Source organism: Poecilia reticulata, chromosome 8, assembly GCF_904066995.2.
Source record: "Poecilia reticulata chromosome 8, P_reticulata-male-v2, whole genome shotgun sequence".
Lineage (NCBI taxonomy): Eukaryota > Metazoa > Chordata > Actinopteri > Cyprinodontiformes > Poeciliidae > Poecilia > Poecilia reticulata.
The window spans coordinates 16,846,110-17,053,089 of NC_088837.1; the positions used below are offsets into that span (position 1 = coordinate 16,846,110).

Genomic DNA, 206,980 nt, shown 5'->3' on the forward strand with positions numbered 1-206,980 from the left:
TGAGAAAATTGTTTATTTTGAAAAGAATTTGAAATGTTTACAAAAAATATTTCAAGATTTTCACTCACCTTTTAAACCAAGTAGAACAATCTGTCATTTTTTGTGCCATTGTAATAAAAATGTTTTATTACAATTGTATTTTTTGTTTTACTTTTTTGTCTCTATTCCTTTGCGTGCATAGTAGAAGGTTTTTCAAAAAAAAAGATAAAAAAAAGTGACTGAAATATGTTGGTACATTTCTATGAGAAATCTACTCACATTTATGTCTCACATGATGGAATTTCTAAAAAAAAAAACAAAAAAAAAAACAAGAACAACAAAAAAACAAATCTATTTCATGAATAATTGGAGGAAATTTATAACACCCATATCTTCTGCACCATGTACTGCTGACATAAATTTTTGGCACACAAAATGTATGCAATCTTTTTGCCAATCAAAACCTAAACAAGATATTTATGGTGTCTGTTGCGACCGAAAATAAGATTAATGAGAGGGGGTATTAGTGATTAATGAGAGGTGATAGACAGTGATATATTTTCTTTGTTTGTACTATCTCAGATAATTTAGAAAGTAAAAAAAGTTTACAGCTGATGTTGTGTGTTTTTACCACTAGGGGTCAGTAAAAGCAGTCCGTCTCTGTTTTAAAATAAGCGCACTGCACGTCTTCCACGTACTTACGGCTTGCCATACTCGCGGTGACATCTGGGTAGGACAGTCAAAGCGGCGGGAGGGCGGCAATTTATTGTTAAATACTAAGACACATTACCTAGTTTAACATTGACATTGTGAGAAGTTAAATATTTTTCGTGTGGTTGAGCCCGTAAACACGGAGGTGTGTCTCGGGTAGCTCTGTTAATAATACTCGCGTGGCAGTGCCGCTGTTAAAGCTCCAATTGGAAACTGGACGTTTGTTTTTATTAGCCCCGAGTTTAGCGCCCCAGCAACAATGGCAAAGGTACAAGTGTTGAATGTAGCCGTCTTGGACAACCCGAGTCCTTTTGGAAACCCTTTTCAGTTTGAAATCACCTTTGAATGTATGGAAGACCTTCCTGAAGGTGAGTACCATCGCAGAAAAACCTTCATATAACTGCTTGTGTGACGCTAAAAACAGACTCCTTGTAGTGGAGGCTAACGGCTATCGGTTTACTTCGGTTAAAGTTACAGAGCGAGCTGTACGGAAAGACTTTTAATACAGCTTCGGGATAGACACTGAGGATATTCGCACCATACGGTTTTGTTTAAATATAGCCTTCTCGATTTGACTTTTAGAGAAAAAGGAGAGACTACAAGTTCAATTTGTGGCAGTTTAAAAGTGTAGCACAAATATAGAATGACAGTTTTTTTTGCTACGCAAGTAAAATTAAACACTAATGGGCAATTTCAATACTTTTTTCAACACATAATGTGACATTTATAAAATATAATTAAAGAGGAAAACTAGCTAATTTACAAACTGGAAAAAAACCTTAAAATAAAAAGCAACAATGACCTTGAATTTGTTGAAATGCCTTTTTGATTCAGTTTAAGCATCGAGTTTTATTGAATTCACACCTGTCATCAGTTATAATGAATCTGACCTACCACTTTGTTTATATTTTTAGGTTTAGAATAAAAGATTTGCAAAGTGAAGATGGATATGGTACATTTCCCTCTGGGGTGTTCATATTTACGGAAAATTGTGTAAATTAAAGCACAATAGTTAAACTAATGTTAAGAGAACTGGATCTAAAATGATTTTACTTGTACTTTTAGTGTATTTCTGTTGTGGAAATGCTGAAAAAGCTGCTAAAACCTGACAAATGTTTGTTGAAACATTTATATTTGGCAACTTTAGCTCTATAACATTTATAGTAAAAGATAAGAGCCATTCTGAAAGGTCCAAAGAGCCACTTGCAGCCCCAGAGCCACATGTTGCAGATAATTGTAAAGTCATCAACAACCGATGAACAGATTGAGCTGAATCTGATCAACGATGCTGCCAATAGGTTGACTGCAGCACTGAAAAAGCTGCAGGGATTTCTAACAAGTATTGAGTTCTAAATGATGTGACGGCGATATTCTGTATTCTCCAACGAATACAGAAAGTCTTCTGATGGCATAAATGAATGTTCTTCAGCATCAAAGAATCTCCATGAGGTCTGGTATCTGTGGTGGCCAATCCTTGTGTGGGTGGAAATTCTGCCTCATGCTCCCACAATCAGTCTGTTTATCATTTTTGGGACTCCTATTGCTGGAATGACTAAATTTGAACAAATGAAACAACCTTCAACTTGCTTCACTTTTACGCATTGTAGTTAACTCCTTTTTAATTTGTAACTATAGTATATATATATTTTTTTAGATCTAGAATGGAAGATCATCTATGTCGGTTCAGCTGAAAGTGAGGAGTATGACCAAATCCTGGACTCTGTTTTGGTTGGACCTGTACCTGCTGGGAGACATATGTTTGTTTTTCAGGTATGTTTGTTTTCAGAATGTATGTAAAAAAAAAAAAAAAAAAAGTAAAAAAATGTTTAAAAAAAAAAATACTAGAAAGGTTACTGTTTACCTGTGTCTTATGTAACACATACTCTATTTGAAGTTTTAATGGTTTTTTTTGTGTGTTTTTTTTCTTTCGTCAGGCTGACGCCCCAAATACTGGTTTGATTCCTGAAAGTGATGCTGTTGGAGTAACCGTAGTTCTAATTACGTGCACTTATCGTGGCCAGGAGTTTATTCGTATCGGTTACTATGTGAACAACGAATACACAGACCCAGAGCTTCGTGAAAATCCTCCAAACAAGCCAGACTACACACAGGTCAGACTGGTTGATTTATGGTAACATGGCTTTTGCTAACATAAATGTCTTGATGTTCAATATAATATATATATAAGAAATTTTAATAACTTTACGTGTGACTGGGTAGTAATATTCTTTTTTTGGTTTTAGATGAACATAAAAGGAAATAAATAAATGGTAAAATAAATAAAGAGGACATATTCACAATTTTATAAGATGGCAAGTGTAAGCTAATATATGCTTCAAACCCTAGCTAATATAAGCTAATATATATATATATATATATATATATATATATATATATAACGCTTCATTTATAAAGGGGGAAAATAACTATACCAACACAACCCTGTGTTTAACAAAAAAAAAAAACACCATTTAGTAAATTATGCATTAACTGTGATGAACCAAATTTCAGTTTCCCTACTGATGTTTTCTCTTTGACAAACTTGTAGAGTCAAGAAATCATTTGCAGATATCCCAAAATAGGCAAAAGATCTTAAAAAGCAACACGCCATGCATGGATCCAAAGACACTCGGTTGAAAAACGATGTCATTTACCTTTGTCCCTCTGGAAAGGGTCACAGCCATTTCTAAGAAATTGGGATGCCATTATCTATCTGCCAAAGGTAGCTCCAGAGTGGATTGATGATTTATCCCTGAAGTCACAAAAGCACAGATCAAACATCTAAAGCACTGCAGGTTTCACTTTCCTTCATTAAGGTGAATGTTCATGATTCAGTTATAAGAAGGAAATTGGGCCAAAATGGCACCAAAGAAGAGTTCCAAATTGAAAAACCACTGCTGACCAAACCTCACAAAGGCCACTATAACATTTTAACATTTGACAAACATCCTAATAATACTAACCTAGAGTTTAGATGTAATACTTTGTGGGTTGACAAGACAAAGATGAAACTTTCTGGAAGAGAAACTTTCTGTCACATCTGGTATAAAAATAACAGCATTTCAAAACAAAAAAAACAGAGAGCCAAACATGTCGAATGTATTGTTATGACTTAATTATAGAACCAGGAAGTATGGTTTCTACCAGAAAATCCAGAATTTCCGGGCCATCACTTTTTGACCTTAAGCTAAAGCTCATGTGGGTTATGCATCAGGAGAAATGGGCCATAGAACACCAGCAAGTTCACTTCTCAATATCTCAAAAAAAATAAGCTGAAGGTTGGTTCTATTGGAGCTTAGAAATCCAGATTTGAATATGATGGATTTGCTGTGGATGGTGTGACCTAAAACAGTCTCTTCATGCTTAAGACCCTCATATGGGGCTGAATTAACCACATTCTTCAGAGCACTGGGGCAAAATTACACTAGAGGGGTACAAAAGCATCAGGATGGTTGGACAGATTTTCTTATTATCATTACTATTTGAAACCAGCATTTTGTTTTCATTCAAGCTATTTTTGTCTTAATATTAACATTTGTTTGATGATCTAAATCAACTGAATCAATAATGCAAAAACAGAAATCTGATGTGTGAAATCTGTAGAACATAATGATAGATCCATTCTAAGGAATTTTAACCATTTAAAGCCATTTCAGGGTTTGAAGTTTTTCTTTCAGATCAAAAAGTTTATTTAAAAATGCCACAGATGGACATTAGTAATATATTTATTTAAAAGCAAAGCACAGGTTCTGTGTTTGCCTACATTTTTGTGCTTGCAAATTTAAAATATAAAAAAAAAACACACCATCAATCATGCTTTCATGGCCCACCAAAGTCCTGTGAATAGCTAATTAGCCGATTCCTCATTATGTAATTTACAGAGATTTTCTGCCATTTTGCAAGCAGTGACTCATTCAGGTATTCGCTTCGGTCGTAAGTTGCTGTGAGATTTGCCGTAATGAGAAAGGATTTTGATTGTAGGTGTCACATTTTTCAGACATCTCACATGTGGAATAAGAGTTCACTTGGAGGTGCAAAAAAAGATGAGTTAAAGCTGCAAAGTGGTCACTTAATGTACTAGCTCATATCATATTAAAAATGTCTCAAGTCAAAGGTTATAAGATCCAAATTTCCACTGTTTTTTATTTGTCTGAAACAACTGTTAAGTTTCCAGTATTATTTTTCTACAGTTTTAACTTTAGCTCAGTAATTAATGTCAGTCTAAAACACCCTCAAACATATTTATTTATACCATAAATCTTACTGTTCTACCATGGTAACTCATTCTGTTTTTTTGTCTTTTTTTTTTTTTCAGCTCCAGAGAAATATCTTAGCATCAAACCCACGTGTTACAAGATTTCACATAAACTGGGAAGGCTGCGCCGAGAAAATGGAAGACTCTGAAAACGTGGATCCTACATCAAACTCCATGCTTCCCCCATCCTGTCTGCCAGGCAAGGTCCCACCGGTGGGCATACTACCAGATAACTCTATGGATTGCTTATAGAGATACCCAAAAGGTGATGACAGACGCCAAGTTACCTTGTTTTTAAAGGATGCCTATGGACATTCTAGTGTGGCTGAAATGACATTCAGATCTCTCAGCCTTACTGCTTCAGTTTTTCCTGAAACATCCTCAATCCTCACTTCCGGTGTTTATTCCTATGAGATTATGAACATCTTAATGGAATCATTGTTTTTTTGAAGGTGCCGTTCTTGTGATTATCGAAAGCTACGTTGAAGTGTTAAAAATAAACGGCTATGAAATGATGCAGCTAAACTAAATTTAACTACATGCTGCTGACTTGGCCACATTCTTTGTTTGCAGAGTGGATTTGTAACCGTTTTGACATTACAGCACTGAAGTATTCGGCGTAACCAGCAATATGTATGAAGAAGTTTGGTGATCTAATAATATTTGTGTGAAATTCCACTTAAACTTCTACTTAACTTAATTTTTTCAGAAAGGCTTTGTAAGAACTGTATCACTTCCTGTTTTGTTTTTCTTTTCTGATTGGAGTTTTGTGTTACAAATAAAAAGGTTGTTATAGTTCTCTGCGTGGCTGGGGTTCTCATTGTAATTTGGAAGACAAATTAAGTTATTTTATTCATAACATCTTATTTACAGCGACCAGTTCCCACGGATTTAAGCAGAAGTGCCAGCTGTGTTTCCCTTTGTATTCTCACATTTTACTAAAAATAGCCCACGTTAACGTCACGCCCAGTCACACATTGGCGGGGTAAACGAGGTGAGCTGTGTGTGTAACTGAAAAAATATTGATCAATAAATGAAATGAAGACTGTAAAATGTACCTGTTCTGCTAAAATAAATAATATAAATCCCAACATTTAATAGTATAGAGCCAAAAAATACACGTTCATGCGTATTGGTTACTGACAAGTGTGGAAGGCGGGATCTAGCGTCCAACAGGCGAATCGCATCAATCCAATATTTGGATATTTTCCACTCAACCAATAGGAGGCTCTTGTGTGACACATATCATGCAAGTATTTCGGTACGAGGCCAATCAGATACAAGAAGAGGCGGGACCAGGTGGATGGATGACTGGAGTTTCCCTTGCGGTCTGAAGATTAATGGAAGAGGTCTGTTGATCTAAAGAATCGACTATCAGGTGGTCGGTCCCAGGATTTTGTTGCACCTCACGACTGATCAAGAAACGAATGGAACCATATCAATATAAATAGCCGACTGCAGGAAAAGCGAGTCAACCGGATATAAATTCTCTCACCTAAATATCAACTGACAAGGCCTGAGACAGCACCTGGTTTATTAAGGCCAGGATCCGAAATGCTAACGTTAACTTGCTAGTTAAAAACAAAAAAACCTCTTTCGACGATTTGCATCGGGACCGGACATTGGAGAAAATTACGCGACTTCTGGAATAAAGAAGAAACCGAGTGACACCAGCAGGATTCGTCGGGGCTGTGTTGGAAATTTGTATGCTAACGTCAGTAAGCTGATATCCGCTGGCTATCTCCGCGAGCTAACGCGCTAGCTTAGCTAACATCAGCAGTTAGTTTTAGCTGCAGACTTGGAGACGCTCTCTCTCAACTGGACTTTTTCCGAACTCACAATTCAACGAAAAACTGCTGGGGGAGAATTTTTATCACCTGGGCTTTCTAATAATGATAGCTGTCAGCTAGTAGCCAGCTGTCAACTTCATTGAGTCCTACGACTTCGTTAGCGGAGCACGTTAACTAGGCGACTTCTAAGAAAAAGTCATTCGGAGCCAAGAGACCCCACCATCAGGCTGCAATCATGGGCAACACGCCCACCGCGAAGAAGGGCAATGAAATGGAAAGTGGTGAGTAACCCCGTATTGACAGCAGCCCCTACCCTTGAAATGCAACGTGAAAAAAACTTGCTGAAAATTACAGAATTTTGTTTATAACAGAAAAAAAAAACAACAAAAAAACGCATCTTGGATTTGTTTTCACTGGGTTGGCCAAGGTAATATTACTTTATTTGAGGAAGTATGCACAAGGTATGTTTCATAAATAAAACACACACACGCGCGCGCACACACAGCAGCTCTATATCCAACTTCATGTAAGTGTAGATTGTTTTGGGTGTAACCATTTACTGCAGTACGTTCTCACTGTGGCAGTAATTTATCACCTCTCCACAGTTTCAAGAGACAAACATCCTTCGTGAAATGCAGCTGTTTAGACCTCAAAAGCTCGACAAATTTCCATTCACTTACACACACACAAAAAGTCAAGCTAAATTGTTGGAGCGCAGAAACTGCTACACAGTCTCATCCTGTGGGAAAGCTCGTGATCCTAAGCCCCGGGTTAAATTCAGAGGTACCAGTGGTTACGACAGCAAGGTCTTTTAAAACAGTCATAGGTTTTCTTGTGGTTTCTGTTTTTTTTTTCTTTCTTTTTTCCAACTTTACAGTTTTGCATGTGGGAAAACATTCTTCGTATTCACAGATTGTAAAGCTATAAAAACTGTAATGGAGATACAGTTGTTTAGTTTGCATTTAATGAGTTGCATCTCGAAGAAAATAAGGGGTTGGGATTGTTGTTATCAGCAAAAAGAAATAAAGATACCAGGGTGGAGTCATATGATGCACCAGGGTGATCTTCTCCAGGCAGAAACTTGGGAGCTGAAGAGTCTCTTGAACACCATGTGATGAGCAACGTCTCCAACAAAGGCACTTGTATGTGTCGCAAAGTTTTTGTGAGCGCACATTGTTTCTGATGTAGGGAAATTGCTGTTGCTCTCGGCAACTTCTGCTCAAACGTATAACTGAGCAGGATGCAAAGGTTTACCACGATAGACTACAAGTTATCAAAACACTGCAAATGCATCCGGATGAGTTTCTGACAACTGAGTGATCCAAAATATTTGATTTGTTCTAAAGTTTTCTGACAGTTTTTTTTTTCTTCTTTTTTTCAATCTCACCAGCCTTACAGAATACTCAGGAGGGTACTGCTTTATGTATTTACTTATAAAGCCATAAATAATGTCCAAGTGTGCAAAGTCTAAACGTGGAGCTGTGAAATATTCATCAGCTCCTTGTTACTGATGGAGAGTAAGTGTGAACCCCAGTCTCTTTAACGGTAACCCACCGCTGATTTAAAAAGTAGATTTTTATGCTTTAAAATTTATTTATTTATTTATTTTTGAGGTACAGAGGAGGTACTATATTCAGGTCCATGTCTCCATGCTTCACATTCTTATCAGCCTGATCGCTGTTGGTCCACCCTGATCTGCAGAGACAGGTGCAGACCAGAGATTTTAGAGCCTCACACACAGAGGTGTCTTTTTTTTTTTTTCCACTGAGCAGACAGAGATTAGGCACAACATGGCAGGACATTTAGGTTCCTGCGGAAAAAGGAACGTGCGCGTCGAGGGTTGCTTCAGGTGCGCGGCCTCTGTCGCCATAGGACGTTGCGAACGGGGGAACAGAAGTAGTGAGCTGGTACAAAGGGCCAATTTCTGGCCCACAGGAAGAAGCAGGGCGGACAAAACTGTGAGCTGCAGCAGGAAGTGAAGGAGCGAGGAAGCGTCCAGCCCCTGGCTTCGCACAGTCGGCCGTCTCCTCTCCTGTTCTGTAGACTAGACGCAGGCTAATTGAAAGTTTGTACCTGGTTTTAAGTTGTTGTGGACTTCCCGCTTTGTGAAAAGGTCCGGGCGTACTGCAGAGTCTCGAACGCCACAGAGGCAGTTGGTGCGCCTTCTGTGGCCTTGCAGGATGTCTGTTATTCACAAGCTGGCAGGAAGGTTGTTTCACCGAGGCGGACCGTGTCTGGGGGACATGAGCGGGGGAGAAGGCACACATCACCGACCACAAGAGGAGCTAGAGGCCTGCCACTCCAGTGAGTTGTCTTTCTGGAACTTGACAGAGCACGGGGTTATGGGTGGAGCTGTTTTTCATGCCGTGTCCCACTTATGTAGCCAGTCACAACAGAAAAGCAGTTGTCTGAAACATAACCTCTGTGTATTTTTTTTTTCTCTTAATAAGATTTGCTACTAAATCCATTGAATGGATTGTTAGGTGTTTAGTGGCTTTGGAGTGACCTTTCTTTCTGGGAAACATTAGTTGTTCTTGATTTATTATTTATGACAAGTTTCTACAAGTTTGTGCATACTTCGGAAAGCAGTGTAAAATTGATGTTTTCTGACTACATATTTTTCATTTCTGTGTCTTTGTACTTCAGAATGTATGACTGCTATTAAGATGTAGTTATACTTCCACCATCTACTAACATCGGGACAAGTTAAGACTATGTGATGCGTACCTTGAACAACATTGGTTTAAGTTGTGTCATACATCAAATCACATTTTCAGAGTTTTATCGTGCAGTATGGCGGTGCTCTGTCAAAGTGCAACTTTCTTTCTATAAATATCTGCATTGTTCACGTCCTTCCTCCTCTCTGCACACAGCTGGTTTGTGTAGCAGCCAGGTTCGTGTTTGGATCACTCTCATCACTTCCTGTCTCTACATAAAGGGGCTTTGTTATGAGCCTACGCTGATTAGCAACAGACCATGCGGTTGATATGCCAATCAGCTGCTACGGGCATCTTGGAGAGCAGAAACGGCAACTTCTGGCGCTGACCTGCAGCTAAAACATGCTACGGCCATCTATTTTCTGTATGCTTTCTGGAGCCTGTAAAGCACTCGGCGTCCTGTGAAGCTAATCACTGCTTCACAGTAATTTAGTTAATCCAGGAACATACAAAGTAAAACAGTGGAGATATTTCAAAAAACCTTCTGTGGTGTTTATCAGATTCAGTTGCGAGTGACCTGTTTTGCTGTGCCTGTAGCTAACCCGCATCAATAGAGGTACTGGTTTATTCTGATTTTTACTTTTCCGAGCTCTAGGTGGCAGAGATGAGACGGTGCAGAGGTCAGTAATTTTGCACTTGCACCTATTAATACATTTATCATAGTGGTACACATGGAGCGTGCTTCTGACAAATGACTACACATGGGTCAGTGTGAGATTATTTAATGCAGAAAAGCAGCAATTATTCACAGTGCTGCTGAAATGGCGTAAAATATCGGTTATCGTGGTTTCATAAAACTTTTTATTATTGATTGTGATATAGATTAGAACAAATTTCTGCCTTTTTGGTTTTCTGCCTCTTTTCAAAGGAACACCTGAAGGTTTGGCAATACAATTCATGTGATGCATATATTTTTAATCGTGACGGAAAGATCATCAAATTCTCCTCACTCCTTGTTTTTGAAATGCTTTCAACACTCACTAGGATCTTTAAGCTCTTCAGAACCTAGAGACTAAATCCAACAGGTGGCTTATTGGGGAGCCATTTTGAATACCTAGCTGAGATTATAACATGCTGATATTAGATGATTACAGTTGGGCTAGCTGCTCAGGTACAGCCTACATTTAGCTGGATAGTTTTAAGATGGTGTTACCTTTTAATACAAGTGATGGGTAGTGGTTCTTTCATTTTCTGACAATGAGTATACTTTTTTTCTTTCCCTCACTGGAAATATTCATTAGTCGATCTTCTCAACAAGGGGAATGTTTAGGAATCTTTCAGCCAGCTGTGGCTTTGAATTTTCTACAAAATTTTAGCTCTGGGCCATTTTGAAGCTGGACAACTGCAAAGTTTTCGCATCTTTTTGCTGGAAGAGGCATTTTTAAATAAACAAAAACCCAGTCATGTGGTTTTTGGATGTTCGTTTTTGCACAGATCCTTCACGGTTGATGAGACCCACTGAGCCGAGCTCAAGTAAAACCTTCTCACTGCATTGTAGGTCATGGTGTTTGGCCATATATATATATATATATATATATATATATATATATAATTTACAAGAGTGCAATAACACAGCTTTCATGGCACAGAGGATCAACTATTATGAGTTCACAAGTTCAGAAGAGGAGGAAATAATGATTGACAAACTGGAAAATCTTGTTTTATTTTCCATGATATCAGAAAAGAAGAACAGGAGGCATTGATGAAACGTTCTTCCGCTGAATAGGACCCGTACTGAGCGGGGGGAGTTAATGTTTCACTACGTACTTGTTCACGGCGTCGGCTCGTCAAAGTGATCCATCCTGCTCTCAAGCTGGAAAACCGGCTTCTGGAAGTTGAGTGGTCGAGGCTGTTTTCCACGTTGATAGACACACGCACGAAATTCAAACCAATCAACAGTTTCTCATAGAGAGGGGGAACAAAACGTTCCCCAGAGGGGTTGTGACAAGAACAGGTGTTTAACATGAGGCTGAGAACAAAATGATGTGGTTTTCGTCACGTAGCTGCGACAACGAGGACTGATTTTGACAGTTTGGCTCGACAACATTGTCGTCTTAAAATGAAAGGGTCTAAGGCAAAGTGCATCTGTATTTTCACACTTATTTAGAAGTTGCTGTGGTTTCAGCCGAAAAAGGAAAGCCAGCAAATGGTTAAGAAAAAATTCAGACTGTTTTTACCATGGTCCATTGTTTGGTTTTCTTTTGTGTGTGTGTGTGTGTAATACTAATGCTAAATAATTGCACCTGACACTACAATCTGAATATTGTACCTTTTTCCAAGGTGTAACTAGTGGTGATGCTGTTTGTGGACAGAGGTTTGTGGTGTGGTTAGCGGTAGTCATTGCAGCTGTTCAACTTCTATATTTACAGCTCATCAGACGAATATTTACCAAGACTCACTTTTCTGTTTTATTTGTAGGAAAATGGAAGTAGGCCATTAATCAGCAATATGTGAACAGACATGTTGTTTACTATGTGGAGATGCTGTTAATAACTCAAAATGTTCTTTTCTTAAGATGTTGCAGATCAAATATCAGCTGTTGGGAACCTTTCACCAACATCACTTGTTGAAAAAGCAACATTGACAAGTTATTAGAGCATAGAGTCTGAGAAATGCGTGACTTATTTATCTAGATGTTGATATGAGATGAATAAATATCGTCTGGATTCCTAAAAAGAAAGTTGGTCTTTACAAATCATGTGGCAACTTTAGCTTCAGCTTAACCCACACCCCCAAACTGATCAAATTAGTCACCAGAAATGTGTTATTAGATTATGCTTATGTGGTTTTTGTTCTGTTGGAACAACCCACCTGGGAAATATCTGGTCTCAGTTTAGTCATGAATGAAACTTCAATGGAAAACTGTGTTTCTAGTTGACCTTTTGTTTAAAACGGACAAATGGAGAATTATATTCCTATCTCACTTCAAGTTGACTTGTATTTAAGGCTGTCAGAATGTGAATATTGTAGCTGGTTCTGGAAGCTGGAGTGCATTCACCCCACCCGCTCCTACAACTGCTAAAATCTGACGCCACTCCACATCTTAAACAGGTTTTCTAAGGGGTTTGGTTCTTTTGACACAGTGCAGTATGAAAGTGAACCTCAGCAGGTGAAAATGTAACAAGTGTTGCACTTTTGGTCCCCAAAAGCCTACTGGACTATCACGTGTGAAATCACCCTCTGAAACTACTTTAGCACGACGACTATGTCTTTAGTTGAAAAGGCAAATGTGGTGCTTGGGTGTATTTCTACGTTTGCGGCAGGCAAAAAGAAGAAGCTGAAGGATGTTAACATCCTCATCCAATCTGTGGAGCAGTGTAGTGACCACAAAGCTGAGTAGTAGCAAAAACCCCGTGTCAGCAAAAGACCAGCAGCATAAACTAACATTATCTGTTTTAAAAGTTAGCAATGCCCCATTTTGGCTCTATGCCTGTGAGTACAAATTGACTTATGGCTGGTGGTACGACGACTGACCGGTCCATTGGGGGAAATGACCAGCATCATCTCCCTCTCATTTTATGGCTCTAGCTAATAAAAGCTAATAAAGTAAAAGAAAATGTTATGCATGCTGCATTTTTGTGGGTGAACTCTGTTAATTTGAGAAATTAAGAATCTTGTGTTGCTTTGACTGGCTCTAGCAAAAGCTAACCAGAAGTTGGTAAATGAATGTAGCAACCTATCCTAGCAACTGTACTTCTTTGACAAATAAATTATGATGCAAAATTGTCTGCTATACTAATTTGACAAAAGCATTATTAAAAATACATTGTCAACTTTATAATAAGTAGAGCCATGGCTTATTGATGTGCATGTTTCCTGGTCATACACGGGCTTAACTGTGTTTGGCAAAAGTGAGGTTATTTCTTAACATTGAATCTTTAAATATATATATATATTTTTATGAACTGAGGCTGTCCTCAGATGGCTGAATTTAAGTTAAAATAAGATGAGACTAGCAGAATACCAATGAGAAATTCATGAGCTACTGTGTTTCTGATCTGTTAGTAATTTTTCTGGCCACCGTGTTTCAGGACATTAGATTATAAAACTACTTTCCATTGGTGTGTTTTTGAGTAAGGGCCCCCTGGCTATATGCAGCTGATGTCAGAAATTGATTTTTCAACTTTGCAGACTGGCAAACACATTTCTAGCCTAAATAGCGCTCCGTTTGCCGCCTTAACCATTTTATTCTGCACCACATTGTCCTTCTTTCCATCTGACCAAGACTGGCTGTCGACTGAGACCTGATTTTCCACATTTTTATGGTGTAAATGTCAGTCCGCCTGCCCTAATATAACCCTTCTGCTTCTGCGTCAGAGTGGGCCAGTGAGGCCCAGGGGAGAGATGTCGGATTGATTTTTGGAGGATCAATTCAGCACTGGCACTATGTAGGCTGTGGTACATTTGGGCTTCGAGAAAAAGTTTGTGCGGCAGACCGTTTCCTGTTTCGCTTCCCTCCTGAGAGTGCCATTTTTTAATTTATTTATACATTTTTTTTATGTTTCTTGAAAAGCACCCAGATCATCTCCAAAGGTTTGTCATCAAAGATGTGAAATCTGATTGGTTCTGCTAATTAGGGAAAGTTTGACTTTCATCCATTGGTGTCTGCTGCATCTCTGGGGCCTCTGCTTGGGCCTAGTTTTCCATAGGACTTCATCTCGGGGCCGGTCTAATATACCAGCTAGTGTTTTATGCCCCTCCTCCGGGTGATTATGCCCCTGTTTAGATCAATATATAGACTCTGTGTGTGTGTGTGCGTGTGTGTGCATGTGTGTTTGTGTGTGTTTTAACGTGAGAGGGAACAGCAGAGAGCACTTTGTGTACAGAATAAATATTGATACAAACCAAGCAAGGGTCCAATTGATCTGAATGAGTGTTAACTCGAGCGCTGCTGCTCGGTGGAGGTGGATGCTACTTTTTTTAAACCCGGTCTCCGACAAAGTGACAGTCTTTGGAAAGCCTGAACACTTGTCCGCTTGGCAAAGACACCCGACTGGTTTTCGTCAAGGTTTTGGTTGCTGATCTAGCCAGATAGCTCTCCGAGGGGGAGGACAGGTCATGAGTCACTAGCTGTGAGGAAGAGGCAAAGGAAGAAGTACAGGGGAGACTTTGCAAGGCTAATGTGTGACAGGAAGAGCTCCAGAAGGCATGCAAGCAAGAGGGAGTCATCCTCGCGCTCAAGCGAATCTGGGTCGCGCTCAGCAGAGGCTGCAGCACCAGAGGTACCCATAGTCCTCCCAGATGGTAAGGAGTTTCAGGGTACAGCGGGAAGCGTTTTTTTTTTTTTTTTCCTTGTTGCTCACTTGCAGCTCCAGAGTAGTTCTGACATCTACAGAAAAGCCGACTAGATGAAGCCCAGCATCCTTCAGGACAGCTGCCGATCCTCCATCCACTACATCCTTCTTTTTCCTCCGCATGCTCCAGCGTAGTCCAGTAATTGCTCCATTTTTGGCTCTTTCTCCTTGGAAGTGGAAGTTGAGCAACTTTCTCGGGAAATGTTTTCTCCCTGGCGACCGGCTCTGCTTTCATTTGCTCTCTGTGGGAGCCGCGGCGCTCCTGACATGTTTACGTGAACTTTAGTCTTTGCCATTTTTCGCTGGCTTTCTCCCATCCTATTGTTGGAGCTGAAAGTCTTTAGAGGGTTTGCAGGAAATCGGACCACCTTTGATGGAGGTTTTTGTGTTTGGTTGCCGTGAGGCTTTCATTTACAATTCAGGAGGACTTTGGTTGCAGTTTGAGTTTTCCCATTCAAACATAATGCAAGATTATCATTCGTGTAAACATTCATAGCCCTAAACTGATAAATAAATTACAATTCACTTACACTTTATTGACCACTGGTCGACTTTATCTAAAGTGCCCCAGGCAGCTGTTAGGCATTGATTAGCTAGATAGAAAATTTACATAATCATGAAAGTCTTAACTAGAGTTATTGTTCTGCTGTTTTTCTTGGTGATTGTCAATATTAAGTAGTTTTATGATGCTATAAATATTCTTTTCCATTGTGTTTTTGTTTTTTCTCCAAATTTGTTAAATTAAATACACAATTGCAATTGTTAGTCTTACTTCACACGAGTAATTTAGCAGCTTTATAGTCCTTTATCTAACAGCAGCTCTTTGTTTCTAGGTTCCGCCGTCGTCTGTCCAAGGCTGACGGTAGAAATAGCGCTATTCCCTCGGTTACTGTGGCCAGTGCTCACATGGTGGGGAGGAATGAGGAAGGGCTAGTTATCTGCATGTTCCCACAGAGCGCTGTGAGAAGCCCCATAAAGATAAGGGGCAAAACTGAACTTCTCCATATGACAACATGTGTGCCAAGTCGCAATTAATCTGTCCACAGCCGTACATGTCTTTAAGCTAGCAATTGTGTGTTTAATGTTTACTTTCCACCGATCCACAAATTCAAGCAGGGATTGAGTCGTCGTCCTCCTGAAACTGCTCGAGTTTAACCCTCATTTAGTTGTTTGTTGTGTGTTTATCAGCACAAAAATAATGTGATCTCAGGAGTCTTTTCTTTTTCACCGGTGTTACGTCCTCAGAAAAATGGGCCATTATGCTACACACGCCAGTATCTGGATACAAAATTACTCTGGTCATGTGGAGCTGTAAATAACCAGCCAAGGGGTGAAAATGGGAACTACAGTTAAGCCTGTCACAATAAGCAATTAATCAATTAATTGCATAGTGAATTAAAATGAGCTCGGTAATTTCCATCCAACGCTGCTTTTTTTTATGTCACTTTTGTTTATAAACACCATAGTCCATTTTATTTATGGTTTTGGTTGTACATGGGGTTTTTTTTTTGTTTCTTTTTTTTTGCTTTGTTTTATTGTTTCTGCTTTTTTGTTTCATTTTGGATAAAATAAAATGCAAGTGGTTTTTACAAAGTAAAAAATTGGATTTTGAGAGCGTGAACTTGCATTATCATGCCAATATCAATTTCAATATGTTATTCGAGGGGGAATAACATATTGGGGGGAAAAAAAAACACTTTTTTTTTTTCCCCATCACAATAATAAAAGTTGTTGTGGTGACAGGCCTAACTACACTTCTCAATTCCTGTTTTTCCCCCTGCATGACATGCAGCTCATAGTCTGTAGCATGACTTGGTATTTAAATTTTTTTAGAGTCACAAAGGCTTTCCTGCTTATTTAAGTCTCCTAGTTTGCTGAGCAATACTTGAAGTGACAGGTTGAGTTAGATTCTGTATGTCGTTTATTTTTGGTGTTCCTTTCTTATGTTTTCACTTCAGTTTCTGCTCTGACTCTTTGACACAAACGAGTGTCCATCTCTGAGCATCCTCTGATTCGTTTTTGTTGCTATACTTGTTTTTTGTTTTGTTTTGTTTTTGGTTCAAATCTGTATTTGTTTCTGTTTGCAGTGAAGGAGTTTCTTGCCAAAGCCAAAGAAGATTTCCTGAAAAAATGGGAGAATCCAGCTCAGGTTAGTGATGATCAATTTCCTGTTACTGTGTCTATGCTGTTCTCTCTTCGACAGTGAAGATAATACAGATAAGCTACACAGAAAATGTTCTTTATCATATATATATTTTTTTATTTATTTTATTATGATTTGATCCTGGTTTAAGCTTTTCTTATGCTTGTTGCTGTTGGCCAGCTATTGGTTATTTGCTGGCTTTTTTTATTTGACAAGACCAGGACACCCTCTGCTGGACATTTGTGAAATTACACATTAATTCCTAAGCCTTAGCTGCACGATGTCACTGTTCATTTATTTTAATAGGGGTTCGTTTTAACATACTTCGTTTTCTGTTTCTAGTTTAGTTTTCTTACTGATATTTTTGCTTTTCCCTTCCAGCAAACTGCAGCGTTGGATCACTTTGAGCGTTTGAAGACCTTAGGCACTGGGTCATTTGGGCGCGTCATGTTGGTTAAACACAAAGAGACAGGACAGCATTTTGCCATGAAGATACTTGACAAACAAAAGGTAGGTATTAAGCTGATGCACAACTTCCAAGTCAGAAAATAGCTGTAAATAAAGCAACGGCTTGACTTGACTGACCATGTTCATGTTCTGACTGCATGTCTTAAAATTGTGATTATGCTTGTCCTAGTTTTATAAACTAACTTGGATGATGGCACTAATATATAGCAACTTTTTAAATAAATAAATCTTTGTTAAAAGATTGATTTGAAAAGCACCTTTTTTTTTTATTACAAGCCAAAACAGGATGTGCGATTAAGCCTTCTTCCGTGATTTGTTTCCCAGGTAGTGAAACTGAAGCAGATAGAACACACACTGAACGAGAAACGTATCCTGCAAGCTGTCAATTTCCCCTTCCTGGTGCGACTGGAACACTCGTTTAAGGTGCGCCTTGATGCCTGTGCATTTGTTAAAGTGCGTACGCATCGTTTTCTGCACCCACCGGTGTAACACTTTTTGCTGTCTCGCTGTAGGATAACAGTAATCTGTATATGGTGATGGAGTACGTGCCTGGGGGGGAAATGTTCTCACATTTAAGGAGGATCGGTAGATTTAGGTGAGTTCACTTTCTGAATCGGCTCAGGCCACGTCGTTTAAGTCCACTCTGTGTTTGACTGTAAATATTGAGGCTTGTATGCGTTGCAGTGAACCACACGCCCGCTTCTACGCAGCCCAGATTGTACTGACCTTTGAATACCTTCACTCCCTGGATCTCATCTACCGAGATCTGAAGCCAGAGAACCTCCTGATTGATCAGCAAGGCTACATACAGGTACATAGAGATTTTCGCAATTACTTTTACCCCTCCTCCTCCTCCGCCCACATCTAATTGATACCAATTTCTATCTCGTCTGTATAAAGCATGTGGTCGGGGATTTGACCTGCCTTCTCTGCCACTCTCTTTAGGTAACAGATTTCGGATTTGCAAAAAGAGTGAAAGGCCGAACCTGGACGCTTTGTGGGACTCCAGAGTATCTGGCGCCAGAGATCATCCTCAGTAAAGTAAGTGCTGAGCTCAGTGCATTTGAAGCAGCTCACAGTCCTGCAGGAAATTCAGTAGCATGTTCCTCTGTCATATTGGGGTTTTGTTAAATGTGCTCTGTCTTTTTCTGCTTTCAGGGTTACAATAAGGCGGTGGACTGGTGGGCTCTGGGGGTTCTGATATATGAGATGGCTGCTGGTTACCCTCCCTTCTTCGCGGACCAGCCCATTCAGATTTATGAAAAGATTGTATCGGGGAAGGTGAGTTCAGGGAAAGTCACATTAATCACACGGTCTTGTTTTTGACAGTGAACATTTATTTCCCATTGCTATCAAAATTCCCACCGGTTTAAGTGACAGTGTTTCAGCTGCAGTTGTATCATTCCTCGTAAAATTAATTTTACAAGTGTTGGGAGGTCTAGAGATGACTCGTTGTTTTACATTTAATTTATATTTTTTTCGTTGTTATGAAACCCACATGCTGCCGATTTCAGCTGGATAATTTTGTCAAATCTTGTTCAATAATCAGGTCCTGAAATCGGATCACTTTTTCCTCCCTCAGGAAAAATGTGGAGGGAAAGAAAAAATCACTGAAATTGTATGAAATTTCCAAAACTAACATTTTTGCTGAATTACTGTTCCATTTTAGTCACAGTGGTACTATGTTAATTCCTATGAAGGTTATTTTCTCAACTGTGGTTCATGTCCTCACTTATCTTTTGGAAGTGAAAACCTTTGCTTATTTCAGTGGTAGCATGCAGACAGAACTTGTTTTTAGGACCTGCGACTAACCAGACATTTAAGTAAAATCTACCACCGTCGTGTAAATAAACATTTTAGAAAATATTTTTTGTGTTTACATATTACAAAACAAAACTGCTCACGCAAACAGTTCTGAGTTTGGGAATGCTTTCGTCATGAATGCCGTGTTTGCCGTTTTGCAGGTTCGTTTCCCGTCCCACTTCAGCTCAGACCTGAAGGATCTGTTGAGAAATTTGCTGCAGGTGGACCTGACCAAACGCTTCGGCAACCTCAGGAACGGAGTCAACGATATCAAGGGTCACAAGTGGTTTGCTACCACAGATTGGATTGCCATCTACCAGAGAAAGGTGGGGCTGTCGTTTTTTTTTATTTTATTTTATTTTTTTTATTCTCGCCATTGTGTGGAGAGGGTGTTGTGTTGCAGAGGCAGAGAAAAGCCTTCAGACAAAACAAGATGGGGTTTAAATTAAACTTTGATAAGTGGAAATGGATCTGGCTGTGCTTCCAACAGGATTTTTGTGAATTTGCAAACTACTAAACCATTAAGAAATTACAATTATTAATATCAAAGGACCTATGATGATTATCACTCTTGCACAATAAGTACCAATTAAAAGACCTAATATGTGGAAAAAAACTACTTTTCAAAACTTTTTACAAAGAAACGTCTACATATTCAGCCCCCTCTTTTCTAATCCCACTAAATAAGATCCATTGTAAATGATTGCTTTTAGAAGTCACCTGTTTATTGTACGTACATTAGAATTCAAATTCAAAAATACTTTATTGATCCCAAAGGAAAATTAAACACTGTTATACCTCAGAGTTATTGTAGATGGTGATGGCGGTTGGCAGGAGAGATCTTTGAGCGGTGTGTGTTACAGCGAATTTTTAGAAGCTCAAGCTTCAATCCATACACACAAAAAACGTTTCCCAGCTGTAGTTGCAAGAAAAAGTGCTTCTATAAGTACGTTTTAGAGCCAACCGTTTTCAGATTTTATTTCTAAAGAAAGTGTTGAAAACCATGTATTATTTTTCTAGTTTAAAAATGTTTCCCCCTTTCCTGATTCTTTTTTTTTTTTCTGCACGTCTGCCACACAGAGGTGTTTCAGAACCTCAAACCAATTTAAATATTAGTTGAAGATGACACAAGTAAACACAAAATGCTGTTTTACAATGAAGGTGTTTATTACTGAGGGAGATAAAAATCCAAACCCACATGTTCCTGTGTGAAAAAGTGATTGAAAACTTTTCAATCACTTGAAAAAAAGTTTCAAGTGGGGAAGCCTCTCAGATTTGAGCGACCAAAATTGCCCCAAGAGCGCAACTATGACTCACCCAAGAGGTCACAAAAAACTGCAACAAGAGCCACAGTCTCACTTGCCTCGGTTAAGTTCAGAGGTCATGCCTCCACCATAAGAAAGAGACTGGGCATTAAAGGATTACATGGCGGAGTTAAAGATAAAAGCCCCTGCTGAGCAGAAAAAACATTAAGTCTTATTTAAATTGAATCGGATCCCCAAGAATTTTGGAATTTTTTATTTTTTTTTCCAACCAGGAAAAGAGTTACAGAAGACACTGAGTGATAAATAAATTTTTATCAATTAAATTTGCTGCTTCTAAAAATTACTTTTTTGGAAAATCAGGATTTCTTTATTTTTCCACTGATTCACTCCTTGGTGTTTCCATAGTTCAGCTTGCCCAGGGCCTGCCATCTTGTTTTGCAGCTTGTATTTTGCTAGACTTTGAATTCAGGTCAAACTTCGGAAGGGATGACAGAAAATATTTTGGATAAACCTGCTTTTATTTCAATAATTTTTAATTTCTCTTTAAGAAAAGGCAAGAGAGGGAAAGAAATTATTAAAATGGGGTTTGGTATGGAAAAAAAAAATCTGAAATTTTATCTTGAAGCTGTATCGCCCAGCCCTTGCATAAACACAGCCAGAGCTACAATGGTTTACATCAAGGCATTAAGATGGGTTAGTTACAGTCCAGATCTAATCCTTGTTATCTTTTGTGTGTTTGATCCAAACTTTTAAAATAGTCCAGTTAAGAATTTGTGACATGATTTGGAAAAAAGATGCTCACATTCACCCTGAGCTTGAATTTTATGTTAAAAAAACAAATCTGGTAGAAAATTCAGTTTCTATGTGCACAGCTAGTAGAGAAACACTTGCAGCTGCTAGAAAGTGTTTATTCTGAGTCGAGTATAAATGCAGGCCACAATTTTTCGATTTTTATTTGTAAATCCTTTCTAATACAATGTCCTTTTCTTTCTGCTTCATCACTGGACATTCACTGTCTGTCACTCAGATCCCAGTAGATCCCACTGAAATTTGTGAATGTAGCCTGTGATTAATTACCCAGTTTGATCCATTTGTTGGGGGGGGGGACTGATTTCTTGTATTACTCACTATGTCGTAACCTTGTGTGTTTGCAGGTGGAAGCTCCTTTTATCCCAAAGTGCAAAGGTCCTGGTGATACGAGCAACTTCGATGACTACGAAGAAGAGGAAATCCGAGTTTCCATCACAGAGAAGTGTGCAAAGGAGTTTGCAGAGTTTTAGACTCCAACCACGAGTAGCAGAGTGAGGGACAGATTTAGAAAGTGAACGGGGATCCGAATACAGGAAACACTAGGTTGGACTGACAACTTGCTCATTTGTAATGAGGAAAACAATGTAAAATCATCCTCTACCCCAGCTTCCCTATTTTCCCTCTCCCCCCAAATTGGTAAGACAGGCAAAGTGAAGAAAGCTCTACAGAACCAGCAGTGTTGCCTTTTCTGATTGTTTCTCAACTGTTTGCTATTCATTTATTTCTCCCTCCTGTGTTTATGACTGGGCCTGGATAAGAACAAGCATAGTTCAGCTACAGTTGTATCTTTCTGGAGGCATAATGACACATTCGCAGTCTTTTTAAAGGCGGAGGCACTGATTTTTCTTTTTTTTTTTCTTTTTCTGTGACGGTACTGAGTATGTTGGGCTCCTTTTTGAATGGGCCCACTCTACAAGCTTTTAACAACCGTAGAGTGATTGTTGTATCCTGTCAGCCTGTTTCCCTCCATCTCTCCAACCTGAATCTGTCCAAGCAATACCAAGTCCAACAGATGTGCCTATCATAATGCCAACTGGTTGGAAAAAAACTGTGTCTAGTCGGTGCAGAGTTTTGGCTATGGCTATGTCGACCCTAGTGGCCATTTGATTGAAAGCTTGAAACCTGTCTGCACCTGCCTTTGTCTGCTCAATGTGGCATGATTAATGGGTGGATGATGCACTTAACTGCTTGCGTTCGAAGCAGTTGGGACCTGTTTGATCAGAGTGAAAATTATTTATCACAGTAAACTTCATCTAGGTCTTAATCCTTTGGGGGGACCTGAGAGAAGCAAACGTGAGCTCTGCATTTAAGTCTGTCTTTCTCTTAGATGAATTTATTAGAGCATTTTACAACTACTATTGGTGATCATTTTGTCCTTTTTATGTCAATCCCTGTGCTTGTGTGTTATTTAGTGCTCTAGGGTGGGTTAATAAGCCGTGGTTTAGCAGCTGCTAACGTCGTGGTCACACTCCTGACGATTACTCGTTTGATTAATTTCCATACTTCATAACCACACATAGGAAAAATCCGTCTTTTCGACATCGTCTCTTAGCCGTACAACCGAGATATAATTTTGTCAACTGTAGATTGCGGTTGTCTACATGTAACTGATGGTGGATATAAATACGCAAAAAACAGTAGCAAAACTTTTTAACACGGCGTGCATGGCATTTTTGTACAATATCACTTTCAAAGAGAGAAAACCAGAGGATTTATCTGAGCTAAGGTACCTGAGATTATGGATAAGATGTTTAATATTAAAATGACGTTTAATGATTTATTGAACATGGAAGAGGACCCAGTGAAGTGCGTCAGCCTTACTGGGCCTTGCTCAGCTTTCACTTGTAGGACGGACATTTGCAGATTACTGTCGCTGATGTTGATATTCTTGCTTTTACTTCGATTTTTTTTTTTCTCTCCCCTTTCTTCCTTGAACACTGTCGCATGGTTTTTACTGCCCAGCCAATTTTTTTTTTTTTTGGGGGGGGGGGGTCTTGTTTTGAGGTTGTTGTTTGGTTACCAGCTTCCTTTGTTACAAATTCAACCAATGAAGCCGATGTGGAGCTGTCCCCTTTTTGCCAAGTTTATTTCTGTGGATGCAAGACAATCGCAGACCAAATCTTAGTGCTGGTTTGTTGACTGAACCCATTGTTTTGTTTTGAAGGATGTAAGCTCTCACCAACCTACCCCTCATTGGCCCGAGGTGCTAGACTTTGTCCATCTCACTGCAGAAGCTTCTGTGAATTGTTTGATGTGCATCAATCTATTTGTCAGAGTCTCGTAACATGACATTTTTAGAATGTTTGTGACTACATGATTTTGGTAGGCAAGAGTAATTGTTTGGCAGTGTCTTAATGTAATTGAGATCAACCACGGGATACCTTTTGAATGTCTTGGTAAGGAGATGTTTCAGTGCTGTTTGGAAACCTGATGTGTATTTTTTCTTCTTTTTTTTTTTATAACACGTGTTTCTTTAGTGAGCTTGGTTTTCTTGCATGTTGTACAGCAGAATAATGGAAAGACCTCTGGACCTGAGACATCTCTGAGAAAAATCATTGTTTCTGGAGCTAACAGTCTGTGTAATCTTTTTTTTTTGTTTGTTTGTTTTGTTTTTTTTCTTGGACATTACACTAAATTATGCCGCGTATCATTGACATGATTTGTCTGAATAATGAAGCACTTGCCACGCATTTTCTAATCAGTTTCAATAATTTGTGCTTACTCTGTATACCTTTGTATTTTAAAGAAAGCACATGTAATAGTTTTTCATCTTTTTTTTCCTGACAAACAGCTAAATCAGAGTTTGAGATATAGAAGACGAATCGACTTGATCCACTCCAGACACTAAAGACATTAAACTTCTTTTTGTTACACTTTTTCTCACACAAACTTTGTCAGCTGTCTCATTCTTTTTTTACCAGCTAGACACTATCGACTGATCTGTGCTACATTAATTTTGTCTCCTGTTTGCCTTCTATTTCCACACACTTTATTCAAGCATAACACTTTTTACATCTGAGCTGTTTTGCGTTCATATTTTCTAATTGTATTTTCAGAAAAACAAGGAAAAAAAAGCAAAAACAAAACATCAACCTTTTTTTCCTCATGACCTGGGTACAGTGCTTGTGTAGTCTATTGTACCTTTTTGGGAAACAATACTGTATATCTTTGCCTTTGACAGTCTTAACTATCTTACCCTCTGGAGAACTTGAGAGATACCCTTAGAACACAATGAGTATGTTTAAAAAAATATAAACAAAGTAATATTTTGCAAAATGTATCATTCCAATAAAGTTTTACTTGTTAAGACTAAAACGTGTGGCTTGTAGTAATCTTTCTCTTTATGCAGTGTGTAATCTTATAAATAGATGGTACTGATTTCACTTTTTCCACATAAATCTTAAGTCATTTGGTTAGCTACACTTACAGTTGTGTTCAAAATGATACAAGTTCAACCAGTATTGGTTCATGCATGAATCGCTCTGGAGAGTGGAGGGGGGGAGTAACGCACATTATCTAGCTTCCTTATTCTCAGCAGCAAGCTGGGTATCTCTACTTCTCTGCACATCCAGAAAAGCAAAAGTCCACAACTAACATGAATTAGATTTCATTTCCTGGCTGTTGCCCCCTTATAATACCACCCTGGGCAACTGCCCATATGCTCATATCCACAGCCTTCTTTAAGCCCAACATCATCACTGGTTTTTGGTAGGAATTTTATTCTGACGTGGTGAAGAAATCTATCTGTAGGTGTAGAATCATTAACTGAATGTGGCATGTCCCAAATAATACACTGGGATTCAATCTGTGGAGGCATTTATACTGTATAAAATGCATTCAAAAGTTTAAGGACAAGAGCAGCAGCAAATGTAGAGGATTGTGACACTCTGGGTGAAAATAGCTTAAAAAACATTATTTGGTGAAATATTTGATTGCAGATGGGAAAACACAAAGAATTATAGAAAATTACAGGCTGCCTGACTAAAAAGCTTCCCAATGCTTTAAAATTTTAAATTAAACTATGAAGAAAACAAGTCTGCAAATCAACGTGTTGCCAACAAGGATTCAACCAATGGTAAGCTTCAGAATGACCAAAAATGGTCTCTAGTTACCGGTGAGTGTTGCAACAACTAAGTGATGTCAACCTATCAGCAAGAAGACCTGCAAAAAAACAATGACATTGGCTGGATGGGCAGTGCGTGACAAACATATTGCAACCTGTTATTGTCAGATGAAAGCAAGATTGTGTTTTCAGTTTAGACACTGAATCATAATTCAGAGGACAATGAAACATGATGGCTAAGGCATCATAATGATATGCATCAGTTTGAGTTCATAAAAATACTTAAGACTTAAGACACTTGTCCTTATGTGAGGCTATATTGTGATTAAAGCATTAGATGTCTCTACTAGTGGAATATTTGTTGTTCCACTTTTGTATTAAAATTTTTTAAAGTATAATTTGGAGCAACTAAATTAAGCAACACAACATTTTTATGGATGAATTCATTAAAATGGCTGTGAAGTTGTTTGGATAAACGGATCACTAGGAGTGGATCTTAAGAGACATCACAACGTCCTGTAACACAGAAAGAGGAGTCAGATTCAGGAAAACGTAAAGAGAAATACAGTGGGAAATGTGCTGAACTGAGTATTTTGCCCATGAAAGCCCATGACTCTTTGCAGCACTGTGAGTCACTGGTTATCTAAAACATTTAACTTTGACAAAACTAAAAAATCTAACGGGGTGGGGAGGAATTACTTTTACAGCAGAATATTTTCATCTGTTAAGCTATGAAGTAGTGGTTTGGTAAATTTGGACCATTTGCTAAAGGTAATAAAGATGTAAATGAAAAACAGGAAAGAATAGAAACATTTATTTACTTATACGCACCAAATATGACTAAGGGGAACTGAATGTGAATATACTTATAAAACTAAGGCAGCTACCAAGCACTGCCTTTGTGGAAGGCGTAGTTATCACATCCTCTAAAACATAAAAGACAGTAATATATAGGCAGTTATATCATTGTGTTCTTATCTGGAGCCTGATTGGATTTTCTGATTTTGTTTATAGAGCTGCTCTAAGAAAAATGGGAACTAAACTTCTGCTTAGGACTTCTAGGCTAGCACAGGGTTTGAAAGAAAAACAAATACAACAAAAAATTTAAATGTCTTTACATTAATTTTTTAGAGAATTTAACATGAAATATAATTAGCATTTAAAGGACCTGAAATGTAGAACTGCTAGTAGTATTCATATAGAAAAATATAGCTTAGTTAGCAGCCATAACCTGAGGTGTTTAATCGTTTCTACTGCTTGTTCTATGCAGGATTCAATTTCCATGAACAAAGTAAATGCAAACTAATCAATAAACAGAGCAATTGGTACATATTTCCCCACTATTGTCCCCATAAATTTAGTTTGACTCCTAGTAGACTTACATATACACATATATATTATCTCTCTTGATTGTTTAATATTAGTTTACCCAAACAATGCAGTTTCTTTAGTGGCCACCTCTCCTTTCTTAAGTAAGGTTGTACACAAAATGTCTCCTAACGTACTCACAAAAGGGCCGAGAGAAACCTGGCGCGGGCGCTCGCTCCCGTCCAGGACAGCAAATTCCACCTTAAAAGCGGCCTCTGGAGTGAAACTTTTCGCTCCAACTCAGTCAGTCCACCTTAAGCGCACACGCAAACGCAGGAGGCGTAGAGCGAGGTTTCCGCTTCTCAGTGGGGCTCGGACCGCGACTCACGAAAAATCGCCGTGTGTAACGTTCAAGCTTGACGCACTTAGGTAGAAGGGGAGAAAAAAAAGCGAGGAAAAAAAGATGTCCGAATCCAAGTACCGCGAGTGGATTTTGGATACTATCGACTCGCTGCGGTCTCGAAAAGCCCGGCCGGACTTGGAGAGGATTTGCCGAATGGTCCGGAGGCGACACGGGTCCGAGCCAGACCGAACCTGCGCGGAACTGGAGAAACTGATCCAGGAGCAAACCGTGCTCAAAGTTAACTACAAGGGCTCCATCTCCTACCGGAACGCCGCCAAGGTTCAGCGGCGGAGCAGAAAGAAAGACGATGTTTCGTTAGCCACGGCTGCGAGACGGAGCGCGATGGAAGAAGCCAGTCATTCCGACCTGAGCAACGGGGATAGCGCTTTCGGTGCCGTGGACCAGGACGAGGAGGATTTGGAGGTAAATGCAGACCCAATGCAGGGGGGAAGCCACGGTTAACGTGTTTACATGTCATTGTCATGTCACATCACACAAAACGTACAGGTGGAAGTTAAAACAGACATTGTGCAGTTGGGGGGTGAAAAAAATGGTGGAAAAGCTCCTCTTTTTGTTAGTAGAAGGGGAGTGGTGAGGGGAGTGATTTGCAAGTGCACCCAAAAAGTGCCGCAGACGGGGAGCGGCGGTTGGAGCTCGCTCGAGCGCTGCCGAGGTGGAGAAGAAAAGAAGGTGCGCGTGTAGCTTGTGCGAGCGTGCCACATTTCATGCTGCGCCGGTTGTTAAAGAAGCACGTTAGAACAACTGCGCAGACGGTTTAAAAACGGACAACAATCATAAAGTTCTCCCATTTGGTCCGCCCGCAACAATCCCAGCCTCCATTTACAGCAGGCGGGGGGACAGAGGGGGGGCAAAAGCGCTTTTCAAGCCACAAACTCGGCGTTGAGCGAAAGGGGGAGAAACGGGTTACAGTTAGACCGGAAGTGGACTGATGCAGCCTTCAAAATAATGGCTTTCAAATAGACTCTAACTGAATAGACTTTTATTTTTGAATTGTTTGGGCTAGAATTGCTTGTTATTGACTCACGCTTATCATATGGGAGTGGGTAAAGGTGGGGGAAAAAGTGTCGAACACCGCGGATGTAGGAGCCTGATCGGGGACGACGGGACGTTTGATCGTTGATTTCTTTTAATGTCTGGAAACGAGTTGAAACACCACCGATGGTGGATTGCACCATGTGGCCAAACATATTTTCGCGGTCGGTCGCCAGGGCTTGTGTTTATAAAACGATTAAATCCATAACTATGTGCAACAAAGTGACCAACAGAATATACGCTATGATAAATCATTATTTTGTAATTTGGTTGCATTTCTATTTCCCGTAACGGGATGGGGGATTTCTACACGGTGCATAAAGTCGAACCCCTAGATCCATTTTCGGACAGCCTCCCAAACCCGGTCACGTCCAAGACGTGCGTTGACTGTCGTTGTGGTTCCTTCCGTCCTGTGCATAATATGTTTTTATTCCCCTCTTCTTTTTTTTAAAATCTCTGACAACTACTTGCAGTATGACGTTTGAGTCAAATCAAAGCAAAGTCGCTTGACGCGCAGGAACCGGCGGCGGTAAACTAAAAGCGATCGCAAACTGTTTTCCTGGCGCTAGATGGCGGATGCGCCCATCCGATTTGGGTTAAGCCGAGATCAAAATTGACTTTGTTCTCTGAAAGACGTGTGTGTCGTTTAAAAAAAAAAAAAAAAAAAAAAAAAAAAAGAAGAAGAAGAAGCCGAATGCGGCTGGTCAGTGCGACCAGAAGGTTGCTGTTTGACAATCTTGCAATGCGGGGCTTGCGGATATAGATGCCTAGGTGTCCGATAACGGATTCATTTCTTCGCGCTGGCTCGTTTTTTACACTAAACTCTTGACCCGCTGCAAAGTCAAAGTGGGCTGGCGGTCGAGTCGTCTGCCGACGCTGATCGGAGAGCTTCGTTGAAAACCTCGCGTTTATTTCTATTGTGCGGATGTTTTGAGCCGCGACTGGGGAAAAGCCCTCAGACACAATGGCGAGGTATTTGCCGCGGCTCCCAACTCCATGCGCACTTTGGAGGAAATTTGAGAGAGGATAAGACGCCTCCCGTCGGCCCTTTTCGTGCTCCCCGTGTGTTATTAATTTTACCGCTCAACCAGGCCTCTAAAACAAAGAGGGGGGTTGCACGTCGAGCGAAGCGGCTGATTTGTGCGAGACATCCCAGTTCAGATCCCGAAATCGCGACGCTTTTGACGGCGCTTTTGAGTGAAAGTTGTGCAAAATGCGATCCTGTGGGGTGAATTCCACAGAAGCGGCTCTTTCCACAGGAGCGGGGCGGGCTTTAATTCGCTCTTGTGCACGACTGCTGGGTATAGGACACGCAGTCGCACACAAGGTAATTTTTTTTTTTTTTTTCCTCCCAGGGCGCCATCGAGGAAAAAAAAAAAACCTTCTCTTTGCCCGAGTACAAGTGATGAGCACAGATGGTAAAACTAGTTATCGTCCACCAGACTGCGTTGTCATCACGTTTTCACGGACGGTAACCCGTTTGCAATGACAGGACGCGCAGACTAGAGGCACTCAGAGGCAATCATTTACCAAATTGCAACATCAGTATGAGCATGTTGTTTTCATTTTTATGATGTGACACCAACATGCAGTCATTCCCGCTCAAGTGTCTTTGCACTTTTTAAAGTGTTTAAGTTTCAAAAAGGTTTGAATGGTGAATAATTGAGGATTCTAAATAAATAAAAATTGGAAATCTTACATGACTGTGTGTGGCAGGGTGACACCTCTATGGCTATGGACACAGACAGCAATCCTGATGAGGAAGGGGCAGAGGAGAGCCGTGATGGGCAGGACCGACCTTCTCCCAGCCCCCAGCGTGAAGGAGCCTCAGTGCAGTGTGCCCCCGTTCGGGCCGCCTCTGCTCCCTGCTCCCCCGCCGGCTCCCGGCCTGGCTCTGGCCCCAACTGCAGCGCTGGCTCTGCTCTGGACTGTGCCGCGTCCCAGAAGCCAGGCGAGAGGCCCAACTCCTTGCCCCCCTCCAGCCCCGCGGTCCTAACACACAATGAATGGGCTTATGATTCAGCTGTCAGCCCAGTGGAGCGCCAGCACCCAGGAATGCAGAAGGACAAAGGTATCCACACTGCTAGACACGGGATGGATGTGGGCTGCCGGTGTTTTTGTTTTTTTGGGGCACTCTAATATTGTTTTATGTGTGGGCTTACACTAAGCTTTGCAGTGGATTCCAAGCTGTGATGGTTTCAAGCAGCTATGATTAATTATTGGATATTTACAGCAGAAATGCAGTAAAGCCAGATGCAGAGCTGTGGGAGGAACTGATGCATTTGTGAGATCTTCACGCAGGTTAAGTTCTCTCACCAGTTATTTAGGATTCATTTAATCCGCTCTCTTGGCAGCATTGCTCTTTGCTACAGGTAATCTTTAGGGTAAAGTTGGTCCTTGTAGGATTGTGTTGGATGGGTGAACAGCTGCTTTCTAACCCTGTGTTTGCAGTAGAACCGAAGCCAGCGGACCACTCTGGAACGACGATCCCCAGCGCTTTAACCAACGGAAAGAAAGAAGCAGAAAGCAGGGAGGACAGCAGCAGCCTCTCATCTGACCAGTTGGTACCCGACTCTACAGCACGCCCGGTAACCGGCCTGCCATCCGCTCATTGCGTCAAACAGCATCTGCATTCTTCCAGCTGGGGTTTTACTTGACGCTTTCATTTTGAATTCATTCATTTCGGCCAACAGGATGAGGTCAGGAATGTCTCTGATGGAAGATTACAGACGGTGTCTCCGCCCCCTGAAAACGGTGAGTGTTAGTTTACCAGTTAATCGTTTGTTTCATGCGTGTGCTTTTTGTTTGTTTGTCTTTTAAGAAATTATTTTTTCTCTGTACAGCTCACTAACTTGGAAAGTGATTTCATAATAAAATGTCAATTTTGATAAAGGTCTGCATTTAAAATCTATCTCTGGTTGTCATTTGTTTTTTGTTTGCCTGGAGGCTTGTTCAAGATTTTTTGAGTTCTTTGCAAGCTTGTCCTGCTACTTTCCATCCAGATGGTCTTTGTTTAGACCAAGTTATTTTTCTCTTCTTTGCTACTGACATGCTCCACGTTTCCTAACAGTTTACAGTTTTTGGTAAAGGAAATTCTGCTTTATCATTTAAAACCTGTGAAGTGAGTTTTCTTACTAGTTTTTATTGGGACATTTGTGGACAAGCGACATGTTAGAAATGGACAGCACCTCGTCATTTCTACCACCACAGACACCACGCCTCTATCTTAAAGCTTCTGTTGTTTGCCCAGTAGGAGCGTCCCGCTGAAAGATGCTTATGGATCCCTGTCATGTGTTTCATGCATGCCAAGCAGCATGAAGCCCATCATCGGTGTTGTTCAAACAGACAGGCCCAGTTAGGAGCTGCATCATTCACCAAGCCCTCTCTGTACTGAACCGTGAACCATCTCTAATAGAAAAACACATCATACCATGACAGCAGAGGCTTCTGTACAGAAAACTAGATGCAAGGAAAAAAAAAGAAAAAAACATCTTTTCTAGTTAACGTTTCATCTCACAAATGAATATCATTACATATTGTAGAATAGATTCGTTCTCCTGGAAAATATTCATATCAAACAGAAGTGATTTGTCTTCAGATGACCAAACTGGCACATATATAAGAATAGCGAACAAGTTCCAGTTTCATAGAATAGTGAAGCTTGTTTTTGTTTACAGGTACGCTTAAGAAGCTCGAGCCGCCCTACACAGCGGCTGACGGCGGTCTCATCAATGGCGGAACAGGTGATGAAGTGTGAGTATCCTGCTGCTACTCTAAATCTATTGATACATTATTCGGTCACTCATGATAAGCTAACTTACTACAAAATCTTTAATTTTAGAATTTTCCACCTTTTAACAAGTAGGAAATATAAATTCCAGAATATACAAAAACTTTTGCGTTGCAGTATTATATCTTCTGGCATTTAACAGATAAACTTCCATTTCCAAAAATAAGCTTCTCAAACACTGAACAGGTTTCGGCTGTGCCAAAGGTATCCATTCTCCTTGAGGTTTTTTTTCCACATTGTCACAACCAAAACATCAACGGGTTTTTATGACGGACCAACGAACAGGAAAGCGTAGCTGTTAATTGGAAGAAAAATGATTTATGTTTAATGTTTTTCACTAGTATGAACCATAAGCGTGGCATCTATTCTTATGCGGCGCCCCAAGTGGCTGCTTTGTAAAACTTCCTTTCTCTGCAATTACAGCTGCAAGTCTCCTAGGGAGTGTCTCTACCAGATTTGCACATCTAAGAGAGAGACAATGTGTCTTTCTCTTGTAAATAGCCTGCAGCTCAATCAGATTAGATAGAAAATATCTTATCCCCCGCCCCCCAAAGCCTCGCCGCTGATTCACTGTTACTTTGACTGAGCCATTCCAGCACATGACTACGATTTCACCTCAATGTGTCAATCACTGTTGAGGGCATATGTTTTTTGCAGAATCTAACAGGTTTTCCCTTTATGATTGCCTTGTATTTATCTCATTCATCTTTCCATAAACTCTGACCATCTCGACAGCATGCCACCGCCAAGGGACTGCGGTGTTTGAAGAAGTGCTACTTTTCCAACACACGTGATTATTAGCGTTGAAGTTTGTGGCTGCGTTGTGACAAAATGTGGGGATAGATTAAGAAGAATGAATCCTTGTGCTGCGCTCCGTATTTAAAATCGAACAAAGTCACCATAATTTCACGTTTTGCTTCACCTAACACACAGAGCTCTGGGTTTAAAGCTTTCGCCTTCAACATCGTGGTGTTTCAGTTACCGCCTGAAGACCTTGAAGACTCAGGCTTATCCAGAGTTGTTGGGTAATGGGTGGCTGCCTCAAGATGTAAAGCTAGTTTCCCTCTAATGGAGACGCAGTTCCGTAAACATCCTCTTTCATGTGTTAATGTGTCTTTCAATGAGGCATTGTTACGCCCACTGACATCACCTCACAGAGCAGCTTTGTGTTAATGAGAAACAAGCCCTTGAAGACTTTATTTTTATGATTATGAATAAAAACAAACTAATAAACTTGTCATTTGCACAAACTACCACAAGGAAAGCTTGAAAAAGCAACTCAAAGTGAAGTTTTGAGTGATTAATGTTGAAGTTGTTTGTGTCCCATCTTTCTGCAGCTCGGTGAAACTGGAGAAGATGAACCAGAACTTGTTGCAGTGGACTGTGGCAGATGTGGCCAGTTACTTTTCAGCGGCAGGCTTCCCAGAGCAGGCCGTTGCTTTCCGAACACAGGTTGGTTCAGTTCAGGGCGCAAAAAGACCGTAACTTCCCATCATCCGGTAACACCGAGGTAGAATATTTTTCACGCGTTTCGGTTTTCCCTCAACAGGAAATCGACGGGAAGTCTCTCCTCCTGATGCAGCGCAGCGACGTCCTGACGGGCCTGTCCATCCGACTCGGCCCGGCCCTCAAAATCTACGAGCGCCACGTCAAAGTGCTGCAGAGGACCCACTTCCTGGAATGCGACGATATCTAAAGGGACGATCGGCACGACAGACGATGCTGTATGAACTAAACCATGCATGCAGTCCCTCTACCATCTGGACCCTACTGCCCGCCTTCATATATATAAGTAGAAGGTGCGTGGAGTGGGACAGGCTGCGGTGGAATTCGGCTTCACTGTGAGAACGACCAGAAACTGAAAGACAGTCATCCTACCTCTCATTGTGGTCTTTGGTTTTTCAAACAGTTTTCATTTCACCCCTGTGGCCCCTTTGGAGACAAAAGACAGCTGCAGGCAAAAATCTGTTTTAAGCGGAGCAGCGCTGACCTTTCTGCAAGAACGAAACTTTTTGGGTAGCAGACGGTAAACAGAGCTGCACCAGGCGGACATGGCTGAGTTGTGGCGCGTTGCTGCCACAGGTTGGGGCGTCTTCCCATCAACTTTCTGTACGATTTAAAACTGAAGGTCACAAAGAACATTAAGCACACCAGCCGTCGCTATGTGATGAGATCTAAGCGTCAAAGTCGATGTGTCTGCGTTAAAAGTTAGTCTCATCCCTGACTTCCCATTCCACCAGTAGCTGCTGCAGTGGATTATTGCCTCTGTCTCTGCCACACTGAGATATAACCCTTAATGTGTTTTTACTATCTGTTCAGTCTTAGTTATAAATGATTGTGGTCTATCGATACAGATTGACTTGGGGGAGAGAGGGGGGAAATAATCCCAGGTGTTAAGTGACCATAAAATATGCAGCCCAATATAATGTGCTCTTACATTCAAGCAAAACAAAGTAATAATGTTGCAAGAACCGCTGCTCTTGCTGGTTGTGTAGTTTGAGATTCAACAGAGCTGCTAAGCGACTGTTTACGGATAACTTTAAGAAATGCAATATTTTATGTTGTTTGTTTACAATTGGTCTGTCCTGGCGTTGTGTTTTTATGGCCAGTTGAACTGTGTAACATTCCATATTATGTAGTCTTCATCTCAAGTGTAACCCACCTCCCCTTTTTATCTGTAATATGAAACAATTCTTCCAGAGTTGGAAAATAAAGCTCATCTCTCTCAGTTGGTTGATTTTTGGTTTGTTTATTTACTTAGAACCTCTCTGGGGGGGGGAAGCAATTCCATTGCATCAATTAGGAAAATGCTCCAAACTTTGAAAACAAACATTTTGCTTGAACAAATTTCTGCTCTTTTTTTTTCTCTGAAAAATATTGGAAAGTTTGCATCAGGGAAGTATCAGTCTAACATTTAGTCACGTTAGCAGCTCCAGGCTGCCATCGGTTAAACTAACAAAATTAGTAACTTCATTTCCCACCCTAAGGGGAAGTGTCCTATTTTTTATTTATTTATTTAGACAGTAGCATGAAAAAGTGCTTGTCCCCTTTCTTTCTTTCTTTGTTTCTTTCTTTCTTTCAAGTTCAGTGTTTTCAGATTTGAAACAATGAAGAGTAATAAACATTCAAAATTAAAAATCAAGAAGGGGTCACTCAGTTTTCCACACATCTCTCTCTATAAACATAAATATATTTGGAGCAATTTGTAATGGGCATCTTAAAACTTAAAGTAGCAAAATACAAAATGACATTTCACTAAATTACACACTTTATAGTAAGACTTTACTGCAATTTGCTGCCTTTATTTGCCCATAAAAGTCCAACAGCCAGAGGGAAAAAAATGACCAATACGCATTACAGTGCATCTCCTTAAATTAGAACACTATTAAAAAGCTTAGTTTGCTAAATGTGTTCAAAAAGTAAAACTAAAGTTCATATCTGTCACAGATAAATGTATCTCAACTCCTTACTTTGACTCATACTGTGTGAAAAGCCAAACTTCACTGCCTAAGCAAATTAAAATACAGTGGATTGATGGTCACTGGAGGGTAAGCAAAAGAAGCCGGCCATTCAGTGTGCTCTATCCAAGCATATAGTGGGAAAGTTGAGCGAAAGGAAAAAGTGTGCTGGAAAAATATGCACAAGCAACAATGATAGAGGCATTTTTGATTAACCTTTTTTTTTTTTTTTTGGACTGTTTAAGGCCATGGGGGAGATTTGCTGCAGCTGGAGTCGGTGCCACACACACAGACGTCTCATGGACGTGAGCTACAGTTGTTGAATTCGTTGTGTTAAGCCACTCCTGAGCCATTTGAGGTCCAATGTGATGTTTTCACACCAAGTGATGATTTTTAGAGCCGTGTCATCTGCTGATGTTGGTCCACTGTTTTCTCAAGTCCACAGTCAGAGCTGCACAAACCTATATTCGAGTGTTTGGATTGGATTTCTGAAACACATGAGCTCTTTTGTGGTATTCTAGTTTATGGAGATGCACCTGTACACCCCTAACCTCATGGATGTGCGCGGGAATGACGGTTCTCCTCGCCAGACTCTATTACAGGATGAAGGGCAGTATGGATGAGCGGAGGGTGGGATAATCTCTAAACTCCTTTAAGTAGCTGCGATGTTTGCCTTTAGCCCACACGGCCATCTGGACGAAGGCCACGATGGTGAAGAACGCCACGGGCACACACTGGGTCATCACCGTGAAGCCAATCCAGGATCCCAGCTGCGAGTGAGAGGTTTACACACACAGATGGGTTAGTACTAACAGAGCATGTTATGCGTTTTACCAGTAGGTGGCAGCAACAGCACAGATAACTATCTCATTCCCTTTCGTGTTAAAATTAGCTAACTAGCTCTTTTTAAAGTACGTGTTGTGAGATAAATTGCTCTTAAAATTGTCCCCCACATCTTTAACATTCAACTATGTAAAAAAAACATTTTCCACTCAATGTAAATTCTCTGAAATAAAGCACATTTCTCAAAGCGACAACGTAAAAATATTGATAAACGTAGCTCCTTGCCTCATATGTGTAGTTGGGACACGAGACTAGCCAAAAAATCCACGTGAAGGGATTTTTTGTTGGATAAGGTATTTTCTTGACTTTTGAGCCTGAAACAATGAGAACATTTCTGATTAGTTTGAGAAAAACCAAAAATAAACAGAATAAAGAAAGGGGTATTTATAAATATTTGCACACAAAAAAAATTATTACCTTGAGCTTTGAGGTTACGCAGTGCGATGTGGATTGAAAAATTTCCTACTTGGCAGAACTTTAGTCGTAGAGAAATCATATGATGAGATTAAAATAAAGCTCCAATTCAACTGATTTAACATTTGCAGGAAATCAAAACCAAAACTTACCAGGAAAATGTAAAGCCCAGCGTTCACCTGCTGCTGCCCGTAATCTAGAAGTGTTTTAAAGAGAAACGACCAAAGATATTAACTCTGCTTGATATGGAAAAGCAAATACTGCAGTGGTCAGCTCTTACAGGGTGTAGTGTAGAGTGGATGGTTGATGTAATATGCCATCCAAGCCGCAGAGCACCAGTAATAGCCACAGTTCTGGAAGAGAAAGTAAGCTTTATTTATAGAGTCCATTTCATAAAAAGACATTTTTAATAACGCAATAAATGCAGACCATATAGCCAAGAATAAAGAGAATGAAATATATGCCCAAATATAATAAATGAGTATACCTAAGACTCTAAAACAGAGACATTTTGAATTAGCTTTTAAAGAAAGACGTTGCAATCGATGTGACTCTGCAAGTGAACAGGCCTGTAACGATCGAAAGAACCATGAGCTGAGTTTGAAATGACTCCAAAATTGAAAATGTAACTCTGGTCATGAGAAAACAGAAAACAAGCAAAACGGTCTGAGTCAAGCTGTAAGCTCACTTGAGCATAAAATAGCTTCACCTTAAATATGTTTCTGAGAGGCATGGTCCCATGGGAGATACGATGGACAAACAGAGTCTCCAAAACCCTCTTGATGTAGTGGAAGGAGTGACACATGCAGGCCAAGCTGCAACAGAACACACACACACACACACACACACACACACACACACACACACACACACACACACACACCCACACACACACACACACACACACACACACACACACACACACACACACACACACACACACACACACACACACATATAAATACAGTTGGTCATGATTTAATCTTTTAAATCAGGACTAAACATCATACCGGCACCTGAGTCGGGACTTGTCATGATGTTTGGGCAAAAGATTAAGATACTGCAAAAAAAGAACTAATTGAAACTTACTGTACAACCCAGTGCTTGCTGCTGGTGAAATCATACTTTGGAGAGTAAATGAAGGGAAGGCGGAAGTAGAACATTAGGTAAAGAATCAACGGACCAACACATTCGGCTAAAAACACCTGAAACGAGAAATCACACAGTTTAATAAATGCATATAGTGCTGGCCACATTTGATGATGCAAATGGGGAAAAATGTGTGGATATTTAGTTTTATTGCAGGAGCATATAGCACAAATGTTTTAGCCCAGTTATTCAGTAGGAAAAACAAAAACATCTGCTAGGAAATGGGTAGTTCCTCTAATAATATTTACATTTAATTGAAGATTTTTTTTGTTATTTATGCTTGGCTTTTTAAGCTGTCCATAATTTCCAGGAACTTCTAATTGATAATTCATATCTTTCTGTTTAAACAAAGTCTATTTCAGGTCGTTAGGCTGGATGTGGACTCATATTTACCTTTCTAACAGGCTCAGTGAGGGCAATAATAAGGGCTATGAAAAGAATATTCAAAGTTCACTGCAGTACAAAGTAGCATTTTGGGATCACTGTATCTGAATCATAACCACTAGGTAATATCAATGGTGAAAACCAGGATTTCTGGGAGGAACTTCAGGAAAAAAAAGAACTTCTTCTGCCCACTATCAAAAACATAAACATGTAGTTTGCTAAAAGCTACAGTGACTTTAACAGGAATATTTTTTTGGGTTAGATGCTTTTCAGACATAAACCTCCAGATAGGTTTGAAGCAACAACAGGGTAAATATATGGAAACTATACTGCTAACATGAAACTAGGTCATTGCTGAATCTTTTTGTTTGATCAAAAACACTCCACCAAATTAACACCAAAATGGTTCAAAAGATTCAAAACTCAACCTCTGTTCACAGCCATCTGACTCCCATCGACTCTTACAGTAAACCTGCCCAGCACTGTATGAAACGTAGTCACCAGGAAACCTTAAATACCGGATATCTGAAAGGAATGTTGGCGGTGTAAAATATCTGCCAAAAGGAGACCTAACATGTAACCGACACCAGCGAAGGCCTTGGCTTCTCCAGGAGCTCGTTTTACCGTGGCACCTCAGCGCAGAAGCAGTTGCCCTACTTTCTCCGAGCTGTCACATTTAATGCAAAATAATACACCTATAAAGCAAATCTTACAACTTGTAACGCTTATGCGATCAAGCGGAGCATCTCAGCTGACAGTGAAAACAGATTCCTGAGTCAGCACCTACAGGAGGAGCCTCGGCTCAGGTTGCCTGACCGGTAGCACCTGGTGGTTTCGGCTGGGGCAAGTCGGGGGCGTGGGGGGGTGAAAGAACAGTGTAGGTAAGGGTGAATAATGAGGCACAGTAAAAGGCAAGTGAGAGGTCAGAGGGATAAACACCTTCGGCAGAAATGGGGCCATGAGATTATATGTCCTGCTGGAGAGGACACGCAGTGCATGGGGTGGGAGGGGGCGTGAACGACAGCAAATCACCTCTATCTGTCACTTCAGACTGGTATTTATGCTCAGGAGGTACTGAGGGTGTCGGTTTATATTTAAAGCACATGAATGTTAGGGAACTACCGAAGCGGATTCAACGCTTTGAAAAACGAGGTGAAAATCTCTCTCTTTAGGTTCTGGCTTTCAGTTATGTGCAACACTTCAATAGGCAGACATGACGATGGAAAAAAGCTATTGAGAAACAGATTAGATAGGAGATCTTGCGTACTGGAAAAAACAAATATCAAATTAAGAGAAGAAAAAAGCTCTTTCAGTCGAGCAAAAGCAAGTTTAAACTTTTTGGACACCTAACACAATGCAGAGTGGCTATGATTAACATTTCCCGGTGAAATAGTCAAAAACATTGAGTGTATTTGTGTGGCCTTACTGTTCCCCATGTGAGCTGGGGTCCCAGGTCACTGAAATAAAAGCTGGCTGTGGTTCCCACAGGTAGCGTTTGGAGAACTTCCTCGTCCCTGAGACACTTGGCCTCTGAAACAGTTGATAATCAGACAATACTGTATATCATTAAACTATCCAAATCATCTCCAGCCAGTGACTGTGCATTCATGAGAGAACAGGATGAAAAGCATGCAGATGTACTTGGATCCAAACGCAGAGACTGTCTGGCTGGATACCACTTTGGATCTGAGAAATAATAAAAAAAAACACAGTGTGGGCTTCACTCTTGGTATTCTAAATATTAAAAGAAATATATATATATAAAAAAATGTTTATACCCCGATTTGGCTACGAGCATAATTTCCAATAACCAACACTGTGAATGATAAACTTACACGATTTGTGAAACAAGGATTTAATATCCAAAACTGTGGCTGTTGGCTCCACCTAGAATGTGGAGATAAAGAACATGCATGCACGATCACTGTCACAGCGTACCTTTAAAATTCAACATAAATTACACTTGTTTTATACCTGTGGGCTTTTTTTCATTATCAGTACCCCACAGCATGTTTATGCAAGCATCTTATCATGTCTGTCTATCTTCATGACATGCAGCACAGGCATGTGCTGTAGCTGGAATAGATCATTCTTCAGGGATGAAAAGGGAATTCTCACCTCCTAAATGCAACGCTTGCTCAATAGACACATAACTGATAATGACACAGTCAGGTAACGAGTGGATTATTAGGGATTTACATTTGTATAATGACACTTGTGCTCAAACCTTTTCAGTTGAATTCAAAAGATTTGACTCATAAAGATGCAATGACAATCAGAATATCCCTAAACTTATTTACAGTCATTAGATGAGTAGCTCATAAGAACATGGTCACTAATTGAGTAATGATTCAAAAATATCTGACCTGGAAAGATTTATAGCTGCAGTGAGAATCAGAATATCCCTGAACTTATTAAGAACACAGAACGTGAGACTCACCTTGTCCAGCAACAGCAGCTTCTCTTTAGTCTTACAGTCCAAGATCTCCACCTCAAAATAAACAATCCTTTTAGCCTTCTTGGGCGCTTTTGGCTTTGGCTTGGGTGTAGGCTTCTTTTCAGCTTCTGCTCCATTTTGGCTTTTTGCTTCTAAGGCTAGAATATCCATGGTGTTTGAGCCAAAACTTCAAAAATGCAGTGAAGAAAATTGTGACGTCCTAGTTACACTAAAAAGTAAAAAGTTTCCAGGCTACAGTTTGTCTTGCAAAATCTTAGGATCCAAACTGAAGCTGTCTCAATGCGGAAAAGACATTAAAATAAAAAGCCTCTTCCAGAGTTCAGAAAGGAGATGGAGTTTAGATGGAAAAAGAAGAGCTGGTTTGAGACTATGAGACAGACCTGCTCAGTACCTGAACAGCAGCCTCATGGACATCCACAGTCCTTGCATGAAACAAAACGCACCGAAGACGAAACTGGAGAGCTCCAAGACATAATCCATAGCGCACCATTTGCAAGGCTAAATATAAGTCGCCCGTTTCGCTCAGCACTGGCTTGGTAACCTCAGGAAGCCGCATGAAGCTCCACTCAGTGACACATACCAATACGCCCTCATTAGACTTGTAAAACACATATCCTGTCTGTTTTGCTGCACACTTGGTTGCAAAATCTCCATCTGCCAACACATGATGACCCCTTCCTCCTCCCCCCCCCCCACACACACACACACACACCCTGAGACCACCCATGGAGCTGGCAATCTCTTCTCCTGAAACTCTGGAACAAAGACCACATGTTCATCTCTGGAGCTCTGTGTTAAATCATCTCTGAAAGCTTTGTGGTGGGAGGAGAGTGGAGAAAATGCTGATTGGGAGGAGATCAGAGATACCTTTCATCACACAGGGTCAGCGCATCAGCTCACATAGCCAGCTGCATATCTGTATTCTACTCTCTATTTATAACAGGCTCGAGCTGTACAACCAGGCAGTAAACAACAGTAGTATCCGCTCTCGTCGAGTCTCTGATGAGAAACATTCCTGTGTCACGCTTAATGGTCGGCAAAGACTAAAAGGAGCAAGAAATCTGAAGACTGGGTGAATATTATACGTTTTTGTGGCAGAGTGCTAACTAAAGGGGTTTTCTTGTTTTTTTTTTTATTCTTAATTTCTGTACTCAAGCAAATAAGTTTGAGTTATAGGTTGTTTTTAAATTAAAAGGAAACTTGAACACTGATTGAGAAAAAAAAGAAGCTAAATAAAAGCGGTATTCAGTGTCCTCTTTAAAAATAAATCTTAAATTGGCCATGAACTGAGTGCAGTTGGGTAACGAGCTTTAAGGTTTTTAAATGGGTGGTATTATGTAAAATTGACTTTTCAGGGCTTTATATCATTTTATAATGTTATTTCCTTATCAAACACCCAACTGGGGTGTTGCTTTGATTCTTTTAAACACCTTTAAGAAATCCTTGACTCTCCTGTGGCAATCACCCCACTCTGCTCCTCCAGACTAGCAGCAGCAGCAGTTAGCAAACACCTGGTGGAACTATGCGACTGCTGAGAAGTATTTCTAAGTCCAAAACTTAGAAATACTGTATGAAATACTGTATGAAACCTTTCATACAGTGGTGAAAGGGAGGAGCATTGTTGTGATGAAGTGCTGATGGTAGCGACAGAGGCCCAATTTCAAGGCATCAAAACGCACAGTCAACTTTCTTTACAGTAAGTCAGGTTTGACATATACAGCATTTTTATAGGCGGGATTATGTTCCTGAGAAATACATAATCCCGCCTCTTTAAAAATTGATACACTGTGTTATTTCTCCAGCTTAAGAAAACTTTAAAGGGAAGAGGTCGTGGTGACACATTACAATGTAAGGTAGTATGATGTCAGAGTTGTAAGACTGCAAATTTTAGATGTATCTCTGCTTCAACACACCTGAATCAAACTATGCGGTCAGTAGCAGGACTGGAGAACGTGACAGCAGACGGAGGAAGTAATTCAGCCTTTTGACTCAGCCACACGTGTCTCACCAGAGACTCTTGTATGAACTTGCCAACAGTGAGCTCATTGTTGTGTACAGAACCACAAGCCACACATATTGTACCATTAAATTTTAACAAGGTTGACAGGATCTCGTCGTAAGTACGTACTTTATTGTGCTACAACGTTCACACATTGAAAACGGGGCCAAAGTTTGAGGGTTTTTTTCTGCATATCACAGTGTTGACTATTAAACTTGTGTAAAATAGTGTATTGCAGGACAGTTGGCATATATAAGGAGAAAGGACACACTGGATAGCATTGCAATGTTAGCATGTACTTGACTAAATCACATAGAACTGGATATAATGAGAAATTGTCAAATCTATCCATTCTCAGTTAGTCTGTATAGTTCCATTTATCACGCTGAGGCATATTGCATTTTCTCTGAAGCATTGCATCTACGCCAGGGAAGACAAACATGTGTCTCAAATATTTTCAGCTTGGGGATAATCACTGTAGAATATCCCTGACTGCTTGGAAAGTGCCTGACAACGGTTCCCATATTGACGGGCAGCAACAATTGCTTCAGTAAGGTCATTGCTGACGTCCGTTCTTGGCATTGTGGCAACAAGCACCTCAGCTGGATGCTCAGGACGGTCAAGCTGCCAACTCTCCTGTTTGAGGTGGTCACACTTCCTGGTATTCAATCCATCAAATGTATTTGGTTGGCAGCACTGACAGGTACTCTCTCCTCTTGAATTCTATGAAAAGGTTTTAGTTATTTTTTCTCTCTCTTTACTTAGTTTCAGCTCCTTCCGTTTTGTCTAAATTTTGTTTGCTCTTTTATTCTTCTATTTTTGTCACACTTAAATGTTTCATATCGTCTGGATAACCTAAGCAAGTGAAAACATAAGTTTTCAAATGGAGAGTTCATTGATAAAGGGGAAAGCTATCCAAATCAACCTGAACCTATAAAAACAAACAAACAAACAAAAAACTGACCACTAAATACTAAAACTAACAATTGACATTTAACATTGTTGTGGAGGAATTTTGGTCTATTGTTCTTCACAAAGTTGTTTTATTTTTTAACACGCGAAAAGATGTCTGAGCATGAATAGCCTGTTTTAGGGCGTGATTCAGCCTCTCTGCGGTATTTGTCTAGGCCACTCCAACACCGTCAACTAGTCACTGCATTAGAGGTATTCAGAAGTGGACTGGCTGGTGTCGTCACAAACTGAGCGCCTGACACTCTCCTTCAGGATTTTCTTGTAGTGTGCAGAATTCATGGTATCATCAAATATGGCAAGTTGTAGAGACCTTAAGAAACAACGCAGTCTCACAACCATTATGCTATCACTACCATGTTTGACTGTTGGTATGAGGGTCTTTGTTCTGAATGTTTTATGTCAAATGTAACAAGACATTCACCCTGTAAAAAGTTACAGTTTGGTATCAACGTTCCCAAAAGTTTTTGGATAGATGGGCCTCAGTGTTCTTCTTGGATAACAGTAGTTCTTACTTTGGAACTTTTCATGGATGCCATGATTTTTTTGAACCCCCAGATGTTTTTTCCTCTTTTGTTTTTATTGTTGCATTATGAACACCTTAACTGAGGCAAGTGACGGCTGTGGCGCTGTAGATGCTGTTCTGGGTTCTTTTGTGATATCCTGGATGATTCCCTGATCTGCTCTTGAACTAATTTTGGAAACAGCGAGCTCAAGTCATGGCAGCCAATCTCTCCTGGGAATGTTCACCACTGTTCCATGTTTTCTCCATGAGGGGTGGATTGTTTTCTATGCTTTGCAAAAGCAACAACAACAAAAAATCGTGGTTATCACTGTCAAATAATGATTTAACAAGGGACAAGTACCAGGGTCAGGGATAGATTTCCTCCAGTAAAAAAATGTATTCTTGATTAGAAACCCGCACTATGCATTTTCTATTTACCCAGGTTTCATTTTTTTTCCTCTTTTTTTTTGAGGACCTGAAAAAAACCCCTTCATGATACATTTTGACAAATATATTGTAAAAATATAATTTTTGTGAAAATTTCTTGGATATTTCTTGGAAAAGATATCGCCTAAGTTACAATTTTTACGTTTGAGGAACGAATGTTTAAATGTCTAACATTTTTCTAAACAGGATTGATTTATTTTGAAGGGCACAAAAACGGAACCCCTCCTCTTCAGCAGACGCAACAAATAATGTTCTGAATTTACAACAAGGATTAAACAATAGGTCATTACCAAATTTCAAATCATAACATACTAGTTTCATTCATGGGAGTTCGGCTGGTTGCCTGGTTCAGTTTAAAAACAACGAAGTCCACCGACGCACCTTTTTATTTAGGTCAGGTGAAACCGGAAGTTGTTTGGAGGGAATCCTCTCGACCTACATTCGTCAGCTTCTTCCAGAAGTTTCTGTGCCCGGCTACTCTTCAGCGCGACGGCATCTCATCTCTAAGTACACTTTGTTCTTTACTTTTTTCATAAAAAAAAGCAAGACAAACAAGCGGAACCTTTTTCGTCTGCTTTTCCGCGCAAAATCGAAAGTTTTCCTCTGACTGTCACGGCCACGCTGACAGTTTTTGTCCGCCGGAGGTCACACCAGCTGCGGCGTGGGCAAAGCAAGTTGAGCCGCCGCACACATGACCACCTGGATGTCCCCGCTGGCTGTGCTTTCATAACGGGGGTGGGGGAAACTGGAGCTGGCCGTTCAGTGTGATGGGTAAAGATTATTACAATGTGCTGGGAATAGCCAGAGGTGCGTCCGACGACGAGATCAAAAAGGCGTACAGAAAACAGGCTCTGCGCTTCCATCCGGACAAAAACAAGTCACCCGGAGCCGAAGACAAATTCAAGGAGGTTGCTGAAGCTTATGATGTCCTCAGTGACGCTAAGAAAAGAGACATTTACGATCGTTTAGGAGAAGAAGGTACCTGAACTCTCTCACACAAGTTGCATGCTTGCTTTGTAGTTTTCACCACTTTTACCCTGATGCTAGCATAATTTCGTCCTCAGATGGTTAATGCATAATTGCAATCGGTGCATTATTTGCAATAGAGTGAGGTTTCCTGCAGCTTTCTGCATTAGCTGTCACACTATGTAAAGGTCTGTGTGCACAATGGATGCAGCTGGAGAACCTGCTGGAAACCAAAGGCTCTGTCCTCTTCTCCCATTCTGCTGTCTCACATTACAGTTCTGGATTAGCAAGTAGAAAGCACATTAACATATAAATGTTATTAGACGTTTATATGTTAATGCTTAGTTTTTTTGTTTTTGTGGTGTTGGTGCAGAGACGAACATGCTTAAATTTGTGGGCTTGGAACCGGAGCAGGTCCGATGTACAAGCGACTTTAGGGCCCAGGATTATGTAACTCTCGGCTGTCGAGACACTAGAGGGCGCTGTTTCTTCTGTAGCTTGTTCTAAAATCTCTGTTGACATAAACAGCTGTCAATTAAAGAGCTGCGGAAAAGAGCTTCTGGTGTTTTGGCACTGTTTAATTAAGTTGATGTTATTTGAGTAGGACGGTGTCAGTGAATTTGTGTTGCTGTGGGGGCTCAAATTCTACCCAAGGCCTCATGAAACTTTGCTCAGGCTCTGGCAAAACTTTACGTTTTTGTGCTAAGAAGCTGCATGTGAGTTATTTAAATGCTGCTTTCAAATCTAAAATGTAGATCCAACCATCGCTTGATTATATTTTCTTGACAGTGTCTTTGTCTGTCAAAATTTTAAAGAAATTAAATGAAGATTTTTTTTGAATCATTCCGAGGCAGATCTTATTTATTTATTTATTTTTGGTCATTTCTTCTTCCCATTGATGCAAACGTGCAAAAGCTTAAACCAGATCTTTGTTGCCTTGTTCCTGAACAGGACTAAAGGGTCCAGGAGACGGCAGAGAACACTGCGGCCCCACCTTCAACTACACCTTCAATGGAGACCCCCACGCCATATTCGCGGAGTTCTTCGGTGGGCGCAGCCCCTTCGACCACTTCTTCTCATCGTCCATCGACGGCGACGTCGACGACCCTTTCTCCCCGTTCGGCATGGGAGGAATGGGCGGCTTCCACAGGTCCTTCAAAACCCAGCCCGGCGGCCTGCACAGGCCGCACGAGAAGAGGCAGGACCCGCCCGTGGTGCACGAGCTGAACGTCAGCCTGGAGGAGGTTTTCACCGGCTGCACCAAAAAGATGAGGATTTCCCGCAAGAGAGTGAACCCCGACGGCTGCACCATGCGCAAAGAGGACAAGATTTTAACGGTCAATATCAAACGCGGGTGGAAAGAGGGGACGAAAATCACTTTCCCCAAGGAGGGCGACGAGACTCCGACCAACATTCCTGCCGACGTGGTTTTTGTGGTCAAGGACAAACCCCACCCTGTGTTCAGGAGAGACGGGTCAGATATAGTTTATCCTGCAAAAATCTCCCTCAGAGAGGTAAACAATCTGGTATATTTCCTTTGATTTATTGATAAAAGTTCAGAAAATGATGATAAATTCTTATTATTTCCCCTGCGTTTTTCCTCCAGGCGTTGTGCGGATGCACGGTCAAGGCGCCCACTCTGGACGGCCGCACCATCACTGTTCACTCCAGGGAAGTCGTGAAGCCCGGGATGAAGAAGCGCATCACGGGAGAGGGGCTTCCTCTGTCCAAGTGTCCCGACAAACGAGGCGACATGATCTTGGACTTCTCTGTTAAATTTCCCGAGAAACTGGGCGACAACACGCGAGACGCACTAGAGCAGATCCTCCCCATGTGACCAAAGCGTCTCCGTCGACACGTTCAACAGCGAGCCAACATTTCCAGTCGTGACGGCGTTGGCGTTCAGCGTCGGGTTTCGGCCTAAACGATTCAGGATCGGGTTTTATTCCAGCTGTGTTTCAGAACCAAATCTGGTTTGATGTGAAGGAAGAAAAATTAAATGTCTTTTAAAAAGTTTGCACGGCTGATTTTGCTTCACAGCAGACGTTTTGAAGTGATGTGCAGTCAGCTACTTAAGCGAAACCTCAGGTGCGTTGATGCAGGCTTGAGCGTAGCTGTACGCTAACAAACGACTCTGTCTAAAAACGCATATTTCCTATTTCATGTCGTGGGGAAAAATTCCACGACAACTCCATTGGGATCTTGTTGAACTGAAAAAGAGGGAAGAAAAAAAAGCCCACTGAAAGCCTTCTGAAGGCTTAAAATGTGAGTCGTGTGTTTTTAGTTATGATGCATGCAAACGATCCCAGTTGATTACAGACTGCTGAGCGGTGCAACACGGTGGGGAGTAACGAATCCTTTTGTGCGTGGGATGGAAATTTAGGGGAAGAAAAAAAATATCTTTATCAGATCGGTGAGCCTGATCGTTAAAGAAGTTACTTTGCTCCTCATGTTCGTTGTTTGTTTTGTGCCAAACAGCCGTCTCTGTGTAATTAAATTATATGTGCGTCTAAAGGTGTGAATCCTGCTGTCTTGCCTGATTGATGATTACATAAAACATTTGTTTTCTACCAAAATCACATATTTAGCACATGATTTTGTTTTTGCCAGGCGGAAAGAAACTTCAGTATCATTACTTTTGTTTCATTTCTACTCTGTACACTAACCTGCGTTTTGATTCCAAGCTGTTCGCTTCCTGGAAATGAGTAGTTCCGCGGCTCAGACTGATCACTGGGAGATTGTTTAATGCTTGAGTAGGGGGGGAAAAACATGACTTGAGGTTACAAAGTCTGGAAATATGTCAGTGCTGCATTTTTTCCCCCCTGCTTTTCTTGGAGCTTTAGGTTTCAGACACAAGACGGGTGGTTTAAACTTAGAGATGTGTCATCTCTGTGATGTTTTTTGTATGCAAAAAGCCTGTTTACTTTGTTCCTCCTTTAGGGGGAAACCATAGAGCGTTCATGTGTTGTTTATGCTTTACAGTCTGTGGCTGGGGGTTCAAAATCCTTTTATTTGTAACGAGAATGATTTTATCACAGGATATTTTTTTTTATCCTTTTTGATTTGACATTAAAGAAACTGTAAAGCACACCTGTAACAGTGTTTTATTTTAGTTTTTTTTTGTCTTGTATGAGAACTACAGAGCAGAATGTTTGTTTCAGTAAATAGTGATTTGTTTAAAAAAATTTCTCAATAGCAAATATTGGCAGAAAACCTAAGAGCTGTTTTAAAAAAAAAAAAAAAATTTTTTTTGTGCAATTAACTGAAGCCGAAGCTTAAATATAAGTACAGAAATTTGAGAAATGCTTTAGAAAGTCAATTTCTCTTGAAATCTGAACGTTACACAAGACCAATAGAAATCTATATTTGAGACAGACATGTTAAGACACTGCAGAATGATGCTAAAACTAACGGCAGCGTTTATTAGATGTAAATATTTTATCAGTAGATAAGAAACGGTGTGTGTTTAATACAATTTTTCTGAAATTTAAACCTAGAAATGGTAATAAAATTGTGCTTCTTTAAAAAAATCTATCAAAAGATACTCAGGGGTAGATAGATTATCAAAACTTATAAGCTGTCCTTTTTTGAAAGTTAATGTATATTTGCGGCTTTAAATTAGTTTTATTTAGCTGAACTACGGGCAAATGTGGCAGTAGTAGTGGTGGTAGTCTGACTCGTGGCAATTAAAATAATCAACCGCTAGAGGGCAGAAAAGAATTACATAAAGGAGGAATGTAACAGGATGTGTTTTTAAAAATCAGACTGTAGAAATAATCAGAATTTGTAAGCACTGCTATACTTTTTATTATTATTTACTTATTTAGCGTTAATTTATTCACATATCTGCCACCTTCCTCTCATTTAATGACCATGAAAAAACAAGAATTTATTTTATTTCCCCCTCCACCCCCATCTTTTCACATTCTAGATTATTCACTCGGTCTTGGGGAGGAGGAGTTGTTTTTTACGAGGCTACATGAAGGCGTCATTGTTCCACCCAGCTTGGCTGGCTCAAAGCTAATTCTACAACAACACACACCGCTACTAACACACGCTGTAATTTCCTACCAGTCTGTTCGGGATAATTAAACATCGCAGCTAGAAGCGGAGCAGCGTGAAGAGCGTACTTCAATAGAACAAGGTTATTTTATTAATATTATCAGTAGATGGAGGGTTAGTGGGCTACTCAGCTAACAGGAAGAGCTAAAAGTCGAGCCCTGCCATGTTTTCGCTTCTCGGTTCATGTTTACCGATCGCGCTAATTAACCTCAACACTTCTTAGTAACCATGTGGCGACAAGGAGCCACAGGCACCTGTTTAATTAGTGTTATTTTGGTGTTGGCTCTGTAGCTGGGTACCTGTCAAGTGTTTGTTTTGCTTTAACTGGAAGCCAGCTAGCAGCTAACGTTAGCCTCGTCTCATGCATTGATTGTCCAGGCTGCAGTGTGGTGTTGGATGAGAAGTAACTTCAGTATATGTAGCACATTTCTTTAGATTTAACACTTGAGCTTGCCGCCTATTTGTGAAGCAGCTCACGATACAGACGCTTTTACATTGTACCCAGGGTTTCTCCTCGGCTCTGTTTGATGTATGTTAATAACTGGAGTTTTTGGTTCTCTTGTCCAGCTGATCACAGACCCAGCTATGTGAGCTGCTCTGATGTGTGTGCTCCTACATTCATTCAGTGCCTGGCCGATACAAGTTTCGAACTGGTCTGGAGGGCCTTGACGTAAACACTGAATACATCTGCTGCTGAGTCAGCACCCCAGGTTTATGTTGGTCTGGATTGTGGGGTAACTTCCTAGAGCGGCGTCCACAATGCCTCTGGGTCTGGGAAGGAGGAAGAAGGCGTCCCCCTTGGTGGAGAATGAGGAAGCGGAGCCCATCCGCGGTGGTCTCAACGTGCCGGGTATGGAGGGCTTGGATGGAGGAGTCGCCGGGGAGGCTGCAGGGTCTGACGGCCTTCCTCCCCCACCAAACAACATGAGACCCCGGCTGATTTTCCACACCCAACTGGCTCACGGTAGCCCGACAGGCCGCATTGAGGGCTTTAGCAATGTGCGAGAGCTTTATGCCAAAATTGGAGAGGCCTTTGGCATCCCAGCATCTGAGGTCAGTCAGACTTGAAAAAACAAAAAAACAAGACGTTTTGATTGGGATGAAGATTAAATGCGACCGTTTCTCTCCACAGGTTATGTTTTGCACGCTGAACACTCATAAGGTGGACATGGATAAACTTTTAGGGGGACAGATTGGGCTGGAGGACTTCATTTTTGCCCACATTAAAGGCCAGAAGAAGGAAATAGAAATCTTCAAAGGAGAAGACGCTTTGGGATTGACAATCACCGACAACGGAGCAGGTTATGCTTTCATCAAGGTGAGGAAAGTTTTCAAAAATCTACAGAGAAGGGCCACAACAACCCCTCCCCCACCCCTCCCCCCCACCCTCCACTGGATTGTTGTGTGTAAATATTCACAACAGTATTGACAAAATGTGAGCTGAATTGTTTTTACCTGAAATGTTTTAACTTTTGGTGCTTTGCAGAGGATCCGGGAGGGGAGCATCATCCATCAAATCCAGGTCATTAACGTCGGCGACATGATCGAGTCCATTAACGGCCATCGCCTCATTGGCTGTCGACACTACGAAGTTGCCAAAATGCTGAAGGAGCTTCCTAAGGGGAAAATGTTCACCATCAAGCTTGTGGAGCCCCTCAAAGCTTTTGGTAGGTTAGAGAGAATGGTGACCTAAATTATGGAGCCTTATTGTTATATTTCTTGACCTCTACTGAATTTACTTTAAGACATCAGCTGCAGCAGACAATCCCGCATGGACTTTACATCTGATACTGGCTTCCTCTGTGGCTTTGGTTCATTATTTAACATCCTGTTACCAAAAAAATAAATAAAATAAAAGCATCAAAATCCCAAGGTAATAAAATAGCTGCAGTATCTTCATGAAATGACCTGAAAAGGCCCAGATAAGACCAAAATAACTGCACTGAAGCTGAGCTAATTGTCAGAAGTGGGCAGCTGGTGGTTTTTGTCGCACACTGCCACAGATAAAAAGTTGAACAACTGGAGATTTACAAGGATTTCACAGGTATTTCAAAACAAAAACATGATTTTAAAATTTCTTCAGATTGCTATGTTGGCAGCTTAGCTTGGTTAAGCATTTCTAACTGAAAACAATCAGCCTCTGTTTGATCTGAGCCCAGCTGGGAGATTTGCAATACCTTGCCAACATTTCCAAATCCAGCATCCTCCACGACGGTCACATCTTGAAAGCCCAAAGACATAAAAAAAAAATAAAATCTCATTTGTAGTGCTGCACTGTGTTGCAACATCTTATTGGGGTGGTTTTAAAGGGATGGTGCATTTATTGATTTGGAGAGGGGGGGGGAAATCAGATTTTAGATTTTCTAGCTCAAAGTCGCACGTATGTCTAGTTTACGCCAAGTACATGAATTGTTTTGACACAGATATGATCGGTCAGAGGTCGTCGGGCTCCAGGTCGGGCTCGGGGGTCCAGCTCGGCACGGGAAGAGGGACCCTTCGTCTGCGCTCTAAAGGTCCCGCCACAGTGGAGGAGCTGGTGAGCTGATCACAGGAGGGTTTGGGATGTTTGTTTACTAAATCTCTGGTACCTGATCGTGCGCATTCAATTTTGTTTTGCCAGCCTTCTGCCTTTGAGGAAAAAGCGATTGAGAAGGTGGATGATTTGCTAGAGAGCTACATGGGCATCAGAGACAGCGAACTGGGTAAGAACGAGTGTCCGTAGACACAGATCCCCGTTTTGTATTTCCGACCGATTAAACGACCTGTCGTCTCTCGTCAGCCGCCACTATGGTGGAGCTGGGCAAAGACAAGAAGAACCCAGACGAGTTTGCCGAAGCTTTGGACGAGACTCTGGGAGACTTCGCCTTCCCCGACGAGTTTGTTTTCGACGTGTGGGGGGCCATCGGTGACGCGAAGGTCGGACGTGTGTAACTGCAGGAGCTAACGGAGCAAAGCGCCCCCGTGTGGGCGTTAACACTACCAGGACACACAGCACCACCATCATGAGTTTATTTTCATTCCAGTGTACAACACTCCTTCTATTTTTGTGCATTTCCACCCTTTTGGGAGCCAGAGCCGACCGTCCGGTTACACGAAGGGGAAGGTGACTGCCGTGACTTCCTAAAGTGCTTTAAAGTGTCCTCCAGCGTTTTGTTTTGTTTTTTTTCCAGAAATGACATCGTTGAGCACGTCACGTGATTCCCCCCCCCCCCACCACCTCCCTCTCCCCATTACTGAAAACCTCCCTGCATGTTGACGTTGTAGTTGCCGGCAGCGGAACAAGCGGCCGACTCTGTTGTCCGATATGGGAGAAACGAGACCTTTGATTTTAAAACTACGTGTCTTTCTGCACTGCAAGCCAACGGCAGAGGTGAGGACGAGCCGCACGTCGCCTCACCTGGTTAGATATTGCACTGCGCGACTTCTCCCCCTGAGCTACAGTGCTGTTCTGAACCACTTGATGTTACTGTGATGGGTCAGTTTTACAAGCATGTGTGTGCTGTTACATTTCTTCTTTTACATTTCTTCCTAACATCTGGTCTTAAGTTGGAAATAAAACCTCTTGTTACAAAGAGGCGATAGTAAACCGTAGCTTTACACTAAAAAACTTAAGCGGCTCACTGTTAGTGAAGCAGACAGGAGACTCTACAGTGTTGAAAGGAAATCAGTGTTTACTTCCTGTTCCTGAAGGTCAAGCAGGAGGTTGGTTTGTGGACTGTGTCGACTTATTTTTTTATAGCTAGTGTTTTTATATGAGGTGATGTGATGTCTATTTAAAACAAAACAAAAAAACTGATTAAGAATTGTGTAAAAAGATGAACATTTTCACCATGTCGTCGCGTCTTTATTACTAAGAGCCGTAACAAAGAAACTGTAATGGTTTGGAATCGCTGTACAAGAAACAAAATCTGTGTTTCATCCTTTTTTTTTTTAATTTCAGATATATCTGTCTTTTTTTTATGTTTAACACACAGATGCATGATGTTAAAGATCCTGAATGAGATGCTGCTTCCATCGTGCAACAACGCCTAATTTAAGAAAAAGAAACAAACCCTTTTGTTGTTCTGACATTTTCAGATGATCCAAATGTGAAGAAGCTATTTTGTAGTTTTGATTAGTTCCTCAGAGTTGATGATAAATCTACATGGGTGATGTAATTAACTTCTGCTTTGGACACTAATAATTATTTTGATGGCTTTGTGCTACACGGTCCTTGTTCAAATACAACGCAATAACAACAACCACGCATCGTTCTCTGTCTGGTTTTTCTTCGCAATGGTTTTTGTCGTTTGCCCACTTTAGCGTCTGAATTTTTTACGGGCGCTCACAGAAGCCACCTAGAAGGGTGTTTGTGTTTCTTCTCCCTCCTTTGTCCTCCTGAAATATGCATGGCGTTTATTCAGACGGTGAAATCACTGTCGGCGGCTGTCGGCTGGTGTAATCAGATCGACCTCGGCTCACTTGATAGCTCTGGACGGACCCATCGAGGTCACTTACAGGCCTTTGTCAGGAAGGTGGCAAATTAGAGAGCCAACGTGGAAAATGTTTCCTCTCATTGTTTGTGGGGGGAAAAAAAAAAAAAGCATGGAGCGTAAAATTCAAAATGATTTGCATGTAATTGAGTGAAATACGGATTTAATCTCTCAGTAAAATAGGTGTTGGATGTTGGAGGAGAAACCTTTGTGTTCAAGCATTTTCGCGTATTGGTAACCAGCTTTTCAAATATATCAACCGGAATTTGGTTTATTCGTTCTTTTAGTAAATTAATCTGGAACTAAAAGCTTAGACTATAATATAATTATCCTTTATTGTCCCACAGTGAGGAAATTCAAGTCTACCAGAAGCAAGTTAAACTGAATGGAAGCATAATATTATGATTTCTCTTTAAATGAATTGAGAAATGTTTGTATTCCAAGAATCAGAATCATAAGAGTAGTTTGACCAACAGTAGTTTTTAGAGTGTCTGACAAAGATGATACGATTTAGTTTTGTTTTTTTTATCCAGCACCTTTATCGCTTTTTTTATGAAATTAACGACTTCCAACTTGTTTGCAATTTGTCGCATGAGATGTAATCAAAGTATAACTTGAGGCGTTCAAAAGGTAAAATATTTCCAATAAATTGAGAATTGGATTAAATTGAATTATTTTCCCAATATGCTTCACTTGTTAAAAACAAAATACGGAATCCAAGATGACCCCCTAAATATCTCATGTACTAATTATGTTTTTTTTGTGTGTTTGAATTAAAATATTAGAATCACAGGTGGCATTTGCATTTTTAAAAGAAATGCATACCTGGTTTTGGATAAATTAATATGTAAATGAGATCTCTGGATCCAATTATGAACATTCACAACAGCTTGTTCCTTATCCTTTGGTAAATCATTAATCCAAGCAAAGGTCCCAACACAGACCCTTGTGGTACTCCATAACTATTTTCAATAATCCCAGCTTTCATATGCTGTATTTTAAAAGAACAACATCTTATATGACATAATCTGGTTCATTGCTGTTGGACAGTTTAGTTAATATTAATCAATAGTTGATGGTGTTCCATAAATTATATATTTACTGTTGTCTGAGCATTCAATCCAGCATTGTGGAGGTCTACCATCTTGACAATGATGTCCTTTCAATGCTCTTTGGTCTTTCTCTTGGTGTTAAGGCATGTTTACTTTATAAACATCATAAAGTCAGCTCAGAAGTCACTGGTATGAACAGACTGAATAATCTATTTGTCACATTTGTGCACAATAAATGTGTTGGAGCTGGAACTCTGTTTCTTATTTTTGGCAGAGTTCTTATTTCACTCAGTGAGTTGAATATAGATTTTTTTTTATCTTTTCAGCCCGGCTTCTGCCTCTCATAGTAAAATGAAAATACTGGGGGAAAAAAAAGAAAAAGAATACAGTGGATCAAATAATTATACACACCGGGTCAAACAGAATAATACATTAACTTGTTTTCTAGACTGTTCAAAGCTCTTTTCAGTGGAAAGATTTATTGTTGTGGCTGCTAAATGGGGGGTGGTGACCTTTACCTTATTTGCTAGAAGGGGAAAAAAACAAGTTTTGCGAGTCCTTGTTGATCTATAACTGAGGTTGCTGTTAAACTGTGGCCAGATTGCTCTCTAGACCCACCTTGGAGCTCTTCCTCTTCTTGCAAACAACAAAAGCTGCTCTAAGAACGACCGGTCATGGCTCTGCGACCCAGAGCTTCCTCCCAGCCAGGAAAACTTTCCCTGCCTCGGATCGCCAAGATAACCTCATCCCTTCGTCCGCGGGCTGTTTCCTCTTGCTCGGGCTCCATGCTGGAGGACGAGCTGTCTTGTCCCGTCTGCTGCGAGATTTTCAAGGAGCCAGTCGTGCTCAAGTGCAGCCACAGCTTCTGCAGGGCCTGCCTGCAGCAGTTCTGGAACAAGAGGAAGGCGCGGCGCGAGTGTCCCATCTGCAGGAGGAAGTGCTCTCTGACGGAGCCCACCGTCAGCCTGGCCCTGAAGAATGTGGCCGACACCTTCCTGAAGGAGCAGGCGAGGAGGGCGACTGTGGCCGGGCCGGGGGCCGGCGTGGCCGCGGAGGAAGCGGCGGTGCTGGAGGAGAAGTGTGCGACACACGGGGAGGTTCTCAAACTCTTTTGTATGGACGACTTTGAAGTCTTGTGCTGTGTGTGTCACACTTCCAAGAAGCACCAGGGACACAAAGTGTGTCCTCTGGATGAAGGAGCCCAGGATCTGAAGGTAAAAATAACTCCTCGACTTTAGTAATGCATCGTTGTACAGCTTAAACGCCTAATTGAATTGCTCTGAAACGTTATAAAACCTTCAATTCTTTAATGATGCTACAGATGGAAACATATTGGCTGGATTTCCTCTGATTTCTGACATTTTTCTTCCCCCAGTCGGAACTGAAGAAGGAGCTGATCCCCTTGAAGAAGAATCTGCGGCGCCTGTATGAAGCCAAGCAGGACTGTGATGACACAACCGTACACATCAAGGTATCAATAAATTGATCCAAGAAACGGTAGACGACCTACATGACTGCTGACTTCACTTTAACGCAAGCTGAGTCATGCAGTGTTGGGCTGTAAACACCAATAAGCAGAACAATTTAGATTCTTGGATGGTTTGGAGTTCCAAGAAGGTCCATAATTCACGGTTCCAGATAAATCTGTCAAACATTCACAGACAGGAGTGGGGAAACTAATAATTAAACAGTTATGGCATAATTTTTTACAGGTATTTTCATCAAAGTCTCAGTTTCTACCTGTGCATTCCTTAGGCATGATTTCCCTCCAGAGGTCAGCTGTAAATCATTAAATCGCCTCTTGTTTCTACATTTTTTCTTGTTATGACCACAAACTTTGATATTTCAAGACAACAAAAAAAGTGATGTCTGTGAAGTGGGGAAAAAAATGACACAAAGTGTTTTACATTTTGAATTCAACCTCGTTATTTTGATAAAAGAAATGTGAAATAAAAGCAGTACAACTGATTGTATGTAAATGTAACTTACTTCCACTGGAAGGAAGCAACATGAAAAGCACAAGTTGCTTTTCATGTTGTGTCTTTACCACCTTCGCAAAGCTAGAAATTAAAATTAGGAGATATTTGCAGGGCATTTGAGTGAAGGGGATGGGGGTGTGACCACAAATGCTAGGCTGACTTTTAAGATTTTTAATTGGAAAAAATTATTATTTTTTTTTCTTCCACTTTGCAAAAATGCATAACTTAATTTTAATTGTTTTTCCACAATGGGCACAAGCATCGGCTTAGCTTGCTGGTGCCTCTGGCATTTGTGTTTAAAAAAAAACACAAATGCAACGTCTAATCCAGCTAAAACCTCCTATCTCAATCCCATTGAAAATATTGAGTAGCATCTCAACCTTTCCTTCCCAGGAAGCAATTCATCAGCAGACTGCATTGATTAAACTAGCCTTTTCTGGCTGAGAAATGTTGTCTCAGACTCAGGGATGCCTAATTGGCCTAATTTGATTCATGAAGTAAACAACATGCTCCTGCTCCGCTGGTCAAAGGGCCAGGAGCCCCTTTCACTAAACACATGTAGACTAGTTGGGCAAACTCTCATCCATCACTTAGTGAGGAAAAAGAGCTGCTCCAGTCACCTTCAACTAGAACGGTAATCATGTCCTTTCCCCTTTCTTTCCATTGTAAAATGGAGAAAAAAAAAAAACAATTTTTCAATAACTAAACTATGCAGTTATTTTATACCGAACATGCACTTCAAATTATGCAGTTAAGGCAAAGGACCATTCAGCATATCTGAAGTGATGATTTTCATTTTCATGACTGGCAGAACCAGACGCAGGCCACAGAGAAGCAGATACGGCAGGAGTTTGAGGAGCTCCGGGGGTTTCTGGAGCGCGAGGAGGAGGCGAGACTGGCCACCCTGCAAAAGGAGGACGAGGAGAAGAGGGAGCTGGTGAAGAAGAAGTCTGAAAGCATAACCAGAGACATCCTCACTTTCTCCCACGCCGTCATCGCCGTTGAGAACGAGATTGCATCCGGTGACGCTCAGTTCCTCCAGGTGAGCAAATTTACCTCCAGGCAAAAATAAAATACTCCTTTTGCCCCACGCTGAACATAAATTACCTTAACTGTCTGCGGTGTCCTTTCAGAATTACTTCAGTACAAAGAAAAGGTAAAGTTTTCTTTTTTTTCCCCCTCATGCAATATTATGTTAAGTTACAGTCTAATTCTTTTTAGTACTGAATGGTTACCGTGACATGTCGTCACAGAGCACAGCTCCCCCAGAAAGATCCGGAAAAAGTGTCGGGTGCCCTTATAAATGTGGCCAAGCATGTGAGCTCCCTGAAATACCACGTCTGGGCAAACATGGTGGATCTGGTTAAGTACAGTAAGTACATCTTTTCACTCTGAATGGACTGTGTGCAGCAGACACTTTGTAAACCAGATCAGTTTTGTTATTTTGAGCCGAGCTTTGATTATTACGTTCTTGGAAGCCTGAAGATCACATAATTTAAGATGAGGATGGATGTCACATTACATTTGGACTTTTAATAATGAAGATATATTTAATAATTTCATTCAGAATCAAACGTATGCAACCAGACTGAAATACATTCTCAAATTTAAACTTTTCTTAGCAAGTTTCATCTCAATTAACCACTTTTTGAATCCACCAATAAGCTTCTGGAATAATTCCAGGTACTTGATCATTTTTATCAGGATTTATAGAATTCATTTAGGATCCAGATATCAGACATATTAGCATATTTCCAGTAATGCTGAGGCAGAAAATTAGGGCCACCCAACTTCAGTCAACTTTATCCAGTCCAGAATGAGTTTCAGAGCAAAGTGGGATCAGAATTTGGAGGTAAATCTCCTCCATTTTCAGTGTTTAATTCTCTCGGTGCTACCACTGGCAGCCCCACAGCATGATGCTACCACCACCATGCTTCTCAGTAGGTGCAGTGCTCTTGGATTTGAAAGTGTGATTCTGAAACCTCTACTTCTTGATTATGACCAAATACCTCAATGTTTGTCTTGTGTAGCTATAAAACCTTTTGGTTTCTCCTTTTATTTTGGTCAGCACTGTCATCATGATTGCCTTATTTCTTTACTATTTTATCTACAGCCTCAAAACATGATGGTAACAAGGCTGTCATTCTCATGTTGTTGTGGCGTTAAGCTCAAAGTGTAAATATTTATTCTGCTTTTTAATTTGTGATATTCTCAGTGACTGGTCTGTGTAGTAACACAAAGGAGCATTCGTGTAAATCATATTTCTCGGTTAAATTACTGATTTTCCTCTGATTTTAGCTCCCATCACCCTGGATCCCAACACCGCCTACTCCTGGCTGTCGCTCTCCTCAGACCTGACCAGCGTGGCCAACAGCGGATCCCTTCAGCAGCTCCCAGACAATCCTGAGCGTTTCGGTCACTTTGTGTTCGTGCTGGGGTCAGAGGGCTTCACTTCGGGCCGCCACGCCTGGGAGGTGGAGGTGGGCGGTAAGGAGGACTGGATGCTCGGCGTGGTGAAGGAAACCATCGACAGGAAAGGGAACATTTCAGGGTGTCCGGAGGGGGGCTTCTGGATGATCTCTCACTCGGAGGGCGAGTACTCGGCGATGACGAGGCCCGGCACGCCGCTCCACCTGGAGGGCGACCTGAGCCGGGTCAGGGTGCAGCTCGACTTCGAGGCCGGGGAGGTCATTTTCTCCAACCCTGTGACCATGAAGCCCGTCTACACCTTCGTTGACTTTTTCACTGAAAAGATGTATCCCTTCTTCTGCCCCGGAGTCAACATCAACGGGAGCAACGCCAAACCTCTGAAGATCTGCCCCGCCAAGGTGGCTGTGTGGAACAGCACGACCTGGTGATCAGAGAGCACCGATGTGTTAGATTACACACCTGATGATGTTTTTGGGCAGGTGCGAACTGAGCATGATATAAAGAAAATACTATTTTTATTGTTTGAGACACTCTTATGCGAACTCCTTCAATCGCCTTTTTGTTTCTCAATGAGCCGCAGCAGAGAGAGAGCATCTTTCTCCCCCTGGTGGTAAAAAAACCACACATTTGTTTTTAAATCTCACTCCGCACCCAATTTCATTTTAATCTTACAAATCACTCGAATAAAAGAGAGTTTACTGATATGTTTCATGAGAATATCCTGGATATTAAATCAGGCGGACTGAGAAGACGGCAATGCTACACACATTGTTGAAATAAAACATCTAAAATTTAAAAATTTAAAAATGTTGCAATTGTGTTTCTTTCAATGATGCTGGAAATTCAGAAAATATACCTAAAATTGTAATTATTTTTTAACATTTCTGCGGTTTTTGTATCCTCACTGCTCTCTTCATTCTTTGGACCAACAACTTAACAAAACAAAACAAAAACAATTAAGCCCAAAATTATTCTCACCACAGGTAGTTTTAGATATCGAATAAGCTGCATTTAACCAAGATGTTTATTTTCCATAGAACATAAGGCAGAGATCTCTGAAAGAAACATAATAAAATAACTTAAAATACTTTCATTTTGATAAAAAAAAAACCTATTGTTTTTATCTTATGTTAAATCTTATGTTTCCACTAAGATTTTGCTGATTTATTTCTGCTGATGACCTCTTTGAGGTTAGAAGACCATGTTGCAGTCATCCTAACCTTTATCGACTCCCCCCACCAGATTTAGGTCAGAAGTATCCAACAGGGCTCTTCCAAAACATTCAAATAATTTCCTGTAAACATAAACATTTTGGTAAATCAAAAAGATCATTTAAACCTAAACCTATCAGGGGTATTTTTTTTGCAGTTTTTTTTTTTATTTTATTTTATGGAGACTGAACAATACTTGCAACTTTTCTTTTACAAGAACTCACACACAATCATAAGTCCTGACGTTTCCTGTATGACTGTCGGTGAATAAACTGCTTCCTCTACATTGTTTGATTTTGTCCTTATTTGGAGAAACGTACTCTGCAGGACAACAGACGGTTCTCCACTGACCTCGTCTCCACCCAGGTCAACTGGGTGGAGCCAGGAGGGGCGCAGAGCTGTCGTTTTAAACATTGAGATAAGAAACAAAGAGAGGAAAAACAACAGGGACAAATTAGCATGTCTGAATTAAGAAATAAGAATATGAAATAAGAGCCTTATTACATTAAAGTTCTGTGTTTTAGAACCAGCCTGTCCTTTATACCACTGACATTGTCGCCTGTGTGTCATCAGGTCTGGTATCATGGTGAGTCCTTTTGTCTAGAAAGCCTGCATTGTTCATCAGCAGGTTGAGTCCGGCTGTCCTCACATGAGAGCCCTCCTGCGGTGCACTTATTCACGCTACAAAGGTCAAACCTGTCCAACAGAGACTGGAGCATCGGCAGCAGGCAGAGGAGGACATCACACAGGACAAAGTGCTTCTCTCTCCCACAGATGTCTTCTGTTTCTGCGCTTTTCTTCTTTTTTTTCCACTCTCAAATGTTTCAGATCATCAAACACATTTTAATACCCGGCAAAAATAACCTGGGTGCTGTTTTCAAATGATGATTTCACTTATGAAAGGGATAACCTGTCTTCGCCAACCTGTCTATTTTCCAACAGAGTTTAAGGAGTTTGAATACAAGTAAAAAAAATAAAAAAAATAAAGATGAGACTCACATGAGTTGGAGTTTCATCAGCTTACTGAGTTTATTGAAGAGGGTCGTTGGCGTCCTTCTTTATCTCTAGGCTTTTGCCGACCCCTTTCAGGAATAATCCCCTCTCGGGTTCCTCAAGACTCCATTCACACAGCACGTTCTAATTTCTACTGAGATTATGATATTTTACAATATCTCTCACTCTGCTTGCACACAACTTTGTACACTGCTCAAAAAAATAAAGGGAACACTTAAACGACACAATATAACTCCAAGTAAATCAAACTTCTGTGAAATCAAACTGTCCACTTAGGAAGCAACACTGATTGACAATCAATTTCCCCTGCTGTTGTGCAAATGGAATAGACAACAGATGGAAATTATTGGCAATTAGCAAGACACACTCAATAAAGGAGCGGTTCTGCAGGTGGGGACCACAGACCACTTCTCAGGACCTATGCTGTCTGGCTGATGTTTTGGTCAGTTTTGAATGTTGGTGGTGCATTCACACTCGTGGTAGCATGAGACGGACTCTACAACCCACACAAGTGGCTCAGGTAGTGCAGCTCATCCAGGATGGCACATCAATGTGAGCTGTGGCAAGAAGGTTTGCTGTGTCTGTCAGCGTAGCGTCCAGAGGCTGGAGGCACTACCAGGAGACAGGCCAGCACACCAGGAGACGTGGAGGAGGCCGTAGGAGGGCAACAACCCAGCAGCAGGACCGCTACCTCCTCCTTTGTGCAAGAAGGAACAGGAGGAGCACTGCCAGAGCCCTGCAAAATGACCTCCAGCAGGCCACAAATGTGCATGTGTCTGCACAAACGGTTAGAAACCGACCCCATGAGGATGGAATGAGGGCCCGACGTCCACAGATGGGGGTTGTGCTCACAGCCCAACACCATGCAGGACGCTTGGCATTTGCCAGAGAACACCAGGATTGGCAAATTCGCCACTGGCGCCTTGTGCTCTTCACAGATGAAAGCAGGTTCACACTAAGCACATGTGACAGACGTGACAGAGTCTGGAGACGCCGTGGAGAGTGGTCTGCTGCCTGCAACATCCTTCAGCATGACCGGTTTGGCAATGGGTCAGTAATGGTGTGGGGTGGCATTTCTTTGGAGGGCTGCACAGCCCTCCATGTGCTCACCAGAGGTAGCCTGACTGCCATTAGGTACCGAGATGAGATCCTCATACCCCTTGTGAGACCATATGCTGGTGCGGTTGGCCCTGTGTTCCTCCTAATGCAGGACAATGCTAGACCTCATGTGGCTGGAGTGTGTCCTGCAAGATGAAGGCATTGAAGCTATGGACTGGCCTGCCCGTTCCCCAGACCTGAATCCGATTGAGCACATCTGGGACATCATGTCTCGCTCCATCCACCAACGTCACGTTGCACCACAGACTGTCCAGGAGTTGGCGGATGCTTTAATCCAGGTCTGGGAGGAGATCCCTCAGGAGACCATCCGCCACCTCGTCAGGAGCATGCCCAGGCGTTGTAGGGAGGTCATACAGGCACGTGGAGGCCACACACAACACTGAGCCTCATTTTGACTTGTTTTAAGGACATTACATTAAAGTTGGATCAGCCTGTAGTGTGTTTTTTCACTTTAATTTTGTGTGTGGCTCCAAATCCAGGCCTCCATTGGTTAATACATTTGATTTCCATTGATGATTTTTGTGTGATTTTGTCAGCACATTCAACTTTGTACAGAACAAAGTATTCAATGAGAATATTTCATTCATTCAGATCTAGGATGTGTTATTTGAGTGTTCCCTTTATTTTTTTGAGCAGTGTATTTCTGTGTCACCGTATGACCTCAAGAGTGGATGGATAGGAATTTCTGCCTACTTAATGGATACATTTCAGAAATCATTGGTTTTGGGCCCAACAAGGAAGATTAAAGAGCAGTACTCGACTTAACTTAAAAATGAGCATCCTTATGGATTTAGGTGAACATTTTTTGTATGCACAGAAAATCTATGACAAAACTAGCTTTAGAGTTTTTGTTTTCAGTAACTTAATATTGCCTTGGTCTTTAAAAAAAACACAAAAAAACAAAAAACACATTTAATCACACCATACCTGTGAAGGTTAAATATTAGTTCATTTTTATTGTCACATAGCTTTTTTCTAAGTTGCACTTAACCGTTTCTTTTTTATGTGATGTCTAACCTTTTTTATTTTATCTCGAGTTTAACTTTTACCTCTGATACCTTCATTTCTTGGAAGCCACTTCAAATTTCTGGTGGTAAACAAATGTTCTTGCCTTACCTTGACCTGACTAATGTTCTGACATTACTGCATGAATAACAAGGTCTGGTCATAAAACAGAGGCAAACTTCTAAGCAGACTAATTGGCACTCGGAATGGAAAAATAAAAAAATAAAAATAAGGATTTTGAGTGAACATGCGAGATACAGACAGGAAGAGTTATTAAAGTTTGCTTTTCAAAGCTGTGAGAAACAAAGCACCTCTCGGTCACGAGCACGAAGAGAATTGCCGACCCCGTTGACCTCGACGGGCATAAAATGTGATGAAAGCTTTGACTAACAAGGTGCAGCGCTGCGTGATGCATCACGCAATGGATGTTGGGTGGGAATCGCACAGATTGTCGATGCTTCAAAGCAGGAATGACCCAAAATTTGGCCTCATTTAGCAACATGAGAAACCCCATCAGATCATGCTCTCCATCTGGAAAAGAAAGATCAGATGATGCGTTGATGTGAACTTCTTCCTGTGAGTGACTGCTCTCCCAACTGCACAATCTGACACCAAGCACTAATAAGCCAGGGACGAGTAGGAAGTGTGTTTAATATGTACATTTCTGGTATGATTGCAGTGAATCTACAGTTGTTGTTGTTTTGACAGCGTCAGTGTGAATGCCTCCACTTCTGTGTGAACAGTCTCATTTTCCTCACACGCCTTTGATAACAAAACAGCTTTCTAAATGATTTACTTTGATGAAACAGATCTATTTGGTCCGAGAGGCTATGAATTAATGGATGCGGATAGTTTGTTTTCACTTTTTCTTTCTTTTTAGAGAAATATGAAGGCTTTTTGACTGAAACCCAGCTCTGAAATAAAAAAAAATCTAAATTAAAAAAATTTATAATTAATATAAGTGAAAATTCATAGCAATAAATACATTTAAACTTTATTTTTATTCATTGTTCTAAACTGAAAGCTGGATAAACACCCCCTTGAAATGGTTTCCAATACACAGGAAAAGCTTTACAAAGAGGGGTGTGTACTGCAGAGCTGTTGGGATAAGTGGTTTTATATTACAGTGTATTATGTCCAAACCATTTTGTCCGTTCATTATAGATCAACAAAAAAAAAACAAAAAAAAAAAACAAGCCGGTGGCAGGACGGCTTGAAAGTGGAGGATTTCAGGAATAATATTAGAAATAGAATGACTTCAGGTCAGACTTGTTGCAAGAGAGGTCATGTAAGCAAAGAAATGCTCCGGAGAGCAACGCGACAGTCCGACAGTAACGATGTAAAGCTTGGCATCTAACCGTGTCCGTAGCTGAGACTGGAGGTCTTTGGATCCTTTCGCTGCTGGTGAGCGTTTAATGACGGCGTGTTTAAGTCTCGAAAAGCCTTTGTGAGAAATGGAAACAAAAATGTGAATCGGAGGGGTGATGACTTTGATGAAAAATGCTAAAAGACACAAAAGAAGACAAAACGCCTAAAAAGGACAAACCGCAAACGTTTTCCTTGATGCTCATTTGGCAACAGATTCCTTTGGCAGTCCACATGAAATTGGCAGTGTCTCGCTCAGGCTTTGTGACTACATGTACATATCCGTTCACGCGCTTAGACACACACACACACACGCTATACATATGGCACACACAATTCTGGTCACTTCAATTAGAAATGTGTTGAGGGAAGGAAAACAACCCGAGTACCACAGTTCATGTTTATCCCAATATTATACATTTCTGCTTTACGTAAATGGTTTCTCTTATTTTTAAAGGCCAGGGGAAATTGAACAATTTTAAATTTCCATCATCTGCTCTTAAAATATGGACACTGGATCCCAGAACTCCCTTTTGAGTCACTTAATTATTAACAGAAACTAAAACATTAAGTATACGTGCCCAAAATGTTGCATGCCACCGTATGCCCAGTGCCTTGCAAAGGAATTCACAACCCTTAAACACCTCCAGCCGTTCTCAAATTACAACCACAAATGTCTTATTTTATTGTGATTTTATATGATAATTGTAAATTTAAAGGAACGAGGTACATTGAATGGAAGATTATTTTTTTGCAAATACAAATGTAAAAAGTGTGACGTTCTTTTGAATTTTGGCCCAGTTTGTGAAACCAGTTGTAGAACTTTTCACTGATTATTGTCCTTTTGTAATCTCTACCCAAGTCTCCAGCAAATTTCCTTCATAGACTATCCTCTTTTTAGCTTCATCCTCCTCCTCTTTAACTCTGACCCACCTTCATGTTCCTGCACCTCCACAGCATAATACTTCTCCCACCATGTTTCAGATAGAGATGGTGAAAGTTCAAGGTGATCTGTGTTTGCGTTTGCACGTTGTGGGCCAAAATGTTCAACCTGTGGTCCCATTTGAATAGAACACCTTCTTCCACAGGTTTGCTGGGATTTCTACATGACTTGTGGAAAACTATAAAAAATGCTTCTAACTGCTTTCTTTTAACAATCGTGTCTTTCTTTCCGCTGGTCGATAAATACCAGATTTGCAGAGAGCAGGACTAATAGTTGTCTTTCCAAACGGTTCTCCCACCTGAGTTGTTGATTTCTGCAGCTCCTCCAAAGTTACCTTGTGCTTTTTGAAGTCTCCCTTGCAATTACGCCACATTCTCACAACTATGAGATCATAGACTGATCAGTGCTGATATGTTAAAAAATTAGGGTGTTGTTTAATAATCCAACTCCTTCAAATTTATTCAAAGTTGAATCCATCTTATGTTCTTTCTGCTGTGTTCTTTGGTCGTCACGTTGCCGTTTATTCTCTGATGTTCCCCAAATGAGCTAAGGGATTTTTACGCAGCTGCTGCATTAATACAGAGACTGAATTACACACTTTTAAAGGTTGAGATATATTTTGGGGTATCGGAGTGAAGTGAGCTGAGTAAGCTGCGTGGATGTTTGTGGTCGTAATGAGGCAGATTGAGAAAAAGTTCAAGGGTGTGTGAATACCTTTGGCCCTGTATATGCTCACTGTGGATACAGTACATGATGCAGTACTAACATGCACGACAACAGATATAAATACATGTAGCTTTTCATTAAATGCACTTCTGGGTCCGCAGTTCTCAGCTGACAAAAAAGGAAGGTGCATAAATAAAATTTTCCAGTCAGTGTAGAAAAGGTCCATGTGTGCCCAGCACAGAAAACTCTGATCCTGAAAACACAGAGTATCTGAGCCGTCCCTTTTCTTTTCGCTGTGGATTTCTCCTTGGTGACTGTATTGATGCTGGTCCCTTTCTTCCTGGCAGTGTTCTGAGTTTAGTCTTTTCTCCTTCACAGGTGGGTGCTATCCTGCGTATCAAACCTGTGGCTCTCTGATAGTCCAGCACTGCACTTCCTGCTGCTTCCCTGATTGGGCACCAGGGAGAGGGGGTCTGGTCTTATCAGGTACCTGCAGATGGGGCACAGTCAGGGATCGCAAATTGAATTTGGTTCTAATTGTAGGTTTCATGCTGGGTTCACTTTACAGCGCCATCACTTATAAAGGGCTTTTTTTTTTTTTTTTTTCCCCCACTCACACAACGTCGTGCAGGTCGAGCCTGGTGTCTGGAGAGGGGTTGATGAGGATGTACGACAGCCTGTTGCCTTGGTCTGTCATCCCATCTGACACCAGAGGAAAAGAGGTTAGAGAGGCAGGATATAAACTCAACACAGGATACGGAGCAGGAGGAGCTGCATCCGCTCAAACGGCAAGAAGTGCAAAGTTCGAAAAAAGCACGCTCAAAAAAAAAAAAAAAAAAAAGTGCAACTTACTAAACCCAGTTGGAGAAAGGCCCAAATGTTTCATCCTCGTTCGCACCAGTGAATTGAGCTCCTGTCGTTCTGAGCGTCTGAACAGATTCAGCCTCTGCTGGCTGATCCGCTCCGCCGCGCTGCCCGGACCACCTTTGGCTCCGCTCGATCCCCGACCCCCCTTCCTGCTCAGCCGCCTCGCCCACTGCATGCTCTTCCTCCGGAGCAGCGGGTGGTCCGAGGAGTGGGAGGAGGTGGAGACGGGCTCTGAGGAGGTGGAGTTACGGTGAGCGCCGGTGCGGGACAGCAGGGGCTCTCTGGGTTCTCTGGTGTCCTCGTAGTCTTCAACAGTGATGGATACCTGGGACTGAAAAACATAAAAAAAGAAACACTCTTCTGCCTTAATATGGTTTGATTAATATGTTGCAGAGCTTTGATGGCTTTAAAAGTTCTTCAGAACTTCAGCTTTTTCACAACAGCACAAACTCACACTCAAAAATGTATACATACAGTAGTTACTGTGTGTGTCACTCTTCAAAAAGGGAAAGGCAAGAGAACATGTTGTAAAACTAAAGCAGAAATATGTTAAATCAAAACTAAATAGCTGCACACATCAACTGATGAAGGTGCAGGACTGAAAAGCTTGAAGTATGAGTAAAGAGAAACGGAGCAAAATGAGTTTTAATTGATCCACATTTCTTCTTAACTAGTCCTATCATCCTATTTCTGGTCAAAGTTTTCTCCAATGCACCATCTAATTTAGAGCGACGTCAGATTCTCACAGAAACAACACAGTCGGGGTCGATTTTTACCACTCAAGTTTCCACTGGAGCTTGAAATGAATCCTTGGAGCTCCGGGACAATGACAAGTCTCACCACCACAGGCTGTTAGACACATTACTCAAACTGTTACCCCTGCACTCGTTAATCATAATGTACTAGATGATAATCAATCTGGGCAGTGTGCATGGAGAACAGATCCAAATTTGGAGCAAAAATTATCCTGGTTGTTCGGAAAGCCAATGCTGCTGCTGCTGCTGCTGCTGAAAAAAAAAAAAAAGAGGAGTTCCTCTGTAGCGGCGGCACATTGCGGACCTGGTCGGGAACTCGAAGGTCACCTTTCACATCCTGGCCTCCAGTGTGATGAACGGTGGTCCTTACACTGGCAACAAGCTCACTGTGTAGGAATTCATCATCCTGCCTGTAACCAAATGCTGTAAAGATGGAGTATGAACAGAGATTTTCATACTGAGGTGTGTTGATCATCAAAGGTCAACAAATGGAGAACTCAGACTTCCCTTATAAGTGCACTAATTAAGAAGTTTAAACCAAATGGAACTAAAACAAACAAGTCGCCAAGACAGTGACTGAAGGGGACGGTGTGAAGGCGGAAACAATTTCTCCAACAAGACTCTGGTTAAATTCTGCTGAGAAACTTTAACTGGGATTTTTGCCAGCAAGCAACATCCCTACTGCTAAGTACGGTGAGGGATCTGTAATGCTGGGGGCTTGTTTCCCTTCCAAATGCCATTATGAACTGTTTGAAACAACAGGATATATATATATATATATATATTTATTTATTTATTTATTTATTGTATATATATTTAAGATAGGTTCTCATTAAGTTTTAACAGTATAATAAGTCATGCTGAAATTAAACAAAAAAGGTTCAACAAACACAAAAGATCCTCTAAAACGTGAGCTGAAGAAAGTAAAGCAGAGAACTCAGTTTAATTTCACAAGCCACACTCAGACCCAACTACTGTGTAAACACATTACTAAAGTGAATCCTGTGAGACAACAAACACGCAGGAGGTTTAAAAAAGAAACATCATGCACTAATCTAAAGGAGATCAATAACAGATGAGAATAAATCACCGAAGGTTACAAATTTATTCTAAAGCGTTGGGACTCCACTGAACCACAATGAGAGCTTTTATCCAGAGATGGAGAAGACATGGAGCAGTGGGGGACCTTCCCAGGTGTGCAAAGCTTCTCATTTCACTAAAAGAGTGCAGCAATGTCTCCTGCAGGAGGTCGCAAAAAGAACAAAATTTAAAGCACCGGGGACCTCAATTGTGTCAGCTAAGCTCAATTAAACAAAACGAAATTGGGCAAAAAAGGCCTTAATGAAAGTAGATCCAGACCAAAACTGTTGCTTAGCACAAAGGCCTGTTTCATGTTTGCAAAGCATCGTCTTGATGATCTTATGGTAAAAATGTGCATCCTGTCAAACGGGATAAAAATAATACACCCTTTCAAAAACAAAAACACCAAGCAGACAGTTAAACTTGATTGCTGTATGATGATTCCTACAGGGAGATTTTATTTGGGGTTTCCGTGATGTGCTTAACACGGACGTTACGACGTGAGAACAAGGCTGACCTCAGACACTGGAAGCTTGTGGGCCTCCGTCCGGTAGATGCCTATAGGAATGTCTCCGGTGGAGGAACATAGTTTCTGATAGAGCCTCCCGTAGGTGCGAATCCACAAGTCGTCCTCCGTGATCTTCATCTGGAAACCAAACAAAACAACAATCGGTCTCCGAGGCGATCCCCTGTCCGCCCAAACTAAAATCCAGCCACTTGTTTGTTTGTGAGCTACTCACGGCGCAGAGGAAGCCTGAGCCAGGCATGGAGTCTAACCCCAGCAGCAGTCTGGTGATGGAGATCATGTAGTCCTTCACAAATGACTGGCAGGGAATCGCAGCAAACAAGTAAAGTCATTACTGAGACAGAAGCCAACGGAAGGAAGATACTTGTTATTCAGGGAGAGTGTGTTTGACACCTGGTAGAGGAGAGTGTCCAGCATGCTAACGCTGAACACCTTTCCGGCGGCAAATGGCAGGCGGAACATAAAGACCAGGTTGGAGCCCTTCTCTCTTTCCTTCTGCAGATCAAACACAGCGGCGCTCAGCTAGGTGTCAGGTTTTACGGGCTTTCTGAGCGGATCAGAGGAGTCTGTGCCTTCTTTAAACTCTTCCTGTATCAAATCTGCCCCCAGCGAGGCCGAAACGATACTTAAGGATTTATTACAGACAGACTGACATTCAGTCTTAAGATGAAATTCATCTGTCCCTGATTTGTATGCGGTGGGAGAATAACTCTGATAGACAGCATAAAAAGCTTTTACTGCTGAGAGAGGGAGAGACAATGCATTTCCTAATAATGTTGGACCAATTTGAAAAACATTCAAAGGGAGGATGTCAGACTGTGGCTAATTTACTACTTTGTTAATGGCTGTTATTGATGCCCAGAGCAAGACTCATTAGCTGTCATTGAGAATGCTAACAATACAACAAATTGCCAGATATTAGAGCAAAAGCTCATCCTGCCATCCTATTTATTCATTTCTGTACAACTGAGACAATTAACTTTCATGAAAATGAACCATTTGTCATGCTTATTTCCTTTTTGATTCATTTTTGACTCAGGAAGTAAGATGTAGACAAAGGCTTTGGACTTTACCTTTTCAAGTTTGGACAAAGCAAGGGAATAGTGATCTTTGACTTTGAACTGCATGAACCGCATGTTTGCAGGATGTGTGAGCTCCGTGATGATGCTAAGAGCTGGAAACAGTCTGGGGTTGAAAAGCACAAGAACAATAAGAAACGTAACATAGGAGAAAGAACACATTACCTTTGTGTGGAAATTGCACATGACCGTTTGGGTGAAACTGACCTGAACAGTGTCTGGACGTTAACAATCGTTTTGGCGTCAGCCATGTAGTCCTCCTCTGCGATCATGGAGCTCTCTTTGTCAAACACCACCATCGTGTCCGCAAAAGTGATTCCACATCGCAGCAGGCTGTCCAGACTGCAGAAAGGGGATCAATTAAGTTTTTTCAAGCCACACACAACACACATTTTATTGACATCTCATATGAAAAATTAGTATCTACACTAGTAATTTTACAAAGTGGAAACATATTTGAAGCAAAGAGAATATGCCCAAATTCTCAACCTTGCGGTACGCCCTAAACCAGTCTAGTGCAAGAGGAAATATATAATTAAAAAACCCTTTTATAGTCGGCCACTAAAAACAAAATTTGTTTATTTTTTGTTAGAAACGCACAAAATGTATGGGATACACCAATACAACTGTGAAGAGGAATGAACCAGATATGAGATTTTCTCTTTTTTTCCACAAATACAAGAAATAAAAAATGTCAAGATCAGTCAGATTGGATTGAGAGGGTAGGCAAGCTGCAGTTTTCACGTCTTGGTACAAATTCTCAGCTGCATGTTGAGCATAAATCTAAGCCCCTCCACTGCAGCTCTGATCCTCAGCTCAGGGTCGCTGGAAGGTGAACTTCGACCTCTATCTGAAATCTTTTGCAGCCAGTAATGAGTTTTCTCTCATATTTGCCTTGCGTTTGGCTCCATCTATTTTCTCGACTGTTATAAATTGCATTTCAGATTCTGTATATAATGTGAAAATATGTGTAAAAAAAATTCAACACTTTTGCAAGGCACTGAAACTAGGAAACATACATATATTAGTATAAATGTAAAAAAAACGTACTTTTCAATGGAGCCCACTGTGTAGAAGACCATTGGGAACCAACAGATGGCTTCCAGAAAATCAGCTTCAGGTCTAAACGAATGGGGAAAAACAGATTTTCAGAGCGATTCCTACACGCCAAAGAGAAGAGCAAACGTTCCCACAGCTACAGTCTGCCCTCCCTCTGCGCTGAATTTACTGAAGAGACAAAAGGCCTTCTGAGAAAGCTGAAAATAACGGCACTATGCAGCAGTGACTCAGCATTTTATTGCCTTTTTATTGGATTCCACTCTCATTTGGCCGACTGCTGCCGTGTAGCTGCCACAAAAACAGGACGTGTGCTGAAAGCATTCAGCGTGTCACCAATCATGTTTACTGGTACGGACAATGGTTCAGTTTTTTCTCCCCCACTTGCCTTTTTTTTTAAGAGGGGGCCAATTTTGCCATTCTGCGCAGCCTAGATTTCGAGGCCCGCTGTCATTATTAAAAGCCGCGATTATGGACAGGACCGGGATGTGACCTGTTTAGAGTCTGAACCTGGTTTTGCAACGGTACAGAGGATGTAAGGAAAAAAAAAAAAAAAGGTCTCACATGCTCTCCAGCAGCAGCACGATGGGTTTGAGCTCCTTCCTTGTTCGGTAGTAAGCCCGAAGAGGCACAATGAAGTTGTACAGACCATTTCCTGCGCTCTCCGCAGAAACAATGATCAATTTGTTTTTGAAGCCGTAGGAACGTGCATCCTCAAAAGGGATGTGGGGACAAGGCTAGGGGGAGAAGTGTGAGAGATTATGGGGTTGTCTTCTGGTATGAGTAAAGACGAAGAAGCAATTTGGGTTGCAGACCTTATCCATGCGCAGGCAGCAGAACGGCATCTTTTCTTGAAGAAGATGGCAAAGTGCAGGTGAGCTGCCGATATACGGAGAGTTCAGCGGGTATCCCTTCACCCACCTGCGGCACAAACTCACATTTATCTCTAAATTTATTCAAATAACCTCCTATACAGTTTGCTCTACTCACTCGCAGTGTCGACCCCACCAGTGGGCGCTCTCTTCTTTATCGCCATCATCCTTGCCTTCCTCTCCTCCTTCGTCCTCCGACTGCTCGCCCAGCAGGTCAAAGGTTGGGTTGTTGACTCCGTCCACCAGCTCCAGGACCGGCGCGATGCTGTGCCGTCTCTCATCCCCTGAATCTCCCATGACGGGCAGAGCCAAGGTGTTTGCACCCCCGATCTCTGCCCTGGAGCTGCTTCTGCTCCCTCTGCCACTGCCCAAGCCTGTGCCTCCGGGGTCCTGACCCTCTGGGCTGCTGTCGCTGGAGTCCTGCAGGTCGATGGCAACAGTGCCTGAAAACATACCCGCAAGGTAAATATCAGCTATTTAAAACATGTAAAATGGTTCAGAAGTGTGAGGGCTGATGATTTGAGTATGGCAGTTTTATTTTTGTCCTCTTGGTGGCAGGTTTGTTTAACAACAGAACCTGACCACAGGCAAGAGCCTTTTTAATCAAATGCAGGTGCAATGAATTAGAGTAATATTAAGAGTCAACATGTTTCAGTAACACAATTAAAAAGTGAAACTCATATAAAGATTGAAGGAACACAATGAGATAATTCAAGCATTCACTGCTTTTAATTTTGACTAGAACATAAATAAGACTGAAGAAAAGAGGATTAATAACTAGAAACATTCTGCCACGCCAATCTCTCTGCAGTCAGTGACAGCCTCCATAAGGAGCATGCAACAAATAGGATTGGACTGAAACTGATTTGGAAAATAAAATAAATAAATAAATATATATATAAATATATATATATAGCCTGATTTTGTAATTTTTGTTACTTATATAAATTATTGTCACTTTGGTTCTTAAAATACCTAAATTTCCTCTTACCTTTACATTTTGGTCCATCTGATTATGTAATTTGATCAGTTTCTTTACATTTTTACTTCTACTTGAGTAAAAACACATTAAAGTAGTTCTACTCTTACTTGGGTGAGAATTCAGACAGAGGACTCTCTAGATGCAAGGCAGCAGTGCTACAGATGGCACCACAATGCAAATCTGAAAAACATAACCTGACCCTATAATTTTCGAATGCAGAAATAAATTTCCTTCCCATTGATATTCTAATGTGTGGAGACGCTCATAAAAATGCAGAACAGCTTTGAAAACGGTTTCGATGTCAAATCCTGAATGATGAAAACACAGAGATAGATTTCATGCAGTCATTCTGCCTTACTGACCCATGCTGGCGATGATGCTGTGCACAGGCAGGCGGGTGAGTCCGTGGTAGATACTTTGGTGGACTCCTCTTGAGTTTCCCCCCGTGCCTCCCCAGGACGGTTCCCTCTGACCCCGGACAAACGCAGAGTTCTCCTCTTTGGAGATGTTGATGTAGAAGCATGTGTCGGAAGCCCCCATGATGTGGCACGGTCCGGGATTCAGCAGGATGTTTGTGGTGTCCAGTCTCCGCACTGCGATCAAACAGACCCCAAACCTGCAACCGCGCAGGCCTGATCAGCTCTGAGCGATAGATTTTAATGTGTAGCGCGTAGTGGTGCTTTCACTCACTTTTTATGTGCATGAAAGGACGCAAAAGTGAAACTCTTTCCTTGGTATTCTCCAAAGAATTTGCTTTCTTCCAGACGGATGTGATGCACCTCGTTGGCTGAGCAGCGTCTGTACGTTCGGTGCCACTGGTCTGATGAACCTGCGCCGCCGTCCCTGAGACAGAACCGAAACACACGTGGGAATTGTTGAGGCGTGACCTTTTAAAACGTGTTATTTGAAGCACCCAGGGTCACATGAGAGGATATTCCATCAAGGTTATAGTGGCGACGTCTTACATCTCCATCTAAGCTGCTAATCAATACTACAACCAGGGCGTGGAGGGAGACGAGGTCTCGCAACTCCGGCTTAGTCATTCGTACTGTTAAGAGCACATCACCAGCTCTCTCAGAGGGGATGCGGCTTTACACGCGGGGGCTAAAGAGGTGACAACAAGAAGCAACGGTGTGGAGGTAGTGTGACTGTGGACAGTCTGCAGAAGAAAAGAGGCTCCATATAAATAGAGTGTTAAGAAATGTTCAATTTACAGGATCTGGCTGTGGGGCAGGAGAGAAGGATGGCGTGTTTTAGTCACCATCAGAGCCAAAACTCAGATGGCGTCAAGTCCAGATATAGATGAATTCTCATGTTGACACATTCTTTAAATTTTCCTGTTTCCTTGCTTTTGAATAAATAAACATTTGCATAAGTTTGAAACACACTGAATTTGAATAAAAATGCCTTTACGTCAGATACAGTTGCCTTACAAAACAATAATTGTGTATTTTTTGGTCAGATTTTTTTATCATCATTTTTGACTGCGTTACAATACCAACAATAAAACCTGAATTTCCATATATCAGTGTACTATTGTTCCTGAAGTATTAACTTACAATGTAGCTATACTTACAATCTAAAGTTAGTCACAATAAAACTCCAGTTCTGCTTAAAATGTCTATGTAGCTTTAAGCTTTAATGGTTCTGTGGAATTAGCAGTCAGTACCTTATCGACAGCAGACGGTTGTCAGAACAATCTCAGCTTTCAGCATCACAGATAAATTCTCACAGGAAAGTCAACCTAACTACTAGTCAGATATGAGTTATTTTCACAGAAGATTTATATTTTTAATAAAACAACTCAATTCTAAAACAAACTTAAAAGTTAGACCAATCCCATATTAATTGCCAGTTCCCCTGTCTGAGTGAAACACGGCCCCCAAAAGACCAAACAGTGCACACTAACAAATTTGATCTTTTGGTGACAATGTTCTAGGGATTGCCAAAAACCTTAACCAGAACATTATAAGTAAAATGGAAAAACAGCTCAATGAAGTGTATATCAAGAGGTTTGGCATCTTTCACAAGCTTTTTAACAACTGAGACATTTTTTATTGAACAAAGCATGTTAAGTTTAACTGGCAATAAGACACTTTGTAGAAATTCAGTAATTCTGAGTAAAAACAACCAAATAGTGTTAATCCAAACTCCATATTGGACTTCTGTTTAAAAGATGGTAGTCTAAATGTTTCTACAATAAAACTTAAATTAGCAACTATGACAGATGATCATAACAGTTATATAAAGAAATGTGCTGTAAACCTTTCTGATGACCCGTTGTGGTTTTTTAGTTCCTAAAGAGTCTGACGCTCTTGTGTGACACAAGAAAACTCTCACAGTTTTATGTTTACTTACTCACTATAAAAAAAATGTTTAAAACTTTAAATTTGTTATGTTTCAGTTATTTTTTACCCTCTTGATAATTTAGGTAAATTTATGTTTTCAGTAAAACTATTTGTAAAACATTTGTGCTACAAGACAGAAAATCCTTTGGATTCACATCATACATGAATGCGTCCCACAGTAAATATAATTATCTTTTTTATTTTGTTGTATTCTACCTGTTAAGGGCTTGAAAAGCTCCGGCACGTTGCTTAAAGGCCTCTTGGGGTGTAGTTCTAAGAAAAGGGGAGGAGGGGGAAGAAACGATGTAAAGACAAAAGCAGCTTTGTTTTGTTGGTTCATCACTGTTTAATTTATTGGTCGTGAAGGGAATATCAACATTTAGACAATATAAATGAACAAAAGGTGGTAGACTCACTGTCCTCTGGAGGAGTGAATCAATAGAGTAATAAGAGTCGAGGTGCCAGGGCACACACAGTTTAAAGCCAGCATGGCGTACTTGAATTCCTCTTCGCACACCACATGATCTGCAGACAGAGAAACACATTAAGGACACGTCAGCTAAGGTTTTTATAGGCTTCAGTAAAGAAGAACAATTGTTCTCCATGAGTGCGAAAGAGTTATTAAATGAGTCAAGTCACAGTGAAAACATAATCTAATAAATTAGTAAATCAATTTTCAATGTTTTCTCCAGAAAACCTGCTGAGTCCGGTGGCTGGGTGTTAAGGCAGTCAGTCATCCAGCGGCCAGTCGTGTTTTTGAGTCAAAAAATATTTAAAGTTGACAGGAAATTTGAAAATATTACTTGATAACCAAGTGTTATTGAAAGATTGGAAGGTTAACACCTGAACACCAACTATAAAGTCTTAAAAAATGCAAACATTAAAAAAAAAAACTAAAATAAACAAGCAATGCTTAGCCTGGCGGGGGCACAAGTGAAGCCTGGTGGGCCGCCAGGCTTATAATATACTGGGAGAAACCCTGGATTTTTTCATTTATTTAACCAGCTAGGTCTCATTGAAATTTAAAATTTCTAGGCAATTTTAGCCCCCAAAACAATGAAATCTTTGATCCATTCACTCACCGCTATTTTGGACAAACTAAATGGTTATAATGGATTATTTTCAACTGGCAACACATTAATGTAACTCTGTATGTGGTTAAAAATGGGACAATAAAAATGGGACAGTAATTAAGTCTTGAGGTACTTCACATAAAATTTGACTCAGTTTAGCAACAAAGCAAAACAACAGAGTCCATTAACTGCTAACAAAAAACAAAACAAGAAAAACTTCAGAAGTCACCAAATAATATCACTTAAAAAGATTATTACTCTACCTTTTATTGCAGATTGATTTTCATAAATGATTTAAAATCTGTTAAAGTTAACAAAAACAATCAGCTTTATTTTAAATGTTTAGTCCTCTACCTCTATGAATCTACAGACCTCTTAAATAAAAAAAAATCTACCTCCTTTCCCAAGATCTTATTTAAAGGTGAAAAATCTACCTTGATCAATTTTTGTACAAATTGTTAAATTTCAAAATTGTACAATTGTTACATAGAATCTTGAGGTTTTTGTCTTTAATATGAAAAATTGAGAAAAACTCACAAAGTGTTGTCCTCCCTTACAACGTTCCGTTGTCAAGAGAAAACTGCTGGATTCAGTTTCGGGTTCAATGAAGCGCCGTGGCAACAACATGCTGCCGGCCCGTAAGCCACGAAACACTCGCATGCATCTCCTGCACTTGCCATTGACCTGCTGTTTACGTTCACAAAGCATGAAGAACCGAGCGCCTCGAACTCACGGCTCAATCAAAACTCCACTCACAGCTTGTTCAGCTAAGAGGAGGAATCTCAAGTCACTGCTAAAGTTTGGAGAGAGGCGGAAAGCTGGAGCAACAGGTCAGAGTTTTCAGACACATTCATCAGCTAACACCTAATGGAGGCACGCGGGTCAACCACACAACCCGAGCAAACACAGACCACACTTTCCTTTCAGAGTCTTCTCTTGCAAAGGAAAATCTGATTGACCGGTTAATGTTTGTAGAGAGCCAACCAGTGAAAAGGAGCCAAAAGAGAATCCATTTCCTGCGCTGGATATTTATTTTTTGATTGCACTGTCTTCAGTTCAGTGCACAGGGATATTAGGCTGCCTGTTAAGCAACACAGTTGATCTGGGCAGTAAAAGCACAGTATGTGCTCCACATTAGGCTATAATTGGTGACAGAGCATCAAAGCCTGAGATGGAGAATCGCACTCAATCGGCTGCTAATCTAAGAAGCAGATGGTCATATAAGATATAAATGCAGCTTGTGTTAAAATTAATGAGACGTGTGACTGCCTGAAGGTGACTAGGTGATAAACATGTCAATTAAAAAAAACAAAAAAACACAAGGGACTGTGATTCTTCTGATTAAGTAGCAATGTTCCTTTGGCTCACATCAGCACATCACAATGCAGCGCACACACAAAATGTGCTGTAGTCTCCCGCTATTCAGCCTGTCAGCTTATTTTAAAGTTAAAGCCTGTGTAGAGAAATGGGCATCTGCTGCAGAGGACAAGGCAAAAATAAATAAATGAAGTAGTTTCTATGGAGCAGTCCTTGTTATTGTAGTCATGCATATATTTCCACTGAATAGCTCAAATTCCAAGAATGCAGAGATGGAAGCCACTATCTTTTTATTCCTCCTCTGGTGTTTTCCTTGCTTCTTTGTCTATGATCACGATCTGGTTATTCCTCTCTCTCTCATGGTTGTGCATCCTTCAGATTCCTGAACTAAGACCTCAAGACTAAATCAAAGACTTTGTCCTAACGCACACACATAAACACACATTTCCTTTTCCCTTTCATTCTTGCTCTAAAGACCTCCGCTCTTTTCTTTGTGTTTTCTGCTTCAGCCCAGGATGAAACGTCTAGACCAGTGTTTCTCAACCTTTTTTGGGCCAGCGCCCCCCAAGCCTTTATCCAGGTCCCTCACCGCCCCCCACCAAAGAATTTGTAGGCTACTTTGCACTGACCATTATTTTACTATCACTATTGTAAATGCTTTGATTTTTATGCTTGTTTTTGTATTTATCATCAAAAATAATTTCCCAGAGAACAAAAAACCAACGTGAATAGAAATTATTTTCACAGGCGTCTAAGAAAAATGCAATGAACATTCAAGTTAAAATTGGTAGGCCTAACAGCAGCAACAGAGTGGAAAAAATATTCTTATTTTGTGCCATTTTGTAGTTGTTCCACAAAATGACCAGATAAAAGATGAACATGCCAGTTTAAACTTTGAACTATTTGCAAAACGACTGAGCTCTGCAACATTAAAACATGGATAGAACTGTAACTACATTAATCATAGCTCTCTTCTCTTCAGTGTTTGTCAGTTTCTGGTGGTGCAGCTCTGTGCTGCCTTCATGAGAATGGGACATCAGAGTATCATCCATAAACTTCACCCACATGGCATTTATTGTGCAAACCAGAGCTTTCAGTGGAAAAACAAAGTTCCAGTCCTTTTAATGCCATACAAATATGAGACAGAAACATGGATTATTATCTTTATATAGACCTGTCTATTGATTTATAGATTAATAGTTTTACTGGACAGAAATTACAAAAACAAATCTTCTTAATCAAATCCTAATGAGTCAAATTGAAAGTGTCATGAGTCATCAGCCTCATGACATTAACACCTGACATGAAAAATAATATTGAAGAAATAAATATATAAAATGTAATTAAAAACATAAATAAATGATCAGTTCTTTACTGTTATGGTCTGTAAGATATATTTATTCTCAGTACTAGATATGGTCTCAACAACCTCATGGCACTTCAACAATATTATTTTACCTTTTATCTGGAAATAGTGTGTTTATTCTTGCCACACAGTATTCTGTATTAATTATTGCTCGAAAGGTCTTGCCATACCAGTTCATTCCTCTGTATTTACTTTAGTTTATTAGTTTATTTTGCATTTTGTTCTTCATTCATTTCATTTAGTTTATTTGATTAGTATTATCCTCTCTTGGTTTATTGCTATGTCACTTTAGTTTCTTTCCTGTTGCTAGATTATTTTATCGTTTATTGATCATCAGTAATCTTCACTCATCACCTGAGCGCCTAATCGTCATGTGTTTTCACATAATGTGTTATTTTCACTGTTCAGTGTCGGATTCTCTGTTTTTATGCCATAATTCACATCTAGTTCGTTGCTCCGTTTATGTCCCGCTTCTCCTGTTTCAGTTTGTGCAATGTGCGCGTTTTTTTTTTTTTTTTTTTAACCCCCTAAGGTGCAGGGCGGTCGGGAAACATATTGATGGGGAAAAGGCAGACTGACATAAACCTTTTAAAACAACGGAAACAATTTCGGTATTCTGATTATTGAAATTTAAAAGTGCTGTGTTGTTCTATCACACCCGTTTCATACCGACCACTACAGCTCCGGTTTAACGCTATAAATTGAACGCTCTCTATCGTGTATCACCCATGAGGATTCTTTATTAAATGGGTTCATTTTTCAGAGGATACAAAGTGAGGTATCGTGATTTAGAAAACATGTTATAAGAGCGATTTCTGTGCCTCCATGGAACGGGCAGCCTCAAACGGAAATAAAACACTTTAAATAAGACTGCTCGTACAGCCAGTTAAGTTGAACAGATGGTGAAGCTACAGTCGCAGGAGAACGAAGCTGCGCCAAGAAGCAACAGAAGCAACAAACACTGAATAGAAGAAAACTGCCATCGATATAGTTGCAGCCAAGCATGTTAATGTACACAAGACAGTTTTACTAAGTTGCTCAAAGTCTAAACTGGCATTGTTGTGCATTTAAGATGTAAAGTTTACCTTCGACCAAACGCCCCCAAAGGAATCCCAGCGCCCCCCTTTTGTAAAAAAATTCTGCCAGCGCCCCCTGCTATCCTCTGAACGCCCCCTGGGGGGCGGTACCGCCAACGTTGAGATCCGCTAGTCTAGACCGAAGCCTCCGTGTGCGCTGCATGACTCATTGCAAGTGCAAATATGGCTATTTGCGCCGTCTGAAACAGTGCAATTAGGACCTGACCACAGGTCCACCGGCTTAGCTAATTAAATCAGTGGATAAGTGGGCTGCTTTTAACAGTGTGTAGCTACTTAAGCAGAGCACGCTTGGGGGGCAAGAGAATATTTTTGCTCAATAAAAAATTGACGAATAATCAAGAGACGAGCCGGGTTAGCATACGTATCGTTCCTCGACGTTGCTGGGTCTGCTGCTGCACCACGGCGACTGATCTTTTCTAATGAATGTTCAACTCCCATAAGGCTGAGTTTGCAGATCAAATTAAATTGTGTATCTCTTGCTCATTAATGCCTCCCACACCATCACTTCAGGAGTGTTTTCTAAGTGGTGTCAAAATTTGGCATCTGTACTCAGACTGACGTCCGTGTGACTGCGCGCTCTGTGAGTCAAGCCATTGTGATTTTGGGATTCGGAGAACAAAATAAACTCAATTTGTTGTAAAAAAAAAAAAGTTTCCCCATTGAACCACGACAATGCAACGTAAATTAAGGGATTAAGAAATCACGAATTTGCTACATTTTGCACGTCTGCTTCATCAAAGAGGGGACGGCTGCAAGCTATTAGGCAAAGCACAATGAGCGAGTCATTTGTTTAGTAAACTAATACAATAGGAACATATTTGTGCGTTAATGAGAGAATAAAAAAAAACATCAAAGCTGTTCACACGCGTGCCGCAGAGTTTTCAGACTTCAAGCAGAAGATTCCTCCCGCAGAGCTCCGTGTTGATCACGTTTTGAAGAAAAAGGCGCGATAAGGGATGAACATGAAACTCTCTCTGTGCACAACAATTCATGCCCTGCTAATAACAAAAGGCCCGGCCTGCCTGCGAAGTGTTTTAACGGCGCTGCGGGAGGATTACCCTGCGGAGAGGGCTTGTCTGCCGGGTTAGCGCGACTGCAGCACTCTTCAAAAAGGGGGGGATTTTCTTTGCTCAAGTGGCAGAGTGAAACATTAATCATCGATGGAGACGGCTGGGATTGAATTGGGTTTCAGATCGTCCAGGGCTGCAAGCAGAGAGATGTGCAAGAGGAAAGAAAGGACGAGAGAGAGAGAGAGAGAGAGAGAGAGAGAGAGAGAGAGAGAGAGAGAGAGAGAGAGAGAGAGAGAGAGAGAGAGCAGGTCCTTGTCGTTCACTCACAGATGACTGACTGGTGTCTGCCGTTGTGCAGGATGGAGATGGAGACTCTCCAAAGAGCAACGTTCGAAACTCGCAAAAGGCTTACAGGCAAGCTGTGCCAATCTGTCCCACACTTCCTCTGAGCTGGGAGGAGAGATAGGGCTGCATGGGCACTCCGAGGGAAAATACATGCTTTAGGATAAAAGTCAAGTACGGGTTCAGGTAGAGCTGGGGGCCAATCTGTTTCCATTGTTAAAGTGAAAAAAAGTGAAAAAAAAAAAGCACAAACCGCACGAAATAAGCTTCCAAACACGATTAGGAAGAAATATTATTTCAAACAATAGGCTGCTTCCCAACAATGCCAGCCTCTTCGTTTTCACACTCTCTGCCCACCTGCAAACTTGACGTGGAACTTGTTCTCCGGCTTAAGAATCTGGACGTACAGGGGGCAGTTTGGAGCAAAGTCTTTGACTGCCCAGGCTCGGAGGATGGTTTGATGGTCCTGGCCAAACAAAAAAAAAACAAAACAAAAAAAAAACAGCCTATTGAATTGTATTGATCACAGAAAGTGGGATGGAAGAGAGAGGGAGAGAGAGACGGTAAGGTACAAAGAGATCATAAGAGGCATCAGACTGTTATAGCATTCCTCTTAACCCGCCTGATGGTGTGGCGCAACGCAGTCCTGAAAGTTCAGAGCAATTCATTTTGGACTTCTTGTTGTCAGATTTGTTAAGATGGTGAAGAATTACTAGTGAAATGAAAGTCATGGGATGGCTTTTAAATGCGAAAGTAAGAATGGCATAGAGCTTTACACTTACAGCTAGCATTTATTTTGATCTGAAGAAGATTAAAGTCTTGCACTAAATATCCATTGAATAAAATGTCTGATGTCTTGAACTAGACTCCACCAAAATACCTTGTTGGTTACACCTTTTGAAAATGATTTTGGAGACAGCTCCTTTCATGTGTGCAGAAGTTTTCTAACTTCACCATCCATAGACTTGACAGAATATTTCAGCACTCCTTGAAGGAGAATTGGTATAGTTCATTAAAATTGATTGATTTTCTGATACAGCCTTAGCTTTTAAGGACACTTAGCAGGTTTCTAGAGGATTGAGGTCTGGGCTTTGGGAAAGCCGCTTTTCCCCATTTAAAAATCATCTGATCAGAATTTAGCCGAGGAGCACAAACAACCCAGAAACCACCAATAATCAACCAAATATTGTCCATTTTCCTCAAAAGATCTGGATGGATGGTGAGGCATTTTATTTCACGACGACTGTGAAATAAAAATAGCATTAGGCTTAAAATCCCTGCAGGAAGAGCAAAAAAACTTTAGCCATGATCAATGCCGAAGAGAGTCAGGATCAAACAGGGAAATGTTGAAGCACGTACAGCGGCAATGCGGTCCACTTCAAACCGGTTACTGAGGATAAAGCAGGCCTCAGCATCGTCCATCCTGCAGGTAGTTAGTAGAGCCAGCAGCCACAGGAGCGAGAGAGGCAGACGGAGTGGGAGGGAGAGAAAGAGGAAGAGAGAATCGGGGGAGGCCGTGAGACACAGGAAGAAGTGTGTTGTCATGTTATTGTCAGAGAGGACAAAAGAGGAAAAAAGTGGGACGACAGAACAACAAATGCACCAATGTAACTTTATCGCACACAACATTTTAAGACGAGATAGTGGGAGGTGAGGGGAATAAACAAGGAGGCTTTTTTCCGTGACACTAGCATAACTTGCTTCATTTGCAAGTCAGTATCTTGCAAAAAAGTATTCATACGCCTTGAACTTTTTCACATTTCGTCACAGCCACAAACTTTGATGGCATGTTGTTGAGATTTTAAGGGACAGATAAACACAAAGCATAGAATCATAAAGGAGAGAAGAAATAAGCGAGTAAAAACCTGAAAGATGCGACCTGCATCTTTTTTCAGTCCCCTCTACTCTGATGCTCCAAAATAAAATAGAGTGCCACTGATTGAAATAAGAAGTTACCTAAATAGCGCATAGAGTCAAAGTGTGTGTAAATTACTCTCAGCTGTTGTTTGTGCATTAAATATAATAAAAAGGTTCAAGTGGTATGAATGCTTCGTGTGACGTTATATCTGAACTCGGGGGGGTGGGGATGGGGGGTGGAAATTACAGGTGTTACTTTTGGACTCCAGACACTTCAAGAATTAATTCTGAGCTGCACATTAAACATTATTGACTACTGTGGCGCTTTTCATATCTCCCCAGTTTAATAAAATCTGTTGTAGTTAAGCTTTTAATAAAGACAGCCAGCCGTGATTACTCACTTGGCCCTCATAAGGTCTTGATCTTTGAGGGCAGACCCCTGCAGATAGATGACTCTCAGAGCCCAAAGAGGAACATGAAGGACCCTCCTAACCTGGACGTCCATCTCAGCGGGGCAAAGGATCACCACGTAGTAGTCCTGCACACACGCAGGAGGAAAAACACAGCCCAACGGTTTTAGACGTTTATGTTCGCTGCAAAGACGCTTGCAGAGGCCACCGAAAGGCCACCGAAAGTCAAAAAATGTATTTATTCACTTAATGCCAAATTTCACATGTCAAATGATAAAAAAAAGCCCAAGTTATACTCAGCCTACATCTACAAACGAAAAGTAAGATGATCCCCAGAAAAACAAGTAAATATTCACACCTTCCAGCAAACAGACTCACAGCTGCTCCGGCATGAATAAGTCAGAGTTGGATCCTTGCTATTGCAGGATTAATCCCCTGCTTTGCCCTCTGCTGCTGCTTTGGCTCCTGGAAAGGTTTAATTATAGGCAACAAACACGCTTCCACACATTCAGCGGACCCCTGAAAACCTCCGTGTCCTACTTCAAAGCAGACCTGAAGCCGAGGGTGAGCGAAGAACTCGTTGAGGAAGTCCATGAGGAGGTCGATCTTGAGGCAGCTGACACACAGCACCACGTGTTTCTCCGTCTGCGCCCTGTAGCGGCTGTAGTTGCCTCCGGATTTCTGCCGCTCCATCCACAGAAAGGCCAGCTGCTCGAACTGCATCGAGGACGACATTTATCCCATTCAACAGATGGAAAGCGGATTAGGTTAGCTGGAATACAGCAAAGACCCAGGTGGTATATGAAAAGAAAAATGATGCCCAGTGTGTGGTGTTTCCATTTGATCAGGGAAAGTGTTTGGGGGCAAATTAAGATAAGTGGAGATTTCAGGAGTGTGGGTGAGTGGAATGTGATAGTGCACATTAACTGGGAGAAACGCGTAATGGAAATATTAGTGCGGCTCAGACGAAACGGCACAGATGTTATCTGGTGCAACAGGAGGAGCGGCGGATGGTAGAAAGTATTAAATCTGAGAAAATGAAGTGCTGAAGGAATGACGAGAGTTTCCTACACACTTCAGTTTGTCGTCACACGCACACACACGCGCACACACAAATCTACTCAATGTGAAGGTCAGACTCGGAGTTGACACTGACGAGAAGAAGCCCTGGTGACTGCTCTGATGTGGATCCTCTGTTGGAGCAGCAATCGTTGCAATGAAGGACAAATAATAAAAATATTAGATCTTACATCTTTGTAATTAACTGTTTCTTTTCTTGCAAGTGTTCATTGTGCCTCAGATAAAATAAAACATTGTTAGCCATATATGCAACGGCTCCATCGAGTGTACACACCCCGGTTTAAACTCCACATTTTGGTGATAGAAAAATGGAAACCAACTTGGGTCAACAAAAACAAACACATTTACCAGTAGGACAATTTGTTAAAAAACCAGAAAAGAAAAGAAAAATGCTACGGTGGGGTAAACATGTGGTCGGAAAGGTTTTCACACCCTTAATTTACAGCGTTTTATGAGGCACCTTTTGATTTAAGTTCAGCATTCAGCAGTGTTGAGTCCAAAACTTTGCAGTGTTTCATGTCAGAGAAAAGGTAGTTATCAATAATTTAAGAAAATGACGGCGGCTGCATCGGAGACCTGGATGAAAAGACAATTACGACAGAGTTCAGGAAGGCTGCCAAAAGGTCATCATGAACAAAGAAAGAGCTGCAGAAATTTCTGCCAAGTTCTGACTGTTTATCCTTATCTGACTAGAGGGAGAATGAGTCACGGTCTGATGAAACTGACAATTCACAAAGGCATGTTATACAGATAAACGACGTTAATTATCAAAACAACACCTCACCCACAAAAGCAGAGCGATCGCGTCGTCACAATTTGCTTTATTTTAGATAAACCACAGGGTTTTTGTGCAGGTGAATAAGTATGTTAACATTTTTGATCACCAATCGGTTTTAATGAAACCACCCCCTGCCCCAAAAAGAGCTGCAGATAAAGATGGATATTACTTCTCAACACAACAGTGAGTCCAAACGTCCATCCAAAAACAACTGAATGATGACTTGATGATACCAAAGCCAGTTTAAATCTGACAGTAAATCTGTGAGGTCACCTGAAGATGGCGGTGGGATGTGGTGAACTTTTGCAAAGCAGAGTGAATTGACTTACTGTCAAGTCAAACTGTGAGATGCTAATAAACTCCAACCAAAAAAGACTGAATACTGAAATTGAACCAAAAGGTGCTTTAACAAAGTATTAGTTTGAGGGTTTACACACTTTTATGCAACCAGATTGGTGTATTTTTTTATCTTCCTTCAGACATATCCAATTGTTATATTGTAGACTTTTACAATATAACGTCATATTTTTATTTTTTTTTTTACGTGGAATTAAGTTTAAAAAGTTTAGAGAATGTATCAGTTTTATTTTTCACATCACAAAAACCGGATGTTTCATCATGGGTGTTTACAGTATAAGTCATTAGGATAGCATTTTATTTTGCCCCAATTTATGCAGCCGTTTTGAAATTAATGATGTATTGAGGTTCACACAGAAAATATCAAGATTTGTTTCAAGCAAACTCAAGTGATGAAACTGAGTTGTAATGAAGAAAATGTCAACTTTCTCCTAATTTTTGTTCAGAATCACAGTCCTAAAAATCCCATCAAAAGGCACAACCTCTAAAACTCCAGCAATTTGTCAAGAAAACCCAGTAAATCAGATGTGAGCTGTGGCTGTTTGTAGCCCAGACAATGGTCAGGGCCAGACAGAGGTACACACTGAGTCACAAACACCTCCAACCACACACACACACACAGGATGGGGGCCAGCAGGGGCCAGTTTCTAAATGTCACAGGGCATTTAAGGATGAAAGATGTGGAGGGGAAGTGGAGAGCATGAGATATCAAAGTTAAAGAAATGTTTTGCATAAATTTATTCATCCAAGTTTAGAAAAGTTTTCTGAAGCTAAAGTTTATTTTTTGTTGTAATAAGGGCTATGTGCAATCACCCCAGCCCAGCTGGAATACAGAGAGCTTTTGATCATGTTAGCCTGGGATTCAGTCCCAGTCAAAGATGTACGGCAAGCAGTTGTAACATTTAATAAATCAACACAGTTACATTTAGCTGCATTTAAGATAAACACGACATCATTTTCTTTTACTTAAAATGAAAAATTGACGGTTAGTCATGGTCACATTATTACACAGTCTTCTTCTAAAGCATTGGAAAGTACTGTGTTCATAAATGTACTGTAATTTAAAAGCATTTAAATATGACTCACGAATGACTAATAATTCAGGCTTTTAAGTCAAACACTTGTAAAACTGTTGGAGTCCATTCATATATTACCTGTATACAGAAAGTTAAACACTTTAAATGTAATATCCAACCAAATGTTGCAAACAACCTGCTGTGATTTAGATATTGAAAATATTGATACTGCAAAGATGATTTCTGTTCAACATATTGAGCGGCTCTAGTCTCACGGTATCGTCACAATCCTTTGTATTTTAGTTAGAAAGTCTTGGTTATTAAAAATGTTTGTTTTTTTTGTATTACTGCATCCTGGCTACTTGTTTCCACATTTATCACGATATGTAAAAGTGAAAACTCGAACATATAACTAACAGCCAATTAATAGTCAATCATAAACAACCCGTCTGAAAACCTTAGGTTTTTTATCTAGTCATATCTTTTTTTTTTTTGCCTACTTTATGTATGTTTTATTGAAGTAATTTCTTGAGTCTGGCTATAAACATGCCTGGATCCAACCTTCCAAAAAATATAGTTAGTTAGTTAGTTTATTCAGGGTTTCACAAGCTGGTGGCATGAACAAATTTTCACGTTGTGTCTGGATTTAGATTAATTTTTACTTTAATAAAATAAAATAAAAAGTTTACTTTATATGTGTTTGTTTGATTTAACAAAACATGAAAAAGTGCAAGAAATCTGAGAGGGAAAATCACTATTCACGGAGTCCTGAATCTTCTAATAAAATGAATAATAATAATAAAAAAAGAACCACCGTTTGGGTTGCATTAGTTGACTTGAATAGCTCTTTGAATGGTTTCACAGGCAAGACTGATTTTAATATTATAGTGTTGTATATTTGAAATTAAAATCCAAACTCACACAACTTGTAAACACAGAGTTATTTCAACAGGGAAAGTCGATTTAAGTATTCTTTTGGGAAGGTAAAATTGCTCATTTCTGCTGGAAATAAATGAATTTTGAGTTGAATGACTATTGAATCTGTCAGGTGCTAAAATTGGTTTTAGGTTATTGCAAATTAAAGTAAACAAGAAAAAAATAAATAAATAAAACAGTCCACTGTACCAGCGAAGCTCATCATTGTCCTATAACTTATTAGTCGTGCGTCTATAGAGGGTCTCGATCCAGAGAGAGCCGCTCTGACTGAAGGTAACACACATGAAAACATCTGCTCAGTGGGAATGAATCCCATTAACACCTTTGTATGTACTGGGAGGAATACAGGGGCAGCTTCCACCTCCGGGTTTACACAGCCCTGATGAACAACCGCTGGGAAACCATCAAACCGATGCATTTGTCGAGGTGTTTTATCGGCCCCCGTACGTGTGTAAACAGCTTTTCTGAGTCCCCTTCATATATTTTCCTTTTATGGAGCAGCTCAGAGACAGGGATGAGATTTAGGAAATCGAGTGAGTGTAGAAGACTCTCTTGTTGCTCTCGGAATAAAAATAGTGTCGTAAATCTACGTAGGAAGCTGTGAGTCATCCAATTATTGTGTGAAGGGGAGATACAAGATTACTGGAGATAAGGGGAGGAATGTTAATGTTCTTGAGCATATTAAAAAAACGAATAATCTTTTGAGAGTGACAAAGTGGCTGCTGAATTAATCTTTGTGATACTGTCCTCCGTGATCAATATGCGCGTACTTGGTTTAGCCAGAAAGAAAAAAAGTGAATTTTATTTCAAATATAATTCTGTCTTATGCTTTCAGAGTTTAATAAAACACATCAGAGTAAAATTAATTCTTGCCTCAGGGATTCCACAACTAACTAAGCAAACATAGCTTTTGTTAACATGACTTGAATAATGCCTGTACTCTTTTATGCAACACCATTAAAAACATCATTTATACCCCTTCAACATTTACACAGTTAAATGACAATTTTCTATTGGGATGCTGTACAATAAACCAACAAAAATAATTTTTTTCCCACATAATAGCAAGACATGCAACAAATCCTCAATTGGAATTATGTATGGACTTTGACTAGGTCATTCTAACACAGGTCATACATGCCCCTTGATTCACCATTTAGCATCCTTTCATGGTGCATTCACACTAAACGCGTTTATGTGCTATGTCTATGCAGCGTTGGACGTGTCCAAACGCTCAAAATGCTCCAAACGGTTCAAATCGCGCCGCGCTAGACGCTCGAAACGCATTTGGTGTGAATGCACCATAACAGATTTTTCTCCTAGATTGTCCTGAATTTAGTTGCCTGGATCTTCCCAGTAACCAGCACACTTAACCCCTCTAAAGAAAAAAAAAAAAGAGTGTTTATGCAGAAACTTTTATTTTCAGACACTTGTAAACATTGTTGAAATTCTGTCCACAAATATTTTAATGGAAAAACCACGAAAGCACTCAAAGGTCAGAAGTGTCCTGGCACATCAAACTAAAATAAAAAGTGTTGGCATCCGTGATATCACCTCTACCCAATAACATTTGTTGTGGTTCTAATGCATAAATGAATACATTTGCAAAACACTGTACATATGACCACTGTTTTGTTACCTGGATGGGGAGCACGATGAGTGCCACAAAGATCATGATGACCACCAGAAGCTGAGAGGGCCATATCTGCGGCGTGACGTCCCCAAAGCCCACCGTGGAGAACGTGACCACGCAGAAGTAGAGCGAGTCAAAGAGGGTCAGGTTGTTTCCAGCTCGCTCCAGGTGCTGGATGCCGCAGATGCTGACGCGGGTTCGCAGGGTGGGGAAAAGACGGACAGAGACGGAAAGAACGGCAAAGTGAGCATCAGAGACACTTCCCATGCTGCGAGAGGCACCGGCGCTCATGGGAGCCATTATTCAGGCGGAAATGTTTTTCACACCTGTGCAAATATCTGTGACTTTTTATGTGCAAAGACGGGGGCGGCTGCATGCCTGAACGCCTTTCTTTGTTGGAAATTTCTGCACGGAGATGTTTTGTGGCTGTTATCGTAATATTCAGCTGATATGCGAGTCAACTGGGGGAAATGTCAAACTCAAAGTGGTCAGAGAGCTCAACTCAAGCTGTGCGCACAGAATCTCCTTGAATTGCTCCTGCCTTTTGCCCCACGTGTGAGGCAAGCTGACACATCGTCCACTTCGCCGAAGCCATCACCTGCTGTCATTTAAGAGCACCTTCTCACTCCGGCAGTAACCAATTACCTCTCTTCTTTCTGCCGATCTCTCTCAGCTCCCACAGCAGCAATTTCCAATCCCTCTAGATGTCTTCCTTTTTTTTTTCCTTCTGCTGCTGCCTCGTCTCATCTTTTTTTCTCTCCTCTCCTATTCCATCTCCACTTTGAGCTTTGCTTTTCTTTACCTGTTGCCACTCCCTCCTTGTTCAGTTGTGGTACTCACCATGTAAACATGAGACAGACGAGTGTGCTGATCAGAATCACGACCTGATTAAACATGGCTGAGTGTGTCCGCTGGATCGCCCTGTGGAGATCATTCTGCAGGAGGACACAGAGAAGGATATTTATTTCGAAAACAAACAGACGGCACAAGCTGATGGAGAGAATGTGGAAAAATATACGAAATATTAAAATGAGATGCGAAACTGTAACCCCTGGAATATGTGAAGCAGCATGGATGGAGTATTGATGGAAAGAAGAAGTGCGTACCAATAAAACAAAAAGATGAAAAACTAAATTGAGATGTGCAGTTGTGGCAGATGTTTATATACACTCATCATGGATATGGATATCATGCTAAATTGGGAATTTTAACAATGAATTCTGATCTTTTTTATGTTTATTATGAAATTATTTTGCTAAAAACCCGGTTCAAAACCAGGAAGCAAAATAAACGTCACCAATTCCTCCAAAAAGAGTAAAATAAAGGTTTCACCCCCTTACAAATCACCTTTGCTTATTTTGTCACATACATTTAATAATGATAACCCAATTAAATACAAAGACCAGTTTACAATTATTTAATTAGGGAAAAAAAACTGGTTCAATTCAATTCAATTACGTTCTATCATTGTAGCTGGAGATGTGCTTTATTTACTGTCTTTGAGTAAATTTATGTTTTTGCGTCCGGCATAAAATTCGTTGAGATTAAATTTAACTAAAAAACAAACAAAGCCGTCACAGTACCATAAGCTTGGTTTACTATCAGAATGAAGATAAGCAGTTTCTTCTATTATTTCTTGATTCTGAAGATCTGGTAGTAATAAAATCTGTGTATGGCCAGTGAAATTAAACCTAAGCACATTTAATGTGTCATAGCAGGAAGAGAGGTTTTCTCTCACAAAGGACAGGTTGATATGGTAGTTTTAGCCCTTAACAAGTTAAATCATCATTTAGAAAATATTGATTCAATGTGTAGCATGCAGAAGGCGCAACTTGCTAACGTAAATTTACCCAAACATAGATGGGAGTGTGAAAATATTATTGTACGTTCAATTCTGGCCATGTCAACGTCAGAGAAAAACTAATTCTTATGTTTAAAAGTATGAAGTTTTGTGGAAGAGAAGAGCTTAGATGGATTATTAATAAGAGTTCTACATTAAATCATGGGACTCTCTCCTATGATAAGAGAATGAAGCTTAAGAACTTCAGTGCTTCACTTACTATCATGTTCTCCAAAGCATGTTTGGCCAACCAGCAATTCAGAAATACAGGGATGAAAATATTTCTCAAGGAGGGCAAAATCACCTGTCAGGAGAAAGGAAAAAAAAAAGGGCAATGGAGTTTCTGTCATATCACCTCCTTTTATTACATTGCACGCTCCTGAAATCTCTGGTGAGAGAAGAGATTATGTGAGGAAGAGCCTCTTGTTACATCCTCAATGTATCACTGCAGCAGGGGTCAAAACGAAAGGCCCGGCTTAGAGATTCCCATGCTGCCGGGGTTCAGTAAAGCGTATATTTCCCACTCACAGTGATCATGAAGGGAACGGTGCTGATCATCTCCAAAATGAACGGGACGCGTAGGACTTGCTCCCAAACGTTTCCCTGGAAACAGAAACCGCACACAGAGAGGTCAGGAATCTTCGCTGTGGCTGCGACTTTAGGAGTTAACTCATATGGCTTGGAGGGGGAAGCTTCTCCACCATAAAACACATCAGGATGTACACAGGTTATAAAACTCCCCTGTGTAGGTTTAAGAGGCGAAGCAGCATTACTCAGTTTGCTCTTAGCCACGCTGTTCAATTAAGATGTCAGCCGTTGCTGTTTTTATGTGTCTGCTGCCTGCATGCTGACCTGAATTCGACTAGTGTAGGTGGACAGTCACAGGATGAGTCCACAGGAATCAGTCAGCTTTAAATGCTAAGACCTCCATCCTCCAGAGGAATCTGTGGAGTGAGCCCTTCATAGGCTTGCAGTGTCAAATACATCAAAAGCGGGGCAACCCATGGATGGATCCTCCCCCCTCCCAGCTGCCTCGACACAGGGGGTTCCCCTAAAGCTGCTCTGATACATTACAGAACCATGTGAGTAAGCTAGAAGGCCTCTCAAACTGGAAAAGCAAACATGAAGACAAAAAAAAAATAAGAGAAACATTCATGCATATCAAATCCATCCAAATGTTTCCAACGCCGCCTGCGGACATCAGAGCCGCAGACTTCACAAAAGGCTTCAGAGTGGCCATCGAGGGCCACAAGTGGCTCACCTTGTAGCTGAGATACACGAGCAACATAGTTTCTGAAAAGCTGATGAAAGCCACAAGCACCTGCAAAAAGAGAGGGAGAGACGGTAGGTAAGAGACGGTCGTACAGACACAGAGGCAGAGCAGACAGGGACAGAGAGAGAGAGAGACAGGAGCAGGGAGAAATTAGGAGGCACAGAGATGAAGAGCGTAGGAGGAATCAGTGGGAGGGCTGATGGTTTTGCTTCAGAGGGAATAGCTTTAAATGAACCAACAGACATTTTTGTGTCTGATCTTTTTTTTAATTTTTTTTTATATTTACATGTGTATGTGTGTAATCGCTCTGCTAGTGTAAACACATTTTAACTACAGTAATTTAAACCGCATGTGTCAAAACCCTGAGATGGCCTGACATGAATTTACTGTCAAACAAAATGCAAAACAAATGTTGGCATGTAGGCATACATGAGCCAGCCACGAAGTGAAAACGCCCGATAGGTGACGTTGATCATGTTTAGATGAAGGTTGCACGGCATCCTGACGCTACAACACACAATAACGGTGGATATGAGTGCGTCCTGCCACCACAATCAGTCAAACCAGAGGCAGTTTTCTCTGAGGAACAACATACATAGCTAAGAAATTACAATAAAACTTAGTTTAGATGAAATACACAAACTTATTAGACCTCATTCCTTTTTCTTATCACTAAAAGGTTCTACAACAGATTTAGCAAGGATGTGCAGGATACACCAAGTAATCACTGCCAACTAGAATTGACAGATTATTTTTTTCTGATCTGTGAGCCTCCAATATGCTACCTGGTCAGGTTGTGTGGAAGTGGGAAAAAAGACTTTCAGCATCACTGAGATAAAAATCACAGGAAGCAAAAAGACATAAGACTTTTAGAACGGAAACTATATTTTCTAAGCAGGCACTTTGGCTAAAAAAGGAAACTGAACATATTACAGCAAATTTGCTGCATTTTATCCACTTAAGAAGTCCAATTTTACCTGTTATGCATCATGACGGATTGCAATATGTTAGTAATCCCTTAGAAATGTCACAGTTAAGCTGCAGGAAACTAATGGCAGGAAATGCTTATATAGACTGATTCTATTTTCTAATGCCAGCCATGCTAACCATACTAAATGCTTCCATAACTTGTGACTTCTGTAACTTTATTTTGAGATTTTGGTGAAATTATGTTCAGAGCTGTAAAACTGACACGCATACAGCATTAAAAAGAAATAATTATTGATCATTCACAATAAAAGGGCTTCACAAGGCTCCATTTATAGATAAAATAAAAAAGTTAATCATTTACCAAGTTAACAGTTATTTAAAGTTAAATTAAAGTTATTTAAAGCTAAAATCAATATACTTGCTACATCCAGGTCCAATGCAGCTTGATGCGTTTTGGTGCAATAAGTCATAAACTATGCATACAAAATTGCATTCTATAAGGTTTGAGTAGCACATTAGACAAATAAAAATATGAGGTCCATCTTCTTTATAAAGAAAAACACAGAAATGAAGCTGGAAAAAAATCCAGCCTGCCTTCAATGAAGTGAACAAACAATCAGCAAAGCTATATTGTGACATATTAAAACCTTAATTAAGTTCCACGTCATTTATTATCATCACATTCTTGATTTTAATATTGCAACTGACTAATGCGTGTTCCTTATGCGAGTATTTGTGAATGACTGTAGGCTGACAAATGCTTAACAAGGCATGTGATAAGAAATATCTGACCTGCAGCGCCCACAGCGGCAGAGGTCTGTCAACCCAGATGATGAGTTTCCTACAGAGACGACGGAGGGAAAAGAGGGTTGGAGGGTGGAGATTAGTTGAGTAAATACAATGTTTTAATAAATAGCTTCAAAATGTAATATACAGGCAACTCTCTTTCCCCCCAAACGCTGCAACTGTGTCTACAAACACAACTCGAGTTGCTGCGTTATAATTATGGCACTCAGCTGAAACACAGAGGGCTCACATGGCAGGAGGAAAGTCATTTTTTTGTGGATTCACATTTGCATTCTTATTGTGACAGAGCGGGTGTTTCTTTTCCCTCCAAGGCACGCTGGAGCGTGGGGTAGGCTGCTTGCCATGAATGCGATGCTGCCTGCAAAGGGAGGCAGCCTGAACTCACTGTGTCAGGCTCCTTATTCATTTGGAGCCAGAGCTAAGCCAGTGTCATTAGCCATCAATTAGATCAATAGGTCCCCTGAACAGGGAGATATGACACAGCCTCAGGTCTGTGGGCGCTAGCCAGAGCTCCTCTGTCTCTGTTCTAGTATATTACATACTTTATCTCCACTAGATCGCTGTTGATTAGCCTGCGCAGGCACTACGTACATATTATGCTGACAGCTACTCAATACAGCTGGATTGTGACAAATGAATGAGGTCCTGCGCTGCTTAATATCAATACGGCAGATTGTGCCGGTTAAGTGAAGCTGCATTGATTGTGTTACGCGGCGTTTCCGTCCGGTGAGCCGGGGGTCGTGGGGGTTTTTCGTCCTCCTGGATGTGTGGTTTCGTTCTCGGCGTCCGCAGGCAGAGGCCATCGCTCCTCATTAGAGCCGCAGCCGTTTGCATGCTTACCAGTCAAACTCACTCCAGGGACGGGATGATGTGTTCTGCTTGGTGCAGTTGACTCCACTGCCACTGCAGGGGGCAAAACAATGAAGAAGAAAGAAAGAAAGAAAAAAAAACACATTTAAATATAATTGATTTTCTCTGCCACATCTGCAAAATTTAAGCAAAAACTCCAACATCCCCTTTTGTCTCCTGCAAAAAAAAAACATCTCACGTGGAATCCTTTTAGCAGGATGCTTTACACACTGCGCCATCTCATTTATATTGACCTGCTGCTCCTGTGACTGTTATCAGGCCCTTAAAGTCACAGAGTTTCACCTCATTAATCCCCCCGTGTTATTGCCGGTTCTCTCACCAGTCCTGCCTGTCCTCTTGCGGGTTGTCAAGCAGGACTCTGACGATGTAGAGGAGGCAGCTCAGCACCTTGAGAGCAAAGTTAAACATTCGCACTCGCAGACCTGCAATGCAAATCGAAAGGAAATAGACACTGAATGTTTTAAATCGCAAAACCCCCCCCCCAAAAAACACAAAGACACATTATGGTATACTATGAGTCACAATTTATACCATTTCTAAACATATTGGCACCCCCGGTAAACGAGCATAAAAAGGCTTAGAGTAAATTTGTTGTGCCTTTAAGTCATAATTTCACACTGAAAATTGAAGAAATACAACCTTTCAGAATGCTTATATTTATTAATTAATTAAAAAACAAATAGGGAATAACTTATTCTTCATAAAACCCCAATTAAAAGCAGACCAACCAATTCCTGTAAAATATGTAAGTTACTTATGTTTTCCATTTTATGTTTTACTTTATTCAATTGCTTTCTATCAAAGTATTATTAAACATAAGGATCATAAACGACATTAGAGGCCCACTGGAGTCACTATTCAAAATAGGAAAGGCAAGTGGACACACTATTTAAGTAATGCAGATGTGTGTTGATGTTTGTCTATCAGAAAATCTCAACAAGGAAGTATCCGTTTCTCTAAATGTGTCCATATCTTCAGTCAAACATCCATAATGTGATGTTTGACTGTGAAAATAAAAAGATGAATCTGTGTCAAAGCGTTTACCTTCTACTCTGAGTGCCAATAAGTGTGAAGTTCTCTATAAAATGGCTAACAGGAAAAGGTTAAAAACCCTGAATGAAGCATGTTTAATCTTAACAACCAGAGATACAGATGAGACCGTTTCAAAGAGAGGACAAGCTGAGGAAACATGATGAAATCCGGAGCAAGAGCCGCAGAGCTTGACACCCAAAAATGAAGCCCATCTTTTCCACCAAAAGTGGGAGAAAATTGGCTGGAAACAAAGACGGGGCAAAACAGCAAAATTCACATTTCGTTTCCAGATGGCTGAAGGTGAAGCTCCAAAATTCGAGGACTTACTGGATCTTTGGTTTTTGATGAAGAAGAGCTTCAGACGCTCCTTGAAAGTGTTCTCGTTCACATAGAACTCCACCTGCACCCTACAAGAGAGACGGGCAGTAGATAAGAGAGAGGTGAGGATAATGAGGAAAAGAGTAAACAAGGAGGTGCTTTGGTAGCTGAGGGGAGAAAACGCTTCTTTCATTGTGTCAAAAAAACAGGAGCCGAGAGGAGCGAGAGCAGGGAGGTAAACAGCAAAAAAAGAAAGAAAAAAAGAACAAAGGTGAGGAAAAGAAAGCGTACACTTGAGTAAATTGGAGATGGAAAAGGAGATAATGATTATTTGAGCAGAAAAGTATGAAACTATGACAGTGCGGCTGGCTACATTAAAGACTAATGGCTTTGGGAGGAAATGGTGTTCCTGCTTGTGCGCCTGCCCATCGGCCCAGACAGCCGCACTCGCTCTCGTTATCTCCACTGATTAAATATAGAGCAACAAATTACTTCCCTCTGATGTTTCTGCTGAACATGGGAGGCCAATAATTACTGCTCTTTCTGCCTCCCCAGTCCGGCACCCCCCTGTTAGAAGGGACACACACACACACACACACACACACACACCTATACTGGTTTTGGTGTACTAGCAGGACACTTTTTTCAAACCAGTTTTTTGCAACACTAAACGGACACCCCTTTCCACTTATGCTAGAAAGACGTAGTAAGTTGTCAAAAATCTTGTTAGAGCTACACAACATAGATCTCACTTAAAAATTTAGATACACACTTCAGAACTCAAAATACAAGAATGTGACCCAATGCTGTATTAAAAGGACAAACGATAATGAGGTGCTTGGCTCCGCCCATGACACCAACAGTAATTGTCAGGGCCAATTTTATTTATCAGGACCATGGCATACACATACAAAAAACATAAAATTTATGTGCATTAAGAAGTCCAAAAATGGAAATATGGACTATAACTAGTCCATATTTCTGTGGAGTGCATTTGTCATCCCATGAGATGTCTGAATCATCTACGGAATCAGGAGCATACTCCTCTTCTGATGATATCGCTTCACTTGAACTTTGTTCTGGACAGACCTGTTGATTAAAAACATATTTTGTATACATTGAAAGCGTTTCAGCAAGAATATTTCTACTAAAAGCTTACCAGTGATGTCCTCCTTTTATTTACAATAACACATTTTGTGCAGGGACTGGTTGCAAACTAGACAGAGAAAAGTAAGAATTGACAAAGGGAGGTAGCATAAGTATTTAAAGTCAGTGCTGCACTATGACTCAATTTCAACATACAGCACAACTAGACATGGAAGATCATATTCAAAAGATGAACCCAATTCCCATTCTCAAAAAAATTACCTTTACATCACACACCACTCCATTTCAGAGGTGAAAACAGTCCTTCACATAAAACATTTTTCTAAATTTGACATTTCATCATGGATGATATCATGATCTCACACACAGTTAACCACTGTTAACCGAAAAAAGTGTAATCTTAAAATAAGAATTTGATCCTGACACTTGTGTAGGTATCAAAACCAATGAATTGTTATGATTAATTGTTTTGAATTGCAATAACCATGTGTTTGAACAGTACTTAGTATTCTCATGACTATTTTAGAAAATAAAAAGGTCATTGAGATAAAACTTATGTCAGGTGAGTTGCCAGAAAATAATTTGCATGCATGCAACTTAGCAGCATGACAAGGCATCTCTATGGAGAGCTAAAATGAAGGGATAAACACTGAATGATTGTTTCTAAAAATAAAACAATGTCCACCTAATGTATGAACCTATCCAGTTTATTACAGAGGATCCATGTGTCTGTGCTCATCTGAACTTAACTTTCATTCTTTTCTACATGTAATTTCAAAACTCAGTCCTCCAAATTTCTGCACCTTACATGATGAGTATTACACAAGACCAGTGTGTTTGAATAGTACTTAATATTATTTCAATGACTTTATATAAGAAACAAAGTTGGTTGTCGGAGACCAAAATTACCTCTGGAGGGTTGGTTGAACAGGATCCGCATACATCCACGTCACCAGCCTGACACAGTTCATCTTTGGAAATCTGAAATGTAAAGAACACTCACTAAATGTGAGTTTGTTGCCAATGTAGAGAACAGTCCTCCCTATTCCTGCACCTTACATTTTGAGTATTACACAGGACCCATGTGTATGTCCACTCCTAAATGTGACTTTCATTCTTCTGTACTTGTAATTTCAATACTCAGTCCTCCCTATTCCTGCACCTTATATTTTGAGTACTACACAGGACCCGTGTGTATGTGTGTTTCTAAATGTAATTTTCATTCTTTTCAACCTGTAATTTCAAAATTCAGGTTTCCAAATTTCTGCAACTTACGTGATGAGTATTACATAAGACCAGTGTGTATGTGCACTCCTAAATGTGACTTTCATTTTTCTGTACTTGTAATTTCAATACTCAGTCCTCCCTATTCCTGCACCTTATATTTTGAGTATTACACAGGACCTGTGTGTATGTGCGTTTCTAAATGTCATTTTCATTCTTTTCTACCTGTAATTTCAAAATTCAGGTTTCCAAATTTCTGCAACTTACATGATGAGTATTACACAAGACCAGTGTGTATGTGCACTCCTAAATGTGACTTTCATTTTTCTGTACTTGTAATTTCAATACTCAGTCCTCACTATTCCTGCACCTTATATTTTGAGTATTACACAGGACCTGTGTGTATGTGCGTTTCTTAATGTAATTTTCATTCTTTTCTACCTGTAATTTCAAAATTCAGGTTTCCAAATTTCTGCAACTTACATGATGAGTATTACACAAGACCAGTGTGTATGTGCACTCCTAAATGTGACTTTCATTTTTCTGTACTTGTAATTTCAATACTCAGTCCTCCCTATTCCTGCACCTTACATTTTGAGTATTACACAGGACCTGCGTGTATGTGCGCTTCTAAATGTAGCTTTCATTCTTTTGTACTTGTAATTTCAAACCTCAATTCTCTCCTTTTATGCTGCTTACATATCAAGTGTTACGCAAGACTTGTGTTTTTGAACAGTACTTAACATCATATCAAAAACTGTATTTTAGAAAATAAGTTGGTCGTTGGAGACCAAAATTACCTCTGGATGGTTGATTGAACAGGACCCGCCTGAATCCATGTCACCAGCCTGACACGGTTCATCTTTGGAAATCTGAAATATAAAGAACACTCACTGAATATGAGTTTGTTCCCAATTTTGAAAACAGTCCTCCCTATTCCTGCCCCTTACATTTTGAGTATTACACAGGACCTGTGTGTATGATCGCTTCTAAAACAGCTTTCATTCTTCTGTACTTGTAATTTCAAAACGTAGTCCTCCTTATTCCGGCACCTTACATTTTGAGTATTACACTGGACCCATGTGTATGTCCACTCCTAAATGTGACTTTCATTCTTCTGTACTTGTAATTTCAATACTCAGTCCTCACTATTCCTGCACCTTATATTTTGAGTATTACACAGGACCTGTGTGTATGTGCGTTTCTAAATGTCATTTTCATTCTTTTCTACCTGTAATTTCAAAATTCAGGTTTCCAAATTTCTGCAACTTACATGATGAGTATTACACAAGACCAGTGTGTATGTGCACTCCTAAATGTGACTTTCATTTTTCTGTACTTGTAATTTCAATACTCAGTCCTCACTATTCCTGCACCTTATATTTTGAGTATTACACAGGACCTGTGTGTATGTGCGTTTCTTAATGTAATTTTCATTCTTTTCTACCTGTAATTTCAAAATTCAGGTTTCCAAATTTCTGCAACTTACATGATGAGTATTACACAAGACCAGTGTGTATGTGCACTCCTAAATGTGACTTTCATTTTTCTGTACTTGTAATTTCAATACTCAGTCCTCCCTATTCCTGCACCTTACATTTTGAGTATTACACAGGACCTGCGTGTATGTGCGCTTCTAAATGTAGCTTTCATTCTTTTGTACTTGTAATTTCAAACCTCAATTCTCTCCTTTTATGCTGCTTACATATCAAGTGTTACGCAAGACTTGTGTTTTTGAACAGTACTTAACATCATATCAAAAACTGTATTTTAGAAAATAAGTTGGTCGTTGGAGACCAAAATTACCTCTGGATGGTTGATTGAACAGGACCCGCCTGAATCCATGTCACCAGCCTGACACGGTTCATCTTTGGAAATCTGAAATATAAAGAACACTCACTGAATATGAGTTTGTTCCCAATTTTGAAAACAGTCCTCCCTATTCCTGCCCCTTACATTTTGAGTATTACACAGGACCTGTGTGTATGATCGCTTCTAAAACAGCTTTCATTCTTCTGTACTTGTAATTTCAAAACGTAGTCCTCCTTATTCCGGCACCTTACATTTTGAGTATTACACTGGACCCATGTGTATGTCCACTCCTAAATGTGACTTTCATTCTTCTGTACTTGTAATTTCAATACTCAGTCCTCCCTATTCCTGCACCTTATATTTTGAGTACTACACAGGACCCGTGTGTATGTGTGTTTCTAAATGTAATTTTCATTCTTTTCAATCTGTAATTTCAAAATTCAGGTTTCCAAATTTCTGCAACTTACGTGATGAGTATTACATAAGACCAGTGTGTATGTGCACTCCTAAATGTGACTCATTTTTCTGTACTTGTAATTTCAATACTCAGTCCTCACTATTCCTGCACCTTATATTTTGAGTATTACACAGGACCTGTGTGTATGTGCGTTTCTAAATGTCATTTTCATTCTTTTCTACCTGTAATTTCAAAATTCAGGTTTCCAAATTTCTGCAACTTACATGATGAGTATTACACAAGACCAGTGTGTATGTGCACTCCTAAATGTGACTTTCATTCTTCTGTACTTGTAATTTCAATACTCAGTCCTCACTATTCCTGCACCTTATATTTTGAGTATTACACAGAACCTGTGTGTATGTGCGTTTCTAAATGTCATTTTCATTCTTTTCAACCTGTAATTTCAAAATTCAGGTTTCCAAATTTCTGCAACTTTCATGATGAGTATTACACAGGACCTGTGTGTATGTGCGCTTCTAAATGTAGCTTTCATTCTTTTGTACTTGTAATTTCAAACCTCAGTTCTCTCCTTTTATGCAGCTTACATATCAAGTGTTACGCAAGACTTGTGTGTTTGAACAGTACTTAACATCATATCAAAAACTGTATTTTAGAAAATAAGTTGGTCGTTGGAGACCAAAATTACCTCTGGATGGTTGATTGAACAGGACCCGCCTGAATCCACGTCACCAGCCTGACACGGTTCATCTTTGGAAATCTGAAATATAAAGAACACTCACTGAATATGAGTTTGTTCCCAATTTAGAAAACAGTCCTCCCTATTCCTGCTCCTTACATTTGAGTATTACACAGGACCTGTGTGTATGATCGCTTCTAAAACAGCTTTCATTCTTCTGTACTTGTAATTTCAAAACGTAGTCCTCCTTATTCCGGCACCTTACATTTTGAGTATTACACTGGACCCATGTGTATGTCCACTCCTAAATGTGACTTTCATTCTTTTGTACATGTAATTTCAAAACTCAGTCCTCCCTTTTTATGCAGCTTACATATCAAGTATTACACAAGACCTGTGTGTTTGAACCGTACTTAACAGTCATCCCCAACCACAGGCCGCAGATCAGTACCAGTCCGTGAACCAATTGGTACCGGGCCGCACAAGAAAATATTTTCGTGTTACATATTGTCTGAGTATGGAGGATCGTTTATTTTGAAAACCCTTTAACCGGATTCTCTCGGTTACGTCTTGCTCACCAACATTGAGCCCACAATGAGTAAGAAAGCGATATGTTTGGAAAGTTTCTTTGGAAAAGGGGAAAAGGACCAGAGACAGGAGAGTGGATTTATCCTGGACTTGTAGGTGACTCCCATGTTCCAAGCCCACTCTGCATAATATGTACCGGCTTACAAATGAGGCAATGGAGCTTCAAACTGCTTTGCCATTACACCCTCTGCATTGTGTGTCATCGTTTCCAAGGTGGGATCATCTCATTGCAGAGAAACAAGCTCAGGACTCCCATTAATTTGTCATTGTCGTAAGTTAAAATTTTCATGAAAATAAATATTCATTTTTGTGGCATTTTCAAATCTTATATTGAAGGGATGTGTGAACGTTAGCATAGCGACTAGAGTCAGAGAGCATTATGGCAGTGATCGAGACGAGAAAAGAGGAGTATAGCTTGTAAGTCTTAAGTCTGGTTCGCACGGCAAGATTTTAGGATTGTCAGACGATTTTCCAAATTCTGTGACCACAGAGCTGATAAAAGTACAACAGGTTTATGTGTCCAGCCACATAACAGGAGCAAATCTTGCCATGTGAGCAGGCTTTAGTACAAAATGATGTCACAACTACAATCTACCTGCAATGCATATAGCTAGTGTAAGCATCAAGCCTTGACTGAATGAATAGCCTTGTGTCACGTTAATTTAATGACGGATAGCTGAAAAGTTACCGGGTTTATCAACTGTGGTAGCAATTTTGCTCCAACTCCACTCGTCATCATTTCTGTGGATATTCTTTGTACGAAATGCTGAATAAACATTCATGCTGTTTTCACATATCTCCGATGTCCACCGGACTCATTTTGGGCATGTCAGCTCAGCTGTTTGGGATTCCCCTCCATGAGCTACGTCACAGCGCTTTCTGATTGGCTGCCTGTCAAATTGAACAGGTTGAGTTCTAGCTCCCAATCAAGGAAAGCCCTACAAGCTGTGAGAATATGCCCGATTTTAGATCGGAGCAGTCCCAATGTTCCAACGACTGGATGTGATCAGTCTTAGCATGCCATAGATGGCAGGATGAACGGTTACGATTATCGCAAGCAACGTTCTAAGATTGTTGTAAGGGGAAATTCGGGTTAAAAAAGAAGAACCCGAGCCACAGAAAAATGGCCAAGTCTTCACCGGTCCGCGGTGATAAAAGGATGGGGACCACTGGTACTTAATATCATTTCAAAGACTTTATCTTAGAAAATAAGTTGGTCGATGGAGACCAAAATTACCTCTGCAAGGTTGGTTGAACAGAATCCGCATGCATCCACGTCACCAGCCTGACACAGTTCATCTTTGGAAATCTGAAATGTAAAGAACACTCACTAAATGTGAGTTTGTGCCCAATGTAGAAAACAGTCCTCCCTATTCCTGCACCTTACATTTTGAGTATTACACAGGACCTGTGTGTATGTGTGCTCCTCAATGTAACTTTCATTCTTCTGTACCTGTAATTTCAAAACTCAGTCCTCCCTATTCCTGCACCTTACATTTTGAGTATTACACAGGACCTGTGTGTATGTGCGCTTCTAAATGTAATTTTCATTCTTCTATACTTGTAATTTCAAAACTCAGTCCTCCCTTTTAATCCAGCTAACATATTTAGTATTACACAACACCTATGTGTGTGAACAGTACTTAATATGATTTCAATTACTTTATTTTAGAGAATAAGTTGGTCGATGGAGACCAAAATTACCTCTGCAAGGGTTGGTTGAACAGAATCCGCATGCATCCACGTCACCAGCCTGACACAGTTCATCTTTAGAAATCTGAAATGTAAAGAACACTCACTATATGTGAGTTTGTTCCCAATGTAGAAAAAAGTCCTCCCTATTCCTGCACGTTGCATTTCGAGTATTACACAGGACCTGTGTGTATGTGCGCTTCTAAATGTAATTTTCATTCTTCTATACTTGTCATTCCAAAACTCAGTCCTCCTTTTTATGCAGCTAACATATCTAGTATTACACAACACATGTGTGTTTGAACAATATTTAATATCATTTCAATTACTTTATTTTAGAGAATAAGTTGGTCGTTGGAGACCAAAATTACCTCTGGAGGGTTGGTTGAACAGGATCCGCATGTCCACATCACCAGCCTGACGGTTCAACTTTGGAAATCTGAAATGAAGGGATGTACACTGAATTATTCCATAAATAAAGTCCACCAACTGTATGAGCAAAGCACCTTTAGCTGAACACACCTCTACCTGTAGGTACACATAATAAGTAGGATAAACTTTAAACAATGCAGATATATCAAATAGTAGCAAATGAAATTAACATTTTTCAAAATCAGTCAATTGATCTAATTGTATGTCTTTCTGTGGTTACTTAAACATTTTTTGTCAACTGAATGCAACTAATTATTTTGTACTTGTAATTTCAAAACTCAGTCCTCAGACTGTTTTCATATATATATATATATATATATATATAATCTTTTGTATTTTGAGCAGTTGCTTGTCTCCTTTGGAAAAAGAAAGGTATTCTGATTATAATGATCATCGAACATGATCTATGCTAATAATGTGTAGTATAAAAATAGTTTAAAAGTGAAAAAGCAAAACAAAGGAAAAAACAATCCTTTAATAAACACTGGAATCCTATGCATAATAAAGTCACAACTCACCTTTAAATAAATTGGGGTATTTTACATCAAATCCTTCTTTATCTTCACCTAAGGAGCAATAACAATTGGAATCATGTTTGCTCTCTGAGACCTCTTTGCTGACATCTTCTGCAAAGATCAGAGAATGTGTTGCTTAGTAACAACATGATACTGTACACCAGGGGTGTCAAACTCCAGGCCTCCTGGCCAGTGTACTGCAACTTTTACATGTCTGTCTGGTCTAAAACACCTTAAGTATATTACTGAAATAGCTTCTCAGTGCAGTCAAATTGATGACCATCCCATCTGATCCAGCCATGTGACATCAGAAACACATCTAAATGTTGCTGGACACCAGACCTCAAGACCTTGAGTTTGACACCCCTGCTGTACATAATATGATTTGGTGTTATTTTATGCGAAAATGATGTACTGAAGTACACAGTTCTACATAATTGACTTTCTATTGACAAGTTTTCAAAATCTTAAAAAAAATTAAAACATCATCTTAATACTAATGATTACTATCTAGGATAATTTGTGCCTGTGAAACAATATCACTCACTGATGTACAGAAAATGACCAAATACAGTTTTATCTAATTCTGGAGTGAGCCACCTTCCCTTTAAACTCTGGTACACTGGCTAACATGGTTGGTAATTACTAGCTAAACTGCTGCAAATCAGATGCTTTGGTGTATCCAAGCATCAAGTAACCTACAACATTCTGCAAAATTACTAAACTATATGTACTTAAATGTCTTAAGAGATTCTGTATGAGTCTTACCTCTTTCTCCACGCAAAACAAATGAAACAAGTTAAATGAATACTAATGGCTTGCACCTGGACTTGTCGGATTGTACCAAGTTGATAGAGGAGGAGGGATACAACAAAAGGAGAATTCCATTTTGTTTCTGAAGCACACAAGGTCTGATTTTTTTCCAGGAACAAGAAAAAACTATTTGAGTAATATTTTGTAACTTTCATTCAATATTTCAAAGTTAAATAGTTTATCATACATTTTTCTTTATTTAAGAGGCAACAGTTAGATGGTATCTCCCACCAGCAATGATGTCACTTCTTTTAATCATTTCTGTTCAATCAATTAATCATGTTTATTTGTATAGCATATTTCAGCAGCAGGGCAGTTCCAAACACTATCATAAAAACAAACTGTTTTTATGATAAAGATCCAACATAAACTGTTGTCTAATGGCAGACACAACACCTGCAGAAAAAGGTTGGCTGATGTACCTGCCAATAGACAATTTAGACTACCTAGACAATCTACATGTATGCAGAGTAGCGACATTGAGATTACGACAAAATATACATTTTAAAAGTTTTGTGCTAACAGTAACATAAGTAATCATGATATTTTTGGCACTTTAATATTTTTAAATAAATGCTTTTTATTTTTATATTTGTAATTCTGTATTACTCCATGACTGGTTATCCCTTCTTTCAAATTCAAAAATACCTTATTGATCCTAAAGGGAAATTACATTTTAAAAAAGCTTGGGTCCTCTACCACAAGCCTTGGAGCGTGAGTTGTCTTCACAGTATATTAGCAGTTCCTAAAGGTGTGCTTCTCTGTATCAAGAGGTCTGATGTATCTCCAGGTATTTGTTTGAGTCACTCTTCCAGTTTAGGGGTCATTACCCTGAGGGTTTCAGTGACCACAGGCACTACTGTTGACTTCAACTTCCACATTCTTTGTAACCACCTAAGACCCAAACTCTTGCATGGCATGCATTATTAATTCGTCTGATATTTGGGTTGATTGGGACCTAATGATTGCAAAAACAAAGAATTATCTTTTTACATGATATCTGGACATCATTTTTCTCAGAAAAATACTTATTCATTTTAAATCACCATGTTTAGCACCTTGGTAAAGCTATACAGTTGCTAACTTTTGTAAACTTACACAACAAAAGAAACACTGAACATCTTGAGTCTAACCTGTAATGTGTTATAATCTTCCACCACCACTAAGTCATAAAATAATGGCCTAACGTGTGGACACCAGACCCCATCTAGAGCAAAATTTAGTATTGTGGACTAGACAGTCCAAAATAAGTCATCCACTTATGTGGACAAATTTTTTCTCAGGTTCTAGGAGGATGATGGTTCTTTTAGTCTTTGGTATTTCTCTAGTTTTTTTCTGTACCTTCTGTTCATTCAGGATAGCTACATCATAACAACTGCTTTGCTCTGCTGCTCAATGATCACCATGTTCAGTTGGTTTGCTTTTCCTGTTTTGTCTTCCTGTATATGGAAGGCCCACAGGATCTTAGCTTGTTCGTTTTCTACCACCTTGTGTGGTATTTCCCATTTTAAAGAGGTGTGTTCAAGGTTATATTCCCTTCAGATGTTTCTTCACACTATTCTGGGTACTTGGTTGTGGCGTTCCATGTATTCTTATCATGCTACCATCTTGCATCCTGGTGTTAGCTACTAGATTGTCTCAGGGGATTCATTGCATAGCATTCACTGAATATCTTGCTTGGTATTACAAATCTGGGTCGTTATTGCTCTGGTTCTAGGGACCTGCTTATGTGCCATCATGAATACTGCCTCTGTGCTGTGGTTCAGTCTAAGACTTTGTCAAATGGAGCTGTCAGTGCATACCTGTTGATTGTCTGGACCTTGTTTCTGTCATTGGACTTGCCTTACTATTTGTAAGTACAGTGGCTTGCAAAAGTATCCATAGCCCTTGAACTTTTCCATATTTTATCACAACTGCAAATATATTTTCACAGAATTTTATGGAAAATAAAAGCTAAAAGTCCAGTATTCAGCCCCCGTCCCCTGAATGCAACCAATTGTCTTCAGAAGTTGACTGCTAATGGTAAAAAATTCAACTCCTCTATGACTGCCACAGAAGTTGGCTAAGAGAATATTGGGGAACAAACAGCATGATGTCCAGGGAACACACCAGACAGGACATGGATAAAGTTGTGGAGAAGCTTAAAGCAGGCTTAGGCCATCTCACAGACTACTGTTCCATTAATCATCTGGAAATGGAAAGAGCAAATCACACAGCTGTGAACCTACCAAGAAAAGGTCATCCACCTAAACTTACAGGCTGAGCAAGAAGAGCACTGATCAGAGATACAGCCAAGAGGCTCATGGTGGATCTGGATGAAATGCAGAGATATCCACACCTCAGGTGGGGGAATCTGTCCACAGTATAACTATTAGTCATGCACTGCAAAAATGTGGTTTTATGGAAGAGTGGCAATAGAAAAGCCATGGTATAAAGAAAACTATAAGAAGTCCCTATAACTATGAGAAGTTGCAGTTTGCCAAAAGCCATATTGGGATACAGCAAAAATGATAAGACAAGACCAAAATGAACTTTTTGGCAAAAATGCAAAGCACTATTTGTGGTGGAGAACAAACACTGCACATCAATCTGAACACACCTTCCCCACTGACAAACATGGTGGTGGCAGCATCTTGCTCTGAGGGTGCTTCTTTTCTTCAGGGACAGGGAAAATTGTTAGAGTTGATTGTAAGATGGACTAAGCCAAATACAGGGTAATCTTGGAAGAAAACCTGAACACACCTGAACCTGGAGTCTGCAAAAGACTTGAGGGTGGGGCAGAGGTTCACCTTCCAGAAGGACAACTACCCTAAACATAAAGCCAGATCTACAATGGAATGGTTTAAATAAAAACATATTTATGTGTTAGAATGGCAAAGTCAAAGTCTAGACATAAACTCAGCAGAGATTCTTTGGCAAGATCTGAAAACTGCTGACAAGTCAATTTTATTTGTATAGCATATTTCAGCCACAAGGCCAAAGTGCTTTACATCAAAGAACTAAAAAGTCATAAAAATAACATACATTTACCATAAAAAGAAAAACAAAGAAATTAAATTCAAAGTAAAATCAAAATTAAAATCATATACATAAAATATATTGATACATCTACCAATGATTAAGATTCAGAAACAACTGTAAATTGGTGTGGTTTTAGCCTTGATTTAAAGGAATTCAACTGTGTTGCAGTTTTCTGGAAGTTTATTCAAGATTTGTGGTACATTGAAGCTAAATTCTGCTTCAAAATGCTTGGTTCTGGGGATGCAGAGCAGACCAGAATCAACAAACTGTTAGCAGTGGAATAGTTTGGTGAAAAAATTGCTTTATTATGGTTTATATTTATTTTAATCCATGCACTTATTCCACACATTTATTATTCATAATATTTTAATTAAACAAAATTTGATCAAAATATATATTAATTTCTGTATATTTTTAGGTGCCACATACATTCCAAGGTTGGGTTTAGGCATCCAACTAACCTTTATAAAATATTCAGTCTTATAGCACAGAGTAATCATATTGCCATCTCATCCCCAGTGTAAGAGTTGGCAATTTACACACAATTCATGTGTGTAAACAGCGACACGTGAATTAGAAAGACACTGTAGTAATTAGCAGGACCTTCCGGCAGACAACCAATCAGAATGAGAGGTTGTGTGAATATTCATGAGGTCCTGCTATTACACAAACCTGCCATAGGGGGCGCTGTGGTGATACACAGATTATACACAAAATCAGGTTTATGTGTATTAACCGGACATCTCGTTTTTTTTGCATTTTTGGGGTTATTAGACCAATAGAAACCTTTCTACGCTTTTAGATTTTTGTCAAAATTAGCAGGACACCGCTCCTGTCCCGTTAATTCAAAATGTCCTGCTAGTGTTGTGTGTATTCTGACGAAATGTCCTGCTAAACCACATTTACCAACGCACACACACACACACACACACACACACACACACACACACACACACACACACACACACACTCAGCATGTATAAACGCAAAAAATAAAACCGCACACCTGCTACCTGGGTATTAGTAAATATTGGACCAATTATATGTCCAGCTGCCGCGGATTTTCATGTGGCGGAAATGGTAAAGAAACGGCTCCATGTGTTGGAGTCACATTATCAGACATGCTGTAAGGTGACTGCATTTCCTGTCTGACCACCTCAGGGGGGAAATTCTGCGCGGCTCTGCTTTGATTCAGTGAACAGAGCAGTGGATGACTCAGGCTGGACGTGAAATAAGTCTGGCCCCGCACGCTGGTGGTCTCCTTATACAACATGGGAGGATAAAAGAGGAGCAGAACAACCGGCGTCTGTTCTCCTGAATGCGGGAAGAGGTGGCGGCGTCGGCAGGGGGTCCTCTCTGTGTTCCGGGAGAGTTCGCTTTATCACCGGTCCACATGGTCTGACACACACCAAAGCAGCACACCTCTCCGGGAAGATTTGGGAGAGGGGATAACTTTCTTTTGTTTCTATGGGAACGCCGTTTTTGTTCGCTTCCCTCAGTCTCACAGGAGCGGATGTGTGCAAACATGTTCCCGTGGATTGTGTTCAGCCATCGGAGTTGATGGCCCCGCTGCAACTTGTCGACGCCCGCCCTTCCCCCCCGCACCTCCTCCCCCACCTTCTCTCCGAGCAGATTGGTGACAGCGATGCCTTTGCACACATGATGGGGACTGAAAAAATAGAATAAACAGAACACAAATCTGCATAGCTCCATCCATTTAGCACTAAAAGGAGGTTTTACTTGAGCTTTCACCTTCCATAAGAACAAGACAGCTGACAAAAAGCATAAGTAAGTGGACGGCAACGCATTTTGACAAGATTACACTTTGCAAATCTTTAAAAAAAAAAAATCCAATCTCACTTTCTTTGTGTTCGTTTTTAAATTCCTTGACACTCTTTTAAGATGCAAACTCAACCACTCAAGCAATCGACAGTGTATGTACTGTAAGTACTTCCAATATAATGCTGTAGCCTCCCACAGCTGCACGTCTGTTACCGTCCTCCATTTCTTCTGAAAAGCTTTGCTGTGTCAGATTCTTGTTTATTATTCTCATAAAAAAATACTGCATATGTTTTTATGATTTCTTTCTTCCAAGGTAATGTGTTCTTTTACAGCAGCATCCATCAGAAACAGCACTTGTTCATCTCACGCTGACAGTGTTTTCTATCATATCCAACATCTCCAGTTTTTTATTTTTTTTCTCCCACCGATTTCATTATTTCCCCAGGACATTTTAGGTGACTTATGTCCTTACATTCAAATAAACACAATTTCCTTTGAAACTCAAATTTCTTGCTCGAAGCATGTTCAAACTTTATGTCTTAAAGCTACAGTGGCGAAATGAATGTTTTTAAAGCGGAGTTAATGGCTGAAAGCAAAGACAACAGTATTGTGCAGAAGTATTCTTTTCATGTTTTGCTTTTATGACATTATAACAACAAATTTCAAAGCACTTATTGGGATTTTATGTGCTAGACCAATAAAAAGATACATAATTATCCAAATGAAAGTGGTTTATGACCTTTTAATGAAATAACAGCTGCAAACCTTTTTGGGTTTTATTTTACCAGCTTTGCATATAAGCCCCGTCATATTGGATTTTCAAATCTTGCCTCAGTTTCTTCATTGGATTTAGGTCTGGACTTTGACTGGGTCATTCTAATCCACAGTCATTCCTTATAAATGTGGTTGTATGTTTAGGGTCGCTTTCCTGATGAAAGATGAACTTAATCTTCCCTGTCTCTGCTATAAGAATCGATAAATTCACACAGCATGATGCTGCCACCACCATGTTTTACTGGGTATTTGCTTAATTGTAAGGCTCAGATTTGTGGAGCGCACCACTAGTTGTCCTGTTGAGAGTTTCTTCCCCCCGAGCCGAGGAACCCTGGGACTCCTCCAGAGTCGCCGTGGGCCTCTCTGCTGCTTCTCTGATTAATGTGTGAAAAAGTTTGTAGTGTCTTAAAACTCTTGCCAGGCTCTTTGAAGCACAGTAATCTTCTATGTTGTTGGGTTGGGGTCTTTAATTAAGGAAAGAATAAATAGAAATGACCACTACATACACACCCCCGAATGTACAGAAAAGCTCATATTTACTAGATTCCTTAAGAAAATGTTAGTTTTCCAAAAAATTATATAAATCTGTGGATTAAGGAATTACATTTCAATGTATCAAATAAAAGAAAATCCTTTGATTTCTTTGAAAATATCAGTTGAACAAAAACATAATTGAAATCTAATAATAAAAAAAAGATCTGAATCTTTAGCTCAGTTTTAACAAAGAAAGCACGCTTTGAAGAGGGTGACTGCGCATCATTTTGTAATGTGGAGTAAATCTGTTTTAGCATGCACAAGTGTGGGCCAAAATAAGCAGACACAGTTAGACGGACAGACTGACCGAAGGAGACATGCAGAGGCGGATCTTAGAGAGAGATTGCCGAGCCTTGTTTTCTTGCTTTTTCCACCCATGCCTTCACTCTGTAATGACACAGCAGTCGGCCAACTAATGACACAGTAAAAGAAACTACAGATGCCTAAATGTGTGCATGGACACAGTGGCACTGTGCCGGCTCCACGTTTAAATTCGAAGCAGTGATTGAGCGAATAAAAAAAGGAATAAAGAAGCCTTCTTTCTTATTAGGATTTATTCAGCTTAATGGCTGAATTCACAAGTGGAGTCAAACTGATATCTGCCTGGTTCTGGTGAAAGCTACCAGGCTGTGAAAAAAAAAAAGTCCCCATAACAGATTGGGTGTGGGAGACATAAAAAAAAAATCTTAAATATAAACTTATTTCCACTCCTCAGCTTGGCATGGCACATGAGGAAGCTCAGATCTGTGAATATCACCAGTGTTTGTTTCCTAACATGAAGCATGTCGTTTCTGTTTTGTCGCCCCTGTGAAATCCATCTTTCAGTGCAGAACGCTGTGGGCTAAAGCGTGTAGTCGTTTTTCCAGTCGTTTCCATGCAGCTCACCGACACCATAGAAGGGATTACACCTAAAACCTTTCTGAACTTTGTTGTCTTTCGAAACATAAGACATAAGTGTCTGTGGAATAGCCTGGATGCCGGGAGCATCTGTGGCTCCGGCTTTTTATTGCAGGTCATCAGCTCTCGTGTTAAAAATCGGCGATGCCTGGAATGCATTCTCAGATGATAGGAATAATGATGTACGCCCTTGACCTTTCCTCGCTCTCTCTTTCCACAGGTTCGTGGTAGTACATGGTGAGCGTGCAGCGGTAACAAGATCGTATCAGCACACAATGGGAACACAAATTTCAAGCCATTTCTTTCTTAGATGAAATGTTAGATTTTGAAGTATTCCTGTATTGTATATCCTTCTGTTCTCTCTCTCTTTTTTGTTGGATACACTTTCCAATAATTGAGTTTAAATCAGAAGCTACTCTCCTCTATGAATATTTTCCCTCCAGTATGTCGTTTCTCATTAGCACATCATGTTCCCCTCATATAAGAGGCAGCCATTGTTAATCTGGATGACTTCATCAACATGCCTCTCATTCCCAGCACACTGATAAAACTACCGGGTAGAATTTACCCAAGAAAAGGGATGAAACAATTTGCAGACTTTTTATTTGTACAGTTCAATTATTTCCCCTAGCAGACGCAGAAGTTAAATTGACCTAAATGTATTTAGATAAATTCAATTTTTACATCTTTGCATACCTAACAAAAAATGTTCTACACTTGTAAAAACTGAAAACTGATTCCCAAAACCTTGGAAATTGAATGACGTACACATCAATTTTCTAGAGGAATCGGAATATTTTGATTCATGTTAAGTAATGGCACAATTTTGAAAGTTTATACACAACTAAAACAATAAATAATTCAATTGCTATTCTTTTTCTTATCATAGAACTATGGAACTACAATACCAAATTTATGTTAAATCCTTTATCTACTTAGACTAATTGTAGCTAAGTTGAAATGTTCACTGGCCACATCTGAATTTATGAATGAGATGTGAAACTTCACTTTTAAGAACCAATATGCTTGGCTTAAATAACATTTTACAGGCTAAAATTTTAAAACAAATCAACATTACGGCCAATAAGGATTCTAGTTTCAGTTTAAATAAACAAAAGGATGTAGTAGAAGTGTTTTATATCTGACATAGTTTAATGATCTTATGTCCTGAAGTGCAGATCATCTGCTTTAAATTTGTGCTACTTGCACCCCAAAGGAAGGAAAAGCTAAAAAATAAAAAGTCTTGCTTAATTAGCTCTATCTTTCCTAAAGGTTCAAAAGTAATTGGATGAATTTACATAGCCCTATATAAAATATTCATTTCCAGTATTTCTGAGTCACAAATCATTTTGGAGGCAATGACGGCTCTTAGACTGAAGCCTCTACAAAGGGAAGGGGTTCCTTTTATGAAATGCTTTGCTGGGAACTGATCACAATTGACATCAGTTTCTCATTAGTAGAGATTTCTGTCTTCAGTTTTATGTGCAGTTCATTTAGCCTATGAGGTAAAGGTGAGTTTTCCTGTGTGTTTAGATGAGTTTATTGAAGCTCTCTTTGTAATCATGGAAAGCAGATTTGTCACTATGTTGGTTGGACGACCCAATCACATACGGGTTCAGGTAAAAACAGACATCGCTATTGGCATAATTAACCACAAAGTTTCCTCAGAAGGGTGTACGATGTGTAAAAATGTAAGCGATAAAATAGATAAAAAGAAAGAAAAAAAAGAAGTTCCTGAAAGAAATGCTTCTCGATCACAACAAAACAGATCATAAACAAGGGCAGATGAGTTCAGTTACACTAAATGAGGCAAATGAATGACATGACCTGGCTCTAACATCTAGCAGAGAGACAAGGTGCACTGTGCTTCGACCAAGCAAAGGGCAGGAGAACAGCTTGTCCCTGACCCAGATACAACAACCATCACCCACATAAAAGAGCAAAGACGGCAGGTGGAAAAGGACGAGGCTGTGTGGACACGTCCCTGCACAAGAAAAATCCATTTTCCAGGCACATTTCTGCATTTTATGACTTACAATCCAGGGATTCATGTTAACGGAGGAGTCAAACGAAATGAAGAGCATTTTTTTAATACTCCTCGCTGTTGCCACCGAATTGATTTTAACACTCCAGTGCAGCAAGCACTTTCATAAGAGCATAATTATGACAGAGGCATTTAAAGAGTCTGTTATTCTGTTCATTTACCAGTGCAGAAGCAAGAAAGAAATATATAATTATGAGTGACAAACTGCACTAATGCATGTAGATTTCCACCCGACTTAATAGTGAGTGTAGTCCATAGGCCATAATTGCTTACAAGAAAATTAGCATTTAATCCTACGGCATATTAGAGATAAATACAACCGTACATCTGGTGAACTACCTTCTAAAAGACAAAAACTTTAGTGTTCACTCCAAAATGCATCCGCTGCTCTCTGGCTTCTGTCTTTTTGATACATTTTCCTAGTTTTCCACAGGCATGAAAGCTGATGCTGTGAAATGCAGCTTCGGTTCAATTTTAAACTCATTGAGTGACAGAACAAAAAGACGGCAAATAGCCCTGCATTAGTTATTCTAATCATGAAATAATATATGGTTTGACTTGGTGCTCAACTCTATTAAAAGTGCTTCAATGAAATCCTATCTTTCTATCTCCGGAGACTACATTAGCTCCACTTGTGCACAGGCATTGCAGATTTGATTAGATCAATGGGAGATATGGGCCTTTTTTCACACTAGGCTTCAAAAAATCTCTTTGAGAATAATGACAGATGCAAAATGACTGAAACACGAGAGAAGAACTTTCTGTTTTTCTGTCCTTTGTGTCATTGAGCTGCTTTGGACTTGAAATGTAATTCTTTTGGTGTTTGAGGCTATTGCACCCAACGGTTTGCTACACTTTGGAGGATTTGGGTCTTACAGTTACATCAAATTTCACACTGCAAGACCCCAAAAACAGTCAAATATTTGCTGGCTTGCCCCACGGCAATGTTTCCGTGCGCAGCATGAAAACATCTAAGTGTTAACATTGCAAATTCAAAAACCTCAAGGCTCGTCATGGGAATTTGATAGCTACCTCATTAAGGCATATTTGCAGTCAAAGATAGCCTAAAAATAAAGTCTTGGAGCCTTGAAGACCATGAGAGACAACCTGTTTACTGTCTGTTGTCAATACTACCTTGGGCTGTTGTTATCATGTAATTAAAAGAGACAGGGTGCAACCAATTTAAGCCAAACACAGTGCGTATCTAATTTGATCAATATGTTTATTCTGATTGGAAGTAAAATCTATGTTTAGAGTCATGATTTCAATCTGATAATCAGTACAAAAAAAAAACCCTAAAGAGTATACAAAATGTTATATTTTCAGAACAGACACAGTATTTGCCTTCAGTACTTTCTTCTGATTAGTCTCTCTAAATTACGGTCAGGTAGGAGAGCGTACACACATGGTTGAATGTCCTGTGTGTCTCCATGTTGCCTAGCGATGAACTGGCGACCTTTGGGGGCTGATTAAAAGCTATTAATTAGAATATTTAAAAAAAAAAAGGTTTTGGTCTTCGCAGACAATTGAAGCCCCAAATCTTCTAATAAACCATGTTGGCGCCTTAATTTGATTTTCTATGCAAATGAGGCCTATTTGCTATACAAGACGCATTAATCTTTTCTGAGTTAATACATGAAAGACTTTATTAGGAATTTTCTAATGTGTCTCTCCTTTATTTACCTTTTCTCTTCCATTCAAATTAAAGCTTATAAGTATCTTATGTAATAATTAGATTTATGTGCCAAAGGCAAGGCTGATCACACGAAAAAAAATGACACACAATACAATTTTTATCCCCACATTTCTGGACAGAGATAGCTCACAGTCCTACATGAGCAGAATACAAATCTTTTGTGAAAGACTCGCTCACACACTGTTGCACTAACAGACATGCATATTGGCATTATTGAGAAATCATGTTCTACACTGGTCTCACTAAATTAGGGTTTGATAAAAAAAATTAAGAGGGAAGACAAGAAATTATTGGAGCAGCGCCAATTGAGAAGGAGACTGAGTGAAGCGGAGATAAGTAAGAATTAGTTTTAAGATGAAAAGCCTGTGATTTGTACAACAGTGGTTTGATTGCAGCTGAGGAGATTTTAGCCAACTTTCAACAAAACAGACATATGAGTTAAACTCAGATAGGAGTAACATTTTTGCACTAAAGCGCAAACAGACCTTTGATATTCCCCACTTTCAAGTGTAGACACAACAGGATTTTGGTAGAAATAGTACAACTTCTGGTGTCAGGTTGGCAAATATTAAACTCAGAACCAGGCAAGAAAAATATTGTCATTTCCGGACAATCCAACATGGTTTAAGTAAATATGGGGAGTGTGTTTGACTGGCAAAGTCCTCAACAGTCTGAGGAAGATTTGTACTTGACTGTTTAGTCATCTGGCATTTCCTCCAAACAGAAGCCTCTGACTCACTGGCAGAAAATATAAATGCTGGTTTGATCAGAACAGGCACCAGAATGTTCCCAGTTTAATTTTCCTAGAAACTTCTCCAACAAAAGGACAAGTATTTGCATGCTTTTCTCACTTACAGTGCAGAAACACAAAACGGTAGGAACTCTGCAGAAACCAAACTTAACTTATGTTTCAGTCTTCAGAGGCACATGTTACAGGTGCAGCTCAATAGCTACTTACTTATTGGTATTTTTAAACAGTTATTGAATGAATTCAATTCAAATAACGAAACTGAGATTCCAGGGTTTATCTCTGGAAATTTTTACATAAGACAAATGAAAGACCAAAATTTACTACAGACAAATTAGTTATGTCCATTTGTTGTCTATAGGGCTGGTGCCTGTCTTCAGCTGTAATCGGGTTAGAAGTGGGATTCACCCTGAACAAGTAGCCAGTCTGTCCCGGGGCAAAAAGTCGAACTATGTGTGCACACACACACACGCACGCACGCACGCACGCACGCACGCACGCACGCACGCACGCACGCACGCACGCACTTCTGAGAATGAAGAACAGTCAAATTAATCTAACATTCTGGGAGCCCTGTACTTTTGATATATTTCAGTTTCAAATTCACTTTTTGAATTTAAGTGAGTCCCTAAGTAAATTTAAGTAACTTGCATCTAATTTGCTGAGAGACAGGTGTATCTGTGTTTTTGTGTCATTTGTCAAAAGTATAAAACATGAAATTCATTAAATGTATTATTTTCTCTGTCAAAATGTAATTAAATTAAAGAAACAGCAGAGGTGAATAAAAAAACTGGTTTATGCAACACATGGAGACGTTTTTCAGAAAAAAGAATAGGAGATCCCCATGTGTGAAATTAATCATTAAATCAGATTTATTCTCCAAAAGTCTCAACTGCAATCTTGTTCAACAACTAAAAACTAAATTACATGGGCTTAAGGAACAGTTTCGAATATATATATATATAGAGAGAGAGAGAGAGAGAGAGAGAGAGAGAGAGAGAGAGAGAGAGAGAGAGAGAGAGAGAGAGAGAGAGAGAGAAGATTTGGAGCCACTTCAATCAGACGCAAGATACAGAAAAGAGGGACAGAGGGGGGGTTGAACATTAAATAAGGGTGACACATGAGACACACACACATACACACACACCCAGAGGGATGCAAACAGAAAGGAGAGAGGAATAGACTGGGCCCACTGAGGGTGACAGAAGAGATATTACTGTGTTCAGTGATGTAAGATTTTTTTTTTAAAGCAGTGCAGCCATGTGTGTCAGGGAGATAAGTTTTGTGTAAACATACTGAGATTCAAATGTTTGAGGTTGGATGTGGTCCTACTGGATAAAAGCAATCTGAACACCGGCAGCAAATGAAGGAAATGAAAAATATTAGATTTATGGACCAGGGCGGATAAACTCTGTGTGATTCAGCTGTAATTAAGATTCTGTCACTATCAATCATAGCTCTCAATTTCCCTCTAATCAGTCCATTTCATAGCCGCGATTACTCCCCAGGCGCTGACATCAACACACTGTGCCTCTGCCTGACCACTCTCTCCACTGCCACAACTGTGCGAATATTTGCGGATTAAAGCAGCATCAGTGAGTGCTGATGGCACAAGCCAAAAGGAGCCAGAAAGAGTGACAGGTGTGCAGAAATTCAAAGAGGTACATTTTCAGATAACGGTACGGTTGCTTTAAATTAAAATGCAAAATGGACGCAGAAAATTAAAAGCATCAAGTGGAAATGACTATTTCAACATCTGAGCATAAAACATTCTCATTTATATACTGCTGTGGGATTTTAAATCACTTTTGGAGCAAAAATAACACAGTAGACAGTTTACTGTGGAGAAAAAAAAGTTACATTACGTTGGCTGGTTTTGTTTTTGCATCATTATCATTTTCTTTCTTCAAACATCAGCCGTCAACTTATGAAATTTGTCCTCCGGTGCGAGAGGTGTCAGGGATATATTTGCATGTGCAACATGTTCTGCTAAAGCTCACTAAAGTGGGTTTCCAGAGGCTTTAAAATTGCCTCCACGGTATGTCTAGCAAACTTGTTAGTGTACCGACTGTGATCAAGTTTAGCTCCGTTTTTCAGACAGATGGCTTCTCATTTTGTAAAAGAAATCGCTGCAACGATGCAGAATTCACAGCTGAAATCGGAGACGGTAAGCTGCCGGGTCCCTGAGGCAGAAAACAACCCCAGCTGGTACAACAATCTTCTGCTGAAAATATGTCTTCAGTTCTGGACCGCACTTGTTTACAGCAACAACTAGGGCCTTTGTCTTCTGGCAAACTTCAGTTTTGCTCTAATGAAGGTCACATCTGCACCATCAGTTCCTGTTCCCGGCATATGCATTTACATGCTGGAGCTAGTATTATGTGTTTTTGTTTTTTTTTATATTTCCTGGATCGGCTGGTTTGTCTTCAGGCTGAAATTCTCTCGCTGGATGTAAATTTGACATTTTTAACATATCTCCCTAAAGTCAAGATCTGTTTATAGCGAAAACTGAGAAAATATTTCATATTTTATTTTTCTTTTCAGTTTTATGAAACTGAAAACAAAAATGAATATTCTGTTAAGGTATTTGGATGAACCTCCATTACTTACAAGCACAGCTTTCAAGACAGTAGAGTGAATCCTTGTTTATATAAGTGGAAAAGAGTCAAAATTCCCAAAAGATTGCACTTATTTTTGCTCATGTTTTCAGGTAGCACAAATTATCTCATTGTTACAGTAAAGCAAAATGCACTGTCCAGTGTGTTGTTGATGTCTGGAATCAACAACATGAAGTTACACAGCTTTAGAGCCACAGACAGTCCCTTATCCCCTTAGCTTTTAGGCTTAAGGGGCATGCATCCATCCAACACCGCCATGTTACGGTCAGCGTGATGGTCTTACCTGAAGCACTGTTAGTTTTGTAGTTTCCCCCCGTTAAAAGTCTAAGAGATCTTCAGAATGTTTGTTTACAAATGTGAGGTAGATCTTTGTGTTATTAAATTTTTTGGTCAGAACTGGTTTTTACCGTCAGTCTCTCCCATGGATACAATTTTGCCCAGTTTCTCTTTCTTAATAAAATTAGTACCGACTCTAACAGAGAAGATTGAGGTCATCTGTTCTTTAGATGTTGCTATTGGGTCCTTTTGTGACCTCCTGGATGTGCCGTGAATGTGCTCACAAGATAATTTTGGTAGATTGACCATTCGTGGAAAAGTTTCCCACTCTTCCATTATATACATATTTTTCCCCCATTTGGTATTGGAGTCTCAAAACCTTAGAAAAAACTTTGTGAAACATTTCCAGACTGATAAACGTCTGTGACAGGCTGGAGTACAGTGTATTGCTTTCTGAGCCTACTTCATGCTGTCAGAGAGGTTCTCAGGTGACGTAGTAACCAAGCCTGGGTGTGGATAGTGAAATTAAAGAAAAATGATGAATGTGGTTAATTAAAGTTCATACATAATTAAGGATTGCTCGATTTTCACATAGGGCCACAAGAAGTTATATAACTTTTTTTGGTACAATATTAGCATTTGCTTGATGATCTGACACATTTAAATGTGACCAAAACAGTAAAATCTGCAAGGCAGCAAACACTGATACTGTACAGTTAGTCTTTCATTAGTATTTAAAACAAATATGCAAGTTTTAAACGTGATAATCATTTTTTGGCATAAGTTACCGTTATGTAAACATATTTCTGACATATCCCAAAGTAACAACTATGTAATATTACACAACCCTGACACTAGGTGGTGGAATAAAAAATGTATTTTTTGAGATGTGAACTTTGACCTCCATTTGGTCTATGCTATTCACCTTATAGATTTACTGTGAGGAGAAATTAGCCCTGAATATTATTATTATTATTATTATTATTATTATTATTATTTTAAATATGAAAATCTGGGGAAGCCAGTGAAGCATTAACTCACACCATGAGTCTTGAACCACAATACTAGCCAAGTTGATGGTTTGGCCAATTTAACAGTGTGTATTCCTTTTCTCTCTGTTTCAAGAGGATGATGTAACTGCACTGACAGAGAGAATCCCTTCTTGTCTCGCTGACTTAGAAAAAAATAAAAGCCAAGAAAACCTCTGTAATCGGGTCTCTGAGGTCACGCTTCACCGGAACATCAGTCCTTGGGCAATAGCCGACAAATTACAAAAGGCCAGAGGAGCCACAGTCAGAGAGAGCAAACGGGTTCAGGCTTCTGCTGAGCAGCCAGTGACCCACAGGTCAGGGAGGAGATACACTGAATGATATTATTTTCCTTCATTAAGCTGCAAAAACAGGAACCATAAACTGTACTAAGAGAAAAAGAAAGAAATAATTAAAAAAAAGCAAATCTCTGTATCATCACATGGACATAACAACGGTTCTCCTATTTGGTATGCTGGAAATGTTTAGACTTGGACTGGTGAGTTCACCCAATTATCAGATTTTAAAAACACCCACTCAACTCCACAAGCAAGTCCTCTGGTCCTTGTTTCCACCTAGCAACAAGACACCCTGGGCTTTTGGAAGGGGGTAAATTTTTCCATTTGACAGCATAATGAAATGAGCTTATTAAAGCAACGACTTTCATACAGCACGTCAAATCGGCTGCCCTGCAAAATGGACTGTAGGCAAAGGTTAATTGCCAGTTATCCAGAGCATCCGTTTAAAGTTGACTGTCTAGGTGGCATATGTTCTGTTAATCTCAGAAAATGTGGCATTAAGGGATTAATATAAGTAGGAGAGAAGAATGTTTTCAATGGGCCTCTTCTTGTTGGTAGATTTTGCTGAATGACTTGTTCCAAATCCCCTCATTTGCACAATTTTTTTTTAAAATTATATAACAAAGCATTTTATGTTTTTACTCTCATTTTGGCTTTTAAATGAATCCATTTGAATACTGGGCAGTGCAGTTTCCAGTTACGATTCGCTAACACTCGCTTTTGCGCACACAAGGAAAAGAGGAACTTGTTGCAACATCCAACAGGTCGACAGCGTGGCTGCTTCGTACACCTGAAGCGCTGAGCTTTGACATAATAGGCTCTTTATGTCTCTGCGAGCTACTTCTTCTCATCCCAAACTGATGTGATGCTCTCCCCGTTTCAGAGATGCGCAACAGATGCAGCGCGCCGTGCGTAAAAACGCTACGAGGGAGAGACAAGCTGTTATCTTACCTGTCATCAGTCTGCCAGTCCCCGAGCAACAGGTCTCGGAACCGGTACCGAGGGGGCAACGGGAGCACCTCCTTTTCCAGTTCAACCATGGTTCACCTCCCTCAAAAACACGGAGCTGGAGAGAAATAGCACCGCAAACCGCACCTCCGGACCGAGAAGGTGGCTCCCGGAACCAACAACTCCGCTACTCTTCCTTCTGATGTTCACAACGTAAATGAAAGACGAATACATTGGTCCGCCTCATGGCACTGTCCTCAGCCTCCCCCCTTTAGAGAAAAATGCCACTTCTTCCTTTCCAGTCTGCGCAATAACAAAATCAACAACAAAAAGAGCAGCTTTACTGCAAGTCGAAACGAGGCAACAGGTCGAGGAAGCTCATCCCTCGGTGCTTGGAGGGAGGGGAGACTCCACTCTCAGGCTGAGCGCAACTGGTTGTCTCTCCCAACAGCAGCATCCTCTCCTCCCCGCCCGAGCTCCGCATGGACGCACTGAAGGGGCAGGCGCGCACAGAAAGGGGACAGCTCGCAGATGCAATTATGAAATCACGGCGTAGAACAACATAAAAATAGCAATTAGCAAAGAGCGATCTTCACCGAATGTCCCACATTCACCCTTGACCCCCCAGAAATGCCAAACACACTCAGGAGAGGCTCAGAGGCGTGGAATTCTCAGCGCTTTATTTTTATTTTTTGTATTTCAACCTCAACTCCACTGCTGACTAAATAGTCACTTTGAGGTGGATGGAGTTAGCTATAATTACGTTTGGAACAGCACAGCTGAAATATACAACGGGAATGAGTTGATTTGCAGATGGTTTGTATTCATTTGAAGACATTTAACGCCATTCTGGGTGGCTTGCCAAGTAAGCCGAGAGCTGTTGTTCTTTTATTCATAAACTAAATTTAATTAGATTACTCAGTGGAAGCAAAAGATGAGGAAAATGAACTCGTTTTCATCAGGGAGAACATGTTGGTTTCCTCACTTATTTCGATTTTTGTTTTTTCAAATATGTAATTTCAACAGCCAACATATACAATGTAATTTTGCAACTAATTCACTTTTTTCCCCCCCTTTTTTTTAACGCAACACCCAACTTTGTGCAACATTTTAGTTTATCTACATCTCGGAGGATGAAGCGGCATTAATCATCTGGTCATAGGAGAAAAAGTAATGAAATTCAAATGGGGTACTTAGGAGGGCTGACAACAGATGTTATTCAAATTAACCTCCATTAATTAATATTAATCTCCCTCGACCTGGCCCTGGCAAATCAACACTTGTGTGAGCTCAGGTGTTTATCCAATAAGGAACACTCATTTAATTAGATGAAGAGCTTGGTGCATGTGCAATCTGATACTGCTGTGTTTGTGCACTCCAAATCTTTCATCTACCTTTATTTGATTTATGAACTTTTGCTTTATACTCATCTTGGAAGCAGAAGTTCAGGAAGATGCATCTATTTCGCCCTCTAGTGGTAATCTAGGAGCAAACAGACAATCTGCAGGCAGCCAAATTTAATCAGCTGTAGCAGGATGTGTTGAGATGCAAGATTTAAAAAAAAAAAAAAACTTAATAGAGATGAGCTCAGAAAAGCACTGTGCAGTGGTGAAAATAAAATACTATTGAACTATATTAAGTCTATAAAAGGATTGACGGACAAGTAAAAAAAAGAAATCAAAAAGGATTTCTTCTGTAACCATGGTAACCAAAACAGCGTATTTCAGAGGAAACAGTCGTGTGTTTCAAACCCAATTTAAAGCCAATTTCCTCCTTCGGTGGCTGATTGTGAAATGAGGTATTTGCAAATACCTTAAAAATGCAAAGAGTAGAAAACAATCTTATGTAAAAAACTTATTTAAGAAAATTTTTTTTTGTTTTTTTAAAATAAATCAGTCTGTTTCATTCAGAGTCCATTCAGAGTCCAGCTTCAAAATTCTACTCCAAAGTCACATTGACAGAAGTCAAAGCCTCCACCGCCCAGCCGGGGTACTGATCCGGCGACGGAAACATTCGCTTCATGAATGTCCGTATGAACTCAGGGAAGCGGCCTTCCACGATGCTCTGCCTCACAGAACGCATCAGGGTGAGCTGTATAAAAATGAAAAAACAAAAAACAAAAAAAAAACATTCATGAACAGAGGAAAGGATCATTTGATTACTGTAAACCTCTAGTGATCCATTATAATCTGCTGTGCATCTTCTGCGAGAAAAAAGGTCAGCTTCAGGTCAAGATAATCTGAGCAGTCTGAGTTTTATACAGCGGCAGCAGGATATTTATTTAAGTTACTACTGACGTCTGTTGAATTCTAATAAATCATCAAAACAGATGAAGGAAAAATGAGTGCCTAAGACACCACACCGAATTAAAGGTGCAGTAAATAACAGTCGGTGACATGTAGGGGTTCAATCTGAGAAGGCAACAATGTCGTATAAGAAGGTCTCTCGCTTTCGCCTCCAAACTATCCTGACTAGCTCGGTTTGGATAAATATCCTCTGGGGATATTCTGGATTTTTTAATAGGTCTTTTGTGCTTTGCAGAGTGAAAGGTAGGGACTCTGCAAACTGCCATTTCCTCCCACAGATATCATCAGGCACAAGTAGATTATTATCTAAAGCTTTTAGAAACTGGTTGAACATTTCTGATTGTTTGTTTTGTTCTTTAAGCCATTGGTTAAAAACAAAAAACAAAAAAAAAACAACCTCTGAGGGGATTTAATACAAAAAGTGTCATTGTCCTGCAGGGAATGGGATTTTTAAATAATGTTTTGATACCTACTGGTGTTTCAGGTGTTTTAGGATTTAAAAATTAAAAATCATGAGAAATAATTTCTGTTGTGTGTGTGTGTGTGTGTGTGTTTTTAATATGATATTCTGTAAATTTCAGCTGAAAAATAACCCGATGTGTTGGTGTTAGAAATTTAAAAAAAAAGGAAAACAGATGCTTTAACCTGAGTGCACATATGAGCGCACCCTTAAACTAAGAATTTGTTAACACACAAAATTCAGAAATTATTTATCATTGTCTTAAACCTTCCTCACCTCCCTGCTGTATTCAGCACATGTGAGGTAACATCTATCTGAGCAATTCATCAATATCTACCATGTGATGTTCAGTCATTTCTAATTCCTTACTGACGCTTTGAGTTTGACGGAAAAATCCATTTATAGGATTTAATTTTCACCTTAAAACTGTTACAATCATTAGCAAGTACACAATACATCACTGTGAGAAAAGGTCAGCATTGGACAGAGTAAATTCATCCCACCAATATTGTATTTTAAACAGGCTAGATGCTCATTTGGAAGACATGAGCAAAGTAAAAACGAAACTGGGCTTCGGTGATGAGCCAAAACTGTAACGGCTTGTGACTGCCAAGATTCGTAGATTAAAAAAGTCTCCATTTCTCATAAAGCAACCTAATGATGCCGCCAATATTCCTCCCATTCTTCTTAACTCTTAAAGAAAGCTTTTATGGCACATAGATAAAAAATATGACTTTTATAGCTGTTCTGGTGATAAAAGGAGCCGCTGTGAAACCAGAATGAGCTGCTTTATTCTTTGGCAATACTATCATTTGGCAAAGCGACCGCATTCTGCCTGAAACACAGTATTATAACAGCACTATTACATTTTTCCAACAGCTCCCTGTGAGGCTTTCCATGGAGTGGATTACGCTTAAACAACAGGATAGTTTGTGTTGCTTCAAAACAAAAAAAGGTCAAAAATTCAAGAAAAGGATAATTATAATTAGGCTGAATATTTTTGAAACCATCTCAACCCCAACTGAACCTTTTCTCGTGTAATCTAATACACTAATCAAATCTAAAAAAAAAAAAAAAAAAAGAAATACTAACATTTAAATAATGCATTCAGCGAAGAAATGTGTTTTAAAACAAGTCATCTAATAATACTAATAATTTTAAAGTTACATTTAGCTTGTAGGATTTTTCTAATACTGACCTGGTAGGCAATGTTGTGAATGGTGATGTGATGCATGGCGGCAGTGTCACTCTTAAACAAAGCATGCAGGTAGGCCCGACTATGTCTGAAATAAATAAGAACGTTAAGAAAACAAAAATTGCATTCATGGATTATATACATTTCAAGCATTTTCTGCTGACCACATAAGTCTGATAGGTTGAGAAGTCAGACATATACTATCAACAAAGTTTCAATGTAAAATAATCAGCAAACTTCAGCTATTCCAACTTGGAATGTAAACGGTTTTTCATTCACTTGCCTTTTGCAGGTGGGACACTGGCAGTCGGGGTCTATAGGCTGAAAGTCTTTGGCGTACTGCTTCTGCTTCACCTGAAGAGACCCCCAAGGTACCAAGGCAGAACCAAACCTCTGAGGAAAGACAACAATCATGGTCACAGACAAACTTAGAATCACTTATCTATGTGGATCAATCCCCTTAAATAAAATATTCCAGGTTTTTTTCAGCAGGTGAGGTGAAGGGAGCTTACTGCAGTGCGGGTTGGGAAGACGCAGTCAAACATATCGCATCCCAGAGCGACGCACACCACCAAGTCCACAGCATACCTGCCCCATGTGAGGGATACACAGGCTCTTGGTTAGTGGCTCAATAGCAAATAAACAGCACAGTTCTTGAGTCGTGCGCATAAGAAGAACACACCCGACACCCATCAGGTAGCGAGGCTTTTCTCGTGGCAGATGGTCAGTGCTCAGTGTGACCATCCGCCAGAAATCGTCCTTCTCCTCTCCTCCACTCAGGCCGCCAATGGCAAAACCAGGAACATCACGTTTAGTCATTTCTGCATGAAGACAACCAATGAGAGAGGGAGACTGAGTATTGTGAACTTCCAAGAAAAAAATGAGTCTCCAAAACATTCAATATGGCGGGGTTATCTTTATATATTTTCTTTTTGTTACCATCCAGGCAGGCCTTGCGCAGCTCTGCATCTAGTCCTCCCTGGATGATGGCAAAAAGGTTCTGTTTATCTGGATGCTTATTAGCTGCTATGCAGCGATCCAGCCAACGAATGGATCTATGCATGGCTTCCTCCACCCGCGGTCCCTTCACAGTGCTGCTGACCACATCATCCAGCTGCATCATTATGTCTGACCCTGCAAAACAGGCAGACATAATGAAAAGCCCTGAAAAGCATTAATGATTAAAATGCTTTAAAACTAACTTATAATACTTCATACTTAGCTCACCTAGACTGTTCTGTATGCTAATGGACTTCTCGGGGCTCAACAAGATCTCTTTGCCATCATATGGGGACTTGAATTTGACCCCTTCCTCTGTGACCTCTGAGAGTTCAACAAGAGACACCATCTGAAATCCTCCACTGTCCTGAAAGAAAAATGGAAGAAAAAAAAACTCTAGTTTTTCATATAAATCTTATTCCATATCCCCTCAGGGCAGCACAGTAATGGGCAGCACAGTATTGGAAAACTCTACAATTTGGAACATTATTTTTAAGTATTGTAATGACAATCAGTTTTTCTTGTGTCATAACTTCCATCACTCTTTGCGACCCTCAACATTGGAGTAACTCAACATTGGAGTAACTACTGCAGTAAGGCTCCATTTAGGAGTATTAATGCCAGGAAATATGTAATTTCCTAACATTTTGATAGAATAGCTGGAAAATACTATTTTCCAAATAGACTGTGATACTGATTTTGAGATGACAACATATTATGCAACCTTTGTCAACACAACAACAGAATATTGTATACATTTTTTCCAAAAAGTTTTAATGTACACTTACAGTTAGAAGATTTCTCCTCCAATTCATGAATCCATGTAAACCGTTGGCTTTTTCTATCAACTCAGGTCCCTGGAGATAGTGAAGTCAGAAGAAAATACATATTTACACCCCCTTCTAAAAGCACTAGAAGGCAAGGTGAAATTAAAACTTTTGAGTTTGGCATCAAAAGAATACAGTGAGATAATATTATTTTAATGTTCATTCGTTGATTTTGCAGGCATTTACATCTGGTAACATTTGGACCACATGAAAACAAGAGAGCTCTATATTGGTGAAAAATTAGCAGTTTAAAAAACTCATCCATCAGATACCGTTCCCTCAATTTAACACATGGGGAAACAGTATCTGATGGGTGAATTATGGCCAGAACTGTTACAATGCTTGAGGGGATTACAGCCAATAACTCTAAACAATTTAAATCTAAACATATTTTTAAAGAAAATACAAACGTCGATACTAGGCCAGTCACAATAACAAATTTTGCTGTCTAAAAAATTATTGCGATAAACGATAATATTGTTTCAATACCTTTTGACACTGATTTAATGGAAATGACTAATAATGTACGCTATTTCCTGCCATAGATAGATACACTTTATTTTCAAAAGAACACATAACACTAACTGATAAACTAAATAAACAAAACAACCAAAAACAAAAATAAAATGTATTCTCAAATGGAGACTTGAATAAAAACTAAACAACATAAAGCCAAAGTGGAAATAAATACTGCACTCAACCAAAAGAGTGCAGATTATGAAGTCTGTATATTATATTGCCCTTCAGTAATCACTAGGTTTAAATAGAGAAGATGGGCACATCCGACAACCTAATGCAATAGTTCATACTACACGAATTTTTTGTCCCCATTTTCCCCTTATGATAATCTTAGATCGTTGGCCGATCTAAGATCGTCTCTGGTGATTTCGTAACCGATCATCCCGTAGTGTGATTTAGATCGTTGTGGCCGCTCCGATCTAAATCAGAGGTTTTCCCCGGCTGGGAGTTTAAAGCTGAATGTGACGGGTAGCCAATCAGAAAGCGCGGATTCTCCTCTGCGCTTTCTAAGGGGAAATTACAGAGGGGAATCCCAAACAGCTGACACGGCGGCGCCGTGACGGCGCATCCCGAAGTCCAGCGGACATCGGAGATGATATCTGGAAACAACATTAATTTTTATTTAACATTTCGTGCAAAGAATATAGAAATGACAAGGGGAGGAGTTGGAGCCAAATTGCTACCTCAGTTGAGAAACCGGTAACTTTTCAGCTGCTCTTCGTTAACGTGACATAAATAGGTTATAATGATTTTCATTAAGTCAGGACTTTACGCTGACTCTAGCCACATGCATCACAGGTGGATTCTAGTAAACCATTGATTAATGCTTGATTTTAAAATTAGTTAACTGGACTTGTAGCCATTATTTTGAACTACAAGTCCAAAATAATGGCTGTGTGGCTGGACACCACACAGCACGATCGAACCCGATCGAACCCTTATACCTGGGATTTCTGTCGGCTAATGTGTGGTCTCTCAGGTTTTGTAAATGGGCCGACAACTCGTGTGGTGTGCGCTGACATTACACTAAGGAAATAGGAAGGGAGGGTCAGTGGAGAGCACCGGAATTGAGCCTTTGTTCATTCAGTGTCATCAACAGAAAAAAAAGGGCAGGAAGAGACGATAAAGCCGATAATTAAAATGAGGTCGATAGGTTTAATTTATCGTGCGATTAATTGATTTATCGTTTATCGCGACAGGCCTAGTCGATACTTTAATCTACCTACCGGCCTCATGCCCAGGTGGTACGTGTTTCCCAGGCAAATCTGACAACCGAGACCCTCCAGCTGATCCGCGGTGATCCCCTTCAGGGTTCCCTGTGTCCCAACAGGCATAAAAACCGGCGTGCTGACGCTGGAGTGAGGCAGAGTCAGATCACAAGCTCTTGCTTTCGTCACAGGACATTCTGCAACAATCCTCAGAGTAAGAGGCGGAACGGCGGATAAAGTTTTCTTTAAAAACATGCTGTTTTCTTTGATATTTCCATCTGCTTCAGAGGTTATGGGGGCAGCCATATTTCCTCCGACCGTTGACATGAAGTGGAAACGACCGACAGTTTGTTTGACCAATTGGAAACGTGTTTCTTGCTCAGCATGACGAACACACCTTTTGAACACCCAATGAAAACATAGTTCTGAGGAGAGTCTTCTGGATTAGCCAATAGATGTCTCGGTTTTGTAAAAAAAAAAAAAAAGTAGGTGGACCTATTCTCACCGGTTTCGATCTGACGTCATGTCCTCAAACCGGATAGCGTTTGTGTAGAGGAAGTTTTGTTTTGCGAGTTTTCCGTCCGTTTCGTCTCGCCGAGGTCCTAATTAATGCGCGGTAAAGAATACAAAGTTATGTTTCTCTGAATTACCCTCGTCAGACAGGCGCACCAGTTTTCAAAGTGAGATTAGAAGTAGCGAGCTGCTTGAAGCGGCGGTGCTGAACACTTTCAGAGTAACCCGAGAGCAGCTCGCTGCTAAGCTAACATTAGCCTCCGGTCTACGGTGTGTTGAAGGGCTCTCTGAGCTAACGAAGCCATGGGGAACCGGGGCATGGAAGACCTGATTCCCCTGATCAATAAGCTACAAGACGCCTTCAGTTCAATTGGTCAGAGTGTCAATTTAGACCTTCCTCAGATTGCTGTGGTAGGCGGACAGAGTGCAGGGAAAAGCTCTGTCCTGGAAAATTTTGTCGGCAGGTAAGCGAGAATGGTTGGTTAGGTTAGATATCTGTTGCAAAGATTTTTCTCTTTCCTCTCGTTTGTGTTGGTACATTCTAAAAATGCATGCTTGCTTGTAATGGGAGTATTTCGGCAAGATATTTATCAAAAAGCTAAACTAACCTAGTTACGCTTCCTAGTACATGTTCAATGTTATGACTTAAGGGCATGTTGTAAACCAGCCTTTCTTGTAAAGTAGCTTCAACAACGTGCCTTTCTTACTAATCAGTTTATCAGAATTGTTTTCCTGTGATTTCCCCTCCACCCCTTTTGCATATTTAGTGCCACACCCTGAAATTCTGACACTCTTCACACAGTAATCAATAGTTGTTATATCTGTCAATTGTCAAAGCTCTTCCGTGCAGTGTTTTTGTTTTTTAGGAAGTGCAGGAGAACACTTCTCGATAATGTCACAACTTGTTTTGGCCTGCTGATTTTTATCTCGACAGTTTTTAGCATAAAGTTAAAGTCTACTGTCACTCTTTTTCAAATGTCAACATTTTTCTCCTTTACCCCACAACTGTAGCGGACACAACTTCCTACACAGTCTTCCTCTTTTGATTTTGTTTATGGTTAGCGTTTAGAAATGAAGGAAATGGGAAAGACCTGTCTTTGTTGTTTGGAGGCTTGAAGTGACATTGCTTCCCTGCAGCTTGGCTTTCTCGTCTTCCAACAAGTTTATCCTTTTTGTCCTCTCCCCCATAAGCAGGCAGTGAGGGTAAAAAAAAAAAAAAAAATCAAAACAAGTAGTTTTAAAGGAACTTGTTTAGCAGGTTTCAGCCCCATTCAGTGTAACTCGCATTCACAGTAGTGCACCGTCTATAATACCGTCTATAATGGACTGTATGGAAAACACATTGGTGGTAAAATGACATGCGCACTGACTTGGATAAAAGCACATTAGAAACAGAATGTTTCTCTTAGGCAAGGGTAACTTTGCAGATTAATGTATTTCTAATTGATGCACATTCATTCAAATGACTTGATGTAACAATCACTCGATACATGATCATTGCATTTCAGAGGGATCTGACTTTTAAAATATGTGTTATCCTAATTTGTTCTGTCATTTCCATTTTTGATTTCTTTCCACTGTCTCTGCAGTGATGTTATTGTTCAGTTCAATTCAGTTTAAAATGCCATTTGTTATTCTTCCTTTGGTGCTGTGAAGAGCGCTCCACGGCATCAAACATCATAACACAAATACTCAGTTAATACTCTACCTGTGGTGCACTGGCAGTGGTGTGCATGTGACTTTGAGAGCAGGCAAGGTGAGTTGTACAAATCGAAGCCATCTGTTTAAGGTGGAGCCTTACTGCAATATGGAAGTACTCGGGTGGTGCTCCACATCACCATAACAACAAGCAGGCTCATGAGTCACTGTTGATGTTAGGGTGTGTTTGAGCCCAGGAGGAGTCAATAACATAAAACCTTTGTCATGTGTTGAGTTGGTGTTTTTTTATGCCAAAAGCTATTGTTTAAATGGATGCTTCAAGTGCAGCTTGTTTGCAGTGGTTTTAGACCGTCTGTAGTGTACAACTTTGTTACTGCTTATCTATAGTTCACACTTTGACAAAGATAGTTTTTATTTGTGTGTGTGCATGGTAGGATTAAAATCTTTGTCCGAGGAAAAACGCCCCCATTTATTTTCTACAATTGAAATTTACACATAGCATGTCATGACATGCATTTCAGACAACAACTAGTCTGATCTTGACAGAGAAAATGCTTCCTCTGATTGTCTCGCCAGCTTGAACTTTTTTCTGACTTTAAGTTGGTATATTTAGAAGCAGTCCTGACCTACAGATGTACTCATTTCAAGCAACAAATGTCTTTCCCCAGCATTTTTGGTGATGCCCAGATTTATTTCATTTCATTAGAAAAAAGACAGTTTGACCAGAAGATTCTTTTGCTGTAATTTCTAGTAGTAGTCCCATTTTTCATCCAGTCTTGGTGATTCATCTTCCTGAAGTCATTTAAGTCTGATTTGTTTATGAAATCTTTTAGCCATTTTGCAGCCACTATTTTAAGGAAAGAACCAGTTCCTAGATCTCTAGGTTTTGATGTGGCTGCTGAATTAATGATTCTCTTTTTTTCTGATCTAGAAGACATGTTGTTGCTTAGAGGAGCAGAGGTTAGCTTGGAGTAAAAACAGCTTATTTAGGTTGTAAAATCAGTTTAATGACCAATGTTTTCCAGGCTTTCTAGATTGGTTCCAAACACTGGCATCTGTGTTCACAACATTTGCAGTTTTGTCAAAGCCTCACAATTAGACACATTTTTGTTAGATGTTTTAGACCCACTTCCTGTCAAAACGTGGTGTTTTGCGTAACATATTCACTGCCGTGTTTCTGCTGTTCCAGTTAAAAGAGAAGCATTCATTTTCAGATATCACATCTTTGTGCTGTTCGCAGTTATTTCCTATCATTGCACCGATGTTGCTATTTAGAGTCAAATCATGTTCACAGCCCTAATTAAGGATGCCGCCACTAGTTCACATGAATATATCATGGAATATATTAGTCTGTCCACACATAATTTTTATATTTTTATTTTATTTTCTCATCACAAATTTTAAGACTATCTTCCTCCATTTAGCTCTATTTAGAGAATCGTCTCTTTAACTGTCTGATCAGTTGAGTTATTCAGGTTTTTAAACTTTCTCAGAAGTTGAAGTGGTCTGAAGTGGGGATGAACTTGGAGTTACATGTCAGCATGCAGGGGAAGTTGGCTTTTTTGTTTGGTTTTGTCGTGAACCAGAACAACATAAACGCCATGTATGATGATGAGCTGAAGAGACAAAACACAGGCATAACTAAGTAACCAACAAAAATAGCATCATTTCTTTTTATTGAGCAGCTGAATTCATCCTGTAGTTGGACATTTTGTTTGCTTGCGAAGTTCACATTGACTATAATACACAGACAAATGTTTGATTAGAATATGACTTGGTTGGAACACAGTATTCATTATTACAACTTAAGTAAAGCATGTAATAGAAACTCATTCTCTGCTTTAGAGTTTGCAGTAATACATATTTCTATTGTTTATTTCCTCTTCAGTCTTATCATATTTGAAATTCTGAATAGTGAGACTTTTTCAAATAACTTATAAACAAAAAAACAGTAGCACTAACAGCAGTTCAACTTAGAAATGGTACCTTCCTGGCACAGCCACAATGCAAATAACCCACACACTTAGCTGTATTTTAAATTATTCATTTTTGTATTGTGAAGTCATCACACTTGGTAATTCAGATATTATATCTGGCATTGTGGACTGGTCTGGGTGGAAAGAGTTATCAGATTTGTGACGTAAACCATGGCAAACAAACCCTGAAACAATTTGCATAAGTTTAGGAAAATTGTTTGTATAGCTGTAGGCTGCTGTATGTGAGTGAGCCATCCAGCAGTTGAACTTTGGTGCTTTGTCCTGTTAACTAAAAACCTAACTCTTAAAATTAGAGGTGCACCGATTGCAGTTTTCTGGTCGCTCACCGATCTTTAAAAAGCCCGACTTGCCGATACCAATTATTTTTTTCTTCTTTTATAACTGACGCTGCCAGAGGACACTGAAAACTTGCTAAATCTAGCAACAAAGTTGCCAATGACGATGTGACTATTGTCACCTCAGGACTGTGCAGTGACCTTCTGGGCGGGTCTGTCAGTCAATCCTCTCTCTCTGCGGAGCAAAAGCAGACGGTGACAGATTTTCAGACCTTTGTGGAGTAAGATTAGTTTCATGTGCAAGTATCAGCCAATTTTTCAAAAATTGAGAAAAAGGCGCCTAGTTTAAATCAAAGTTGTCTTAAAAAGTGGCCATTATGTCATCTCTGTTTAGCAAAGCAAACCTCCTCACAGCTGAAAACAGAAATCTATCATCCCTGAAGCTTGTGGGACAGCTAAGACATACAAATAGTGATTGAAGGGATTTTCCAGTAAGCAGTTGGATTTTAGCCGTGTCTGAGGAGGCTCGGGTGCATGGGGTTGCCTCTTGGTTCTCACAGTCACTGAAGGATGTGGGAATGCGGGTAGCCATGATTATGTGTTCTTTGCCACTCTTGACGGCCCGGTGAAAGAGCTCGATCAAACCACAAACAAATTTCTGTGCAACCATGCTCTCTTGAGAATTTAGTATAACCTCAAAGTTTCTCACACTGGTTCTTTTGGAAGCGTGTCATTGTGAGCCACTGTGTGTTGAAATAAAGAAACTTTTGGCTGTGAGCTGTAGCTGATTAGGGAGGCTGCCCTACTCTCCTCTGATTTCTGCTTTCTTAGAGGGAGGCACACAGACTGATGCTCTTAGCTTGACTATAAATGATTGATGAAATGATACACAATCTGCTGAGCCTCCTCTATCATTTAAAGGCCATCAATAATAGAATCCTGACCGCTTGCTTCTTTTTATTATGCCGCTGCCATTTATCCAATTCTCTCTATAAAAACCGAATGGCTCACTTCTGCCTTTGTGTGTCGTACCAACTGAGAAGACACAAGAGAACGACTTAAAGAATAATTCCCTTTTGTGTTTACAAGTTTAAAAGTAATGGAGCTTTACTTTTATATTATAAAAGTTTCACCCAAAGTTCCTGTTTAGCCTGGAAGCTTTAACTGTTAAAAAAAACACTGAAGTAGCCTTGATTGTCAGTGTACTTAAAGGCTTTAGACAATTAGAAATAATCTTCTCTTCTGAGCCGCCAATGTTTTTAGAGAGATCACTGTTGTGCTCAGTAAGCAGAAACTTTTTAGTATTCTGATAGTTGAGCGTCTTTGTCTTTTTCCCTCGGCTGGAATTGATTTTATACTGTCTCCTTCTCTCTCGCTTGCTTACAAGCCTCACACTGAGCGTTTTATACCGCCAAACATGGAGACAACGGTCTGCGTGCTTCACACTTTGTCCATGACACAACACCAGCGCTGAACCAGACGTGTGGTTTTTTTGCTGACTAGTGCGTTTTTGTTCTGGGTACCATCCAGAAGGTTCTACTGTGTGACCACAGTCTGGGAGCATACCATGGCAATTCTTGCCTTGTGGCAGACACATAGTATCTAATCTGAAATCAGATGGCTGGGTGAACATTGCCTCATTCTCTTCAGTTATGTAGGTCTGGCTCTGCTGGGGAAAATAAAAAGAGAGAGTCATGTGGGTTGGTGCCATCCCGAGCCCTGCTACAATCATTCAGTGACTGGATTGAGTAATTTCCACCAGATGTATGTTTCTTACCGCAGCAGAAGGAACTGTGAGGCACAGAGGAGGAATAGGTATCATCAGTGGCTGACAGTTGGAACCAGAAATTGAAATAAACTGAATAAATAGAAACATAATTTGACATCAGATCAGACTAGAACACTGTGTGATGTATATATAATACTTGTATTAAAGCTGAACATTGCGAAGAGAATATCGATTCCGATCAATCCTCAATTTTCCTGACTCTTCTTTCTTCACCATTACATGATGTTTCCATCTCTTTTTGTGAATTTTAGCATCTTGGTCACTAAAAATATAAAATATAGGCAGTTAGTCAAATATATGAGGGATAGCCATTCTAGAAATGCCTGACTGTTGAAATATTACTATCTCACTAATATTGGAATCAAACCAGGCAGCACTATGGTTTGATTTTGCTGCTTTAAGTTAGTCTAAACTTTTCCTGTTTTACATCAATTAGGATTTAAATATTTATATACAAAATACCAAAAATGAGGAAGGATATCACTTTAAGAGAACCTTACGTTTCTTAAATGTATGAGTTCACATATTTTTCCTCAGTAGCTCAAACTGTATAACTTAGGTGGAATATTTTGAGTAGCTGACTGAATATTTCCTACCTTACAACTGGAAAGGTTTAGTTTTATTCCATACAAGATGCTGAGGTTTCAGCTGTTATTGGTTTGCTGTTTAAGTTACTTCACTAGTGCTTTGCTTTTTGGTTGGTGGTGTAGCTCAGACTGGTTTTGATCTAGTTCTTCAAAGATGATTGTGTTCACTTAAGTTTAAAGTGCAGTAGTTACTTTGGCAGAGAAGAAGCCAGTATAACCAGAGCTGTGGTGAGTAGAATCTTCCTCTGAGCTTTTTGGATGAGTATTAAAGACAGTAAATGCTAACTTGGCACAAACAACCCTTTTCAATGGTTTGACCTAAAATTGTTTATCGCATCACCAACTTTTCTTTTTTCTGCTTTGAGCTGAATGAGCAAAACTGAACCAACGTTTTAGCTGCAGCTGAAGAGCTGCTTCTCTATATGAACTACTGGAAAAGCTTTTGTTTCACAATTTGCACAGTCTGGAAATAAACAGTAAACAAATTGCAACTTTTTTCTGCTATTAATAATTCTCACAACAGAATTGCAATCGCATTTATTGGCAAGTTTGTGCAAACAAACAAGGAATTTCTCTTTGGTTTTGCTTTGCTCTCAATTTATGGTAATTTTAGAATTATGATAAGGGCTAATATGCTTTAATAATATGCTAATATGCTTAAAGTCGATAATTCCTCTCATTTCAGCCGTGTTTTGTGCAAATGGCTTAAGGAGAACAAACAGACTGAACTCTTTCTTCCTGCCTGCCTGTGTCTCAATGATTCATTCTTGCACCTGTAGCATTTGTTGTGGTTAGTTTGTGACTGAGCAATTGTCTTGTGCACTGCTTTGCAGGTTGCATTTTGCAATTAGCCTTTTGCAAAAAAAAAGTGGCCGAGAGTAATCGTCACAGGCCAACACCACGTCTCAGGTCTGAGGGCGGTGCATATATGGTTTATTGACACATCTCTCCCTGCCACTGTCAGAAACCACGGGAGCGGCTTCTCACTCACGCCATATATTTTATTTGCTTTGTTCCAAGTATCAGTCGCTAAGCTGCGACAGATGTAAAACATTGGTTTTACATCATTGTCATTTTAAAACACTTTTTAAAATGTCAAAGGTGTTGAGACCTTTGTCATTTTAAGTCACAAAAAAATTAAGGTCATATGGCTAAACCTTATGATCAAGACATGTGATAATCTTTTTGATAATTCAATTATTTATACTTTAAACTTATTTGTCATTGTGCTGCTATTTAAAATGCTTCTTTCAGGGCACTGCTCTCTGTTGCCACACTTCTTGGAGTTGTAGTAAAAAACAGAAGTTGTTCCGCTGCTAAGAGACAGTCTGCACTTAGTTTCACCCTAGCTGAATTATTTTAGGCTTTTCTTTTGAGTTTAGAGTTGATTAAATATAATTCAAATCAGATCAAATATAAATAAAACCGAATAAGGATTTAGGACATGGGTGCATTTAAATAATAAATCTTCTTTTTGGATATGAAATAGAGGAAAATATGTTAAAGCGTATTTTGTCACCCTACTGCGGGAAACAAACTGTTACTTCTCTAACTCCTAAAATAAAACTCGAAAGTTTAAGTCACCAAAACCGTCTTATTTTGTTTATTTGACTGATACAAAAAAAGGTGTTGAGAAGCAGTTTTAAATAAACATCTCAGTCATGCTCTCATATTCGTGAAGCACTTTAGTGACACTAAACCAGAACAGTGTCAGCATACTCAGTAAACTGTAATCATATTCAGAAAAAAATAAAAACAAGGTAAAAGTCTGTGTACAGTAATTCTTTGTCATTTTGTTCCACATTTGTTCATTTGTATAATTCAATGAGTAAACGCTGATCAAGCATGAAACTGTAGGTGCTAAAAGGCAAACCTCTTAAAGTTATGGTGTTGCAATAAAATCCTCAGCATTTTATAACTGAAAGTCTTTTTGACCAGATCAGCATAAAGGCTCAGTTAAGGCTTTAAAACAGTCACCTGACCCTTTCACACGTACTACAACTAAAAAGTTAACATTACTTTAATCATTGTCGATAACAAAACTTTGAATCCATCCTTTGAAGCTGGGGTATCTAACCAGACAGTTGAAGCACAATGATGATCATTTGCTTTTTGTTCAGCTGCTAACATTAATGTTGTCAAAGGCCATTAGATTGCATCATTAGATTGCATTGCAATCTGCGTTTTGTTTACAGCTATCTCTGCATAGCACATTAGAGGTCTAGGTAAACAAAATAAAATACATTTTATCATGATCAGTACTGTATGAGCTGCAGTTTATTCCCTCTGACTCATTTTTTCTTCAACATTCATGTTGTGTACATTCGCTTATCTGGGTGGACTGGTGCCTGTTTCCAGTGGTGATTGGGTCAGAGGTGGGACACACCCTGAATGTGTCCATCACACGGCGACCAAACTCACTCCTGATGGGAATTTAAAACAACCAATTAATCTCACATTTGTGTTTTTGTGCTGTAGCAGATAGTTGGCATATCCTATGAGAATCACTTAAAGATTTGAGTTTTGAGTTTGGGTAAAATGTTATAACTAGAATTAGCGAGGCTAACTTTATAGTATGAAAGATACTCATTGTTTATACTTATTTGATAATAATTGTTGTAATCAAAATTAGAACATGATTAGAGAGTTGTGTAAAATGTTGCAGAATTTGTGTTTGGGTAAAATTTCTTTAGAAGGGAATTCAGCAAATGCATTGATCACTAAAGCTTTAATGACATTATGAAAGTCACATTTCATTTACCAAGGTAGAGAAAAAAGAATTTTCGTTTTCTTATCAAATTACCAAAGGCTATGATACAAATTGGAGTCTTGTATAATAAATAATTAAATGTTATTGCTCGTCAGTTAGACCTTTCTTCTATTTGTTTTTTGTTGTTTTTTGTACCTGCTGCGTTGAATCCAGCATGTTTTCTTTGTATTTATTTTTAGAGCTTTTGTTCTGCACCTTTCAGCTGTTTATTTTTTCTGCCTCTTTTTTTTTGCTCAGGGACTTTCTTCCTCGCGGCTCAGGCATTGTTACTCGCAGACCTCTCATTTTGCAGCTGGTCAATAATATAGCAGGTGAGTACGCCTTTCCCAGGCAACACAAAATCCCAGTTTTCTTTCATCACTGCCCTGCATATGGCCTCTCTGTCACTGTGCCTCAAGCTAGGCACCCTATTTGCTACTTTCATGCCTCAAATTTAATTTTCTCATTCTCCTCACTGCTTTCTCTGTCTTACCCCCTGCTCCTTATTTTTCTGCCTACCTCTTGCTAACTCATTCCCACTCTTCTCCTGTGCAGAATATGCTGAATTCCTGCACTGCAAAGGAAAGAAGTTTGTGGATTTTGATGAAGTGCGGGCAGAAATTGAGGCGGAAACGGATAGGATTACAGGATCCAATAAAGGCATTTCTCCTATCCCTATTAACTTAAGAGTCTACTCGCCACATGGTAATAACATTGTTCTAATTATTATACAAATTCTTTATTATTAAACATGAACGTTTACTTCATGTCAGGTTATGGTAAATTTCAAGAATAAAAGGAAACTTACGTTATATTCTTGTTTTTATTTCCCCTCATGTGACAGTTTTGAACCTGACTCTTATTGACCTCCCGGGTATGACCAAGGTTGCTGTCGGAGATCAGCCCGCAGACATCGAGCATCAAATCAGAGACATGCTGATGCAGTTTATCACCAAGGAGAGCTGTCTGATCCTGGCAGTCACCCCTGCTAACATGGACCTGGCTAACTCGGATGCTTTGAAGATTGCCAAAGAGGTGGACCCACAAGGTGAAGCACGTAGTTTTTACCAAGTTCAACACCGAAACATCAACATGGCATTACACTTAGCAGTCTGATTCTTTGTATCTCTCATTTAAACCACCAGCTGTTAGTTGTTTGTTCCAGTAGGCTTTGCTTGACGACAGGTGAAGCATATTTGACTAAAACATGCGGCTCTTTATAAATATGTTCAGGTCTTCGCACCATTGGTGTCATTACAAAACTGGACCTCATGGATGAAGGCACAGACGCAAAGGATATTCTCGAAAATAAACTGCTTCCATTAAGGAGAGGTCAGTGATGTATGGCACCCAGAGATATATTTACATGAAACATGTACAGGCTCTCTCTATAATTGTTCGAAATGTGTGTACAGGTTACATCGGTGTGGTCAACCGGAGTCAAAAAGACATTGACGGTAAAAAAGACATCCGCGCTGCTTTAGCTGCAGAGAGAAAGTTCTTCCTGTCCCACCCCGCCTATCGACACATGGCAGACCGTATGGGCACCCCGCATCTACAAAAAGCTCTCAACCAGGTCTGCGTCATTCTGTTTCTGTTGTGAAACGGTCTCCTTGCCGTTCCTTGTCATCATCTTCTAAAATGCCATGACTACGGGTTTGCAGCAACTGACCAACCACATCAGGGACACTCTGCCTGGGCTGCGCAGTAAGCTGCAGAGTCAACTCCTGTCTCTGGAGAAGGAGGTGGAAGAGTACAAGAATTTCCGTCCCGATGATCCGACTCGCAAGACAAAGGCGTTGTTGCAGTGAGTGTAGCTTTTGATGTCTCTGCAGAGAGATACAAATTAATGATTAACGTTTAGTACCTAGAGCTAGGGCACATAAGTGTTTAGTTGTACATGCCAAAGTAAGATTTTTGGGTTTTACTTTCCCAGTATGCAAATTTAGTAACCAGTTGACACATTAAGGCTGCGTGTTGAGGCATCTCTGAGCTTCAGAACATAAAGAAATCTGAAGGGATTGGAAAGTTTCATAATCTAATATCATAACTAGACTTTAAAGAGTTCCAAACTTTTCTAAATGAAAGCTGTCTCAAACGCATAAAAAAGAGATGATTCTCAGACCCCCTGTCATTTGTGTTATAAATAAAGGATGGTCCAGCAGTTTGGTGTGGACTTTGAAAAATGCATCGAGGGATCTGGGGACCAGGTGGACACTAACGAGCTGTCAGGTGGCGCCAGGATCAACCGACTCTTCCATGAACGTTTCCCCTTTGAGCTAGTCAAGGTTAAGAGCGCCGGCGTTAATTTCCTTCTTAGAGTTTTAAGTAGTTTGTGTCTTGTCAAATACACTTTAACTGTAAGGTTGTCATCTAACTTGCTCTCCAGATTGTGTTTGATGAGAAAGAGCTGAGGAGGGAAATCAGTCATGCAATCAAAAATGTCCATGGTGTCAGGCAAGTACAGTCCAACTTCAAAAAATCCCAAGATAACGCTTCTGAAATATATTTGACTCTGAATACTGTTGTCCTTCTTTTGTCAGAGCTTTAATTCTAACCTAAGTGTTACAGACTAGCAGTACCAGCCGAATGTGATGTATTCAGAAACTGTCAGCTGTTCTATGAATTATGTTTTCCATTCTGCTGTTTCTTGGTGACTGCCTCTCAGAAATACCACCCACTCGTTTTCAGTGTTCAGTTCATCAGGTGTTTTAGTAATGTTGGTCTCTGTTGTGTTTTGTATTATGAGCCATCTTATGTGCTACATTCATTGTTAGCCTTGCATTGGCACTTCATATCTTCTCCGCATTTAGGTTGTCACTATTTCAATCCTCTGTCTGCTTTGTCATTTTGTTCCATTGTACGTTTTATTTTTGCTTTTTGTTTCTTTTGTTTTTGCTTCAGCCCACATGTCTCTTAACTGTTATGTGTGTCGGCCTCTGTGCCTCTGTCTCTGTGCATCCTCAGAACGGGGCTGTTCACTCCAGACCTGGCGTTTGAGGCCATCGTGAAAAAGCAGATTGTTAAGCTGAAAACGCCCTGTCTCAAATGTATCGATCTGGTCATTCAAGAACTCATCAACACAGTCAGGCAGTGCACCAACAAGGTACTGCAAGAGTCCAGCATCTCCCGACCCAGCCAAGACTCAGAGCAGGGACAACCACGGGCGTAGCAGAGGGCATGCTCTCACAGAACATTAGCTGTAGTGTTTAGATCTAGTTTTTATGCTTTAATTGAGGAACGTCCCGTGCAGTTTGCCCTCTGCCAGCCCGGCCCTGAAAGCTGAGTTCAGGCAGCTCTGTCGTGATGTGGAGTGTTGTGACGGGTGGTGTGTTGTGATGGATTAGAGGTGTTTTCAGGACCAAGATTCTGCTGTCTCTCCTGGACAAGCTGCAGGTCTCATAGCTCAGTACAATTAACCAGCAGAATGCAATGTCTATCTTTACCACTCTGACCAAGTTTAGAAGGAAGTGGATCGTTGGGGAAGAGAATGTGAACAACCTGCAGCTTGTCCTCCACTGTTTGAGTTCTTTCTAATCAACTAGAAAATGGCTAACTGAGCAAATGCATCCTGTCTTCTTCCTCTCTGTCTTTCCAAATATTCCTCTTTCTTTTTATTTCCACCCCCTCCCACCACCTTCACAACAAATTGCCAAACTAACCCTGTGACCTTTCAGAACGGGGCTCTTCACCCCGGACCTGGCTTTCGAGACGATTGTCAAAAAGCAGCTCCGCAAACTCAAAGAGCCCAGCCTCAAATGTGTGGATCTTGTGGTGACTGAATTCACTGCTCTCGTCATGAAGTGTGCCAATAAGGTAACCAGGGATGCATATCACATTAAAATGCCGTGATGGGAGAAGAGTTTTTTTTTTTCTTGTGTGTTTATGACCGCCATTAAAGTCCAGTTTTCATCCACCGCTCATCATTGCTTTGAAAGTCTGCATCGCCCTGTTTTTCCTCTCTATTGATGTCGCAGTACCATAGAATATAAATATTTTTGTGCAAATTGTCCCCCATCCGACTCATTGCGTACACATTTCTGTACCTCTGCATCAGCTTTTCAGATGTATTTTTCTCCCCCCACTCCCACGCTGCTTCCTTTTTGGCCTTGCTGTTAAAGAGCCGACCGACTCGGTTCTGTGTTGCACGCTTGTTGACCCACACAGCAGAATGACTGCCATTCTGCTGTCACCTGAACTGGAAAGAAATTGAACTGATAAGAGGGGTTAAAAGGAACGATACTTCCAGAACGTACCCTCTGTGGCTTCTTGGGCAAAAGCATTTCATTTGTAACAGTGCATCACTGCCATCTTGTGGACAATTGAGGGCACGACACAGTAAGAAACGCTGTATGATGCATAGATGGCCAAACTTACCTCCTCCCTGCCTTTTGGGTTCCCTGTGCCTCAGCCCAGACTATCCTCTATCGTCCAGTCTTTGCTATCATTTGTTTATTCAAACCAGTACCACCAGTCATAGATGAGAGCTTAAACATTTATTGGCTTGACTAAAGTTCGTACTTTTTGGTGTCTTGCTACCAATGTATGGCATAGACTAAGTGTGTCTTAACTAAACATATTTAAGGTCATCTTTGACTGTTGGTATATAACCTCTAACACAAATAACCACCATGTCTTCACAATCTGTGGTGTGTTTGTGTTGGATTGTGGTTGCCTGCATTTGTGTGACACTGAAATGTCACTTGACAATGTTTTTACTCTTTTCTTTGTTTCCTACTTATTTTCACTTCTCACTCCTGTTTTTCTCTGATTCTTGTTGGTAAGTCCTACTAAGGTAAAGCTTAAATGTGCGTGTGTGTGTGTGCGTGCGTGCGTGTGTGTATATGTCTGTATTCTTGTGTTAAATGCTGCAGTTACATGATGTGTTTCCTTGCAGCTCAACTCCTACCCGAGACTGAGAGAGGAGACGGAGAGGATCGTCACCACCCACGTAAGAGAAAGAGAAGGGAAGACCAAGGATCAGGTGCGTTGCTAGGCTTTTAATCCAATGATCTGGTGGCTCGTTGATCATCTTGATCAGTTCATTGTGTTGCCCAGGGGCAATTTGAGACGTTACAGGACCTGGCATTATTCCCCATTGTTACCATTGGGCTTCTGAACCAAAGCTTTAAAAACATGTTTTAAAAGGTTATGTGAGGAAATTGGGGATTTATGTGTTTTTAAGAGTAAGAGCACAATAACTACAGCAGAAGACTTAATATACTAATAGCTGGAAAGACCATGTTTGTGGAAGAGCAACTTTAGTTGGAAATCAAAGGAGTTGCTTGGAGAAACTTTGTTTGTGAGGTAACTGACTGGAATAGAGGAGAAAAAGGATGTTGACAAGCTCTGATGCTAACGTGCTGAGTAACACCACTGGCCTGGTGACGCATTTTGATGTTTTGAGAGGGATTTTAAAAGATCCATAAAGTCTATATTGGCAGCAGTGAAGTAATAATAAACACACGTTTGAATGTTAGCAACGTTCAGATAGCAACATTGCTTTGTTGCATCAATCTGAAAGTAGTCAGAACTCATAGCAGTATGCTGATCACCAAAGACAATGAACCACAGAGGCTCAACTAAGCTGCTAATGCTAAACAGACACACAGAATCAACATTGTTATGGTTTTGAAGTTAGTAAAGCTTGATAGCATAACCAGCTAATGCTTCAGCTTCATATTTAACTGGAAAACTTTATTTACAAAACAATAGCAGGCCTGTTACCTGCAGGCCTCTGAAGAATTTAATATTCCTTCAAAGCAGGAATTTCTGATTTGAATGTCAGTGTAGTTTAACTTTATGTAATAAATATAATTTTGCAGAAAATACAGATAATGAAAGTCAGACCACGGTTCGAGCTTGCATTGTAATATTTGTTCGGTGAAATAAAGAATGGCCTTGCTGTTTCTTGTCAGATCTGAAAATTTGACTAGAAATTTTAAAAGGAAAATTGTATCTTAAATTACAAAATATTTATCATTTATCTTATGCTTAATCCAGTTGTAGGTGTAAATGCATAAATTAATGCAACAATTTAGACTCAGTGATTCATCTTACTTGAGGTGGTTGAGGAAGCAGCGCATTAAGAGCTGTGGTGCTCAGATGAGCCCCCACATTAAAGCCTTGCTTACTGGTAAGGGCTCCTTGTGGTTAAAACAAGTGGTTTGATCTTTATCTCCTTTAAAAAGAAGTATGCAGAAACAGCTGACATCAATTCTAGCTTCCACTGTAAAATGTGGTAGTTTAGCATATAAAGGAAGATAAGATGAAGTCTAAGGTAAAAGTCAGTAACTGGCATCCACATTGCTTGTTAGCCGTTATGAGTCATCGGCTTCTCAATTTACTGATCTTCCAGTGGCAGTGTGAGTGAAAAAAAAAAAACTCTACTGTGAACCTTTTTAACACCACTTAGGTTCCATCTTTGCATTCATAAGTAGATGGCATTAAAAACTCTGTAGCTGTTCCCATTTAGGGCCAGAGACAGCTGAGGTTAGGCCTGCAGTTATCTACAAATAATTATCTGCCATTACTTCACTTTCTGTCCTGTTTGCAACAGCAAGCACCAACAGCCCAGCAGGGAACATTTGAAAGATGAAATGGGTTCTACTAAGTCAGTGGTTCTTAACCTGGGTTCGATCGAACCCCAGGGGTTCGGCGGAGCCTCTGCCGCGGAGATAAAGACGCACTTGTGTAAAGTCGTGATGACGCGCCGCTTTGCCATCACTTGCTGCAGAGGATCACGTTACATTGCTTAGCCAATCAGAGCTGCTGAGGAGCCCTGATTGAAGGAGTTCCACTCTCAGCATGGATTTGAGCTTGTGTCTTTCAGCAAAACTCACCGTTTTTACCAAATTCTATTGTCTAAATCTGCTCTTTAGTCGCATCTTTTCGGGGTTTCTACTGCCTCTAGTGGCGTGGGGGTGGTAACCCAGCTAATATAATTACATTACTAAATCAGAATACCACAAAGTATTTTGTGTGTCTGCGTGGGGGGGGAAGAGGAATAAGAAGGGTTCGGTGAATGCACATATGAAACTGGGGGATTCGGTACCTCAAAAAAGGTTAAGAACCACTGTACTAAGTGCAGACTGATTATTGCGTGTATTTTATTACAGGAGGTGTACTCAAGAGCTTTTATGGACCTTTTCAGACCTGTTTGTGCCCAACTTAAAATCGGGAATTAAATCTGTTTGGCAAAAATATTTGCGTTTTTCCTCCTTTCGGTTTTTATGCAAGTCCCAACATGAGTTTAAAAAGACGCAAGCAACTTTTGTGAGATTCTTATCTGTCCGTGTGTTAAAAACAAAATGTTTGAGTAACCAGCTGTGCAACAAAGACGGAAAAAAACATGTCTGCTTATTTGGTTGCATTTTCAATATTTAAAATGAGAGAAGTTTGAGACAATTTATTTCTCATTGAATTCATCCTAAAACACAAATAAAATGAGTGATTTCAGAAAACATGACAGTAATAGCTTCTCAAACAGTGATTTAAAAAGTGAATAGCAAAACTTCTGGTGAGGATCTTGGCAAATTGAAAGTTTTATAAACGGAAACCTTTGAGTAATACCGTTTTCTCAACTCAACCTCAGTGCGGCAGTACGCAGCCATCTCACTTTTACCTGATGGATTTCACTTGGTTTGTCTTATTTGAGCAAGCTTGACATATCAGATGTGAGACTCTTCACTTTCTAATTTGAGGCTTGACTTAGTATGGTTAAAGTCATCTGCTAACCTAATCTAATTTCTCTCTGTTGAAGGTTCTGCTGCTGATTGACATTGAGCTGTCTTACATCAACACCAACCATGAAGACTTCATAGGCTTTGCTAAGTATGTAACCATCCTTCCTGTTAGTCTGTCTTACAGCTTAGTGTCTTGAACCCAGCCCCAGTACTTTTATGTTTATCCTCTCCTCATCAGAATGAGTGATGAATCTAAATGTCACCAGTAGTTATGCACAGGTTGCGCCTCCCTGAGGAGGGAGATGGATGCCACAATAATCAGAATTTCCCCGTTTATCAAAGTTCCGTTATTTGTGAGTTTCCTTTCCCCCCTTGCATGAAACAATCCCATCCTTCCCCAAAAGTCAAACTTTTCTGGGGAAACAAAAAAAAAAAAACGTTCCTATTTGCATCATGCTGTCGTTAAAAAGCATGCTTGTTGAGCTCAACGAAAGAGCGGCGCTCGCGATTTTTATCTGTTGCTGCTTTGTCTGGAAACTAATTTGCACATGGCATAGCTTTCATGTTTTTTTGTGGTGTATCTCAAAGCAATCTAGAGTTTGCGGGTGGTTTCATGTGCTTCCTAGTGCAGCAGTAACAGTAATTTATAGTTGAGTGGAGCTTCTCTGCAGTGTGGATTTTTGTAACAGAAAAGTCCCTTTGGGAGCATGTGTCAGGGTTTATGTTTTCTCTCTGCATGGCAAGGGAATTGACGCATTGCATCAAAGGTCAGCCAGAGCGGTTTAATGGTTTTCATGACATCACTTTCAGTCTTGACTACAGAAGGCTGGATGATGGTAGCTCCCCAGGGTACAGCAACAACAGGTGGGCAAACGGGAAAGATTCAAGGTTTTGTTTGCAGCACAAGTGCATGGAAATAAATATCAATAAAAAGTTAATTCATTTCACTGCATAATGTTAAAGACAGATCTCACAAGGGATTAATATTCAAGAGCAACAATATTTAATATTGTATGACTTTTTTTTTTTTTGATGCAGAAATGTTTTATTGTATTGTCTACATCTTCTTACTGCAGAGTATAATTACTAGATAAATGCAGCGTGGAGTGGAGGCGATCAGAATGTGGTTCTGCTCAGGAAGCCCCGATTGCTTCAGAGTGCCTGAATTGTTTTGCGTATTTCGTCTTTCTCTTGACAATACTTCATAGGTTCACTGTGTTGATATTAATCAGGCTAGTTTGCTTGGCTAATCGAGCACAGTGACACCACAAAGTCTGCTGGGTGGTCTTCACCTTGACTGTGTCGACCAAAACATAATGTGTTTATTTTGAAAAAAATGTTTCATAACATTCATAGTTTCACAGAAACGGAATTTTGTGGTTCTCCGTAAGTGTAAGCAATAATTATTATAATTGATGAAAACAAATGCTAGAAATGTCACTCTGGGTTCAACAAAGACATGAGTTTCGCTTTTGAATAATTGAAATAAGTGAACTTCTTGGTATTGTAATTTATTAAAATGCACCTGCACAAATATTTAAAGCCTTTTAAAAAGTCTGTCTAACTTTGTGTTTTTGTTGTGAAATAAATAATTTGGACTTCTTTAAAAGCTGATGGTTGATTTCCTTTTACGAATGAAAGCCAGAAGAATAAAAACAGGAAGTAACCATAGTGTTACTTAAAAATGCAGTGTCAGACATGAATAGGAACTGTACAAATGTTTCCATCATCATTATCTGTCTTTCTTTGTGTGCGACAGCGCTCAGCAGAGGAACATTGCTACAAACAAAAAGAGGGCAGTACCCAACCAGGTACGTTTTGATTTGTCCTTTTCTCGGATGCCAGGTTTAATCATCTTTTCACAGACACATTCTATTACATAACCTAATTAATCAAATTGTCAACAAGCCACAGCCAATAATCAGTTTCTTCCTCTGGTAATATTATCACCCAGTCTTTTGTAGTCCTTATGTTGATCTGTTTAATGTTTTAAAGCTGATATTTGTCTGTTATTTAATGGTTTTATAACAACTCGTTGATCTCTTTGAACTTTTTGACGACGATGGTTTAAAGGGAGAGCTGTGTTAGATAGTATGAGGAAGACCCCGTTCCCTGCTTTCTGACACAAGCTTGTCTCTTCAGGATCGACATTGATTTTCTGCATGCGGTCCGGGCATGTTACATTAGCACAGCCATGATTAATAACTGAATGATGTTTGTTTTGCCTTCCCATTAACTTCCAAGCATCTTTGGGCTCATTAAAATTCAAGATGTGCATGAATATCACAACAATCATCTGAGCAACAATTGTGACATAACCAAATTGTGATATATCTTGAAGTAATTTTAATTGCATGTAATTCTTTTGCTGTCTCTCTTTCTCTCTCTCTCCCTTTCTCTGTCCTTTTTTCATCCTCTTCTCTGGCTGCCTCTTGGATTTCCTGTTTTCTTGATCCTGTTTGCTCCCTTAAACACTTTTTTCCCCCTCTCTCTTCTACAATTCTTACTTTTCATTCACTTCCACCTCTTCATTCCTCCTCACTTCTGCCTATTTTCCACTGTCCTCTTCTTTGATTTCCAATTTGTTTTTGGCTTTGATTTTTACACTACCCCTCTGCTTTAACCCCACTTCCCTTCCTATTACTGCAGGGTGAGATTCTGGTAAGTACCCCGCATTAAACCACACCCTGCCAGGGGCAGCAGGGGTAGGCCATGCAGAAGAACTGAGGCCGTGTCAGTAAAGGTCAGCCAGTTCAGTTAGCGTCGAGCACAAACTCCTCAGAGATACTTGAATGAACGTCGGCTCCTGTGTAAATAAAAAGGCGATGTCGTCACTTTAATGAAATGTTTCACCCTTCTGCAGCTTGCCGGGCTAGGCGAGGCCCAGGAAGAGAAGGTAGAGTCTCCAGACTTACAAAAGCGTCACCAGTTGTAATTCCAACTGCGGTGCACAGCTACCAGTAATTTGGACTAACACTTGACTTATTTAAACTTGTAATGTTTTTTTCTTTAAGAAGGCAGTAATTGCCAGTAATTCTACTAACGATGCTCAAGTGTAAATTTTGAAAAGGCTCTTAATTTATTGTTGTAGTACGCTACAATCCTACGTTCTCTCTACTGAGGACGAGAGAGAGGATGAAGAACCCTGCAGCCTGTAATTGCGGAGGTGTCAGTTCCTCTGTCACTTGGTGTTTACCTCTGCTGCTGCCTCATGCATGGTGATCCAAATGTTTGCCTTGTGAGAACCGTCCTGAAGGTCACTGGGGGAATAACGGGACCAATCAAATCAGCGACATACCTAAAAAGTGTTTGTTTTTTTTATTTGAAAAAATATTACTTTCTTTTCTTTTATGTAAAAGTCCTAAAATTCTACTAACATGATCAAATGTCTGATGATAATTTCTCATCTCATCCAATCCAATCTGTTTTTTAATTAATCTGGTGACTTGTCATGGCTTTGGGGTGTATGCTAATGGCTAATAGAAAATAAATCCTCGTCAACATTCCTTTGTTTTATTTTGTAAAGTTTTATCAAGGCAAACTTCATGTTTATACACAATACATACAAAAAGTCCACACACCCCTAAAAAATTGCAAAGTTTTTGTAATGCAAAGAAATGAGACTAACAAATCATTTTAGAACTTTTTTCCACCTTTAATGCAACAGATTAGCTCAATTGGAGAAAAAATGTTTATTCTTTTAGGGGGGAATAATAATAATGTGTTGTCTTAAGAGTGTGTACCCTTAAATACGGCATTAGATACCTTTACTTCCCTAATGAAAAGTCTGTCTCAGAGCGTTATGCTGCTACCACCATGCACCACTATGTGTACGATGCATTTTTGGTGATGTGCAGTTTTCGCTCCAGATACTCTTGCTTTTTTGGTGAAACACGGGTTTTAACTGACCAGATACACATTTCCCTACTTGATTTTGGAAAACCCAAGTCGTGTTTTCACAGAACTTAGCCGCTAGGTTTGGAAAACATTTCCGCCTTGCCACCTGATGACTTTCTTTAACTGTTCTAAGATGTATTGAAAGCTGTTTGTGCCCTACTGCCTCAACTGACTCTTCATAACAATGAGGAACTTTGCAGATTTATTGTTGACTTGCTAATGAAATTTTAGGAAGAGAAAGGGGGGGAAGTACAACTCAACTTGTATGTCAGGTTAAGCAGAGGCTGTTGAAACGATGGCAGGGTTGGTTGATTAGGACCCCGCTATATATTAAGTTATGAGGGTGTACACACTTATGCAAACACAATATTTTACCACTTCACAAAAGATGTATTTTTCTTTCAGTTTTGCATCACAATAAAAGCGGGGGAAAAAAACAAACTAAAATGATTTATTTTGGTCCCATTTTCTTCCATATCTCAAAAGCTTTTAATATAAAACTTGGAGCTTTTATATGTCCCCCGCACATGCTTATGTTGTTGATCTCAGATGTCGTCTGTCAGCTTTAACTAACCAATAAATCAGCAGCATTTATGCAGAACATTCAATATAAACATTTGTAAAAGGAAACCAGAGCATCTATGACTCCCCTATATATCTTACACAGGCTGACTGTAACACACAGGAAACAATATTTACAACTGACTGGACTTGAACTTCTTTTTTTTTTCCATTTCTGTAAAGCTTGAGTCATTTCTCTCCAGGAACTCTGTTACCTCCTCTCCCATATTGATATTGGCACTTTTACGCCAAATAAATAAGCTCCTTCTCTGCCTCCACCATCTCCCACTGAAGTTGTTTTCTGAATGGAGAGAAATTGTACAACCGAAGTCTGAAGAAGGATTTGACATGAACCCAACACATTACCCCCTTGCTTTTTTTCAAAACGTACTTCCTGATATTGTAGTAGAAGTGCATGGGAGTCGTTAGAAGAGCTTTTAAAACTAAGTAACTTTTGTCTAAAATAACCCGCTACAGTTAGCTGTTTCTGTCTCGTCCTCCTTCGCTCAACATGTAACCAGCCGCTGTTTAGATTTGTGTTCATCTGAAAACGCAGCATTTGTCGACTCAACTAACACACTCGTTCTGAATGCTTCTGAAGGAAAGCTGTCTAACATTTTCTCTGTGTAATCGAGCACCTCTGATCCTCTCTGATTAACTTCTCACGCCGCCGTCAACCTTTCACATTTGCCCCTAAATTGGGGCGAGCATGCCCTGGAAAGCACCTCACTTTCTTGGTTTGATTCATTTTCTTTTGAGTAAAGCAGAACAAGGCTTTCATTTCTGTTCAGTAACTTCAGTCTGGATATTTTTAACGTCTAACTGCCCATTCTAAGATGCACATTTTACTATCCTCTGATTATTCCGTCCTTTTTTGTGCTTCTGTCGTAGGAAGTCTTAACTAACACTAAAATCACATTTAAATAACATTTAAATTAAAAAGTAAACAAAGCTAGTGTTTAACCAGGCAGGTAAGTCAGTGTTTAAATCAGTAATTCATCTTTTTTTTTTTAAATCTTTCTTTCAGAAAAGCTTAACTGTTTCTATTGTTTCCCCATCTCCCTGCAATCCTTATCTCCTCCACACGATCCTTTCATTGTGCAGGTAATCAGGAAAGGCTGGCTAACCCTCAACATCAGCATCATGAAAGGAGGCTCCAAGGAATACTGGTTCGTGCTGACGGCCGAATCTCTGTCCTGGTACAAAGATGAGGAGGTGAGAGGAACCGCTGCATCAATCACTTCTTTAATGCGACAGAAACGGGTACAAATCGGTTAAATTGCAGCAAACGGTGACGATGTTACAAACTGTGTATGTCCTTTATGGAGGTTTGTTGTCATCGGAGGCGAGGAGCTGTGTGCATCCCAGCCTGGCCTAACCAATGTGCAGACTACTGTTCAGCTGTAGCCGTTAGGAACAGGTAGTCTGAACACTGGGCAGGCTGGGTGGGGGGTGAAAAGGACTGAGAGGAAGGACCCAGAGGTCATTGCGTCTGTAGGTCGCTACACGAGGGCTGTAGGACAGAGGACAAATAGCTTAAATATTATCTACTAGTCATACATAGAATAAAATGGCATAAATGACAACTGCTTATCGTACAGAATAAAGCATAGAGCATACACATTGAGACGCTGCTTCAGTATGAATCAGTGAAAACTGCTTTTTAAGATCTTAAGCAAGCAGCAATTTTGAGCATCAATCGGTAAAGAAGCGAAAGAAATGTTAGAGAAAGTTTTTAAAACTATTTTTGCCTTAAATTCAAAGTTGTCATTGTTGTTGCTTACTCACCACTCGCTCACTCTCCAGCCTTCGTTGTCTTCTTCCATCAAAAACGCAATCTAAAAAAAAATTAAAAAACGGATTCAAATTAAAAAGTGAAACAACTGTCTCTTTGTCTTCGACTTCTCTTCCTTTCACTGGCTTTCTTGCGGAAAAGCTTGGATAATGAGCGGGCTACGATGGTGTAGGCAAACTGACGTGGCAGCCAAGCTGAAATGTTCCAGCCGGGATCTGACTTTGGAATTTGCAGGAAATCGTACTGGGTTACGGGGGCCGGAGGGGAGGGGGTGATTGTGTGTACAAGTGTGTAGGCGCTTGTCCTCACAACTCCCGCTGGGTGTTTGGGAAGTCGGACTCAACTCCACAAGTGTCTTTATGATCGCACTCTGTGTTCACTTTATGCCTTTGTCCGGCTCTTTCCGCCACATGTGCGTTTGGTTCCTTCTGCACATGAAACTAAGGATTTACTCCGATGTGAGTGGATGTGTGGCGAGGGAGGGGGATTGTGCAGATCTTTTGAGTGATGTAACTTTTGGGCCTGCGCCACTCTGTGTTAGTGCAGATGTAAATGCTTCCAGATGTCTCTGCTCAGCAGTGAAAGCTGGCACCCCCACCCCGTCCCCCTAGAAACTCCTCCTTTTCCTCCTCCTCATCTTCATCATGCATTTCTCCATCTCGCGGGCCTGAGGGTGGTCCACACTCAGGAAATGAATTTTTTCATGTCTGCGCATTGGTGACTCTGTAATACAGCTGGTTTACTTTTTTTTAATGGTACTATTACATTGAATATGTTATGGTTTAAATGCATTGTATGCATCCAGATCATTTAAATGCTTATTTTTAAATCATAAGAAGCCGAACGGAATAAAAGAAAATTCATTAAAAATAGAAAAAAATAATAATATTAATATATATATATATATATATATATATTTTTTTTTTGCTATGCTTTTTCTATTTGTTTAAATTTGAAGGTCATATCTACTTGGACACAATTTTTAGAAATCCTTCAGGGACTTCTAAATCTAATCTTCTGAAACATGACGAATGGTAATTTCCACGTTTAGATGTACAATGTTACCAATAATGAGGTGGCTGTGGAAATATGTGCATCTGCCCAGCAGTTCTATAACCGGCATGCACATCTTTCCACAGTTATGGGATCGTTGAGGAGACCAGGGGAGGATGCAGGAAAACGGAGACATGTGATGAATTAATAATACATTCATGTGTTTGTAATTACATGATCTAAGCTTGTGCATAAATACCTTTTACAGCAATGGCTTGCTTCCTACACATTACGTGGGTAGAAGAAAACATGATTTTAGAGACCAGATGCATCTGGTTTTGATTTACTCTTTATTCCAAGTCAATATGTTTGTTACCTGAGAATTTTTTTTATTCAAAATACATCTCGTATTTGATCTGCTAACAATTCCTTTGGCACCATGATCTACTTTAATTCCAAGTAGGATAGGCATGAACTGGATTCTGGGAAGACCTCATTATTATCAAATGTCTATAAAGACCTTGATGAGTGACTTTGTTGTGGAAGAAATGGACTGGCATTCATATATTCCTAACTACAGCACAGTTTAATACCTTTAGGATAAATTAAAGCGTCGACTGTGAGCCAGACCTTCTCGTCCAACATCAGTGTCTGACCACTCAGATCTGCTTCTGGAAGAATGAAACAAATCCACGTGAACACACTCCTAAAGCTTTTGGAAAACCTGTCAAAATGCCTGCACGTGTGTCTGTAAAGTTGTTTTTTATAGTTTGCATCGTATTTAGTGACATTTGTTCTTCATCTTATTTAAGGAAAAAGAGAAGAAGTACATGTTGCCTCTGGACAACCTGAAGCTCAGAGACGTGGAGAAAGGCTTTATGTCCACAAAGCACATCTTTGCAATCTTCAACACTGAACAGAGGTCGGCACATTAGTTTACCCCAGCGGATGCACATCAATATTATCCTATTGATTTCTGTTCTCTTGCGTGGCGTAATGTTGGATATGGCCTACAGGAAAACTTTATTGTTTTTGTTTGTCTGAACAGAAACGTCTACAAGGATCATCGACAAATAGAGCTGGCCTGTGACTCGCAGGAAGATGTTGACAGCTGGAAGGCGTCCTTCCTCAGGGCCGGAGTTTATCCTGAAAAAGACCAGGTACAAAAGACCGTAAAATGAAAGTAGATTGGTACTTTTATTTTATGTTATGTAAACAAGGTTGTAAAATACTAATTGTTTTTAAGACTGTTTGTGGTCATTTCTCTTCAAATGATGCCTTTATATAGTATTCCAACCCTCCTTTCTTTTTTATAATGGTTTTTTTGTTTTTGGCTAAGGTGGAGAACGAAGAGACGGCACCCACAGACACGTTCTCCATGGATCCTCAGTTGGAGCGGCAGGTGGAAACCATCCGCAACCTGGTGGACTCGTACATCGGCATCATCAACAAATCCATCAGAGACCTCGTGCCCAAGACCATCATGCACCTCATGATCAACAATGTGAGCGGAGCCGGGAGAACCTGCCGCAGGCGAAGGGCGTTATGTCTCATGAGTGGCTCAGCCAGTTGGCAAAAGACAAACTCTTATCCTGATCCATTTAATTGACAAAATAATCACACAAACTAAAAATAACTAGGAAAAGAAAACAATATGTACTGCAGCTCTGAGAAATTGCCCTAGAAGTTTAGTTTTTCTGATTCAGAGTGGTAAGGAAAGCTGTGAAATAAAACCCTTCGTCCACTCATAATGCTCACATCATAGTAGCTATGGGAGCAAAGGCGTCCCTATTGTAACACATCTACAATATAAGAGCTTTTCTCACTATTACTGCTTCCATAAACACATTCAGTTTCAACTTCTAGTTCCTCATTCCAGATAATTCAATAAATATTTTCTCTTTTGGGTTCTGTTGCTCCTGTGAAAATAAGCTCTCGTCACTGTGACGCTCCTTCCAGGCGAAGGATTTCATCCACTCGGAGCTGCTGGCTTATCTTTACTCATCGGGGGACCAGAACAGCCTGATGGAGGAGTCGGCTGACCAGGCCCAGCGCAGGGACGAGATGCTGCGCATGTATCACGCCCTCAAGGAGGCGCTGCACATCATCGGCGACATCACCACCAACACCATCTCCACGCCGGTTCCACCGCCTGTAAACGACAACTGGCTCCAGGATTCCAGGTAGTTCAGAAATGTTGTTTTTACCAAACAGTTTTTATTTTGGCCTCAAATGACTTTACTATTTTTAGCGTTGGCTACGTTTAAAAAATATGCATCCGTTGCAGCCCAACCCCTCAGCGAAGACCACCTCCTTCGTCATCCCAGGCCCCCAACCGTCCTCCCGCTGTTCGGGGCCCGACTCCAGGACCCCCCATGAACCCCACCCCAGCCTTTAATCCCTCCCCAGCGTTTGGTGCCCCTCCGATCCCCTCCCGCCCCGTCCCACCCGCCGGTGCCTTCAACAGCAGCCAGGATCCGTTCAGCGCTCCACCACAGATCCCCTCCCGGCCGGCCCGCGTCCCACCTGGCGTTCCCAGGTAAGACTTTGATCAAAGCCACAGTAATCGCTAATCTCGTTGCACTTCATTTCTAACATTTTATCACCAACATCTAATGAGCATGTCTTTCTAAAGTTGGAGACATCTAGTATCGTTTCCCCTCCATCCCCCACTCCACCCTTTTCCTCCACCTTTATCGCGTTCCTTTGAACTCATTCTTGTCTTTTTATTGTTGGTTTCTTCTTCCTCTCTACCTCTTGTTTCTTCTCTCTTTGGGTTGTTTGGTTTCATCGCTGTCTCTTTGTGAGCATGTCTCACACCTTGTCTGTATCTTCTCTCCCCGTTGCAGCCGAAGACCCCCTGGTGCCCCGTCTCACCGGCCCACCATTATTCGTCCTGCAGAGCCTTCCCTGCTAGACTAGACCTGTGGCCAAGCCCACCTTAGCATGCTTTTTTTTTCTTTTCTTTTTTTTTGTTCCTGGATGTGTGTCTGCACACTGTTGGCCTGGAATGGAGGGGGTCACCGGGAGGGGATGACTTAGTGATGTGTTAGATTACAAGCAATGTTAATAAGCTGCTAATACTTTCTATTTACATGCACAAGAGGCAAAAAAAACAACAAAAAAAAACATTTTATCACTTAGATTTTCCATTTGCCTGCCATGTCTTGCAAACTAAAACCCTTTAGCAAACATTTCAAATCTTCTTTTAAATGTTTTGTTTTTTTATTCAACTGGTTCTCAGCCACATGCTACATATAGTCTCATATAATCTGGTACAGGGTGTCTTCCCTCCTCTCCTCCTCCACTCCCTCCATTTTTAGCCCCAGATACTCTGTGTATAGAATACATTATTGTTGATGTTTTACTGGTTTTTTTTCACATCCCGACTCATTTCATACTGAAAACAGTTACTTACCATGATGTCTACGGCGGTGTCAGTTATAAACAATTTGTTCTTGTGTCGTTTTCATTTGAGTGACTGTCTTTCCTGATGAGCATTATAAATGTAGCTTTAAAATTAAGTTCAGAGTCGACTCACGAGATGCAAGAGATCCATAATTGTTCCGCCTCCGTTTCTTCATGTAGAAAAGATTATTTTAATTGCTCTTCCGTATAGAAAATATTATTTTCGCTTTAGTCCAAGCACTTCTAGCCACTGAGCCTTTGCAAGAAACCACTTGTAACATGGATGCTGTAGTCTGGACACTATGCATGCCCCACACCTCCAGGAGAGGGAGACAGACTGTCTGCTCTTTCAGAAATGTTAGTTTGATTAATAATCCTTCTTTTCTCTTCTTAATCCCGTTGAGATTTTGGTGAGGTTGAGTCTAATTCCTAGATTAGCTGACACAAAAAGAGCAGATTTCTCTGAAAGAGGATTGGATTCGGAGCTGCAGGGTGTTGAGATGAGAATCTGAGTCACAGAGCAGGAAGATGTCTAGTTTCTCCTTAAGAAAATGTATTTAGTATTATTATTATTATTACAGTTATCGGTTCTGCTTTCAGGCGTCAGGTATATTGTAAATAGCTGGCCTTTACAGAAGAGATGTCTCATTTTCTCACAGGGTTCATATAAATAAATAAATATTAGGCATAATCATCCCAGGAAATGTAAACACCAGTCTTAACAGTAAAAAAAAAAAAAAAAAAAGACTGTCATTTCATTAAATTTTTTTTAACCTCATTTTTCTAAAAATAATCTTTCAGCTCCTTTTATTTATAACCTGGGCATTTGTTCTTTTTCTTGGTTTTTGGACACACTTCTAGTAGCTCCATTCAGCTTCCATCTTACCCAATTCCTTAACTTTTGCTCCATTTGTTTCAATTCTGCTGCAGCGACGGGTTTCAGGATTTGTTGGGAGTGTTACTGGGTCTCTTCATACACAGCTGTGATTATATGCTGAGAAATATCTGATTGCTTTTTAAGGGTTTGTTCTTTTTTATATATATATATATAATTTAAATCTTCTTTTTTTTCTTTCTTGATCTTCAGGTGTGGGGTGGGGAATGGTTTGAGTTGGGAGTGAGAATGGGAAACTTAGATTTTCTTCTCATTTTGGTCATTTGTGGTGATGTGTTGGTGGTTGGGGTTTTGGTGAATAAGTGCAGGAGCTGCCAAGAACACGGAGAAAAAAAATTACACAACCACTAAAAGATTGAAGAAAATCATTTTTATAAATCCCAAATTACTGTCTTAAAACAGGATGTTTACTTTGTGCCTGTTTTCTTTTCTCCTGGTCTTGCTTTCAGTGACAGAGCCTGAAAACCTAAAACAAAATCGGCATCGGATCCTAAGAATAATTACCATGATAGATTTCAAAAAATAAAATAAAAAATACGAGGTTCCCACATGCCTGTCACTCCAGCTTGTCCATGAGAAGACTGTAAAATCTACATGAACATGTAGGAATACTCTGTGTATCATCCATCCGTATTTCCCTCCCCTCTCTGAATCAGCAGAAAGGGGTTGGAAACCATCCCAAACATCTTTCTTTTTTTGTTTTGCAAACCCTTATGAAGTGCCTCTGTAGCAATTAATGGATTTTTAATAAACATCATGACCTGATTTAGAAAGAAAAGTAAATAAAGAGGTGTGTACAATAAAGGGACTGATTTTGGTGGTTGGTGTCTTCTTGTGTCCTGTGTGATCTGCTGTTTCTGTCACATATAGAGAACCTTTTTTAGTTTTCTGCTCTTCTTCATGAACCTAACAAATGCACTTTCAGTTTCTTCTTTTGTTCCTACAAGTAGGTTAGTGATCTTTACCTCCATACTTGTTCCGTCATGCACAAATATTTGCATCACCATAAAAGTCAAATTAAATATGTTCCTCTAGGTCACATCCGATCGTTTATTTGTATTTTGTTTCCATACATGCAGATTCACTGCAAAACTGCATCACTGTAGGAAAGAGAATAAAGGAAGATCAGGCGGCAAACGGTCTGCTTTTCTCCGCAAACTCAAACATTTTTTTATAGAAACTGAAAAATTATTGATCCCATTTAATCCCACAGTAGTATTTGGAAAATGTTCTGGATATTCTTGTAAATATCCTAGCTTTACCTAGGTATGTTTTAATGGCAAAACTAAGGCTTTGAATTAACCAACAAACAGCCAAAGAGGCAAACAGTTTTCCTTAACCTAACTTGTCTCTATAACGCTTTCCATTTTGAAACATTTCAGGCTATTTTCAATAAGGCTGTTTGGTTTCTGGACATTTTTCAGTGTTTTGTCCTCCAATCAAACTTGTAATTCTGACTTTGCTCAGATTTTGATGGAGGAATGCTACGATCAGCATGCACATGTGTTGCCCTTGTCCTTCAATAAGAACCATCTGCGTTTTTTTTTTTTTCCAGAAAGAATGACCTCAATGTTTAAACTCCACTTAGCTATTTTTTTAACACACCCCTTTAAACACTGATTTAGTTACCCAGAATGCAACAGTCATGTCCTGACTTTTGGATTTTGAGACCTACTAAGTTTGTTGCAATATAGCAATGTATTTTCAGTTATTGGTCTGTTTTTTGTCATGTGGTTGAAAGCTTAGCAGAATATGAGGGGGCGAAAAAATTACTTTTCACTTTGATCCATGGCCATTTGTAGGGCAAGTTTCAGTATTGTGTAAATATCCAGTTGATGTTAGCTTCTTTGTGGATGACCTGCAAAACCATTTCTTTACTGCATCTCACACGGGCAACACACTAACGTGGGCTGATTGTTCCTGAACAGGCGACCCCCACCGGCTCCCCGTGGAAAACACTGGTGACCCCAAACCAGCAGGCGTTGAACATGAACTTGAAGAATTTTGGCAAAGGAGACACAGAGGAGCTGCATGTTTTATGTCCTTTAGGTCCGAAACATCGAGCCGCATCACAAGACGCTGCGTTTTGACATTTTGAGCTGCTGGAGCCACTTCAGGGGCAATGAACTGTAACAAATCTATTTTACCATTTAGTTCATGTTGGGAGTAGGTTTGAATATTATATAAAAATTGAACATGTCATGTACTAAAAATTTGAGATCTGCAGGAAGATCTGTTTATTGAACCTTTATTATCAGATAATGGTAAAACCAAGAGGTGAACAAAAGGCCATTTTTTTTATACCGTTTGTTTTTTTTCTAAAGCCAAAACAGTCTTGTCCAAGAAACTGGCTGTTACGTTTGAAAATAATTATCAGGACATCAGGACCCTGGTTAGTTAAAGACATAAAACAAAAGACGGCCATCTTTGTGAAGATTTAACTTCCCAGTGTTATGTTTTGATGTTAAACAGATTTTTTTCCTTTTTTTTTTTTTTACCAAGCTATGATCCAATAAGGGTAATATTTGGAAATGATTTCTCTGAAGGTATGAAATATCAAGACTGTTAATTGTATTTAATAAAATAACATTGGAGCAAATTATGGCTTTCTAGATTCACTTCACAATATTCACAAATATCAATACATTAGGGCTGTTATGATTGAATTGTATTGTCTAAGTATATTTGATCATCAGTTTATCTCAGCACTTCAAATTCATGAATTTGTTAGACGTTTTACTTTCTCTTTGGTGTGATTATTATGACTTGAAGCGATTGTGTAACCTACACACTCATTTCAGAGAGACTGATGACTAAACAAGTGGTTGTTGCTGTATCCAAACCTATTAATGGAAAAAATGAGTGGAAGGAAGAAGTGCGGTTAAAAGAAACACTCATGAATTTATGGGAGACCGAAGAGTCATCAGCTCTAAGCTTCAAATATCACCGCCCTGACTTATTTAGGACACGACTTTCAGCTTTCTCAGTTTTTATTAGCCGCTTGTGAACCGGTGATGTCAGTGGCTTAAGGTGAAAACCAACTGGACTGTTATGATACACATTTAATTTCACATTTCATCTGAAAATTGCAGTCCCAGAGTGGAGGAAAATTTGAGAGAATCAAAGCTGTTGATGATTTAGGAAGTGATGTCACCTGCCGCTGCTGGTCCACTGAGTTTTCTCATATCCAAAGTCCGCACAGGAATCTGACAGTACATTTTACAACAGTTCATTCTTTCCCCATCTTCTACCTCCAGGGAGATACTTGTTTTATTTGGCACCTGATTAAAGTATCAGGCCTCCTTTAACGATTATGTTATCACGATGTTTTATTGGTCAGCAAGCTAAAACGGGCCAGCGAAAATGAAGATAGCTAAGAGATTTGGCATTAAAAAATAAAATCAAACCTTGAAAAATTAAACATTAATGGTGCCAGTGTTTCTCTGAAACACTGGCACTTTAGCTCCATTGCAAGCTGGCCTGACAAAATCCTTGGAGAATACAGGCTGATTCATCACTTCCACACAACATGGCAGTGACTCACGAAAAAACCTCAACTAAGCATCGAGTCTGAGCTCTGAGGCAGTCAGACTTATACGTAGGCTGATATTTCTGTATTTTGTTAAGCCTGTGTCATTGGTCATTACCTGTGAGCCACAGTAACCAAATCGACAGAAATTATTTGCTCAAAATGCAGCACAGACCTTCCTAAAATATGAGTTTCACTTAATAACTGAATTTCTCAAATTACCGGCATCTCTAAATCATGGATCTGTAGATTAATAACATGATGCAATGGAATATCAATACAAAATTTACAAAATAAAAAGTTCTCTTTGTCATATCCTGTGAGGGATAAAAGTAATGTGCCGGTTCTGTCATCAAGTGCAGACCCGCTTGGTGTTATCAAAGAGACGTCTCAGGGTGTAAATCTGAGTGACGGCCACACCGAGCATCACCATCAGGTTCAGACAGGACCAGAAGGACACTCGCCACAGGTTGTCCTCTAACAAGTAGCGGTCCCTGGCCTCGAAGGCCCGCAGCACGGTCTGGACCTGGCGGGTCTTCTCCAGGTGCCGGTACACTGAGTCCATTGTTCTCTGAAACGGAAAGATTAAAAGACAGGCGGCGTCAGTGGGAGGCAGCAACTTGCAAGACGCAAGGAGTTTCCCCTTCTCACCCTGATTTCTTCTATTCTGTAGTCCGCCACGCTTTCAGTCACGATGAAGTCCATCCACTCCTCTTGGCCTCCAGATGTGTTGCCTTGGCTGTTAATTATGACTTTGAAAAACACCATCTTCTCAGACATCTTGCTGAAGCTGTTGTCAAAGCATAACCGGTAATCTCCAAATTCTGTATAATCCAACCTGACAGAAAAGACACAATGTGTGACAACAGTGAGACGTTGTTGGTAACCTCGGTTTTAGCTTCAGATCAGCAGGAAAGCATCAGGAACACCCACATATGGATGCCGTCAGATGTCCTGAACTCAGAGACCACCCGCTGACCGCTGGGTGAGATCAAGGCAAACCCAACATCCAGACCGGATCCTGCGATAACCTTAAAAAAAAAAGAAAAAGTCAGATATCCAGAGTCATCCTCACATTTTAACCCATGCATCTGCTCAAGCTTGCCTCATGGTATCTTTGGAACTGCTACCTGAAATTCAAATGAACGGCGTGATAACAAACCAAATAACACAAAGCGGCCGAAGCTTTCTCAGGTTATAAAGTATCAGGTTTCAGTCTGACAAAAACTGATGGTCACATTAGTTTCCCATGATGATTCATGACTTTGGAGGTTCATGTAGATGCTCAGCCAATGCTGCTTCTACCCCCAGAGAGTCTGCGGCCTCCAGAGGGTGCAGCATCAACATGCTAACAGCGATGTCATTTTTTTAATCTGTGTTTTAAACCATCAAGAAAAACAATTCAGGGTTAAACAGTCAAACTTGGTCTTTCTCGCTTTATGAGAGAATAGTGTGCATTTAGGCTGTCATGATTTTGTGAATAGAAATAGCTGGGCTTCTTCTCTGAGTTTGGTTGTACATGAAGGATTCTTAGCTAGATATTAGACTAGATTAATCAGCCACATTGCCAGATGTCCTAATGTTTTGCTAATCCCTAACAATGAGAAATGTGTTTTCTGTCCTGCCCCATTATTGTCCATGTGCCTTTAAAACTTTCAGCGGTTTTCTTATCTCTCTGATAACAAGGCCAAAGTCCAAACTGCTCACTCGATTGCTTGCAAACTTTTAAAAAATTCAGCTAAAAAGATATCCTAAACAAAACAGTTAAATATCAGCAAAAGGTGCACCAAAGTTCCTCTTCATGTTGTTTTTACCTGGTATTCTATCTCCATGGTGTCACCTGTCGTGGTAGTTTGGTAAAAACACTCTGTGCCGCCTGTGGGTAGCATAAATGTAAACTCCATGTTTTGGTTTGGCCCCATATCCAAAGCCAGCCCCACAGTCAGAGTCAGACATCCCATCAGATAGAGCTGGGCATACGAAGTCATCGCTGAACGGTCCAGGAAATAAAGTGGCTCCACTTCCACCAGAACCTGGGTAATTTCTCCTGTGCACAATAAGCCAAAAGCACTGAATGTGTGTAATTACTTCCTGTCATACTCCGGTGGTTGAACAATAGTCTGTCAGACAGAGCTTGAGTCCTGAGTCAAAGCTGAGTCAGTGGAGCCACTATCTGTGGATCAGAAGCACTCTGCGGTCTGGACTTCACACTCAGACGACGTGTGCACCTGCAGTGCAATAAAAGCCATGAAAACAGCATGTTGATTTAGTTTTTCCTCTATTTATAGATTATTATTTGTATCAGTTTCGTTTTGCAGCGGAGATGAAAAACTGTGTGCAATAATACACACGTATTGCGCCATGACCTGACCAAACGAGGTCAGAGGTAAACGCTTAGGCGTTGAGAGGTCGCTGTGAGTTATCAGGGTTTAAACCCAGGCTTTATTTTTAGCTGTGATGACACATTTATTAATGAATCAAGCACTGACGCCTGTCGGAATAATATTTATGGTATATAAAAAAACAAGTAATTAATTTTTTTTTTTTTGCAGTGTTCTCATTTCCATTTAGTAAACGGCGACCACTTCAGAAAGTTTTGTAAGGGGTCATTTGGGGGCAATGCATAGCTCTCGCTGTTAGTTCTGCACATCTGAACTGTACAGGCCCACATATTTCTTTCAGCCCACAACACACACAAATGAACATAAACTCATAAATTAAATAAATGTTCAAAACTCCTTGTGAGTTTTGACGAGGATAAGTAAAAGTGAAACCAAGTATTTACTGACACTGTATGAAAGGACATTTATTTTCTTGATGTCTGATTTTAATTCTGGATGTTTAAAATAATTTCTGTTTGTTAAATGAGAGGGGAAAAAAAATAGCTTTCATAAAATTCAAAACTTGCCATACATTTCATTTGTGCTAACCTACGTATCTGAAACTTCTGTTTTGGGTAATTTTGGTAAATAGTTTTTCAGCACAACTGGTATAACTGAGTCATGCTTAGGTCCAATAAGCTTCATCAAACCACAGGACATGTTGTCAAAACAAAGTCTTTGCCACTGAGTGCATTTGGAAACTGAAATCTGGCTTTTTATGTTGCTTTTGAAGTAATGGCTTCTTCCTCTCCGGGTGACCTTTCAGCCTCAAACTTGTTTCACTTTGGATAACGACAGTTTTCGCTAGCCTCAGCCAAAACATCTCCTTTAGCTTTTGTCTTTTGTTTAGTTTATCGGATTTCTCACCAAACCTCCTTCCTAACCACCATGGTTTGGAATGAGAGTACTACATATATAACAGATGAATGTGTCTCCGTCAGCCTTGTGGAAATTGTAGCCCAAGGATGAATCAGACTCATTAACACTTCTCTTCCTGGTATCTCAGCTGAGATACCACAATAAAAATAGAAATACTCCATATTGTTTATTCCAGCAGTTTACTGGAAATGTGTTGCAGTGAGAAGCTCGTGGAAGGAAACCCAAAAGGTTTTACTAAGAAAATGTATGTACATTAAAAAAAAACTTTAAAAGATTTGTCACATTTAGGAAACAGGAATAATTTGGGAAGAAAATGTTTTTATTGGGTGTGAGTATTTGGTTTCAACAGCATTCACGGGCTGTCATGAATCAGTTTGTTTTGGAGGAAGTGAATATCAGATTACACCTGCAGACCTTTAACTAAAGCCACATGTGGCATCCACACTTGTCTAAGTTAGTTTAGATGTGTTCCCTCTTAAATACGTAGGGTGCATCGCCACAACGCAGTCAAAACTGGTGATCTGTCTGCTGATCTACATACTCTTTACAGAGACTTGAGAAATGTTCTACGTCTAGGACACATTTTACCAAGCTACAGCTTTCTTTTGGCAAACTAAGAAATTATAAATGATATTTATTTATTCATTTTTACAGAAAACGATGTCCCTCCCCCCTCAAAAAAAAAAGGAAACATATGGTGTGCATTTTTCCCTCTTTACTCTGAAATCTCTAAACAGAAAATCCTTTGCAAACATGAGGACATTTTAACATGTCCCCACATCCTTTTATGAGGAAGTGGTCAGCAACCAAAGAGCAGCTCAAAAGAAAATGTTGTGGACGTGTTCGTGGTGTAGAAGAGAGAACCTCTTGAAAACATGAACCTCACTGGTCTGCACGGTGATATAAAACCTTTGGAATGAATTTGGTTCTCTGGTTCAACATCAGTGTTTGACCTCTTGGTGGAATGTACAAATATACAGAAATAATTTGGAAACCACTAGGGGGGGACCCAGGAGAAAAAGTTTGGGAACCACTGCTTTAGGCAATGCAGTATTTTGGCCACACTGAAAAGAAGTCTATTTGAAGGAGTCAAGAAGAAAGTTTCTGCCCATAATGAGAGTCTGTATTGCAGAAGTGATATAATAAAACCAAAAAGTGCCAATCAACTTTTAACCCTGCCTCACATAAACTTGATGAGGAACACAAGGAAACCCACACAGAAGACAGGAAACTAAAGCAGATGTTAAATAGACACGTTCTCCGCTGCAGACCGTTCAGGAACCATTTGAGGTCAGAAAAAAAGACCATTGTGCAGCGAGTTGTTCAATGTGATCAGTAGAGGCTATTCAACTGGACTGGAAGGTCACAAAATCTACAAAATAAGAAAAAAGTTCAAGAGTAAAGGGTCAGTTTGACAATTTCTAACTATATTGTATCAAACCTTTCATATAGACTTAGTCACTGATTGTTTTACCTGTAAAACAAAACATTTTAATCTTGCTTTTTGCTTGGACAAATTGTAAAACCGGACTGAGTCGTTCCCTACGAACAGCGAAACAAAACCTGCCAGAGAAGCACAATCAACATTTTAAAAGATAAAGACTTTTGGAAGTATAAATAGGGCTGTTTCCCCTTAAGTATTGCAGCTTTCAAAACATACAGAAATGTTTTGGTGGTTATACCAAAACTGTGCGACCACACTGTATTTCCTCTGAACAATGATGAGAATGAGAAGAGGCTAAAAGATTGGGATCTTAAACTTGACTCTGGGCACAAATGTTGCTACTTAAATGTGAAGACAAGCCGCAAAGAGAGAGTACAGATGAGAGGAAGTGTGAACGACATAGCTCTTGCAGTGAAGTGGGAGGGTGTGAAACGGGGTTAAAATGCACATTGTCTGAGCTCCTCTTCATTTACATGGTCGTCTAACTTCAGCCTTTATAATCTAAACTTAGAAGCAACCTTTATTTAAAGTTTCCTTTTGATGAGTACAGTAAAAGTGGAGCTTTTGCCAGATTTCACAGGTGCTGTGGTGATACATCATAAGATTCATGCTGCTGTCTGTTTCTGACTACTCATGAGACATCTCCAGTTGGACCAACCAGAAGTGAGCCCACCCATTTTTTGCAATCTTGTTGCACCTCGCCGCCTCTCCACTGTAGTTTGGTCTCTTCAGCCCCTCGGAAACGGCAGCTCTGACCGCCGGAGGATCATTCCTGTCTGAGATGTTTTTCAACTTCAAAAGCGGCGTGGGGGGGATGTCTCACGACGGCGTTCCCTCTGCGTTTGTAGTGGACACCCATGCCACCCGGCCGGCCGTGCCGCCTCGCCTGGGCAAGCAGAAGAAGCAAAGCGGGGCGGCGCAGACTCTGCTGTTCATCCTGGTGGCCCTGGCACTGCTCGGCGTGTTCTTTGAAGCTGTCTTCATCTATCGCCTCTACCAATCTGAATATGTGAGTGTCACGTAAAGAATGGTGTAATATCAGTCTGTGATTTGTGTGTCTTTGTGTGTGTGTGTGTGTGTGAGAGATTCACAGTACATTTTCTGTTCCATTACCTTTACCTTTTCACCCCACTGGTAGAATCTCACTTTCATGATAAGAATTTAATCATCTTTACTACCAATTCTCACTTTCAGTATTATTTTCATGTTTCGAATGTTTTCTCCCACTTTTTTCATTGTCTCAGCTATTTTACTTTTTTTTTTCTTTATAGATGTGTTTAGTTTTCCATGAATCATGAGTGCATCATGGGTCTATATTTAAACTTGTTAAAGTATGCTTACTATAAATGCTGGAAATAAGCTGAATAATTAAACTCTGTGTAGGAAAGGACTCAGTGAGGTGGACTGATAAATCTAGATCGCAAACTTAGTGTAAATGTAGATTCAAATTCAAAGCATAATCAAAAGATATGGTTATATTTAACAGTTTTTTTTTTCATGCACATGTTAATAAGAGCCGATTGATATCTGAGAGAAAATTCATCTGCTTTTCCACCTAACTGGATTTCCAACGTGGAAACTTCAGTCTTTCTGCTTTCCACGACGAGACGTTCCTTTTCTTAACGTCTCCCTTCATAACATTCATGTGTGGGGCTCTTGAGACTGAGGCGTGAGTAAAAATGAAGGTCTCTTGTGACAGAAACCACACTCACATTTACTCAGATCATGTGCATGAAAGTCCCTCACCCCCCTCACATCCCACTCCAATAAGTGCTGAGCTTGCATTTATTTTACGGTAAAGAGGAACAGAGTGGACCACAGATGGAGAAATCCGCCGGTTTATACAGAACTCCTCTGACGTCTTTTGGAGTCGGACACACATGCATACGCTCTTTGCCCTCACCTCAGACTGCGGACAGTGAAGACTCTGTGTTTGGCTTCCTATGAAATCCCGCAGCTGTCTGAGGGCCGCAGCAGTCACGGGTTTTGGATTTAGGAGAAATATTAATTCACTTTCTGTGGGTCGGCACATCATACATGCTGCAAAAATTAGAGACAGCATAGACAAGGAAATGGTCTATTTCCTGCGTCGAGATTATGATCTACCTTAGATGCATTATGTACAAACCTTACCCAAAACCCTTACAATGATTGCTTAACACAAAACAAATGCTAGCATATGCTTAAAAAAAAAAAAAACTACTGCCTTAGATTTAACACCTTCCACATCCCAGTGCAGCCTCATGTGCACCAGCGGTCATGCATCTGTGTTTGATTGCATGCCAAGAAAGCATGCATGCACGCAGATCAAAGCTAAACCACCTGAATGTCCTTTTGTGTTTACTGTTGCAGGCCCCCTCAGGTTCCGCCTCAATGCAAATCGACGGTATGTCTCAGCATTTTCTGTTTCACATAATATAAGGTCTTGAGGTCTATTCTTCTGACCGGGAAACAATGTGTCTTACCGTCACACAGGAAGCCCTCCGCCGGATACTACAGACCCCGAGGGTCGGCTTCTTCCATCCAAACCGGTTGCGCATCTCACAGGTGAAACCAGCAAATTTGGACCTTCTTCTAATGAAATGTTCGATTTTTCAAACCAAGAACAAAAACGTTTCTCTAAACATTGCTCGTGTTTTGTTCATTAGACGGCCAAGACGTCCATCACGACTCACACGTCATGGCATGGAGCGAGATCGCAGAGCCTCTCCTCTATGAAATGACATACGAAGACAAAAAACTCATCATCCAGAAAGAGGGATACTACTACATCTATTCCAAGGTCTACTTCTCACTAGGTGGTGCTTTTTACCATTCTGTGGAGATGCAAACTAAAAAGTATGCCGGAACCGGCATCCCCCTCCTGCAGGCCAGAGAGTATTCGTCAAAGAAAGACAAAGGAGCCCAGAGTTATTCCAACAGTTTCCTAGCCGGGGTGTTTTACCTGTCCCAAAATGATGCTATCTATGTAAATGTCAGCAGCACGACACAGATCATCAGATACAAATCTTATGAGAATGTGTTTGGTGCATTTATGATATAGATATCAGACCGACAGGCGATTAAAAAAGAGAGTTTACAACTCTTCTCAGGGACATTTTGTCTTTTTATACCTGATCGAAAGGCATTGTAAAAGCAAAAGTGTTGAAGACGTTTTTATCTACTTCAAATCAAAACTTCGAAAGCTGATTAAAGATTTAACTGTTGTGTTGCTAAATTTTATTTACTAACATAAACAAGGATGGTGCACTTTTTATTTTATTTTACCGCTTCAAAAAATGATGATTATTTATTTATTCCTTTCGTATATATAACTGTGTTAACAGTGCTGTGTTTATACAAAAACAAAATGCAATAAAGTCTATATTGAACAAATAAAAGTTTGTCTTTCTGCAGTTGAATTCATTTCCTGTCATATCAGGCGAGGCTGAGCAAAAGGCAGAAATGGTCTCAGTAATAGAAAATGTGTCACCCACTCTCTCCAACCACAAAGTGTACATATTGGGTTTTTTGTTATCACCACTTCAACACGTTAACCTAAAATGCCATCAGCAGCTGAACGTTTTCTGGTGAAAAGTGCAGAAGTAAAATTTGAAAAAACAAATTAGCTTCGATCCAGGTTTTTATTATTTTATTTTTTTGGGGGGGTTTGGGGGGTTGTGTGCGTCCAGTTTATGCTCTTTGCTCAAAAACTGGATGCGTTCTTGTTGACTGTAAACTTCCAAATGAGCAATTTCAATTCATGACTTGATGACAAATTCGCTTACTTGGTTTGTACAAACAAAAAAAAAAAGAAAGCCCCATCCCTCTTTGAAGTGCATTTTTTAGCTCTTCATATCTCTCAGTCACTCTTACTCTTTCCCTTCATTTGTGACGGTTCGCAGAAGCCTTATGAAAACACCCACTGACTTGTGTATTTGTAAACTGAGGAGGAAGTGGTGGTGGGGGCCGCTGGGGAGGGGAGAGGAGCGGGGCAGAGAGGAGGGAGGGGCGGGGTTGTCAGTAGCAGAATGCCTGACTCACTTTCCAACCCCAGACCTGGAGCACGGTGGCTGATAAAGACGCACTGTCGCAGACTGAGTGTGTATCTACGCGAGAGAACGATGGTGGGCGTGAGCCTCAAATTAATTTCCCCTCAGCCGCTCTGTGTGGATTTATGTTTTGTTGAAATCAGAAAAGCACTTCCCATCACTTCCCTTCCAGACCCTGACTGGAGAGAAAGGTGCCAAACCCGATCCGACCAGTTAACAACTCATGTGTGTGCGCGCGCGTGTGTGTGTGTGTGTGTGTGTGTGTGTGTGCGTGCGCGCGTGTGTTTGGCCCTTACCGATGCTTCTGCACTGTCGTCTTGTGTGTTCTGTCGTCTTGTGTGTTCAAGAATGAGTCATCATGTTCCAGCGCTGACTGTCCTGTGAGGTGTGCGGCTCTAGTGTCTCAAAGGAGGGGGTGATGTGCTGTGCGGTTTGCATTCATGCCACATCATCATTAAACTCTCAACCAGATCTGACTTTTACAGAGAATTTGCGTGGGACGAGATTTCTCTGTCTGCAGTTATATTCTGAATCAATGAAACTATCTTATTGTTTTTTTTAATTTTTTATTTTTTCCATCTGTGAAGCCTAATTGTGAAGTCAGACTCAGGTACGCTGATGAAATGCTTTTTTTTTTTTTTTTTTTTACAGGCTACATTGAAGCAAGGTCAAACATGTGGCGTCGTTAAGTATTCTTTATTTTTTTCTCAGTGAAAGCACAAGTGAAAGTGTTGGCCGCCACGCACCTCTCATGGTCCACGGCTAAATGCTGTCCCCTTGTGTCGGGCTCTTGAAGGGGAAACAGCAGGTGTTTGCTCTGAGTTGAGACCCACTATAGCTGGGATTTTATTTTTATTTTATTTTATTTTTTGTGTGGATATTTATAGAGTTGTTATGAGCTGCTATCAACATCTTCCATTCAGTTTGCAGTAATGTTCACATCCCACAGCTTGGATGAACTGAAACAGGGTGGATTTCTCAAATATTTGAAAGTGGTTCAAAGAAACACAAGGATTGTTTACACCGCTTTTCCATTTTGCGTTAAACAGTGATTTACATGAAGCTCTCTTGAAGGCACTGCTGATCTGCAGTTCGCTCCAGGGATGTTCCATGTGAGACACGTGTTCCTGAAACAACATGCAAAGTGAAACCGGGCAGAAATGAAAAAAAAAGAAAAGAAAAGAAAATGAAGTAATGAAAAACTCTGTGAGATAGTGTTTGCTTTGCCTACCATGAATTTTACGATAAATGAATTCCACTTTTGTCACTGCATGGTTTGTATTCACTGGAATCTTTGTTACACTGTATACAGTGTTTAAGCTGGGAGTCATTTTTTTCTAAGTTGGATTCTGTGAAAAAGTATTTCCCTTTTATTCCATGTTTTTTCTTGTTACTTTTACATTTTAGTTTGATAACCAAAGTGCTTTTAAAGGATAACTAAGTCAATTTAACCAAATGTTAAGCCAGATCTCAGCCCAATTGCTGACCTTGTTAAATCTTAACTATGATTAACCACTTTTTTTAAATTCAGTTTTATAGCCTCAACCACATCTGCTGCAGTTGTGAAATCAAGAAATGACTCAATTTGAACAAATCCTACAGCAGAATCAAGACTGAAAAATTGGGAAAAGCAACATATTATACTATAGTCTGATGAAAGTGAAATCTCTGACATCTATCAGCCTGAAAAGGGTTACAGGGTTATTTCTAAGGTTCTCTTAGAACTTTTGGGAATATTTTCTAAACTTTTAGGTTATACGTTCTGCTACACGTCGCATATAGACGATGATCTGCTTTGCTTCATTAGGAATTGGGCAGCTTGCAGTAATTGAGACCATTAATTCAGGTTCCTCCTGTCTTGCCATCAGTTTGTGACTTTAGGCTCTTATTCATTTGGATAATGGAGCAGGACAATGATCCCGAGATCACTAGCAGGTCCACTACTACATGGCTCAACAGAATCAGAAGGTTTTGGAGCAGTTTGGTCCAAATCTCTTCTGACTTGATGTCCTGTTAATTAAGATTTAGTCAACAGAACTTTCATGCCTTCCAAAGAGAATGAATTAGAACAATTCCTATTACTGCCGTGGACGTTTTCAAGAGGTACTTTTAACGACTGCACCTGAGCTTTCCCCGTGTTGTTTTGGTGGAAATAATTTAAAGGCGGCCGATAAATATTTCATCAGTCGCTGCCTCGGCGCTGTGGAAAGTAAGTAGGGACAGACCAAGTTGTGCAAATGAGTCTAATAAATGAGACAGAGTGTGTGGGCGTAGCTGAGTATTTATCTGTATTTTATTGTAGCTCCCTGGATATCGTTTTGGTTTAATCGAAACCTTCGGAGGCAGCAGTTAAGAGCAGCCTGAGAAGTTATGACTCTGTTGCTGAGGTTTGGAAAAGAAAAACTTTCACCAACTTGGAAAATATCTTTCCTGGCTGTGATGACTAACGTCATGTTCCGGTGACCTTTTCTGTAGCAGATGGTAATCGTTTTAATTTAGGTCAATAGATGTCATGATGTGCACTTTTCAAACAGCAGATGTGTACTATGTTTTGTCTGGAGGGCACGTTCCTCGAAAGCAACAGGGAGGGTCCCAGCGTAACTTTCTTTTGGTGACTATGCAGGATGATTAACGTTTAACCTCTCACTTTCACTTTAAATTTGGGGTCTCAAAAATTGCTCAGTCAACGGATTGTTTTGACCTGATTTATCTCCACGTTGTGGCTAATGCATCCAATTAAAGGGAGCCTAACACAATTTCCAACGTTATCTTGAAAATTTTAACACCAGGTTATAAAAGCCCAAGAAACTTCTTCCATCACTTCTCAATTAAAACAAACTGAAAATCAAGCACTAAAACAATACTTTTATTTAGTACATATGAACACCAGGACAAAACCTGCATTAAAAATAAAATAAAAAAACAGATTTCTTTGTACCAGAATGTGTAAAATGACTTGGGATGCTTAGCTTGTATGAGAAACTTCACTTTAAAAATAATTATTTAAAACATTAACTCACTTGTGTAGGTGGTGTAATCTAAAAATAAAACATGATAGACTGTAAAAAATAAACAAGTAGACCACAAAAACACCTCAAAGCAAGTAAAGGAAACCACATTTTCCAGTTTGAAAAGTGTCAGGTGGACGGTCATAATGAAAATATTTTAAGTGTATTCCAGTGAAACGCGACAGAAAAAAACAAATATGTGGAGCACAGAAAAACACAGCATAAGGTTATACATTCGTTAAGTATCGGTGGAAATTTAATATTTACAATGTCCATGGTGTAAATAAGTCCGATCAGAATAATAAATAGCTTCAACATAAATATATAAATTCATAGCGCATGGCAAATAAAGTCAATAAATCAGGATTTAGAAAGAATTGGTGAAAATAAAATACAATTTCAAGAAAAAAAAGTTTACTTGCCAATATTTTTGGCACTTCTGTATAAAACATTCTTGAAGATCACTAATCACATAGTAATGTAGAATAACTAAAACCAAGAAATAACATTAAACAATTTAGTAAGGCTGTATCAGAGAGCTAAGAGTAGAAATGAGCAAAAACTTATTTGTTCTCCCTTCTCAGAGGTACAGCATACTTTCTGGTAATTCTACTGGATGTGTATCTGTAGATAGCAATTAAAAAATAGCCATAAGGCATAAAATAGAGAAAAAAAATCAATTTGTAGTGATGATTTCAACCTCTGAGACTCATAAACATACAAAAACTTTTTCTGACAAGTTTTGCTTGAGGATAAATTGCCAAGCTAGACATTGTAAAGAAAAGTTTTTATCCCATTTTATGAAAGGAATCCTCAAAGTTAAATTTATCTGTTTAATTCACACTCTATGAAACTTCTGCCCTTTCTCTTTAGATCGGTTTCAAACAAACTCTGCAAAACCTTCTATTCAGAGATGGATTTCTACGGCGGGAAGGGTCCATTTGTAAACTTTCATTGGAGCTAATACTGTAGTTTCTTCAGCCAAAGGATGTCCAGATGAGTCACTGATGTACTGGTGTTGATACAGGCTTTAGGATTAATAATCGTCTCAACAAAGGACCCGGATGCCAAAAATATAACCTTGCTGAGCAAGACTGTACTGTTTGATTTTTCATTGATCCATCCAATAAGCTTGGTATTCTCGCTCAGCTTGAGGGTGATGGAGTGCAACTGGTCTGAGTCTTTTGTACTTGTTTTGTCACATTGTGACAGTGTTACCTGAAGATTTAGGATATAGTGTCCATCCTCCATCAACTGGATGCGATTTTCCAATTCATTTACAAGGTCTGATTTTGTTGCCACTTCCCATTTAATGGTTGTCACAGCTGATTCTGTCTCTGCGAATGAAAGAAATGCTCCTGTTAGCTGGACATTTTCTGAGTTGTGTATAAAATTACTGAAACTGCACCTTTACTAAAGCAGCAGTGATAACTGCAGGCCTAATAATCTGTCACACATTTTTCATATGAAAAAACATGTTTACCTTGAGCTTTGAAGTTGACTATTTCACTGGGGTTCTGTCAAAAAGAATGCAATAGGAGTTAGTCTTGAAAGCCACATTTCTTTATGTCACAAACAGAGCAGTTACATAAAACTTAAGGTTTATTTCATGTGGTGATTAGGCCACCACCTACGCATGAGAGAGAGAACAGAATAGATCTTAAAGAGGAAAATGAAGAGACATCTGTTTAGTATAGTGGCATTTCCCCGAATGTGTCAGTGACGTCACTGAGCTTCCTCCAAGACATGAGGAAAGTGGTTAGGCAGACACAAGTAACTCAGAAGGAAATGGAAGTCATTCGAGATTAATCTGCTTGCTCTCCAGGATTTGGGTTTCTTAAATACCTGGACTGCAAATATTAGAAGCAAATGCAATAATCAACAAATACAAATTAAGGAAGCTTGATCACCATGAGATTGTTTGATGACATTATGAGACTAAACAATTGAACTTGGTGAGGTCAACGGGAGCAAGAGATGGAAAATGTAGTCATCTTACCGATATACTTTGTACCGGTAATGGGGATGAGATTGGATTGCTAATGTTCGCAGGCTGGAAAAGGAAACAGAAGCACAAAACACACCTATGATACATGGCACCAGAGGAAGTTACAAAATAGTGTCTGGAAATGGATATTTCCTTTCTACACCAGTAAAAACTTCCTTCAGGTTTCCCTAAATGGCACAGAGAAATCTGGCACAACATGCTTTCAGAACGACGGTTGTGTATGACGTGACTGACAGCTAAAGATTTATGGAGATAGTCTTGTATCGTCTCAGCAAAGTGCATGATTTATTTTTTTTGCTTGCTTGTTTTGTTGTCAGACATTTTCTGCCTGAACTTGAGAAAAAGCTGTGACTACTTGGGAACAGTAGCGGGGGTCTTTACGCAACTGAGTACCACAGGCACAGGTGTGTTTCTCACCAGCTGAGCTACTGCCTAAACCACATGAAAGAACAGAAGCGCTGCTGAGGTATTTATGTGCGCCAGTAAGGACATTGTCATTTTAATTCATTCAAATTTGAGATAACTGCTTGTGGATTTAGTGTCATTATTTTTGACCCTACAGTTTTACTCTCTACGCTTAAATAAGAAACTTGTGTATAAAAGCTCACCTGTCCCCGTGTGAAGAAAAACGGGATGAAGATAAGCTGGGCTACGGTGAGAATACTGATCCAAATCAGGAGGACGTAGACCAGGGGATGCTGGCTCCTCTGTGGCATGATCCGTCCGATGGCTGTGTTCAGAGCCGTCTGAGCCCGGGGAACGCAGGAAGACAGATGTTGAGAAGTGACGACTGTACAGGTCCTGAGTTTCCTCTGGTGTGCACCCAAGCAGAGTGAGGTCGCTTCCTGAGCTCAGAGCGTGATACGTTGAGGATGTTTTATGGTCGGCTCTGTGTATCTGCAGAACAAAAAAGTGATCCAAGTGGTACTTTCCCTTTTGTGTTAGTGAAGGCAGACACAGTAGGCCCAGATAGTGTCTGCATCTGGGGGCTGGCCCTTTCCTTCCCACTCACCACAAGTCACACCGAAATAAGGAACAAGGCTGCCAGGGAGAACAAGAAGAGGATAAAACTACTGACATTAACGTATGTGAATTATTAAACTTCCTTCTTTGTGTCTACAGTCCAACACTGTAACCTTTCCTCTCCTTCATCAAGTATTTTATCAAGTATTTCCCCCAGACATGTGTCCAGGTTTAGCCAATCAAAGAGGCAACATCAGATAATAATAATAATAATAATAATAATAATAATAATAATAATAATAATAATAATAATAATAATAATAATAATAATAATAATAATAATAATAAAGTTAAGAATTATTATCATTATCAAATTTTTGGGGGTCATTTTTTTTTAACTGAAAGGACACACACCAGAAACTAATAAAGTACCTGATAGTTCTGGTTTCCTTATATCCTATTTACATAAAATCCCAAAGTCAAAAAATGGTGCAATCTCTACTTTATCTCTCAATCTACACAGTATGGTGTATGATAGCGACCTAAATGTCACACAGAAATAAAATGAGCAACTAACAAAATGTCACAACACTCTGTTTACTATTTGCACCTCGCAAAATTTCCCACCTGCACAAAAATTCTAGTTGAGGTCAGTGCTTGTGGTTTCACTTTCTCCGTTTGTTCTGTGCTCGTGGAAAGTTTTATGGCAGAAAAACAGGATGGGCTCTGGTTCAGGTATGTGTCATCAAAGCTTCTGGAGGACCAAAAGACAACATGATGATTGAGGCGAGGTACTTTTATCATTTTTATCAAGAAGCTCTATAACATGGAATAGGTGACCAACTGTCTTTTGCAAAACCCCATACTTGAAACCCTGATTAATTTTTTTTAAAAATTAGAACAAATAAATAAATAAACTTTTTGTCACGGTCACGTCAGCTGCAGCTGTGCACGTCAAAGTCGTGTTATGTCAAAAGGCCTCGCTTGTGTTTATGAGAAACAAAATGCAAATGAGGAAGGAAATAGGCCTATCTCAGCAAAGTGTGAGTAGATTGGCTTTGCTTACTTCTGCATTTTCAGATGATGTAACTCTTTCCAAACAAAAGTCAAAATCAAATGCCATTAAGCTGAATGAATCATAGTTTCACTAGAGAAAAACAGAGGAAGCACTGGTACTGCAGACGTTTTACAATAACTTGTGTACCAAAAGTCAGAGTGGGTGAGGATGGACACCTGAGACGTGATAAATTCATGTTGGAAACAAGGAGTCATGTTGCATCTCGTGGGAAACAACATCAGCGCGATGCCGTCAGTTTCCGGAAAATCTACTGAACAAATACAGAAAATTGAAAATGTTGACACAGACCTACATGTGGTAGCAGCACTGATGTCATGAGAGATACACACTGCATGGGAAAACATCTCACCAGTAAAACTAGACTCAGTCCATATTTGATCAACTTTTATTCCTGTGACAGACACCGGTGTGTTACTTCCTCCGTGCTTTTCTCTGAAGTATGATGAATTACAGCCATCTAGAGGACGATAGTCAGAAATGCACAAAGGTGTATAATAATTAGTAAGATTAATAGTCAGTAATAGACAATCTTTTTCACTGTTAGTGAATGACTTTGAAAATAAAACAATTCTTGCAGAATGGCTGATAATTCATTAGTTGGAGATTTTCTTCAGATAACTTTAATTATAAGTGGAAATGCCAGAAAAAAAGTTAAATAAACTTGTAGGTTTAAAATTGATATTGTTAGCTGTTACATATACTGTTTTCCAACATATAATATTTCTGCTAGAAAACTGAATACTTTTTTTCAGTTTATTATTTCAAAACTACTTTTTTCCCAGCAGAAATTTTTACTGCAGTTTGTAAAGCAACTATCTCATGTTTAAAGAAATTCAATTATACAAAGCAATAAAATAAACATACTCCTACTTGAAAAAGTCAAAATTTGTCATACCAGAAATTTCAATGTATTTCATTGTGTTTTACCAAGACAAAGTAGCACATAACTGTGAAGTGGAAGAAAAGGATAAACAGATTTCAAAATCTTTTACAAATAAAAATCTAAAAAGCTTGTGATACACTGGTTTTACATTCCCTTTACTTTGCTGCTTTAAAATAAATATTGTGCAATGAATTGCTTTTCGAGGGAATCCTCTGTGTAATTTCATCTTGGTATAAAACCAGCTGTACAATAAACATTTATGATGTTTGCTGGAGAACACTGGTGAACAAATAGTCAGAATAAGTGAACATATTAAACAAGTCAGGGACAGTAGGGTAGGATTATTACAAGAGAGCTTCCATATCACTGATAAATCCATGGAAAATAGCAAAGGTACAAGACATGACCATTCATGTCAGTCAAAGTGAGTCATTTTGTTTTTTCCCTGGTCCGATGCATCTGAATCAAATGAGGGTTCATTTGAATCAGAGAACTTGATTCAAACGAGGACTGAAGCTGGGCACCCGTGACCTGAATCTTATATTAAAAAGAGACAGACACTTACCAAACAAAAGCTCCCGGACGTGAGGTCTTATTCAATTAAAAAGTGAAGAATTATTTTATTTCTAATCAAAAGACGGTGACAAGTTTGTCTGCCTCCAAACACCCCTAGTGACTCGTCTCAAGGTAATTCTCGAAGTTCATACGCAGGAGCAGATGAACATGACTAACATTGCAGAGAGGGAATAAAATAAAAAAGGGAAAGAGTCTGCATGGACTTTCTTTCTGCTCTCACTTCCACTCTTCTTGCAACTATACTCCCCCAGACAGATGGTCTCTTTCAATTCTCTTTGGTGTCTGCTTCTTGTGCCAGGAGGGACTGAACCATCTGAATCATCGTAGCATGGAGGTCCCCAGAAATCAGTCTGTTATGTCGCCACAAGCCAGACATAACAGAGAAGGTAGTTGGGCCATTTGAATCAAAGAGGATGACCTCTGACCCCATGGCTTCTCTCCGTAGCATGGTTTCCTCAGTTTCTTGTGAATACTGGGTTTCAGCACTGAAACCTCCAGGAGGAAAGTGGTCTCTTCTTCTGCACTGGGGATTCACTCCAGTTACAACGGCCCAGTCAAAGCACAGACCTCAATCCAATTAAGAATCAACATTTTAAAACATATATCAATTGTTGCTCAATGTTCATTCTGTTTGCACTTGAGCTATTTTGCAAAGAAGAATGTCATTGTTCAGTTATGACAAAAATCACAAAGGATGTAATTGCAGACAGAAATGGTTCGACGAACTTTAAAATACAATTGTTCGTAAAATTTGAATAGGGTATGAACACTTCTGCAAATACATCACCAATCAATCTAATTGCATGAAAAATGACATAATTTGAAAGCAAGCCAATTGAAAACCAAGCTTTATTTGTTTTTATTAGAGGAATTATAGTTTTTGTGTGCAATTTTGTTAATTTTATTCAGAATTTTTCTATGTTGCAATGATGTGCCAATGAGGAAAGGAAAAGGGAAAAAGAAAAAGTCACAACATGCAATTAATCATCATGTTTCACTACTTTAGGCTGTTTGCATTCCTTTGCCATAAACCGTGACAGTGATCACATCTTCTTGTTTTTTTTCTTTCCCTGCTCCTTCAGAGAGCTTTCAGCAGGTGGCAGGATAACCCAAAAAGTGAACATAAATTTGTCATCTATAAGTAATTACAGAATCTCTACCAGCAATGGAAATGAAATCATGTATTTTCATGTATGCAGACACAGTTAAGTTTCAGATCTCTGTGCATGAGGAAAACTATCCAAAACCAATTAGCATGTCTTGGATAACAAAATTAAATAACAAAGGTAACCAGAGCATGTACAGAACACAGTTTTTTTTCAATAATACTTTTTAGTTTTTGCTGAGCGGTTATTCGACAGGAAAAAGGAGGTCTTGGGCTCACATCCTAACCAGACAACTTTCTTCTAAAAATATGAAAGTAAGGTTTGCTGTCACCTCTAAATTCCCAAGATATATCAGCGTGAATGCTTGAATCACTCTGCAAAAGACATGTCTAGCTGTTTCTGCTATGTACTTCTTTAAAAAAAAAAAGTCAATCACATACGTATTTTGGGACAAACCTTCAAAAATTATGACCTGCTGTGTGTTGATGATGTGAAAGTTCCTAGACATCATAAAAACATATTTTAATAGATGTTAAGACTGGTCGCTGTGTTGACTTTTTTGAGTCAGTGATGGATTTTCCAAGTAACTGCTCCCTGGATGCCAATTATGACAAATGTGATTCTTAATTTTGAGCTGCAATCCGTTCAATGTTGTTCTGGGTTCTTACATGAACTCCTGGCTGAGTTGTCAATGCGCCATGGAGTAATTTTGGTTGGGTTTCTCAAGACTTATTTGACGATAATCGCTCTCACTTTTCTTCCCTGGACTCAAAAGTCTCTGAAATAGCTTTTTGCTCCTTCCAGACTGATGTGTGTTCATCATGTTGTTTCTGCTAAAGGGGTTTCATGATTTCACAAGTCAGGCAGTAATCGGCCCTGGGTGTGGCTGGTCAAAGCAAGCAAAACAAAACAAAAAAATGCTAATCATAATTAATTCGTGATTCAACAAAGTGGGGGGGAAAAAATTCCACATAGGATCAGGTTGGTTTGTTTATTTTACCTTCAATAAATGCAATCACCGTTTCAGAATAGCTTTTTGTATTTACTCTGTTATTTATTGGAGACGTCTGTGAAAGGACATAGCTTTTTTTTTTACTGTAAAACGTGGTTTATTTCCTCAACTCAACTTCAGTACAGAACAGCGTAGCTCAGCAGCCACTTGCATATTAGGAACAGCATAGCTGAATGATGTGCTGTAAACAAAGTGTCCTTTTATGAGTTTGTTAGTGGAACAGAACAGGAGCTGTAAGTGGGGCACGTCCTGACCTGGGTGGGACAGTTTAACGCCTCAGGAAATATCTGAGTGGATGGAAGCAGACAAACAGCGGGGAGGTCAGGGGCGGGGGTAACATGTGGGTTACAGTCTGATCAATACGCATCGATTTTCAGGGTCTGCAGACGGAGCCCCTTTCGATTTCAGACCCAGAGCTCCAACAGCTCACAGAAAACAGGTATGAGCAGTAATTGGGTTTTGAGCCCAACAAAATAAAAGGGGAGGAGCACGGCGAGAACTTCAAGTCGTTATGATTCAAGGGACCGAGCAGAACAACATGCTTCCACTCAGAAATGTGTTGTGAACTTAATCTAGAGAGTACTCCTCCCTCCAGGTCTCTGCTTGACTCCTCAGCTTCTTTTACCCACGTCCTGTACTTCTTATTGATGACAAACTTTGCCTCAAGGGGAGCGGTCGATCAGTTGGTGACCGAGGTCTGCTGCTGCTGTCAAACTTCAGCTGACATGGATCTGTTGCACCGACGGACGCACTGAACAGTTTGGGGGAATTTTCTTCACTCGCCGACTAGTTGCGTCAGGACGAACAGACTGCAATTATTTTGTCTTCAACTTTTTCTTAAAGTTATACCTACGTAAAAAAAAAAAAAAAAAAAAAACTTTACCAGACATGCAGAAGTTGAACTCAAGCGGGACGCACTGCAGCACGCTGCCCCGGGACGCAGAGCTGCAGCTGCGGTTGGCTGACAGCGGAGGCTCCGGGGAAGGGAGGGAGAACGGCGCAGGGATACATTTCCTCACCCAGCCCGAAGACCAGGGCTCGTTCTGCACCAAGCGGAAGATGCTTGTCGGCTTGGATGTTATATGTCTCTGTGTTGGTAAGCAATTTATTCAAGTCTAACTCATAAAGCTAAAGAAGTCACTGCGTTCATAGGCCGTTTCAAAACATATAATTGATTATCAACTGTCTTTCTTTTCCAAACTCTCACGTGCATGCTAGGAATAAAGTTGCTTTTCAGGGAGAAAGGAAAGCAGCGACATCAAATGGGAATTTGGTAAAGTTAACACAGCTGCAAAACTGTTTTCCAGAAGTTCCAGGCGTGGAAAATGTTCCAAGAGGAAGAAAACTCACGTGGGGGAGAAAGAGGGAGGGCAGGAGAGAGGGAGGGAGGTACGGCCCAGGCAGGGGTAAAGGGGTGAGAAAGGGGGTGGTCATCTGGCAGCAGCAGAGCTGTCCCGAGAATTCATCTGTTCCCATGGCAACCCCACAAAATTCCCGGGACAAGAACGTGGGAATTAGGATGAAAACATGCCTCGTGCTTGTGTTCTCGTGCTGAAAATTACCCCTCCTCACCGAGCTCTTTAGCCTGTCTCACTGCAGGATTACTGAACGTTATCCCCAAGTAATTTACCATGCACAGCTGAAAAATTTTGTAGGCTTATTATGTGATAAATTAGCTGGCAGAAGCACAAAAAGAATCCTTAATACCAGTATAATAATTGGGGAACCTCTGCCAGGGCTTAATTATGATATGGGAACAGTAGAAATGAGCTATTATGAAATGTGGATGTCAAACAATAATAGCCTTACCTAGGACGCAAATAACAGCAAACAAGGACTTTTGGTATTAATGTTCTAGCATACCTGTCTTGTCTCGAAACAGAAACCATTGCCTGCTTCATGTTCAGACAAAATAACAGATGTAAACAGTCATAGTTGTAATACCAATCTACGTGTACAAACAGACGTGTTTATTTAGGATTTTTCTTTTGATGGGATCAAGATTCAGTGCTGTTATGTTTGGCTGGAAGAGCACAGGTGATGAGGCTTTTATAACAGTCTTAAAAGCCACATAATCAGAACTATTATTGCTGTACTAAGACTGAACTGAACTTTTCAAACATGTGTTGAAAGGATATAAAGCAAATAGGAATGTGAGAATGCTGCATCAAAGTTAGAGTAAGTTTGTTCATCTGGACACAAAATATAATAACGCAATATCAGTGCTTTTTAAAGTTTCATTCCTTTTTATAAATCTTGATGAAATATAAATGTGTTTACATTTTTACTTTTCTTTAAGTTATTATTCCTTTTATTATTACTAAGAAATGAGATTACACGGCTGATGTTTACAAGAATACAAAGTGAAAGTTTTAAGGATGCATTTCAAGCCGGTTCAAAACTTTGCGTCTTGTAGGTTCAAAGCTTATTGGCTCTGTGTTGAATCTTAACCTCGGAGTGGTTGGTAGTGAGTGCTACTTGGTAAATTCTAAAGGTTCAAAGGGTAGATTGGTTTCTGCATTTCTTTGTGACAAACACAGGGAACAGAGAACTGGTGTTGTGTGAGTAAGTGATGATTCGTTTAACTAGCAAACACGGGAGAGGTAGAACCCGTCAAGGCAGACCAACGGGTCTGCTTGTTGGCAGTTGAAGTGTAAGAAATGAAGAGACAAACAAAACTGCTTTGTGAGGCTCTTAGATTCAGTGACACACAATTCTTAACCCTAAAGGTATGCAATTAGCTTTTCACTTACCACTCTTCTTAACAGCTGGTTCCGAAAGTGGTTGGACACCCGTCATCGTCACTCAGTCGAGGAAAAGTCAGTTCTACTAAAACTCTAATTGACCATGCGGCTTTCATTCTCTCAGAGCTTCTTCTAAATTTTTATCCTTAAAGGTTTTGGATTGAGATGCATTGAGATGCTTGGTAGACAGCAACTTGCTGCAGAAAAATTGCAGCATAAATTGGATGTAGCATAATTCCCAGATGGACTTCTTAGAAAAATGAAACGCTGCACAGACTTTGTACCTGCTGCTTTGCTGCAGCCTTCCTTGGGGAAGAATATATTTTCTTCATGGGTTAGGATTAGTTTTACAGTGTAAAATCTGTGTCATTTGTTTGGAGGGAGACCAGAGCAGTAAACTTTGCAACAACAAAATTTAACAACATATCTGCCTTGATCTAAATGTAGAGCACAAGAATGTAGTTGTCACAAAACATAGTTTGACATATTCACTAGTATGTAGACATGAAGGATTTTGTGTCCATATAAAAAAAAAGTCAACAGGTGTTGAAGTGTACAAATCTTCTCTATTTGTATTTGTATTAGTTAAAATAACTTGTGGTAGAAACAGTTTAAACAACACATTTAGATTTATTCTTTCCAAAAAGCAGGTGCTTTATATTTGTTGTGCCTTTTTCATCTTTTACCTTTATTACTGAAAAAGAGAAACAATTTCACCAGATGAGGCTCAAGTGTTTGGAAGCAAGATCAAATGTAGGAAAACATAGCTTCGCGGCATAATTGGTGAATGTTGTGTTTGATTATTATTATCCCACATTTTTGTCTGTTCTCTTTTTGTTTTTCCATCACCATGATGTCCCCATCTCTCCTCCTGAACCTTCTGGTTGTAATCACTAAGACACATTTATTATTTATGGCCAGAGTGGATGGTAATCATGGCAGGTGGACTTCTACAGCCCCGCAAATAATGCGTTAAAACAGTCGTTTGCAATTGTGACATGAAATACACCGTAATTAATCATATCATATGTGGCTCTAAAAATAAATTACAATTTATAGAGTGACCTATCAGAATACATTTTTATCTGGTACGTCGGTTTTTCTTGGTCAGTACTGGCCATACTTCCAAACTTTTGATCTGTATTTATACAGACCAGTATATCATTTGAAGGTTTATTTATTCTAGTAACTCTATTCACACATTATGCAGAACAATTGCAGTCTGCAGACTGGATATATTCAGGATCTTTGCTGTAGGAAAAAATCTTTGAGTGAACATCAGTGAAATCTATTGAAATCCCCGGCTCTATTGGATAAACTGCTAGTAAAATGCATTAAAGTGTGTTTTTCCTGACTTGTTTGAGAGATCTTTGTTGCGAAGCCCAGCTAGCATTAGATCCACAGTGCGACCTCTTCTTATGAAGTTGCAAATTCTTTGCATGCTGAAGTGAGAGCCTTCAAATCACCACACCATAACACACAATCGGTAATAATTGATATTATTAGCTCTACAGTCTTCCATCTGTTCGATTCATCCTTGTCTTTGTCCTTTTAACCAGCATGCTTGCTGACAGCGGTTGCTGAACTTTGACTCATCTGCTGGCATTTGGAAGTGAATGGCCCCATTTATTGGAAATGAATCGGACTCTTCATTTCACAGCCTGCTTTTCTCAGACGAAGAGAAAAAAAAGAAAATCCCCCTAAAAGACATTTGTTAGATCTTCACAGACAGTTGACCTGGAGTATTATTTGTGCTTTGGATGGGGGAATTTCACCCTGAGGTGTCATCATAATTATGTGATCACCTGAAGAGTGATTAAGTCTTCTGAGGCTTTTAGGGCTTTTCCTCTAAAGTTTAGCTCAATGTGGCAACATAAAATTTCTATGATGTGGTTACATTTCTAGTCTTCAGGGTTATTGACAAAACAAGCAGAGGCTTTGACACAGTCTACCTGATTCTTACTCAACACCAGGTTTGCTGAAAATTGTTATTCTTCAGTTATAAGGCAGGGCTGGTTACAGGCCGCAAAGACATGCACATAATGCTTGCTTCATAGAGATGGATTGTTCTGGATCAGCTCGGCTCTCCTTGTGTAAGCTGCAGAATGCAAATGCCTGAGTTTAGTCAAGTGTTTGCTTGTGTGCTTAAGTATATGTATGCATTCCTGTTGAGACTGTGGGGTTCAGACTAAAACAGAGCTGACAAAATCTGCGCCCTGTGGCTGGGGCTAAGATTTAGGGTCCAAACCTTGAGAGGTCAGCACATTTTGGGTGTTTGTCATTTCTGAAGAGCAAGCATGGACAGGTCTTCCTGTCTTTTCACAGCTTTCCACCTGCATTTGGTGTTCTTCTCCCTGTCGTCACCCCAATAAAGCCTGTTATTGAGTCTCACAAGGATAATTCAAGGATAATTGGGCAATATATGAAGGTGGCATTAGGAGACCTCCTCTAAGCTTATACTGGACCATTAGGAATGCCTTTAGGCTTGACCTTCTTCTAGAGGTTAAACACTGAACTGTGTTCTTTTCACACGTTTGATACGCACAAGAGGTAGAAGCACAGAAAAAGACATGGCTGTGGTTTATCTTAGCTAGATTCACAAAATGAAAGGCAATTTAAAAAAACACCCAGTTTTACAGCAGAATGTGTTTCCCAGCTGAAAAGTAAAAGAAAGCCGTATTCAGATTATCTTCATTGTGGAAAGCAAGATTTGGTTCCAAGACGTGAAGCAGCATGCTGGGACCGTAGATGGCTAGTATCTATGATAGAAATCAGAATTCAAGCAGAGCTCGTTCATTCGACCGTATCTCCACTTACACAACATATTCTTTGTCCCTCTCTTTGCTTCAAGCAAACTTTATTTTAGCAGTTCAGGTGTCCCGAAAGTAAAATCAGTGGTCCAAGTGTGTTCTGCTTTTTACATCTCCATGTGTTTTGGGCGAGTTTATGCCAGAAGGTTTTATTCCTCGTCTTTTGACAGAGAAAGCTGCCGAGTGAGTAAGACGGCTGGAGGCCAACGCGTCACAGCACGTTTGCGTGTGCCTGCCCAGGAATATTAAATAGCTTGCAATGTGTGTAATTTAGTGTGTGTGCGTGTGTGTGTGTAAAAGTGTATGAGTCATATGGCTTCTAATTCCAACGCTACTACAGCGGCCATGTGCTTGCTGTTTGTTGACAAATTTGCCGGTCCTGTTTTTCTGAACGTCTTGGGCCCTGACTCCCTGAAGTTATGGAACAAACTGGCGTCACTCTGGGGCTGACAGATGGAGAGCTATTAAAAAGTGGCTCAGTCAAATCATTAGTCAGTGGAAGAAGTGACTCTGCATTCTGCCTCTTATTAGTGTATTAATGCATCTTCTTTCCATTTGACAGCACGGTCAGGGTTCAGGAATCCATTAAGAGTTCCTTTCTCCAGAAAGACTACCATCCACTGCACTGCACTTTACTGTATTGCTTTGTTCTCCTGTTAGTATGTTACAGGACCGAGAAATGTCTCAGTTGCCTAAAGGCTGAGGGGCAAGTGAAAGCCTGTATGAGCCGACATCCTTTGGGAGGGATATGGAAGGATACAAGATGAAGATCTACAATAAAGGGCAAAGGTTCAACCTTTGGTACCTGTGGGATCCTATACACAGCTGTCTGTTTATATCTCAGCAAGGAATACTCAAAAAAACAATTTTGGCTGCCGAAAGCTTCAAATGTAATTTTAATGAGACAGCTGCAGTCTAGATGACAGTTCCATAAGTGCCTTTGGTGGTTTATTGGTATTAGCCTTAATGAGTGAACGAAGATCCGTGCAGCATTTCAAACCTCAGCGCTCGTTAGTTGGAATCGGTCTGGAGAGGGGTCTCCACCAAGTTTTCCACCTGACTTTGATTACAAACAATAGCACTGCCTTTGAGTGTTTCAAAAGTAATGCCGCTTCTTCTTCTGTTTAAATAAACTTTCATCTCACCATCATGAGATGTGTAATGTTTATTGGAAAGTATGCTTTTCCCTTTAAATCACCACACCCAGGTTGGACTGTTCATACACAAGAACTGTTCTCCTCCTTTGAAAATAACCTTGTCTCTTATCTAAGGCCTCTTAGATAAGACACAACAACTACTTATCTTATGCCACTGGTTTGTCCTTCCCTCACAATGACTATCTCTGGTCAGGTCAGATGAACCCTGCAGAGTGTCAGGCTGCTAATAGTCAAAATGTCACTAGGTCTGTGTAAACCCATCATGTTTCTGTCTGAGTCAACATGCTGGCGTACCAAGAACTTCCAACCATTTCTTCTTTTGATTTGACATTTGATTTCAGGTCAACATAAGGCATGCAGTCCACTTTTGGCTCCAGTCGGAAGTTGTTGTTCCAGCAAGTTTCCATTTAAATCAGAACTGACCAACATACCCATCCACATTTCCAAATATATAGTACCGTCACTTCTTGTCAACTTCATAATAAATGCATTTTCTGTCATCCAGTCCACCACCCTGTCTTGTTTTCACATCGCCACCATTCACCTTTCTGTGTGCACCCTTACCCTCTCACCACAAAAGCCCTCCAAAGGACACCTTGAAGGTTTCCAAGGTGCATATAGCTGGAACATGTCCCTTTTGTTCCTGCTGAATAAGACAGACAGACATGCATGACACTCCACTCATACCCTTAGCACCGAAACTGGGCTCCAGGAAGCCGGGCATTGAAGTGTGAAGAGAACAGAAGCAGCTGTGGGTAGCATGTCTCCTCTGGCCAGTGGCAACAATAAAGGTGTTAAAGGGCATGGTGGATTTTTTTTTTTAAAGTAATGCAAGTTAAATCCAGGTAGAAATAGTTGTGGTTTATTTTTCTTGTATGTCTGTTTATTGATTTAAGCCGATGATATCATTGTTTTTAGCTAGACTGGTGCCTTGTGCTGAATCACTGTCTTTCTCTCTGGGCATTTTCTTGTCTCCCATAAGATGCATGATGATAAATGAAGCAGAGAGGGATTCTTGCTTTGGGTCCAGCTGCAGAAGACGTCGATGGTATCTTAGGGTTCAGGATATGAGTCTGTTGTGACTCCTCAGACCTCTTTGTTCTTCGGTGATAAATCTCTTTGTGGTGCCATTGGGGCAGACAAAATACATCAGAAGGGAAAATAAAGAACGTGTCAGTGCAGCAGGAGTTTAATTGTTCTCCCGCCTGTCCATCACCTGAACTGGGTCACCAAGAAAGAACAGGGCAGGACATTGTCTACTGGCAATTGCATAATGTCATTGGGCTTTAATTGGTGGTGAGAGTGAAACATAATTTCTCACATTGCCACAAAAGACCTAGCTCAGACTTTATAGAGATTACTTGGATGCCAGTTTTCTGGCATCACAAGCGAAAACCCTCGCTGCTGTTTATCGGCATATTAGGGAAGACGTCAGGCTGCTCCTTGTATTGTTACTGGGGATTATTGTGGCCATAAAAGCCTCAGTATATGTCAATGCATCATTTTGCTACCCAGCATTTTTTTTCTGCCTCTTTTTAAAGGGTTGGCCAGAAGAAAAATAAGCAGCTTGGAAGATTTATGTAGAATATGTTGGTACGTGTAAGCTGGTCAAAGGCCAACAGGAGATGGACCACCCGTCGGGGTGGCTGCATAGCTCAGTCCCAAGCTGCAGGCCAGATAGACCTGTGTTGACAGGTCACTAATTGTGTGTCCTTCACTTTTGTCAAAGGGCAAAAGCTGATCCAAGCCTGTGCTATTGGGTGCAATAATACGGGTGGCCATTACTGCTGCTTAGATCTAGCTTCAGGCTGTGTCCCTTATCTGTGAGGTTGGATAGACTGTATGACAGATAGAAGTATTATACACCGAGGTTATCTAGGCATGTGATTTTATAAGAGCGCCTTGAATGTACCGCATGTCCTTGTGATATTTTATTTTTTTAGATTACTCCGTTGGCATTGTATATTTTGATGAGTTGTTTTCATTCTGAGTGATTCTTTTCCCTTTCTGCTCTTGTGGTGTGTTTAGTTGTCTATTAGTCTGTGGGTTTAAGCTTATTTGTATGTAATTGTGGGTTTTAAAGTGTATATGAATCTCTGTAGGCATGTGAGGGGTATTCTCTTAGCTGAGGCGGGGTCGTGTTTACAGAGCGGGTCCCAGCAGAACCCAGATCCCTGACCCTCACATTCCAGAACCGCCACTAATCGCCTCCGTGTGCTGCTGCTCTTGGAGAAGCCCTTGTTGCATCTTTCATTACTCTGTCTATTGAATTTTTTTTCTCACACAACCATTACTGCCCAAATCATCAATAATCTTTCACCTGACTGCCCATTTTAGCCTTGTTTTTACTTTGACACTCCATAACAGAGAATAACTATAATTTGCTTACTTTTTGCTCGCAATCTTTAATTACTTCCTTGTTATTTTCTTGTTGTTGGTTGTTGTTTTTCTCCCCTCACAGTGAGCTCATTCTGCACCGTGGTCATAGATGTGTAAATTAGAACCAGAAGAGTTTCTCAGAATGGGGCTCGTCTCCCCTCCTTCTTCTCCCTCTTTCTTTTCTGTCCCTTTTGACTATTTGAAAGAATTCTGGCTCTAAAGCCAGGCCCAGAGAGCAGCACATTTTGGTTCGGCTGTTGGAGCTGAACCACTTCTCTGCCTCCTCTCGGTTTCCTCGCAGGCCCTCCTGTTCTGGCTTTCTTTTAAGCATGCCTAGGCCAGGTGCAGAGGTTGGCTCACAGCTGCCTGATAGATGATGTGACAGTCTCTGGAGGGTTTTTGTGCCTTGTTGTGAAAACAGCTTGTGTAGCTGCAAAGCAAACAAGAGTTTGTAATGCGCGGTTAGGCCTGTGCATTTGGTTTATGTTCTTTTTTTATTGATTAACTAATTTTGAATGTGAATCACCGGATGATGAAGGTAACTTTTGTGGTTGATTTGAAGCCGGAGTGACTTGCGTCATGTTACTGTTAATACTGTTTAATGTATATTAGAGGCAAGTTGCACCATACTCAGAAACAGGGCTATTGCACAAGCCATCCTCATTGCCACTCACTGGTTGATAAAACATACCTCTGTCTGGCTCAGCATTTCACGGGTCCCATTAGACACTGAGCAATGAAAATGATCCCTTAAAAAGTCCATGTTCATTCTGTAACAGCACCGTGTTTGGACCCTAATGGTGGGCCTATCCATTATCTCTCTGTCAATGCAGCAACATATTGATTGCTGAAAAAGGACTGGCTCTATCGTAAAACCCGATGAGGCGTCCAAAAGGGGATGCTAATGGATTTCATGGACGAGCAAAAAGCCTGTGTCTGTGTTTGTCACAAAACTGCCTCAGTTATGCTTAACATACGTCGGTTATGTTCAAATGGTGACTATCTAAGAGGAAAAATTCTGCACCCAAATATTGTTTAAAACGTTTTCAGCTGCATATCAAATTGTTGTGAACTGTTGGGTGATACAAATTACTGTTGGCATCCAGTTTTAAGCTAGACTGTTGTAGATTAAACTGACTGCAACGGAGAAACACACACTGAAATGTCTGAATTAAATATACATTTTCAATAGCAAAAAGCAAGCTTGACACCCTTCCTCAAACAATTTTCTGTTTCAGTTTCCTATAATTAGGAGTCTACTATTTAACATAACATTTTCTTTTACGCTAATACCTCTTAGAATATATTGCCTGAAAAACAAGTTCATTTACATTTACATTTGGTTTTGTTACTTTGTTGCATAACTTAACACAGCGCATAACCTGAACCCCACAATCCCCACGGTAAAACCTGGTGGCAGCATCGTGCTCTTGGGATACCCTTCTGCTGCAGGGACAGGGAAGTTGGTCAGAGTTGAACTGAGTTAAATTACTGGAAGAAAACTTGTAAAAAGCTGTGGCAGACTTGAGACTGGGCCGCAGGTTCACCGTCAGGCAGGACAACATCAAACAACCAGTCAGAGCCACAAAGGATTTTGATCAAAGCATGTTCGTGTATTAGAACGGCCCAGACGAAACCCTTAAGCTGAGACCAAAATCAAATTAAGAATCTTTTGCAATACTTGAAAATTACTGTTTATAAACTTTTCACTCAATTTCTATTCTACATAAAATCACAAGATATAAAAGTTAGTGTGTAGGTATGGAAAGCTGGTAAAAATACACCTGCAAAAGAATTACGTTAAGCTGTTTTTGTCGAAGGTAGAATATTAATGCATGCTTTTCAGATTTTTAGTTGTTAAAAAGGTTTTGAGGTCATTTATCATTTTCCTTCCAATTAACAGTTATGGATTAATTTGAGTCGATCTGTGACACAACACCAAGGTTGGTGGTTGCGGCCTAAAATGTGAAGAAGTCCAAGTCTTGCGAATCTTTTTGTGAAGCACGTCTTCTGTGCCGACCATTAGGAAGATTTTTCTGTGTGGTCTGTCAGGGTTGCAAAACCTCTGTGGTCGCTACACATTTTAAGCGGCTCTGCGTCTCAAGATTTATGGGATTTCTAAATATGGCATAAAGTACATGCATATCAATTTACTGTTAAAGCTTGGTCTTTTGACTCGCTTTACATGATTTAAAATCAAAGACGTCAAAACAAAAGCTGAACATAAATGATGAAAGGATACCTGTGGGAGGTGTATGGGTGTGTGTATGCATGTGGTGACTGAATGAGATGAGTGAGAGATTGGGGTCAGATGAGAGGTGCGTCCTATCTGTCTCCCTCTCTTTGTTGGCGTCATGGCCCCTGCTATCTGTCTGCTGTGGGTTTTCCTCTCTGCTTCCATGCTAAACTTCCTAAACTATGGCTCTGTTTTGTCTTTCTGTAAGGGCAACTTGACTTTGAACAGAGTTCAACCAGTTAATCTTGACTGTAGCAGACCTTTGTAAATCACGTTATCGTGCAATATGAGAGTTTAGTCTCAGGAGTATTCAGAATTTTAAGTGGCAGAAGAAGATAATTGCCATGGCAACTGTTTATCTGTACAGTGAGAGTGATGTTGAATTGACGTGAAAGAGCTGAATGGAGACAATACAATACCTGACAATGGCTAAACGGATTATATTTAAACCTTAGATGCGTGTTTTCAGACCACTGTTTGTGTGTTGGAGGGTGTGTTTGCTTGTTGTTTCTCTTGCCTGGATTTAAAGTGTATATCCTGTGCACTACAAAGTCACGTAGTCTGAGAGATTCCCTGGCAGGAGCAGCGCTTTTGGCCTGGGCGCGTTCCAACCAGCGAGCAGGCCTGGGATGAGAAGGAGAGGCAGAGGTTAATGATTAGTCCCATGTTCTCACTGCATTCCACAGGGGAACGGGGGGACATGGGATAAAGAAATGGAGGATTCTGGGTAAGCCTTTACAAGGTTATTGGCTGTTAGTTTAAAAGTACATTCATTAGTTTTTTAGTGTTTTGGTGGGTGGAGTGGTGTACTGAAACAGTATTGCCGCTCTTATCACTGAAGCCTTGCACAACTTTTAACTTTCACCGTCTGACTGGGCTGTCTGTTTTGCAAAAGTTAGACTTTGACCTCCATTTTGATAATCACTTACCAGGCTGAAAAGTCAGGTTAGATGATTACTCATTACTGGTTTAAAATTAGATCTCTTCGAAGAGTGAATTCATTGTTCTTTTTTGCTCTCTGAAGTTCTCCGGTTTTTGTTACTGTGCTCTGTAATGCCCTCTTCCTCCTTCCTCTTTTGGATTTTCCACTTCTTCTGAACTTTCCAGTGCCATGCTCGTTTTTCCGTGTCTTTGTCTGTCAGTCCTCTTCCTTCTTCCTGCCCCCAATAGCTGCATCCAGATTGATGCAGCTATGAGTGGAATGTCTTTCCCCAGATTGTGTACCCAAATGCCTGATACATAATATCGCTCCTTACTTTACCTGTATCTCATGACAGAAGTCAGGAGAACGCCAGCCTTTTATGCTGCCAACAGCCTGTGTCTGCATAAATCTGCCCCCCCATCTCTCTTTCTTTGTGTCTCTGTGATCCTTGACTCACAAACCACAACTCAGACATTCATCAAGTCATCTTTTGTTTTTGTCTGCTTCTCGATCCTCACCCTTTTTTTCTTTTTCTTCTCTCATCAGCTTCCATCCCATTTTTTGCATGTGAATTGAAGGCAGTGACTCCGTATGAACGAGGCTTTTTCTGCGGAGACGACAGCATCACCTATCCATACCTGGAGACGGAGGCCATCCCCGACACCCTGCTCATCGCAGGCGGCATCGCCATCACCGGCTTAACAGTAAGGCCGCCCATATATAAGTTCCTCATGTTTTTTTCCACACACTTGTCCGGCGTGACATTAACAAACCAATTTCTGCTGTTTCTGTTCCAGATTGCTCTGGGCGAGTGCTACCGTGTGCGCTTTCGAGGCGTGCTCTCACGAGCTTTTGTTAGAAACCACTACGTGTCGTGCCTGTACAAGGAACTGGGAAGCTTCCTGTTTGGCTGTTGTGTGGGGCAGTCTCTCACAAACATGGCCAAGCTCAGTGTGGGGCGCCTGCGGCCGAACTTCCTCTCTGTGTGTAACATCACATACGAATCCATTAACTGCACTCGTGGCAGCTACGTCAATCAGGTCAAATGCAATCCACGCAATGACAAGCTGGTGGTAGAGGCAAGGTGTGTGTCTATGTTTCTTCTTTATTTTCTTTGTGCTCAGTGATAAAGTGCAAACCAAGGGTGGGTTATGGTGTTGGTTAACTCAAGCAGTTAATGTGTGACATGTGACATCTTTTATTAATCTTCTCTTTCAGGAAATCCTTTTTTTCCGGGCATGCTTCCTTCGCCATGTACACCATGCTCTATCTGGCAGTAAGTGCTTTACAAACACATTTTCCCAGAAACTAATCACAGACACGACCTTCACTTTCACTTACGAGCATATATGCTGCAATTACTAAAGGTGTTTTTTTTTTTTTTTTCTCCCAAGTGCTGCAGCTCCAACTTTCTCTTTAGTGAAATAAAACTTTGAAGTACTGATCCATTGAGGCTAGAGAACCAAATTTGCGAGCATTCATGAATCAACTCAACACAGATGAACAAACACCGACAGGCATGTGCTGTTTAATACATCAACTCCTGATTGTGAAGGAGGGGATGTTCGAGAGCGGCAGTTCCCAACATGCATCCTGCCTCAGATCGAAAGAGTTGGAGAGACGGAGAGAGATGGTGGGGGCTGGAGAACGAGGGAGGCTGTTTTCCACTGGGAGCATGAATAGATGAAGAGACTCCACAAACAGAGGAGGCCTTGTTGTGGTTCTCATTTAGCAGAGGGGGTGGAGGGCTGAAAGTGCCTGCTGAGAGATCGACAGGCTTCTTTCAGCAATAGACACCCTCTAAACCCCCTCCTCCGATTCCCCCCTCCATCTCTTCATCTCTCTCCCTTTGAATGCACTGCCCAGCGCTCATGGCTGCTTTGTGAGAGAGAAGTGACAGTTAGAGGGAGACAAAAGCCTGTCATCATCCATACAGTGTCCACATTCCTTGTGTATTACCCATAATTAATCCATAATTGATCATTTCAGATGACCTAAATATTTCCATGCACAAAGTAGCCCCTCTTATGTTTCATTCATTTGCTTTATGCTGCTGGAAAAGAAAGCTTCAGTGTGTCTAACTGGGATTTTATGTGATGTGATCTTTATGTTGGTCTATGTGTGACGTGGGCAAAAAATAAAAAAATGCCTGTTTTTCTTTTTTGTTTTTATTTCTTACCAGTAAAATCCCTTGATAGCCCTAAATAAAACCCAGTGCTACCAACTACCTTTAGATGCCACCCTGAAATAATAAAAAAACATTTTCTTCCAACCAAACAACCCATAACTGGCTGAGAAATTAAAGTTGAAAATTACTTTCACATAAAGAAGTCTATTGATGTCTAAATGTGGTTGAAAAGTGGTTTGGTTCAAATGGTCTAACCAAGTCTGACTTTCAATGACTTTTTCTTTAAAAGGGGCCTAGAAAAGTAAAAATTTCAACATTTCTTTCTGGCTAAGTAGAGACGAGGAGTGACCAGCCTGAAGGAGCTATTGAGCAGAAGAAAAATATTCTTTAGGGAATTATTGAGAATCCTGAAGGCCAGAGCAGCTCTGTGGGATTCTGCAACACCTCTTCAACCTTAGCTTGATCCAGAAGAAGGTTCCAGAGTTGTGGAAAACATCCTGTCTTTTTTCAGTACAGAAGAAAACTCACTCATCAGCGACTGTAGACCAGTCGCCCTGACATCCCACATCATGAAAGTGCTGGAGAGACTCCGGTTGGCTCACCGGAGTAAGCAGACAAGACATTTCAGGACCTCCCTGCAGTTTGCTTATCACCGTGGAGTTGGAGTTGCCATCATTCATCTGCTTCAACAAACCCACTGTCACCTGGAAACAGGAGGCAACACTGTGAAAAATCACGTTCTTTAATTTCTCCAGTGCATTTAACTCAGTTCAGCCTGATGTGCTTCATCAGAAACTTCAGAAGACACAGGTGGAGGCCATCAATGACTACCTGACAAACAGACCACAGTTTGTGAGACTGAAGGACAGTGTGTCTTACCAGGTGGTCAGAAACACAGGAGCACCACAGGGGACAGTATCCTCGTCGTTCCTTTTCACTCTCTACACTTCATGCTTCCAGCACAAGTCCAACTCTTGTCATCTGCAGAAATACTCAGATGATTCTGTAGCTGTCGGGTGTATCAGAGATGGACAAGAAGTTGAGTCCAGAAAACTGGTGGACCCAGTATGGGAACAATCATCTCATCTTGAACGTGAACAAAACCAAAGATTTGATTGTAGGTTTCAGGAGAAACAGGGTTAAATCAAACCCTATTTCCATCGTGGGAGAATAAGTGGAGGTGCATACGTTGTTTTACAAAAGATGTAGTAAAAAGTATTGTTTCTGGAAGGCTGTATTTATATATATAAAAAAGCAAAGTTCTATACATATTTTTCTCGTAAATTTGACAGTTATACCACATACATATCCTTTACAAGGTGATGAAGTTGATAGTTGTAACAGGACTACTGGAAAAGAGAAACAACAGGAAATAAAAAATAATAAGAGGTGTTCAGACAGACAGACAGCTTTGCACATTGGCTTGCTTCTTCCTAATGTTTCAATAATGTGTAGACGACTCAGGCCTGTAGGTACATGCCTCTCGGACTGCAGCCAGCTGCTTGTGCACAAAGCAGTGGGAGTAACACCTGCTCACAGTGGAAGTTGAGAAAAACCCAACGAAGGTCGACTTTCCTGGAGGAATGTGGGCCCTGTTGTCTGATAAGCCCAGACAGACCGCAGATAGCTTTTTAAAGCTCTTCCTGCCTCAACATCGCACTTAAATACATTTTGAAGCCGCAAATTTCTATTTTCCCTTTAGCGCCGATGTGGTTGATGAACGTAGGAATGGGACACGGCATAAGAACTGTTTATGGCGTCACGCCAAGTTTCTGTTTTCCCTCTGGGTTGCAGATGGAGCGGATGCTCATCTTTCACTTAAAGCACTTTGTCTCCGTTTGCAGAACTTTAGTCATTAAACATAATCACAGTTTTATGTGTTTGGGGCATGCATTAGCACACAAGCATCTACATGCATATATTAATAGTGTGGGGATTGTATAATAACAGTATTTATCTTCTTTTTTTTTTCAGTTCTACCTGCAGGCTAGGCTGTCGTGGCGAGGAGCTCGATTATTGCGTCCGCTGGTGCAGTTCCTCTTAGTGATGCTGGCCATCTACACAGGCCTGAGCCGCATCTCCGACTACCGCCACCACCCCACTGATGTCCTCACCGGCTTCATACAAGGAGGGCTCACTGCATACTGGGTGGTATGTTCAGAGTTACTTTCCTCCTTGCAGGATGAATTTCTGTTTCCTTCCGAGGAGTTAGGTTAAACAGTAGTCTCGTTCCACCACCTCACTCTGCTCTCTCATGTGGGGTTTGTGTATATCTCCTGACATGCTTCTTTTTCTTTTCCTTTTTTTGCATCTCTGCCTGCAGGCTTTTCACATCTCGTCCATGTTCAAGCCCTGTACCCGTTCAGACATGTCTCCAACAAGCGTGTGCCTAGAGAGTCCACTGTCCAGCCAGCAAACGGTTTGCTAGCAGGTGGTGTCAGAAGACAAACAAGAGGGGATGGACTGCAATACAGCAAGAGCAACAGATGTTGAAAAGAGAAACATTAGTATATAAAGTAAGGGAATCATTTCAAGACAAGGATGTGATAGAGTACAATCTAACGCAAGCTTATACATCTTGACATACTCATTCACACGCTGACGTACTTTCATGAAACACGTTCACACACCCGTGAAATGCAACAGTCTCATACGGCGGTACGTAAAACCTGCCCAGTGAAAAGAATGAATATTTCAGATATTTTTTATATAAATATAAGATATATACATATTCTACAAGATGATTTTATAAGCTGCTAATGTTAAAAGTTTTTTTGGTCCTTTATTTTTTATTTTTTCCAAAATGTGGAGGGTTTTAGAGTTTGTCTTGGCTTTCAGAGCACATCTAATCACTCTTTGATCACGAGTGATCCATGGGGAAATACCAGCCTCCTCTTTATTTTTTTGCTTCTCTGTTCAACTGGGAAAATATCGACCAGCAGCTTTGAACGTAGAGCACCGCACCACTTCAGATGTGAAGAGCGCTTTGCACAAGTCAGCAGAACTAGCAGAGATGACCAACGAGCACTTGTGTACGTGTGGGACCATCTTTACCTCCGGTGCTACGATGGGCCACTTTCCACCTCCGGCTGCCTGGCATCACCTCGACTAAACAATACAGTACAATACAATACAATGTTATCGTTCTCTTAGGAGTAGCCGAGTTGGTTTCGGCTCTTCTTCTGCAACACCACTTTTTTTGTACTAACCACTTTTCTCAGAAGGTGGAGGCTTGACTGAATTTTTTGTAACCTCTGACTTTTGCCCCGGACTCCAATCTCTAAGCTGCACCTTGATTTATGCCACTGAGACAGGAGACGTTGCTCTCCTGTATATCAAAATTAATAGCACTTGACCGTAGATAACCTTCTAATTATAATCTATGTTAAATGTTTTATTACAATTGAATAATCAGTGTTTATTATTCTTAACTTCAAACTCATACTATGATTTTGTCTTAAGATTCTAATTGTGCAAACTGTATGTAAATAGCTGTCATTTTATGAACCACACAGAATTTTAAAAGTATTAGTTCCAAGTCTTGGACAGATTTTACTTGTTTGTGTAAGTGTATGTACAGGTGCAGAGTGTCTTGCCTTTTGTAACAACTAGACTGAGCCACAGTTATTATCACAAAGCTATATGTGTTGCGTTCCCAGTTATTGTTGTTTGTTTATGTCTATATCTGTGAATGCCGCACAGGCAGAAATAACCACTGTACTCAAAAAAAAAAGGAAAAAAATCCCAACCAAACCATTAAAGTGAATGTCAACAGTTTTCAACTTTTCCTGCTGTCTGTTATTTTTGGAAGAAGGAAATGTGAAGCACGATTTTCTTTCCCATGTCTGCCTGCTGTACTGTTGCAAAATACGGTGTTAGGCAAAATACAATGGGCCAATCAGAAACAGCAAATCAGAATCCTTTTCAAAACAAACAAAAAACACTGTTAGCAAGAAAGGGCAATACCAGTTAATATGACAGAAAAACAAATTTAATTCAACCTTATTTACAAAAACATTTCATATAGACAGGTTTACAGAGATTGAAAGCAAGACAAGTCAGTAGAAACACACATGAGAAATTATGAATTTAAGCTTGATAAAACGTGAAGATTTAGTCAATTATAAGGGGTTTGAAACTCTGGAAGCTTCATAGATTAGCAAGGAAATTCTGGATATATTATGTAGAAATGAATACAAAAATGTTTATCAAGGTTTAGTTTAGAAAGTTGCAGCAACTTTGCAGTTTTATGTTTATTTGTATTGTCACTGCTGCTTAATTCATGTGGTGTAATAATTGAAAATATATTAGAAAACACGATTGATTTCTGCAATTCAGTTTGAAAGTGAAATAAATCTTCATGTGTGTAAATTTATTAGACACAAAGTGAAAATATTTGAAGGATTTCTGTTGATGTTAACGATTGGTTACAGTTAATAAAAATCTCATATGCAGAGAGAGAAGAACATTCAAACCCCACATAGAAATGATCTGAGCAAGATTTGTTGCTGTGTAAATAATATTTATTTTATTATTTATAAAAATTGTTTTGGTTATTGACATTTTTCTGGTTTAGTTGATGTCTCGTTGAGTTGTTCAAACTTCAACAATACTTGCCCAGTGGAGGCTCTCTTGGTTTTCTTGAGCATAACTGGTTTCAATCATTTATTTAATCATCTTAAAAGCTGTTTACTGACTGATGCACATCAGTCAGTAAACAGCTTTTAAATTGCTTCCGTGCAGGAAGCTGCTTTTATGTTTTGGGGAACAAAACATAAAAGCAGAAGTGATAAGCGATATAGCCATGTGTTAAGTTTAGAGCCTTGTACTCCACTTCTGTTTGCAGTTTTCTTTATCTGGACTCCCTCTCCTTCCTTCACACCCTTCCTTGCTCTGCCCCTTCCCTGCACTTCTTTTAAAGTGCAGTGGAGCACGATGGGCTTTTTCAGGGGGGGTCATGCTACCATGGAGATGCTTAGCGCGACACAGGTTAGGGCGTTTGAGGCATTTTCTTTCATTCCCCCCCCCCCACCACCACTTTCTCTCTCCAGTTCACTTCCAAGCTTACTGGGGGAGAATAAAAAGCAGCCAAGATCAAACAAAGAGAGCAAAAAGAGGAGGAAGGAGGGCCCCGGTAATGGCTTTGTGAGTGTAACGCTAAACTAAGGGTGAACCAGTAATGACGGGAAAAAGTCCTGGAGCGTGTGGCAGAACAGATGGAAGTATGCAGGCGCATCCCAAAAGGCGCTGTGCTTTATACTAAGACAGTATGCGACACTAACCAAAGGTAGTGGATGATTGTGGACGGTTTACTTTACAAATACAATTTTTGGAGAGTGCTGAGTGCATTTTTATTTTTTTTTATTTGTATTGCTCAGTGTGTTTTTAGGGTAGCGTCTCCACCAAATTTGCACCTATGCCCGGCCTTCATCGCAAAACAGCATGAGCTCATTTGAAATGTGTAGGGATCCTGTATTGACGTCAGTTTTTAAATCTTGAATGTTCATCCTGCTGTAGCTTTATTAAAGTTATTGCTTCACTGAAAGGTGAACCTCTGCTTCTGCTTAATATTCACGATGGAGATACGTTTAGGGTGATGAGCATAGAGCTGGGTTTGTTTGTCTGAATAGTTTTGCAAGGCCTTGTAGATCAGGTGGTAGCTGCTGAGTTCACGGGCTAAGAATGTGATCATAGTTGTTTTCTTTCATAATGTTGTTACTACGGTGACACGTCTCATTCCTGTGCATATGCCCATGCTTGTGTGACAGGTACCCGTCTTTCTGCGTCCGCCTCTCTCTCTTTCTCTGCCTGTTATTGTCTCATGTTTAGGTGTGTGTGAATGAGCAGAGTGAGACGAAGGCTCCACATAGGCACATAGCTCGCACACCCTGTCAGACGTCTCGTTTGCTCTGTGAGTGGCAGGCGTCTTGCTCAAAAGCCCGTGGCCCGTTTCAAAACAAATGGGAATCAACAAGCAGGGGCAGATTCTCCCATGTTTAGATTACCGAGGTCGAGTCAGAAGGGTCTCGCTGTTTGCTCCGCTCTGATTGTGCACACAGGAGCAGTGGCCTTCCATTGTGGTCATTTAAAATGAGGAGGGGGGGGGATTTGAACTCTAATCTCCACAGGTGAAAGCCATTTATTTCTGCACGCTTCGCTGTAAAATAAAATTAAAGCTGCCTCCTTATACAATACCTTTGGGGAATTCCTCGATAAGATTAGAACTGCGCGAAGCGGCACAGACGCAGAAATACCGAGTTGGACTCTGGAGCTGATTGAGATCAGCGTAGATAAGTTTGGGGGAAAGGCACGTAGCTCACTGCCACATCTGCATGTCTGAGGACGACGGGAACACCTGGATGTGAGATGCTTTTTGTCTAAGAAAGATAACACTGAGGAATTTGCAGATTGTCTACATTCAGTTTTCCACACTGTTTGACAGAGTGCACACACACACTGCAACAAATCTTAGCTTACCACAACTAATAATAGATGTATTTGTCCTTCATAAAGTAGCAGCTTTTCACTTTGTGTATTCAAGCCACTGGCGACTTAGCCACTGGAGGTATGCTGGCCTCTCGTCCAGCTGTAGTCCAATGCTTAATAGAATTAAAACGGATTAAAGGCTTTTTAAGCACGCCCAAGTTCTGGCTCTTCGCTGTTGGTGTATTTTAAATCTCCCAAAGTACTGACAGTCAGAAAGCGCATTAACGGCAGCTATTAGGACTGAACGGGGGGAAATTGTGTCCTAATACAAGTTTGTGACCCAGGATTTCAACAATTCTTCTTCCCTTGTCTCTGATTATTAGGGATTAGGATGTGCTGACTCAAAGAGAAAGACGAAAGATCACTTCAGGAAGTCAAAATGCTAACCTTGTGACAAAAGAAAAATATCATTATTTATTTATTTGGAGAGATTTAACTCATTTATTATAAACTTGTAAATAAACGGGGACTTTTAATGCTATATAGTACTGTATTAATGCATTTTAGAAATTTTTCACATTTTTATGTTATAACTTCAAACTTCAGGGTTTTCAAACAATTTTACCTGATTGCTAAATCCAGTAAAGAGAATCATCCCCATAGAATGATGCATCCACCACCATGTTCCAGAGTGATAGCAGCGTTTTTAGGAAAGTATGTAACTTCAAAAAGTACTTCCTAGGTGTAAATTAAAATTGCAGATTACTCTGGGCTCATGGTGTTGAAAGAGGCCCTCTCACCCCCACACCCCCATTACAACCAAAAGGACATTGGGGATATTCCCCACAAAACCAGGCAAAACATGGAGACACAAGACATTTTGGTAAATACACAGGCTGCTTCTCCACACATTTATCAGCACACATCTACCACTTAATGTCTTCCACAAATCAATGAGGATTTAGGTACTGGTTCATTTTCAGAAGGCGGGGTCGGGCTGGCACAGGTTTCAGTGGTTTCCAAAGCTGCAACTGATCAATTATGTAATTTTGTTGAGCTTAAGAAGCATCACATCTGATTCTTAATGCTAAACCTGAAGCTTAACCTCAAGGTTTTCTTAAGCTGCTCATGAGTGGATGACAACATCAGGGGTGACCGTCTTACTGACACTGTTACTGTCACAGAACAGCTGCAGTTTTTAAGGGGTATGAGAGTAAAGGGACTGAATACCAAAGCACATCAAACTGCCGTATAGTAAAAAAGCAGGAAACACACAATTTTGCACCTTTTTTTTTTAAGTTACAAGCCACAGTTTACTTTCTCCCCCGTCTCCAAGGTGGCTGTTGCATGCTCTGTTTTGCATTTCCATCAGTTTCTTTCAACAGATGCTCTAATGAAGCTGCTTTTGTAGCCGCTGTGTAGTCACAATACGTTACGCAGGGAACAAGCTGGATTCAGTCAAGTTTCAGGAAATCCTTGGATAAAATATCATGGAACTGTGGGAAAGCAGAAACTTGAGCATCCCTGGATCTCCAAACAGGACAGGAAGTCCAGCAAGGCTTAGCTAAAGTCCCGGAAAACTCCAGATTAGTCACCATGCTTGAAGTTTAGCGAATCGGTGACATTTCTAAAGTAGCGTTTGTAGCACACAAATCAAAGTATGTAAATGAATCAGAGGTCTTTACTCACGAGAAATAAGTTAATAGTCCTTATATTACCGCCAGTAGCTGGTTTCAGGCTATGAATCATGTGTGCAGCAGGTCATAGCCTCAGAAAAGTTCTCTGTTACCAAGAGTATTTGGTTTGAAGCAGTTGAATAATTCTGAGACTACAGTAATCATTAAACATGACAGTTTGTGTTTGCTTTGGAGAAACGGCTTTGAAGTATGAGTAATCTTGGATGTGCTGAGCTATTTAAGCTGCTCTTGCTTGATTTAGGAAGAAGTTAGTTTGTATATTTTGCCATTAAGCCTAATTTGCAGTGTCATTTTAGGTGTGACCGTAACTGTTGAGCTGTCTGCAAAGTAGACAGCATCACTATACAAATGAAATACTGCTGCTAGCTGCAATGCTTCAACTGTTTAAAAAGTACACTGTAGGACAGATTTAAATATGTCATAAGTTGCAATAACAGGCTGAACCGCGCCTTTCTTTAGAACACATCTGTTAAGTTGTTAAATTGTGTCGTACATGTTTACAAAATAGGACCAAAGAGACGTAACCATCTGCCAAAATGCTTAGAACTGCCATTGTTCAGTTTCCTGCTGCAGGAAAGTGTCACCAGTTGAACACTTTGCCATCTGGAACTCACACAAACAGACTAACAAGGTGATAACAAGTCAGTGCCTGTTAAACAATAAATTTTAAGTTTTTCTTAAGGTATGAATTATGGTGTTGTGTGGTTGTAAAAAGTTGCTTTCTTCTGGCATATTTGATGCTACATAAATCATATTCACATAACTATGAGCTTTTTAATGTCCCACATTCACCTTTGGAAGGATTAATGTGTTGAAAAGGTTGCATTAGGTTTATCTGATAAGAGCTCGCAACACAGCGTGTTTCTTTTAGCGTCAAGCTGAGTGGTTTAGCGCAGCTTGAGCTTACTTACCTGCGCCTTGTCTAAATAGAAAACTAACCATTCCCTCCCAACCTGCTCACCCTGTTAACCACGAAACAATATAAACACTGTTCACGTTCAGAAACCTTTCCAAGAAATCATAAACCTGACATATAAAGTTGTGACTCACAATCAGGCAAGTGCTGTGGACTTTGACATGGCGCTGTGGAGTAAAACAAGTTTATTTATCAGGAAATAAACGAGACGTTGTCAGTAGAGATACCAGACCGTTTTGTTCTTGTCATGCAGGTAAAGCCAAATAAGAGATATTTACTGTACGTTGAGCCATAACTTACATCTTGCTGACAGAAGGCTGAAATGAAAAAACAAAAATCTTTGGAATGAAAACATCAGTCAAGACGTGTGAGGTGGGAGGTGGGAGGTGGGAGGTGTATCCTGGTTTCCAAGGTCAACAAGCTGAACCTCCTGCAGTCCACTGTTTCACGTGTGGTGGTAATATAATAGTGACAGGACACTCAGGCAGTCTGTTAGCCCATTCCAGGGGATCAAAAAAACACACAACTTATCAATCGTGCTGCTTAAAAAGCTGGAGTGTGTATGCTGCACACATGTTGGGCCTGAGGAGTTGTTTTCACTGCCAATACAGAGAGCTCAAAGAATCAACAGTTTGTACAAAACCTACAGGATATATTAAGGACGTGCCATTTGTTTAGAAGGACTCTTCAGATACAAATCCCTGCAAAAGCGTTTACACCCTTTGAACATTTTTTT

At 40.2% G+C, this 206,980-nt stretch overlaps 14 protein-coding genes and 2 long non-coding RNA genes across 34 annotated transcripts; 9 read left to right on the plus strand and 7 right to left on the minus strand.

Annotated features, from left to right (window-relative positions):
• Positions 1-663: 663 nt before the first annotated feature.
• asf1ba (anti-silencing function 1Ba histone chaperone) lies at positions 664-5,743 on the plus strand. Its single transcript, XM_008416090.3, has 4 exons — positions 664-1,058; positions 2,345-2,460; positions 2,625-2,801; positions 5,006-5,743. Exons 1-4 carry the CDS (start codon positions 950-952, stop codon positions 5,195-5,197), a joined length of 594 nt encoding a protein of 197 aa, XP_008414312.1. The 5' UTR covers positions 664-949; the 3' UTR covers positions 5,198-5,743.
• Positions 5,744-6,234: 491 nt separating this feature from the next.
• On the plus strand, positions 6,235-24,550 carry prkacaa (protein kinase, cAMP-dependent, catalytic, alpha, genome duplicate a). 3 transcript variants are annotated; one of them, XM_008416089.3, is made up of 10 exons: positions 6,235-7,016; positions 16,834-16,895; positions 17,271-17,399; positions 17,682-17,780; positions 17,870-17,952; positions 18,042-18,168; positions 18,303-18,398; positions 18,516-18,638; positions 19,322-19,486; positions 21,580-24,550. In XM_008416089.3, exons 1-10 carry the CDS (start codon positions 6,971-6,973, stop codon positions 21,703-21,705), a joined length of 1,056 nt encoding a protein of 351 aa, XP_008414311.1. In that variant the 5' UTR covers positions 6,235-6,970; the 3' UTR covers positions 21,706-24,550. The 3 variants fall into 3 exon arrangements, with proteins under 3 accessions (XP_008414311.1, XP_008414310.1, XP_008414309.1); XM_008416088.3 differs by lacking the exon at positions 6,235-7,016 and adding an exon at positions 8,537-9,039; XM_008416087.3 differs by lacking the exon at positions 6,235-7,016 and adding an exon at positions 14,231-14,696.
• A 2,398-nt stretch (positions 24,551-26,948) lies between these two features.
• On the plus strand, positions 26,949-34,580 carry samd1a (sterile alpha motif domain containing 1a). Of its 3 annotated transcripts, none has more exons than XM_017303559.2 (7): positions 26,949-27,432; positions 29,779-30,133; positions 30,517-30,650; positions 30,756-30,816; positions 31,740-31,815; positions 33,190-33,304; positions 33,402-34,580. In XM_017303559.2, the coding sequence occupies exons 1-7, from the start codon at positions 27,070-27,072 to the stop codon at positions 33,546-33,548; spliced, it is 1,251 nt and encodes a 416-aa protein (XP_017159048.1). In that variant the 5' UTR covers positions 26,949-27,069; the 3' UTR covers positions 33,549-34,580. The 3 variants fall into 3 exon arrangements, with proteins under 3 accessions (XP_017159048.1, XP_008401541.1, XP_008401542.1); XM_008403319.3 differs by having other exon boundaries at positions 26,950-27,432; positions 30,514-30,650; XM_008403320.3 differs by lacking the exon at positions 26,949-27,432 and adding an exon at positions 28,876-29,389 and having other exon boundaries at positions 30,514-30,650.
• Positions 34,581-34,585: 5 nt separating this feature from the next.
• Positions 34,586-41,242, minus strand: tecra (trans-2,3-enoyl-CoA reductase a). 2 transcript variants are annotated; one of them, XM_081610080.1, is made up of 12 exons: positions 40,541-40,655; positions 40,075-40,176; positions 39,936-39,987; positions 39,742-39,786; positions 39,527-39,630; positions 37,657-37,772; positions 37,277-37,382; positions 36,848-36,920; positions 36,720-36,763; positions 36,571-36,628; positions 36,379-36,467; positions 34,586-36,080 (listed from the first exon to the last, which is right to left on the minus strand). In XM_081610080.1, the coding sequence occupies exons 2-12, from the start codon at positions 40,090-40,092 to the stop codon at positions 35,907-35,909; spliced, it is 879 nt and encodes a 292-aa protein (XP_081466206.1). In that variant the 5' UTR covers positions 40,093-40,176; positions 40,541-40,655; the 3' UTR covers positions 34,586-35,906. The 2 variants fall into 2 exon arrangements, with proteins under 2 accessions (XP_081466206.1, XP_081466205.1); XM_081610079.1 differs by lacking the exon at positions 40,075-40,176 and having other exon boundaries at positions 40,541-41,242.
• Positions 41,243-44,780: 3,538 nt separating this feature from the next.
• LOC103468783 (dnaJ homolog subfamily B member 1-like) lies at positions 44,781-48,534 on the plus strand. Its single transcript, XM_008416085.3, has 3 exons — positions 44,781-45,456; positions 46,396-46,958; positions 47,051-48,534. The coding sequence occupies exons 1-3, from the start codon at positions 45,246-45,248 to the stop codon at positions 47,279-47,281; spliced, it is 1,005 nt and encodes a 334-aa protein (XP_008414307.1). The 5' UTR covers positions 44,781-45,245; the 3' UTR covers positions 47,282-48,534.
• Positions 48,535-49,410: 876 nt separating this feature from the next.
• gipc1 (GIPC PDZ domain containing family, member 1) lies at positions 49,411-53,750 on the plus strand. Its single transcript, XM_008416084.2, has 7 exons — positions 49,411-49,588; positions 50,074-50,559; positions 50,639-50,824; positions 50,993-51,173; positions 51,930-52,042; positions 52,127-52,208; positions 52,286-53,750. The coding sequence occupies exons 2-7, from the start codon at positions 50,266-50,268 to the stop codon at positions 52,435-52,437; spliced, it is 1,008 nt and encodes a 335-aa protein (XP_008414306.1). The 5' UTR covers positions 49,411-49,588; positions 50,074-50,265; the 3' UTR covers positions 52,438-53,750.
• A 1,551-nt stretch (positions 53,751-55,301) lies between these two features.
• On the plus strand, positions 55,302-60,934 carry LOC103468781 (E3 ubiquitin-protein ligase TRIM39-like). Its single transcript, XM_008416083.2, has 6 exons — positions 55,302-56,244; positions 56,406-56,501; positions 57,821-58,051; positions 58,143-58,165; positions 58,263-58,381; positions 59,308-60,934. Exons 1-6 carry the CDS (start codon positions 55,705-55,707, stop codon positions 59,865-59,867), a joined length of 1,569 nt encoding a protein of 522 aa, XP_008414305.2. The 5' UTR covers positions 55,302-55,704; the 3' UTR covers positions 59,868-60,934.
• A 3,486-nt stretch (positions 60,935-64,420) lies between these two features.
• On the minus strand, positions 64,421-124,188 carry kcnt2b (potassium sodium-activated channel subfamily T member 2b). The gene is made up of 30 exons (XM_081610081.1): positions 123,618-124,188; positions 97,679-97,758; positions 96,639-96,741; positions 96,290-96,352; positions 95,435-95,483; positions 93,701-93,760; positions 92,968-93,042; positions 92,660-92,743; positions 91,440-91,534; positions 90,606-90,786; positions 85,352-85,516; positions 84,791-84,927; positions 83,892-83,955; positions 82,890-82,998; positions 76,744-76,852; positions 76,544-76,600; positions 74,670-74,822; positions 74,342-74,595; positions 73,116-73,440; positions 72,941-73,046; positions 72,690-72,862; positions 72,120-72,191; positions 71,277-71,411; positions 71,064-71,175; positions 70,384-70,485; positions 70,205-70,288; positions 69,982-70,110; positions 67,615-67,960; positions 67,380-67,464; positions 64,421-67,252 (listed from the first exon to the last, which is right to left on the minus strand). The coding sequence occupies exons 1-30, from the start codon at positions 123,704-123,706 to the stop codon at positions 67,135-67,137; spliced, it is 3,714 nt and encodes a 1,237-aa protein (XP_081466207.1). The 5' UTR covers positions 123,707-124,188; the 3' UTR covers positions 64,421-67,134.
• Positions 98,502-101,276, minus strand: LOC145552577 (uncharacterized). The gene is made up of 3 exons (XR_014088667.1): positions 100,801-101,276; positions 99,686-99,757; positions 98,502-98,885 (listed from the first exon to the last, which is right to left on the minus strand). It is a non-coding gene; the product is annotated as an uncharacterized LOC145552577 (long non-coding RNA).
• Positions 124,189-124,277: 89 nt separating the features above from the next.
• Positions 124,278-131,553, minus strand: qtrt1 (queuine tRNA-ribosyltransferase 1). Of its 2 annotated transcripts, XM_081610083.1 has the most exons (10): positions 131,147-131,225; positions 130,865-130,946; positions 129,363-129,431; positions 128,803-128,941; positions 128,515-128,709; positions 128,258-128,396; positions 128,088-128,163; positions 127,859-127,968; positions 127,579-127,663; positions 124,278-125,705 (listed from the first exon to the last, which is right to left on the minus strand). In XM_081610083.1, exons 2-10 carry the CDS (start codon positions 130,940-130,942, stop codon positions 125,553-125,555), a joined length of 1,044 nt encoding a protein of 347 aa, XP_081466209.1. In that variant the 5' UTR covers positions 130,943-130,946; positions 131,147-131,225; the 3' UTR covers positions 124,278-125,552. The 2 variants fall into 2 exon arrangements, with proteins under 2 accessions (XP_081466209.1, XP_008414295.1); XM_008416073.3 differs by lacking the exon at positions 130,865-130,946 and having other exon boundaries at positions 131,147-131,553.
• Positions 131,554-131,646: 93 nt separating this feature from the next.
• dnm2a (dynamin 2a) lies at positions 131,647-162,530 on the plus strand. 6 transcript variants are annotated; one of them, XM_008416074.3, is made up of 22 exons: positions 131,647-132,105; positions 140,956-141,029; positions 141,253-141,402; positions 141,542-141,745; positions 141,931-142,029; positions 142,113-142,273; positions 142,362-142,504; positions 142,850-142,985; positions 143,087-143,154; positions 143,665-143,803; positions 145,595-145,681; positions 148,460-148,530; positions 149,193-149,246; positions 150,142-150,193; positions 151,032-151,043; positions 153,945-154,055; positions 156,441-156,550; positions 156,677-156,788; positions 156,968-157,132; positions 157,588-157,811; positions 157,916-158,167; positions 158,478-160,751. In XM_008416074.3, the coding sequence occupies exons 1-22, from the start codon at positions 131,945-131,947 to the stop codon at positions 158,548-158,550; spliced, it is 2,658 nt and encodes an 885-aa protein (XP_008414296.2). In that variant the 5' UTR covers positions 131,647-131,944; the 3' UTR covers positions 158,551-160,751. The 6 variants fall into 6 exon arrangements, with proteins under 6 accessions (XP_008414296.2, XP_081466208.1, XP_008414299.2 ...); XM_081610082.1 differs by lacking the exons at positions 149,193-149,246; positions 158,478-160,751 and adding an exon at positions 161,860-162,530; XM_008416077.3 differs by lacking the exon at positions 149,193-149,246.
• On the minus strand, positions 154,068-154,835 carry LOC145552578 (uncharacterized). The gene is made up of 2 exons (XR_014088668.1): positions 154,629-154,835; positions 154,068-154,353 (listed from the first exon to the last, which is right to left on the minus strand). It is a non-coding gene; the product is annotated as an uncharacterized LOC145552578 (long non-coding RNA).
• Positions 162,531-162,933: 403 nt separating the features above from the next.
• Positions 162,934-166,089, minus strand: LOC103468780 (transmembrane emp24 domain-containing protein 1). Its single transcript, XM_008416082.3, has 4 exons — positions 165,275-166,089; positions 164,394-164,491; positions 164,112-164,298; positions 162,934-164,031 (listed from the first exon to the last, which is right to left on the minus strand). The coding sequence occupies exons 1-4, from the start codon at positions 165,446-165,448 to the stop codon at positions 163,813-163,815; spliced, it is 678 nt and encodes a 225-aa protein (XP_008414304.1). The 5' UTR covers positions 165,449-166,089; the 3' UTR covers positions 162,934-163,812.
• A 2,254-nt stretch (positions 166,090-168,343) lies between these two features.
• Positions 168,344-171,544, plus strand: tnfsf14a (TNF superfamily member 14a). Its single transcript, XM_008416072.3, has 4 exons — positions 168,344-169,173; positions 170,517-170,550; positions 170,640-170,711; positions 170,813-171,544. The coding sequence occupies exons 1-4, from the start codon at positions 168,946-168,948 to the stop codon at positions 171,205-171,207; spliced, it is 729 nt and encodes a 242-aa protein (XP_008414294.2). The 5' UTR covers positions 168,344-168,945; the 3' UTR covers positions 171,208-171,544.
• A 3,501-nt stretch (positions 171,545-175,045) lies between these two features.
• On the minus strand, positions 175,046-183,827 carry LOC145552579 (uncharacterized). Of its 8 annotated transcripts, none has more exons than XR_014088672.1 (7): positions 183,713-183,827; positions 179,602-179,709; positions 179,408-179,499; positions 177,820-178,928; positions 177,203-177,256; positions 176,687-176,720; positions 175,046-176,540 (listed from the first exon to the last, which is right to left on the minus strand). XR_014088672.1 is itself a non-coding variant. In XM_081610085.1 (7 exons), the coding sequence occupies exons 1-5, from the start codon at positions 183,717-183,719 to the stop codon at positions 177,243-177,245; spliced, it is 510 nt and encodes a 169-aa protein (XP_081466211.1). In that variant the 5' UTR covers positions 183,720-183,821; the 3' UTR covers positions 175,046-176,540; positions 176,687-176,720; positions 177,203-177,242. The 8 variants fall into 8 exon arrangements, 2 of the variants coding, with proteins under 2 accessions (XP_081466211.1, XP_081466210.1); XR_014088669.1 differs by having other exon boundaries at positions 179,408-179,502; XR_014088673.1 differs by having other exon boundaries at positions 177,820-178,108; positions 178,802-179,502.
• ppap2d (phosphatidic acid phosphatase type 2D) lies at positions 183,718-200,982 on the plus strand. Its single transcript, XM_008416071.3, has 6 exons — positions 183,718-183,925; positions 195,624-195,781; positions 195,875-196,161; positions 196,296-196,353; positions 199,180-199,356; positions 199,529-200,982. Exons 1-6 carry the CDS (start codon positions 183,718-183,720, stop codon positions 199,631-199,633), a joined length of 993 nt encoding a protein of 330 aa, XP_008414293.1. The 3' UTR covers positions 199,634-200,982.
• Positions 200,983-206,980: the final 5,998 nt, after the last annotated feature.

Coding starts and splice junctions, on each gene's coding strand:
- asf1ba (XM_008416090.3), top strand. CDS start 950: ATGGCAAAGGTACAAGTGTTGAATGTAGCCGTCTTGGACAACCCGAGT. Junction 1,059..2,344: donor TATGGAAGACCTTCCTGAAG/GTGAGTACCATC, acceptor ATATTTTTTTAG/ATCTAGAATGGAAGATCATC. Junction 2,802..5,005: donor ACAAGCCAGACTACACACAG/GTCAGACTGGTT, acceptor TTTTTTTTTCAG/CTCCAGAGAAATATCTTAGC.
- tecra (XM_081610079.1), bottom strand. CDS start 40,708: ATGGATATTCTAGCCTTAGAAGCAAAAAGCCAAAATGGAGCAGAAGCT. Junction 39,787..39,935: donor ATCCTTGTTTCACAAATCGT/GTAAGTTTATCA, acceptor ATTATTTCTCAG/ATCCAAAGTGGTATCCAGCC. Junction 39,631..39,741: donor GTCTCTGCGTTTGGATCCAA/GTACATCTGCAT, acceptor CAACTGTTTCAG/AGGCCAAGTGTCTCAGGGAC.
- samd1a (XM_008403319.3), top strand. CDS start 27,070: ATGTCCGAATCCAAGTACCGCGAGTGGATTTTGGATACTATCGACTCG. Junction 30,651..30,755: donor CCGACTCTACAGCACGCCCG/GTAACCGGCCTG, acceptor TTCGGCCAACAG/GATGAGGTCAGGAATGTCTC. Junction 30,817..31,739: donor GTCTCCGCCCCCTGAAAACG/GTGAGTGTTAGT, acceptor TTTTGTTTACAG/GTACGCTTAAGAAGCTCGAG.
- LOC103468780 (XM_008416082.3), bottom strand. CDS start 165,448: ATGACTTCGTATGCCCAGCTCTATCTGATGGGATGTCTGACTCTGACT. Junction 164,492..165,274: donor CCATGGAGATAGAATACCAG/GTAAAAACAACA, acceptor TTTTTTTTTAAG/GTTATCGCAGGATCCGGTCT. Junction 164,299..164,393: donor ACATCTGACGGCATCCATAT/GTGGGTGTTCCT, acceptor CTTTTCTGTCAG/GTTGGATTATACAGAATTTG.
- gipc1 (XM_008416084.2), top strand. CDS start 50,266: ATGCCTCTGGGTCTGGGAAGGAGGAAGAAGGCGTCCCCCTTGGTGGAG. Junction 50,825..50,992: donor CAGGTTATGCTTTCATCAAG/GTGAGGAAAGTT, acceptor GGTGCTTTGCAG/AGGATCCGGGAGGGGAGCAT. Junction 51,174..51,929: donor GGAGCCCCTCAAAGCTTTTG/GTAGGTTAGAGA, acceptor GTTTTGACACAG/ATATGATCGGTCAGAGGTCG.
- kcnt2b (XM_081610081.1), bottom strand. CDS start 123,706: ATGGTTGAACTGGAAAAGGAGGTGCTCCCGTTGCCCCCTCGGTACCGG. Junction 97,759..123,617: donor GACTGGCAGACTGATGACAG/GTAAGATAACAG, acceptor TCTCTCTTGTAG/GGTGCAGGTGGAGTTCTATG. Junction 92,744..92,967: donor CCGTTCCCTTCATGATCACT/GTGAGTGGGAAA, acceptor TTCTCCTGACAG/GTGATTTTGCCCTCCTTGAG.
- LOC145552579 (XM_081610084.1), bottom strand. Junction 179,503..179,601: donor GACTGAGTCTAGTTTTACTG/GTGAGATGTTTT, acceptor GTATTTGTTCAG/TAGATTTTCCGGAAACTGAC. Junction 178,109..179,407: donor ATGAATTTATCACGTCTCAG/GTGTCCATCCTC, acceptor TTTGTTCTGCAG/ATACACAGAGCCGACCATAA.
- dnm2a (XM_008416074.3), top strand. CDS start 131,945: ATGGGGAACCGGGGCATGGAAGACCTGATTCCCCTGATCAATAAGCTA. Junction 154,056..156,440: donor CCTGGTACAAAGATGAGGAG/GTGAGAGGAACC, acceptor ATCTTATTTAAG/GAAAAAGAGAAGAAGTACAT. Junction 158,168..158,477: donor GTCCCACCTGGCGTTCCCAG/GTAAGACTTTGA, acceptor TCCCCGTTGCAG/CCGAAGACCCCCTGGTGCCC.
- ppap2d (XM_008416071.3), top strand. CDS start 183,718: ATGCAGAAGTTGAACTCAAGCGGGACGCACTGCAGCACGCTGCCCCGG. Junction 196,162..196,295: donor AAGCTGGTGGTAGAGGCAAG/GTGTGTGTCTAT, acceptor CTTCTCTTTCAG/GAAATCCTTTTTTTCCGGGC. Junction 199,357..199,528: donor GGCTCACTGCATACTGGGTG/GTATGTTCAGAG, acceptor CTCTGCCTGCAG/GCTTTTCACATCTCGTCCAT.
- LOC103468781 (XM_008416083.2), top strand. CDS start 55,705: ATGGCTCTGCGACCCAGAGCTTCCTCCCAGCCAGGAAAACTTTCCCTG. Junction 58,166..58,262: donor TACTTCAGTACAAAGAAAAG/GTAAAGTTTTCT, acceptor ATGTCGTCACAG/AGCACAGCTCCCCCAGAAAG. Junction 58,382..59,307: donor GGTGGATCTGGTTAAGTACA/GTAAGTACATCT, acceptor CTCTGATTTTAG/CTCCCATCACCCTGGATCCC.
- qtrt1 (XM_008416073.3), bottom strand. CDS start 131,455: ATGTCAACGGTCGGAGGAAATATGGCTGCCCCCATAACCTCTGAAGCA. Junction 128,710..128,802: donor TAGCATACAGAACAGTCTAG/GTGAGCTAAGTA, acceptor CCTGTTTTGCAG/GGTCAGACATAATGATGCAG. Junction 125,706..127,578: donor TTCACAACATTGCCTACCAG/GTCAGTATTAGA, acceptor ATTTTTATACAG/CTCACCCTGATGCGTTCTGT.
- tnfsf14a (XM_008416072.3), top strand. CDS start 168,946: ATGTTTTTCAACTTCAAAAGCGGCGTGGGGGGGATGTCTCACGACGGC. Junction 169,174..170,516: donor GCCTCTACCAATCTGAATAT/GTGAGTGTCACG, acceptor TTACTGTTGCAG/GCCCCCTCAGGTTCCGCCTC. Junction 170,712..170,812: donor ACCGGTTGCGCATCTCACAG/GTGAAACCAGCA, acceptor TTTGTTCATTAG/ACGGCCAAGACGTCCATCAC.
- prkacaa (XM_008416088.3), top strand. CDS start 8,916: ATGTCTGTTATTCACAAGCTGGCAGGAAGGTTGTTTCACCGAGGCGGA. Junction 16,896..17,270: donor AATGGGAGAATCCAGCTCAG/GTTAGTGATGAT, acceptor TTTCCCTTCCAG/CAAACTGCAGCGTTGGATCA. Junction 18,639..19,321: donor AAAAGATTGTATCGGGGAAG/GTGAGTTCAGGG, acceptor GCCGTTTTGCAG/GTTCGTTTCCCGTCCCACTT.
- LOC103468783 (XM_008416085.3), top strand. CDS start 45,246: ATGGGTAAAGATTATTACAATGTGCTGGGAATAGCCAGAGGTGCGTCC. Junction 45,457..46,395: donor CGATCGTTTAGGAGAAGAAG/GTACCTGAACTC, acceptor GTTCCTGAACAG/GACTAAAGGGTCCAGGAGAC. Junction 46,959..47,050: donor CAAAAATCTCCCTCAGAGAG/GTAAACAATCTG, acceptor TTTTTCCTCCAG/GCGTTGTGCGGATGCACGGT.